The sequence below is a fragment of the Notamacropus eugenii genome, chromosome 1, assembly GCF_028372415.1.
Source record: "Notamacropus eugenii isolate mMacEug1 chromosome 1, mMacEug1.pri_v2, whole genome shotgun sequence".
NCBI lineage: Eukaryota > Metazoa > Chordata > Mammalia > Diprotodontia > Macropodidae > Notamacropus > Notamacropus eugenii.
This window is the reverse complement of record NC_092872.1, coordinates 622581245-622839092: the sequence shown is the minus strand read 5'-3', so window position 1 is coordinate 622839092 and position 257848 is coordinate 622581245. Positions and strand designations below refer to the sequence as shown.

The 257848-nt window shown below is 37.9% G+C and overlaps 6 protein-coding genes and 1 pseudogene across 16 annotated transcripts; 2 read left to right on the top strand and 5 right to left on the bottom strand.

Moving 5' to 3' along the window:
• Window positions 1-13907: 13907 nt before the first annotated feature.
• On the bottom strand, window positions 13908-27631 carry LSM1 (LSM1 homolog, mRNA degradation associated). Of its 2 annotated transcripts, XM_072635181.1 has the most exons (4): window positions 27150-27631; window positions 22526-22594; window positions 17537-17652; window positions 13908-14363 (listed from the first exon to the last, which is right to left on the bottom strand). In XM_072635181.1, the coding sequence occupies exons 1-4, from the start codon at window positions 27379-27381 to the stop codon at window positions 14193-14195; spliced, it is 588 nt and encodes a 195-aa protein (XP_072491282.1). In that variant the 5' UTR covers window positions 27382-27631; the 3' UTR covers window positions 13908-14192. The 2 variants fall into 2 exon arrangements, with proteins under 2 accessions (XP_072491282.1, XP_072491283.1); XM_072635182.1 differs by lacking the exon at window positions 22526-22594 and having other exon boundaries at window positions 27150-27381.
• Window positions 27632-27711: 80 nt separating this feature from the next.
• Window positions 27712-62959, top strand: BAG4 (BAG cochaperone 4). The gene is made up of 5 exons (XM_072635179.1): window positions 27712-28075; window positions 50819-50926; window positions 58151-58405; window positions 59180-59467; window positions 60235-62959. Exons 1-5 carry the CDS (start codon window positions 27770-27772, stop codon window positions 60721-60723), a joined length of 1446 nt encoding a protein of 481 aa, XP_072491280.1. The 5' UTR covers window positions 27712-27769; the 3' UTR covers window positions 60724-62959.
• Window positions 62960-72404: 9445 nt separating this feature from the next.
• Window positions 72405-72962, bottom strand: LOC140520831 (biogenesis of lysosome-related organelles complex 1 subunit 2-like). The gene has a single exon (XM_072635183.1). It carries the CDS (start codon window positions 72834-72836, stop codon window positions 72477-72479), a length of 360 nt encoding a protein of 119 aa, XP_072491284.1. The 5' UTR covers window positions 72837-72962; the 3' UTR covers window positions 72405-72476.
• Window positions 72963-80621: 7659 nt separating this feature from the next.
• DDHD2 (DDHD domain containing 2) lies at window positions 80622-108324 on the top strand. 3 transcript variants are annotated; one of them, XM_072635177.1, is made up of 18 exons: window positions 80622-80850; window positions 83629-83856; window positions 86700-86890; window positions 87337-87426; window positions 88521-88641; window positions 93014-93103; window positions 94354-94489; window positions 98098-98306; window positions 98910-98977; window positions 100052-100174; window positions 101490-101585; window positions 102352-102480; window positions 102586-102741; window positions 103366-103468; window positions 103599-103775; window positions 104623-104785; window positions 105528-105645; window positions 105968-108324. In XM_072635177.1, exons 2-17 carry the CDS (start codon window positions 83637-83639, stop codon window positions 105607-105609), a joined length of 2154 nt encoding a protein of 717 aa, XP_072491278.1. In that variant the 5' UTR covers window positions 80622-80850; window positions 83629-83636; the 3' UTR covers window positions 105610-105645; window positions 105968-108324. The 3 variants fall into 3 exon arrangements, with proteins under 3 accessions (XP_072491278.1, XP_072491277.1, XP_072491279.1); XM_072635176.1 differs by lacking the exon at window positions 80622-80850 and adding an exon at window positions 81379-81607; XM_072635178.1 differs by lacking the exons at window positions 80622-80850; window positions 103599-103775; window positions 104623-104785; window positions 105528-105645; window positions 105968-108324 and adding an exon at window positions 81379-81607 and having other exon boundaries at window positions 103335-103454.
• Window positions 108325-114297: 5973 nt separating this feature from the next.
• PLPP5 (phospholipid phosphatase 5) lies at window positions 114298-119751 on the bottom strand. The gene is made up of 7 exons (XM_072635180.1): window positions 119601-119751; window positions 119338-119446; window positions 119110-119200; window positions 118728-118791; window positions 118073-118197; window positions 117396-117566; window positions 114298-116433 (listed from the first exon to the last, which is right to left on the bottom strand). Exons 1-7 carry the CDS (start codon window positions 119669-119671, stop codon window positions 116270-116272), a joined length of 795 nt encoding a protein of 264 aa, XP_072491281.1. The 5' UTR covers window positions 119672-119751; the 3' UTR covers window positions 114298-116269.
• Window positions 119752-125564: 5813 nt separating this feature from the next.
• Window positions 125565-257284, bottom strand: NSD3 (nuclear receptor binding SET domain protein 3). Of its 8 annotated transcripts, XM_072635169.1 has the most exons (25): window positions 257043-257284; window positions 250534-250560; window positions 208922-209640; window positions 188406-188477; window positions 186695-186854; window positions 180293-180447; window positions 171784-172299; window positions 170289-170415; window positions 165246-165346; window positions 162984-163029; window positions 159885-160015; window positions 159322-159450; window positions 158284-158410; window positions 152976-153173; window positions 150459-150632; window positions 145618-145761; window positions 142520-142676; window positions 139471-139673; window positions 137295-137407; window positions 136464-136754; window positions 133430-133546; window positions 131760-131901; window positions 127905-128011; window positions 126876-127080; window positions 125565-125864 (listed from the first exon to the last, which is right to left on the bottom strand). In XM_072635169.1, exons 3-25 carry the CDS (start codon window positions 209594-209596, stop codon window positions 125623-125625), a joined length of 4332 nt encoding a protein of 1443 aa, XP_072491270.1. In that variant the 5' UTR covers window positions 209597-209640; window positions 250534-250560; window positions 257043-257284; the 3' UTR covers window positions 125565-125622. The 8 variants fall into 8 exon arrangements, with proteins under 8 accessions (XP_072491270.1, XP_072491269.1, XP_072491272.1 ...); XM_072635168.1 differs by lacking the exon at window positions 250534-250560; XM_072635171.1 differs by lacking the exon at window positions 250534-250560 and having other exon boundaries at window positions 136485-136754.
• On the bottom strand, window positions 129116-130451 carry LOC140529859 (cyclin-dependent kinase 9 pseudogene; annotated as a pseudogene).
• Window positions 257285-257848: the final 564 nt, after the last annotated feature.

Below are 257848 nucleotides of genomic sequence, written 5' to 3'. Positions count from 1 at the left end.
GGAATCAACAAACCACAAGCCTTGGGGGCAGCCTCAGCCTCCCAAATTTTCACCTCACAGACAGTGTGGGGATTGGGAAAATTGAAGAATCTTCCACTGTTCAGGGATTCCAAGCAACAATGGTTCTGGGCTGAGGGTGGGAGAAGGAGTTAGCACAGGTCTGGTGAGTGTAGTAGCAGAGGGACAGGGACCCTACTGGCTATGGGCACTTGCAAGAGAGCAGAGTTCCCGATTTCAATTCCAGGGCAATAGAAGTTTGCAGCCAACTGAGGGACCACAGGGAACAGGGGAGCAGGAACAGTTTGCAGTACAGTGTGGCTTAGGGGCCCTAGCCATGATTTAGGGATGAAAAGGAGTACCCAAGGTTGGGCCTGGGACAGAGTTCAGAAAATAACAGTAAGAAGGACCTGAGGCTTGGGGCATTCTTCCCCATGCCTCGCTAGAACTTGACTGTAATAACAAGCTGCTAAAAATAAAATAACAATAAAAATCAGTAAGCAAAGGAGAAAGAACCCAACCATAGATAGCTACTATGGGGACAGAGATCTGGGGTAATATTCAGAGGAAGATAGTGGAGCAAAAAAGCCACTCCTTTTTCAATGAGAAATATCAAATATCAAATAGCCACTAGCCCAAGAACAATTCTTAGGAGAACTTACAAAGGACTTTAAAAATCAAATAAGAAAATTGAGGGAATATTGGGAAAAAAATAAGAGCAATCCAAGAAAATCAAGAAAATTATGAAAAGAAAGTCAACCATCTGGAAACAGAGAATTAAAAATTTAAGGAAGAAAATAATTCCCGATTCCTAGAATTGGGCAAGGGGAAGCTAATGATGTTATAAGATACCAGGAAATAAAAAAAACAACAAAAGAATGAAAAAATAAGAATGTGAAACATCTCATTGGAAAAATAATTGATCTGGAAAACAGACTGAGGAAAGACAGCATAAGAATAGTCAGACTACCTGAAAGTTATGATCAAAAAAAGAATCTTGATACAATATTACAAGAAATTATTAAGGAAAATTACCCTGAAGTTCTAGAACAAGAAGGTAAAGCAGAAATAGGGGAAAAAAACCCACCAATCACCTGAAAGAAATCCCAGAAGGAAAACTTAAAGAAATATCATATAGCCAAGTTTAAAAGCTCCCAGGTTAAGAAGAAAATATTGCAAGCAACAAGAAACAATTTATATATTGTGGAGCTACAATCAGGATCACACAAGATCTTGCACTACTACTTTGAAGGACCATAGGTCTTGGAACACTATATTTCATAGAGCAAAAGAACTAGAGTTACAATCAGGGATAATTTACCCAGTAAAGTTAACTATAATCCTGAATGGAAAAAAAATGGATATTTAATGAATTGAAAGACTTTCAAGAATTTGTGACCAAAAGAACAGAACTTAATGGAAAATTCAACGTATAAGATCCAGGAGAAATATAAGATAAATATAAGGTAAACATTAAATATCAATTATAAGGGACTCAATAAGACCAAACTGTTTACTTCTTATATGTGCAAATATTATCAGCACTCACGACTGCCATCATTATTTGGGTAGTTTCAAAGAAAGGCTTGGACTGAGTTGTGTATGATGGGGTGATTCTGAAAAAAACAAAACTTTGCAGGGTCAGATAAAATGGAATAATTATCTCATACAAATGAGGCACGAAAGAAAGAATTGATACAGAATTGATACAAGTGGAAAGGGGAGAGCTGGTAGTGCTAGAATTTTACTCTCATCAAAAATGGGTGAAAAAGAAAACAGCATATACATCTAGATGAATATAAAAGTCTTCTAAATTTAGAAAGAAATAAGAGAGGGAGGGGACAGGACAAGGGAGGGACTTTTAGAAGGGTGTGTAGAATAAGAATTAGGAGCAGGGAGGGGATAAGGGAGAAACTCTTGGAAAGATCATGTGGATGGTGGGGGGAGAGCAGAAGGGAGGGGCCTATTAGAAGGGTGGTAAATTAAAGAGTAGGAGGGCAAAGGAGAGGGTAGAAGTCAATAGGCAAGTGAGAAGAGAAAAGGTAAAATGAGAAGGATAGTGAGGAAAAATAGGATGGAGGGAAATACACAACAAGAAATTACAACTGAGAATGTGAATGGGATGAATTTGCTCATAGAATAGAAATGAATAGCAGAATGGATTAAAAATCTGAATTCAACAATATGTGGCTTTCAGGAAACACAATAAAAGTGAGATGTACACACAGAGATAAAATAAAGGGCTGGAGTAGAATTTATTATGTAAAAACAACAGGAGTAATAATCATGATCTCAGACAAAGTTAAAACTAAAATAGATTTAATTAAAAGATAAAAATAGGGAAACTACACTGTCATCAATATTATTCAATATTGTTTTAGACCTTTTCAAATAACTAGAGAGCAATAAAATACCTGAGAGCATGCCTGCCAAAATAAACACAGGAACTACATGAACATAAACATAAAATACTTTTTTTTTTTTTAACAAATCATCAAATTTAAATAATTGGAGAAATATTGAGAGGGTAATAAAAAAGTAATGACAATTTTACCTAACTTATCAATGTATTCAATGATATCCCAATTAAATTATTTAAAAAATTGTTTCACTGAGTTAGAAAAAATAACAACAAAATTCATTTGGAAGAATAAGGGGCTGAGAATTTCAAAGAAACTAAGGGAAAAAATATAAAGGAAGGAGATCCAGAAGTACCAGACCTTAAACTATATTATAAGGAGAGAAAATTGTTGAAGCTGAAAATGGATAATTTTGATTATTTTTAATGAAAAATTTCTTACATAAATAAAACCAATGTAGCCAAGATTAGGAGGAAAGCAGAAAACTGGAAAAAACCTTTGATAGACAATTTCTCAGGGTATGATCTTGATGGAATCCTAATAAGTGTTGAGCTGGTTGATTTAGAAAAACATGGAGAGTCTCGGATCTGTGAAGGAAGATGTTATCCACTGGCAGAGAAAAAGATGACATAAATATGCACAGTATGGTCTTACATATATGTGTTTATGTAGATGTATGTATATGTTTATAGATACGTGTATGTATGTTTATATTTGTGTTTAATTGCAGCCTTCTCTAGGGTGGGGGGGCAGTGTGAAGGAGTGAGGGAAAGAGAAAAAATAAAATAAAAACTTCATAGCAGAGAAATAAAGAACCTAGAAGGAAGCAGAGAAGAGCTAAATTGCTTTGAAAACAATGTGTAAGATTTATTACATAGGTTTTTGTGAAATGGAAATTTATTCTTTTATGTTGAATCCTCCCTTATATTCTGTTGTGTACATGGAAGGTTTTTTTTCTCCATTTGTATTTAAGTTCAAAATGAATAAAAAATTTTAAAATTAGTGGTACATGAATAATGAAATATTTTGAAAATGAATTATTGATATCTTTTAGTTACATCAATACAATTTCTTTCAATATCTCTCTTCTTCTCTCTTCCCAGAGAGCCATTCTATATAACAAACAATATTTTTAAAGTAAAAGGAGAGGGAAAAAAATCGGCAAAACTGACCAATACATTAAAAAAGTCAGAAGATGTGTGTAGGGTTGTTATGTTCATCCTTCCTTGCTGAAGAAGACCATGCCATCAGAGAAACGATGACATGACTTGCACTTGACTTTGTTTTGAGTGAGGGAGTGCTGTGCAGGTCACCAGCCTCACTTCTCCTCCAGAGCCATCTGAATCCAGTGACCAGATATTCATCAGGATGACTGGAGATGACCCAAGATGCACAATGTCTGTGGACCTCCCATCTCTGCAAAGGAGTGGAGTTGGGATGTCTCCTCATACCTCTTCTTTGGAGATACATTTATTCTTTATGATTTTGTAACATTTACTTTTGATTGTTTTGTGGTTATTCTTTCCATTTACATTATTATAATCATTGTGTACATTGTTTTCTTGGCTCTGCTCACTTCATTCTTCATCAGTTAATGTAAATTTTTTCATGCTGCTGTGAGAATGAATATATCTCTCATATTTAATAACTAATTCTTGTATTAGGATCACTGTTTTCCCCCTTTTCTACTTCCTCACCCAGAAACCAGTGTGGGAAATTTAGAGATTTACCCAGGTTAAGACCCAAAATTTTAAAATTCCAAATATGGTCTAATGGGAATATATTCCTGTTCATTAAGTTTACACAGAGAGGTCTGGGGAAGTGTTGATTCTCCTTATTATCAGACAGGTGATATAGAATTTGATGTCTCTTTAACCAAGATTTAAGACTTAAGTCACATATCCCAAAAGCTTCATTTTAATATAGCCCACATTTGTCTTTGTGTTAACCAATCTGAGTTGATTGCCACCCCTCAGGAATGCCTCTTTGAAGGGCATATAAACTGTGACCTCCAACATCATTAGGGTTTTTTGGTTTAAGGGAGACAGTCAAATGACCATCCTTTTGTTAATGACCTGCTGGTCTTATTAATTAAATAATTAAATTACCCAGAAACTATGTCTCTCGAACTTTTTAATCATCACACTTCTCCAAATTCTTCATATTTGTCACTTCTTACAGCACAGTATTATTCCATTGTATTGATATACCACAATTTATTTAGCCATTCTCCAATCAGTAGGCATCTACTTTGTTTGCTACCACAGAAAGTGCTGCTATAAGTATTTTGGTGTCTATGGGGACTTTCTTCTTATCAGTGACTTCCAAGGGGTATAATCTCTGTATTAGGGGGTATGTAGGGTAATCTCCGCATTAGAGGGTATGGATATTTGAGTCATTTTATTTGCATAATTCCAAACTGCTTTCCAAAATTGGTAATCACAGCTCTAAATGCAGTGGAATATTACTGTGCCATAAAAAAGACGGCTATGAAGAATTAAAGGAAGAATGGGAAGCTATATTTCAGAAACCAGCACAGTGTTAAATAAATGGCCTGTTTGCTCTTTCTCATGTGGTTTCTCACACTAAATCTCCCATCTCCATTCCTTTGCATCAGCTCTCCCCTATGACTAGAATGCTGTCCCTCCTAAACTCTCTCATAATGCTTCTTATAGTCCTTGGACTTTACAAAAAAAAAAAAGAAAAGAAAAGAAAGGAAAAGGAAAGAAAAGACAAGAAAAATTGTACTCTGCCTTTTAGGTACAAGTCTGCCAGAATCAATATATATATATACATATATATATATATATATAAAATTTAATTTTAACATTATTTTAAATCCAAGCATTTCTAGTTTGGAGACAGAAATTTCCAAACTGACAAAGTCTCCCCCTTCCCTTTGCTCCCATGTGCTTGGGTATCTCTCTACCTCTGTCCTCCAAAATTTAAAGTAACATTTATAAAGATCTTGAATAAGGAACATGTCATAAAATGATGAAACATATTTTTGAATTAACATACTACTTAGTCTGGTAAAAAAAAAAAAATCAGTCAATCTTTCCAGAATTCCCCTGGAGAACCATCCTCTTTAAGTCTCTCTTCCCTGTTGAATGCTCCTCTCCCCACCACAAGTAGTCACAGGTGACCTGTAGTAATCAAAAGGACCTCCTTCCTCTGATCAATTCTCTAATCTCTTCAAGAGATGGGGAAAGAAAACCCCACTTTTAGAGGAGTCAATGGTCCAGTCTCTATAGCAGGTAGGGAATGCAATGACCTTAACACTACTAGAGCCAAATTTGGTTACCACCTTAAATTCATTTTTCCAAGGGAAGGCCTTCACTTTTGTTCTTGACCTTCTAACCAGTTTCCAAAAGAGTAAAAAGTCTGGAAAGGTTTGGGGTTGAAGGAGATACTATGTCTTAATATTTTCATTGTATTAAAAATGAAGTTTTGAACACGCTTCCGTGCGTCCTTTAACACTTGGGTCCAGTGCTACCTTCTGCAGAAGGCCTTTCTTGGTCTCTCCCCAGGTGCCAGTGCCTGCCCTTCTGAGGTGCCCTGCCATCTACCTTGTATGTATCTGCATATACCAATTTATGCATATGTTGTCTCTCCCTTTTAATCTGTAAATTCATTTGGGCAGGAAATGATTTTGTTTTTTCTTTGCACAGAACTTGGTTGTTGTTTAGTCATTTCTGACTCTTCATGACCCCTGTGGACCATAGCACACCAACACCGTCCATGGAGTTTTCTTGGCAAAGATACTAGAATGGTTTGCCATTTCCTTCTTCAGTGAATTAAGGCAAACAGAGATTAAATCACTTGCCTAAAATGATACAGCCATTAAGTGTCTGAGGCTGAATTTGAATTCATGTCTTCCAGTCTCCAAGTTCCATCCACTGCACCACTTAGCTGCCTCCAAGGCAAACAAAGGTTAAGTGACTAGCCCAGGGTCACTTAGCTAGTGTCTGAGAGTTGTGGTTGAGCTCAGATCTTCCTGACTCCAGGTCACAGAGCCACCTAGCTGCTTCCTCAGTACTTGGTACATAGTCCATATTTAATAAATGCTTGTGATTGCTTATACAGACTGATGCAGAGATGAAGTAAGCAGAACCAAGGAAATGGCTATTGCAATGGAAACAAATAATAAGAAAACATTTCACTTAATGCTATATAATTGTAAGGACTAAGTTTGGCCTTGAAGAGTTGAAAAAATGCTCCCTCTTCTTTCTTTGCATAAGTTGGGAGACGAGTGTGAAATATTTCACATATTGTCAGACATGGCTGATGTTTTGGTTTATTTTGCTTATATGAACAGCTTTCTTGTTCTGAGGGCTAGTTTAGTAGTTAGGGGTGAAGGAGATAATTATTTTGAAACAAAGGTGAAATGAAAAGACAGCAATTATACAGCATAGAGTTATGGACTTAGAGGCAGGAAAATGGGTTAGAATACCAGAATAAGTTATCTCACCTCTCTCAGTCTCAGTATCCCCATTTGTAAAATGGGGGAAATTTTTTCTGTAAAATAGGGCAAATTGTAACACCTACCTCTGGGTCTTTTTTATGAGACTCAAAAGAGATTATAGAAATAAAGCATTTTGTAAACCTTACAGCACTATATAGATGTTAGAATATAGAAAATATATCTGTGATGTCAATGATAAAAAGAATTCCTGAGTGAGGAAATGCCTTTAGCCAGGATAGATCAATACTTTCTCTGCAACTTTAGAGCACTGAGAGGTTGAATCCGTTGTCCAGAGTCACACAGACAAGAGTTGTCAGAAGTAAGACTTGAAAATGTGTCTTTCTAGCTCTTTGTCTATTCGTTATGACACAGGAACTCTGTCATCTATTCTTATAAATTTATTATTTTACTATGTGTTATATTATTATAAATTTATTATTTATTATTATAAAAATTAAGAACTCTAATTTCATGATGCTTTGGTATTTGAATAGAGCATTTTTTGGATTGCTAGTGAGTGGTGTAAATCCTGATTCTGTGGGTAGATCTGATGAATACTTTGGGCTGAAACACAGCTTTGCAAATTGCCTTATCTACACTAAATTAAGCTGGTGATATGGAAAGGCAGGGCATGTAGGTGAGGCAGTCAGGAAAACTCATCTTTGTGAGTTCAAATCTGGCCTCAGACACTTCCTAGCTGTGTGAATCTAGGCAAGTCACTTCACCCTGTTTGCCTCAGTTTCCTCATCTGTCAAATGAGCCACAGAAGGCAATGGTAACCCACTCCAGCGTCCCTGCCAAGAAAACCCCAAATGGAGTCACAAAGAGTCGGACCAGACTGAACAATAACAATGTAAAGGCAGTCAAAGCCAAAGGAGAATTTTAAGACAGAACTCCTAGAGTCAAAGTTAAAATCCTTCTCATCCCTGAAGGATTTACCTAATCCCTACTTTGGTCTGCCATGCTCCACTCCTTTCCCACACTCATCCAAAGCTATTTCATATACTTTGTATTTGCTTATCAGGGCTTGTAAGGGCCTTGAAAGCTGGGGCTGGTTCATCTGTGGAGGAGAGCACTTTGTAAAGGGGTTTAGTGCTACAAATATCTATTGTAATTATTCAGGCCCGATGCTCAGTCCTGCAAGATCTGAGCTCTTGATAAAATACATGCCTAATTTCTTTCCACTTTGAACTAATCCTAACCCTAGGTGTTCATAGTCTTGATCAGTACTAAAAGCCAGTAAACACTCTTCCAAAGAAAATGGAAAACAGTTTGAAAGTCATCCTAGATATGAAGCATATTTCACCTACTTTGTTGAAGCTAGATGGTGCAGTAGAAAGAATGTAAAGAAAATCTGAGTTCAAATCTGGCCTCAAATGATTACTAGCCGTGTGACCCTGGGTAAATCACTTAACCTCTATTTGCCTCAGTTTCCTCAACTATAAAATGAGGTTAATGCCACCTATTTTGCAGGTTTCTCATAAGGACCAAGTGAGATAATATTCATAAAGAATTACAAACGCTTCTTCCCATCCCCTCTTCAAACACAAGTACTAAATAATAAAGGGCAACATCTTTGTTTCAAGGTCCTGTCTCCTCTGGGACCTTGTTCTATTGATAATTCCCGGGAGGAAGAGAGGGGGCTACGGACATGGGTTCCTCCCTTTCTCTCCTTAACAACCCCCACCCACCAACCCAGATAAGAATAGTAAGAAAGATCAAAAAGAATCTCAGACGAACCAGACAGCTGTGAAAGGTACATGTTGAGGTTGAAGTTACTACGGAAAAATAGAAAACTCCACACAATAGATTCACGATTCATCCACAATCTTCTGTTCTACAATATCTATGGAAATGCTAATTTGATTTAATGTTTGTTAAATTATGAAGAGGCAGCTAGGTGGTTCAGTGGATAGAGTGCTGGGCCTTGAGTCAGAAGACTGGAGTTCAAATTCATCCTCAGAAACTTACTAGCTTGTGTGAGCCTGGGCAAGTCACTTAATGGTTTGTCCCAGTTTCTTCATGTGTAAAATGAGGCAGAGAAAGAAATGGCAAACTACTCCAGGATCCTTGCCAAGAAAACCTCAAATGGAGTTAGAAAGAATCAGACGTGACTGAAAATGATTAAACCGCACAAATTATGGATAAAAATAAAACAAACAAAAATAATCCCTATCTTTCATAGGTCTTCAATTTCTCCCCTTCTACTGGCTCCTTCCTGGTGGTGTACGAACATACTCAAGTCTCTTGTCCTCAAAAAAAAAAATACTTTCAGCCTATGTCAATTTATACACCATATTGGGGTGGGGAGAGGAGTGGAGATAAGGAGAAAAATTGGAACTCAAAATCTTATGGAAGTGAATGTTGAAAACTAAAAATAAATAAAATTTAAAAATACTTTCCTTTGATCTTATCATCTCCTCAACCTGTTACTGGGTCCCTTGTCTCCCTTTTGCTTCCAGAATTACAAAACAAATCCTCTACATTTACCAGGACTCTTCTTCCCTAACTATTCCAAGTATAATTCTCTCTGCAATCAGGTTTCTCTCCTCACCACTCTATGGAATTCCCTCACTCACAAAGGGCCTCCACTGCCAAATCTAGCAGCCTTTCTTGTTTTTATTGGCCTGTGACATTGCCATTGAGCCCCTCCTTTTAGAGCTGCTCTCCTGGTCCTCTTCCTACCGGTTTGGCAATTCTTCCTTATTCTCCACTTAGGTTCAACAACTTTCTCCCAAGGCCTATTTATGTGCCTTTTTTTTAAGGCAAACAAGGTATTCTAAGAAGGAATACATAACAGGTATGTAATTTGCTAACGTGAAAGTATGCAATTGAGAAATGTGATGTGTGTGGACAGAAAGATCAAATGTTGTCATTTGTCAATCTTCCCAATTGTTAGCAAGAGTTCTCCATCTCTCTAATTTACCTAGCCATCCACTCCAGTTCAAGTCCTCTTTTTCTTTTTTTGGATACAATCAGGGTTAAGTGACTTGTCCAGGGTCACACAGCTAGTCAGTGTCTGAGGCCACATTTGAACTCAGATCCTCCTGATTCCAGGGCTGGTGGTCCATCTATTGCACCACCTTGCCACTCCTTCAAGCCCTCTTTACCTCTTGACTAAAGCATTGTTTCTCAAACTTTTTGGCCTCTGGACCCCTTTACACTCTTAAAAATTATTGAGGACCCTTCAAGAATTTTTAACGTATTAGATATTTAACATATTAGAAATTAAAATGTGTTAAAAATTATTATAAAAAGCTTTGACCCTCATGGACTCCTTGAAAGGGTTTTGGGGACCCCTGGGAATCTCTAAACAATTTGAGAACTACTGACCTAGGCTACTGTAATAGTCTCCTAGTTGCTCCTTTCTCCACTCTAGGACATCTGCCATACGGCTGTTAAAGTGATTCTCTTCATCTATGTCACTCCTCTCATCAGTGAATTCTAGAGGCTCCTTATTGCCTCTAGGACACAATACTCAACAAAAAATGAGAGGAGAGAGTATCCAGGGGGAGAGGGTGTTTATTGGTGTCTAATGCTGCAAAGATCAAGGATGAGTATTAAGAAACTTATTATTAGATTGAGCAATGAAGAGATTATTAGTATTTTTGGAAAGAGCAGTTTTAGTTGGGTAATGAGGTTAGAAGCCAGATGGTAGAAGATATAGAGAGAGGAGAGGAAATAGTGGCACTGAAGTATAGACAGATGGCTTTCTCGAACAACTTAACTGAAAAGGGAAGCAAAGATACAGGATAATAGCTAGCAACAATGGTGGAATCTAGTGAGGGATTGGCTTTCTAGGACGGGGCAGTAGGGAAGGAACCAACAGATGAGAGAAGCTGGGGCAAGAAGCAGGGGCAAGACAGGAGGGGATGAGATCAAAGATACGTGCAGTGAGGCTGGCCTTTACTGATGAGGAGGGACACCTCCTCATCCAGGGCTGGTACTCTGGGAGGCTGGAGGAGAAAAGATCCTAGGATTTAGCATAGTGCTGGGTGATAGTTTATTGATTGACTGACGGAAAAAGTTTGGCACAGATACTTTAGGAAGTACAACAGAGAATAGGTTAGGGAGAAGTATAAAGATTGTCGTGCCACTCTGAGGACCTAATTAAGATTAGATAACATAAATTTGTCGTGGGTCCAGATCACTCAGCTGTATGAATTTCTTTAGGTATGTTCACTGAGGGAATAGATGCAGAGGAGGTAGAAGTACAGGGTTGAGGTTTAGTAACATGTCAATAGGACAAGGAGACAAGGAATTTGAAAACACAGAATGAGTAAAGTTAAAATGTTTACTTGAAGGTTGAGATTGAGAAGGAAGTTAAGCAGAACAGGGACCACAGCCTGAGTTAAGTGGTGGAGGAATTAGAGGCTATGGTAGGAGACAGACTGTTAAAGTGGAACACAGGTTTGATGCTCAGGTCTGACCCTCCCTATAGATAACTGAGGTGGAATGGAGAAATAGGTCTTGAGAGTTGAGATTGAGGAGTTGGGAAGTTTAGGTATTTGGGGGGCAGTAACACATGTGACATTCTAACTTACCTGATACACTTCAAGCAAAACTAGACTAGTTATTTCTCGATCTTGTTCTATTATAATGTTTTTCCACTCCTAAGAGCTATTTTATCCATTTAGGCTTCTTGAAATCTTTTTGCTTGTTGAAGATCCTAGTTTGTCTTTATAGATATGGAAAGGTTCTTAGAGGCCAATTAGTCTAAACTTCATTTAACAGATGGGGAAACTGAGGCTGAAAGGTTGAGGCTTGCCCAAGGTCACATAAGTAGTCAGAAGCAGAGCTGTATTTTAAACAAGGTAATAGTAACATCTACCTAAAAGTGAAATAGGATGAAATAGTGGTGGTGGGTTCTCCCCCCTGGCATGTCTTCAAACACAGGCTGGACCACTTGTTAGGTATGTTTATAATGGGGATTCTTTTGAATATAGGAGGGACTATGTGGCTGTTGATGCCCCAACTTTCAAATTCTGGGACTCCAAATTGAGTACTCATTCAATTGTATTATGATGCTACCTGATACACACAGAAGTCTCCAACATCACCCTCCACGACTTACTTAAAAGTCATAGGAACATGGAATTTAGAGCTGAAAGGAACTTTAGAAATCTAGTTTAGCAATATCAAATTCAAACAGAAATTGGGGACCACTAATTCATATATAAGGATCCTTACATGTTGCTTTAAAATGTAGTATTACATTCTATTGTATTTTTGTTAAATATTTCCTCATCAGATTTTAACCTGGTTCAGCAGCACTTGAATGCTGACACCTGTTCCAGTACAAATGTCTCCTTGAGAGGTTAAGAGACTTGCTGAACATCATCTGAGCGGCTGCCCCGCTGCTTCTTCAGATTTTCAGTGTGCCTTGCTTGTATCTTTGTTTTGATCACACTTGTATACATGCCCCATCTCCCTGCTGCGCCACCCCACCACCATTGTATCCACAATCTCTTACACAAATACTTAGATTTGTTGTTGAACAAACTTCTAAATGGGTAAGAACTTGACAATCCACACAGGTTATTAGCTTTTGTTTTTGACCAGACCTGTGATTTCATCGGTCATTGGCTGACATGCAAAAAACCTCATTACATAAAACTGGAAGTCACAGGAAGACTCTGAAATGAGATTTCATCTACATTATCTTAAAGCATGGGGGTTTATGCTTCTACCTCAACTTCAATGCAGAGAAAACACAGGCAAACACACCCACAGAATCTGTGATTTCATCAGGGTATAGGAAGTTCCTGGTAATTTCCTCTACCAATCCAGACATTGGTTCCTTCTCTGCAACTTAAAATATTCAAATTTTGTAGAGTACTGACTTTCTCAGGGTCAAATAGCATCAGAAAGAATTAGCTGAAGCTATGTCTCCTTTGACTTCCGGGTCAGTTCCCCATCCACTACAGCAAACTGCTTATTGTATTTCTTGCAGGGGAGGTAGGGAGAGAAAAAGAGGGGAGAAAAGAAAAACATTGTATATGAAAATTCAGGTTCAAACAGCTGTGCTGAATGTCCTTCGACCCAGGCATATACTAGGCTTATATAATGCAAGGAGGTAAAATATAGAAAGGATATTCTTCAAAATATTCATAGGAGCACTATTTGTAAAAATAAATTGGAAAGAAAGTGAGCGTTCATCAAGGGGGAACTGATAAACAAATTGTGGTACATAAAAAATACCATACCCTAAGTAGTGACAAATATGAAGAACGAAGAGAAGCACGGGGAGAAGCAAAACCAGGGAAAACTTACAAATCATTACAATGTAAATCCAAAGCACTAACAGCACAGAGACTCTGGGAACCCCCTGGAACCTTCCCACTTGAGCTGGTGGTCACCTGTGGCTATAAGCTTTTCATTATAGCTATGCCCAAATCTCTGTTACCCTTAACCTAGCCTAGCCCTCCATTCTCTGTTGCCTCTGGAAACCTCAACAGCACTAAAACCTGAAACCCAGTATCACAAACTGAAAACTATTATGTTTGATCCCAAGAAGAGATCAGAAAATGCATCTGTCTTATTCACAAGAGTGAGGCAATTATGGGTGTAGAACAATTAAAATACTGTTAGACTTTGCAAAGATGTGGTTTAGCTTTAGAGAACTGTCTCCCCTCTCAACTTTCTACCCTTTTAAACTTCTGGGTAGGGAAAAGGATAGTTTGAGAAAGGTGGTGAAAAATCAAAAGATGTCAATTAAAAAACACATTTCTGGTGGAAGTAGGCCAGTAGCTAGTTGTTCCTAACAGAAGGAAAAGGGGGAAACAGCTGGTACAAGGACACTCTACTGCTGCTGCTGTCTCATAATGGAATAAGAAAACTGTTCAAAGAAACAGAACAGCAGACCCTGGCAGTTGGGTATGCGTGCTTGAATGTGTGACATCTATGTCTATTATGACAAGTTTTTGGGAAAACTCCCCTCACTCAAGCTTCCCCCCTTCAAATTAAAATACAGCTGTTCTGGGTACTATGCCTTAAGTGAGCCACACATAATTTGTAGAAATACTTATGCTCCTTAATCTAATGCCTGGACAAAGAAGTGGATTTCGATGTGGGGAATAAGTTGATGGTTTTGAGATTCATATTTTATTTACAAGTGAATAAGTTCCCCTATAAAGCCTAGTGGAAGTAATCTGCTGGCTTCACAGCCATGTGTGAAAAAGTCCATGCCCCTTGATACAATGATTCTGTTAAGAAAAAAATAAGGCCACACGATTTCTTCATGGCACAATTGTGAAACTGAAAATCCAAAATAAAACCATTTTCCAAAACTCTAGTAAAGAGTAACGATTGTGTCACAAACTCCAGTGACAAATTCTGCTCCTAGGAGAGGAAGATTCAGAACAGAACATCTAATACTCGTCCAGAGTATCTGCTCGGGGAATAGAGAGGCCCCTTTCCTTGAGAGCTTGAACTTTCAGCTTCTCAGCTTCCTGCTTAGTCTGCTGTTCCACTCTTTGCTCTTCCAGGATTTCCTCAATAGACACTTGCTGGAGGGGAGTGTCACTTTCCTTCTCTAGGTCCTAGAAAACAAAGGTGTTAAACATAATTTGAAAGAGAAAAAAGATGAGAGTAGGTTGAATAAATAACTCAGGCTGTACTCTGCTAAGTATGGGTGTAAGGGGGTAGGAGTGGGGGGGCAGAAAGCTGCCCCCTCAGAGGACAGATAAATTATTTAAAGAAAGAGAAAGAAGCCAATATTATAAGATTCCAAAAACATCAAAAACAAAACAAAAAAACAACAACTATATATGTTCACTCCTGGGCAGACAACAAGATTTCACTGATCTGGGCATGCTGTGTAACAGTGAAGATGATAACCCCTTCCCTCATCTTCTCACAGCATGTGATATGTTCATGTTTTCCCATAACTTCTTCCATAGAACATCTATGGGACACACTATGAGTTTTCCTGCTATGCTTTTATTATCTCCAAGGTACCACTTGAGCTGATTATCTGTTGTCTTACGTTTCTGCTCATGACCACCATTTTTTCTGGTCATCTATTTCCTCAATAATTTCTAGAACACGTTCTAAGCAGAAGTCTACTTACACCTAAGTATGCACACCTTTGTACTGTCCTATTATAGGTCTTTTGTAATTTTAATCATTCTGAGAATAGTTTTTGTAGCTACAAAACATCACTGGAAGAGGACTGGTCTTAAAAGATACGTGCTTTTGTGGCAGTGAGTAGTTTGGGATAAGAGATAGCACCTTGCTTTCTCTCATCCCAAATATAATGTAGCCCCACCTCCTCCCTTCCCTCCCTTGGACTAGTTCAGTGACCAGGCATTAGGTGTGGTGACTCATCTCTTTTTCTACAACCGCTGTTCATTTTGCCCAGGATGAGCAGTGTTCTTGGGCTACTGGCAAAACATCATCTTGGGACGGAATCATTTGGAAGATCTTTTGGTTTGTGCTTTACACAGGACATCTTCCTTGAAACCCAAATGCTTTGAGTGAACATATACATTTATCTTCTTTTATTCTTTATAGTCCCATTTGTCAGAGACTTATATGATTTTTTAAAATAAAAAGCTACTGAGAGTAGATTTTAGTAAATCTTTCAGTTCAAGTCACTTTATCCATTCAGCCAAATTTCTCATATATTAAGTATCTTAATACAGCGTGTTAATTAACATTAATGGGCTTTTAAAAAAAAAGTATAAGATTTTGCCCCTTTGTGCATCTGGGAAGAAGATTATAGCTTTGGTTTTGGATGTATTCCTAATCTATGGCTGAATATCCCAAACTCCCTTAATGGTTTGAGGTTTTCAGAGGGTATAATTAGGTTAGGCTAGATTCTAAATTATCCCTTCTCAAACCTATATATTACGTTTTCCTAAGGAAATTTAAGTTAATATGTGTTAACAAAATTTCTCCTCTTCTGTCCATTTCTATCTGAGATGCCTTCATATATTTTCTCACGAAAGAACTGATAAATTACTTATTAGGACATAGAAGAAAAAGTAAAACTGCCTCATGTATGCAAAAGGCACATAATCTTTTTTCTTCTAAATTTGAAGGGCTTTGGAAGCTATGAAGTAAACACATTTACAAAGATCAACATGTGTAAATAAATTTGGCTGACACTTCCAAAATGTAATTCTTTTCATAGTCTGGTGACAATACTCAACAAGGTAATAATCCCTTAACAGACCACCCAGACAATCTTTTTGGGGTCAGTTTAGCCTCTCACTAAACATATCTTTCTGTTAGTAAATTTGTAATTTCAGAAAGGGAGGGGGCACATACACAGCTACTCTGGAGATTGAGCACAACAACCAGATACTAATTCCAGTGTTTCAAGATACTTAGGGTGGTGGTATATGTATCAAAGGTGGAAATGTCACTTGAAATATGGAAAGATAGTATGACAGCAGAAGCTAATTCCATAAGTGATCTCATCTCAGGGATAAAAGTAAGAAGATATCAAAATATCTATTCTCACTCATATCTAAAAACATTTCTGCTATCCCAGTACACAAGTATGGCTGATGTGACCGGCAGCCCTTCTCCGCGGTATAGTTTCTCCTTTGGTTACCATCTAGAGCAGCTAGATGGGAATAATCATGTTCCTGGCTCTATACTTGACCTGTCCAAAATATTTATTTAATCGATACATTCATGTTGCTGTTGCTTTCTTACAATCAAAAGGCTATGTATGCCACATTATTTAAGACCAAGTGCTGGAAGTACCCTCAAAGAATTATTTAGTGATTGTTTAAGTTCATGATCATTTATAAAATCTTCATAATTCTGCATGTGTCCTTAATTCTCTTTGGGACTATTACACAAAGTCTTCAAGCAAAAGTTACCCCACAATAACATGACATCATTCTTAATCTTTGTTTCTCTTGGTACAGCATTATTAAAAGTCTTCTGCAGCACACAGATAATAAGTTCAAGCAGTTGAAATTCCATTTTGTACTTTTTTGTTCTAGGCTCATTCTATCTCTCCATACACCCAGAGAAAGAATTCTCAGTGTCTGTTTTAGCAGGTTTACTGCATTTACTTCTACCATACGACAGTATTCATGACAGGTCAGGTACAGTGCTGTTTAACAAGAAGGCCTAGATTTAAAAGGGGCACCTGGGCAGTGCAGTGGATAGAGCACCAGGCCTGGAGTCAGGAAGACATGAGTTCAAATTCAGTCTCAGAACCTTACTAACCGTATGGCTGTGGGCAAGTCACTTAACCCTGTTTGCCTCAGTTTCCCCATGTGTAACATAAACTGGAGAAGGAAACAGCAAACTACTCCAGTATCCTTGACAAGAAAACTCCAAGTGGGGTCATGAAAAGCTGGACATGACTAAACAATAACAACATGTTTAAAAACAAAAGTTAAATGCAATTATCTTGTCAACATCAACAACTACTTTAGAATCACAACATAGCAGCCTGGAAGAGACTGTAGGTTGCTGAATCCAATGCCACTATTCTATAGAGTACCCCTGGACGGAGGCCCAAAGAGGCAGCTGCCTTGGCCAAGGTCACACTCAGCCATGAACTGAACCAGGTCCTCTGACTCCAATACAGTGCTCTTTTCACTGTACTGGGGTGCCTCTACCAAACAATTCCCTAGTTCTAAGTGAGTAGATCAATGAAGTGAAGATGAAAATATTTATACATTACTGGAAAGACATGGAACTCAACTAGCATGAGCACCTGGCTCATCCACAGCTCTTTACTTACTATTTCTCCAAGGAGGACTACATTTTCTCCTCGGACAACAAAAATCCCTCGAGGAATATCGCCATATTTTTTGCCCACATGAATGCGTTCCACAGTCTGGTGTAACACTAAATTAGCTGCAAGCATGTCAGGGGGGAGAGAGAGAGATTTAGTTTTAAGTTCCTGAGTACAAGTGAGTAAAGCCCATTTATTACACATATTCTGAGATAAGCCTCTGTTTAAATTAGAAGAGATTCACATAAAGATGGTATTTTCAGGTGTACCCTGTGGAAGCATATCATATTAAGGCTTTGGTTGGGTTATAAAAATAAGGAATTAAGCTCCTGGTCTCCAAGGCCTAATAAGTCTCCCTTGAATAGAAGACAACCAATTTGAGGAAGAGATCCTACAACGCTTAGATTAAGAGAATACCCTGTCAACCCAAACGAGGGCATGCCCTTAGTTCTTGGGAAGACAGAGCCAAGGGCGGTAGGAAAATATATGCACCTCTCCAATAGGATGTCAATTCCTTGAAGGTGGGCACTACTTCATTTTTGTCTTTGTATCCCCAGTTTCTACCATAACAAGTGTTTAATTAAGGTTTACTTAATCAAACTAAAATTCATCAAACTATAGTGTTTACATAATTTCCTCACATTAGTAACTTATATTAACAATTGTGGGTTTTTATGATTAGATCCTTATTTCCCATCCAACTGCACTCCTTTGGGACTTCTTTCCCTTCATGCTCCCAGGAACCTCACAGCTGGGAAACTTCATCGTCCTGAAGGATTGAACCAGCCTTAATATTCCTATTTCCTTACTACCCTCTGGCACTGACAGGAACCATGAGCTATGAATTCCTCAACCTCCATTCAAGGAGGGGGCTCAGTACAGAAGTCTTCTTTCCTAAGTCTTCCTTCATTAGGAAGCTCTATGAGTGCTGGGACTGCCTTTTTTTTCATGTCTGTATCCCCACTGATGAGGTTTTTAGAGGTAGTTTCCTATTCAGTTTATTTTTGTACTCAATGAGGTTAATTCAACCTTATTTCATAACTTATAATTCTGACAAGGCAAAGGGTCATGCTGTCACCAATAGGTGACACCATAGGATCTGTGCCAAACCTTTGATTATTCACTGCATCTCACTATCATCATCAAAGTGTCTAACACACGGCTTACCAACTAAAAAATTTACCTTCTTTTCACTATTAGGTGTTATCCGGTTCATTTCGTTTCACAACGTTTAATTCGTAACGGTAAAGTTTATCAAACTACTCAGAAAAAAAATACTAGGTCTCTGACATCAGAGGACTTTGAGATACAATAAACGTGCCTTATCTCATATTCCTGTCCTCCATGTACCTTATGCTCCAAGTTGGAAAATTCTTCAGCACATCCAAACTGAGTTCTGTGGGATCTCACAACCCAGCTACTCTCTGTGTCTGGATTGCCACAGAATTAAAGATTTGGGTTTGGAAGGGATATTTCAGTCAGTTAGTCAATAAGCACTACTATGCCCCAGGTAAGCAGTGTGAAAACAGGAAAGGCAAAAAAGAGTTTCTGCTCTTCAAGAGCTTACATCTTAATGGGGAAGACCACAGGTCCATGCAAGATATATACAGAGCAGATGGAAGATAATCTGAGAGAGGAAGGCACTAATAGCTGGGGAGACTGTAGGCTTCCTGAGGAAGCTGATGGCACAGTGAATAGAGCACTGGGCCTGGAGTCAGGGAAACCTGAATTCAAATGTGGCCTTAGGCATTTAGCTGGCTGCGTGACCCCATTCAAATCACTTAAGCTCTGCCTTTTCAACTGCCTCAATTTCTTCAAAACTGGGATAATAACAGCATCTACCCCCCAGGTTTGCTGCAAGGATCGAATGACAATATTTTAAAGCACTGAGCACAATGCCTAGAACACAGTAGGCACTATACACTTACTCCTTTCCCCTTTCCTCCTGAAGGTGGAATTTGAGCTTAGTCTTGAAGGAAGTGAGGGCGACTAAGGGGGACAGAGTGTCAAAGGCATGGGGATAGGAGATAAAGAACTGCAGGTAGGCCAGTACAGAGGGATCACAGAATGTGTGGAAGAGAGTCAAATACAAGACCAGTAACGTAGGAAGGAGCCAGGTGATGAGCTTTCAATGGCAAGCAGAGGAGTTAATATTTGATCCTGGAGGTAACAGAGAGCAAATGGAGCTTAACAAGGAGGCAGGTAACATGGTTAGATCCACAATTTAGAAGAACTACCTTGGAAGTTGAGTGGAAAATGGATTGGATGAGAGAGAAAACTGAGGCAAGGAGACCAATGAGATGACCATAACAATAGTGTGGGCAAAAGGTTATGAGGACCTAAGCTAGGGTTGTAGTTGCGTGAGTAGAGATAGGGACTTATATGAGAGATCTTGTGAAGGAAGAAATAACAAGATTTGACAATGGACACATTGGACATATGGGGTAGGCAACAGTGAGGAGCTGAACATGACACTGAGGTTGTAGGATGTGATTGACAGGGGGTTGGACAGAAATTAGGAAATCTGGATGAGAAGAAAGTTTGGGGAAAAAAAGAATGAATTCTAGTTTAGATATGTTGAGTTTGAGAAGTCCAAAAGGCAGTTGGTAATACAAGACTGTGACTCAGAAGAGAGACAGGCCTGGCTATGTATATCTGCACAGAGAGAGTAATAAAATCATCAAGTGAGATAGTTACAGGGAGAAAAGGGCACGTGGCAGAGGCTTGAGGGACACTCAGTGTTAGTGGTTGTGACATAGATGAAACAGTAAAGAAAACCTAGGTGAAGAGAGCATCAAGGAAGAAGTCATCGTAGTGTGCCATCAAAGATGTTAAGAAGGATGAGTACTGAGAAAAAGCCATTAGATTTGGCAATTAAGAGAACCTTGGTAACTTTGGGGAAAGCAATTTCAGTTGAATGATAAGGTCAGAAAACAGATTGCAAAGGGATTAGGAAAGTCAGACAAGAGAACGGGAGGCACTTACCATAGACAGCTTTCACAAGGATATTAGCTATGAAGGAAAGGAGATATAAAAGGACTAGCACCAGGGGGGATGGTTGGATCAAGTGAGGGTTTTTTAAGAACAGGGGAGACATGTGCATTTTGACCGCAACAGGAAAGGAGCCAGTAGACGTGGAGAGATTAAGAGAAAATGAGGATGATAGTAGAGGCAATTTGCTGGAGAAGATGGGAAGGGATGGAATCAAGTCGGATTCTGAAGTGATTAGTTTTAGCAAGAAGGGTCGCTTTTCCTGGTGGTGAGGGAGGACATGGTAAGGGAAGCAGTCTGAATACAGTTAGATGAGCAGGAAAAAAAGGAGACTTTTCAGCCAATGCCTCTATTATTCCAATGAAGTATGAGGTAAGGTTCTCTGCTGAGAAGGCGAAGAAAGGTGAAATCTTGAGGAGACTTGGAACAGGGCTGTGAAGATTGGGACAGTGAATTAACTAAGGAAGAATGGAACATTTGCATGGCTGCAGGAAGGGCCTAGGTGAAATCAGATATCAAATCTGGAGTGGACTTAGATCACTCACTTAGGTGAATTCCTTTAGGAAACATCAATAGGTATACTAAAGTATCCTAGTATGAGGGAAGGAGAGGAGTTAAAGTCAGGTGCTGAACTTGAAGGAAGGAGGAATGTCTGGTAAGAAAAAAGGAGAATGTCTTGAACGTCAAAAGCCATCTTTTGGTTGACAAAAATCTAGACAGTGTGAACCTTAGAGAAGTTGGTTAGTGAAGGTGGTAGAGGGAAAGTCGAAATGGTGCTGGTGAACAAGGAGAATTACGACTCCCCCACCAGGAACAGTGAGTGGGTGGGAATATGAAAGAAAGCATAGACTGTGCTGGAAAGATGTAGAGACAAGCAATGTCATCTGGAGGGAGTCTAGGCATCAAGTCGTACAGCCCCTTCATCTTATATAAGGAAACTTTGGAAGAGAGAGGTGAAGCTCACGGTCAGTCACACAGGTAGCAGTGCCAATGTATGAACTGAAGTCATCTGACTTCAAATTCATCAGTCTTTCCAAGCTTCTCTTCTCCCTCATGTCCATCTTCCCCTTCCCCTGCTAAATTCCTAACCTAACCTCTGACAGCCCTAATCAAAGGCGGCCTCTTCCAAAATACTTTCTTTACTTCCCTGGTAGATAATAATCTTCCTCTTCAGGTCTTCTCTAGCAGCTTGTTTTTTTAAACCTTCTGATGCACTTAAGTGATTGTGTGTCATAGCCATCTGTGCATCTCATCCCCTTTCTGGCTGGGAACTCCACGGAGGCCAGGAATTTATCTAAATTTTACCTTCCTAACACAAACATAGTAATCTATACAGAGCTTGATAAATTCTTATTGTCTGAAAAAAAAAAGTTTCCTAAACAGAATACTTTGTAATAACATTCCAGACATCAAACTCTATGAACTCTATTGAGTGCTTATTGTTGCAGTTCTGTAGTAGAAATTTAATAAATGATACGTACACATACACGGTATCCTAAGTACAAATGTGGGGTCCCTGAACAAAAATTCTTCAAATAGCCCTCAACCCTTGCTGTTGTGAAACAAAGACCTACATCAGTGAGTAACTTCTTCCAGTGCAGCTGCTGCTTGGGTAGTTATTATAACAGTTATCTACATGCTAATGAATAGCCTTAACTTTGGTGTAGAGCTTTCCACTGGTATTTAGCTCCACCTAATGGGGAAAGAAAAACCCAGAACTTGGTGAAAATGAATTTTGATAATCCAGCTTGTGTGTCTCCATATATAGAGACAGATACATACAGTTTTTTTTAAAACCTAGGCACATTTAAAGAAGAACAATGCACAAACTGCTGACTTAAAACAATGTTTCAGTTAGGGGAGAGCAAAGAATATAAGAATATTTATAAATATTTATAAAATAAAAAGTAACTCATAAAAAGGAAATAGTGGAAAGGGTTGAAAAACACAATCAAGGAGAAAAACTATGGGAAATTTAAGTTCAAGATCCTGACTAATACATACCAAATTGATCAATGCTTCGCAAATAGCCTATAAGGGTCCTACCATCTCGAAGGAGCACCAAGTGTTTCTCTGAAAAAGAGGATTTTTAAAAATGATGACCAATAGTTCCACAGTAGTGGTACAATAGCACATAAGTTGGGGAAAGTTCTTCGGACACCCTAAGCAAGCTCTAAAATGGGCCACTTCCTCACTTTTTCAAGGTTAAGTTCAACTAAGAAATCCAGTCAGGATGTAAGCATTATAAACTATCAATAGTATCAAAGCAAAATAATTTAGTAGGAAAAATGCCATATTGGCAGTCAGGGGATTTAGGATCTAGTTTTGGCTCTCCTACAAACTTACAGTGTCCTTACGAAAATCAATTAACTTCTCTGTGCCTCAAGCTTTTTTATTTATAAAAGAAGGGTGCTGAACTGAGTAACTCAAAAGTCCTTTCAATTCTAAAATGCTTTTCTATTCCTCACTCAAAATGCTTATTGTAACAATTCAGAACCTCTTTCTATAAAAATATGTCCTTCAAGAGCTATGAGGAAGGAGAAAGGTTTCAGCTAATCATTGATCATTAAAATTTTTCTTAATGGTTTTTTCTTACATTACCTTCACTTCCCATTATATAATCTCTGGTCTTTGTAAATATGTGACAGTAAAAGGGGAAAAGAGGCAGGTAGGTGGCTCAATGGATAGAACACTGGGCCTGGAGTCAGGAAGACCTGAGTTCAAAGCCCTCCTCTGACACTTAACAGCTATGTGACCCTGGGTGAGTCTATTTGCCTTAAAACACTGGAGAAAGAAATGGCAAATCACTCCAGTATCTTTGCCAGAAAATCCTATGGACAGTACTGTATGTACTATGTATGGTCCATGAGGTCATGAAGATTTGGATACGAATGAACAACAACAAAAAAGGGTGAAATTGGTATCTTAACATCATGGCTAAAGGTTGAATTTCACAATGATGGGGTTTCAGTTTCCTCATCTGTAAAATGAGGTGGTTTCACTACATGATTTCTAAATGTGCTTTCTACACATTTACATTATCATTCCAAAATGTGTATTTTTTTTTTTAAAATGGCCCTTGGGCAACATAAAATAGTGAACTTTAAGGTTGGTTAATGACATACCATCTGAAATACATAAACTCTGACAGCAGCTACGCCTGTTTAGAATTAAGTCTAATTACAGACAGGTAATGAGAACAACTCTGATTAAAAAGTGAAAGTGAAAGTGAAAGTAAAGCATAAGGAGAAATGACACTATAATTAGCCTGACTTAGAAAAACACTGTATTAAGCAAAAACAAGGACAAAAAAGAGAACTCAATAGTTAATGATGAAACCATTTTAAAACAACAGAAAAGGAAGGCTTAATTGTGAAGCAGGCATTAGAAGTGATTCAGGGTCTATAAAGCCTTTAAAAAGCAACAATGTAGGCATGTGGAAAAAAAAAAACTATCCTCCATTGTACCTGAAACCATTTATCAGTTTCAGAAAATTATGACATTTAACATTTTATTTTTATATATGAATTATATCCATGCTCTCATTTGATCTCATTCTAAGGTTGTTCAGTCAAATGAGTTCAAGTTTTATTAACCCTATGTGATAGATAAGGGAGAGCTGACTTTCAGTTCTTTCAGGTGATTTGCCTAAGGTCACATACATAACCAAGTACTGCTTCCAAATCCAGCGTCTTTTCTAGCACACCAAGCTATCTTAACTTTTTTTAAAGGTTTCCTGCACTTCTTTTGAAAAACTCATTAAGGATTAGCTATTATTAAACCCTACCAGAATTTTTTCAAGCAACTAGCCTCAAATGCAATGGAAGATGGTTTCCTTATTCCTACCCTCTGTTGTATGTTTTTAATGCAGTTTTCAAATTTTCTTCCTATTATCAAACCTAATTTCACTGGACTCTCTTCTCTGGGCCTAGTGTACTAACTCCATTTGGGGGTAGCTTACAATCTAAAGTGCCTATTTGCTCAATCCAATGGTTTTTCCTCAAGTTTACTACTTGACCTCTGTCACCATGGACCACAAGGTGGTCCTGGACACTCTCTCCTCCGCTAGTTTTCTTCTGGTCTCTGTGCTCTTGGTCTTCTTTGCTGGCTTTCCCTTTGTCGACCAAATGTGGACATCCTTCAGAGTTCTGCCCTTGACCATGTTCCTTCTATCTCAAAGCAAATATGTCCAAAACAGAACGATGTACACACATACACAGAATGTGTGTGTAGGTGTATATATGTATACATATATACACACAAAAGGGGGGCAGTGGGCAGCACTAGAAGCTGCAGGCAATCAAGAAAAGCTTCGTGGATGCACTTGAACAGAGCTGTGGAGGCTAGGGATTTTGAGGGAGTGCATTCTAGGCACAGGGAACAAGCAAAGAGGCAGGAAATGGACTGTAGCATATGAGAAAAGGTCAGTAGGTCAGTCTGGCTAGAACACGCTGCACATGATGGAGGTAACATTTATTAAGTCTGGAAAGAAAAGATGGAGCCAAATTGTGAAGAACTGAAAAGGCAGTCAGAAGCAATACTGAGCCACTGAAACTTCTTGAGCAGTGGACTAACAGAGTAAGATCTGTATTTTAGGAATATCAGTCTGGCAGCTATGTGGAGGATGGAGAGATCAGAGATAAAAGACTAATTAGATGGCTATAGTCTAGATGAAAGGTGATGTGAGCCTGAATCAGGGTGGTAATTGTGAGAGATGAGACAGAAGTAGAATTGATAAAGACTTGAAAATGAGGGAAAGTTAGGAGTTGAGGATGATTCAGTGGTTGAAAATTTAGGTCATGGGAAGGATAGTGGTGTCCTTGATAGAAATGGGAAGACAAGATAATGAGTTCAATTTTGGACATATTGAATTTGAGATGCCTAAGGGATATCCAGTTGGAAATGTCTAAGAGACAGCTGGTGATGCAGGATCGGAGCTCAAAAGAAAAACTAGGGATGTATATATAGATCTGTGAGACATCTGCATAGAGAACTGAATCCACTGAAAAGCTGATGAGAATACTAAAAGTCTATCTAGAGGGTCCAGGATATATTCTATCAGAGGGCAGGATATGGATGGTGATACAGCAAAACAGACAAAGTTGACAGGCAGGTAGGAGAACAAATAGAGAGCAGTGTCATGAAAACCAAAAGGAGGGAATGGTATGTCAAAAAGGATCAGGACTAGATTTGGCAATTAAGAGATCACTGGTATCTTTGTAGAGGACAGAATCGAAGGAGTAATGAGGTAGGAAGCTAAACTGCAAAGGGGTTAAAAAGTGAGGAAAAAAGGAGGCAAATAGCACAGACGGTTTTTTCCAGGAATTTGTCAGTGAAAGAGAAAATATGTATGTATAAAATAATAGTGTGAAGGGATTCTACCTCTATTTCTCTCATTTTACACAGCCACTACTTTGTGCAGACAGACTATCTGGATAGCCTAATTGGCCCAATTTGTTCTTTTTCCAATTATCCTCCAATATAGCTGCCAAATTGATATGCCAGAAGCATAGCTCTGAACATATTACACTCCACCCCTCAACAAAACATTTGAATGCCTCCCTAATGGCCTTTAGCATAAAATACAGACTCCTCAACTTGACATTTAAGGACCCCCATGATCTGGTTTTTAAGACATTTCCCGATACACTATTTTTTTTTCACGGACTCTATTCCATTCAAACTGGTCCTAAAGCTGTTTCTCTTACACAACATACTCCCTCCTGCCACTGTGCCTTTATATAAGAGATCACATAGTTCAAGTACCACCTCCTATTCCAGACCTTTCCTCCTCCTTCTCCCTCTTGAAATTGCTTTGCTGTCTCTAGGGTCTATTTGGGCTAAGATAAAATCTGGCACGTATACTTTATACTTAGGTGTATACACATCTCCTTGGTAGAATATGAACTCCAAAAGGGGTGTGTGTGTTTTTTTTATTTTGGTCTTCGTGTCCTCGGACCCTTGAACAGTGGCACTTAAATGTCTGCTGAATTGGGGTGGAGGGGTCGGGCAGGAAGATAACAAGTCTCTGCCACAGCTTCGAGAACGGTGGGCCTCACTTTCCTTGAACACTATCGGACGCCCTGTTTCAGGCACTTACTGCGTCCCCTCACTGTTGCACCCAATTTCTTGAGCTCTGGGACCACTCGCCTCCCCGCTGCCGGGCACGCACCTCGCTATTTCTTTTTATCAGCGAGGCCAACCTTTCCCCCGGACAGATCGTAATCCCATCCTCCAGGGGTTTAGTAAAGGGTCTTCCAGAGTTGCCATGGCCTAAAGACTTCCCCACCTGGGCCAAGCTTCTGGGGACAAAAGCCTCGCAAATCGCAGGCACTTAATGAATTTGTGGGGAGTACTCAGGTCGAAAAGCGGTGTCGGAGTCTCTGAATGACCTCCATTGCCTTCTTCAGACAAAAGGGCAAAAAAGAAACCCCGCGTGACTCCGGAACGCCTAACTCCCCCCCAGGCGATCTGCGGTCAGAGGGAGGCCTCGGCCGCTCGCGGACCGCAGCCCGAGGGCCGGGGCTACGGCCTGGAGACGCGTCCCGGCCTCGGCCCATGCCCTACCCGAGCCCGAGGGAGGAGGCGGACCGACGAGGGAAGGGGGACTGGCCCGGCGGCCACTCACTGTCAATGTCCTCGATGAGGCTGGCGGTACCGGGCATATAGTTCATCTTGAACCGGGAGGGGGAGGCTGGGCTGGGGCACGGTGGGGAGAGGAGGAGCGGAGCGGACCCGCCGCGTCCTACTTCTCCCTCCGCTTCAGCCTCCTCAGCGGGGCCGGTACCCGCAGGTCCACAGCCGCCAGCAGTCACTGAGGAGCTACCGGAAGTTCCCCCTACCCCGCCCACTTCCGGCATCACGTGGCTCCCATGCTCGGGGGCGGGTCGTACGGCGCAGGCCCCCGAGAAAGGAGAAGGGGGAGAGATGTGAGCGGGACCGCATTAGATAGTGGGGAACTCGTTTTTCCTCTTTAGGCTGAGGAAGAACGTGCGCCTTGCCCTTCTCAGTTCTCTAACTTCAATTCCTAAGGTTGGCCCGAACTAGCATAGACCCCCCCCCCCCCCTTCAGCCTCATTGGTCAGCGTGTGGACCATGAACGCTACTCCCGCGGAGGAGGAGCCAGGGCGGCGATTGGTTGCTTTGGCTCCGCCCCCTTTTCCCAGGCTTGTTCTTTGCCTTCAGCGGGCGCCTGCGCAGTGGGCTTGGGGTGGGGGGAGCGGGAAGTGCGGCGGCTTAGCGGAGCCAATGTCTACCCTGAGGAGATCAGGATATGGCCCCAGCGACGGCCCGGGCTACAGCCGCTACTACGGGGCTGGGCCCGGACCCGGACCCAGCATTGGAGACGTGCCCCCGCCTGGGCCTCCAGCCTCATCGCGGCCCGAGCCGCCTCCCCCTCCGCCTCCTGGCCCCTGGAGGATGCGCGGAGGCGGCCCGGCGGAGGCTGTGTGGCCCGGGGAAGGCAGCGGAGCCTGCGGAGCCTGCGGAGGTGGCGGGGGCTACTACCCCGGGGGAGCCGCCTGGCCAGACCCGTGCCGGGCCGGAGGCCACCAGGTAATCCCCGATCCGGCCAGCCCCTGGGGTCACTGGAGTCGTCCGTGCGCGGGGGGAGGGGGTTGATGTGGAGGGGGTCGCCGGGGGTGGTTGGTCCCTAGGGAGATGAGGCCCCGGGGGTCGCGTTGCAGAGGCCCGGGACGCCGGGGTGAGACCCTGTTGGAGGGCTTCTAACGGATCCCAGCTTCGTTAGTCTCCTATTTCTGGAGCATGGGAGGAGGGACAAGGTTTGTGGCCTGGGTGATGGTGTCTCACCGAGCAGCGATTGGGGGTAAAGCAAGCTGAAAAAGAAATCGTAAATCGTTTATTGCAGCCTTCCGCTCTGCACAAATGCCCAGGTTAACTGAGCTCGCCCAGGGGAGGCCTCCAAAGCCATTGGGAAGGGGGTCTGGAATGGACCCTAGGTTGCTCCCCCCCCCAGGCACAGGCCCTTTCCACCCTCTCCCCTCACCGCTCCCCCGAAGACGGTGACGACTGTGATGCCTTCACTCGGCGGCCCCTCCTGCACGTTGGGACCTTAGGTGCTGCGAGCCGGGTCGTTCCGGAGGCTATCAGCTTTTTTTCATTTTTACTCCCCACCTGCTCCTAAGCTCAGAGCGTGTCGTGATCTGCAAGTGCGTGTCTCTTCTGAGGGTCATCACTGCAGCATCTCTAGTCTCTTCCATTCGTCTGCCTGTCAGTCTGCTTCACCACCTCCGCGTTGGACGTTTCATTTAAGCCCTTCTGTCTCTTAGGTAGATAAAGGTCCTACATATTTGTTCGCTGCGTCTAGGAATAGTCTAACGTGGGGGGGAGGGGGGAGGGCGGGGTGGAAAAAGCTTTGATTGTTTAGAAGATTGATCTCTTACATCCCTGATCTCATCCATCGAGGTTGTGTGTGTGTATTCATTGGGGTTAGAGGATGGTCAGAGAACTTGGTCTTGACTTACTCTTTCAAGGTAGGATTTAGGAATTGGAAAATTATGTTCTTGGGAACTAGTTCAGTTTGATGGCTAGTGCTTTGCATGTAGGAGGTGGCCTATTAAATTCTTGTTAAATGATTGCTTAGGTTGTGAAAAAGTGGGAGATAAGGGGACATATTCGAATAATAGTAGGCCTGGAGGAACCATCCTTATTACACAGCATTTTGACTGATTGAGTCACCCATGAATTCTTCAGACTTGATGTGACCAGCAGGTGGAACCTCTATCTAGGCTTTGGATTTTATGTCTGTACTCCTTAGAGCTGGGCTACAATCAGTGTCACTTAAGGGAGGGTGGAGAATTCTACCATCTTTCACCAAGTCAACTCTTTTGTTTCTTTAATAGATAACTTTTTATTTCAACATGGCTATAATTTCATTGATTTGGGACTCCCCGTATTGGTACAAGTGGCATCACATATCCATGCTTTCTTATCCAGTGCAGTTCTTTTCCATTTAATTCCTGCTAGAGGATCCATCCAACTTGCTGGAAACCTTCAAGGTTTCCATTACATTTTTTGTATAGTAGCTGAATGGTAGGTAAAGCTGTAATTCTTTCATCTAGCCACATGACCGGTCCACTTCCTTTTCTCAGTATACATTTCTTCAGTAATATCCCTTATGCCACTTCTTGAACACAGTTTTCATCATTGAAAATATGCATGAATACAACCCAAGAAACTGACCTGTCCAAAAGATTAACAATTGGCACAAAACTTCTATATAGGTATTTGTTGTTGATAATCAAACAGGTTTGAGGACTAGAAGAAGAGATATTTAATTGACCATTGCTCCCAATGGGAGTGAACATTCTATTATGGATTTCTTTCCACATAGATTGGTTTTGTTTTTAAACTTACTGACTGAAACTGGCAGCAATGTAAAAATATTTAAAATATAATATTGTTGACTGAACATTAGAGGTAAAAATCAATAGATAAATGAAAAAGCATTTATTTTTTCCCAAATTTATGAATTTATTTGTCTTCAGTTTTCAACAATCACTTCCATAAGTTCCAGATTTTCTCCTCTCCCTCTCCAAGACAGCATGCAATTTTGTATGGGTTCTACACATAGATTCCTATTAAACACATTTTCACACTAGTCATGTTGCATAGAAGAGTTAAAACGAATGGGAGAAACCATGGGAGAAACAAAACAGAACAAAACGTAACAAAGTCTGCTTCATTCGACATTCCTACTCCATTATTCTTTCTCTGGACATTTTGCATTTTGGATGGCATTTTGCATCATGAGTGCGTTGGAAATGTTTTAGGTCCTTGAATTGCTGTGAAGGGCTAAGTCTATCAAAAACAAAAACAGTCCTTGCACTCTGTGGCTGTTACTGTGTATAATATTATCCTGGTTCTGCTCATTTCACTCAGCATCAGTTCATATTAGTCTTTCCAGGTTTTTCTGAAGTCTGCCTGTTCATCATTTCTTAAAGCACAATAATATTCTATTACATTCATATACCACAACTTGTTCAGCCATTCCCCAATTGATGGGCATTTCCTCCATTTCCAGTTTTTGGGCACCACAAAAAGAACTGCTATAAATATTTTTGTAAATATGGGTCTTTTCCCCATTTTTATGTTCTCTTTGGGATACAGACCTAGTAGTGGTATTGCTGGATCAAACAAAGGGTATGCACATTTCACAGCTCTTTGGGCATAATTCCAAATTCCTCTCTAGAGTGGTTGGATCAGCTCACAGCTCCACCAACAATGAATTAGTGTTCCAACTCTCTCACATTTTCTCCAGAATTTGTCATTTTCCTGTTTTGTCATGTTAGCCAATCTGAGTGGTGTGATTTGGTACCTCAGAGTTGCTTTGATTTGTATCTCTCTAATCAATAGTGATTTAGAGTATTGAAAAAGCACTTAATAAATGCCAATTATATACCAGATAATCACCTATGAGATACTGAGGATATAAAGACAAAAATGAAACTGTTCTTGTCCTCACTGTGCTTATTGTGTTCTAGGAGAAACTAGGGGCACATACACGTGTGTGTGTGTGTAGAAAATATATATGAAGTAAATTCAGTGTAGCTGCAGAGGGATAGGAGAGGAGGTACTAGCAGTGGGAGAGCAGGAAAGAAGATGGAGGATGCAGGCTATGGTTTTTGAACTGGGCTTCTAAGAGGGAAAAAGAAGTAGAGAGTGCGTTCCAGGTGTGGGAGGTTGCTTGTTCCAAGGCAAAGAAGCAGAAAGAAATGTGTCACTTGTGAGGAACAATAAGGAAAAGCTAGTTTAGCTGGACTCAAGAAGGTTCAAAGGTGAGTAATATGTTGTAACTCTGGAAAGGCAGTCAGGGGAACCAACATTTTATTAGCGCCAGTTAAACTTCTTGAGCATTTGGGTAAGGGGGGGAGACCTGGGCTTTAGGAATATCATTCTAGCAACTACCTGGAAGATGGCAGGATATTAGTTAGGAAGCTCTTACAGTAGTGCAGGTGAGAGAGGTGACAAGGCTTGAACTAGTGTGATGGCCTCATAGAGAGAAAGGGGCAGATAGTGCCTAGACTATTGATTAAACCTAGCAATTGATTTCATATGTCTAGTGAGGGTGAATGAAAAGTTAAGCATAACAACATGGTTGGGAACCTGGGTGATTAGGATGGTGGTACACTTGATTGGAATAGTTGTGGAAGAAAAGATATTAATAGTGTACTCTGTTTTAGGCACAGATCTGCAACAGTCAGTTTTTATTAATTTAACATTCAAAATCTCATCTAGTACAGAGAGACAAGGGTCCAAACTGACATAATCCTTTCATGATGTTGGACTTTCTCCCTCCAAGACAATTTGAGGTAACATTTATAGGAATCTCAGACTAGGGTCACAACATATTAAAATACAGTTTTGGGGCCAGCATTCCAGAATAATATTCAGTCTACTTGAACTACTGCATTTCTTCTTTGACCTCCCCTCTCTAGGACTAATTTTTTTCCTTTCCTACTCCTTCCATTTCCTGGCTTTTTCTTGATAACACAGCCTTTCTGATCACCCTTTCAAGAAGTGGTTACATTTACACTCATATCCCAAATCACCACTTGAGGTGAGGGAATTGAAATGCTCTTTGCTTCCCGTTGCCACTTATTTCCATGTTTTCCCTCTGTTACCATCACTCTCCTCCTTTGAGGTTCACTCAATTAATTTCTACCACCCAAACAAGATTCTGGTAGCTGTCATCTGTCATCTCCACAGTGTCATCTCCAGGACAATTCTTCTTTTCTTAATGAGTTCTGTGCTTGGCTCACAGTTTTTTCTGTACCCCAACTTCTATCTTCCATCCAGAGGGCATCAGTCTACATATTGATAGTCCTTCAAACACCCAAATCTAGTTTCTAAATCTACTTATTTTCTAGGAACTACTACTCAAACACCATTTTCCCCCAACTACACACAAGGGGATGCCCTTGAATTTGGCCATCACCTACAAACGTTTCACTGTCCTGTTCATGACTTCTGAAATTTCCCTTATCTGATCACAATCTCTAATCATTTTATTGCCTCTCTGCCTTTCAACTTCAAAAGCTCTTCTTTTGTCCCTCCCTGACCTCCTCCCCTGTACTTTACACCCATATTGTCTGTATACTCATCTCTTCTCCATCTTGACCCTTTGGTGAACCAGTTGAACTCGACATTGTCCTCTTCATTCCAGGCCTCTCCCTCCCCTTAACCATCTTGCCCTACTATCTCAGACTTGAATTACTCCCACCATTTGCTGCTGTCTCTAATATTCTGGTGCTCCTGAACAAAGTTCCTGAAAAAAATCACGTGTGCTAATTGAGTTCACTGTAAATTTGTTGTGGAATCTCAGTTGGGCCCTCAGCACAGCAAGGCTATCTTTTTACTCCTTCTTAATCCACTCGACTTGTCCTCACCCTTTCAAGCTGAGAACCTTACCTCCTATTTCATTGAAAAAATGGAGGCTATTGACCAAAATCTCCCTCATTTTGTATCACCCAGCCCATCTTATGTGAAGAAATAGCCCTTCTTGCTTAGGCAACACTCTCTATCTGCACAAATGATCTCATTCCTTCCCATCTTTTCCAATAGATTACCCCCTCTGTTATCCCTACTCTCTCACTAGTTTTCAGTTCCTCTCTTTTACTGGTTGCTTCCCTGTATGCCCATGTCCTCTACCATCCTCAAAAAACCCTCATTTGATCCATTCCTTTTTGTACTCTCCCATGTCTCTTTTTGTGACTAAATTCTGTAAGTCCTTATGCATTCAGTGCTTTTGCTTCCTTTCCTCACTGTCTTGTTTGCTTCTAATCTCATTCAGCTGAAACTGTTATCTCCAAAGTTACCAGTGATCTCCTACCTGCCAAATTTAATGACCTTTTCTCAGTCTTTATCCTTCTTGACTTCTCTGCAGCCTTTGACACTTTTGATCACCTTCTTCTACTTAATGCTCTTTCTCCAAGTTTTTATAATACTACTCTCCTCAGTGCCTGTTGGACTGCTTTCTCTGTCTTCTTTAAAGCTTAATCTTCTCCAAGGTCATCCTCACTAAGGTTCTGTTCTGGGTGATTTATACTGCTTCACTTAGCAATCTTATCTGCTCCCAGGGATTCAGTTATCATCTCTGTGCTGATGGCTCTCTTGTCTATTTATCTAGCCCTACCCTCCAGCCTTGCATCTCCAACTTCCTATCTTGCCTGGATGTTCTATGGAAATTTTAAAGTCCGTGTGGCCAAAACTGAATTCATTATCTCCTGTGCCCTGCCCCAGTGCTCCCCTTCTCTTAAGTTTGTTATTACTTAAGGGAACACCATTCCATGCGACATCTTCTATTATGCTTCTCTATTTCTTTCACCACTCATATCTAAGGTATTGCTTAGTCCTGTTCATTTTCCTTACATCTGTCACATATATTTCTTCTCTCACCTGAAGCTGCCACCATGTTGGTGCAGATCTACATCACCTTATGCCTGGACTACTACAAACAGCCTGCTGGTTGGTCTCCCTTCCTCTCAGGACTTCTAGCCTATTCTCCACTCAACTTATCAATGCCCTTTGCAAACTGACCTCTTCCTACCTTTCCAGTGTTTTTTTATGTCTTACTCTTTTACAGGTTCTTTGCTATCTAGTGACAGCTGCCTTACTTTCTGTTCTTGCAGTAAGTTTTCCCGTCTTTCAGCTCCCTGCATTTTCATGGACTGTCTCCCATGTCTTGCACATCTTCCCTGGTTTCCTTCAAGTTCCAGCTAAAATCACATCACACACACAGACACACAGACACACACACACACACACACACACACACAGACACACACACACACACACACACACCCTTGTTTCTACATAGTTGTTTTTGTGTCTTCACCTTTACAATGAACTCCTTGAAAGTAGGAACTGTCATCACATCTTTTCTTTACTGGCACAGAGTAAGTACTTCATAATTGCTCGTTTACTTGGAAACATTACTGGAAATAATCCAGAGGAAAACAAACAAGGTGATAAAGGGAATCTAAATTATGTCATATGAAAGATTGCTGAAGGAACTGGATATATTTGGCTTGGAGAATTGAAGACTTACAGGTAGGTGCACATGATTACCCACTGTCTTCAAATATTTCAAGGATTATCATATGGAAGAGGGATCATTATTATTTTTTTGCCCCAAGAGGGCAAAACTAGGATAAATGGGTTGAAGTTACATAGGCACAGATTTTGGTTTACTTTAAGAACTTCCTAATAATTATAGCTGTGGAATAGATTGCTTTCATAGGTAGTGAGTTCTTATTCACCAGAGACTTTGAAATGGAAGCTTGATGATAATTTATCATTGATATTCTAGAGGATAGTCTTATAATGTATGAGTTTGGGGTTGGAATCCCTTTCAACTCAAAGATTGTGTGACTGTACTTCACTTTCAGCAAAGACTAACTGCCACAGCCTTACTTATGACATTTTATGATAAATAGCAAACTAATAAACTTGCACTTTTTTCTCTTCTACTCCTAGTGATGCAGAATCACTGGCATTTTGATCTTTGTGGCATTTACCTACTGGCCCTCAGATCATTCTCCCTCCTTTCTCATGGATTTCTTTTTCTGGCTTAGTTTTTTTTTTTCCCCACCTCAACTGCTGCCTGAATTTTAGTATTACTATTTCTATCCCTTTTATGTACTCTTCGCCATCTCCTTCCCTGTACCCCCCACTCATCAACCTTCTCAACTCCATTGATCTTTGCTCCTAATCTCAGCCATTCATCAGAATGGTCGGTATTACACTTTTGTGATCAAGAACTTAAAATTCTTCCATCTGACCACAAGCTCCTATCTTTCCTTGGGCCTCACCCCTAAGCAATTTGTTACCCTCACCAGGACCTCCAATCAGTTTATCCCTTAGGATTCTTCCAGGTCTTCAGCTTTGCTGAGGCTTCACCTTCTTCCTTTTTTTTGTCTTAATCCTATACTTAACCAGTTCAGCTTTATAGTGAACTCCACTCTCATCTCATCCTTTTCACTGCTGTCCTACTGCTTATACCTTGCCACCCCATCTCTCTTCCTCCATTCACTTTGGTCATTTCTACTTAAATGCTTCTGAGCAGTACTAGAGGAAATCTCAGAACTGTTCCAATACAAATTTTTAAAAAGCATTTTAAAAAGTTTTTTTATGGTGAATTTAACAAACACCAAACAAAAAGGTCTTTTCCATATATGTAGTAGAACAGCAAAAGTTTTGGACATGAAACCACACATGTCTTATGCACAGCTTACTTTTCTTTTAATATACATAATTGTGTTACTTTGAATGGGATTTTATTCGTCTGTCATTCTTTCTGGCCTTCATTGGTCCTTTATAGATTTATCTTAATCTTACTTGAATTTTCCACATGTGACTCCCCTAGTTGACTATGTAGTGGCTGTTCAAACGGGATGTTTTTGAACATACTCTCTGACATACACCTCAAAAACTCTTGACATCATTTTCCATTGGCTCCTTTACTTCAATTCCTGATTAAGGCCTGGACCTTCTATTTGCCAAGGCTAGCCCCTCTCCTTGGGCCCTGGGTCCTGTCTCGTTCATCTCTTTTGGCAGCTTGCCCCTTTTCTTGCTTTCTAGTTCTTTGCAGCCCACAGACTGCAGATGGGTCTGGGCACCCACCATCGCATCGTTATCCTCACGTTTTAGGCTTCTTGCCTTTCATGCTTACTGTGTTCCAGCCAAACTAGCTTACTTGCTGTACCTGCGTATGACATTGATGACATTGCAGCTCCTGCTTCCTCTCTCCCATACTTGGAATATACTTACTTGCCTTTGCCTCTAAAATTCAAGTCCCTGTCCCTAACCTCTCTTCTTTCTGTTCTCTATCCTGGTGATCTCATCAGTCTTTTCTGTGGAGATGACTCATATTCAGGCCTGCATCACCAACTGCATATTGGACATTTGTAACTTAGATATGCTATAGGCATTTTAAATCTAATATAAAGAAAACAATTTTTTTCTTTTAAAAATTTTAATTTTTTATTCTGGACTTCAATTAAAAAAATTTCTACATACACTGCACAACACACAGAAAAGAATTTTGCATATGAAACAATCTCCATACTGCTTGCTTTGAAAAATATATAGTTCTACATATTGCTTTCAGAACTGTCTTTTTTTTGTGCTTCTTTCCAACTTTGCTTTTCTTTTCTTCAGTGCATTTCAAAAATGGTTTCAATGGCCCTCTTTTTTGGTGTCATTGTTGCTAAAAATCCCTCTGTTCTTTCCCTCCTCGATGAAAAATTGAAAAAGAAAACAAAACTCATAAAAATAAGCATAATCAAGCAATATAAATCCACCAGGGCCACATTAAACAAATGTATGTTTTATTCTGCATCTTGAGTCCACCAGTAAACATTAACTATTGAGGAGGCAGCTAGATGGAGGAGGCAATGCTGGACCTGGGTCAAGAAGACCTGAGTTCAAATTCGGTTTTAAACAGTGGCTGTGTTACCTTGGGCAAGTCACTTAACCTCTGTTTGTCTTAACCCACTGGAGAAGGAAATGGCAAACCACTCCAGTACCTTTGCCAAGAAAACTTCATGGATTGCATGGCACATGGGTCAGGAAGAGTCAGACTCGATTGCACAACAGCAATTTATTAAATTCCTGTTATGTGCCAGGCACTGTGCTGAGTGCTAGAGATACAAAAAGAGGAAAAGACGATTCCTGCCTTCAAGGAGTTTGTACCTGTCTGTGGTGTGTAGGTTCAACCTAGACCTTCTGGAATTATAGTTAATCACTGCATTGTTCTTTTAGAACAAAGTCTTTTAGAGTTGTTTTTCTTTTACAGTATTGTTTCCTAATATAAATTCTTCTGGTTCTGCTCATTTCACTCTGCACTAGTTCATACTACTCAGGATGCTCTAGAATCATCTTTTTGTCATTTCTTCCAGCACAGTTCTGTTATATAGTACTACAATTTATTAGCCATCCCCTATTTGAATGGGTACCTCCTTAAATTCTAGTTCTTTGGTGTTCTTTTCTCTTTTAATCCTTCATTAGGAGAGAGTTTGTTTTGTAACTGTTTCTTCCCTTGTATTGTTTTTTCTCAACTTTCCTTCCTTATCCCTGCTTATTTCTCTGAATGTTGATGTTAGTTTATATCTGGGTGTGTGTGTGTTGCTGTTCTACACCCCCTGTCCATTTCGCAAGAGAAAGGTTCATTTGATGCCCTTTTTCTCTTTCTTTGTATTTGCACCTCATTATTAGAACTCACATATTCTGGCCCCTTTCTCTTTTTCCTCTTAAAACTCTCAGAATACAATTAGTAAAGCCTCAGAACTTTTTTTTAAACTTTATTTTTTCAATGAATAAAAGTCCATCTCTTTTTTCCTACCTTTGTCCTTCTTGGGGGAAAAAACAAAAACAAAAACCATCTTAAAAAAAAAAACCAAATGTGAATAGTTGAGCACAACAAATTCCCACATTAATTACAGAGACAAATTAAAACAAATTAGAGATGCCACCTCTGATCAAATTATCAAAAATAACTGAAAGCAATGGAATTTTGTACTGATGAAGTTATAGAGAAATATAATGAACTTGTATACCAGTCTCAGGAAGAAATAAGACCTTTGAGAGGTCATCAAAAAAGTTACAAAGGCAAAAATATCCCCCCAGAACCAAACACTTGCCCCAGATGATTTCATAACAAAATATTTTAAAAATTTTATATGAACAAGTTTTCCTTAAATTACATAGATTATAAACGTAGAGAAAGAAGTAACAGTATCTAGAACCTTTTGTGGGGCAGATACGGTGTTGATTTTAACACCAAGTAAAGAGAATACTAAAAAAAGAAAATAATATGCCAATTTTGTTAGTGAATATAGATGCCAAAGTAATTAAATATTAGCCAATAGAATATGTTAACAAAGTAATTCAATGTCAGTACGATATAGTGTTTTATTTTTGTTTCATAGATGAATAAACTACAACTCAGTGAGTCTAAATATTCTGGCCGTGCTCACGTGCCTAGCAAGCATCAGTACCAGTTTTAAAACCCACATTTCTTGACTTCAAGTTAAGTGCTTTTTATTTCCTCCAGCATTCTTTTTACCGTATGTTATAGGAATTATATAGGAATCCAGAAAGACTTCAGGTACTGGGAACATCTTCATGTTAGTGAGAAGATAGAGTTAGCTAGATGGTGCAATCCACTTAGTCCGTATTTATGATATTGATGAACATTTTCTCTAAATTTGTAACTCTTTCCACCAAATAACATTTTCAGCATTGCAAACATATCCCATTAGCAACAAGTTTCATTTGTCCTGTGTCACTTAAGTACTAAAAGTGGACCTCAGGAAATCTGAGTTCTACCTTTGATGTTACTCTGAGATAGATATGATGTAACATTTAGCATCCTGAAGCTTGTTAACTTTTTTGAGAAATGTAGGAATTGGCCTAGAATGGATCAACAAAGTTTCAAAGAGTATATTATTCTATGATACATTCTATGATATAAGTGATTACATTTCCTGTCTTTTACACTTCCTTTCTCAGATACGCTTATCTAACATCACCATGGATTGCTTTGGAAGTTACCGAACCACAGGTTCTATAAATTGCTAATGAGTTCAGCAGCACTTCTGAAAGGGGGTCCTTGTACTTTTATTTATATATTTGTTTGAATTTCTTCTTGTATCCCATCCCTTCCCAGAGAGCAATCCCATGGATGACAAAAAGTATTTTTTAGAAGAAAAGGAGGAAGAAAAAAATCAGCAAAGCCACTTCATATGTGGAAAAATCTAAAAATATATGCAGTGTTCCTCACTTGTGGGCCTCTCATTTCTACAAAGGAGTGGGGGGAGGTGTCTTCTCATATCTCTTTTTTGGGGTCATGCTTATTTGCAATTTTGCAATTTCACTTTTCTTTGTATATAAATTCATATATATTTATATATTATATATATATTGTGTATATATAATTTTTAAAATTTATTTACATACTTTTCATGTAAAAACAGAATCATAGGAATTAGGAGAGACCCTAGCAGCCATTTATTCCAACCTATACGCTCCCCCAAAAAATCCTCACCATGATATACTCAACAAGAGGTTATCTGACTTTTGATCTAAGCACTTCTAGTGATGGGAATCCCACTATCCTTGGAAGAAGTCCATTCTATTTCGTAGAGTTCTAATTGTTGAGATCTTTTGTTTTTGTTTTTCCCTAAAATCAAGCCTAAATTTTGTTATTCAGTTGTATCTGACACTTCGTGACCCCATTTGGATTTTTTGGGCAAAGATACTGGAGTAGTTTGCCATTTCCTTCTTCAGCTCATTTTACAGATGAGGAACTGAGGCAGACAGGGTTAAGTGATGTCACATAGCTTGTAAGTGAAGCTGTATTTGGATTCATGAAGGTGAGTCTTCCTGATTCCAAGCCTAGTACTCTCTAACCATTTTACCACCTAGCTTAAATCTACCTTTTAAGTATGTAGGAGATAGCAAAAAGTTAAGTTTCCACAGAGTTGTGGAAGTCATTGAGAATGTCAGATAATAAGAAAGATAGCAGACTGCAGGTGGGCTCAACCATTCAAGAGAGAATCGGTGGCCTTCAGAAAATTACAAAGTTTTTGATAAAGGGAGCCAAATCTAAAACTAGCTTAAACTAGTCAGGGAAAATGACCTAGAATAATAGCTGGGAGAAAGCTTTTCTTCACTGCTCTTGCTTAACCTCATGCATATAAGCAGACATACCCTGCATGAAATTATCCCTCCATTTTCTGATCATGGGTCCTATGTTGAAGCATGTTTGGGAGGGGGAAACACATCAAGAATGGTTGCATAGGAGGCATGTATAGAAGATGGTGATGTAATGGAGAACGGACTAATCTGACATCTGATGGGAGAATGTGACCTGAACTAACAGTGTAAGAATGCTCTCACTTCTGTATCCAGCATTCCCTCCTCCTGAAAAGAGGGGTGGGGTCCACTTTGGCCAAAGGGTTTAATTCTCTGCTCCAGTAAATTTTCCTTGATACCTTTTTAGTGTCACGTGTGTTTCTAACAAATAACACACAGGTGTTCCCAGTACTTGAAGCCTTTCTGGACCAAGTTAAATTCATCTTTTTTATGACAGCCCTTAAAATACTTGAAGACAGCTATTATGTCCCCTCTGAATCTTCCCTTTTTCCAGACTAAACAACCCCATTACCCATCAAACTTATAGGACATGATCTCAAGCCCCTTACTACTTAAAGAAGCAGCATGATCTGGGGAGCACTGAATTTAGAGTCACAACACCTGAGTTCAAATCCCAGATCTATCATTTAGTAATTTTGTGACTCTGGACAAATCATTTAACCTCCCTGGGCCTCAGTGTCCTCATCTATATAATTAAGGCACTGGACTAGATGACCTGTAAGGCCCAACTCCAAATCTGTGATCCTCTGGACATGGCCTAGTTGACCAAAATCCTTACTAAACTATAACAGCTCTAGTGGAACATGGTCCTCCAGATATGACTTGACTGGAGAAGAGTACAGCGACCATCACTTCTCTATTCATGGATTTTATGCTTCTTGATAAAGCACAAGATCATTTTAGCTTTTTTGACTACCATGTCACGCTGTTGTTGACTCAATTCCCAGACCTTTTTCATACCAGAAGCTATCTAGTGTTTCTTCATGTATTTTTGAAAGTGATGTTTTGAGCACAAATACAAGTAATCTTTTAAAAATTCCGTATTCAATTCAGCCCAGAGTTACATCACTCAGACCATTTTGGGATCCTGTTATTATTACTGTCCTAACTATCCATCCTAACTTTGTCATCTGCTAATTTGAAAAGCTTATCATCTCTGCCATTATCCAAGTCATTGATAATTCCTGGGCATTCTATTGGAGTCCTCGTTTCAAGCGAGGACCAGAATCTTAATGGTTGTTCTTTGAGTTGGTTAACCGCAGTAATCCATTTAATTACACTGTTATCTAGTCCACATCTTAAATTTTTTCATAGGAGTAATATGGGATAATTGATTAATATTTTGCTAAAATCACGATAAACTATATTAACAGCACCGTCTATTATAAATGACATCTACATGTATTTTTACAATCTGGCCGCTGACAATATTGTGTTATTTTAATTTTTTCCTTCATATTTGAAAGTTTGTCTTCTGGTCACTTCTAGAATTTATTGTTTGTCAGTGGAACTATTACATTTAATGTGTCTTGCAGTTTGTACCTTAGAGTTTGCTTGTTTTTTTTTTCCCCTGGAGGTAATTGTTTCGATACATACTTTGCTTTCTGTGTTCAGAAGTTCTGGGCAATTTTCTTTCTTTTAATGTTATTTTTGCTTCTCTGCTTCGAGATTGACCCTTCCTCTTGTGTATTTATATTTCCAATCACTTATCCCCTTTTGATTCTTTGATGAGACTTGCTACTGTAGATTGAAGTTTTTCTATTCTACCGTTTCTAGAAATTCATTTTCAAAATTCTTATTTCTCTTTTAAACCATTCAGGAATATCCTGTTCTGGTTCCATGCTCTCTTGGGAATGCAAAGGGTCTTTTGCTTCATTTAGGTGTTGATTCATTTCCCTTTGTCTCAAAATACTTATTTACAGATACTTGAACTCTTACCCTATCTTGAGGCCATAGTTTGGTCTGCTTTTTAATATCTTCCTGGTTGGCTTATCTGCATGTGCTCAAAAGTCTTTGAGTTTTCTTCCTCTTGAGATCTTTGGTAAGTTTCAGTCTTTTTTACCCTTATTTTTCTCTATTTCTCACTTTCTGATTTCTTCCTCTGATGGTGATTTCCCTGGGATCTGGATCTCAAGAGTCTAAGCTTCCTCCTAAGCTAGGGAATTCCCTTTCACCAGCCTTAGGTCTCTGTATCAGATGATTTCTGGGGGGACAAAACTGAATCTCAGTGGATGCTGCTGGGCATTTTTCCTCTAGCTTAGTAGAGTGCTGCTTACATGTGGCTCCTCCAGCACCCCCACACCACCCCTTCGGCAGTTCTCTAGTCTAGAGCGTTGCTATGCTGTTATTTGTACCCTGAGCAAATAACTACCATTTGGAGTTTAGGTCTCTGTTGCACACTTGGGGCTGGCAGGGTTCAGTCGAGTTCTGTTGTAAGTTAAGAGGGTGGGCTTGTATAACCCTGCTTCCAGGATCCTCGTGGAGGAAGGGGTGTTGAGTGAGCTTGTTTTAGGGATTAGGTATTACTGTCCTCTGTGGTTAGTTCAAGTTTTTATCTTGCTTAGGTTCTTGGCGTTCCAGATGTGGAAACAGCTGAAATTGCTTTATCTCTGATACATAATTCCTATTGGAGAGATGTGAGAGGTCATGAGGATTAAAGAAAATATCTAGTTCTCCAATTTTTATTGGTCCAGACAAGTACATCTTTTACTGGTGACGATTTTTTTGTTCTTCATTTATTTTTCTTTTAAAAAAATACTGGGGGGGGGGGGGGTAGTGAGGGATGGAGCCAAGATGGAGGAGTAACAGCACAGACTTTCTAGGGCACTCCCTCCAAACCCAGCCAAATATCTGTAAAAAATGACTCTAAACACATTCTGGAGCTGCAGAACCAACAGAATGACAGAGTGAAGCAAATCTCCAGCCCTGGACAGCCTGGAAGGTCAGTGGGAAGTGTCTGTTGCTCCATGCTGGGAGCAGAGCACAGTGCTGTGTGGGCCACTCTGGCACAGGTGAGATCTGAGCAGGCCTTGGGGGGACTGAATCTCTTGCACCTGTGGCAGTTTCCGTAATTCACCAACTAAAAATGGTGAGGACAAATTGGAAGGTCATTGGAAAAAAACCTTTGGGACCTGTGTGAGAGGTCAATGGTCAGGCTCCAGCCTCCGGGTGGCAGAGGGGAGTGGGGGATAGAGGAACCTGAGGCAGCCACAGCAGCATCAGGGGCAGCTGCAGCCACTGTTTCTGGAGCTCTAGGCCCACAAATTGTAGAGGGACCAAGTAGCTGACAGTACACCCTAGTACAACCCCCACCAGTACTAGATGCAGAGATCTACCTTGACAAAGAGCTCAAAATTCAAATAAATGGCTGAGGAAATGAGCAAAAACTAGAAAAAGAATCAGACTGTAGAACCTTACTTTGGTGACAAGGAAGAACAAAACATGCAAACAGAAGACAACAAAGTTAAAGCTCCTCCATCCAAAGACTCCAAGAAAAATACGAATTGGTCTCAGGCCATGGAAGAACTCAAAAAGGATTTTGAAAATCAAGTAAGAGATAGAGCAAAATTTGGGAAGAGAAATGAGAGTGATGCAAGAAAATCATGAAAAACAAGTCAACTGCTTGCTAAATGATACCCAAAAAATGCTGAAGAAAATAACACTTTAAAAAATAGGTTCTACAGGAATGTGTGTGTAGAACCTCTGTAAAATTGTATGCCATCTCAGGGTGGGAGGGGGAAGGTAGGAGGGAGGGAAGGAAAAAGAAATCTGAGTTATATGATAGTGATTGTGGAACACTGAGAGTAAATAAAATTAATTTTAAAAAATAGACTAACCCAAATGACAAAAGAAACCCAAAAAGCCAATGAGGAGAAAAATGCCCTAAAAAGCAGAATTGGCCAGATGGAAAAGGAGATCCAAAAAGTCACTGAAGAAAATAATTCCTTCAAGATTAGAATGGAGTAGACAAAAGCTAATGGCTTTATGAAAAATCAAGAATTTATAAAACAAAACCAAAGGAATGATGAAATAGCAGACAATGTGAAATATCTCGTTGGAAAAACAACTGACCTAGAAAATAGATCCAGGAGAGACAATTTAAGAATTATTGGACTACCTGAAAGCCATGATCAAAAAAAGAGCCTAGACATCATCTTTCAAGAAATTATCAAGGAAAACTGCCCTGAGATTCTAGAACCAGGGGGTAAAATAGATATTGAAAGAATCCACTGATCACCTCCTGAAAGGGAGGGAGGAAGGAAGAGAAGTTGGAACTCAAAGTTTTAAAAACAAATGTTAAAAATTGTATTTACATGCTACTGGAAAATAAGATATACAGGTAATGGGGTATAGAAATCTCTCTTGCCCTGCAAGAAAATAGAAGAGATAGGGATAAGGGAAAGGAGGGGTGTGATAGAAAGAAGGGTAGATTGGGGGAAGAGATAATCAGAATGCACAGTCTTGGGGTGGGTGGAGGGGAGAGATAGAGAGAAAATTTGGAACTCAAAGTCTTGTGGATACTAATGTTGAAAACTAAAATTAAATAAATCTAAAAAAATAAATGCTTAATCATTCAACATGAAAGAAATTATGGGTGTTTTTATTTTGATATCATCTAAATTTTACCCTTGTACCTTATGCCCACCTCCTAGAGCCATCCCATAAAATAATTTTAAGTAAAAGAGGAAAAGGGGGAAGAAGAAAAGAAACAATTGGGAAAAAAAAAAATTAGTACATTGAAAAAAGTCCAAAAATATATGCTGTGTTCACTCCTTTGAATATTCCACCTCTGCACAAGAGTGTAGTGGGTGATATCATCTCATAATTAATTTTTCTTTGGTTTGGGGCCATGTTTGTTCTTTGTGGACTTTTTTTTAAATTAAATTTTATTTCTTAATTGGCAAAAATGCACCTTCTCTCTCCCGCCCTCTCCCGCTGCAATTTAGAATAAAAGAAAAGCAGAACCCCTTTTACAAACATATAATCAAAGAAAAAAATTTATACATTGGTCATGTACAAAAGGAAAAAATTTGTACATGTGTGTGTGCATTTCTGTTCATACATGCATACATATATACATACGTATGTTTAATTCTGCCCTCTTTTGAGACTTCCATCTCTCTGTGAGGAAGGTAGGTATCATTCATCATTAGTCCTCTGGAACTGTGGTTGGTTATTGCATTGATCAGAGTTCCTGAAACATTCTTCTATAAATTTTTCCTTTGGTTCTTTTCACTCGATTTTAAGTATTCCAATATTTCTCTGAAAGCATCCTCTTAATAATGTCTTACATTATTAATTAAAATTAATATTATTAAGTATCCTGTCACACTTACAAACCATAACTTCCCTAATTGATGGATACCTCCTCAGATTTCCATAATTTGCCACCCCAAAAAGATGTAAATACTTTTGAACGCCTTTAATTAGAGTTTGTTTTGCTCAGGACTAAGTTTTTGCACAAACAAAGCCAATGCAACCAAGATTAAGAGGGAATTAGAAAACTGGCAAAGGATTTTTACAATCAGTGTCTCCGATAAAGGCCTCATTTCTAAAATATATAGAGAACTGAGTCTAATTTATAAGAATACAAGGTATTCTTATACAAGAATACAAGTATAAGAATACAATATAAGAATACATTCCCCAATTGATAAATGGTCAAAGAATATGAATAGGCAGTTTTCAGATGAAGAAATTAAAGCTATCTATAGTCATATGACAAAATGCTCCAAATCACTATTGATTAGAGAAATGCAAATCAAAACAACTCTGAGGTACCGCATGGCACCTATCAGATTGGCTAACATGACAAAACAGGAAAATGATAGGTGCTGGAAAAGATGTGGGAAAATTGGAACACTAATGCATAGTTGGTGAAGTTTGTGAACTGATCCAACCATTCAAGTGAAGAATTTGGAACTGTGCCCTAAGAGGTATAAAACTATGCATACTCTTTGATTGAGCAATACCACTTCTAGGTCCGTATCCCAAAAAGATCATGAGAAAGGGAAAAGGACCCGCATGTACAAAATTATTTATAGTACCTCTTTTTGTGGTAGCCAAGAATTGGAAATCAAGATGTCCATCAATTGGGGAGTGACTGAACAAGTTGTGCTATATGAATGTAATGGAATGTTGTTGTGCTATAAGAAATGATGAACAGGTAAACTTCAGAAAAACCTGGAAAGTTAACTTACATAAGCTGATGCTGAGTGAAGTGAGCAGAACCAGGAGGATATTGTACACAGTAGCAACAGCATTGTGCACTGACCGACTGACTTCGCCCTTTTTAGCAATTCATGTATCTAGGACAATTCCAAAAGACTTATGATGGAAAATGGTGTTCACATCCAGAGAAAGAACTATGGAGTCTGAATGTAGATCAAAGCATATTATTTGCTCTTTCTCTTTGTTTTGTTACTTCTTTCTCGTGATTTCTCCCATTGGTTTTAATTCTTCTTTACAACCTGACTAATGTAAAAATAGGTTAAATATGAATGTATATGTAGAGCCTTGGGGTAGGGGAGGGAGAGAGATGGGGAGAAAATTTGGAACTCAGAATCTTATGGAAGTGAATGCTGAAAAATTAAAAATAAATATTTTAAAAGACTGTATCTTGTATTCTTAGATTTAAAAAGTACACGAGCTGCTTTTTTTCCTAATTTTTATGTGATATATTTAGTATTCAATTTACATACCCATTTTGGGTTCATTGTGAAATATGGTGTGAGATCTTGGTGTAAGCCTAATTTCTGCCACATCATTTTCTAGTTTCCTGACAATTCTTATCAAATATCTTATCAGTTCTTTTCTTAGTAATTCATGTTGAATGAGCGCTGTTACTGAGCTGTGTTATTTCTGATTCTTACTTGTCTAGCCTCTTCCACTTTTTAACCAGTACCAGAGTCTTTATTTTTTAACTTTTTTATTTATCGCTTTGTAATATAGTTTACGGTTTAGAAGTGCTGTTCCATTATTCCTCCTCTTTCCATTATTTATTTTGATGGATGGTAGATGTTCTGTTTGTCCAAATAAATTTTGTATGTTTTATCACGTTTTGTAAAGTGTCTCTTTAATGGTTTGACTAGGACATATTAAAACTGTAAATTAACTGATATTTTTGACATTTTAAATATTCTTTGAGGTGTTTCTTTTATGTGTCCTACTAGGACTTTTATACAGTTGTACTTAACACTTTTAGAAATATCTTCTGGGTTGCTAGACAAGTTCTGTGCCCTTCAGTAAAGGTTAAGCACTTACTACTTTGAAGGCACTGTTAGGTGCATAGGGTTCAAAAGTGAAGAACGTGAATAATTTCTGTCATCAGGGAGTTTATAGTCTTCTTGTATATATAAGATGTAAAGTACATGTGAAGTAACAATAACAGTGACAACAGCCAACATTTACACAGCACTTGCCATGATGCGTCAGGCAGTGTGCGAAGTCCTTTCCAATAATTATCCTTTTTGACTAGCATGGAAGCTATTAGTAGGTGCTATTATTTACTCCATTTTTACAGATGAGGAAACTGAGGCAGATGGCCTAAGCTATCTGCCCAGGATCACATATCAAGTAAGTGTCTGAGGTTGGATTTGAACTCAGGTCTTCCTCTAGGCCCAGTGCTCTATCCACTATTCTAATAATATTGAAGAAAGCCCCTTAATACCCCTTCTTTAGATTACAAGTAGTCTGAAAAGTTCATAATAAATATTTTTTTATTATTGATACTGAAATCTGACAAGTAGTCTAATTTCTTAATTTTCTTTTACTCCCTCCCCAGAACAGTATAAAAGAGGAACTCCACACTCTTTAACTCACATTTATTTTGCTTTCTCAAACCACTGAAAAATGTTGAATGTGCTGTGAAATCCTTAATTCTTGTCATGAGACTTTCCCTAATGGATGTGTTGAGGTTCAGGGGTGTTGGGGAACCCTGAAATACCAACACGCTGGGTCCTGCTCAAATATATTTGACACAAGCCTTCTTAAAGCCAAAGAAAAACAAAGTTTATTAAAGATTCACTCTTAAGGAGCCTAAGCATTTGTAACACTTGTATTGACGAGCGGGCCAGATAGAATCTCAGCTAGATAGAGTCTGAGCTGGATTGAATCTGAGTGCCTTCATGGAGGCGAGATGGAATTTAAATACAGAAAAAGACTGAGGGAAGAATCCAGGTGCTAGTCTGGGGCCCCAGGAATGGTCTTGATGGGGCCATATGGGAATGACCGCTACCCTGGGGCGGTACCCTGGGGCGAATACAGATAGACTCTGGGGAGGATCTTGATGGGAGTGACTGGTAATAGGATCAAAGGGAGGAAATCAAAAGAATGCGAAACAGAAGATGGGGAGTATCTGGCCTGGGAGAAATGGAAAGGGAATCCTAGGAGCCCCGCCAAGGCCAGACTTTCCGGGGGCCCTTCCGACAAATGGGACAAATGCCCTCCCGATCCAAGGGAAAAGATCTTGGCTTGGGCTTGTACCTCATCAGATGAATGTTGAGTATTTAAATCTGAGGTTTCCTTCTGACATTTGTGCTCTTTTGTAAATTGTTTCTCTTATCTAGGGGGTTGATTCCAGCCTCTTGGTAAAGTTACTTTTCAAAAGATCAGTGTGGGTACTTCTTCCACTTATACGTATCACTAGTTTGCACTGCCTTAAAATGGTCTTCATAAATTGCTTTTGCTAAGATAATAATGATAATAGCTAACATTTATGTAGTGCTTGCTAAGAAAAATTTCAGCTGGTGGCCAACCTGTTGGTGATGAGCTACTCTGAAGTTCCTAGGCTGGTCCTCAGACAACAGAGTAGTCTTTCTGGATCTTCACAGTGCTGCAGAATTAATCTATTTCATGTCTGACTTAGTCACTTCCCTGCTCAAAAATCCCCAGTGTCTCCCTCTTACCTATATAATAAAGCACAAACTCCTTGGTCTCTCATTTAAGACCCTCCACTATTTTTCTGCTTTCCCAGTCTTATTTCACATTATTCCCAATGATGCCAATTTGGACTCTTGGTTGTTATTCCCCTTCATCTCTACATTTGTGCTAATTCTTTCCCTGTGTCTGGAATACATTTCTTCCTTCCTTATTTCACCTTGTAATAGTCCTCTTCCTTAAAGGCTCAGATCCTGTGTTCTTTTCTCCATACTGTATCTTTGCCTTATTTCCTTTGAGCTTACGCTCCTCAAATATTCCTTTGTTTGCAACTCTTTTTACCTGTCTCTCATTATACCTTGTGTCAAACTTATTTTTGTGCCTCTTTTCAATTGTAAGTTTCCAGAAGGTGGTGACTATTGTGTCTTTGTATTCAAATTTAATAACGGTCTCTATCCTGCAATATTGAAGGCACTGTGCCTTGCTTTCTAGGGGCTTAATCAATGGTTGTTTAATTGCATTGAATGTGTATTTCTTCTGTCGCTCTGCTGGATTTACTCAGCTTTTTCACATTAATAGAACCACGGCCACCTCCACAGGAGGAAATGAGTGAAGGATAGCAATGTCACATGGTGTAATGAATGCCTCATCACAGGACACTTTGTAAGCAAAGGATTATCTGATTGTCAAGTATTGCTCTTGTACCAAGATGTTAGTAAAATAGAAACAAACTGTTTCATTGTGAGGCTGTAATCAAAGAGTTGGGTGCTGGAGAGAGGACTGGCCTTGTAGAAAAGAAGTCCTTGGTTTAAAGCCTGTCTCTGACACACATTAACCTAGTGACTAGGGGCAAGTTAACTTAACCTCGGTGCTTGGGCCAGTCTCTCAGACCGAGTTGGATAAATTACTAATCAGTACAGGGGGATTTCTGTACTGTGAGTTTACTATACCAGTGGAATCACAGATCCAACTAGTCCAAATGCTGGAAACAAATGTTAACGTTTTTGGTCAAGCTAGTGACCATCTTGAAATAGATGCCACATTAGATGTTCAGAGAAACTTTGGGGTAGGGAATGAATAACACTCTTGTATCAGATAAATCATCTGATCAGTTATTTAGTAGTTTGTGTTCATTGTGAATTGTACAACTAATGCCTTTTGGGAGTGTTAATTGTGGCTGCTGCTACTGCTTACGTGTATGAGTTGGAGCCAGGCCTACCAGTTGTTCCACATCAGTTCCTGGTATTAAGTAGTGAGCAGCCAGCAGCAAACCAGGCACCAAGCATCAGGAATATTAAAAATCTAAAATAAGGCAAAAGGAGCTAGACAATGACTATCAATGAAACTTTAGGAATAATATCACCAGGTCCCAAGAGTATTTGTCCTGCAGCCAGCCTTCCTAGAGACTAGAAAGGGTACTCATTTCTACCCTGAATAAATAGTTCTGATTTTTTGGTGGTCTGGAAGTAGCTTAAATTATTTCTTTTGGTGATTTAGTGACATGGTACTGACATAGGCTTATCATTTTAATGATAGAATCACTGTTATATCAGGCTTTTGCTCTATTTAGTTGCCTAATTTCAGTAGGCATGATATAATCATACTACAAAATTTTATTTTGGTTAAGGTTAGGTTTTATCTCTTTAGTCTGAAAGTTAAAGATTTACCTACATCTGCCTCTTTATCAAACAAATCATAGTATTTAGAGGATTTTAGTTAAAAGCGAATTCTTTTCTTCCTCAGGAGCAGCCACCTTATCCCAGCTACGGATCCAGCTACTGGAATTCAGCCGCCCCAACCAGAGCTCCATACCCTAGCACATATCCTGGAAGACCGGATTTGCAAGGCCAGGTACAGTCAAAAATTGGTAGTGAATTCTGATGGAAGTTTGGAAATGAAGGGTATTTTCCTTTTTGAAATGGTTTATTCTCTAAATCTGTGGCCCTAGATTTCATTTGTCCTGGTAGAGTTTATTCTTTAAATCTGATTCTAGACTCTATTTGTCCTTCAGAAGTATATGTTTTTTTTCTCTAGTATCTGTGTTGGACATTTTAAAGTTTGCTTTTTTTTTTTTTTCTTCTCTCCTGGATTCTGAATAGTCAAAGACTTTCCTGAGCACATCGGAATATTTTCAGCTCAGGAAGAAGAGACAAGTAGTGCCAGTAGGAAGTACAGTCCAACAAATACTTCACTATCTACAAGGAAGGCGTTGTGGTACTGGACGAAATGTATTACATCTTAACATCTAGAAATAACAAATATAAAACGTAGTATTTAACATTTATGTAGTGTTTTAGAATTTTTAGGTACCTTATACAGGATCTTACTTGTACTCAGTACAGTACTCATCTTCCTATTGAGATTAATAGTCAGCATTTCAGTAACATTGAGACTGCTCAAGCAGATTTAGAAGTGCTATGAGCTATATTTGTGATAAAACTTTTGACTGTAATGGCAGTTAAGTTTTATTCTTCTGCTGGTATATTAAAGTGGCAGTCAAAAATCACTTAGGTGCAGTTTGTGCAGTGGGATGCTTGAATTTCACTGAGTGTCGAACACTTAGCAATTTGTTAAAAAAATCTTTTTAGATGAGACTGCATTTTTTAAGTTAGAGTAAAATTTATCTGGTTTCAGGAAAATGGGAGGGCAGTTTATTTTTTTAATTGAACAATTCTTTCATGAAGATAGTACAATTATTAGAGATTACTCAGGAGTAAGAAATTTATGAGATATTAAAGGTATCCGACCGAAAAAAATCACATAAATTAGTATAAATTTCTGTTTCATTTCATGCTGTCTCCATTACACATGAATGACACTGAGCAAGCAGGAAGTTTCATTACTAAAAGCCAAACATGCCTTTGGTTTGGTTTTGCTCCTTTTCTGTGAATGAAAAGGGTTTTCTATATTTTTTTTTTACCTCATAGGATAAATGAATGATAGTAACATGTCAGCAAAAGTAGTGGATCAACTTCCCCTAGAGATGTTCACTCTTGGGCTCTTCTCTCATGGGATATATTTAGGGTTACAGGGTATAATCCCTGAAAACAATCTTAGAAATCATTTACTCCAAACTTTTCATTAGAAATGAAAAGGGAAAGTGACTTGTTCTAAGCCCAAGTGACAGAAGCTCCTCAGATTTAAGCCTAACAGCAAATCTAACCCACAGTAGATAGGTGCATTGAAATGTGCTGGTAAGCACGCTGGATTTGGAGGCAAAGCGCCTGAGTTCTGATGCTAGCTCTAATGATGATGTGCTATAATTAACACTGACCAAGGTTGGCCCTAGAGAAAAAATGAATCTCCCCTTCTTTCCCTTAAAGAAATGGGGGCCTATGTAGATGTAGAATGCTATATATGTTATCAGAATGAGTCCAGTTTTGGGTTGGTTAGGGATAAATTCCCAGATCAACAAGTTACTTAAAAGCACTGAGGATATGAAGAAAGGCAAAAAAAACCCCCCAAAACAGTCCCTGCTCTTTAGGAGCTCATATTTGAATGGGAATGACTACATTAAAAACAACAATGTAGAAGCAGGGTCTATGCAGGACAAACTAGAGGTCACTAGCAGAGAAAAGGTACTAGCATTAAGGAAAAACATAAAGGCTTTTTATACAAGATGAGATTTTAGCTGAGATTTGAAGGAAGCCTATAATGCCAGGAACTGGAGATGAAGGAAGAGAGCATTCCAGGCAGCTGGTGAAGATGCATGGAGTTAGGGGATGGAATGTTATATTCAAGGAACAGCACAGAGGCCTGGATTCATTGCCTTGAAGAGTATATGGAGGAGAGTAAGCTATATGGAGTTTGGGAAAGGCACAAAGGGACCAGGTTATAAAGGGTCGGCCTCTTAAAGGATTTTATATTTGATCTTGAAGGTAATAGGGAGTTTATTGGATGGATTTTAGGGGGAAAGGAGACATGGTCAGACCTGTTGTTTAGGAAGATCAATCTGATAGTTTCGTTTACAAATGAAGGTGGTGTAAAAACAAGTCACTAATAAAATAAAACATATGAGAGACTGTCTAATGATAATTTCCAGTCTACAATGGTTAAAGGGTAAAGGGATATGAACTGAAAATTTCCAAGAGCTGAAACACAAGTTGTTAATAATTACTTGAAAAAAATATAAACTCTCAAGTTACCAGAAATTCAAACATTTTTAAAGTACTACCATACATATATCAAATTGGCAAAAATAATTAAAAGTTATGAAACTCAGTGCTGATGGAGTTGTAGAGAAACAGGTACATTTTATTTATTACTAGTCTAATTGCAAACTTGTAGCGTGTTTTTAGAAGTCAGTATGTCAATGCATAGTCAAAGTTATCCCCTCCAAAATCTTACCCTCTAGCCCAGTAATTTCATTATTGGGAATATGTGCTGAAAGTATCATAAAAAAACAACAAAAAAGCACTCTCTGAGGATTTTTATAGCATTATATACAGTTGTAAATTAGGGCCACTGGCAATTTGAATGAGATTTCTGTTCTGAGTTTAAAGAGCTTTAAAATGAGACTTGATTGGTTTTTCTTACCCATTTCAATTCCTGCATTTAGGAACTAAGGCCTCTCCAAATGAATCATCATGTAATAATTCAGCATCTGCTCTGAAGAAGGGAAAATGGTACAGTCTATGACAAGATGTTTTCAAAAGAAATTTATTACAGGATATTCTTTATAGCAAATTGGAAATGAGGAAAGGGGTGCTGCAGTCCTTCAGATATGGATCTAAATTAGAGTGGTGGCATGTCAGCTTTTTCAAAGGTGGCTTCCCTGCATTCTTGTTTTTTTGGCATAGGAAATGTCTCATCTCTGATATGTAATAGGGATGCTCTCTCCTTTTAGGGACACTCTAGTCTGGCATTTGACGTGTGGAACAAGATGTATCTGTTATCTTCACTTTGAGATCTGTGCTTTGGGATCTTTGAGCACAGTAGTATGATGAGGGGAATGAGAATATGTGATTGGAATGTTTCCCAGTCTATTTAAGCCTGTCTAACAAAGGTGATGTGGAAAATTTAGTTCTGATCCCAAGCCCAGGAAGATATTATGAAGTTAAAGTTGTGAAAATAGAAGGAACTAGGATAAAAACGATGAAAATGAAAGAAAACAAGAATAAAAACAACATAGGCATACAGGATGTTAGCCAATATGGTCGTGGTTCGTCCAAGGGATTTCCGCCTCTAAAGTGATTGACCACTGTCAGGAAGGTCTTGGGGGACAGGGTCTTTGGAGAGACTCAGAGTCCTCTGATTCAAGTGCTTATAATTTTTATCCTTGGGATAATTCAGTGTATGAATGCTAACTTGTATTCTGCAGGGAAGTGGGGAATATACTTCTGATATATAAGGCTCCTAAGGCAGCTAGGTGGTGAGGTGGATAGAGCACTGGCTCTGGAGTCAGAAGGACCTGAGTTCAAATTGAGCCTCAGACACTTGACACATACTAGCTGTGTGATTCTGGGAAAGTCACTTAACCCTGATTGCCTTGCAAGAAACCAAACAAACAAACAAACAACAAAAACATACGTATATATATATATATATATATATATATATATATATATATATATATATATATATGGATGGATCCTCACAAGGGTAGGAATGCTAATATTAATATAGCTATGTATAAATGTATATGTGCATATATATTTTTTCTAACAATGTAAGTCACCTCTCACCTAAATTATTGTAGTAGCCTTCAAATTCTCAATTCTTTCCCCACTTTCATCTATACACAGTTGTCAAAATGATTTTTCTTACATGCAGAGCTGACCTTGTCATTCCCCTACTCCATATTCTCCAGTCTTTCCCCTGAGCTTCATTCCTTCATCATCAACTACTTTTTGGATATTTCAAACTGGATGCCCCAAGAGAGATCTCAAACTCAACATATCCAAAACAGAACTCTTTATCTTTCCCTTCAAATTCTTTCTTCTAGTTTACCAGCTTTGAAGCCTCAGCATTAACATGCGCCCCATAACATCTCCTCATTTGCCCCATTATGTCTGTTTTTCTTTAGCCTTTCTTGCCTGACCCCTTTTCTCTGCATACACAGCTGCTGCCTTAGTTCAGAACTGCATCATCTCATTTTTGTCTCCTTATGTCATCTCCTCTACTTCAGTACATCTTTTTGTACACTGCTACTTAAGGGATTTTTTATTAAGTGCAGGTTTTACCATGTCATTCCCCTACTTAATTCCATTGACTCTCTAAGACTCTAGGATAAACTATAAATTACTCTAATTTTTAATACTGATCCCAACTTTTTTTCAATTAATGTTTTCTCCTCCCTTTCTCCTTTCTCGAACCCTTTACTGTTAAAAAAAGAAAAAAACCTCAGGTAATAAGTATAGTCAAGCAAAACAAATTCCCTCATTGGCCACATCCAAAAAAATGTAGGTCTCATTCATAAATCCATCACTCTTCTGTGAGGAAGTAGGTAGTATGCTTTATCACAATCCTCTAGAATCATGTATGAATAGATATTAAGTCTTTCAAAGTTGTTTGCTTTTATAGTGTTATTGAATAAATTGATCTCCTTGTCCTGTTCATTTTATTCTGCATTTTTATACGTCTTCTTCCTAGGTTTCACCAAAACCATCCCTTTTATCATTTCTTATGGCACATTGTACATGCAGGTACATGTATGTTCTTATGGCACATGTAATATATCATTACATTCATGCACCACAGTTTGTTCAGCCATTCCCCAATTAATGGGTAGCCGTGTAGTTTCCAGTTTTTTGCTACTGAAAATGAGTACTTCCCTCAGTCTCCTTTTCCCTTTGATCGGAGGGCTGGAAAGAAGAGTACCAAAGCCTACTTTTATAGAAGGCCAAGGTTGGACTTCAGCTTACTCCACATTTCATCCCTGGTTTCAGCTACATGGAACAAGAAGACCCCACACCAGGTTCTCCCTCCTTTTGTATCTTATCTTCCCCTATTAGATTACTCCTCTGGAACATAATACAGAGAATAAATGTTTATTGAATTGAATAAATATTGATCTCTTTGGAATATAGGCCTAGCATTGCTGGGTCAAAGGGTACAATGTCAAATAATTTGAGGGGGGCATAATTTAGAATTATTAATTAATTAAATATTTAATTATGATGAAATATAATATACATAAATATAAAAATAATTAAAATTATTAGACATTGTACCCTTTTCAGAATGACTTTGTCAGTGCCCCGTCTCCACTAGCAGTTCATAAATGTGCCATTTTTCTTACTACTCTCCATTTTTTATTTCTTTTTTTGTCAGCGTTACCATTCTAATTGGTATGAGGTGGAACCTTGGAATTGCTTTAATTTTATTTCTCCAATTTTAGAGATTTGAAGCATTTTTTCAATATATTTGTTCATAGGTTGGATTTCTTCTTTTGGAAGCAACTTGTGCATATCCTTTGACCATTTATCACTTGAGGAATGGTCATTTTGGAAATGAGCTTTACCAGAGAACTCAACCTGTCTTTCCAGCCTCATTATATTTCCACACTATGGGGTCTAGCCAAACTGACTTTCTCTGTTGTTTCTCACACACAACACTCTGTAACTTACATCTGTGTCTTTATGTTGGCTGCGCTCATGTCTAGAATATGTTCCTTCCTTATTTCTGCCTCATAGAAACCCTCTCTTTTTTCAAGATGCAACTCAGATACCCCTTTTACAGGAATCCTTTCCTGATCCCTCCAGCTATTACCATCCTGTTTTCCTAACTACTTTGTTATTATTTTGTATTATATAATTTTTTGTCTTATGTTTATGTATATATGTGTGTGTTGTGTGTATACATATATTTATATGTATATATATATATATATGATATACACACATATGTACTTATTGACTGATAGAATGTGAATTCTTTGACAGTAGGGATTGACTTAGTCTTTGTTTTTGTTGTCTAGCACCTTACACAGTACCTGGAATAGAGTAGGCACTTAATAATGCTTAGTTGTTTTTTTAATAGATTTTCATTGACATCTTTTGTTTTTACATTGCCTAGATTTTCCCTTGTGTTATACATAGAAAACTCAAACTAGACACTATGAAATGAATAGTGGCAGGCTAGTTTAATGGATCCTACACAAAATTGCAAAAAATTACAAATAAATTTCAAACAATGGGGGAATGGTGAAACAAATGGCACTAATATAATGAAATATCAGCAGACATGAAAATTAGAAATCTAGAAAGACATTAAAATTATGCAGCTAGAAAAAAACAACCAGGAGAATGAAGTACACACTAGGACTATATGAGGAAAAAAGAAATGAGAAACTAGGTAGTGACTGAAAAAATTACACTTTATGCATTTAAATTAAGTTTACTAAGACAATTTACTTGTACTGAGATTCAGGGATAAGCTTTTAACAAAATACTTAAAAATTATTAAGCTCTTCACAGTTTAAATAGTTCTTGAGAGTTTGTGCTTCAACCTGGGTTTTTTAAATAATAGTAGATTTGACTGTATCATAATCTAAAATTGTTTAATCAACTGTAATTTTATTGTCCAAGAAAGAAATTTTGTAGTGTTTATGATTGAAGACACTTATGGTTTGAAATGATTGTTATAGATTAAAGCTTCAAAATAGGAAGGACCAATTAAGAAACTTGTTGTGTCTAGTGTTTGCAAGTTTATGAAAAAGTTTAGAAAGTGAATTTTTTTTTCATTTGGTCTGAATCTTTTAGTTAGTTCCATTAAATAGCATTAGGAGTTTCCAGATCTGTTATCTGAGTAAATTATTACATTCATTGCAAAAATGCAAAGGTGTTGGAATTTCACAACCTTTACTAAGCCCCTTTTTTGATATAGCACATTCACATTGTGACAGGAACACTACAATTTCTTGTTATGGTGTTGCTAATGGTCCTAAAAAACCTATGCATAACTCAGTATATATGATAAGGTATCTGATAAGAGAAAATCAAATGCATCGAAGGTTGACCAACTATTTGACTGCAATCATCTTTAGATCTTTCTCTAATTTTTTTTCAGGTTAGGTGAAATCATCCTATTTGAACTCTTAAACTGGTGTTCTTTCTGTCTTACTTTGTTTTTCAGGGAATGGATTCATACACAAATGGGGCTTATGGTCCACCATACCCCACAGGCCCTGGAGCAACTGCATCTTCATATTCTGGGACTTATTATTCTTCTGGACATCCTCCAGCTCCTTACCCTACAGAGGTTGCAAGCACTTACCATTCCCCTGGCAATAGCCCAACCCCTGTTTCTCGCTGGACTTATCCACAGCAAGACTGTCAGACTGAAGGACCTCCTCTGAGGGGGCATGTTCCAGGATATACTATGTCACAGGTGAGTAGTTTCTATTGGTGAGAAATCAATTTCAGTACCTTTGAGTTCTTCAGAGTGAGTAGCTTTGTTTGATTATGGTGCTGGCTCCAGAAGACACTCCAGACATCCAGACTATACGAGAAATGTACCTAACAGTGGTTATGTATTGTTGTCTTTTTAACATGTAGCTATTTTCTTCCTTTGTTTGGATTCTGACTTAGTCTGCCTATGAAATCATAAAACCAGAACTCTTTAGAACTATCACTGATGTCCACCCCCTGATCCTGAGTGATTTAGCCCTTGCTAGTAGTTTCCCATGATAACATGATACAGTGAAATAGAAGTATTGAATTTGAACCCAATCTGAGTTTGAACTCAGCAGTATCACTTAGTATCCTAGACAAGTCCCTGACCCTTTCAGTGCTTCAGTTTTCTTATCTGAGATAAAGGATTGAATTAGATCTAAGTTTCTTTCATCTTGTGATTCTTTATGATTCATCTGTGATTTCAACTGTTTTGTTTAAGTGCTATGATGTGATTGGTAGAATGTTATTTACTTTTTCAGAGAAGAGTACTGTAATGTGTGGATACATTATTCATGATAACCTGACATTGATTTATCTTGTCTTTAAGTCATAGAACTGCTATTTCTACTCGATTCTTCTGTACCACCAAATCTCGTAAATCCTTGGCATAGTTTACAAAATTGAGGGGAAGCCATTCAAGAGTTTTGTCTGTAGTATCTTCACTGAGTTTTGGCAATGACCAGTAAGGGGTCTTCTCTTCTTACCCTAGAGTGCTGGAATGGCCCACCCCCATTACTCTTATGGGGATGGAAATCCTAATGTCCCACCACCAGCACCACCACCCCTCCGAACACAAGAACAAGTATGGACCTCCTCTGGGGTTTATGGAATGACAACACGCTATTCTTGGCCTTCTTCAGCTGCACCCTCAGCACAGTCTGGGAATTACTTTATGTCAGGATCCACTTCATCATGGTCCAGCAATGCATCCTCTCAGCCACCTCCTTCACCCCCACCCCCTCCACCCCCACCTCCACCTTCTACCCAGGATTCCAAGGTAAGAAAATGTTAAAACATTGCTCTTTATATGTATGCTTTTTTAAGCAGGAAGTGAATAATAAATGACCTAACTGCATTTGTCCTTGTCAATAAGAAATATTATAAACATTTATCTTTATTTGAGTAAGACATGTGATGAGTAGGTACCAACTTCTGCCCTCTTATAAGCTTTGAATGAGTTTCTTGCTTCTCCCAAAGAGACATAGAATTGGTTAGATTTCTGTTTATTTGTAGAATTTTCAGACTATTAACTCTTAGATGGCATTTATTCTAAATATGTGGGACTACATTTGTCAGTCCTCAGATCATCCATATACACAAAGGCAAAGTCAGTGGGAATGGATTCTAATAATAAAATATGTATTTTAATTAAAACTAATAAATATGTATTTTAAATCTAGGAATTGAATTTCACCTAAGTTCACTTTCCCATAGATTCCTTTTCAAGGGTTTGTCTCAGTTATAACCTACTGGGAAGGGACTATTTAATTCTTGTTTGTTAAGTCATAGGATGGATTGTGAGGTGATGATGATGTTTATTTGCCTCAGAGAGCAGATTCCAGCCTTTACCCCTTTCCTGTCCTTGACTTTGGACAGGTCACTCCCTTATACCATCTTAGGGATGTGTTCCTGCCAAATGATTGAGGGAGGTCCAGGACCCTTCATTTGCCCTCCTGGTTGTGTGGTTAAGATGGGGACTGAAAAACTTGGCATTGATGGATCTCTATTAAAAGTAATTTCCCCCCCTTTTTCCCCGCCTCCAAGGATCCCTCATACCCTCAGAGCCAGCCAGAGCAAGGTGTGAACCGGAACAACTTTCCCAGTGATGTCCATCAGTACGAGTCCTCCTCGGAAACTATGAACAACAGTAATCCGGACCTTTTCAATTCCAAAGTTCAATATAGTGCCCAGCCCCAGATGTATGGTAACTCATCCAGGAGAATTCCCAGCAGTCAAGATCTGGGTTACAAGATCCCTGATGATCATTCATCTTCAGACGAAGGTCAACCACCAGGTATTAAAAAAATCACACAAGTGCTAGAGAAAGTGCAATACCTTGAACAAGAAGTAGACAAGTTTGTAGGGAAAAAGACAGACAAGACATACTGGCTTCTAGAAGAAATGCTAACCAAGGAGCTATTGGAACTGGATTCAGTTGAAACTGGTGGCCAGGACACTATTCGACAGGCAAGAAAAGAGGCTGTTTATAAGATCCAGGCCATACTGGAAAAACTGGAAGAAGAAGCATTATGAGATGGATGTGCAACTAGTAGAAGCCTGTTACTAACTTGACCAAAGATCTCTTGATTTTGGTTAATTCTTATCCCTTTGAAACTGCTGTTGATGATAAGAAGCAATAAATGCTGACTTTTCCTTCATTTAAAACTATTTTTAAAAAGTGGCAAAAGACTTGGAAGGACATTTTGGTTCCAAATTGTTTTCAGTTTGTTGTTTCAGACCAATGAATGTAATAGGAAACTATGGATCCATCAGCATTACCAAGTCAGCCACTAGTTCTGAAGGCATCTGTGGGTGTCTACAGGCTTCTTTTCAGCAGAAGGGAAATTCACTTTATGTAACAGGCTTATCAGAACCAGGTCAGATGAGGCTGGATATTATCTGAAGCAAACAGGCACTGTTTTTAAAGAGCTGGAGTACTTGTCTAATTTTGTATGTTGTGAAGGCTTTATAACATGCACTCCATGTGTAAATTATAGTTTGGACTTGAGCCTCCTTGGGCCTGTCTTGTGTTGCTATTTATAGCTCCGTAAATCTGGTCATGCAGATCAAAACGTATCATTCTCTATTTGGTGCACTCTGTAGTCATATGTTTCAAGTGACCATACAAGAGACCACACTGATAGCCTGTCAGCGTGGCACCTCTGAATATTAGTTAATACTTTTCCAGCTCTTGGAAATACTGCAGTGTTTAGTGATATTCTTGATTGTGAATTGTTGTTCCCCCTCTTCCCCTTATGTGCAAATCACCATTAGGTTGGAATTTTTGCCCATGAAATGTGGTAGTGGAAGCGGAATTTGGATATGGCAATATTAATGTAAGAGTGAATGTGTTCACAAATTTTAAAAAAGTTTTTTACATCTGAATGGGATTCGGGTGAGGATCTACTTTTAAAATTATCTTTTTCTCAGTGTAATTCTGTTTTCCACTACATCATATACACTTGCTGCTTCTGTACAGAGCACTATGATAACCACAGGTAAGACATGAAATATCACAGTGACTAGAAATAGTGACTGCAAGAAATAAATAACTTGATTAAAACATGATTATTTGGTTAATAGCACTCACCACCTCAGACTATTAATTTTGCCCTCCATATTCTTATGAACAGAATAGAATTCTGTTTAGTTTACAGCTGTGAAAAATGAGTGTGAAAGCCAATTATGAAAGTTTCAGAAGAGACTCAGCCATATAGCTAGAATGAGAATTGATTTTTTTTCCTATTCTAAAAGTGTACCTCGTTATCCAGTCTTGCTGAAAGCAAATTAATTTTATGGATAGAATTCCCTTTTTAACAAAAGTCTCCTTTAGCCCATTCTTAGCTCAGTTATATCTCAGTACCGAATTTCAGCAAAGAATATTGAGAAAAGATACTATCTGTGGTGGTTTGGATAGTCTGCAGAGCTGTTTTTAAGAAAGATACTTGTGAAATATACTGAATTTAATCATCTCTTGATGAGTTTTGGTATATTGAAAAACCTAGTTATTCCTTAATAGTCTTATCAATGCAGCAGTGGCATTTTGTAGACTATGAGCCTCACAAGTGTTAAAAGGGAAATGTAGTTTTCTACCCAGATATATGATGAGGAAGGGTATTAGCTTATACTATTACTTGTAGTTTTGATGAGTGATTTTACAGTTGGATGTACTGATAATTTATTTCATGGCTATATATTTAGCCCCAGTTCAAAAACCTGAATATAGACAACACTACAGAAAAAGAAAGAGTCCTAAAGCTATGTTAAAATTAATATTAAGATACCATTTCAAGAACGTAGTGAGTTACCAGGGGCCAGAAGAATAAAATGATTAATTTCTTCCTTGCTATAGCATGTGATGTACTATTTCCCCAAAGACTGGGTTTACTGTAAGATAATTAGGATACTTCAGGCAAACTCACAACTTGCCTGAATTAAAAGATGAGCACCAAATTGTGAGCAGTGAATGAGTACAAATGCAGATGAAAAACTTAAGGTGAAAAAAATTAAGCTAGTAGTTCCATTAGCAGCTAAGAAGAAATTGAGAGGTGATAACGGTGTCCCTGATTTATTGGGCTGGTTCAGCTTTTGGGAAGGCCAGTACTGACATGTTTATTTTAGAAAATTAAGCGTTTCCTTGAATGTTTGCATTAAAACTTGGGCTTGTTTTATACAAAAAATTTTTTTAAAAGTTAGTTTTTGATGTCTGTGCCATATTCTGTTGGGTATCACTTTCACTTGAATCTTAAATAAAGTTATTCAGACATGGCTTATTAAATACAACTGAGTTTTCTTTATAATGAAGCCACTTCCTGTTACAAATACAGAAACATACAGATAAATGCTTGGGAGAAAAAACTTTACAGAAACACATGGAATATAGTTATACTTGACTGTACATTGTCATTGCTAAATTCCTTCAATGCAGTTACTGTAATCAGTTAATTTAATTTGAATTCAGGCCAGATGGTTGGAAAGCTTGGAGGAAAATGACTTGCTGTGTTTTTTTGTTTTCCCTTTTTAAGGATGAGAAAGTGGTAGGGCTTTTTTCTAATGCTTTTAAGTGTTTAATAAGTCAACTTTTGATTGTCATTGTTAATGGAGGTAATAATCTAAAAACATCTTCAACTTGAGTTTTTGGAATATAGGCCAAGCTTACTTGTTACATCCAGCAAAGTAGATTATTTATTAAATATTAGTCACTAGCTCTTGGTTATAAAGGGCAGTGAATAAACATGTTGGTATAAATTTGCTGCAGTATATCACTAACTATAGGAAACATGAGAAGTGATATAAAAGATTATGAAGGACACTATGACTTCAGAACCAATTAAGACAACAGATGGGCACTGTCCAAGTGCTACTTTGGTACCTTCAATATAGTGGGAGATGTCTTCCAGCATGTTCAGTTGATCATTTATAGGATTTAGAGAAGACTCATTGGTGAAAATTATGGACTTAGGAGACCTATTAGATCTTGGCATGAACTAATAGTGTGAATACTGGACAAACACTTCCCTAAAACTTTAGTTTCTTCATCTATAAAGTGAAGCTAAAATGAAATTTTTTTAGTTCTTTGCTAGCTTTAAAATTTTGATTGTATATATATATATATATATATATATATATACATATATAATTATGAACCCTTATAGCTAGAACTCTTATGAATAAAAAAGTATCCATTGACTACAACTACTTAACAGAATTAAAATGAAAGGAATTCAAGAATTATGTCTGAGTCATAATATATCAGAGGTATTCAGAGGTATAGTAGAGATTCCAGTGTTTCTTGGTGAGGGGATATCCATGCTGATGAGATCCTAGACCCATCATAGCCTTCATGTGCTTTTGGGAAGTATAAAACAAAGCATGGAGTTGGGTGAATAGGGAAAATAACATGACTGGTTACTCAAGGAAAGAAGGTGAACACTCATGTAGGCCTAGTAACCATCCTGCTCTGTTCATTAAGGAATGCTTGATTGATTGGTGGGATCTATCAGCATCTTGTAGTCTTTACTAAGAGGTCACAACTACCAGACTTGCTATCTCTTTGCAAGAGAGAAAAATTCCCCTCAATTACTTACACAGGCAAGGATGGATGGAGGTTAACTTGATGGGCTTAACAAATATATATAGGAAGTATCCTAAGTCTACTGGTATGAGAGGTAGCAAGTCCTTTAAACTAACTTTAAGCTAACTCAGAGGGAAAGCTGAATTCTTGAACTCAACTCAAGGACATAGAAAAAGTGGCTTTAGAGAGATGCTGACATAATTATAAAAATCAATATATATCATAAAATCAACACAGTAGAAAATAGAGGTAATGTTCATTTTTAGCTTTTCAATTCCAAGAAGACCTTGTATCCTGTAGGTGTGCTTTGATGTCTTTTTTAGAGAAATACTGGATTGGACAGACTATAGGCTTGGTCCAGTATGACAGTTAATACACATACCTATCTTTTTAATCTAGAAGAGATATGAAAAGCAAATATAAAGAGAAAATATCATCTACTTTAACGCACTGATTCTTATGACCCTCAGGTAAATCTCCAGAATGGAAACAGGTTACAGAGGAGAAACAAACCATATTGGTAAATTGGGAGGAAGCTGGACAAATAGAATAATAACAAAAATTGTCAACATTAATCTAGAACTTTAAAATTTGCAAAACACTCTACACATATAATCTCATTTGATCTTACAACAATCCTGTGAGATCCTTCTCCCTTACACACATAGTAATAAGGCTCAGGTTTCTATTTGCCCAGGGTTACACAGCTAATTAAATATAAGAGAGAGATTTGAACCCAGGTCTTCCTGACTTCACGTCCATCAGTCTAGCCACTACAGAGTATCTAGCTCTTCTTCACAATGGTTTAACCAGTTGACTTCCCATTATGCAGTGAATATTGGTTGATTTGATCACATACCCATATCTTAAACCCAGTATAATTTATCCTCTACTAATACAGACACATAAGTTGACTACCATTTTGCTTTAGTTAGGTTAATATTAAAATTACTTTGGATTCCGTTGGTTGTGGTCTGGAACGTTACACCAAGTATTACACGAGTCAGTCGTGAAGCGTTTATTAGTCCTTATGTACCAGGCATTGTGCTGAGCATTGGGAATACAAAGTAAAAACAAAAAGAAAAATCATTCCTGCCCTCAAGGAGCATGTATTCTTAATAGGGAAAGGCAAAACACAAAACAAAACCAAAAACAGAGATGATGGCAATGAAGGTACCTGTATGTGCGTTGGGGGAGTCACAGCTGAAGCCCTGAGCTGAATGAAGAAGTGACTGTGGCTAGCCTTTTCGTTTCCTTAAATACAGACTCCAGGAGGAGGTAATCAGAGGAAGAAGCTGCAGGAGCATTGGGATCATGCAGGGTGAGAAGGTAGCGAGGGTGGGTGCATCTTTTAGCTGCAATTCAAGCATCTTCCAAGGTAGTGGGAACCAACGATACTAAAAGCGAGTTGGAAATAATCTGTCAGTAATTGTCAGTTGAATGTGAAATCTGAATAGTTAGAATTATAACTGTCATGGTTCACGAAATCAGTAATGACTTGGAGACTAATTAGGGAACTAATAGCAAAATCACTGAATTGTTGTGTTTTTTCTGGGCTGTATGATTGGTTATCTGACACTGAATTACTAACAGCTAAGGCTGACCAGGGATAAAATACTAATGGTTAGACTCTAAGGTTAGCAAAAACAGCCTTAAGAATTTTGTTTTGTGCACTCTTTAAAAAAAGTTTTTCTTGATGCTTTTTATTTTTATATCGTCATAGTTTTCCCCAGTTTCTTACCTCTTTCCCCTCCCAGAGAGCCATCCCATATAACAAATAGTATATTTATTTATTTTTAGTTTTCAACGTTCACTTTTATAAGATTTTGAGTTCCAAAATTTTCCCCCTCCTGAAGGTGGCATGCAATCTCATATAAGCTATACATGTACAATCATATACTTCTGCTTTAGTCATGTTGTGAAAGAAGAATCAAAACAAAAGGGAAAACCAAGATGAAAAAAGAGAGAGAAAATAGTATGCTTCAGTTTTTATTCAGTCTCCACAGTTCTTTCTCTGGATGTGGATGGCATTTTGCCTCGAGTCCTTTGGGAATGTTTTAGGTCTTTGCATTGCTGAAGGGCTAAGTCTATCAAAAAGAGTCCTTGCATACTGTGGTTGTTACTGTGCACAGCGTTCTCCTGGCTCTGCTCACTTCACTCAGCATCAGTTCACAGAAGGCTTTCTAGGTTTTTCTGAAGTCTCTTTGTTCATCATTTGTTATAACACAAGAGTATTCCGTTACATTCATATACCACAACTTGTTCAGCCATTCCCCAATTGATGGAAACTTCCTCCATTTTCAGTTGTTGGCTGCCACAAAAAGAGCTGCTATAAATATTTTTGTACATGTGGGTCCTTTTCCCATTTTTATGATCTCTTTGGGATATAGACCTAGTAGTGGTATTGCTGGATCAAAGGGTATGCAGCAGCTTTATAACCCTCTGGGTATAGTTCTAAATTGGTCTCCAGAATGGTTGGATCAGTTCATGACTCCACCAATAAAGCATCAGTTTTCCAAATAGTATTTTTAAAATTTATGTTATTAGTTTTCAACATTCACTTCCATAAGATGTTGAGTTTTAAATTTTCTCCCTCTCTCTTTCCCCATCCTAAGGCAGTGTGCAGTCTGATTTGGGCTCTACATATACATTCATATTAAACAAATTTTCATGTTAGTCATTTTGTCAAGAAGAATTAGAACCAATGGGCGGAACTATGAGAAAGGAGAACAAATAGCATGTTTCAATCTGCATTCAGACTCCATAGCTCTCTCTCTGCATGTGGATAGCATTTTCCATCATGAGTCTTTTGGAGCTGTCTTAGATCCTTGCTTTGCTAAGAAGAGGTAAGTCTACCAAAGTTAGTCATCATTACAGCGCTGCTGTTACTGGGTACAATGTTCACTCAGCATCAGTTCATGTAAGTTCAGGTTTTTCTAAAGTCTACCTGCTCATCATTTCTTATGGAACAATAGTATACCATTACATTCATATATATCAGAACTTATTCAGCCATTTCTCAATTGGTGGCCATACCCTCAATTTCCAGTTCTAGGCCACCACAAAAAGAGATGCTATAAATATTTTCCTACATGTGGGTCCTTTTCCCATTTGCATGATCTCTTTGGGATACAGACCTAGAAGTGGTATGCACAGTTTTATAGCCCTTTGGGTATAGTTTCAAATTGCTTTCCAAAAAAGTTGGATCAGTTCACAACTCCAATGCTTTAGTGTTCCAATTTTCTCATATCTTCCCCAACATTTATCTTTTTCCTGTCAACAAATAGTATTTTTTAAAGAGGAAAAAAATCAGCACAGCTAATTAATACATTTATAATTTTGCTACGTTCACTTTGGGGGGGTGAATGGTTCTTTCAATTTACATTATTGAAGTCATGTATATTGTTTTCTTGGTTCTGTGTATTTCATTTTGCATCAGTTTATATAGAACTTTCCATGCTTCTCTCTATTCCTCATTTTAATAATTTCTTAAACCATAGTAATATTCCATTATATTAATGTACCACAATTTGTTTATCCATACCCCAATCAATGGGGTATCTGATGTTTCTAATTCTTTGCTTCCACAAAAAGAGCTGCCATAAATATTTTGGTGTATTTGGGGACTTCCTTCTAATTAATGACTTCCTTAAATATAAGGGGGCAGTTAGGTGATGGTACAGTGGATAGAGTGCTGGGCCTGGAGTCAAGAAGACTCATCTTCCTGAGTTCAAATCTGGCCTCAGCACTTAATAGCCTTGTGACTCTGGGATGTCACTTAACTTGTTTGCCTCAGTTTCCTCATCTGTCATATGAACTGGAGGAGGAAATGGCTAACCATTCCAGTGTCTTTGCCAAGAAAACCCCAAATGGGATCATGAAGAGTTGGAACTGACCCAACAACAACAAAGGTATAATAAGCTTTTATAATGGAGTCTCTGGGCCAAAGGTCACAGTCTAATTTAGTGACTTCATTTGCATAATTCCTAATTGGTTTCCAAAGTGGTCATACCATTTCACAGCTCCACCAACAATATTAGCATCCTTTTCTTCTCACAACTCTTCCAGTATTGACCATGGTTAATTCTAACTTGAAAATGCATTTAATCTAGGCAGAATAGGAAAGTAATAGGAAAATGAGTCAAGTAATGGATATTCTTGCCAAATATCTCTCACATCTCCAGAGAAGTAATACTAATTTTCATTTAATCACTGCCTCACCTCCTTTCATGGAAGGACACAGACTTATAGCACTGGTGGGGAGACTTAGAGTCTAAAGCTTTCTCTCTGCTTCTTGAGTCTCTTTCTCACCAGCCTTGTAACCAAAAATAACAATTAAGTGAAACTTCTAATAAAGCAACCATATCTAACAACATATATGACATTCTGTCCTAGTTATTCTCCCCCTCTTGTGAAGAGGAAGCAGGAATATGCTAGTAAATGTTTAACAACTGGCTCCCTGGGGGAGGGGGGATTTACTTGGGACACTCTTTTAGGTTTAACATTCACTTGTAAGATTTTGAATTGCAAATTTTTCTTCCTGTCTCCTTTCCCTTCCCTCTCCCTAAGACAGCAAGCAATCTGATATAGGTTATACAAATACAATCATGTTAAACATATTTTCACATTAGTCATGTCATCAGAACAAAAGGGAAAAACCACGAGAAAAATAACAAACAAAAAAAGTGAAAATAGTAGTTTTGATCTTCATTCAGACTCTATAGTTCTTTCTCTGGATATTTATAGCATTTTCCATCACAAATCTTTTGGAATTGTCTTGGATCATTATATTCCTAAGAAGAGCTGAGTCTATCACAGTTGATCATTGCACAATGCTGCTGTTACTATGTACAATATTCTGGTTTTGCTCGCTATACTAAGCATCCATTCACGTAAATCTTTCCAGGTTTTCTGAAATCTGCCTACTCACAGCACAATAGTATTTCTTATAGCACAATAGTATTCTATTACATTCATATACCACAATTTGTTCAGCCATTCCCCAATTGATGGGCATCCACTCAATTTCCAGTTCTTGGCCACTACAAAAAGAGCTGCTATAAATATTTTTGTACATGTGGGTTCTTTTCCCATTTTTATGATCTTTTTGGGATACAAACCCAGTAGTGGTATTGCTGGGTCAAAGGATATGTACATTTTTATAGCACTTTGGACATAGCTCCAGATTGCTCTCCAAAATGGTTGGATCAACTCACAATGAATTAGTGTTTTGACTCTCCCACATCTTCTCCAACATTTATCATCTTCCTGTTTTGTCATGTTAGTCAATCTGATAGGTGTAATGTGGTACTTCTGAGTTGTTTTGATTTGCATTCCTTTAATCAATAGTGATTTAGAGCAAATATGACTATAGACAGCTTTAATTTCTTTATTTTAAAACTATTCATAATCTTTGACTATCAGTTGAGGAATGACATATTCTTAATAGATTTGACTCAATTATATATTTTAGAAATGAGGCCTTTATCAGAGACATTGACTGTAAAAATTGTTTCCTAGCTTTCTGTTTTCCTTCTAATCTTGGCTGCATCAGTTTTGTTTGTACAAAATGTTTTCAATTTAATGTAATCTAAATTATCCATTTTGCATTTCATAATGTTCTCTATCTCTTGTTTGGTCACAAATTCTTCCGTTCTCCATAAATCTGACAGGTAAATTACTCCTTGTTCTCCTACTCTGCTTATAGTATCAGCCTACAAAGGCTATAAATGTATAATATAAATGTAAATCACGTACCCATTTCAACCTTATCTTGATATAGGGTGTGAGATATTGGTCTATGCCTAGTATTTTGCCATACTGTTTTCCAGTTTTCCCAGCAATTTTTGCCAAATAGTGGGTTCTTGTCCTAGAACCTGGAGTCTTTTGGGATAATAGACAGTGAGTAGATTGCTATGATAAGTTGTTACCATGTCTTGTGTGTATAACCTATTCCACTGATCCACCACCCTATTTCTTAGCCAGTATCAAATAGTTGTGATGATTACTGCTTTATAATGTAGTTTTAGATTTAGTGCAGGTAGGCTACCTTCCTTTGCATTTTTTACATTAATTCCCTTGACATTCTTGACTTTTTGTTTTCTCAGATGAATTTTGTTATTATTTTTTCTAGCTCTATAAAATAATTTTTTAGTAGTTTGATTGGTATAGAACTGAATAAGTAAATTAATTTAGGTAGAATTGTCATTATATTAGCTTGGCCTACCCATGAGCAATTAATATTTTTCCACTTGTTTAGATCTGACTTTATTTGTGTGAAAAGTGTTCTGTAATTGTGTTCATATAGTTCCTGGGTTTATCTAGGCAGGTAAACTCCCAATTATTTTATATTATCCAGTTATTTTAAATGGAATTTCTCTATTTCTTGCTGCTGGGCTTTACTGGTAATATATAGAAATGCTGATGATTTATGTGGGTTTATTTTATATCCTGCAACTTTGCTAAAGTTGTTAATTATTTCAAGTCATTTTTAGTTGATTCTCTAGGATTCTCTAAGTATACCATCACATTATCTGCAAAGAGTTATACTTTTGTTTCCTCACTGCCTATTCTAATTCCTTCAATTTCTTTTTCTTCTCTTAGTGGTAAAGCTAACATTTCTAGAACAATATTGAATTAATAATGGGCATCTTTGCTTCATCCCTGATCTTATTAGGATTAACCCCATTACATATAATGCTTGCTGCTGGTTTTAGATAGTACTTGTCATTTTAAAGGAAACTTCAATTATTTCTATGAGCTCTAGTGTTTTAATAGGAATGGGTACTGTATTTTTGTCAAAAAGCTTTTTGTGCATCTATTGAGATAATCATATTTCTGTTAATTTTGTTATTGATATGGTCAATTATTCTGATAGTTTTCCTAATATTTAACCAGCCCTGCATTCCTGCTATAAATCTTATCTGGTCATAATGTGTTATCCTCATGATAAATTGCTGTAATCTTTGTCCTGATATTTTATTTAACATTTTTGTACCAATATTTACTAGGAAAATTGGTCTATAATTGTCTTTCTCTGTTTTGGCTGTTCCTAGTTTAGTTATCAGTACCATATTTGTGTCATAAAAGAAATTTGGTAGGAATTTGCCTACTTTTCTTTGCCTATTTTTCCAAATAATTTATATAGTATTAGAAGTTCTTTAAATGTTTAGTAGAATTCATGTGTAAATCCAACTGACCCTGGAGATATTTTTCTTGGGGAGTTCATTGATAGCTTCTTCAATTTCTTTTTCTGAAATGGGGTTATTTAAATATTGTATTTCCATTTCTGTTAATCTAGGCAATATATATTTTTGTAAATACTCATTCATTTCACTTAGAGTGTCAGTTTTTTGGCATACAGTTGGGCAAAATAGCTCCCAATTATTACTTTAAATTCTTCTTCATTGGTGGTGAATTCACCTTTTTTATTTTTGATACTACTAATTTTGTTTTCTTTCTTTTTTTAATCAAATTAACCAAAGGTTTATCTATTTTATTGTTTTTCATAAAATCAGCTATTAGTTTTATTTATAAATTCAATAGTTTTCTTACTTTCAACTTTTATTGATCTCATCTTTGATTTTCAGAATTTCCAATTTGGTATTTAATTGGGGATTTTAAATTTGATCTTTCTCTAGCTTTTTTAGTTGCATGCTGAAATTAATTTATCTCCTTTTTCTCTGTTTTATTCATGTAATCACTTAAGAGGTATAAAATTTCCCCTAAGAACTGCTTTGGCTGCATCCTGTAAATTTTGCTATGTTATCTCATTATGGTCATCTCTTTGATGAAATTATTGGTTGTTTCTGTTGTTTGACCCACTCCTTTTTTTTTTTTTTTTGAGGGTCATGGGTCGGCATTTATTATTTAAGATCACGAACAGGTTTTGCAGGGGTGGGAGACCTAAAGGAGAGAGAAGGAAGGAGACAGGAAGATGAGACCCTCTCATCTGTGTCTGCTCTAGACAGGATTGATCCTAATTTCTGAGCCTTGGTCCAGGGCACACAATAAGATGGAGTTCCAGAGGGTACAGGTTTAGGAAAGCATTGAGGGTGGCTAGTTACACATCCAACCAGAGGTGTGGGCTGGGATTCTCTTAGGATCAGCAACACTGTTTCTTTTAGGAACTGAAACATAGTGAGAAGTTCCATTCCACTTATTTCAGCTCTTATAAAACATTCCTGTAAAGTCTTTATGCTAAAGAAGTCTTTCATCTCCTTTCTAACTTGTACTTTGTTTCTAGTTTCTTTGAATATGCATTCGACTTGCAAGCTGCCTGCTCAAGAGCTGCTACTTGCTCCTCAATTAAAGGGATCTGATCCAGATAAGGCTGAAATGTTGCATATTTCTGGTTTAAATCCTTTAAGTTTCTACTTATGTTTACTGTAGTATCTTTCATTTCTAGATACGTCAAGCTAGTTAGTTTGTTCACATTTTCCAGAAGTTTGTAGTTTTCACTGGTGACTGTCAGCTCACCTGTCAGGTATGTGACCATTTTGGAGAATGTGTCCTGGCATAGCCTGGTGATATCCGCCTTAGTAGGCTCCATGGCCTCCTCAGCTGTCTCCATCACTGCATTGTCTAGCCGGGGAAAGGAGGAAGGAAGAAAGATGGAGAGAAGGGTGGAGATGAGGAAGAAGAGAGCAGGACTGGAAGGGAGAATAGGGGATGGATGAAGAGTCAGAGGAGATGACTCACTTATTCTTTAGGATTAGGTTATTTAGTTTCTAGTTAATTCTTAGTGTATATTTTCATGGCCTTTTATTACACATAATTTTTATTGTATCATGATCTGAAAAGGATGCATTTACTATTTCTGCTTTTCTGGGGGGATTTTGAGGATTTTATGCACAGTCAATTTTTGTGTAGGTCCCATGTGCTTCCAAGAAAAAAGTATATTCCTTCCTATTCCCATTCAGTTTTCTCCAGAGGTCTATCATATCTAACTTTTCTAAAATTCTATTCACCTCTTTAACTTCTTTGTTATTCATTTTATGATTAGATTTATCTAGTTCTGAGAGGGGGAGGTTGAGGTCTCCCACTAGTATTGTTTTGCTGTCTATTTCTTCCTTTAACTCACTTAACTTATCCTCTAAGAATATGGATGCTAACTATTTGGTGCATATATGTTTAGTACTGATATTACTTCATTGTCTATGGTACCTTTTAACAAAATGTAAGTTTACTTCCTTATCTCTTTTAATTAGATCTCTTTTTGCTTTTTCTGAGATCAGGATTGCTACCTCTGCTTTTTTTTTTTTTCTTACTTCAGCTGAAGCATAACATATTCAGCTCTAGCCTTTTACCTCTCTGCTTCAAATGTGTTTCTTGTAAACAACATATTGTAGGATTATGGTTTTTGGTCCATTCTGCTATCTGCTTCTATTTTATGGGATAGTTCATCCCATTCACAATCACAGTTATGATTACTAACTGTATTTCCCTCCATCCTATTTTTTCCCCATTTATATTTTTCTCTCTCCTTTCACCCTGTCCCTTGTCACCAGTGTTTTGCTTCTGACCACCACCACTTCCCTCAATCTGCCCTCCCATCAGTTCCCCCGCCCTTTTCTTTCTGCTTTCTTTCCCCTTTCCCTTCCTACTTCCCTACAGGGTAAGATAAATTTATATAGAAAGCTGAGTGTGCATGTTCTTCCCTCTTTGAGCCAAATCTGATTAAAGAAAGGTTCAAACAACGCTCACACGTCCCTTCTTTCCCTCTACTCTAAGAGGTCTTTTGTGCCTCTTCATGTGATATAATTTACCCTATTCTGCCCCTGCCTTTCCTCTTCTCCCAGCACAATCCTTGTTTTTGCCCCTTAATTTTTTTTAATATTATTGCATCAAAGTCAATTTATACCCAAACTCTCTCTCTATGTATACATCTTTGAACTGCCCTAATAGAGATAAAGTTCTCAAGAGTTACAAGTATCATCTTCCTGTGTAAGGATGCAAACAGTTTAATCTTATTGAATAACATTTTTTATCCTGTTTACCTTTTTTATGCTCTCTTGAGTCTTGTATTTGAAGACTGAATTTTCTGTTCAGCCCTGGGCTTTTCATCAGGAAAGTTTGAAAGTCTCCTATTTCATTGAATAGCCATCTTTTCCCCAGAAAGATTATGCTCAGTTTTGCTAGGCAGTTGATTCTTGGTCAAAATTGAAGCTCCTTTGCCTTCCAGAATATCTTCTTCCAAATCCTCTAATCCTGTAATATAGAAGCTGCCAAGTCCTGTGCTGTGCAATCCTGACTGTGGCTCCTTGATATTAGAATTGTTTCTTTCTGACTGCTTGCAGTATTTTCTTTTTGATCTGATAATTCTGGAATTTGGCTACAATATTCCTTGGAGTTTTCACTTTGGGATCTCTTTCAGCAAAGGAGGGGAGGGTAGATTCTTTCAAAGACTATTTTCTAGGATAACAGGGCAGTTTTCCTTCATAACTTCTTAAAAGATGCTGTCCAAGCTCTTTTTTTGATAATGGCTGTCAGGTAGCCCAGTAATTCTTAAATTATTTCTCCTGGATCTATTTTCCAGATCAGTTGTTTTTCCAGTAGGTAGTTTATATTTTCTTCTATTTTTTCATTCCTTTGATTTTGACTGATTCTTGCTGTCTCATAGAGCCATTAGCTTCCAGTTGCCAAGTTCTAATTTTTATTTTATTTTATTTTATTTTTTTGTCAAACAAGGGTTAGGCTTTATTCAGGGTCTTGGTTACATGTGCAGGGGGAATTCTTCCTGAGGAGAGAGGAATCTCCCAAGGAGGCAAAGATCTTACAGTAAGAGAATGGAAGTGGAAGAGGGGAGAGGGAAGAAAGAAGAGAGGAGAGAGGGAAGAGGGGCCTTCTGTCCTCTAAGGGCCCCTCAGCGCTAAGAGCGCCTTCAGGCTTTCCTGACCCTACTTAAGCTCTCCCGCCGCATAGTTTGCACCTGAATACCATGCCTGTTAGACAACAATAGGTGTGCTCAGACCCCGGGCCAATCTCGAGAGCGGGGATGCTCTCTCCCAGCACGTATCCCACGGAGAAGAGGCGGAGACGCACGAGATAGCCCGGGTCTCACACCTCAATTCCCAGCTGTTCCCTGGGGGGCCTCATGAGAACTCTAAGGTTTAGAAGTCCTCACCTTTACCTGCCCAAGACTGTCCACATGGAACTGAGCTTACACCCCCAACATCTGCCCTTTTTTGTTTTGCGCAGAGCGCACATGGCCCTAGAGCAAATAGCGGCTGGAGGCTGAGTGGGTTAGGGAGGCCTTTAACATATGGGTACCCCACAACAAGAACTTCATTTACACAGAAATCTGCAGCTAGCACAACAACTGACGAGAAGCATCCAACAAAACAAAGATGAAACTAAATGGCTGAATTACACCTATTACAACAAGAGGAAGTGCAATCACTAATTCTAAAGCATATTCTAAGAGAAGTAGCTCAGTGCTGGCGCCTTACACTTCACCACCCCCTCAGTCATGCAAATAGACCTCAAGCCAAGCCTGTGGTGTTCAGGTGAAAAGTTGGTCATCCCCGTGTGTCCTGGGTTCGTGATATCAAAGTCCTCCTTCAACCGCTGAAAGGAGATGCCTAGATGGAGCGGGCAGCAATGTCAGTGGTTGGGATGAGTGCTGCTTCCTCTCTGGGCAGCAAGGTCAAAGCTGTCAGCAGCAGACTCAGGTGGTGCATGGTCCTTCTCCGGGGTCTCCGGGCTTGTCGCTTCCGGCGTCTCCGACACCGGTTTCCACCTACGGATCCTTCTAATGGGAATCCACGCGTCTCCTTTTCCTATCGCAGGTCTTCGGCTGGCCAAACCAGATAAACGTATGCGAGAAGAGACTTTCCAGAGTCGAACAAGGGTTAGGCTTTATTCAGGGTCTTGGTTACATGTACAGGGGGAATTCTTCCTGAGGAGAGAGGAATCTCCCAAGGAGGCAAAGATCTTACAGTAAGAGAATGGAAGTGGAAGAGGGGAGAGGGGAGAGGGAAGAAAGAAGAGAGGAGAGAGGGAAGAGGGGCCTTCTGTCCTCTAAGGGCCCCTCAGCGCTAAGAGCCCAAGTTCTAATTTTTAAGGAATTATTTTCTTCAGCTAGCTCTTGTACCTCCTTTTCCATTTGCCCAATTCTACTTTTAAAAGAGTTTCCTTCAGTGGATTTCTTTTTTTCTCTTTGGCCAGTTCTATTTTTTTAAGGAGTTGTTTTCTTCAGTCAATTTTTGTGCTTCCTTTTTGAAGCTGTTGACTCTTTTATTGTAATTCTCCTGCATAACTCTCATTTCTTTTACCAATTTTTCTTCTACCTTTCTTACTTGATTTATAAAATCCTTTTTGAGCTCTTTCAAGAAGACTTTTTGGGCTTGAGCCCAATTCTCCTTTGAGGCTTCACATGTAGGTATTTTGACATTGTTGTCCTCTTCTGAGTTTGTGTTGTGATCTTCCCTGTCACCACAGTAGCTTTCTATGGTCAGGGCCCTTTTTGGGTTTTTTTGCTCATTTTTAAAAAGTTGATCTCTGATACCTGGGGCATAGGGGGCACTGTTCCAAGCTTCTTGTTCTAGGGGCCAAGGGCTTTGTCACTGGCTTTCTGTGCCAGGGCCTTAGATGCATGCACCTTTTCTACTGCACTGGGGTGGCCTGGCCTCGTCGTACCTGTTGTGCCAGGGTTCTGGGGCTGGCAATTTGTCTTTTGTGCTGGACCTGCTGTGCCACCAGCCTGCTGACTTACGACTGAGGGGCCTTGGTTGCTGATCTGTGCTGTGGCTCAGAGCCTCCTGCTGGCTTGCCTGGACACCATCTTTGCTGGGCTGTGCTCCCCTTTTACCCAAGTGAGACAGAACTTTCCTGAAGTCCTTCCAAATTATCTTAAGCTGGAGAATTGTTTCACTCTATCGTTTTTGTGGGTTCTGTCACTCCAGAATCCATTTAGAGGCTTGACTTAACATTATTTCCAAGGGAAACTGGGGATAGCTCAGGAAACTTCCTTGATTTTCTCTGCTATTGTGGCTCTGCCTACAACAGTGGTTTTTCAAGGGAGACAGCTAGATGGCTGACTTGATCAGTGTATTGGAGCTGGAGTCAGGAAGGCTTGAGTTCAACTCTTTTTTTCCTTACTAATTGCTTGATTCTGAGAAAGTAGTGTAACCTGTCTGCTTCAGTCTCCCTATCTTTCAGATGTGTGATGGGTGAAATTTGAAATAACTGAGGAAATAAAGGTTCAAGCTTCCAAGTATATCAATTTATTAAGCAATGCATTTCAACTGCATAACAAATCGGGTCGTGGTCTCCTTAGCTTGGCACTGCACCCCAAATACTGGAGGATACTGATTTTTATGCATTAAAACCCCCCGTTAACAAGGCATAAACCAGGATACAGGATTAGGTAATCTGATTTCTAATTGGAGGAAAAACTAGGGGCTTTCTGAATTGAGAGAGGGAGAATGAACAGGTACAATTCCCTGAAATTAGAAAAAGAGGTATCTCATATCTACCCAAGTGTCTGCATTATATTAAAGGAAGAAGGATATAGTAACTGATTGACCAGTACAGGGTCAGTTTTCAGATAAGACATATGGATTGCTTTAGATGTATAATTATGAGAAAACTTCTATCAATGTTTGGTTCTTACTGGGTTTCTTGTCAGCACAACCTAGGTCTTTAATTAAGAGTCTCTAAGCAATAGGTAGAGGTAGTCCAGCTTCCCAGCCATGCAGGACTAGGTTCAAACAATACAATAAAGTTTTCTCACAATTTCCATAATTGAATCAAGTTTTTTCACAGGACAGAAATTGGACTTGCTCCATAAATGAATAGAAAAGGAACTGAGTTAGATCCAGAATTGAGTCACAAGATGGAGTCAGTGTGGTTAATTCAATTCTCACAATTCCCTCAGATGGAGATAACAACAGCACCTATCTCCCAGGTTACTGTGAGCATAAAATGAAATATTTGTAAAGCTCTTTGCAAATCTTAAAGTGCTATATATATGCTAGCTATTATAACTAATTATTCTGTTTGCTGTCTGTCCTTTTACTGGTCTTTTCATTTATATTGTCATTTTGCATGGTGTTCTTTTGGGTTTGCTCATTTAGTTCTGTAATAGTTTCTACACATTTTCTCAGTTTTTCTCAGAATTTCTCATATTCACTTCTTACTGTGCAGTATTCAGTTATTCATATGCCATTTTTTCAGCCATTCCCTGACAGATGTGTACCCACTTTTTTCCTGTTCTTTGCTATGATAAAGGGTGGTACTATGAATAATTTCACATATATAAATCCAATGTCTTTGACTTCCTTGGAATATTAGGCCAGTAATGGGACTATGGGTCAAAGGGCAATTTAGTCATTTTTCTAACATAATTTCAAATTGACCTCTGGAGTGACTGGATTTGTTCTCAACTCCACCAACTGTATTTAGTGTTTCTGTCTTGCCACAGCTTCTCCAGGATGGACTAGTCTTTTTTTTTTTTTTTTTGTGGTCATCTTTGCCAATTAGTTCATTTCTTATTAAAAAAGAGGGGGACAGAAGTGTATGGGCCTCAGGTGAGCTCTAAGATGCCTTCCAGCCTTAAAATGTTATCATTTATAAAGAAATACTAGGGAAGGTGGCCTAGCCATACCAGATCTTAAATTGTATTATAAAGTACCTATCATCAAAACCACTTGGTACTGGCTAAGAAACAGAGGAGTAGATCTACTGTTTGATAAACCTAAAGTCACCAGCTTCTGGGATAAGAATTCACTATTTGACAAAAACTGCTGGGAAAACTGGAGAGTAGTGTGGCAGAAACTGGGCATATACCAACATCTGACACCATATACCACAATAAAGTCCAAATAGATACACAAACTAGGTATAAAGGCTGATATTAAACAAAATAGGGGAGCAAGGAATAGTTTTATGGAGAATGGGGGAATTTATGACCAAACAAGAGACAGAGAACATGAAATGCAAAATGGATCCTTTTGATTACATTGAATTGAAAAGTTTTTGCACAAAAGCAATGCAACCAAGACTAGGAGGGAAGCAGAAAACTGGGAAAGAATTTTTACAACTAGTGTGTGTGATAAAGGACTCATTTCTAAAATATATAGAGAACTGAATCAAATTTATAAGAATACAAGTCATTCCCCAATTGATAAATGGTCAAAGGATAAGAACAAGCAGTTTTCAGAGGAAGAAATTAAAGCTATCTATAGTCATATAAAAAAATGTTCTAAATCACTATTGATTAGAGAGATGCAAATCAAAACAACTCTGAGGTACCACATCACACCTATCAGATTGGCTAACATGACAAAACAGGAAGATGATAAATGTTGGAGAAGATGTGGGAGAGTTGGAACACTACTAATCCATTGTTGGTGAACCTGTGAGCTGATTCAACCATTATAGAGAGCAATCTGGAACTATGTCCAAAGTACTATAAAAACGTACATACCCTTTGACCCAGCAATACCACTATTAGTTCTGTATCCCAAAGAGATCATAAAAAAGGGAAAAGAAGCCACATGTACAAAAATATTTATAGCAGCTCTTTTTCCAAGAAGTGGAAATTGAGGGATGCCCATCAATTGGGGAATGGCTGTGTGTGGTATATGAATATAATGAAATACTATTGTGCTATAAGAAATGATGAGCAGGTAGACTTTGGGGAAACCTGGAAAAACTTATAGGGACTCGTGCTGAGTGAAATGAGCAGAGCCAGGAGAACATTATACACAGTAACAGCCATAGCGTGCAAGGACTGATTTTGATAGACATCCCTTTTCAGCAATGCAAGAACCTAAAAGGTTTTCAAACGACTCATGATGGAAAATGCCATCCACATCCAGAGAAAGAATTATGGAGCTGGAATGCAGAATGAAGCAAACTATTTTCTTTTTTGTCATGTTTAGTTGTGTTTCTCCCATTTGGTATAATTCTATGCAACATGATGAGCATGTAAATGTATTTAATAGGACTATATGTGTAGAGACCATGTCAGATTGCATGCTGTCTTGGGGAGGGAAGGGGGGGGGAAATTTAAAACTTATGTAAGTGAATGCTGAAAAGTGAAAACAAATAAATTTATGAACTTGAGGGAAAAAATGTTACCATCTATGTCAAAGCAAATACCCCATGCAAACCTCAGTTCCACAATTAGAGCCTTGTTTGGTAGCTTCCTGCAAATGGGAGCTGTCTAAATTCAAGAAATTCTTATTGAATCAGCTTTACGTTTGCATGTAGTCACTGCTTGCGTGCTGTCTCCCCCGTTAGGTTGTAAGCTCCTTAAAAACAGGGCCTGCCTTTTGCCTTTCTCCAAACCCTGCTTAGACCGGCGTGTGGCACACGGTAGGGCCTTACAGCACGCTTGTCGTTCGAACCGTTGTTTCGTTGGTAGGGAGAACTCCCAGGGAGGGAAACGCCCTGAGCCGGAGCAGTGACACCTGCTCTCGTTAAGAGGCTGGCAGCACGTAGTTACAGGATGGTTACTATGTATCTTTGATAGGACTCCCCCGCCCAGGTCCTGCGGACCGCCGGCCAGCGGCTTCTCCAACCCGCACGGCTCAGGTTTGGAGGCGTCCAAGCCCTGCTTGGGGGCAAGTCTTTCTAAAGTAAGAGAAGGGACAGAGCGGGCGGGCAAATCCTTCAGCTTGGCTTCCCAGTTTGGTAAATGGAAATTGGGGTGGCACGAGCTGCCCCGACTCCCGCCTCCAGAGGGCTAAGGCCTACCTACCCCCCACCCCTCCCCTACGCCGCAGCTCTTCCTCCCACTCACGGACGGTCTGGGCGGGAAGGGCGTCCGGAGATCACCGGGTAACTGTGCCTCGGTTTCCTGCCTGCCCAGTACGGGCCCTACCCCTTAAACCAGGCCCGGCGCCTGAACGATCGATACCGCGCGAGGGACGGCCACAGGGCCAGGGGTGGCCGAGCTGCTCGGGGCCAATGTGGGCCCTCCCGGGATGAGCCCTCAGGGCTTTGGGGAGCCCTGCTCCCGTCCGCCTTCTTCCCTCCCCGGCCTCCTCCCTTCCTTTCTCGTTCCTCTCCACCTCTCCACCCGCCCAGCTCCCCTCTCCTCCCCTCCCCACCACTTCTCCCGCGAGCTCCACCCTCAAATCTCGCGACACGTGCTGCGCGCCCGAGGTCCTCTGCCTCTCTCCCCCTCCCTACTCGAGCCCTCGGCTACTTGGGGCGGGGGAGGGCTCGGAGGGAGAGTGGCTGCGCCCGGGAGCCGGGGCGGGGGCGGGCCCGGGCTCCTCCCGAGAGCGCCGTCCTCCCTTCTCCCCTAGGGTCCCCGCCCTGTCTCGGGGGGAGGGGCCGCGGCACTGACAGACCGGGCCGGCCTAGGCTCGCGACTGAGGCTGAGAGAAGGTGAGAGCCCCGGGGGTGGGGTGGGGGGGTGTCGGGTCGGGCTGCCGCCGGGCTAAGTCGGGGTGAGGGTAGCGAGACGGGAGCGCAGTCCCGATGAGGTGACGCGCAGCCTCCTCCCGGGTGGGCCCGCGGGGCCTGGGGGCTGCCCTGGTGCGGCCCCCGGCCTCCCCTCCCCCCTAACCACCCCCACCCCCGCTCTCTCCCGTGGCTGTCGCGGACGTCGTTGCGGTCCCTGGAGGGGAGGGAGGGATGTGGGTCCTCGGGGCGGAGCCACGAACTAGGCCTGCGGGGGGGGGGGGGGAGAGAAACGAAGGTGACGTCGCCCCCTCCCCTCGGGCCGCGACCCCCGAGGTCAGGCCGGGCCGAGGTCAGCCCAAGCAGGCGGGTGGCGCTGGTGAGGAGGGCAGGGACCTTCGCGGGGGCATCAGGGGCTCCGCCTCCTCTGTTCCCCCCCACTTCCCCATCCTGACCCTGAGGGTCGAGATGCTGCCTTAGTGCCCAGTAGGGAGGCCCAGGACCCGGCTTCAAATTCCGGGCCCCCGGTGCTTCCTAACCCCGCAGCCCGTGGGCAAAGTCCCGGCTCTGCATTGCGGAGATAGCGGTACTTTGCCCAGGAGTGGGGCGCAGATAAGATGCGGCCTTGCGTTTGCCATGCCCTCGGTGATTGATAAAGACAGCGATTACTCTCCGAGGTGAACGGCTGTTAGCAATGATTCCCTTGAGATGGTGGCCCGGCTTTCTAAAATGGTCGCGTCCTGCCGTGGAAAGGAGAGAGGGGGTCCAGAAGGTGCCGCCCCTCGAGGGTCTGGCCCGGCTTGTCTCCGAGCCCTCGTCGGGGGCCGCGGCAGGCGCACGCTTCGGAAGTGGTCCGCCTCTGGGTACACTGGGCCAGTCCGAAATGATATCTTGAAGATGCAGAAAGCTCCCGGCCGGGCTGGCACCCCTGGGCCAGGCTTTCAGGACATGACTTTTGAGGTCCCCTCCAGCTCGGGTTAATTTGCCTGGAGGAAACTCTGGTTTGGCCGCTGGCCAAAACTTAAGCTTTTGGATCGGACTGGAATGAAATTCTGGTGTTAAATATTTTGTTGAAGCCCAGGCTTGACCTTACGTTGCTGAGGGTCCTGACCCCACATAATTCGTGTAACAGATGTTTGTACTTCTACATGTTCATACACCCTTTTTGTTTTTAGACTTCAACTTCATGCCCCCTGGTGGATACCTAATCCGCCGATTCCCCAATTTGATCTCTCCTTTTTACCTCTCTTTTGTATGTTGTCTTTCGCCCTTAATATAATAAGCTCCTTGAGAGCAGAAACTGTTCTTTTTGCTTGAATTTGTATCCCCAGCACTTGACACAATGCTAGGAAATGGTAAATAAGTAAAAATAAATTAATAATTACATAGTAAGAGCTTAATCAAGGTTTGTTGCTTTTTCTTGCCTTTCTGAGGAAGAATAGGGAGTCTAGACAGCTCGGTGGTGCAGTGGACAGAGCACCAGTGCAGGAGTCAGGAGGACCCGAGTTCATATCTCACCTCAGACACTTGACACTCACTAGCTGTGTGACCTTGGGCAAGTCACCTAACCCCAGTTGCCTCATCCTGGGTCATCTCCAGTCATCCTGATGAATATCTGGTCACTGGATTCAGATGGCTCCGGAGGAGAAGTGAGGCTGGTGACGTGTACAGCCCTCTGTCAGTCAAAACAAAGTCAAGTGCAAGTCATGTCATCATTTCTCTGATGGCATGGTCTTCTTCAGCAACCAAAGATGAACGCAAGGGAGTCCAGCTGCAGCCAGTTAATTGGCATACTACAAACAATTTTGTTTAAAGTCAGAAAGAAGCAATTTCTTGTAAGTTGGTTTTTAGTTCTTGGGGCCATGTTAGCTTTTGACCCTATACATTGTGCCTTTGCAGAGATAGTTCCTCTCTACCATAAAATGGCCACATGTGGTACATCACCAATTCTAATAGCAAATGTGAAATTATTTCCCTGAGTTTGTTTTCTTTTACTTCTGTTTTAGAGACCACAATGTCAGCTGTGGGACAGCAACAAGAACAGTTGTCCCAGTCAGATCTTTCCCCATCATCAAATTCATCTAGTTCCTTTGAGATAATAGACATGGATGCTGCCAGTTTGTATGAACCAGTATCTCCTCACTGGTTTTACTGCAAGGTAGTAGATTCCAAAGAGACGTGGATTCCTTTCAACACTGAAGATTCACAGCAGCTGGAAGAGGCTTATGGTTCTGGTAGGCAGAGCATAATGGCTTTTGGTAGATGATAATAATTCATGTTTATGTGACCCTTTTCAATTTAATATCTTAAGATCACAGCATCTCAGAGTTGGAAGAGACTTCAGAGGTCATGTAGTCTTAACTTGTACCTGAACTAGAAGTTCCCCTTACAACATCTCTGAGGAGTTGTCTTCTAGCCTGTTTTTTAAGACCTCCTTTGATAAGGAACTTGGAACATTTTAAAGCAGTCTATTCTAATCTTGGACTGTTCTGATGGCTAGGAAGTTTTTCTTAATATTCAGCCAAAATTTGCCTCTCTGCAAACTTCTTAAACTTATTTTTGCTAGCTTTGTCCCAAATGAAACAGCTTTCATCCCTTTTCTGCACAGAAACCCTTCAAATACTTTAAAACAACCGTCACTGCCTCCTCAAATCATCTTTAGGTTAAACATCTCCACTTTCTTCCACCAATCCTCAAGTGGTGTGGTTTTTACTTTCATTATGCTGGTTATCCTCTCCACATGTTGGAGTTCATCTGTGTCTTTCTTAAAGTGTGGTATCCAGAATAGAGGCCAGTACTCCAGATATGATCTGGCCGGGTCTATTACTTCCCTTCTTTTGAGCAATATTATTCTGTTATTGAAGCATAAAATTATTAGTTTTTTTGGAGACCGTCATATCATATTAACGTACATTGAGATTATGTAATAAATAATATTGAAATTCTTAGACCTTTTGCACCAGAATTGTTTAACCATGCATCTTCCATTTTGTGCTTTTACAGTTGATTTTTTGAGCCTAATTGTGGGACTTTATATTTACCTCTATCAATTTTTATTGTATTAGATCCAGTCCGTCATTTCATCCGCAAAAGAACTTTTAAAGTTTTCAGTCATGTTATTATGTGTTAGCTGTCTTTCCCAGTTTTTGCCATCTGCAGAGTTGATAAAAGTACTCCCTGTATAGCTTTACCTAAGTCACTAATAAAATATTGATCCAAACCAAGAGTGGTTTACAAAACATTTTCCTCATGTCCTGTGTTAATATCCCAGTTTTATAGGAGAGGAAACAGGCCCAGTGAAGTTAGGTACCTTGCCCACAGTCACCTGGGTCATAAGGAACTGAGTTGCATTGTAAACTCAGGTCTTCTGATTTCCCAAGTTTAAAGTTCTCTTCATCTGATTAAACCATAAATAAAATAGAACTTATAATAAATAATACTAACAAATCCTATATTTTTCAAAATAATTTGAGAATGTTACAACATTTTTATGTTAGGCAACTAGATTGTTCAGTAGATAGAGTGTAGTTGAGACCTGAGATTCCATATTGCCTCCGGAGTTTACTAGTTTGTGTGACCCTGAGAAAGTCACTTAACCTCTCTCCTTGTCCTCTTCTGTAATATGGGGATAATAATAGCACCAACCTCACTGGGTTGTCAGGAGGATCCAATGAGATCCTCAGATATGTAAAGTGCTTTGAAAACTTTAAGACATTGTAGAAATGCTATCTGTTATCTTATAAAAGCCACAAGCTTGACATGAGTACCTTCTGGACAACCTAGTTAACAATAAATTATGGCTATCCAGAATTCTTAGGGAATAAATCATTGTCAGTGAAAGGATTTTGAAATTAACACTTCTAAGTACTTAAATGGTTTTTGTTTTAATTTGTTTTTGAGGAGAATCTTTGAAAAATGTTTTTGTGTACTTTTCTGTTTTCCTGAATTGAGTGTGCTGGATTTGTTTTAACTTTTTTTGATAAATAAAGGTCATCATAAAATCCTAAAATTGAAAGAGACTTAGAAGTAGCTGTTAGCGTTACTTACTATGCTACACTGCGATATAATCACTCCCTCAGGGGCTGTTGAGGGAAGAAGCTTTAATTATTTTAAAAATGTAATTCTTATTTTTTGTAGATTATTGCTTCTGTAGATTTTGTTTCCTCTTGTTTTCAGCCATTGATTTTTGCTGCGGTTGTTACTATACCTATATCTCTTAACAGCCGTTTTCCCTCCTTCTAATAGGTTGCTTCTCATTTGTTCTTGGTTTGGAAATAATATAATCAAGCTTAGAACTGAATATAAACAAGAGTAAATAGACTGTGAGGAAGCATTTGAGGGGCTGTGTTAGTAAAGTGTGTGAGGTTTAGGTCACAGGCTTTGTGACATTCATTTTTGTTGGTTGTGCTACGGAAAAGAGAGGCACAACTCTCTTGTTTAAAATTTTTGTTTGCATTATTTGAAAATAATATCTTTTAGAATTTTAGCTAGTTTATTTCTAACCAATTTGTTTTAGTTTATCTTATCTTTGAATATAAGACTCTTATTTATAAGTAGGGATTTCTTTAGTTACTAGAAAACTGGGCTTTCCAGCTTCTGTGCCATTTAAATCAATTTGATTTATCTATCTTTGATTATATCTATAGAATAGGATAATAAATAGAATAGGGTAAAAATGGCCTAGAGTATAATGTCTTATTAAATAGCATAAAAATCATGTACTCACAGCAGTCACAAATTTAATTTGTATATTCAAGCAAAAAATTCAGAACAGAACCCCTTATGCATAGTTATTTTTTAAAAAGACAGATTTTTTGTGGACAGTTTTCCTGTGAACAGAAAAGACCATTCCCTGTTCTTATATGCAGTGTTTGGGTAATAGTTTTTCTGTACCTCATATAACTCAAGTGTGCTTAGAAGGAAATTTGTAAAGTTTTTAGGGACTACTTTATTTAGTATCATCCATACAAGCCGACATTGCCATGGATTTGTAACACCACCCAGAATTTAATGTAGAGTTATATTGTCTTTTTTTCTGTTCTTAAATGTGTTTCCATTCTCCCCATGTTCCTATTAGGTAAAGATTGTAATGGAAGGGTTGTTCCCACTGATGGGGGCCGATATGATGTACATTTGGGAGAGAGGATGCGGTATGCTGTGTACTGGGATGAGCTAGCATCAGAAGTGAGACGCTGTACCTGGTTTTACAAAGGAGACAAAGACAATAAATATGTTCCTTATTCAGAGAGCTTCAGTCAGCAGTTAGAGGTAACTAAACCATTTCACACATAGCAACCATTTTCTTTAGCTTTTGTCTTCCTTTACTCCTTTTTTTAATATCTTGGCATCCTAAGTTGTCTGATTTTGTATCAACTCCAAAGATCATGGTGTAGTACCAAAATCATAGATCCTTAGCATTCCTTTCTTTTTAAGTTAAATGAAAGAAATTTTTTTTTTGTTTTTAAAAGACTTTAGAAAATGTTCTACATTTTTCTTATTATATGGTCATTCTTAATGTTTGTTGTAGTTAATACTATAGAACAGATTCTTTATGTCTGTTTTCCTCCCTTGTTCTGTAGAACTCGGGAATTACATTATCTTGAAATTAAAGGTGCTTAGTAAATTATACTCTACTCTAGCAAGATTCTTGTGCCTAAGTTGTTTTTACTTGAAATGCTATTGGAAGACTCTTATGAAATATCTTTTCTTCTAAGGAAACCTACATGCTTGCTGTAACTCTGGATGAATGGAAAAAGAAACTTGAATCCCCAAATAGAGAAATCATTATATTACACAATCCAAAGGTAATCAAAGACTTCCTCTGATATGATGAAAATTTGAATTGACTTAGTAAGGAGAATGCAGTTTTCTTGCTTGTTTTTTCTCTCAGGATTCAGGATTCTTTAGTAATTTTTTTTAATCAAGAATATACATTTTCTTAAGAATTTGATTAAGATTATTTTTCTCCACCTCTCTTGTGATAAAGGAAATACTTTACAGAGAGATGTGCTGGAGTGAATTAGGAAGCCACTATGTACAAAGTACTACAAAATTCTGTATGGGTATGCCTTCCACATGTTGGAAGCCAATATGAGTAACGTATCTTTTAGATTAATGCAGGAGTGTGACAGTTGTATCTTAACTATTTTAGTTATAAGCCTGTCACTCCTTTAGCCAAAATAAAGGAATGAATTTCTGCTTGTTTGACTCATTTCATTAATGTGGAAACACATTACTTACTACTGGCAAATGAATTAAGTAGAGCATGTATCTCTTATGGTATCCACCAAGGCCCAGGTAAGTATCCTTATTCATACCTCCAGTACTTTCCCCTGCCTCTGCCTCTGCTTTTTTCAGATCTATATCTCATCTGCTTACAGCCAGGTTTTCCCTGCCCTGATGACAATTAACTAACTTGATAAACTAATTGTACCAATTTGCTAAAGGCAGAAGATTAAAGAGATTCTTAGAGCCCTCTTTATCAGTTTCTGGACTATTGTGGACATCTTAATGGGGTTTTTCTGGAGATAATTGCTTATTCTTTGGTTTGTAGTATTAACTTATATAAATTAAAATAATAAAATCACATAATACTGATGAAGTTGGTGTAAAATTACTAGCGTCAAGTGGAAGAATATGATGTTTAATCATAATAATATTTATTATTGTAATAGTTCAAGAATATTACAGAAAATAACTCTTCTCTGTTGAAAACATCCTGACCAGTTTGCACAGTGCAGAATCTCAAAGTACAATAGTTACTTGTCAATTCTTGTTTCTAATTTGGAAGTATACATTTATGACGTGTTAGAAATTATGGTTTCCTCCTTTGTTAGAGGTCTACAGAGGGATGACTTCAATATAGACTTTTCTCATTGCTTTGATATTTTTGTTTAAGCTGATGGTCCATTACCACCCAGTGGCAGGATCTGATGAATGGGGATCTATACCTACTGAACAAGGACGCCCCAGAACAGTGAAGAGAGGAGTTGAGAACATCTCTGTTGATATTCCTTGTGGTAATTTTTGCTAAATATGTCCTTTTTATCTCTCCCAAAACAGTATATCTATGTATCCATTTTCTAAATTGTGACTTTTACATGTAGGCTTAGATTTCCTTGGTGTTCAAGTTAAAGTTTTAAAAAATAGCCATTAGGCATATGGATTTATTCTGATGAAAGATCAGGATTTGCTTTTATTTTTTTTCTCAACCTAAATACCCAGTAAGATCAGTGTTTCCATGTACTAAATAAAAGAAGAGAATATATTGCAAATGTAGTTGTGGATTTTTACCACTTATGTATGACTTTTTTCTCCTTCACTGTGTACAAAAAAATTTAACATTTCTTTTCAGAGTTATTCACAGCTTGTCTGTGTTTCTTTTACTGGCTTTTCTGTTTTTCTCTCTTTTGAATTAAAAAATGATTTAGGGGCCTTTTTCTTACTTTCTCCCAACAATTTGAAAGAAAAAATATTTTTGTGTCAAATATGCATAATCAAGCAAAACAAATCCACAGATTGGCGTGTCTGAAGATGCACATTTCATCTTTCACATTGAGTTCAGCACCTCACTTAGGAGGTAGGATAGAATGTTTAATCACTGACCCTCTGGAATTATGGCTGGTTATTGCATTGATTGCCTTTAGTTGCTTATCTTTTCTGTGTTGTTTTTCTTGCATAGATTGTTTTCTGGGTTCGTCTCACTTTACTCTATCAGTTCATACAAGTCTTTTGGTGGTGCCCTCAACAGTCATAGGAAAGTTAGGAAGGGACAATACTTATGAATGATAATGAGTTCAGTTTTGGACAAATTGACTTTCAGTTGTCTTTAGCAATCCAGTTTGAGATATCTGTTAGGAAGTTTGAGATAAGTAGTTCTGAGAATCATCAACATAGATACGATATTATCATTAATTGAATAGTATTGAGAAGAACAAGAGAAGTGGGCTCAGGTCAAACCTCAGGAATACCCATGACCATTGTTTATGACTTGATTTAAATCTAGCTATGGGGACTAAGAAGGATTGGTCAGACAGGTAGGAGGAGAACCAAGAAAAGAGCAGTGTTACAAAAACCTAGAGAGAAGAGAATGTCAAGGAGAGGAGGATGCCCAACAGTGTCAAGGTTGCAGAGGAGAAGAATTTTTAAAAGTCCATCATTAGATTTAGCAATTAAGAGATCATTGGTATCTCTGGAGAGAACAATTTCTGTTGAAGGATGGGGCCAGAAGCCACATTGCAGAGTTAAGAGAGAGGAAAGGAAGTGGCAACAGCTAGCAGGGATGAATGGTTAAAGTGAGGGTTTTTGAGGAGTGGGGAGATGTGATCATGTTTGTAGGCAAGAGAAGTACCCAGTAGACAGAGATTAAAGATTAGCGAGAAAGAAATGATAGGAGATTAAAGACCAGTGGTAGGTGGGGCAGTCCTCCGAAGAAGATGGAATACAATGGGATCACTTATGCATGTGGAGGGATTTGTCAAGGAAAAGGGCCACCTCTTTATGTGATGCAGGGTTGAAGAAAGAGATAATGGCAGAAGGCATGTAAGTAATGTGAGATAAAGAGGAAAGAGAAAGAGCTCTTGGTGAATGGCCTCGTTTTTTGTTCAGTGGGAAAAAAATAGCAAAAACTTTAGTGACTTTTTGGCCATAGTTCCAAATTGGTTTCCAGATTGACTAGAGCAGTTTATTTGTTGTTTGTATTATCTTGTCTTGTATTGTCATGTATTGTCTTGTATTATCATGTATAAGTCTTGTATTATCATGTTTATTTTCCCACATCCCTTCTGACAGTTGTAATTTTCACCAATCTGATGGGTTGGGTGTGAGGTGGAAGCTCAAAGTCATTTCTCCAATTATTAGTGATATGGAGCATTTTTTCATATGTGTATTGATAGCTTGGGTATCTTCCTTTGAAAACTTCCTTGTTATATTCTTTGACCATTTGTCTGTTTGGGAATGGCTCGTCTTTGTATATATTTGAATCAGTTCTGTATATAATTTGGATATAAAACCTTTAGTAGAGAAACTTATTGGAAAATTTTTTTCCAGTTAACTATTTCCCTTCCAATTGTAATTGTGCAAAAAACTTTTCAATATTATGGCAATAAAAAATGTCCATTTTCAGTTGTTAGAGGACTTATGGGAAAATGGGCACTTTGATGCACTGTTGGAAGAGCTATAAATTAGTCCAAACCAGTTGGGAACTGTGCCAAAAGTTACTAAATCAACACTGTGGTAAATTGTTCATATCCTTTTTTGTGGCAGCTAGGTGGTGCAGTAGATAGAAGGCTGAGTCTGGAGTCTAGAAGATTTCTTCCTTAGTTCAAATCTGGCCTCAGACACTTCCTAGCTGTGTGATCCTGGACAAGTCACTTAACCCTGTTTGCCTCAGTTCCCCATCTGTCAAATAATCTGGAGAAGGAAATGGTAAACCATTCCAGTATCTTTTCCAAGAAAATGCCAAACAGGGTCACAGAGTGTTGGAAGCAACTGAAAAATAACTAAACAACAAAATCTTTTGATTCAGAAATACCACTATTAGGCCAATATACCCCAAAGAGATCAAAGACAGAAGGAAAGGATCATATGTATAAAAAAATTTATCTCACTTCTTTATTGTAGCAAAGAACTGGAAGCTGAGGGAATGTGCAGTGCTTGGGGAATGGCTAGACAGATCATGGTATATGACTAATGGAATATATTGTGCCATAACACGTGACAAAAGGGACAAATTTCAGAGAAACCTAGGAAGACTTGTATAAACTGATGCAGAGTGAAGTGAGTTGGACCCGTCAAGAACAGTTTAAACAATAGCAACAATGCTGTAAAAGCAAACAGCTTGGAAAGGCTTAGGAACCCTGATCAGTGCAGTGACCAGCCGTAGTGCCAGAGGACTAATGATGAAGGGTGTTCCCAACTCTTGGCAGGGTGCTAAGGGACTCAGGTTGCAGAAGAAGTACGTTTTTGGACATAACCAAGTGTTAACGTTTGTTTTGTTAACTCTTCATATATGTTACAAAGGTTTTGGTTTTCTTTCTTCTTACTTTGGGAAAGAGTAATGGAGAGGGAGAGGAGAGTAAGGACTGGTTTACCAAAAAGAAAAGAAAAGAAAGAAGGCGGAGGCAGGCATAGAACAGAAGGCAGGCCAGAAGGAATCATAGACAAACTTGACAGCTTTAAATGTAAGTCATGGAAATTTTTGTGTACTTAAAAAGAAGATCAAGTTGTACATGACAAAGATACACAGTTTTATGTAAAAAATGCCCACATATCTTCTGAGTTCATCTTTCTTGCTGTTTGGCCACAACCTGTTCCCCTTGCAGTAGTTACTTTTTCTTGTTTCTAGTTTGTAATATGATGTGACTTTTAATATCTAAATCATTTATCCACTTGGAATTTATCTTGACACCACACACAAACAGATGTATGTATCTGTATATATCTGTGTGTGTATATATATGTATATATGTATATATATATATATTGGTCTAAACCCAATTTCTGTTAGACTGCTTTTCTCATTTTCCTAGCTTTTTTTGGTCAGATAGTGAGTCCTTGCCCCCCCATATTTGGAATCTTTGGGTTTATTGAACACTATGCTTCTTTCACCTGCTTTTATTTACTAAGAATGTTTCTTCTTTACTATATTTTTAAAAGAGCTAATTAGTCATATATAATAATAATATCTTACATTTACATGGTGCTTTTTAGGTTTACAAAATTCTTTCTTCCCAGTTGTCCTCATTTTATTTGAGAGACACAGGTAAATGATTTACTCAATGTCATACTTCTTGTTAAGCATCACAGCCAGGATTTGACACTGGGTCACTTGGTTTCCAAGTTCACCTGTCTTTCTATAACTGTACAGAATTAACATTGAAACTAACTAACAGCCTTATTTCCAGGAAGTGACTTTTCATACTACGTGTTTGGTATGTTTCTGATGATGCTTAATCTAGAGGGCTATTGACTACGTGAAAGCAATTTTTAGAATGACTGATAAATGTTTGTGGTTGGTTTCTTATTTCACAACATACTTAAACTGGATATTAAGGCTCTTTCTTCTAACTTTAGAATTGGCATAAATATATTATAAAGTGATATCCTTTTGGATAAAATCCTGGTAATGGACTTTTACTGAAACTGCTGAGAATTTGAATGCTGAACAGATGGATAAGTTTATCAGAAAAGATTTTCACAGATTTCTTCTAAGAACAGTTAATTAGAAACAAAGTCAAATAATTCTTTTGGGCTAAGTTCTGAGATAGAGCTTTGTTTTAGCATAATTCCATGTAATATTTATTATTTGTTATCTTGCCCATTTAAATGAAAATATTACCAGTTTTCATAATCGGTTAGTCATGTAATCTGGTCTTTTGATTTAATTTCTAGGAGAACCCTTACAAATAGATCATCTGGTTTTTGTGGTCCATGGAATTGGACCAGCTTGTGACCTTCGATTCAGAAGCATTGTACAGTGTGGTAAGTTTGCAAAATATGTATTTGATTGGATTTCCTAAATAGTGTTCAGAAGATATGCCTGTAGGCTATGACAGTAACCTTGGTGGTATAATCAGATTTGGAAGAGTTAAAGAAGACTGCTGAACAGCCAAGCTTCTTAACTTAGAAGTAAAATGCTATTGAATCTCTAAGGATAACACATGGATAATAGATAATCTCTTAATTAGTACATGATGCGTGGCCAAATCCTAAATACTTACAGAAATGTGTTTTCTTTTTCTGAAACACCATATATGTCAAGAGGATGGTAAAGGTTGCTAATAGTCAAGGTGAAAAAGAAAAGCCTTAATGACACTCTTTGTAGGGTTACATTCAGCTAACCGACTTTGTTTTTTAAAAGTAGGGGGTTTTTTTTGAAAGAAAGTAAAAATATCTAATTAGGCAATCAACATTCAAACCAACCGCCTCAAGCAGCGTGGCCATGAGCTGGAATTGTCTTGTGGAAGATAGATTTGATGTGACAAGTATTCCCCAACAGTTATGTTATTTTTCACTGAAAATGTTTTTAAAGAAAATTTTTGATAACTTAAATTTTTACATCACCTACATTTCCTATGGCATCCCTCTCAAAGAACTATCTCTTTGTAATAAAGGCTTAAAAAAAAGGAAAAAGAAAAAAAAAAGTCCTATAAAACCAAGATACTGAAAAATCTGACATTAATATGTAGTATTCCACAGCCATACTCCCCAACATCTGCAAGGAAGTCAGGGGTGAGGGGTGGGGAGTAGTATTTTTTCATACCTGGCCTTTTTTTTGGTGGGGCAAGCTTCATGATTATTGTTTTGATGATTTTATTGTTGCTGTTTTTATCCTTTTAAGTTGTGGCACTGTGTATATTTATTCCCCTGATTCTGCTTACTCAGAATGATAAGTGTGATTGTAAGCAAATAGAAAATGTTAAAACATTTGATAATATAGCCTACTGACAACTAACCATGAACTTTTTGTGAGAAGTTTCCTATGATAGAACAGAAATAAGTTTGAAACCAACATTTTTAATGAAATGATTTGTATGTTATGATGATTATTTAAATTCATAAATTCTCCTTCATCCTTAACTTTCTCCTTTGTCCCTCCCTGTTGCCGCCCTTCCATGCTAAGGGAAGTTAGTAAACTGCTGTGAAGATAAGATGTCTTAAAGTCAAAAAAGTATTAAAAGAAGATATAGTTAGATAAATTATTGATTCACAATGAAGTTTTTTCCTCCCAGTTAATGATTTCCGTGGCGTTTCCTTGAACCTGCTACAGACACACTTTAAGAAAGCTCAAGAACAGCAACAGATTGGCCGGGTAGAGTTTCTTCCTGTCAACTGGCATAGCCCTTTGCATTCTACTGGCGTTGATGTGTGAGTAAAATCTTAAACCTTTGAGATAGTTTGCTTTGATTATGTACTTATTGAAGCTTTGTCGTAGGGCTTGCTTCTATTCATTGAAGTTTCTAGGAATATTTCTGGCATCAGTGGAAGTCCATTGTGGCTCTCTTAGACTACTAAGAAATCTAAACTCCTGTGTTTCTTTTTTTTTTTTAAATTAATTAATTTTTAGTTTTCAACATTCACTTCCATAAGATTTTAAGTTCTAAATTTTCTCCCCCTTCCTCCCCAAGATGGTGTGCAATCTAATATAGTCTCTACATATACATTCATATTAAACATATTTTCATATTAGTCATGTTGTCAAGAAGAATTAAAATCAGTGAGAGGAACCATGAGAAAGAAGAAACCAACAAAAAAAGAGCAAATGGTATGCTTCAATCTGCATTCATATTCCTTAGTTCTTTTTCTGGTTGTAGACAGCATTTTCCATCGTGAGCCTTTTGGAGTTGTCTTTGATCCTTGCTGAGAAGAGCTAAATCTGTCTAAGTTAGCCATCACACTATGTTGCTGTTATTGTGTATAATGTTCTCCTGGTTTTGCTCACTTCACTCAGCATTGGTTCATAAAAATCTTTCCTGGTTTTTCCAAAGTCTGCTTGCTCATCATTTCTTTTTTTTTTCTTCCAAATTTATTAATTTGTCTTCAGTTTTCAACAATCACTTCCATAAGTTCCAAATTTTCTTTCCCTCCCTCCTCAAGACAGCATGCAATCTACATGTAAATTCCTATTAAATGCATTTTCACGTTAGTCATCTTGCATAGAAGAATTGAAACAAATGGGAGAAACCGTGAGGAAAACAACACATAACAAGAAAATCGTCTGCTTCATTCTGTGTTCTGACTCCACAGTTCTTTCTCTGGATGTGGATGGCATTTTGCATTGAGTCCTTTGGAAATGTTTTAGGTCCTTGCATTGCTGAGAAGAGCTAAGTCTGTCAAGATCAGTCTTCGCATACCGTGACTATTACTGTGTACAATGTTCTCCTGTCTCTGCTCAGTTCACTCAGCATCGATTCATATAAGCCTTTCCAGGTTTTTCTGAAGTCCACCTGTTTGTCATTTCTTATAGCACGGTAGTATTCCATTACATTCATATATCACAACTGGTTTAGCCATTCCCTAATTGATAGGCATCCCTTCAGTTTCCAGTTCTTGGCCACCATAAAAAGAGCTGCCATAAATATTTTGGTACATGTGGGTCCTTTTCCCATTTTTATGATCTTTTTGGGATATAGATATTTCTGGGTCAAAGGATATGCACAGTTTGATACTCCTTTGGGTATAGTTCCAAATTGCTCTCCAGAATGGTTGGATCCATTCACAACTCCACCAGCAATTCTTTAGTGTTCCAGTTTTCCCACATCTTCTGTAACATTTGTCATTTTCCTGTTTTGTCGTTTTGTCCTGTTAGCCTGAACTGATAGGTGTGACATGGTACCCCAGAGTTGTTTTGATTTGCATCTCTCTAATCACTAGTGATTTACAGCATTTTGTCATATGACTATAGACAGCTTTGATTTCTTTATCTGAAAACTGCCTGTTTATATTCTTTAAACACTTATCAGTTGGGGAATTACTTGTATTCTTATAAATTTGACTCAGTTCTCTATGTATTTTAGAATTGAGGGCTTTTATCAGAGACAATGTAAAAATTGTTTCTCAGTTTTCTTCTTCTCTTCTAATCTTGGTTGCATTGACTTTGCTAAAGCTTTTCAACTTAATGTAATCAAAATTAACCATTTTGCATTTCATAATGTTCTCTATCTCTTGTCTGTTCTCTGTAAATCTGACAGGTATACTATTCCTTGCTCTCCTAATTTGCTTATAGATCAGCTTTTATATCTAAATCATGTTCCTGTTTTGACTTTCTCTTGGTAGATGGTGTAAGATGTTGGTTGATGCATAGTTTCTGCCATACTTCTTTTTTTTACTAAGAAGTAGTGAATTCTTATCCCAGAAGTTGAAGTCTTTGGGTTTATCAAACAGTAGATTACTATAGTCATTGACTAGTGTGTCTTGTGTATCAAGCCTATTGCACTTCTCTGCCACTCTATTTCTTAGCCAGTACCAAGTAGTTTTGATGATTGCTGCTAAATTTATAATACCATTTAAGATCTGGTATGGCTAGGCCACCTTCCCTTGTATTTCTTTTCATTAATTCCCTTGATATTCTGGACCTTTTGTTTTTCCAGATGAATTTTATTATTTTTTCTAGCTCTATAAAATAAGTTTTTGGTAGTATGATTGGTATGGCACTTTAATTTAGGTAGAATTGTCATTTTTATTATATTAGCTCAGCCTCCTACTGCTGATATTTTTCCAGTTATTTAGATCTGACTTTATTTGTGTGAAAAGTATTTTGTAAATGTGTTCATACAGTTCCTGGGTTTGTCTTGGCAGGTAGACACCGTGTTTCTTTCTTTAGGGTAAAATGATTAAATTCTGAACCACCTTCCAGATTAAACAAAATTCTTATTGGATAAAAGAGGTAGTTATTGTACCATCTTGGAACATTTTTGATCGTATCATCACTACACATCCCTGCAGCTGCATTGGCTCCTCAACAACATTCCTAAACAAGACTTCCCTCCCATAGCACATATAGCTTTTCTATTTACCTTCATTTCCATACATTTTAGTAATATATGTTCAGCTTTTAAGGAAGGTAAGAAATTCCCAACCTTGAAAGAAGTAACACTAGAGCTGTCATTGACAATTTGACAGCCAAGGCTTTTCTAGTTAGAAACTGGACATTTTTAGTGCCCTTTGGTAAGGTATAATACCAGAGAAGTTAGGTAGGGTAAGGCCATCTGTTGTGGACTGTGAGAAGAAGGAAGTCTTTTACAAGAGTAGCAGTGAATACACCAGACCACCAAGATGTTATTTCCCCCTGCCCCAAAGTGTGAAGAGAAGAAAAGGCATTGTTTTTTCATCCTTGCCCTGGGTGAAAATTAGCCTTCCCAATTCTATGTTTTTTTCAGTCCTTCATAGCTATTATTTTTGTATGTGCTAATTACTGTGATGATGCTTTTTCTGGATAGGTAACTCATGTTCTTTCTTAAGTGAACTGGAGTCAGGGGCTACTTCACTTCAATGTTGATCACTCTCTAAAATGGACTTTTCCTAGATGGGAAGTTGAGACTGACTGATATCTGTGTCTTGGCTACTCCCTGGCTCTTCTCTTCCCATGAGTAGCCTTCTCTTTGCTCTTGGCTCTTCCAGCCACTCCTTGCTTTCAGAGCATAGCTCCTAGAGCTACCTCTAGGATAGATGCTAGCTCCTTCTTGATGAGCCCCAGCTGTTTCTTTTGTTGACTGACAGAACTTTGAAACCTTGCTCAAGGAAGACACTTTCTTTTTCTTTCCTCTTCCCTACCTACCTTCCCTGTCTCCCAAAAAATTACTGGATACTAAAACTTGATAGATAGATGACTTTCTGAGACACGGGAAATGGCATGCCTTTAGACAAATCCGTTTCAGCTTTAAGTACTCAAAAGGATTTCTTTCTGGAAGATAACATGGAATTGGCTATAGCACTTTTATTTGGGTCTCCAGGTAAAATCTCTTTCCTATTTTCAGAGATCTGAGGAGAATTACTCTGCCCAGCATCAACCGCCTGCGGCACTTCACCAACGACACGATCCTGGATGTCTTCTTTTACAATAGCCCCACCTACTGTCAGACTATCGTGGACACAGTTGCTTCTGAAATGAACCGAATATACAAACTCTTTCTGCAGAGGAACCCTAATTTCAAAGGGGGCGTATCCATAGCTGGTCATAGTTTAGGTAATATAACAGTAAAGGCTCGCATTTATATGTTCACAGGATTTCTTATATGCATTGTCTCATTTTATCCTCGCAACCCTGTAAGATAAGTTGTACAAGTATTAAGAACAATTTACAGATGAGAAAAATTAGTCCATAAACATTCATTAAGTGCCTGCTATGTGCCAGACACTGTGCCAAGTGCTGGGGGTACAAAGAAAAGACAGTCCCTACCCTTGAGCTCACAATGTAATGGCAACAACTGTGGACAGACAAGCTACAGATGACATTGATTGGAAACTGAGGCTTAACATGGATAAATGACTAGTCAAAGTCACTGAGCTAGTAAGACCACAGACTGAAGCCTAGGGCTTTGATCCCAACCCTAATACCATTTTCCACACCACTGTGTTGCCTCCCACTCCTTTGGGTCCATATCAGGTTTTGTAATTTGAAGGCCTCTGCGAAGTATTTGGAGTTGGTGTTGGAATAGAGGGGGAAGGATTTTTCAGACTTATTTACAGAGGGCTGTTATCTTGTTTTTGTCTTTGGGAAAAATAACAAACTAGGAAGTGTTACTACTAGTTGGATTTTTTTCTGCTTTCTTCCCTTTTATTTTTACAGGATCACTTATATTGTTTGATCTCCTAACAAATCAGAAAGATCCTTTGGAGGATGATGACAGTGAAAAGGTAAATTACTTCTTTAGTAGTACAGTTAGTAATAAACTTTAGCATTTACAGTCTGGTTTCTGAATTGAAGTCAGTCTGATTGAGTTTAAGTGCATTTCAGTTTCAGTAAACATTATAAATAGAGGATTTATTGTATCTTGTGTGCTTTGGTGGCAGAGGTGTTTACAATGTGTAGTAGAATTATTAAGTAACTAAACATGGGTTTTGGTTTGATGTAAATGGATGGGCTTATTAACCAGTTGTAAGATTGTAGGGTTGTAGAAGGGAATTTAGATGTCATCTAGTATTCATTCCCCATAGTTTACATATGAGGAAACCAAGTATTGGGTAAAGGCATTATTTATAAGTTAGTTCATATTTAAATGCACTGGGAAAGCTTCCTGTTTTTTAAAAAAAATACTGCTACAAGTTCTTTTGTTCTTGCCATCCATCTGGTACCTTAACATAGATTATGTTGTGTTGTATTAGTTATTTTTAATGTTTCCCCAAACTAAACCATAAACTCTATGAAGACACAGCAGTTACTGTGTTTTTTTTGTTTTCCCAGAAACTAGTGCATTGTAAGTGCTTAATAAGTGTTTGTTAGTAATGATAAATTATTTCAAAAGTAGAATATTACATTACAATTTGTATCTTATGTAAATCTAGATTTTCAGATTTGTTTTGTTCATATTAAGGTACCTGAATCTGATAGGTCTCCTTATGATATTAATAAAATTATATTAACAAATGATATTTTATTACTAACAAATAAAGTATCATTAAAATGATTTTTAATAACAATATAAATATCAGTAAGAACTTTGTAATTTAATTAAAATGTGATGTCTTTATATTTAAAAATAATTTACTACATTTTGTTTTTAATACAATAGACATTTGTCAGTAAAGACAAAAACAATATTCCCCTCCATCTCTCCCCACCCCACCCTAAGAGAGTATATTCCCTGAAAGGTTGGTTTACTAGTTAAGTGAAAGAGGATGTTTTCTTTACTTTTGATAGTATGGAAGTAACTAGTATTTGACTACAGTTTTACTGTCTCTCAGCTATTTACTTTACTCTATAATTTTCAGGTTGCTTCAAGGGTTGTCTTGGATCAGGGAGATATACTGGATCTAGAAGAAGATTTGAAGAAACTTCAGCTCTCTGAATTCTGTAGTCTCTTTAAGAAGGAGAAAATAGATAAAGCAGCTCTGGTAAAATATACTGACAAAGTAGTTTTTATTATCTTGTGTTGTATTACCTCAGTATTTTTTTTACTTGTCAGTAAAAGTAATTAAGTAATCCTTATTGAATGTCTGCCGTATGTTTGGCTGAGTACAGAATATAGTACTTGCCTTTAGAAACTTTGTCATATCATCTTTATTATCTTTCAGGATATGTACAGTGCTGTATAGTTTAATGTTGTTATGATTCCTAGTCCATGGAATTTTAAAGTCTAAAGCAGACTACACATATGTAGGCAAAAAAGGACATGCCCAACTTTATTGTTTTAAAGAAGTACTGTGACAGCAAAAATCAGTCTAGTAAATGATTGACTCTTGAATAACAAAAGGTTTTTAGTATTCTAGTATTAATTTTTAAGAACTGATCATTTTATGTGCTTAAGTATTTCAAAAGACCCACAATTTCATCATTTTAGATATTCCTTTCCAGCATAGATTGTATCCCCTCAGTGGTTTGAGGAAAGAGTCTTAATGAGATGCTGTGGGCCAAAAAAAGTTATCATCTAGTGGCCAATCTTCTGCTGACAAATGTTTTCAGTTAGGTTAGTTCTTGGAAGACAGATACTCAGCCTATGAATAGGCCCCTTACTTGAATCTTAACTTAATAGGATTTGGCAGAGTTCGTACAATTCTGGCATAACCTCCAAGAATTCAGAGTTATTTCTCTGTACTTGTGGAGGATCAAAAGAGAGCTCAAGTGTAAATTATACGTATGTATGTCTGTGAGTTTTTCTTCCTAACGTTTTTGTTCTTTTCATTTTAAGCAGTGGGCTGCTAAAATGTTTTTCATAAATGTTGTCATGTCCTTTTTTAGCAGATATTTCTGATAATAATACTTTGTTAAAGCAAAATTTATGTTATATTTAGAATGTTATTTTGCTGCTTGTTTTTATGGATAGTAATTAGTCAAGAATATGACAATCCAGCCTTTACTTAGGGAGTGAAGGTGGAAATCAGAATGTATTTTCTCTACTTTGTAGCATCACTGAGTGTCCTGCTGCTGCTGCCTCCGCAAGAACAGGGCATATCTTCTATAGCAAAGTAGTTTTATTCGTATGATTTTACACTGACATCTTAGAATTTTAAAATCTTTTTTATATTTCTTTTGTATCCTTTTAAATGAAACTGTGATATTGGGGAGCTAAAGCAGTGCAAAAATGTAGATATAAAATAGAAGCAGAAATCTTAAGACATGTAGGAGGCCTGGCTCTGTTTTCTTCAGGAGACCCAATATTTGTCTTGTCATATTTACCTAGAAGTAAGGCATTTGATTCTCTGTGCCTAGGCTTTCTGTACAGACAGAGATCTTCAGGAAATGGGAATTCCTTTGGGACCAAGAAAGAAGATACTAAACTATTTTAAGAATGGGGAAAGCACACAGGTAATAAACTTATATTGGGCTCAAATTCTTTCTCTTATTTGGTGATGTATCTCTGTTAGGTTGTCAGATCTTTCTGCCTGGAAGCAGAGAGTGGGAGAGTATTCACACAGAGTGGGCGGTTAGGGATGTGATATTTTGGTTCTTGACTCTATATAGTCTTGTACCCCATCCACGTCTACTAAACCTGTTAAAGTTCCCAGAATTCTAACCTTCCTTGACCTTCTGCCAGTCATAGATTTCTTCAGCTGTTGAATGTTTCCAATCCCTCAGAAATTGGTTTAATTCAGTCTTTCGGTTTTTTTATTTGGCTTTACTTTCTTGTTCCTTGTTTGTTTTTTTATTTCTCATGCCAATGAAGTATTTAAGTAGTTCAGAGAATTTCCTGGTTAGTATATACTTCTCCTTTATCTACTTTTCTCCTTTATCTATTTTCTGTTCCATTTCTTTATCTATTTTTCTTTATCTGTTTTCCTTAGCTAGTTGGCTAATGTTTTACCAACTCTTGCCCAGTTGGCTGTTCGAATTTGCACAACACTTTGGAGTGTGTTTAGAGGTATTATAGCATTACTGTAAGTCTGCTGTTGACCTATTTTGTTTTCTAAGTTTCTTTTCTCTCTTTTTGGCTTTACTGGCCACCATTTCAATGATAGTTTACTTCTTGCTCCAGTGCCTTTTAAAAGTTGAGAGTAAGTTGTTTAACCTTTTGGCTGATTCTCTTGCCAGGCATCTCTAAAGAATTTGAATTTTTTTGTTTTAAATTTCTCAGAGTATTAACAAACAGAATCAGCAATTGGCTTTGGCAGGGAATTTACCCGTACTTTCAGAACAGTTCAAGGACTGCAATAGTACTGATGGTGCTGGAAATGATGAATATTTGGATATTAGCATTGGACAGGTAACAACAGACTTCATTTTGGGGGCACATTTTGAACAATAGGTGTTCTAGAGACAAAGACATACTTTGTGAATGGCATTTTCCCTCCTCTTTTCACTTCCCCAGGCTTCTGTGAAATACCCTAGGCTAATTTATAAACCAGACATTTTTTTTGCCTTTGGATCTCCTATTGGAATGTTCCTTACTGTCCGAGGACTGAAAAGAATTGATCCCAACTACAAACTTCCAACATGCAAAGGTTTCTTCAATATTTATCACCCTGTAAGTATCATGTGGTTATGTCTTTACTTCAGTGAATGATGTGTCACTTTAGAGGCACCTGCTGTGTCGCGGGTACTCAGAATAGAGAGACTACAATCTCTCTGCCCTCATGGAGCTTACATTCCATTGAAAGAGTCAGCATGTATATGCAGAATACATCCACGGTAATTTGAAGTAAGGGGAGAGAAAGGAAAGCAGGTATCATTCATAGTAAGGTGGCACTTCAACTGAGTTTTAAAGGGAACAAGGGATTTTAAGAGATGGCGGTGGAGAGAACATGAATTCCAAGTAAGGAGACAGGAGATAGATTGTCATGTGGGTGCAACAGCAAGAAAGCTAGTTTATCTAAGCAGTGGAGTATGTGAATAGGGTGTAAATACATAATAAGTTTGAAATGGTAAGTTGGAACCTGGTTGTGACTCTTCTAGTAGAGGCAATTAGAAAACAGTGTGTTAGCCTATTTGGTCAGTGTGATTCTTTCCTACGTTATTCTGCTGAAATTACTGGCCTGGAAAAGACTTAATTTCTCTTTTTTTTTAACCTTTCTGTAGTGAGCTTGTGACTGCTTGTCTCTTCTTGTCTTTCTCTGGCAGAAGTAAGTCTAGCTATTGCTTTTCTATGCAGTTTGACCCTGTGGCATATAGGATTGAGCCAATGGTGGTTCCAGGATTGGAATTTGAGCCTATGCTGATTCCGCATCATAAAGGCAGGAAAAGGATGCATTTGGGTAAGGCTGAATTAAGAATCAGGCGGGTCTGGTTTAGACCATGACAATGGCCATGGTTTCTGGCCTGTTCTCTTTAGCTTTGTGCTGAATACTCAACTCCTTAAAATTCCATTATCAATGTATGTTTTAGAACTGAGAGAAGGCTTGACCCGGATGAGCATGGACTTAAAGAACAATGTGCTGAGTTCCCTACGAATGGCCTGGAAGTCTTTTACAAGAGCTCCATACCCAGCCCTTCAGGCTACAGAAGCAGCTGCTGCAGATGATACTGAGCCTGAGCCTGAAGCAATTCCAGAGAAGCCCAGTGGTTGGTGGAGCTGTCTAAATGGTTTCTGCTTTAGACTGGGGAATCTTTCTGTTATCCATGGCCTTGAGCTGTTTTCTTCACTCCTGTTTGGTGGCTTCTGTAAGACCTTGATGGCCACAAGTTATAGAAACAGTATGTGGTACCGAAGTCCAGGAAATAATAAGCATGCTGTAGTGAATAAAATTCCAGCTGTTTTTTTTTTGCCCGGGGAGTCTCAGGGAGAGACTCTTGAAAGCATTTGTTTCTCCTTCAAAGGAGAGTTTCTTTGGGACTCATTAGATAGTTTTTTCTGCCTCTTTTCCTGTGGTTTGTGTTACCCTCTAGTTCCATAGGCTGAATCTAGGATAGTGTAGGTATTTGTCTACTCCTTGTTAAGCCCTTTAGCTTTAGTCTTTCCTTTCTCACTGAGATTTGGCAGTGTTCAGATGTATTTTGTGAACTAGGAAGTCCACTCAAAAATAGAGCCAGTGAAATGGCTTAAGTAGAAAGAATACCAGTGCTTTAAATCCGGGCTCAACAGATTATGGCCCATGTGCCAAAGGCCTATCACCTGGTTTTGTGTGGTCCACAAGCTTTTTTACGTTTTATTAAATGAACATTAAAAAAACCCAGCAACCCAACATTCTTAGCTTGTGAGCCATAGAAAAGCAGGCAGTAGGCTGTAGGTTGGTGACTCCTGATTTAAACAAAAACCAGTGGGACTGGAGAAGAAGCCTTAAGAGAGGGATTGAGAAAAGGAAACTGAGAGGAAGCTATTCCTCTGTATGGGGAATAGTAAAAAGGAAGTTTAGAATAAGAAAAGAAAGATAAAAATGTGAATGTTCTTACCTTGGTTCCTGGTATCTAGATGTTCAAGCAGGAGACTCACCTGTGGCAGATAAAGAAGCCGTTGCTTCTATCAATGTTGGAATGCTGAATGGGGGCCAACGCATTGATTATGTATTACAGGAGAAACCTATTGAAAGCTTTAATGAATATTTATTCGCACTGCAAAGCCATCTCTGTTATTGGTAAGCGAGGGGCTTTCTTGCCCTTGTTTGCATAGTTTATTGTCTAGACAATAAAAAAAAAGGGTTTCCTAGGCAATATGAGTTAAATGCAGAAGAACCGGATAGTGGATACTTACATGACTGAACTGACTTTTCCTTATTCAGGCTAGGTTATAGGATAGTATTGTCTAGTTAATGGTTATTACTTTTTAAAATTATATTTCTTTTCATTTGTAATGTATTCGTTTAACATAGGATTAATGATACCAAAGTCATAGGTTCAGTTCCCTGAATTGATAATTTAGCCTCACTCTCTTATAAATGTGTGCTCTTTGATACGAGGAAGACTAGTGAGGGTATGGATGAACTAAAGAAAATCCATCACTATTATGGATTGATGAATATGTAGTGGTTGCTTCTAGACAAAGCTTCAAGAGGACAAGGATTATACCGTATTGAAACCTTTTAATGTCCCAGTACGGTACTCTGCACATGCCAAGTGTGGAAGAAATGTTTAGTATAACTATTATTAAAAATGCAGCTTCATTAAATCAGTTTAAAAGGTATTTTGTCTAGCTCGATTAGAAAAATGTTGTTTAAAAGTCACCATTTAAGACATCAGATACAAAATAAGAATTCTTTTGCAAGAGATGGCAGCCTGAACCATGACATGTCCAGGTACATTAATTCTCTAGGAACTAAGGTCTGACATTTTTTATGAATTATCCTTAATAGTGTTGATTATCATTGCTTATCTCTATAGGGAATCTGAGGATACAGTTTTATTGGTCCTTAAAGAAATCTACCAAACCCAGGGAATCTTCTTGGATCAGCCTACTCAGTGAAAAATACCACCTCTACCTTATTTGTGGCTGCTTAACGTAAGTTTTCGGTTGTTTCCTAGTTCTTTATATAAGAAACTTCAGAGTATTAAGTAGTTACAAGCATAATCTGCTGCCACCTCCATCACCAAGCTCTAGGCTTAGATCAGAAACAATTTGCATATTGTGTTAGTGATTTTGTTGCAATATCGTCTTGACTTGGGATCTCATAGTTTACAACACTTTGAAACCAGTAAAGAAACTCGTGGTGATATAAACTTTTCACATTCATAACTAGAAAATCTCAATCAGCTAATGGTTTGCACCTTGTTTCTGCTAATTACCTCTATGCAGTGACCTCTCTTTTTCTTCTCTTCTTTAGATGAACACTGAGGATTGCTTCTATAAAAAACTCACCTTTTCTGTTGTCACTGCCACCTTCCTGAACACGGCCTGAACACGGCCTGCCCTGTCCCTTGCCTGCCATGGGGAGGGAAAATCAACTTCCTCTGGAAGTGTTGTGTATACTTTTATCACTGGTGTCATATGAAAATTATTATTCTTTCACCGTAGCCAGTGGTAAGGGCATCTTCAGTTCTCAGTATCTTCTCTCTGTGATGACAGTATGTAGGCTGCAAAATAGACCTCTTCATATTGGGTTTGAGTAAGTAGAGAACTTCCTCTTGAACTGTTTGGAAAAATCCCTTCTTGTTTGTGACTTCCACCTAACAGCTGGATGTGTAGATACTAAGTGTAGATACTAAGAGATAGCACCCAGTTCTGGGTAGTAATGAGATAACCCTTATTGTGGCCAAAGCTCCACCAGGGAAAGGGTCTTCTGAACTAGTGTTAAATTGGGTACTTAAGTCCAAAGATGTCAGATACCTTAGAACAGTAGTTTCAGACTCAAATAGAAAAGAATCTCCCTGCCACCCATTTTGACTTAGAAAATCACAAATTAACATTCTGTTGTATTTTTATTTATTCTGTTAAATGTTTCCCAATTACATGCTGATCTGGTTCAGGCCTCATTCTGGTTTTCTGCAGGCCTGTTTGATACCTCCGTCTTAGAAACTTCCTTTCCATAGTATGCCTCACGCTGGGAAGCTCAGGATACAGTTTGATGGTCGTTTAATGTAATATCCCTGATAGTACTAGATGATGTAATATAGAGGGTGAGGTTAAAAAAGCCTAAATAACTTCCTTTCTTTGGGAATGCACAAACACACTGCAACCAATGAGCTCTGTTAGGCTATATGTACTAAAAATAAAACAGGAAGTGCTGCTAACTGAACCATTTCAGTGAAACGGAACCTTTGTAAAATCTCTTGCCAAACCCATTTGGGTGAGGGTGGCATTGTTCGTCCTCTACAGGCAGGGTAAGGATGCTATTTGTAAACTGCCCCTTTGTTCTGTCTCCACTGTCCTGAGAGCTTATTAATGAGAAGAGCTCTTGGCTGGGCATATTGACTGAGCAGGTGCTTTGGGGAAGCATTCATGTAACTTATCCTGGATAGTAGGGCCCCCAGGGGCTAAAATGATAGCCATGGCAGTCTATATACGCTGCCAGTTGAGCCTGGAATGCCCTGGCATTTGTGTAAAGGCAAGTGAATTTATATGATAGGACCATTGCCAGTGAGTCACTCTTTTTTTAGGGTACCTGCATAGTTGGCAAGGCTTGGGTATTACTACCTACCCTGTGGCAGAGTAAAAAAGTCTTTACTCCTTTGAAGACTGTCACACTCCATTTCTCAAGCACTGGAAGCAGAAAAGCTTCATTTGAAAATTTATTGTATCACTGTACTAAGGCTAGAATCATCTCACAATATATCATCAGGGTGGCAGTGGCCTTTACAGAGAAATGCTAGGAGTTGAGAAAGCCCCCTGACAAAAGGTTCATTGTGTTCATCTCACTGAATGAAGGGAGCAAGACAGAACCTGGCATTTTCTTGTTGTCCTGATTGCAAGCAAATACTGACCAAGGAACTTAGAAATTTGTTACATGGGATGTTGTCTATTATACTTATTATGTACAATGTGATGAGTTTGGACTAAATGTCAGCAAAGGCCGCAGGAAGCATCTGAGCTGTGTATTGAACAACTGCTGCCTCTGATGCGGGCTGTGCTCCTGGTGCAGAGAAGCAGGTCACAGTTGATGAACCAAAGGACAAGAAATGTTGATCCCTTCTAACCAAAGATGGAAAAGGTATAAATAGGGTAGCTGGGATATAACCACTCTCTGTACTAAAAGTGGGGAGTATTAGTGAAGAGGAATGGTTGTTTGCAAGAGCTTTTGTCCTTTGTCATACCCACCTATGATGTATCATGGTATGTATGTATGGTGTGTATCTGTTGGATGTCATTAGCCTTTGACTTAACTTTTCATTTGTATATTATTTGCACTACTTAAAATTCATCATGTGCAATCTCTTGACCAACCCTGAAAAGCTTATTTAGTCTGTTCTAAACTCCTCCCCAGTGTGGTGACAGTTTGCACATATTCCTGGCAATAGAATTAGCACTGTCCATTTTAGCAAAAGCAACTGTTTGTAGCATGGAATAACTAACAGTCCTTATTGGCTTTTCAATTTGGGGCACTTTTGAAATGTTTGTTTTTTATAATGTGAACCTATATAAAATTCTTCATTGAATTCTGAAATAAAACCTTACTCACAGATCCAGATGCTTATTTTACCAGGTTTAATCTGCTTTTCAATAAAGAAAGCTACATTCTGTTTATAATTGCATTTTTAATCTCAACACAGAGCATTCTCAAAAACACAAAATCTAGAGTATTTATGAACTGTGGGCAATTCTCAATCAAAAAGGACATTTATTTAGGTTTTTTACGTAAGTTTGCACTGCTTTGTTCACACTTGCAAAAAGAATGGCAGAGTTAGGGGGAAGACTGATGTTTTTTCATGGTGAAACTGTATTTTTTGCAGTTACTACAAACTTTAATGTAGGTAGTATAAACTTGTAGCCATTCAGAGGACATAGCTTAAACCTCTTGTCTATTTGAACTCTGCTCCAGTGTGTTAGATTTTCCAGTTTGCACAGTAAGTTTTGTTATTATGCTGCCTTATATGCACATTAGGAAGCTTTAAAAAGTTTTTATTAATTTTATTTTCAGTGTTCTACATTCACTACCATATAACTTAGATTTCCTTCCCCTTCCCTCCCCGAGACAGCATACAATTTTATATAGGTTCTATACATACGTTCCTATTAAATACATTTTCACTATAATCATGCTGTGTAGAAGAATTAAAATGAATGGAAGAAATCACATAACAAACCAAAACGTAATACAGAAGAAAATGATCTGCTACATTCTGCGATTGAATTCCATAGTTCTTTCTCTGGATGTGGAAGGCATTTTGCCTTAAAAGACCACTGGGAATTTTTTTAAGGCCTTACATTGCAATGAAGTTCCAAGTCTACCAGAAAAAACTCTCACACACTACGGTCATTGCTGTGCACAAAGTTCTCCTGGTTCTACTCCTTTTGCTCAGCATCAGTTCGTATAAGTCTTTTCAGGCCTCTCTGAAGTCTTCCTGTTCATCATTTCTTTTTTTTTTTTTAATTCAAATAACATTTATTTCTTTTTTAAATTTATTTAACTTTTAACATTCATTTTCACAATATTTTGGGTTCCAAATTTTCTCCCCATTTGTCCCCTCCCCCCACTCCAAAACACTGAGCATTCTGATTGCCCCTATCACCAATCTTCCCTCTCTTCTATTATCCCTCCCTTCCCTTGTCCCCATCTTCTCTTTTGTCCTGTAGGGCCAGATAACTTTCTATACCCCATTACCTGTGTTTCTTATTTCCTAGTAGCAAGAAGAGTACTCGACAGTTGTTCCTAAAACTTTGAGTTCCAACTTCTCTTCATCCCTCCCTCCCCACCCATTCCCTTTGGGAAGAGAAGCAATTCAATATAGGCCATATCTGTGTAGTTTTGCAAATGACTTCCATAATAGTCATGTTGTGTAAGACTTAACTATATTTCCCTCCATCCTATCCTGCCCCCATTGCTTCTATTCTCTCTTTTGATTCTGTCCCTCCCCAAGAGTGTTGTCTTCAAATTGCTCCCTCCTCCCATTGCCCTCCCTTCCATCATCCCCCCGACCCTGCTTATCCCCTTCTCCCCCACTTTCCTGTATTGTAAGATAGGTTTTCATACCAAAATGAGTGTGCATTTTCTTCCTTCCTTTAGTCGAATGTGATGAGAGTAAACTTCATGTTTTTCTCTCACCTCTCCTCTTTTTCCCTCCACTAAAAAGTCTTTTGCCTGTCTGTTTTATGAGAGGTAATTTGCCCCATTCCATTCCTCCCTTTCTCCTCCCAATATATTTCTCTCTCACTGCTTAATTTCATTTTTTTAAGATATGATCCCATCCTATTCCATTCACTCTGTGCTCTCTGTCTCTCTGTGTGTGTGCGCGCGCGTGTGTGTGTGTGTGATCCCACCAACTACACAGATACTGAAAAGTTTCAAGAGTTACAAATATTGTCTTTCCATGTAGGAATGTAAACAGTTCAACTTTAGTAAAGTCCCTTATGACTTCTCTTTGCTGTTTACCTTTTCATGCTTCTCTTCATTCTTGTGTTTGAAAGTCAGATTTTCTTTTCAGTTCTGGTCTTTTCATCAAGAATGCTTGAAAGTCCTTGATTTCATTGAAAGACCATTTTTTCCCCCTGAAGTATTATACTCAGTTTTGCTGGGTAGGTGATTCTTGGTTTTAGTCCTAGTTCCTTTGACTTCTGGAATATCATATTCCACACCCTTCAGTCCTTTAATGTAGAAGCTGCTAGATCTTGTGTTATCCTGATTGTATTTCCACAATACTTGAATTGTTTCTTTCTAGCTGCTTGCAATATTTTCTCCTTGACTAGGGAACTCTGGAATTTGGCCACAATGTTCCTAGGAGTTTCTCTTTTTGGATCTCTTTCAGGAGGTGATCAGTGGATTCTTTGAATACTTATTTTGCCCTCTGGTTCTAGAATATCAAGGCAGTTTTTCTTGATAATTTCATGAAAGATGATGTCTAGGCTCTTTTTTTGATCATGGCTTTCAGGTAGTCCCATAATTTTTAAATTGTCTCTCCTGGATCTATTTTCCAGGTCAGTTGCTTTTCCAGTGAGATATTTCACATTGTCTTCTATTTTTTCATTCTTTTGGTTTTGTTTTGTGATTTCTTGGTTTCTCATAAAGTCATTAGCCTCCATCTGTTCCATTCTAATTTTGAAATAACTATTTTCTTCAGTGAGCTTTTGAACCTCCTTTTCCATTTGGCTAATTCTGCTTTTTAAAGCATTCTTCTCCTCATTGACTTTTTGAACCTCTTTTGCCAATTGAGTTAGCCTATTTTTCAAGGTGTTATTTTCTTCAGCATTTTTTTGGGTCTCTTTAGCAAGGTGTTGTCCTGCTTTTCATGCTTTTCTTGCATTTCTCTCATTTCTCTTCCCAGTTTTTCTTCCACCTCTCTAACTTGATTTTCAAAATCCTTTTTGAGCTCTTCCATGGCCTGAGCCCATTGAATATTTATTTTGGATGTTTGGGATACAGAAGCCTTCACTTTTATGTCTTCCCCTGATGGTAAGCATTGTTCTTCCTCATCTGAAAGGATGGGAGGAGACACCTGTTCACCAAGAAAGTAACCTTCTATGGTCTTATTTTTTTTCCCTTTTCTGGGCATTTTCCCAGCCAGTTACTTGACTTCTGAGTGTCCTCTCCACCCCCACCTTGCCTCCAGATCTGCCCAGCCAGAGCTTGGGGTCTGAGATTCAAATGCTGCTTCCCAGCCTCAGGGCTTTCGGTGGGGGCAGGGCCGTCTCAGGGGGCTCAGTTCCCTCAGGGGGTTTATGCAGAGACCTTCAACAATGGATCTGGGCTCCTGCCTGCTTTGGGAGCCCCTGTCTGCTGCTGCCTCCTGAGGGGGCCTGAGTTATGGGGACACCCTGCTCCCCTCTTGGCCAGCCAAAGAGACTCTCTCTCACTGACCTTTGGCGCCTGTGGGTGGAAGGACCTGCGCGGCTCCTGTAGATTCTCTCCCTGAAGCCTGCTCGGATCTGCTCCTCTCGGTGCCCACGTGGCCAAGGCAGGGCTGGGCTCTGCTCCAGCTCCGGGGCATGACAGACCTTTAGTGTCAGTTTTTCAGGGCTCTCTGGAACAGAAATCTCCTCCACTCCGTTGTTCTGTGGCTTCCGCTGCTCCAGATTTTGTTGGGAGTTCTTCTTTACAGGTATTTTATGGGCTGTTGGTTCGGAGCTAACGTATGTGTGTTTTTCTACTCCACCATCTTGGCTCCTTCCCCCTGTTCATCATTTCTTATAGCACAGTAGTATTCTATTAAATTAATATACTATAATTTATTCAGCCATTCCCCAATTGATTTCCAGTTTCTGGCCACCACAAAGAGTGCTGCTATAAATATTTTTGTACATGTGGGACCCTTTCCCATTTTTATGATCTCTTGGGGACACAGTCCTAGAAGTGATATTGCTGGGTCAAAGGGTATGCATACTTTTGTAGCCCTTTGGGCATAGTTCCAAATTGTTCTCCAGAATGGTTGGATCAGCTCACAGGTCCACCAACAATGAATTAGTGTTCCAACTCTCCCACATCCTTTCCAACATTTATCATCTTCCTGTTCTGGCATATTGGCCAATCTGATAGGCACGATATGGTACCTCAGAGTTGTTTTGATTTGCTTCTCTCTAATCAGTAGTGATTTAGAGCATTTTTTCATATGACTATAGATATCTTTAATTTCTTCCTTTGAAAACTGTCCATATCCTTTGACCATTTATCAACTGGGGAGTGACTTGTATTTTTGTACATTTGACTCAGTTCTCTATATATTTTAGAAATGAGGCCTTTATCCCAGACACTAGCTTGCAGAATTTTGGTTGCATTGGGTTTGGTTGTGCAAAAACTTTTCAATTTAATGTAATCAAAATTATCCATCTTGCATTTCATAATGCTTTCTGTCTCTTCTTTAGTCAAAAATTCCCTTCTCCATAAATTCAATACATACACTATTCCTTGCTCCACCAATTTGTCTGCAGTATCAATCTTTATACCTAGATCGTGTACTCATTTGGACTGTATTCTTGTGTACGGTGTCAGGCATTGGTTTAGGCCTAGTATCTCCCACATTGTTATCCAGCTTTCCCAGCAATTTTTGTTGAACAGTGAGTTCTTATCCCAGAAGCTGGGGTCTTTGGTTTATCAAACAGTCGACTGCTATATTCATTACCTACTGTGTCTTGAGTACCTAGCATATTCCACTTGTCTACCCTTCTGTTTCATAGCCAGTACCAAGTGGTTTTGATAATTGCTGCTTTATAATACAATTTGAGATCTGGTAGTGCTAGGCCACCTTCCCTAGCATTTCTTTTCATTAATCCCCTTGACATTCTGGACCTTTTGTTCTTCCAGATGAATTTTGATATTATTTTTTCCAGCTCTAGAAAATAATTAGCTGATAGTTTGATTGGTATGGCACTAAATAAATTAATTTAGGTAGAACTGTCATTTTTATTATATTGGCTCGGCCTACCCATGAGCAACTGATATTTTTCCACATTAGGAAATTTTGTACTACACAGTGTGCCAATATTTCTTGGCTTATTTAAATATTAAACATCTATGATCACTTCTCTAAAAACCTGGTATGATATAACACCCAATTTTAACTTTTCTCAGGTTAAGTAACTTTTATCAAATGCCTTTTCTAGTAACAATTCACTGTAAGCTTGAAAACTGCCTGTATTTAAAAATATTGGCACCAATATTGGAATTCTTCTATTCTCAGTATCCATAATGGTGTTATAAGGAAAAATTAAGTACTTAGCCAGCCTTTCTAAAGAGCTGTCTACTATGTGCTAAGGCAGTGGGTTTCTGAAATAAAAGTTTAAGGCAATCCCTGTCCTAAACTTAGTTCTTATGTTCCCCTGGACTTAGCTCTTTTCTTTTAACCTCTTTGACAGTGAAAAGGTCAGTGACTTCAAAGAGCCTTTAATCACATTAACAGAGGACACTGGCTACCTTTATTTGTGATTCAGGACATATACGACACTGGAACAATAAGCTGAAAAGTGAGAATTTCAGTCATTTTAAGATTTTGATCTAGTTAACAAAACAATTGCTTTTCCTGGTTTTTTTTTTTCTTTACCCAGCTGCTTGGTTTCTTTTGCTGTGCCAGTCCCACTAGCTGTGAATATAGACACTAAGAGAATATACTTAAATTTTTTTAGTGTCATGACGCCCTTAGACAATCTGGTGAAGTTTTTGTAACCCTTCTCTGAGTAATGTTTTTATACAATTGTTTGTTAGAGGTCAAAGAAAAATAAAGGTGCATTTTTCCCCCCTTATCTAAATTCACAGATCCCCTGAAATCTAACCACAGACCTCAACTTAAGAACTCCTGTTCTGCAGCTTAAAGTAGGGCAATTATACTGCCTACATTTCCTAATGTATCTTTTCCCTTTTCCTTCTTCAACCCTTATAATGAATAAAAGAGCTGAAAAAATTCAGCAAAACAACCAACATAGTTAGTTGTGCTCCATACACAGAATTCCCCACTTTTTTAGGTGGTAGGGCAATCTTGAGAACAAAATCAAACATATGAATTACATAAGCAGTTCCCACAGATAACTGCCACCAAACCTATCTCGTCAAACACTGAGGTCCAAGAACAAGAATTTTAGCAAAAATAGCACAAAGGTGATTTATTGACATAAAAATCAGAATTACAAGAGGCACAGATACATTGAAAATGGCACTTTCTGGTAAGAAAATGCACACATACTTAAAAGAAACATGACAAACAGGAAGAAATACATATTTGAGGGTCCCATAAAATTAGTTCAGAAAGAATTACTGACATAGTTCAATTAACTATGTCCTTGATGGGGAAAGGAAAAAGGAAGAAAAGTGCATCTATAAAGTTAACTGGTAACTGATGATGAGCAACTTCTTCCCCTTCAGTGTTAACAAATGTTTTTGTTAAAAAAAAATTCCCTTTGTCCCATGAGCTGGAAGGAACTTTAGAGACCATTTAGTCCAATCCCTTACTTTTACAAATGAGAAACTGAGTCCTATGGAGTACTAAGTGAATTGCCTAAAATAGGTAGAGCTGGTATTTGAACCCAGATCCTCCAACTCCAAATCCACTGCTATTTCTGAGGAATAAATCATTTAAATGGCCAAGCTGATACAAACGTACAGAAGAAAGTATCACTCTTTGGTCCCTTGTGAAAAGAACTCATGGGAAAGGTAACAGGCCAAAGTTGAGGTAGTAACTGTTAAACCTTTATACTTGTATAACAAATGGTGTCTACAGCACTAAAATATCTTCACATGAAAACCAGTAGCTCTGCTGAGGACTTTGATGTAGAACAGTGATCTAAATTATATTTGGACATTTTTTATAGAAGTAGTCAGGTAATAGTGCCAGGAAAAATGGGGAGATGAACTTGGTACTACCCTTTTTGGGGGAATCTAAGCTTTTCTGCTATTCAACTCTAGGTATATGTAACAGACATTTTGTTTTACAGCTTCCAGGATACAGCAGGTACGTAGAACTAGGAAGGCCACAAGAACTATGCCTTTAAATGTTAAAATATTCATTGCTTAGCACAGTGCTTGGCACATAGTAGGTGCTTAATAAGTTTAAATTGATTGACTGATTTTGAAAATATTCCCCCATCTAATCAGGTCTAGTGAACCTAATATAGTCAGGATGCCTAACAGAGTCAGAAGCTGGCTGCCAACCATTTGAGTAATTGGAAGTACATATTTTTTAAAAAAGTTTTGTAATTCAGACTTGCAATAATTCCATGAGGACAACACTCCTTGGTCTAGATTTTTCAGGTTTAATCATACTTTTTATTTGTCTCTTGGGTACCATTTCATAAAACTTTTTTTTTTTTTTGATGAGAGTTAGGAAAATGGCTAGTCTTTTATTGGAGGGAAGAAAACATTACAACATATGTCAGGTAAACCAATCCAGAGGCTCAGTGGCTCAGCTGGTGGGGTACCAGCTGGTAATGGGTTCCACAGTTAGGAAAACGTTTTGCCTCACCTTCATGAAGCCAGAGCCAGATGACTGCACTGCTGTCCTCTTCACAGATACAGCCTATTAATCACTTGTCAGTGATGGAAGGGACTTGGTTGGGCTCCTGTTTAGCCCCTGAAGCTGCCATTGGGACTAGCATGTTGTCTGGGTCCAAATCATTCCTTGCAGTCATCATAATCTCTCCAATCCAGTAACCTGCTCTTCATCAGAAAGGATACCTCCTCCCATTGCCATAGAGTGAGCTGCCGCCCAAATGGAACCATGGACCCTCAAGACCAACTATCATCCTGGTACCCCAAAGTAACCTTGAAGCTATCAAATCTGAGACAACTACGCAAGAATACCTTTATCACAATGAACTTGATTCTTCTATATTTCAAAAGGTCTTCCCCAACAGATTGTCTGCGATACAGTAGTAAAAAAGAATTGTTGTCGATATATCTAGGTAGGAAGACAAGAGTTCAGTCTTGCCTGTGCCTTTATTTGTGGCATTTAAGAGGTAAAAAGAAGGGCCTGAAACCCATGTCTTCTGAGTAGGATAGGTCAAAGACAGGAGGGAATGTTTTTACTGTTCTTTTGTGTGGTAGGTTAAGATTCTAAACATCAAGTCTGTAATGGGGAACGATAAACTTCTGTGTGGTAGGAAGTATTTGTTTGCAGTGGAATGGCTTATGGCATTCAGCATCAGTCAGGGAAGGATAATACTGCCTGTAGCAGAGGTAGGCAAAACTTAGGCCAATCATGGATCCAACCAGCACATCTGAAGAAGGAAAAAAAACACAAAACTTTTGTTTCACCCAAATAAGAGTTGTAGCATGTCAACCGAATGCCCAAATTAAAGAGAACTCTACCATCCTTGCTCCCTTATCTTGTTAGGGCTACTCTGAAATACGTAATGACATTTGGATTTCTCAAGTGTTACTAGTCTTTCAAAAAGCTAAGTCTTCCTACTGGTTGTCATAACTTCAATACCAAATTAGATCTTTAGTGAATACAAAAAACCCCTTAATTTGGAGTCCCCAATTTAATAATTTGTAATTATGCATAGTTGAGTTGATGTTTATCTCTGAATTACATATGGAAAAGATTTAATTATAAAATTGATGGCATAATATAATTTCCCTGATAGTCATATTTAACTATTTTGGAGGAAAAAAAACCTCTGCAAACATGGGTTTTTTGGCCTCGTAGCAACAACCACTGTTAACCAAGTCTAAACTACTTGTTTTTCTTCTGTGATCCTGAGTTCTAACAACAAAGTTTTTTCTTTCAATTAGTTTAAATTCTTGAAGTTTATAACTATTACTAAAATTTCTACACCTTAGTTTTCAAAGTCATCTTGATAATCTAAACAGTGGAAGTATTTATTGGCATTTCATAGACGATACAAACAGGCAGGCTCTGAGGTGAAGTACCTTGCCCATGAGGCTTCTACCTCCACTTTACAGTCCAGGGGCCCTTTCTGCTGAACAAGTTACCACTTAGAGATCAGCTGCCTCTTGGAGGCCATTTCCTTTTCTGTACAAAAATCTCCATTAATGATCTTGAACCATGCCTGCTTTAAAATCTGTGCAAAGTTAACTAGTGGGATCATTTTAGTTTTGGCAACTTTTATTCCTCCATATACATAAGAAGTTGTAAGGAGTAAACTGTAAAGTGCTTCAACAAGTCCCTCTCTTTTTCCCTCTTAGAGATGGATACATCTTACCCCCAATACCTTACCTTGCCAGTGGTGTTTATAATCACAGGTTCGGGAAAGAGCAATGACAGCTGCAAAAAGGAGAGGTAATAGGAAGGCACAGAGCCGCCAGGATTTTCCACGGCCTTGTGCAGTGAAGCAGTGTAACTTCCCTGCTAGGTAGAAGGAGGTGAAGGCCAGTCCAGCAAATGCAACTGCAACAGAGAAAGCCAATACATGAGTGCTTGTGTAGGAAGCTAATTCATTACTCTTTAGACTGTAGCCCAGGAATTATTTTGCAAACCCAAAAACGGCTGTTGGCCTTCACTGTCAATCTCAAGTCTATATAGATGCCTGCCTCTTTCATTACAAGCGTAATATAAAATAGAGGAAGCAAGAAAGAACAGATGATCTCAAAGGCAACAATAACACTAACTTGATGACTGCCTAAGAGATGTACGGGCAATCCCGTGATGATTCTACTACTGCATGTAGACAACCTCAAAAATACCTTGGTAGGAACGGGTGAGCTAACTCGTTACTGATCAACACCCTCAAGTTGGAGGGGGACTCAAAGGTGAAAAGGTAAGGTGTGCAGAATTCAAGTACAAGTCTTTGTTTTTTTTTAAAAAAAACTACTAGGCACTCTCCATTAATGCCAATTTCTTAGCCTTTCAATTACAAACACAAAATAAGAAAAAAATTCCCTTGCCGGTCTTACAAGAGGAGTGCCCGCTGGGGAAGCTCTTCCGGCCCTCGGCAACCACCGCCTCGTCCCCTGTGCAGACCAGCTCAGAGTTGGCTTGCCCATCCGGGAAGCAACGATAGAAGAAATCAGGGCGAGGCCTAGAAAGGAAGAGAAAATCTGGAGGCTGCTCGGGACTGGGGGTGAATTAGGTAACTGGTTTGAACGTTGTCCTGAGGCCAGAGGCACCGACTCAAGTGTAGTCCTGTGCAGACCAACCGTGTTCAGCATAACTACACCAAGACCCAGGTCAGCCTGTCACCTCTAAGGAGACAAGGGAGTTTAGAGGGATCAAGGCCAGCATCACCATTCCTGAAAAAGCAAAGTCTTACTGATGAAGTCATCCTTATATCGATCCCAAACAGACGACATTCCTTGATGTCAGCAGACTGGCACCAAGGCAGTAGCTTCAGCCATCCCCAGAGGAAGAAAAGGAAACCCGTCTGCAGGGCTAAGTAGTGCCCACAGGTACAAGGTGGAAAGAAAGGGAAAAGATGGGGAAAAAACAAAGGAGAGAAAATGCGGACAGACTGAAGAAAGGCACCCAGATTCCTAGCTTAGCAGCCAGGAGAAGTGGCCGGATGCCACCAGCAGTTGTCCCGAAAAAGGCCCGGGGAGTCAGACCCCTTACCTTCCCACGATCAGCTTTACTGTGTTGGTGAAGACTCCGTTTAAAGCGAGGGCCAGGCTGGCAGCTGCGAAGGGAAAGGATCCCCGCTGTGACGCCTGCCCTCGGGGAGAGGGGCGACGGACAACCCCTTCCTTCTAGGGGTGGGGGCTCAGGAGACCTGCACCAGCCACCTCGGGGGGAGCCTTCTACCTGCGGCATGGCACAAGACGGGAGGCGGCGGAAACGCGGGCTTTCGGTCCAAGTCTCGGCTCTACCATGGGTTAGTTCTGCCATTCCCAAGGACCACGGAAACGCTGGAGGCTTACGGGCTGGGTCGGAGGCTTACCACCGACGGGGCCAGGGGCAGGGGAGCGGGGCAGGGGAGCGGGCCCCGGGCCCTTACCCAGGCACGCCTGCTTGGTGTCGGCTCCGTCCGCTTTCTTAAGACACTTCGCCAGGAGGATCAGGGAGAGGGGACACAGAAGCACAATCAGCTGGAAGGGAACACAGCGAGCTAAGGCCGCCGGTGGGCCCCGGGCCGCAGCCGCCCTCCCTGCTCCCCCCAGCGTCCCCGGGGAGGCCGGACCCCCGCCGAGCGGCAGCCCCCCGCCCCCCCCGGGGCCGGACCCACAAACAGAGGCTTGGTGGGGAAGCGGTCCTTCTCCACGTAGGGGTTGCGGTACAGCCACATCTCTTCGGGCTGGATGAGCCTCTGGAAGGGCGGGAGAAGCTCCATCACCCTGGAGGAAACGAGGGAGGAGGGACACAAAGCGGCCGGTGAGGCGGCCTGAGGAGGAAGCCCCCTCCCTGGCCCCGCCCCGCTGGGCGGCAGCGGGAGGGACAGGGGCTCTGGGGCCAGGCCGCCCTCTGCCCCTGCCCCGTACCACGGCTTACACAAAGGCGGCGAAGAGCGCCATTCTCACGCCGACCTCGGCCCCCAGGGCCGCCGCCGCCGCCGCCGTCATCACTTTCCGCACGGGACCGAGCCGCGCGCCGCCGCCGCTGCTGACGTGGCGGGCGCGGGCCCCGCCCCGCCGGGAGCGGAGAGGGCGGCGCGCGAACGCCCCCTGGCGGCTCCTTCGGGAGCGGCAGGCAGGGCCGACGGCGTCGCTCCTCCCAGGCCTTCCCCGCCCATCCACCGCCCCGTGGGCGGCTGCAGGAGCGAGGACCCGAGGGCTGGGGGCGGGGCCCCGTTAGTCGTCGCTCCAGCCAGCCCCACCCCAGCCACGTGCGTGGGCGGGTGACGTCACACGGAGGCCCTCCCAGACCGGCCCGGCTCAGGCCAGGCCGCCCCACCTGCCTTCTTTCCCAAGGCCCTCCGAACCCCGCGCTGGCTCCCTCTGCCCCGTGAAGCTCTAACCCGGAGTTCGCAGTAAAGACAAAGCCCGGTTTTTAACTTGGAACATCCAGAACGGTTTATTGAAGTCAATCTCAAGCCAAATCGGCATCAGCGGAATGTCACTTACAAACCTCCCAAATTAATCCTCACAGAAGCGGGAAAGCGCCGGAACCCCGAAGTATGGGTAAACTAGAAAAGGCGACGTCTCAGTCAACACAGCGTACAAAGTCTACGTTCCTACCACCACGCACGGTCAGTCCAGTAAGAAGGTGAAACGCTACAGGCAATCCTAATAGGGAGGCTACGGCGAGCTATCTATGTACACGGGATCCGCGCTGGACGTTTTCACGCCGGGCGACCGCACAGGCCACGCCCCGACACCCCCCAGAGCCGACGAGGCAGCACCGGGTCACACGGAGTACGGGAACGCCCGGCGGGACCCCCCGGGGGGCAGCGCTCAGCGCTCAGCGCGCACTGGTAGTGTCGAAAGCTTCCATCCGGGTCACGGAAACTCATCAGAGATTGACTTCGGCGAGATTGATGGTTTCCTATTAAAGACTCAAGTGATTTCATCAGAAGAACATTTCACAGAATCTACACAGTCTGTCACAGATCAAGTCTACAGAAAACAAGTCTACGAAGATCATTGTTACAGAGAGAGATCACATGGAAATGAGCAGTCCTTCAGGTATCTGTTTTTATTGTGCAACATCGTTCAAAATGGGTACAAAAGGGCTTCAGTTCTGCCAACGATCCCAAATACACATATGCCCTTACGCAAGTAATCATTATCATCTTGGTTATCAGTGGCAATAGAATTTTTATAGGAATACAACAATACAAATGAGATATACCGATCAAGATCAATGATGAGTTACAGTAAATATCATCCAAGTCCATTTCTAAACTCTTCAGAATTCCTTATAAAGACAGTGCTAGGCCACCTGAGTCATGCTCGAAAATGACCCTAAATACAGTCTTTCTTTCCAGGCAGAGGCTTTAGAAATGGTGGGCACTCCATTCTGATGAACAGATTTATTCAATAAAAACCACATGAAAAAAATGAAAGATTGAGTGAATGGCTTTGGCAATTAAGACATTATTCTACCTTACTTTTGTTTACATGGGAATGATTCTAAGGATCTCCATTATAGAGGCCACTGTAGTTCATCATAATTCTTTCTCCCTTCCCTTTAAGCACGAACATATCACAAGCACCCAAGTCTGTCACTCTGTAATGGACTAGGATAGAAAACGGAAATAAGTTTCTGAAACACAACAAATTACATCCAACATTTTAGGAGTGTAATGTAAGTGCAAAATTTTTGTTACACAGACACATTAAAGGGGAAGGGGAGAGGGGCAGAACAGGATTAATACAATGATGGAAATAAAGAACAGACATAGGAAACAGTCATAAAATGTTGCTGGTGTCTTATGTGGTAGTCTCTTCCTAAGTGCATACATAAAACAGAGACATCTGCTCTGAAAATCCCATTTGCACTACCCATAAGTTCACCCAAATTAAGGAGGATAAGAGACGTGGCTACTAATTCTCAATGCAATATACAAAACAATGCTTTCTACTTTATAAATAAAGCTATATAAAAAAAAGCATCTAATGAGTTTCAAGTACACACATTAAAAAACCTGAATTCAATGAGGCAGAGGTCTCAAGGTTAAAGTGACTACTTCGTACCTGTGGTAAACATCATCCCCACTGTCTTGTTTCACCTCCCACCCCCATACCTTCCCAGATAAAAGTTTGCTTGCAAAGTTCCAGTACATACAAATTTTGAATCTTTTCAGTATCTCTTTAAAAAAGACCAATGACTTTTTTTTTTTTTTTGGTGTGATAAGGACAAAGGGCAACATCTCACCTTATCTCTTCATGTGCCCAGCTCTTATGTATCTGGGGTATACTTAGACCTACCAACAGAATGAGAAATAACTTAACTGGACCAGATGCTACTTTGGAGGGAAATCTGTTCATACTATTCATCTGACAAAACCCCTAAGGAAAATGTGTAAGTGCTAAGCACTTCTCAGGTGGTAAGAATTAACTCCATTTGAATTCTTTTGTTCTTGTACCACATTAGAACATGACAGATGGCAGCAACACTTTAGTTTTAAAAGTGCAAAGAAAGGGCTTTATTTTTTAATGATAACTGACCTCTGCTGGGCAGCATGGAGATTATATTACTTTGTAGACAGCAATTTCTATTATACAAACTATAGACCAAGGTATTTTCAAGCTCTCCACTACTCTGCTTGTCACAGTATTCTGGGTGATTAGAATGCTTGAAGCTCCAATTCCTGAGTAGCTTTAGCTGTGGTCAGTATTTATGGGCACACTGAGATGATTTTCTTCTGTGAAAATGAGAGTGAAGAGATTGGGGGAAGAAGTTAATTTTTTTGGTGTGGTTTGAATATTGTATCCTTTTGGAGGTGGTCTGACACCAATCCTCATAATGATCTTGGAATTCAGCTTTAAAACTCAAACCAGATCATTTCCCTAAAAACTCAGATGCACATTCAAGATAAACTGACAATATGCTTAAAAAACCCAGAACACCTCCCCCCTTCCTGTAACTCCATTCTTATCAGTTTAAAGAGCCATAAAGTTCCCTTCTCTGCTTTGCACAGCTGCACAGGCATCAGTGCCAAGAATGAATATTTATCCTCATATTAACCAACTCTTACTATAGAAGTAAATCTTAACAAACAGCTCTTCTGTTCCCTGAAACTGGTCCAAATCTATTCCATTCCATCCCACTTCACACTGTCCTGGAGGAAGTCCTCAGTATTTCACCTTCAACCACAACTGATTCAGATATATGTAAGTTTCATTCCAACAACCACAAATTGTAAACTCCTTCAAAATAATTAGCACGAGGTAAAGCGGAAAATAATAGAGGAAATGCTGGAACCTAGCAGTTTTGCCTCATTCAACAACAAAATTTATGCCACTGACTTCAAATTTGAAAGTGATCCTCAACTCACTCAAAACATTTCAGTGAATAGTCTGGGTGCAAGTGTACACTTACACACTCTCGCCTTGCCCACAAGCTCACATTCTAAAGCTGCGTTAACAAAGGTATGATCAGGAAAAAAGGAGACATCCTCTTGGCACTGGCAGTACTAAATCAAAACCATTTTTTTAAACCCCTTAAAACATTCAGGTGCTCAATGGAAAAAGATGTTATTTATGGTCTAACTCTTCTGTTGTGCTAAGCTATCTGAAGTAACAGCCTATGCTTTTCCATTAATTATGCCAACAAAGAAATCTTGGTGCAGCACTGCTACTCAAAGAGAGAAACAAGCCAACAATGGGATGCTATCAAAGAAACCATATACAAATACTTTCAACATAAGGTCTTTACAGTGTTTAGCACACCCTGTCTTACCATGTAAAATTCAACAGAACATTACTAAGTAGTACTAAAGCACTATTATACAAAACAAACCTTAGATTTCCTGTTGGATGCTGTTGCAAGAGAAGAGTTGTTTGGAATACTAAATTAAATCTTCCATATTTATAACTTTTTTTTTTAAAAAAGCAAATACATCATTCATATAAAAAATTAAAAGTATGACAAAGCCTAAATATTATTAAATAATGTTAAAAGGATATCAAAATACATAAATGCTAAGGAAGCAAAATTTAGTGTGTTTTGGTAAGTTGTAATTTATGTTAGTAGTGACCAAACCAGTGACACAGATAGCATTTTCCATTTAGCTCTTGCCACTGTGGCACCACCCAGGGAACTGGGTTTTATTGGAGTAATTAATTCCCTTAAAAAAGAGAAAAACCAATTATAGGAGGCCCAGTAAATCCTTTCAGGAGTTGGTAGTTCAAGTGCTTAAGGTAATCATAGTGTTCTGTTTTTTAAAGATAAAATATAGTACACATGCACGTGTCCATGCACCTGTATATGCACACAGAGGCACAAAACTGCATTTTCCTTCTTATTTTCCATTTTGTTTCAGTTAGGAGTGCTCTAAACTGATGTAGAAAAGGGAATATGTACAATAGTACAATTGCTCCAAGGATGGAAGGGATGAGATGGATGAAATTTCTTTTCTGGATTCCTTATTGGGTCCTTGTAAGGAAGGACATGTATCTGCAGTTCTTGCTATTCAGTCAAAACTCACAAAGAAGCAATGAACACAAGACACTCAACACAATGATATTACCCCATCTTGTGTTAGTTTTTCTTTTTCATGGAGAATACTGGGATACATATTCCTAGAGAACTAAAATAAATTGCATTGAGTAAGAGAGATGTCTTGGTGTACTAGCAAATTATAAGTCACAGCCAGCACCTTTTGTTAACACTGACTTCCCTGGGGACTTTTCCCAGATGACTGGTAAAGAACAACTGTTTCATACCCTGTGAATTCAGAAGAGCTACTAGTTTCCTAACAGTGGGGCAATGTTAAGTGCTAAGATAACAATCAATGAAAACTGTTTAAACATCATCCATCACAACTAAGAAGAGCTACTTAAATGCAATTCAAAGTACATCTGTGTATTTTCCACCAAGAAAAAAGACTGGACTAGTCAGTTAACAAAAGCAATGTTTAGTTAAAATAAGGAAGGGGCTAAAAGGAAAAGGAAAAAGCTCATGATTCCTTTCCAGCTGAGCTTAACATGTGCATACAAAGGAGATGAAGGCTTGGACTGACAGTGTCTCATCTCCCTGTAAAGACCTGCATCAGGGTGGCAGTACGGTTAAGGATAGCTGTACTTCCTGCCTCTTCAGACCATACAGACATATCATTTGTAAAAAATTAGCATCAACAAAAAAGCATTTAAAAACCAGTGAGTAGTCATCCTGTAATTTTTTAAAAATAAAATATACCCATGTTAATAACAAATAGTGCTATCATGGAGCCCACCTTGTCCAGGAGCCCAGAGAGGTGCACCCAATAGAAAGAGGCATTTTGTTTACAGCCAGAGTGACCACTCCCACCCCAACTTCCAAGACTACCAGAGAATTCTGAAGGGCCACAAGGAGTTAGTCTAAATTAATGTTTCATAAAAATGTATGGAAAGACTATCATACCCTTTTCTGGAGTATTTCAGAAAAGGAGTAGAGTTCCCATTTTCCCTACCCCTCCCTTTTTCTTTAAACACACTGATTAAACTACCTAAGTCATATTTCTCAAGATTCCTTAAAAGTAAAATAGTGACTACTTTTACCTTTTACTCTCAGAAACATATTTTAAACTTGAAATTCCTGTTTACTGACATAAACATATTTTCCCATTTTTCTTTTTTAAAGGCCAAGGTAGATCTGTTTTCCAGCTGCAGAAGCACATTTAAGGGCAAGGAAAACATACAAAGAATCTAATCACACCCCCACCCCCACTCTGTCATAAACCAATCAAAATCCAGGCACCACTGTCTAGCTCTGGCTGCCTGGATCACATAATTCTTCCATTTCAATTACAAAGCCAGCTCAGATGATAAACAAAGTACAGTATGACAGTTTCTTCTTTATCCATCTCATTACCTTTTCTTTCTTAAAAAAAAAAATAAAGACTTAAAATAAAAAATAAAACACTATAAATTTATTCCTTCACGTCATCTCCAGGATCTTGTGATTCCAATTTGCATCTTATCTTGTTCCAGTACTCTGGTGCCACAGGAGATTTGGGGTTATGTTTAGAGCAGCACAGACGGCCTTCCAGTGCAGAGGGCACCAAAGCCCCTTTCTCATGATCTTTACAAAATGAACGTGGACAGAACTCACAGAAAGAAACTGCAGAGTGGCTGCACGTGTCACACTGATGCCAGGGACATTCCCACTTTCCTAAAGTGAGGAGGAAGAAGAAAATTCAGTTTCATACTTGTGTTGATTATGCATGTTAAACTCACTTAAAACGTTACCAACCCTTCACCTTTCTTCTCACTGGAGGTCAGGTGGGGTACAATGGAGCAACAGTACAGAGCTTAAGCCAATAAAGAGAATCATGGAGAAACATTTAAATATTGGCATGCCTTATTGTTCCTCAAAGAGGTTAGTCCTATGGTGTGATCAAATAAATAACTAGGTATGGCTGTCCATAGAGCACCCAAAGCCCAGGCAGAGAATAATTTCATTTATAACCATCAACAGTTTTGTTTGATTTTCACTCCCATCCAGCAGCTCAGCCCTCTTGTGACCCTCTCCTTGGTTCCCCTAACCTCCCTGCCAGATTACTTCTGTCTTGGGATTCACACTTCCACAGTACTCTCTGTTCCTAGGACTCCTCTGAATGAACAGGGAAATACTTCTCGAAACCTTCACTTTGGAGGATGCCTGGGTCAGCAATCTTTCCATTTCCTACCTTTTCACTTTCCTTTCCTACCAGGTTGTACTCCTTTGGACTTCATCATGCCCCTGAAGCAGCTACTTTCCCTCCCTACTCCTTTTCAGCTTTCTTTTTGTGTGTTGTCTTTCTTTATTAAGCTGTAAGCTTCCTGAGCAGACTTTCATTTTTATCTCTGTATCCACAATAATTAGCACTTAATAAATGTCTACTGACTGATTCACTGACTCCACTACAGTCACAGTTATAGATTTAGAGTGGGAAGATACCTCAGAGATCATCTACTTCAATTCCTTCATTTTCCAGAAGAGTAACCTTTGTGAGCCTACATAATATGCCCAAGGTCATATGGGCAGCAAGAAGCAGAACAGAGACCTGAACCCAGGTGTTCTGACCCCCCATTTAGCCCATTCTCTACTTACCTAAGGCTTGGCTAGCCTCAGGAAAGGTGAACATATCCTACACTCAAATGTAACACACCTAACAGCAAACAAGCCAATGCCACGTCTCACCATATGGTGGCTGTGTCAGGTTAAGGCATAGGAGGTGGTACGCTTTTGGACAGTCCTTTTTGTCACACATGACCAGCTCTCCTCCATCTCCACACTGAAAGCAATAATCCTCATGCATCTGCTTCTGTTCTGTTTTGATTTTCCGTTTCTTCTGCTTCAGCTTAGCATTTTTTGCTTTTTCTTCATTTGCTGATGCAAATGCCGTCTGGCAAGAAAAAAAAATCATACTATAATGACCAGACAGTTAAGGAAGCTTCAGATGGAAAGTAAAAAGAAAACAAACAAAACCTCACTGCAGTCCCACATTTCTTTAAATTAATAAGGCATTTGATTATCTAGAGAAATTCATGATTTTGCTTATTGTTCTAAGAAAATGAAACAGTCTTATTTTTATTGGCTTTTGTGTGCTTTACTTTTTTGGTGTTTTTTAATTTGGTGTTCCTTCTTTTATTAGTCTGGCTCACTTTTTCATGGGTAACATAATTTCCTACTCAGTTTGGTAAAATAAGAATACCTCCTTCCAAAGAATTAAAGTGGATAATTTTGCAATAAAGTAATTTTTAAAGAAAGTACTTTGGAACAGCAAGTACATGACACAAATGAGGAGCATGAGGCTCAGGGAAGAAGCCATCTGTCCATAGCGACACTAGGATGTTGCCAGAGGTAGAATTTGAACTGAGGAATCCCTATCCTCCATGCAACACTGACTCACCAATGGGGAATACTTCCAACAATTCTGAAGTAAAAAGTGGGAAATTTTTCATGAATTTGCAAACTCAGCTAAGCTACTCAAAGAAATACCATAGAAATACAATTCCAACCCTTAATTCAAAGAACTTTACGGAAAGGTCATCAGTGAACAATGAGAGCTTTTACCAATGTAGTCAACTCTCTAAAAACAAACCAGGTATCCCCAAATTAGGGCTTCCTGGAATGGCCAAAAGCAGCCTCCTCTCATCAGCCCCTTTTCTGTCTATCAGGACTGGGACCATTATCTTCCAGGCAACCTTCCTGCCCTGCACAACTGACCTTTGGTCGAACACCTAGAAAGCCGCTGCAGTTGTCTGCTCCACAGTGACACTCCGTCCTGCCATTGCCCAGGCAATCCAGGTTATAATTGAATGTTAGCTCTACCCCTGAAACATAAAGAGAACAATCATCCACATGCAAGACATTCTTGAGAGAAGAAATGTTATCAGACACCCATTCATAAAGAAGAAAGAGCCGTCATTTGGATTTACAGACTATTCTTCCTTTTTCAAGTCTCACCACATTAAATACACCAGTGGAAAAAGAAAACAGGGAAAACATCCATCCCTACACATAGCTGCAGAAAATATAAATGCTGTAAAAAGAAGTGACATCCTCTACTCAAAAACAGCTGGAAACAACACAGCCCAGACAAAGAAATCGAAAATCCAAGCTCCAGAAAAAATGAATTTAGTTTATTTTCTTTTTTTTTCTTTATAAGAAAAGTCAACTTTTAATTATAACCAGTGTTGCCAAGCAAAAATCAAATGGAGGTTAACATGATACAATTTTTCTAAAAAGAAAACCGAAATTGCTCTTCTGCCCTCCAAACTACAGTGGGATCAAGGACGGACCAGACCCAACTGATCCCTTTGGATTCCCAGGGGTTCACTCCATGGAGTATCTTCCAGAATACACAATGGGGGGGGGGGGGGGGTGTCAGGAGGACTAAGGGATTCAAAATGGGCTGGTGTTCTGATTTTCCCATCAATCAACAGGAACACTCTCCTCCATAGGCAAGACTCAGAAAAACTGTCAGGGATTTTTCTAATACCAGAGGCTCGAAGGTTACCCAAAATAATCTAACCCTCTGGCCAATAAGAGGACAGAAGAGAAGCCTATAGGATTTCTAGAATAACGTTGAAATAGGACTGCCTGGGGATACTCTGTATCTGCTCCCCTCAAAAGGATAGTTCTTTAGAGAGGAAGACAGTGCCAAATGTCATCCAGAAATGTGGGTCCTGGGGATGGAGTAGACAGATGTTGCAATGTCTTTCCATCAGTCTAGCTCCCATCCCTGCTAGCTAGTTTGCCATTCTAGTCCTGGCTAAATGCTAGCTGGAATCCCTGATACCAAGAGCAAAAGTTTAAAAAAAATATATATGTGCAATGGGAAACAATAAAAATGCCCCATAATCTCAGCAACATAATAGTCACATATATATGTATATATATATATATATATATATATATATATATATATATATATATATACACATATGTATAAAAAAATTAAAAAAAAACAAACCAAAAAAGGCCCAATCTTATGTGTGACCTGAGAGTACTCAGTCAAACTCTGTCTGATTAGTGGCTGCTGGATTTCAGCTCTGATTGGCTGGCTGTTGGGGCATGTGCCCACCACCTCTCCGTTGGGGTGGAGCCAGGTACTCAAACATAGAAGTGCTGTGAGTGGAGAGCATATTCTTGAGGTCCGAGGGCATGGAGTCTGACCAGAAGAAGTCATGGTTGAGAGCATCATCACTGTCAACACACTGGGTGGGGTCCAGCACCAGCAGTTTGTCAATCAGGTCCAGTGCGTAAGGGTCCTTGATGTAGGCTTTGAGCCGCTCTTTTACCTTCCGTTTCTGTCCTTTAGGCAGGTCCAGTTTCTCATACAGTTCATATTTATCCACATTGGGCCACACCTCTGGGGTAATGGAGCCACAGAGCTGACTGATAAGGGTCAACTGGTGCTGCTCTGCGTTACCCTGCATAATAGGGCTACGAGTCCACATCTCTGCCATGATGCAGCCTCCACCCCAAAGGTCTACCGGGGGGCCATAGTCACACTCCCCAAGCAGCAACTCTGGGGGCCGGTACCAGAGGGTCACCACTCTGTTAGTGTAGCGGTTTGGCTGGCTGTTCTTGGCCAGACTGAAAGCCTGGGCCAAACCAAAGTCAGCCAACTTCAGGACACCATCCCAAGTGATGAGCACATTAGCAGCTTTCATGTCTCGATGCAAAATCTTGTTCCGATGAATGTAGTAGAGACCATTGAGCAGCATTTGCATCACTTTCTTGACCTCCGACAGAGTGAACTTGACATGGGCATTGCTCAGCAGCCCAGCAAGGTCGTGTTCGCAGAAATCAAACACCAGGTAGATGCTGCCTTTGCAGTGGTTGTAGGGAGAGGCTTTGCCTACAAATCTCAATTAGGTTAATCACATTTTCGTGTTTGAGAAGCTGGAGAATCTTGATTTCCCTTAAGGCAGTGATGGGAAACCCTTTCTTTTCATTTTCCATCAGCACTTTCTTCAGGGCCACCTTCTTGCCAGTTTGTTGGTGTTTGGCCTTGAAGACTTCACCAAAGGTGCCCTGGCCGATCTTGGCCAGCTTCTCGTACTTGGACACTTCGTCGCAGAAGGGGCATTCCACCGTGTCGTACTGCTTGGCCACGGTGGCCTTGCCGGTACCTCCCGCCGCCCCACTGGCGGCCCCCACCGCTCCCGGCCCGGGTCCCGCTGTAGCTGCCGCCGCCGCCACCACTGCCGCACCCCCCACGCTCCAGCCCCCTCCTTGGCCCCGCCACTTCCGCCTCCCGGGTAGAATTTAGTTTATTTTCTGTTTCAATGCTGTCTCCCTATTCAGTAAAGCAATCCTATGTCCATGACACTACATAGCACTAAATCACTGAAGGTTATTTTGGATTAATTGGTCCAAGTTATAGCCACATAGTCTCATAGTCAGAATAGGAGTTGAGTAGGTATGGCTGTCACATACTTTTATCAAGCAGGAATTTAAACTAGGGTCTCCCTAACTTTCATTAGCCAGAATTTAGGTAATTCTTAATGTTATGAATATGCTTTTTTAATATCTCACATCTTGGGCCAATGAGTATGTCTTGCTCACTTCCACAAATTTTAGAAACTGAAAACTAAGTTTCATCATTACGATGCTCAAAGGAACGGTTCTGTATAAAGATGCTTTTATACATATCATTTGGAAGAGATCAGTCTGTTAAGGAAACAAATTCAGTTCAAGTTAACACGGGCTAATTGCCTTTAGGGCTTCAAAAAGAGCAGTAATTAACATCTTATGTAAACGGCTACAGACATAGGCCGTAATCACTCAAACAGTCCCACTTGGGCGCTGCATCTCAAAGCCTGTCGCTGGTCCCAAGACCCAATGTGTTGTCTTTTTTATTTATTTAGCATTTAACTTTCCTCCAGTTAAATGTAAAAGCAATTTTTAAACATCTGTTTTTAAAACTTTTGAGTTCCAAATTCTTCCTTCCTTCCTCCCTCCCTAACTCCCCCCTGCCCACCATTGAGAAGGCAAGCAATTTCACCTAGGTTATGTATATGTAGTCATGCAAAACACACCCATAATAGTTATGTTGTGAAAGGAAACATATACCACAAAAACCTCAAGAAAAATAGAGAAAGTGAAAAAAAAGTTCCTTTAATCTGCATTCAGCCACCATCAGTTCTTTCTCTGGGGATGGACAGCACCTCAGAGTTGTCATGGATCGTTGTATTACTGAGAATAGCTAAGCCATTCACAACTGATCATCCTACAATACTGCTGTTACTTTTTACCCTGTATATTTCATTTTACCCTGTACATTTTGCATCAACTCGTGTAAGTCTTTCTAGGTATTTTTGAGAGCATCCTGCTCATTATTTCTTATATTTACTGTGTTGTCTTATTCAGTACATGAATGTTTGAATTTTTTACGATAAATGCAACTTTGAAAGAATGCTCAATTCAGAATAAGGGATACTTCACAGATGCTTGGGGAGTTTCCAAGCTGAAAAATAAAATTTTTATGGCTTTCCCCCTCTAAAATGAAGACCAAATTATAATGAAAGAGAAGGAAGGAAAAAAGAAAGAAAAAGAGAAGCGCTGCTTTACCTGCAGGAATATCACAAAGAGCAAAAAGTCCAACACGAACATCCCCATTCACTGTCCACTTCTGAGTTTCACAGTTTGGATTGCAACTGTGGTTCATAAAGCGAGAATAATTCCCTTTTGGGCCAGCATCGATAATACGGTCCTTTAACAAAAAACAAATTATCTTGAGATCACTGTGGTCTGCTTTTAGAAGCACCAAACATAGTAAGAGGTTCTTTTGTAGCAGACACTTCCCCACTTATCTGCTCTGCGGTCTCCACTAACACTTCAGATTTAAGCAATCTAAAAGGGCAATACATATCCCCACTGGAAAGTAACTTTAGCCTACTGTCCTTAAGACAAATGTAATTGTGAAACAGTGATAGTTCAGCTTAGTTTTTGGTTTCTTTTTCTTTTTCTTTTTTAAAGCCTAGCCTTTAGAAAAGCAAATATACTTATAATATTAAAAGATGTTTTGGAAATTCAGTTGGACCAAGAACAGGATATGAGGACCTCCTTTAACTAGAGAATAATCTACAGCAACATTTTCAATAGGATTTGCTACTGAGAACTCAGAATCTGGAAACCTTGAGTAGGAAAAAGAGTAGGAGCTTAAGAAAATGGTCAGATGACAATTTATGGTGGTATCTGGAAAATTAAAGTCTCAAAAATAATCAGTGAGAACTTTCTTTGCAGGTATTTTTGAACTGAAGTTGGGAAGGGTTTATGTGTGAAGAAGGCTTTATGTATCAGAGACTGTTCCAAGCACATATTACTTACTGCCTTGTAGCAGAGTTAAAGCATAGTGACAGGGCAAAGCTGAGAGACAAAGTCTACAGGGAGGGTAATACTGCTCAGTCTATACTTACACTGATGATATGAACATCCTGGATTTGTAAAGTGTACAATTTGGATAATGTCTTTGGAGGGCTTCTAAAAATCAGAGTTTCAAAGTGACATCACCTGGCAAAAACTGATTTATATTTGAGATTCTCTATTACTTAAAAGTATAACTATCACAAGAGTTCTTTTAAAATTATTTTTAAAAATACTTTCTAGGTTTTCAAACAGGGATTTCTTCACTCTTATAGGCTGGGTTCTAGTGTCTGCTTCTGCCACTGATTTTTAGCATTAACTCAGACATATCACTTAACCCTGTCATATCTCATCTTGTAAAAGGAAGACATCTAAGTCAGATTGTGTTTGGACATAATAAATGTGAAATACTTTTTAGAAGGTTAAAGTATTACATAAAAGAAAGGCATCATTATTCCTTCTCAGAGTTTTATTTTATTTTACTAGAACGTATCATTATTACTCCATTGCTCCTTTAATTAAATGAAAAACTACACATTATACTTTAGGACGTTGTCTTTCTTAAAAATTAAACTTTAACAGCTGCTGAAAATATTCAAGATCTCAAAAATAAATCTACTGAACCCTTGCTTAATATATATGTATGTATGTGTGTAGACACACACATACATATATATATGTATGTGTATACACATACACACACACACACATAAATAAAAGGCACAAAATTATAGTATGTAGCATTCTGGCCCTATTTCCAATCACCGATGGCTGCATAACTCAATAGTGTGGGCTCATTCCTATGACTGAATAGCCTCAATGCAGGACTTAATGTTAAGACCCTCTTTGTTTATGAGAAAGAAGACATTTTTTACCTTGGTAACTGTTAACATATAAAAATTAGTTATGCTGTTCTCATGGGCACGTTTGATTCGCAATCTGCATTCTTCTTCATCAATTAACTCACCAACGTATTCATTTACGAATTCACCCTACCCAGAATAAAGAACACAAAAAGTATGTTAAAGTGGTGCTCCTAAAATTGCTGAAAATCAAGAGAGATCCCATAAAGAACCCTGAAATAACGCATTAAAGTGCAATGAACTTTAGTTGTGGAAAGGTGAATGTACTTCAGTCTGGTTATTTTTCAAACATGTCCCAGAAGAGACAGACAATGAGTAGTAGAGAGAATGAAGGACTTAGAGTCAGGAGATATGGGTGTGAAGACAAGTATATTTACGAGGTGCGTAACTGATTATAAGCAAATCACTGAACCTCAGTTACCTTAATTGCAAAATGGGTAAGACAATACTGCCTAGAGGACATGGCTATAAGGATACAAGTGTTATAGAATAATGAGCTGATGTTATTATTAAGTATTCCAAAACTACAGGAGGAGGTAACAAACTGATTCCCTCCTCCATCTCCAAAGAAAACTTCCTTTTTTATAAGACGTTTACCAAATGAAAACAGTAGCACTGCTTTACAAAGACACAACCAGGGAATTAAGTTGTGTATCAACTTCGTAGGCAGGTATTATATGAAATTTTCAGCAAATAAAGCTATGGTTTATTTTAGGGGTAACATGACCTGTTTTATCTCCAAATAAATGAGCCATGTGTATACTAGTTCTTATAATCATATAATCTTTCTTTCCCTTTTATGTTTAAATTTGTATGAAAAAATCTGCCAACCATTCCATTTTTAAAAACAACAAAAACATTAGTTTTCAAGTATTTTCCCATAACCATGATCATACTTTTACCAGCCCTTTCTTAACCCCCAGCATCAGAGTGTTTCTGTAGCCAATGACAGTCTATACCAGTTACTTGAAGTAGTATAATATAGTTCATATTTCCTGGTTTTGGTAAAGTATTAACTTGCTAAAGTCCATTTATTTAAACTGATAAAAACAAAAGAATCTCCAGGATTGATATAAATATTGGCATATTCCACATAACATTTTCCCCAACCACATCCTGCTGTTCTGCTGACTGTTTTTGTCAAATGCTCAGCATCATGAGCAACAGGAGCTAACGCATTTCTATAGTGCTTTAAGGTTTGCAAAGCACTTTACCAATATTATCTCATCTTATCATTCTCTTAGGAGGCAGGTGCTGTCACTATTCTTCTCATTTTACAGATAAGGAAAGTGGGGCAGACAGAGATTAAGAGATTTGCCCAGCATCACACTGCTAGAGTCTGAGGCTGGATTTGAATTTAGATCTTCCTGACTCCAGGTCCAATCTTCTATGCACTGTTACTATCAAACTGCCTCAATGGCCAAGACACAGTAGTTCCCACTGATGAGAGTTGAGAGAATTTAAATTTAGCCAACTGGAAAACAGCTGCTAGGCAGAAAGAATAGTTGTCTTAATCCTTTGGCCCTACGGATTCAGGAGAATTTTCATCCCTGCACAGCACAGGACTATAGATCCAGAGACCCCAATAGACTTTGTTTCCCTTCTCCCTACTCCCACCCACCTCCTGTCTCTTATCTTTCCACTCTCATTTTATTTAACAATGTATCAGTTTACAGTTGGGACTTCCCATTTGTAATGCTGCACTTAATGAAACTATGTATATTGATGCTTTGCTTGATGTTATGTTTTTGCAGAACCGGCTGATAACATTTGGCTAAGAAGGACTCTAGCAGAGATAGAAGTTGTACAGCGGAAAGTTACATTAGGTCTGGAGTCTGAATACCTAGCTTGAAATCCAGGTTCTGCTAATTGATAACTCTGTGACTTTGGTAGATAACTTTATCTCTCTGGGTCTGTGACTCTGCTGAACTAGATGACCTTCTAGCTCTAAGTCTATTAAGCTGCATTATCAGAGAAAGCAATTTACACATAGGTAACAAAGGATATTGAGAATCACATGGACTTAAAATAACAATACCTCTTTCCCCTTCCGAGTTCACATGTGAGCAAAATGGGCCTTCATAATTGTCCATAAATAAAATATATAAATAAAATAAAATCTTGGGCAAACTGTTTAAAGGCCATTTTAAAAACTGCACTTTGGCTACTTTTTAAAACTAATTGTCTTTGATTAGCATCACACAAGTATTAGATGAGTGAATCACTCAAGAACGATCCTGTGTGTTTTCCCCCATCTCTCAACTAGTACAAATAATTTTTTCAATTGACAATTTTCTGTAGTAGTAATGACTGAAAAAATATTCATCACAAGTTGGCTAACTTTCTGGTGATAAGGCTCTTCACATTCTGCTACTCTGGTCTTCAGAGAAAAATACTCTATTTAGTAACACTGCTTTGGGTATTAAGAACTGAATTAAGATTTGTAAAACGAACTACCTTTAATTCCCTTTCCTTTACAAATGGAAAGTACTTCAAGAAAAAAAAAAGACCAGTGCCTTTCTGTGTCATAACTGAAGTATCATTCAACTACCAACCTCTTCTCACCTTTCCTTCTTTGCCATTAAGACTTAAAAAATATACCTGGTTTTTTGATATGGGTACTTTTCCCACCAACATGGATTAAAACTCCTTCACAACTTGGGAGGTGGTCTTAAAGACTTGGTCTGGGCAACCCTGTAGGGTTGAGCCTTCTCTGACTCCAGTCAAATGGGACCTAGTAAGGCAGTCTGTCACCAGATTTGTACTCAAAACCTTTCCACTTTAGTAGAACCTGTCAGAGCTTGCAGTCCATAAACACATTTTCTGAGAAGTCAGGATTACTCCCATGCAGACCTCTTTGTCACTCAACAAGCATTTATTAAGTGCTTATTATGTACCAAGCATGAGGTATGGATCCAGGGGTGCTAAATTTGTAACCTAAGTAGATCTCAAAAACTTTATAAACTCTCAGTTTTTAACTCTGGATAGCAAGTATTCTTGGTTTACCAAGACAGCCCAAGTTCATACAAGTCCCAGTTATATGCACTTTATTCTCCAATGAGGCCACCTTCTTGATGCTCCTCTTGGTCCTCAGGCCCCAGCCTCGTCTCTCTGTCTTGATGACTTCTGCATCAGGATAGAGTCTTTTGGTGAAGCACTGGTTCTGGCACCGCTCTCCAGCTGGGCATACTTGGGGGTGACACTCATACTGCAACATACGGTTCAAGCACTCTGACTCTAGGCCACAGGGATTTTCATCAGCAGGTTTGCAATTACAGCGAGGGATCTCGGACAGGTCGGCCACTTGGATCTGAACCTTCCCTATCACTTTGTTGGCCTGGCAAACAAAACCAGAAAAGAGAATTAATGAGTGGTCAAAGCACTGGAAAAAGGATGATTTTTAGGGCTGGTCTTAGCTCAGCTACTGCCTTGCTTTGTGGTTTTCAGAAAGGCTCTTACTAAATCTTAGGTGCTCACTTATGAATCAAGGGTAACCTGTGTTCCTTCCTAGTTAATGGAATTTTATGAGCATAAACAAAATAATTTATGTGAAAGTGCTTTGGGCTTTTTGGAACCAAGATGCTATATAAAAACAAGATAATGTTTTTACTACGTGAATGCAGGCTAACTGGTGAAGTGAGAAAATTAGGTTTCACATATGATGTGTCACATTCTAGGTATCCCGGAAGGCTTTTATGTTTTCAAAGACTTAAACCTCATTGTGACAGCCCATCAGTGCAGACTGTGGCTCTCATTTGATATTAAAAGGAGCAGAGAGAGTTGCCATTAAAGTGCTTAAAATAAATACGAGACCAAGTGACAACTGGCAGAAGCTGTCACAAGACGAGAGTCCATGTGATCAGTAGGAAACACTCACTTTAATGTGCTTGTAGGGTGGGGGTTTTCTTGAGTTTCTTTCCAGCTCCAAGGCTTCTTTACTTTCTCTTTGTGCTTTAAGCTCTTGGAAACGTTTTGCAGCTTCCTCAAGTGCTATATGATATCAAACAATGAACACAAACAGAAGGTATTAAGTGGGGTTTTGACACTGTCCTTTCACTGGTTGGAGGCTTAATTTTTTTCCACTTTCCTTTTTTTTTCCCTTTAAAGATTAGACTCTAGAAATTTCCAACTCATAAACAAATAGACAAAGGGTACACATACAAATTAGGAATGTGAGTCATGAACTGTGTCTAAAGACTAGATAAAACTAGATGTCCAATCCTTCGGATCAAAGCTGACCTGAATCCTACTTAAGTTAGCATATGATTCTCAGGGAGACCCAGGAAAGCTTGCTACCTTGTCCCACACTGTGTTTTCCTGGAAAGTCAAAGCTTCTTGGAAATTAGAGGGTTGTAAGGGTTAGAGGGAGGAGGCTCCACTGATGGTTACTACCATTCCATTTAGTCTGAAGAGTTTCTTTTGAGGAACAGAACCTGAACCCCTTGGAAAAAACCCTTAGAATATTTACTATTGTCAATAGGGTATGGAGAAATAACTGAAAGCATAGGCTATTGCAGTATGGTATAATGGCATTCAAATGCATTTAAAATTCATGCTTGTGAAGGATTTCTCAACATGTTTCTAGCAAAATGACAAACCTAAAGAGGGAATACAATATTGTAAAAGAAAAAAATTAGTTCTTATTTGGTTGTTTGTGTGTGAGTGTGTGTATATACACATACACATTATATATATGATATCGAGCACTTGAGAGATCTGAAACAAAGTTGGGTTTGGGTTTTTTTTGCCAGCTGATTTCTTCCTTTTTTTCCTTGTGTTGATTAAATCTGTGCAAAATTAATTTAATTACAATTTAATGTAATTAAAACCATCTATTTTATTTTTTGTAACTACATCCACCCCTTTTTGATCGAAGGTTCATTTCTGACCCAGAGCCGTAAAATGTATATTATATGCTTTTCTTCTAGTTTTTCAATGATGTATTTAATATTTATTATATATAATATTCAGGCAATGTATCCACTGTGAATTTATATTTTGAACCTATTATTTAATACCAAAAAACATTCTCCATAATAGAGCAGTAGTGAAATGCAGCAAACAAACAATTCTTAAAGAGGAATTGCAAGGTATTAGCAACCACATGAAAGAGTGTTTCAAAGCACTAATAAGAAAAATGGAAACCAAAACAACCTTGAAGTTTCACCTCACACCTAGCCAAGTGCCAAAGATGACAAAAAAAGAGAATGTCAATTTTAGTGTGTTTTTGGAAAGATAGGCAAACTCACACATTGCTGGTGGAGCTATAAACTGGTACAACCATTCTGGAAAACCATTTGGAATCATGCAAATAAAGCTACTGAAATATTCATAGGCTTTGTTTGAACCAGAGATTCCATTACTAGGTCTATAACCCAAGGAGGTTACTAACAAAAAGAAGAGCTTCAAATGCAACAAAATATTGATAGTGCCATCTTGGTGGTAGCAAAAAAGTTGAAACAAAGTTGATGCCTATGAAATGGAAAATGGCTAAACAAATTGTGGCATAAATGACAAACATGGAAAACAGAGAGGTACAGAAAGACTTACATGACCTGATGCAAAGTGATATAAGCAGTCAGGAAAACACATACAAAACAATGCCAACAATGTACATGGAAAAGAAAAGAAAAAATCTCTCTAAAACAATAAAAAATGAGTCTTGCAAAATGATTAAAAAAAAAAAAAAAGCAACCAGAAACCAAGCATGATCCCAAAAGGAAACACAAGAGGATACCTCCCCCCACAATGTTTTGCATAGGCAGGGACACATAGGGGAGCACTGCATATAATGTCAGATTCTTTTCAATACGTTCATCAGTTTTGTTGTCTTTCTCACTTTAATAATTTTTATTATAAATGATGGCTCTCTAAGAAGGGAGAAGAAAAAAGACACAGGAAAATGTAGGCAATGTAAAAACAAAGATACCAATTTTTAAAATTCTGACATCTAATGAGATTAATGTTATTGTCATGCAAATAAGGGGATGCCGGATAGCACATCAACTCCTGGAGTTCTGGTTTTAAGCCACTGTAAATATTACTCAATTTACCTTTTTTGAAGGTCTTGTTAATACTAGTTTGCCCCTCAGCAAAGCTTTTGTCTCCTTCAACATATGGGAACACTCTGCCTTGGTGCACCCAATAGTAGTCATGAGAACCAAAGAAGAACACAGGAAAGTCCCCCAAGTCATGTTTAAGGCCTTGGATGTTAAGAGGCACGGACCTGGGATTGCAAATCTCTGCTGGCCACCACCTAGAAACAAAATCAATTTTAGATAAAATACATGGGCCATAAGAAGAGAAACCACATAATTATTACTTCAAGCTCGGTGGAAGAAAAAAGGGACAGAGATATGGACTGGACCTGTGATTTCATTAGTATAGGGAACTCCCAGATGAGGAAACTCCCTCTCCCAATGCAGGTCGGCACCTTCTCTGCAACTTAAGAGTCTTAGAGAGTTGCCTAGAGCACTGAGAGGTTAAGTGACTTGCCGAGGGTCACACAGCCAAGTATGTGTCAGAGGCGGGACTTGAACCCAGGTCTTCCTGGCTCCGAGGCCAGCTCTCTATCCACTATGCCACGCTGCCTCTCCTAGGGGGAAAAAAAAGAAAAGTTATATAATTCATAAATTGTGTTTAGGTCCTAAAAGCATAAAAGGCCTTACTGGTCTTTAATCTCTCTTAAACTATGAAATTCTGTAAATGTGAATTGTACAATTTTTTAATAGTAAACAAGGAGAGGACACAGATTGAAAAGTTATTTCTTATATGTTCAGTATTATTTCAATTCTAGATAAAAAGTCAGGTTTTCTAGGCTTTCTCCTAGAAAAACAAACAGTTTAACTGTTTGCTCCCTCATGACACAACTGAACAAGACACATTGATGGATTCATTTTGGTAATAACTTGGTGCCATCAAATGGTGTGGCAAGGCCAATTTCTTCAACAATACCCTTCCTTCCAAGGCATTTTCTGAATCTTCAGTCACTTGAGGACATACATCTTTTGGCCAAATGTGTGATGTTTTGCACTAAACTGTACTTCAGAATCTTATTCAATATTAAGTGGTCTCAATCATGGTTCTTCTTAAATCTCAACAAATTGGAGTCTGGAATAAAATAAAGGCAAAAATGCCTGATGCAATGAAGACTAAGTACTCTAGCAACAATTCAATGAAACCATCTGTGAAGCATTTGATAGCTTCCAGTAATCAGAAAGTCAAGAAATGGATGGAAGGAGCTGAGGAAGTACAACCTCAGGTTCTCTTATCTGGCTACTTACATGAGATCATGAGAATAACCTGCAAACACACAAAGCAGTTTTTTGGGCATTGTCTTCTTTTTTCTTGGCCATGTGTTTAAAAAGTGTTAACCAAGTACCATGGTGAACACTCTATTTAGCTAGTGACAAGGCTGAATTCCTCAATACAAAGTACAGAACCTGTACACACATTCAAGAACTACTTTGGAATTTCTCCCACTAGTTAAAAATTACAGTAAGAATTGGTGCTCAATTTAAGAAAACAATACTTTTTGAAGTCATGATTTATTTTACTCTTGAAGCAGTCTGTGAAATGGATATTCCAGATGTCTCTAAATACTTTGAGGAATTTAACTATTTGCTAGGTTAAAGGAGTCACTAGGGATAGTCAGACTCCCAAGAGGAGTTGGATCACTGATCTCTCAGGATTTGCTACATAACTCTCTTTTTATTCCCTAGGAACCTCTAGATTGGAATAATTTGCTACTCACAATAAACAGCTTCATGTAGTCTAGCTGGGTCACACTAGCAAAAAAAAAAATACATGAAGGGCTAGTTCAGGATGAAGTGTTGAAATTTTTCCAAAACATACAAGAAGAATTTGCCTGGATAGAAAAACACTTTGGCAATGATCCCAACTGGGAGGCACTGCCTTGAGTTTCCTTCAAAAGCTTTTGTTAGTTATTTTTTTTTTATTCTAAGTGCCTTATGACTGATCTCCACTGAACATCACATTTATGAGCTTTATAAAGCTAAGTTAGAAGACGGGTCTGTAATCTAAGCAAATACAAGAGAAGAAATGAGCCTCATTAAAAATGACTATAATTATGTCACAGTTAGTTTGAAAAAAATACATTGGAATTCTGGGTATTCTGCTCTTTCACTTAGTACCTGACTTTAGTAATTTTTTTTAAAAAAGAAAAACAGTTTGTATTGTGTCTCACTTGGTGAAATCTTAGTTATAAAATTTATCTTGATGGTACTGTGCAATGGCCGATCATGTTTAATTCTTTAATAAAATTATAAACATAGGTCTTAATAAAATGATAAACGCAAACATGGCACAGTGGAAACATCCCTCTGGCTGGAGTCAGAGAATATAGGTTTAAATCCTAGACTTGTCATTCAATAATACCTCTGGGATTTTAGGTAAATCATGTCATCCTTTTAGGCTGCAGTTTCTTCATCTGTAAATTGAAATTAATTATGAACTCTAAGATTCCCTTCTAGCTCTAAATCTTAAATCCTATAGAGAGGTGCAATGTGCCATGGGATTTCAATTTATATGCTCTAGTTATTTATCAACTCTGAAAAGCAACTTAAAGTCAGGTTTTGGAGGGAGTCTCGTACAACAGAGGAAACTGTAACTATGTTTCTCTTCCACTTTAGCAAGACTGAAAGATTCTTTTGGAAAGGTATCTGGTCATCAGATTCTAAATATTCTTCTTCAGACACAAAGAATCTCAACCTAATTAGGGTCTCTAGTTGGAATTGATTTAGATTTAAGTACAAAAGTGCTAAGAACACAAACAGACTTTTATAAAGTTTTCTTGACAGATTATGAACTTCCTGACCTGGAAATAGCAGAAATCCCTATTGAGCAACAAAATGAAATTCTCCCCTTTTCTCTTAATTGTCTCTACCCCCAAAACTAGCAATAGAATTTACTTCAAAAAGACAGTTCTCTTAGACCTTAAAAATTAAAATTAAAATGCTGAATAGTACTCATGTTTATCTTGTCTTTAGGAAAAGAATTCTCTGTAACTAATCAATAATCTGGCCAGACTAAAAACCTAAGTCTGAAAAGTCGCAGAATTTCTCTTTGCCCTTATAAACTTGCCTGTAGTTTCCCAACTTGACCCAAACAATCTGCTTGTAATGGAGTTTCTTGCCAGCTTTACAGTCATTACAATTCCAGCAGCCCTCTGGCATCTCTATGCTGAGGCATTCCGGGTGGAAGGAAGCTGGGCACGATTCACAGCACAACAGTTTTCCACCTTGAAACAAACAAACAGCCTTAATAACTGACAAAAGAAAAAAGAATAATGAGGATTTCCTTTTAATTTAATTATATTTGCTTTATGTCAGACAAAGTAAAGAAAGGGATAAAGTCACTGTCATAGTAATGACTTAAAAGAGAAAACGAGCAAGCCTAGGTACTGCAGTTATTCCCCAGAACAGGGAGAGACCGTCTGTCTTTGTCACTAGGATTAGGAAACAAAACCCATCAAAAATGATACATGTCCCATGCAAACTTAGGATTTAATGTGCCTGTTTAGCACCAAATCAAATAGGTGAAAACACAGTCAAATGGTAACAATAAACTATTTAGAGTGAGCAAATTTGAGTAGAAGTTTCTTTTTTGTTGTTTCAACCTTCTTGTAATAAGCCTTATTTTCATACACTAAACCAGCACAATGGGTAACGGAATCCCTTCACAATAAGTTAATGAGTATGAAAAGGTAGCCTCTTGGTTGCTTCATAGCCCTTTCCTGCTTCCATTTTTTAAAACACAAAAAGCAAAAAGGAAATATCTTCCTGAAATTTGTGATGGCAACATTGTTCACTTTTTTGGTTGACAGTGAAGGTCAACCAGTTTTTAGAGTATAGATGTACTGAAAAATAACACGGAGTGAAGTGGTAACAGAAGGAATTGTCTCTCACCTACCGCCAGTCAGAAGACCCCTGTAAGGGCACAAAATTATCTTAGGGTGAAGAACAAACCATGTATTAAATAAAATCTGAAATAAAAATGATGTGCTGTTTTGGTTTGTATATTCTTATATGCCTTCAAAGTGAGAAATGATGGAAAGGTAAATAAATTTCACCCTCAGTGGATGAACAAAACGCACATTGTAACTGCATTTATGACAACATTTATTCAACATTCTTATCCCTTGAGTTGTATTGGGACCTTGAGCAAAAAAATCTAGGCAAGCTATGAAATATTTTTAAAAAATCATTATCATCCAACCTTTTAAATATTCTTGCCCTCCTATAGACTTTTAATCCTTTTAACTGATAATGTAACTTATTATATTTCCTCTGCTAAAAGCTTTATATCCAATTATCTGGTATTTTTTCCCTTTACTTCAAACTTGAACAATTAGCCCATTCTCCAGTTCTGGAGATTGTAAACTGGAGTGTTATCACTAAAGTAGAGAATCCCTCCATGTTTTACACAGAAATAGCAGCATTCAATTCTTTCTTCCTCCTTCCAACAGACATAGCCAGTCAAGACTTGTCTTTGATACTCTGGATGAGAGAATCAAGTTGACTATTTAAAACATTCAATCTTTACTTCAGAGGAAAAACAGACCTAGCATTGAAAATCACCATGGTAAAATGCCAATGCATGAGAAAACCAAACAAAAAGAAAAAATACAAAAAAGACCATCTCTGTGCTAAGCAAGAAAGGTTTCCTTTATGATGTATTAGTAATATACTATCCAACTAAGCAAACACAGGGCTCAAAATAATTTTACTTATGTCAGGATTAGCACTGAGTATTGAAAAAAAGTAAGCAGAAAATGTAATTTTCTAACTTTAGAGAAACATCAACAGGGATACCATTTCCCTAAATGCCTCAGACTATCTAATTTCAGAGGGAGAGGTATCAGTATATTTCTTGTTACAAAATAGGGTGCACATCTATCACCTGGGCTTCACTGAAGGTAAGTAACTTCATAAAACAAGGTACAATTGACTTAGGAAAAAAACCCACCAACAATTCCAATGTAATTCTTCATAGCTCCTAAGGTACTTGCCTCTTCAAAATAGCATTTTGAATGTCATATTTCCTTTTGGTGATACTTTACTTCTTCGTTTTGAAATGGGGCAGGTCAATAGAATTAGAGCAAAAGGTAATTTCTGGGTTTTTTGTTTTGTTTTTAATGGGGGGGGGGGGCTGGCAAGAGCCCCTGATGATAATGGAAATATGCATAGCTAGAAGCAATCTATTTTCCTACTAAATTAATTTGTTTTAGAACTGACAGTTAATTTAGTAGGAAAATAGATAATTTAGTAGGAAAATACTAACTTCCCATAGAAATACCATTACTAAATTTTCTTCCTCTTTCATAAGATGTAGGCTAAATTAAAGAGTAAGACATTCCCTCAGATTAACTCAACTGAAAGAATATAAAAAGACAACTGATTCCAAATTATCCATAATCAATTGTTTATATCGCAGGTAGGCCCTCCCTTTCCTACCCAATCCATTTCTGGGTTGTTATCTCCATGTGATCAGGGAAGGCCAGATTATTTTAATATTAGAGAAGCAGCAAAAACATAAAAAGACTGGATGTGAATTCGGAGTATCTGTATTCTAATTCCAGCTTGGTCACTTACTATCTATATATCCTAGGGCAAGTCATTTGACCTATAAGAGTCTCAGTTTCTTTATAAAATGAAGGGACTAGACTAGATGACCCTTCTAATTCTAAAATCTAAGATCCTAATATCAGCCATAATGAAGAAAACTTCACTATGAGAACTTGTGAATTATCAGTGGGATGGGTTATCTATGTATTAATTAAGTCAGGAGTTGCAACAAATATTTCAAAATGTATTCACCTTCCTTTAACAGAAATGGAAGTTTTCTATGCACAGAAAGGAAAGGTAGTCGCCTCAGAATAACATTCTACCCTAAGCAAACCTCTAGCTTAACAACTTGAACTTACTGGTATGGTAGAGGCAGTGTATCAAAAAACTGACTCTTAGGAAGAAGAACAGGTAGAAATTTGAAATGATGCAATTATTTTAAGCCCTTCAAATAACTTCTGCTAGTCATAGGAATACACACTCACAACAACCAAGGTAAAATTGACCAAAAACAGCAGATGAAGCTTGACAGGCATACATTTTTTTTCCTTTATTTAAAGAAAAAAGATAGAAAAAGCAAAAATAAAAGAAGAGAGAAACTATTTTGGTTATTACCTTTCTCACATTTCTTTTTGGAAGCTGACGAAGAAGGAATCATAGGTAATTTCAACTCAGCACGATTTGATTCATTCAGTAGGTAGTGGGACTTATAGGCATATGAACTGAACATGGGGTCTGAATGATCCTGAACTACCAGCCCTATACGAAACAAACAGAAAGAGATGAGTTGCAATGAAACTACCCATGATTCCAAAAGGAAAAAATAAAATAAACCAATACCTATTATGCAACTATGCTTCAAAGTTTGAAAGAAAAGATAATATGAAGAAAAAGAAAGATCTGACAGAAAAGTTTCTACAGCTACTACTGGGAGTTTGAATGACCTGCTGCTTCTACTTTAAGCAGAAGCCTACATACAAAAAGAGAAAATAAAGACTTTTATATCTAAAAACAGATGACCAATACTTAGTTTTGAAGAGCTGAACTACTTTTAAAAGACACAATGAAACTAGTTACTGTCCTTCAGAATAGCCACATTTCTTAATTTTTATGATTTCATGTAAAATACTACCGTGCCTCATAATGTAAACAAAACAGACCATTTTTAAACCGCCCTTCATTCAAAATTTGAAAATAAGAAATTTTTTAAACAAGAGAACAGGCCCATTTCTCTTCTTAAGATCCAACTATCAAATATCAGCAGAGGAAAAGAACTGAGCCTAATTCTTTTCCAGTATGTCCAAGAAAGAATTCTGTCTACATGCTGGGAAACCTTTAGCCAAAATCTTAACACCTTTTCCTTACTCACCACACTGTTCTCTATTAAAATTGCATATGACTAAGAAATCAAGAACAACTGTTGTAAGCTGAGAGAAATCTATTTCATTATTTCCCATTGTCAACAGTGTATGAGTTCTCTCTTGAATGTGAATCTACTGGCTCAAGGGAAGGCATTTAGGTCCTTAATGTAATCTTCAAATTGGTTATAGGGAATAATTTCTTAGTAGATGACACAACAAATTTTGTAGGCCTTAAAAAAATGAAACAATGGCTAAGTTCACTATCTGTCTATAAAATGTTCTACTTCTAAAGCTATCTAGCCTGTAGTCAGAAAGGATTTCTGCTTACCTTGGCTACCAGATGCTTAACATAGATCTAGGTGATATAACAAAGTCAGTTTCCATTTATTTTACATAGCACTGGTGATTATGATGGACTTTACTGAATGTAGTTTACGGGGGTCCTCTATTTCAAAATTACATTCTAGGGGATTGGATTGTCATCATCTTCATCAGACTTGCATTATGACAGATCAGAGCATTTCACCTGCTCAGATACTTGAAACTGAACTTGAAATAGTCACTAACAATTAATCCTCTGACCCCAAATTATGTAACAAAATGATAATTTTCATGAACTTAAAAAAGCAAAGAACCTAAACCTCCCCATCTGTCCAATATCATGATTAACAGTCATTACTAAAAATATAACATTGAAATTCTGAGCATGGTCTATCTAGCTAGCAAAAGACAGATACTGAAAAACACAATTTGTCTTAGCATATGAAAATATGATTATCTTATCAGCTGAGGCATGATTCTTTGCCAAAAATCAACGGAGAGATGAAGAAATCTCTACATACTGAAGAAGATCCTAAATTCCTGCATATCTTTCCAAAAGTTACATGGAATTCCTTGGAGGTGGGATATGAACAACCAGAGTTCTGGTTTTTGAAATTCCAGACAGTTTAGCAGGATTTTGAATTATAAAAAGAAAACCCACAGAAAGAAAACAAAGCAAAGGAGGCAGTAAAGAATGCTGGAGGAGGAGCTAGTTGACCCAGGCCCTTGTTGGTTCCTCCCTTTTGGGTAACCTTCTGCAAGCCAGGCTAAACTTATCTATTTTCTTATCTATACAAACAAAGGGGTTCATCAGATAATTTTTATGATCTTTCCCAGATCTAAAAAGTCTGTCATTTTTTGTTGTTTCCTAGTGTCAGAATTTAAACACTGCTATTTGGGCAAATGTAAATCCCTTAAAAACGATAACTTTAATGTATAAATGTTGAGAGAAATAGGACGTTTTCATCTCAGAAAACTTCTCATGCTTCACTGTGCTGTCACTACAAATATCCTTTCCCAATCTCCTCAACTCCCAATAGTTAACCTGGTCAGAACAATGGCTGCCAAATAATGGATGGTAAATTAAAGGCTTCTTCCTGCATAATACACAAAATTTAGAAGCTAATGTGTTTAAATAATAAACTAAATTTTTATTCAACATGAATAAAAGTAAAATTTTCAGAATTTACCTATACTTCATAGCTATATTGAGTAACTGAAAAAATAGGTCCACTGACACATAGTATAATGGTACATATTTAAGTTTTCTGACTTTCACTTAGTTTGATATCTCTGCCTTTATTTCCTATCTGTAAAGTGGGGAGCCATCTACCCCATAGAGGGGGTATGAGAAAGAAGTCAAAACAGCAAAAAGTCAAAACAACAAATCTTGCAAAACAAAATGCTAAGCACTATGCTAGGTTCTTTATGATGCAAACATAAAAGATGCAAATATGCTTTGGCTCTAGGAGGTTACCTTCATATTTCCCATAAATATGCTGGCATTGTGACTAGTCAGACTTAACCCAGGGATCTAATCTGTTTAAAATACAAAAGCCAAAAATATAATACTCTATACCAAATGACTACAAAGGGTGCTAATCTCTATTCAAGTTGTCCTCATGCCCTTAAATTTGGTATGCTTGAAAATTATTTCAAAGTAAATCATGGCCCTCTACCAATTTTCAAATGAAATGTCCAGGAACAAATTTTAGTTAATGTACCAGAGATAAAGTACCGATACAAAACAGGCCACCAGAATAAAACAACATAGCAATGACAAACTTTAGCTGCAAAATGTCTGATGTATGTATATTTGGGTGAAGACTTATGCACTGTCAGTTAAATTAAGTTGCTGGGAATGCTGATCTTTTAGGATATCCTCTAGGAAGTGGTAAATGGATACATTAAGGGAGATAATGAAATTTTATCACTGCCACAAATCTGTTGCTTTAAAACTCTCTAAAGCTAAACATTTTTTGATAAGTTATTTTCTTGTGAGGTTAACTGGGTTGAGAGGGGAAGAGTGGAAAGAAAAACGAGAACATATTTTTCTATTTATTTGTCTTTTCTGCCAGATCAAAATTTTTTTCACTGCTACAATATGGCACAAATAAAATTCTTACTACAAATTTTTAGTGTATACTCTTTGTTTTGCTAAGCAATGTTTTATTGTAGTAACCACCTGTTCTTGTACTAGTAAAGTAGTACACTATGTCTCTTCTAACGGCAGGCACACAGCCCACATACTTTCATGAGAGTCACACAGCTCTGTCACATTAAGAAGAGTGTGTACAATGGCACTGAATCTGCTACTAAATAAATGGTAAAAAGAGTAACTCTGGACGCAGTACGTAATTTCTACTAGTTATGGATTACCTTTCCTAAGTTGTTTAAAGCAAAGACAACCACAAAAGCAAGCCTGATTAGAGTTCTCATCCCACAACAATACACACACACACACGCACATACATCTTGGCGAAAATGTTTTTTTTCTTATTGTAGATTAAAAGCAACAACATAGTGATACGGTGGAAAGGACATAGGATTTAGAGTACCAGCTCTGCTACTTATTGTCTGTGTGACTCTAGACAAGTTACTTAATTTTTCTGAGCCTCAGTTTCCTCATCTATAAAATGAGGTTGGATTTGATGATCTTCACAGTCCCCAAGTCTAAATCTATGAGCCTATGAGCAGTCTAGAGTAAGGGAGACCTGAGTTCAAATTCCTCCTCAGACACATACTATATGACCCTGAGTAAGTTACTTAACCTCAAATCTCAAAGGTCAGGTGCATATCTGCATTCAGAGAAGGAATTTCCTAACCAGGACTTCCCAACACCAGTGAAATCACAGGTCTGATAGAAAACAAAACAATGTACATTAAACAAAATAAAAGATCATGTGAGTGCAAAAAAAAAAAAGTATTTGCTTTCTAAGAGATTAGCAGGGCAGATAATAGTTAAAATCTTCACATTATACTTAATTAACTAAGGAAAGTTAGGAAAAGAACAAGGTGTCACCTGGCATTAAAAAAAAAACTGCTTTAGAGAATTAGCATTCAGTGATTCTTAAAGTATTCACTCTTCACAAATATTATCTAGTACAGCAAATATTGCAGCTGGATGCCCCCGTACTACAGACAACTGAAAAAGGTCAAATTCATTAAGCCACCTAGAGGATGATATATTGCTTTTGAGTTAACAAAAAGGGCAATATTATCTCTTAAACAGCTCAAAACTGAGAAAGCTTGCAGTGCTAGACCTTAACTAGTACCACATCTGCTGCCTTGGCCATTTTATATAAGGCCTCAATGATGGATCAAAATGATACAAAGAAATAATACAAATAACTGAAAACAAATTTACTAGTCTTACCTGTTAAATGAAAATTTTATAAGCATAGAGTTCTAGGTAGAAGGAAACTTAATACCTGAAGGGCTATCAGGCAGACAAGAAATTAGGCTTATTCTATATTGCCCCTAAAGGAAAGAACTTAGATCAATTAAGGTAAGACAGCAGCTCAATGTATGCAAGAGCTTTAGAATAATCTGGCTTGATCAAAACTGGAATCTTTTACTTCATGAGGCAGAGAGTTCCTGTTATAGGAAGTGAATCTAAATGATCATATGTCAGAGATATTACAAAAGGAATTCTTGCACAATTTCTGGAGCTAGCCTGAATGATCTCTATGGTCACTTCCAACTCAAAAGATGATTTTAAAAGACAAATATACCAGTAGCATCAACTGAAAAAGTAACCAGGTTAGTGCTCACCTCTTGCACAAACGAAACAAAAGCCTACATTTACAGTGGAGGAAGAATGACTGCTCCTCTTGGAATGATTACTACAGATGAGAACATAAGAGGACACAAAAAGACTTCCTGCAGCTATGCAGCCATCTCCTGAATGATAGGCAACTGGACATCTTAAACATCTCATCATGCGACCTGCTTAAAAAAGAAATACAAACACAAAAAATTTTATAAGACAACCTGGATAAGGCACCTGTGAAGTAAAATTTACCTAGTCTAACCAGAGAATTATTGCTAAAGTCAGATAAAAAATAGCTGTTTTTGTTAGCCTGACCTTAAAGTATATAGATTAATTCTGTGTGACATATGCACAGTACAGGTACACGAACAATTCTACATGTGGAGAAACTAGGAAGTGCTGGGAAGAAGAGGACTCATAACATCAAAGTAGACACTTGAATGAAGGGCCAAGTTCCACATATTTTGACTTTTTTGACCTGTTTTTAATTTACTGACTTTTAAAAAACGTGTTTTTAGAATGTTACGACAACTCTGATAACAAGAATGTGTTCTAGAATCTGTGAGGAAATTAAATTTCTTTACAGATATAAAAAGGGTCATAAAATAATTTGCTTGTTATATGAGTTAGTAAAAGGGTAGAGGAACAGAAAAGGAATCTTTCCCTACTGAACTTTTCCTAAGGTCTGAATATATTACTGCTTTTAGGCATAGGGAATGTTCTAAGTCTTTACCAATCATTTTGTGAAAATTATTACAGGATATGCCTGCTATAGAAACTGAAGATACAGCCTATGAAGTTAAATTAAACTGAAAATGACCAACAAGGAGTAATCCTTTGGGGAACGTAACTTTCTACCCTTACCTAATTATAAGAAGGTCATAGGGCTGGGGAAAAGTAATAATCACTTCATCTGAAAACCAAATTAATGTTCCTGATCCCCATAAGACAAAGGAAGAGTCACTGTGCAGAGTTCTACTACCTAAATTTTAATGTACAACCCACAGGATTAGAGCTACAGGTAGAAATTAAGCCTAAACCAGAGGACATCTCCAGTTTACCACCTCATGCTAGAGCTGTGTGTTTGGCAAGACACCATTGTTACTAATGGCCAAACTAGGCAGGGAACTCTTAGATTTCTTTTATCAGTATTTATAGAAAAAAAAGGAAGTTCTATGGACAACCTGAATGACAGAGGGAGGACACTCCCTATTTAGAAGTGATATTAGTGGAAAGTAGGTACATTATGGGAATGATATAGCAGGGGCATAGACTACCAGATTTGTGGTTTCCAATGTCACTCAAATGAAACTTGTTCTCTCCAAAGTTCCAATGATTTCTTAATTGCCAAATCTGATGGCCTTTTCTCAATCCTTCATCCTTCTTGAATTCTCTACAGCATCTGACACTCTGTACTCTCTCCTGGCTGGGTTGTTATGTCTCGATTGTCTCCTGGTTATTCTCTAACCTCTTTCTTCCTCCTTTCCTTCCCTCCCCATAAGTTCTCATGGATTTATTTGTCAACTGTATGCATATGACTCCCAGGTCTATACATTTAGTTCTAGTTTTTTTCTTGAGCTCCAGTCTCACATCTCTAACTGCCTGCTATTTATCTCCACATGGATGTCTCAACTGCATTTTAAATTCAACATGTTCAATACAGAAATTATTCTTCCCCCCCAAATTCAACGCTCTTCTGAACCTATTACTGTTGAGATCACTATCATTCCCCTAGTCACAGTTTGACAATCTTGATATCATCCTCAACTTCTCTCTCCCTCATATTATTTACCCAATCAGCTGCCAAATATCAGCATTTCTAACTCCACTAAATCTCCATCCTCTCCCTTCTCTTTACTTTTATAAAGTCACTATCCTATTTCAGACCTCATGACCTCCTGAATGGGTTATTTTAAGTTTCTTGATTGATCTTCCCACCATGACTCTTCCCTTTATAATCCATCCTACATAGAGTTGCCAAAGTGTTTTCCCTTAAGGCTTAGGTGTGACCATGTCACATCTCTACCCAATAAAAACAACGGCTCTCTGTTGCTGCCTCCAGGTAGGATCACTAGAAACTCCTAGGCTCCATCTACTTCCCAGCCTTTCTCTATATTACTCTCCTCATTCTTCAATCTGCTTGCTCACACTCTCACAGGACACTCCACGTACCATTTCCTTGCCTTTGCATTGGCTATTCCCCATGTCTGGAACACTTCATATCTACCTCTTGCTAACTTTTAATTCCTTTGAGACACAGCTCAAGCAAAACTTCTATATAAATCCTCTAATGATGTTCCCAGTTCCTAGTCCCCCCCCCTCAAAATTACCTTGTGTTTACTTTGTATATATTTCTATAGGTATACGCTTGTTTCTCATGACAGAAAGTATGCCCCTTGAGGCTACACCCCGTGTCCTCCGTGTCACAGATAACAGAGGGTTATACAAAGCGATGCGTACTGAACACATCTAGACAAGCCCGTGTCTACAGGGTCTACTTTCCACTGATTTTACTTCACCTTTGCTGGCTTTGTTGATGTCTTTCTCCATGAAACAAGTGGAGCAGCAATGCTGAGGACAGCGGAATCCTTTGGACTCAAAGACAGCAGTAGCAAATTTTCGAACGCAAGTCTCATGGTAAAATTTACCACAGGCAGTTACAGAACAACGCTTCACATCATTACCAGGAACCTTACAAGAGAAGCAGGTATGATGCCCTAGAAAATACCCAAAGAAACAAGGTTATGTTATATTCCATTAAAAAAAATAACATTACAAAGGGGCTGTATGTTTAAAAAAAACCAAATATTTCCACATATCTAGTAGATGCTCATAATAACAGTATTTTGTGGACTTGGATCATAATGGATTCTCTAGAATAATCCTGTATTACAATTCCTTCTGGTTGTGCAATCGCTGTTTTCTGACATGAATATTTGATGGCACTTTTTGCAATGAAGAAGGCAAGAGAGAAAACCTCAGCTTTTCACCTTTTTGTTTTACCAACCAGCTTCATTAGTACTCCCTCCTCTGTCCCCAGTGAATGCATATCTCTTTCAAATAGTCAGGCACTGAAATAGTCCAACAGAGACACACCAAAATTTCCCAATGCCTATGAAAATAAACTACCACATAACAATCTAGGGACATAATCAAATAGAAAAGGGTGAAGAGGGGATGTGCTTAGCATACCAATCTGTCTTCCAATTCCAAACTGAACTACTACCTTTCCCATTCTGCCCTCTTACTCCCTTCATGCTTTTGCTCATGCAGTCCTCTGTACCTGGAATAAACTTCAAGTCCTGACATTGCCTAGCCTTTGAAAATTCCTCCTTTCCTTCAAAACTCAGATTAGGTATCTGACTCCTCTATAAAGTTTTCCCTGATGCACCCCTCCCTTTCCCTACTCATCAACTTCCCATCCCCCAACTTATCTCTACCCTCTCAAATTTCTTGTGGAACTCTTCCTAGACATCACCTTTGTACTTAATATATTCTCCTTTATACTGTGGTTATCTGTGTATGTGTATTGTCTTCCTTATTAGCTTATAAAATCTTTCAAAGAGAGCATAAGCTGTATCATATTCATGTCTATCTATGGTGTCTAGTTGAGCACCTTACACACGGGTGCTTAATGTCCTTATTGTTTATAATGATGTTTTGCTCTCTACTTGGTTTGTTGCTTTCACTTGAACTATCAACTTCGTATAAGATACAAAGTATATGAAACTATCTGTAAAATGGGATTGGACTTGAGATCTAAGGTCTTTTTGAGATCTAAAGCCTATGACCCAAGGTATAGGATATACTTTATTTCCATAAATATCTTACAATAAAATTCAAGACACAAAACTTATACACAAAATCTATAATTCAGATGAGGTAGGAATTCCACTTCCAGCTTCAAAAACTGCAGTCTGTCACAAATCTAGATCATTACTTGTGTGGGGGTGGGATGGGGAGTGTGGCAGAGTTCAACGTGCTTCATCCATAAGAAGTCACACCATCTACCCTGTTGATGGACCCTTTGAATTATTGGGCCTTATCATCTATCCTGTCACTGGGTCCTTGAGCCAACTGAGCCTTATCATCTGCTTGTTATCACACTCCAAAGACAATTGGGCCTTTCTAACTGCACTGCAGCTAAACCCTCATATGTATTTTTAAAAAAACACTACAAGCATATTGCAAATGAAAATCTTCCCTGAAATCATCACTAAATGAAGCAATGATTTTTCTGGTCTTCTTTGCTGATAAAATCATTAGCACATCCTACAGGATAAGTTCTCTCAAGATCACATGATGCTTCTTGAGCATGTGGATTATCAGCCTTTTCCAACGTCACTCTAGTTGAGCTGTGTTTGACAAATAGTAAGCTCTAAATAAATTATTTTTCATTTTTTTTTAACATTTTTCTCCCCAGGGTGAACAAAAGGGTAAATCAGGGAAATATTACTTTATCTAAATTTTATTAACACATTTGTTGGTGGCCCTTGTGCAATTTAGAGCTAAATCACAGTAGTTAGGTAGATTTGGATATGGTTTAATTGCTGAATCCAAAGAGTACAGTTATTAATGGTTTGATGTCAACTTGGGAGTGCCCAAGGACCTATCTTTTGACCTAAGCTATTTAATAATTTTTGTCAATGATTTACATAAAGTCCATGCTGGGTGAGTTACTAGGAAGTGCTCTGGGAGCTACTCCAAGGCCTTCTGGGAATTCACTTCATCATTTTCTACCAGGCTAATCTCCTGGACTCCATGATCTCCAGAAATTTATCAATCCTGCAAGATGAAAGCAACTGAATCTTACATCTGCCTCAGCATCTCTTGCCCTCCTGCCTCTCGGCTGGGGGTAATGGCTTCCTCCTGCCTGAGGGCTGGAGGGTGGTGGAGGGCTGACATCTGGGAACTCCTCCTAGACCCTGTGTTTGAAAAGGGCAACTAGAGAATTCACCTCATCATTTTCTGACCACCTGACATCCTCAATTTCATGATCTCCAGAAACTCATCATTCTGTAAAATGAAATCAACTCTGCCAAGAGTTTTCCCACACCTCCCTCACTCCCTACCCCCACTCCCCCAGGACAGCTTGCTTCTCAACTTCTTTTAATATGTTGTCTTCCTTCGCTAGATTATGAACTTCTTGAGGACAGGGGCTGTTCAGTGCCTTTCTTTGTGTCCTCAGTGCTTAGCACAGTGCCAGGCACACAAAAGGAGCTTAATAAATATTTTTTGACTATTAATCTCCTGTGGGGAATTTTATGGAGAGGTACACAGGTTAGGTAGTCACAAATGTGATCTGCAATCTGTACTATTTGTGGGAGCTCCTGAATTTATGAGATCAGAGAATTATTTGAACATTTTAGATAGAAGAAAAGGTGGAAACAGTCGACAAAAAATAAATGGAGACATGATAGATGACAAAGTAAAACTCTGGATTGAATCAAGTAATTATTAATTCAGCAGAGATACGTAAAGTCTTAAACATGGGTTAAGAAAAATCAACTTGATTAACTCATAAAAGAGGCAAGAAAAAGCTTTCACAGTGGAGGGGAAGAGAGGGGAGACTGGCAGGGTGGAGAGTGAGTGAACCTTACTCTCATCAGAATTGGCTCAAAGAGGGAATGATACACACACTAAATTGGGTACAGGAATCTATCTTACCTTACAAGTAAGTGTAAAAAAGTGGAGGGGAAGTGGGGGAATGATAGAAGGGAGGACAGACTACAGGACGGGGTAACCAGAAGCAAAACACTTTTGAGGAGGGACAGCATGAAGGGAGAGAAAAAATAGAACAGTAGGGGAAATAAGATGAAGGGAAAGAGTTAGCCTATGACAGTCATGACTATTTGGAAGAGTTTTGCATGACTACACAAGTATAACCTATATCAAATTGCTTGCCTTCTCAATGAGGGTAGGTGGAGAAGGAGGAAGGGTGAGAACTTGGAACTCAAAGTTATGAAAATCAATGTTGAAAACTGTTTTTACATGTAACTGGGGAAAAATAAAATACTAAAAAAAAGAAAAATCAACTTCATGATGCCAAGATGAGGGAGCTGAGATCATAAATTTGAAAATTAACAGTGTTTTTGTAGATTTTCAAGGAGTCAAGAGTGCAATATAACAGCTCAGAAAGTTTAAGTGATCTTGGGCTATATGAAGGGACGTACAGTATCCACGAGTAAGGGGATGCATGTCCCATCATATTCTGTCCTGATCAGATGTTTAGGGTATTGTGGCTCAGGTCAGGCAGACATATTTTGGGAAGTGCAATGACAAGCTAGAATGTATCTAGAAGAAGACAACCAGGATGATGAGAGGATTGCAGATCATGCCGTGTGAGGATCAATATAAAGAAAGGGGTTTTTGAACATAAAGATGAGAAAATGTGGGCGGGTTTGGGAGGAAGTGGACATGATAACTGAGATGGATGTAGGATTAGACTTGACCATGGACCCAGAGGGAAATACTAGGAACAATGGGTTGCAGAGGGGTAAATTTAGGTTAAAAGTAAGGCAAAATTTCTTTCTAACAATTAGGGTTACCTATGAGTACCATGGGAGGCAGTGGGCTCTCTCCTCACCAGAAGTTTTCAATGGTTTGAAACTATTTTATAAAGGAGATTCTTATTCTGGTTTTCTGCATTCCTGCGATTTTCTAAATCTTCTAAGTGCAAATGTTAGAAGAGGATATACAAAGGTTAGGACTACCTATTAAAATGAGGTTTAAGAATCAAGAAAACGATATACTTCATAACTGTTACATGTAAATAAAAAGAACAAGAAAATGAAAGTGAACTTAATCATCAAACTTGGTTCCAGAAAAGAGCTGATAAAAGGTACCTCCTCCTTACAGAGGTGGGAGATTATGAGTACAGAATGTGGCTTATACTGCTAGACACAAAGGATGATGTGGTTGGTTTTGCTGAGCTGCATCTTCTCTTTTTAAATATGTATGTGTGTATGTATGTACATATGTGCACATATATAAACAAAGGGTACTTTCCTAGTTATGGAGGGGACATAATATATTTGGGAACAAAGGTGATATAAAAGTAAAAGAGATCAATAAAAGTAATATATGAAAAGCATGAGGTTAAGTTATGTTTATCTTATCTTCCTACTATAAGTTCTTGAACAAAATTAAACTTGTTTGTATTCCACACAGCTCTAAGCACATAACAGTTATTATATGTATGTATATATAATTATGATTTTAAAAATCCTAAGAACTTATTCAACCTCCACTTTCCTATAAGCTTACTCTAAATACTAATTTAAGAGAACCAAGTAGTTAAGGTGAACTTAAGTGAAGGATTTACACAGAAGTAACTTTTTTCCAGATTGCAAATATACAGAAATGTATACAAGGTGAATTTCTTCCAACACTCACGTGCAAGAAGTTATGGGTGATATTAAGCTGAGTAGAAAAGGCTTTAGTTTTTACATATTTCTACTAAGCAAGAATATCTCTACCATCACATTATTTGTGAATTCTTAACCCATCAATTCTATTTACAAGGCCTAAATTTATTTCATATTACTCCAATGCTAGCAGGAGTAACAAAACTTAGATACTTGTTATAACCCCTGTTCAGCAAATTTAGGAAATTATGTATTAGGAAAAATATGACGTGAATCATGAAACTGACAATGCAATACATCAAAGAAAAATGTGGTCACTAGGACTTAATATGTTGCTATTTTTTTCTTGGACATATCAGGAAGGATGTTGCAAATATACCACCAACAAGACTAACAGATGTCAAGATAAAAAAATAAGATTTCCTATCCTTCCCTTCTCCACAAAAATAAGTAAATTTACCAGTTTTACATTCAGGACAGAGGAACCTTCCATTAGGGAGAGACGACAGTCCCAGGCAATCTAGATGAAAGTGTTTACAGCATTCCCCCTCACAAACAACCAGAGAGTCACCATAGCTTTCACAGATCTAGAATATGGTAAATAGAAACAATGTAAATTAGTGTTTCTCAACCAGTGGTTCATAGGAAATTTTTGCTACTTTTTACTTCCAGTGGGTCATTTTTTTTTTTAAGAATCAACGGATTGTGTGACAGAATCTTAGAAACATCTACTCCAAATTTGGCAGTTTTAAAGGTAGGAAAACAGAAGCAGAACGTAAACCTGGTGCTACTGACTCTGAAACAAGTTTTCTTTCCATCACATCACACTGCTTCTTAAAACCTAAAAACTTAAAGAAAACCTGATCTTATCTCAGCTCCTTACCCCTAATCCATTAAGAAAGAGCAACTGCAAAAGGCAGAAGTATATAATGCAAAACATAGTTTGGACTGGTTGGAGAAAAATGATGTAGGTTTAAATGTCAGTAAGTGAAAATATGGAAACTTAAAGGGGATACATCTTCATTCTGCATTCTGAGGGATACTGTAAACAAAATGATGACGTCAAAATAAAGTGGAAATAGACTAACTGCCGGTAATGCTTTGAAAAGGTCCTTGAAATCTATTTGCTGTCAAGCAACTTTGCAAACATGATGTGAAAGTAGAAAGGAGATCCAACAAAGAAAGTAGGCAGGAAAGTAGTAGATAACAGATCCAACTTTTAAGAATTTATCCTGAAATCCTGGCCTTTGATATAATCTGCTTAAACTTGGGTCTATGGCAATTACAGCACATTTTTATTTATCAATTGTATGTTTTCAGAAAGCATTTTTCATACCAAAGAGGGGAAAATAAGTGTCAGGGATAAACTTTGTTTTATCAGCTTCAAAGTGATCAATCATATAAGCAATCCTCCTCTCCAAACAATTATTCTTTAAAATCTAGAGTCTAGTCTCAATAACGATATATTAAAGAAATAGCTATAGGCCAATCATCCTACCTGACACACAGTGTCTTTCTTACTGGTTCCAGTGCCTCTTCTTGACAGAGTTGAGTCCACTGACTGCACATCAGAGGCATCAGCATCAGCAGCAGCTGAAGGACTATCTAAATGCTTTCCAAAGTTTACCTATATGGAAAACACAGCATACCTATAAATAACACATCCATCCCCCAAGTCAGGAGCTCTGAAAAAAGTCTAGTAAGCCTTGCATAAAAGATGCCCATGAAAAAGTATTAAAAACAATCTTTGGCTAAGCCTGTGGTTCTGGTCATGCAATCTGTGGATACAAGGGTTCTAGAAAGAGCCAAAGCTGCTTATTAACTTAGGTTGTTCCCTTTTCAGCTAGAAGACTAGTGAGAGTTGTGTGCCTCCCACCTCTCCCTGCCCCACAACAAATATGAGAGTTCAGTAACTTCTAGCTTTTCAAGAATCAGCACCAAATCTTGAGGATTATCTGAGCCATTATAATCATCTCCATTACTTGCAGTCTTGACATTGCCATTCTTCTCTCAAGCATAGTTCAGAGCAGGACTGCCAGCCAGAATTTTAAATATACTTACTTGCAGGTCATTAAGTCCTCTAGAATCGGAGTCAGACGTGTCTCTGTACGCTGAACTAGTCATTTCTACATCAGTTGAGGCGCGACTCCTTTTCTTTAGAGGTTTACAGGAATCTGAAATCTCGCTGGCACCTTAACACAACACACTGAAATTAATCCTAAAATATTGCTTAAATTTTTCTTTGCTGTGGGAGAATATTTTTTTTCCCCAAACTCATCTTTAGTGTGAAAAAGCACAGCTCTCTTTTTAATGCTGAAGTCATGAATCAAAACTCCACAAGCTTCTGACCTGCCTGGTATAAAATGATTTAATTACAATTGCACCATGAAGACATTTAATTCAGTGCTCCTAAACTAAGGTTCCTTTCATTCAACAGTGCCCAAGTTCCATTCTGAAAACCACTTCTATCAAAATTGCAGGACGGCTGATAGATTTGGAACAAATCTAAAGAACAATTCAATTTGGCGGGGGAAAGACATAAAACCCAACACATTGTGCAGCTTACAAATATGTTTGCAGAGACATCTCCATCTTGTTTTTATTAGGGATGTGACAAATCTTTGATTTGTATTCGATTCGTACACGGATAGTGCCATTTTCCCCCAATTTTTGTATCCAGTTTAATACTGCCCCCCAAACAAATTTTGAATGTTCAGGTAATTGTTCATCTGAGCCTTCCTTGGTGACGTGGCATTGATTCTGACCATTAACAAGCGCTGCAGCACCCTTCTGCACGTCATGCCATCTAGATGGCACATCGCTGAGGGCTGTGAATGGAGAGTCAGTGCTCAAATGCGGCCAAATCACGAAGAGTTGGAAGAGAGAGGCCTCTGTGGAATTTATGCAAGAAGGAATGAGTATGAAAAAAGCTGAGAATAGTGTGGAACTTTTTTTTTAACTGTGTATAATACAAATCCAGCCAAAACAAGAGTGCAAAAACAAAAAACCCAACCAAACAAACAAAAAGAAAAACACAAAAAATTACCCCTACAAAGCAACACTTCTCATGGCCTAGAGCTACAAAAAACAGCCACGATGAAACGTGTAGGTCAGGCACGGTGAGTGCCAAGGAACCAAGGAGAGGGCTAATACTGAAACCCAAGATTTATGTTCTGTTTTGCCCCCAACATTTCCATACAACAAATACACATCTAAATCAGCCCAGCAAGTATTGGAAGGAAGTGTGCAGTCCAGAAGAGACCATGGAGAAACGAGTCTCCTGAGGCCATGAAGATCCGTTAACAGGCTGGGTGAGATGTAGCACTTGATACATAGCCATATTCTGTGATGGAGGATGTGGGCCATGTTAGACTGCTCAGATTACTGGAACCTTGTTATTAATCCCACTCTATAAATGTTTCCACTCAAACAATGTTTCCTGACATCTATAAATGGGGGTGCCTGCCAGGATAAATTCTGATAAAAAACAAAAAACAAAAACAAAAACTGCACAATCTATTTCCTTCATTTGCTGGTGAGTGGACCGAGAGTACCACCACAGAATGTTTCCTTGGCCTAATACATCACTGGATTAAAAAGGACTTTTACACAGAGGAACAACAGTGCTGTACTGAGAAGCTTTCGAAGGGAAACACACAGGTATCGCCATTGCCGACGAGTTTCTGGAAATGTTAGAAAAATGGCAAACTGCCAAAGACAGTTGCCATGCTGTTCTCCATGATAACGGCACTAACATTTAAAAAAAAAAAAAGAGCTTTTAATGATTGTAATGTATACAGTTTGGGCTGTTTGGCAAAAACCCTGAAGATGTGCATTAATGATGCTTTATTTAAAAAAAAAAAACACCCCAAAAACAAAAACAACAGTCCATGTTGAAATTGATCAGAATAAAGTTATACGTTGGCTTGTATGCTGGACCCATGATTTAAGCTGTACCCATCCAGCTCTGGCGAAAAATCACTTGAATGTTAAAGCAGTCATTTAGAGTCTTGTAGAAGAAACCAGTCAGAAGAATGCCAATAACGATGATGGTGAAATCAAAATGGAAAACAAAGAAAACTGTTTATCAAGCCGCTGTCAAAGAAATCTTGCATGGAGACTACAAGTCTGAAGTTTCTGGGATGAAATTGTACAGGAATCTCAGTCCACAGTTTCCTCAACCGCTGCGGAGATGGAGCTGTCACTGTATCTGACAGAGCCCTGCACTCCCCGGTCCGCCGACCCTGTGGAATGGTGGAAACACAACGCAATCAGGCCTCCTAATCTCGCAGCGATCGCGATGTCTTTTCTTGGAGCTCCGCCAAGCAGTGTTCCCTCCGAGAGGCTGTTCAGTTCTGCTGAGGATCTCCACGGAGACCATCGCTGCAGACTTCTCCCAGAGAATGCAGAGAGGCTGGTGTTTTTTAAAATGCAATTTGCCCAGAGTAAACTACAAGTATTAAATGCAGTTTGAACGATCTCACCAAAAAAAAAGACTAAAAACGAATCATGCTACAAATTTGTACTAAAATCAAATCGTAAGCTTAAGATAAATAAATTTAAGGTTATAAAAATTTAATGCATATCTCAATAGATTTGCATATGGTCATCTAATAGTGGCCATAAATAATCTATGAATAATTTCAATTTTTAAAAAGGATTTCATAGCACTGTAAAAGTAAAATGTGGCAAGATTTTTCAATCTGGCTGTCTCATCTGATTTGTCATAGTCCATGTTTGACGAACATTAATAGCTACTATTCGGTATTCAGTCGAATACCAAAAAAGTGGATTCGTCACATCCCTAGTTATAAACCAATGAAACCCCAGAAACATGGAGAAAAAGTGAAAATTGGATCAAATCTGCATAATATTCTCCAATTTATCATAATAAACAAGACTTTTCACGTGGAGGTACAGATTAGATCAATATGATAAAATCACACACACGCGCGCGCACACACACACACACACACACACACACACACACACACACACAGAGGGAAGGGAGGGGATATTGCAATTCCATACAAAGTGACTGAAGAGCAACAATAATGAATTACAAAGACAGACAAAAGTACAAGAAGTACAAATAAGTAATTCTTTCAAAACTGGTTTAAATCAGGGAAATTCAAAGTAACATTGCAGTGTATAACTCACCTTTCTGTAATCCTGTCTTCACTGTCGTTTGTAGAACTGTTTCAACCTGTTTGGACAGGAAAACAAGGAATTAATAAAGAAGTTTTTCTCTATTAATTAACATAAAGGAAAAATAACACTTTCACCAATCTAAGTTATGATGAGTGGTTAGTGTATCTGAAATCGGAAGTCAGTCCCATCTTCAGGGCAAGCTCTCTGTCCCAGGGTGGGGGGGCAGGGTTTAAATCCTAGCTGCCTATGCTGAATACCAAGTGACAACACACAGCCACATGCTCTCTATCGAAGTCCTTTTCCCACCATTCCCTTGGTGTATGAAGACAACAAGAATACTTTCCTCGGTGTCCAGGAGGCAAGAGAGGGGTTGTTTCTGCAACCAGCCCCGATGTTGCTATAAACCCCTCCCGCCCCAAATATGTTAGGATAAATTTTTACTTACTATGATACTCAGGTTAATGTAACTCACGCCACTTTAAGACCCTTCCGCGCCTGCACTCACAGCTAAGTTGCTGGGAATCAGGACCCTCTCTGTAGAGAGTGCTACAGGGCTCCATACAGCTGGAAGCTCAATACTTTTGCTGCTAGTACAAACTTAAGAAAATAAGTTTGTGATATTGCAAAAGCACTTTCTTGAGTGTCTTATGAACAGTGTTCTTGATCCTACATTAGGAGAGCGAGATTAGAAGTTATTCTGCCAATGTATATGTAAAACACGTGATAATTTGGTGATTGTACCATCAGAATTAAAGAAGGGAAGCTGTTTGAGGAGTTCCTGTTTTGGGCTAAGGATTGCAGTTTATGTTTCCTTAAGATGTGTTAAGTATGCATGTTGAAACACGTTTTGTAAATATTTAAGGATTGTTCTAAATTCTTTTTAAAAAAATTTTATTTTTTTACAACAGGTAAAAAAACATACAACAGAAGCGCTTTTATAGGATACAATTAGTAATACAAATATAAAATCTTCTAAACAATCACTGGTATTGTTCTACTACTAACTATAACACAGTGGCATTAACATTTTGTTTGTCCCATTATTTGTATTCATTCTGTTTATAATTTTAAACTGACTGGTCACAGACTGAATTTGGGAACCAGTTGCAAGATTACAACTTTATTTTGGTAATAAATACTGTAGATTTGCAAGAGCTCAGAAAGATTTTTTGGAATATAATTTCCTAGGTATGAAGTTCTGTATGCTAAGTGTGTCATCGGTTAGTGCATCACGAAGTTTTAGTTACATACTTTCTGGGAAAAATTGTTTCATATGCTCAATGATAGTATGAAGCACCCACACTGTCACTTTCATTCAAGTTAAGAAATTTAAAAATACAAAAGGAATCACTTAAAACAAGAAAATCAACACTCAACATCAAGTGGTTAAAAAAACACAAAGCTCATCTGAATTAGTTCCATTTAGAATGCCTTTTGCCAAGACAATTATCAAAATGGATACCCTTTTTATTTAGAAAAAGAAAAACCTTTTTTTCACTGGGCATCTAGGAAAAAGCAGCAACAGTTTCCAGAAACTTCCTTGAAAAAGTAATTAAACACTTAATGTATATAACCTGATAAGATTATATATACCTCATAAAATTAGTTTAATCACCTCCCTTAGCTCAGAATGATTTTTTTGTTTTGCTTTTAAATAATAAAGTATTATTTATCTGACACCCCAATTACAGGTGAGTGCTGTTCCACTGAAGGAAAAAAACATTCCAAAAAATCTGTTTTGCCAACAAAAAAATCAGATTACCTATGATTATTTGACTCTTAAATATAACTCTTATAGTTAAATTAATTTGATTTGTTTTTAAAATAAAAACATAATACAAACCAGCAGCTTAAACCAAAAATCAAAAGAAAAAAATGGAAGGAACTCAATGGAGCTTCCACCAAACAAAAATCACTGAAAACATGAAATCATTTTGCTCATAACAGAAATCTCAAAGTAAATGTGTCAGGTTCATTCAAGCGTCTTGCACCATAGGATCCCCGTTTCCTGAAGCCTGACTGGTTCTGTGAAAGTGCCTGAAGCAGGATCACAGGAAGGGCTGCCTTAGCAATGGGCACTGGCACTAACCAGCATGTAACATGAACAGTCTAGAAAGGAAACCCAATGGGGGAGAAGTTTTTTGTCTTTTGTTTTTAAAGAAAGAAAAAAAGAAAAGAAAAGACAGAAAGAAAAAAGAAGAGGAAGATACTAATATAAGCCACAACATTTACAAATACAATGTTTTAACTCTCTACATGTAGGAAGCCAACCTGCTCCTTTTTGATCTTCTTCTTTGGCACAACCTCAGTGGATTTCTCAGATTCAGAACGAGTTCTAATTGATCTTCTCTGCTGCTTCTTTTCTATGGAACCTAAAAGATATTTTAAAAAAAATTAAAGATTCCTCAAAATTTAAAACTATACCTGGCTGTTTCTTGTGCTCAACATTTATTCTCCTGCCTCCAGGTATTTAAATTAAACTGCTCCCATCCTGGAAATCAATCTCTTCTTTTCTCTACCTTTTAGAATCCTTATCTCCACCTTTTAGAATCCTTATCTCCTTTTCAATCTCTGTTCCACTGTCATGTCCATAAAACCTTCCCCAATCTCCTCAGATGTTATAATGCTTTCTTCCCTGTATTTAATTAGTTGGGTACATTTGTTTTATATAGCAGTAGTAAGATGACATTAAAATATTTGTATGTAACATAGTTGTTTTTTTACAACTTGGAAAATATTAAGAACTTGGATTAATGCAATAACCAACCATGACTCCAGAGGATGGATGCTAAAGCATGTTACCACTTACCAATAGGTGGGTGATAGATACAAGGTAGATAACGAGACATACATCTTTGGACAGGGCAAATGTGTAGATCTGTTTTGATCGACTATTCTTATACTAATTTATTACAAGGATTATGTTTTTCCCTTTTAATTGTGGAGAGGAAAGACTGAAAAGAGAAGGGAGAACTAGAAATAGCTCGTCTCCCCCATCCCTAGCCCCTTGCATGAAATAAAGGAGGGCACAATTGAGAGAAAAACAGACAAGCAAGGTAACCTTATAAGGAATGTATTGAATTTATTATATCCTTTTTTTTTTTTTTAAAAAGCAAGATATATGCACTAGGGATGTTTTCATTCACAATCCTCATTTTCTGTTCTACTTTATACAAAGAAACATTCTTGTTTTGGTGATTTTTGAATTCAGATCCAAAAATACAGTTAAGAAATTTTAAGCAAAGATTAAAATTTGGTTCAAGACTTGTACTCTTAAACTTCTGAAGAGAGTCCTCTTTAGCCCTTTATCATTTAATGAAGTACAAACTAAACAAGAAGTAACAGATACATATATAGCATGATAAACCAATCACTTACTGAGTGCGTACAAAGTACTGTGCCACTGACATTAAATAATGCTAACTCTTCTTCTGTGAAATGCTTTTTGGATAACATAAGTTTAAAATTTCAAAAACATTAGGAACTACTGCGACTTTAACTTAAAAAGCGTATTAATTCAAGTAACCCTCATAGGGGGAAGTTTTCTTTTTTTAGCAAATTGGGCCTGGAGTCATGAAAACCCAAGTTCAAATTCTGTCCCAGACGCTAGTTGTGTGACCCTGGACATGCCACCTGCCTGCCTCAAATTCCTCGGCTGTAAAATATGGATAACAGTATCCAACACATGGGATAACGTCTGTAAAGTGCTCGGCACATAGTAGGTGTTAATACAAATGCTTATTCCCTTTCCTTCCCAGTGCAAATAGAGAATACATTTAAAAGCCCTACAAATGAAAAAAATGATACCTGCAAAGGCTTTATTTTGTCATCCTTCAGAGAAATAATACCTCCATCATGGTAGCTCTCCAGTTTTCAAGTTCACAGACCATTTCACTAGCTGTGAAAAACCCAACCACCCTACTGGCTCCCATTTGCCCTTAATGGGAAGGAAAAAAATAGCACCTAATTTCCTTTTAAAGAGAATCCCTTTTGACACACTGCAGACTCACTGATCCTTACTTTTTTTTTTTTTTTTGCAACAGGAGAAAGGCATGAGAGCCTCTATATTACTAAGTCTCTTCATATTTCCTCTCCCTTTACTTCCTAAAGCCCCTTGACTATGGGGCCAGGGCTTGAGAGAAGCCAAGATCTCAATTTACTTTTCAATCCTGTGCAACAACTATTATAAACCTGTTTTGTGTACAGCTTTGTTCCCAAGCTGTGACTAGCAGATTCTCCTCTCTCTCTCAACTCCTGAACCATTATATTTTGATTTTTTTCCCTTCTCTTGGGGGTCAGCTTCACCTAGAGAAAAGTATAGTCTATTTTTACATTCCTGACCAGCCAGTGAACCAATCTGAGAATAGATTTTTTTTTAGAACCTCTTCTTTAGTGCTCCCACTGACAATACCTACTTGGGATAAAAAGAAAGATGAAAAATGAATAATTCTTTCCTTTTATTCCCCTCTACTTTTGGGGGAGAGATGGGGGAATTCTGATGAAAATGGCTCTTTCATCAGGCATAAACTAAAGTTTGGATTTTCTATACTATTACTCAACTATATGAATAGCTCTTAAGGATAAGCTGTTAATATTCCAGAAGAGAGAAACAAATAACTTTGGTCTTTGAAAATAGCTTTGGAAACTAAGATTTGAATAAACAAACACTAATTCAATTCACAAAGTGGCATATAACCACTTTTATGTGTGCACCCAGTATACTGAAAAAAAAAAAAATGAAATGTTGAAGGTCTCTCCATAGGATATTTGAGAAAATACAAACTAAGAGACTACAACTACTGAGGGAAAATACTTTTCCTAACTCTGCAATCTAAAGATTGCATCAAGGGCTTTGGAGAAATGGACATGAATTATAGTAACTACTGATTGGACAGAACAAAAGATGGTAAGAAGCCAAAGCTAAAACTCATATATAAGTCATGTGGAAAGTACCCACCTTAAAATGAAAGTCTTAATTTTCATAATAAAAACTCAAATGGACCCTGAAACTGGGTGGAGAGAGGCTGTGCAAGGGTGGGGAATGAAAGCAGCCCATGAGAATAAGATTGACTAGCAGGAAAAGATGTTAATGCATCTATGCTCCTTTGTACATAAAGGAGGTACATATGTCTGACATTTGTTTGTTGGAACAGCCTATATTTGGAAGATCCAAAGGCCCTTAACATCCTACTCTCAGTTTCTTCTAAATTAATTGCTCCTATATTTTAAAAAAATTACGCCTTAAAATTTGTTTTTTAAATGTAGTTAGTGTCAACATTTTCTCTATAACTACATCAACAAACTTTGTGTTTATATTTTACAGTACTACTTTGATGGGGGCATTTTCTTACTTTTGCAGGGCAGAAATGGTAATAACAGTTACTTCAACCTGGCAATCATGCAGTAAAAAAACAAAATAAAAACTCAAGTGACAGTAACTCTCTTCTAAATTATTTATGAACAGGAAGGAAATAGACTGACCTTTTTCTAGTTACAATCATATTAGACTTTTAAAATGACTTACCTTCAACCAGATGAAAAAATGAGTTTAAGTAAAAACCTCATTGCAGAAGTAAGGAGGAAAAGAACAACCTTTAGGTGAAAATAAAACTTCTGTTCAGACTGAGGTCAAACTGATGCGACTGTAAGCTGATTAGATGTTTCAAGCAAGGATCTCAGCCTTAACCTCTATCTTTATTCTTACAAGCCGCCAACAGATTAATGGAAATGGAAGCATCCCTTGCAGAGAAAGATAAGAACCTGGATCCATGACTGCACTGGCACAGAGAACCACCCAAGGAGGAAACTCCCTCCCACAGCTTCTTGAGTATAAAGGCTACTGGGCCAACAGCCAGGATCTACATGGAATGGTGATGGGGAAGGTAGTGACGTCACTTAACATATATATAGCGCTCACTATGTGCTGGAGGAAGCTGGAGGAAGCCAGGTAGCTCAGTGGATAACCCACTAGGCCTGAAGTCAGCAAGACCTGACAAATCTGGCTTCAGAGACTCATTAGCTGTGTGACTCATTTCTGCCTCAATCTGGGCAGCTAGGTGGCACAGGAGATAGAGTGGTGGGCCAGGAGTCAAGAAGATTTGAGCTCAAATCTTCCACACACACTTATTAGTTATCTGACCCTAGGCAAGTCACTGAACCCGGTTTGCCTGTTTCCTTGTCTGTAAAATGAGCAGAAGGAAATGGCATATCACTCTGGTATCTTTGCCAAGAAAAGCCTCTAGAGAGCACTGGCATGCTTTGGTACAGAGGGTCATGAAGAGTTGGAGGCAAATGAACAAGTGAACGATAATGTGCTACTATCTCATTTGATTCTCACAACGAATATTTTTATTTCATTTATTATCCTTTACAAATACTATCTCATTTATAAATGATAATAATAAAAGCTAATATTTATATCCTGGGCAATGGGCTAAGCACTTTACAACTATTATCTCATTTAATCCTCACAAGCCCTCTATGAAAAAGGAACTATTATTATCCCCATTTTAGAGATAAGGACACTGAGGCATATAAAAGTTAAATGAGTTGCCCAGTGGCATAAAGCTAGTAAGCATCTGAAGCTGAATTTGAACTCAGGTATTCCTGACTCCAGATCCATTGTTCTATCCACTGTGCCACCTAGGTATGTCAACTCCGATGACATTAATAATTTTGAAAATGTCATGTAATATTAACATGTCCAATTACAGACAATTAAGTTGAAATCTACTACTTTCATTCAAGCATCCACTACTAATTCACCCATCACTGAGCTGCTACAAAAAATTATATGAAATGATACAAATGCAAACTTTCAATCTGATTTTTCAACTCATTTCCTTTCCTTTACTCAGCTCTTCTTTGCATTAAAAGGCACACCTTTTAATAGCAGATTCAGTTTAGGAAAGGAGGCATGAGATGACTCTCCTAGAGGCAGGGGAGACTGGGTCTGAATTTCCCCTCCTGCAGAGACTAATTTTTACGATTATGGGAAAAATCACTTAACCTCTGAGCTTCAACATGAGGATCATGAGACATTGCCAGCATCTAGAAAGCACTTTAAGGTTTATAAAGTGTTTTACATATATACAATCTCATCATCTACTCCTACATGACCCTCCATGGTCTTTGATGTAAAGGACTTTGTAAGTCTTAAGGTGTTACATAAAATTTGGCTATGAGGCACTGGAAAGAGATGGGACAACAGAACTGGTATTAATATCATTTGACAGAGGTTTGAGGTTGCAAGCTTGAGTCAACCCCAGAGCTGGTAGTTGGCTCAGGGAAGTTAATACTAACATTTATACCTACCTGTTGACCCAGATGTTGTTTCAGGAGATGATACATTCTGAGTTGCTTTTTCATTTCTCTGGTTTGGTGTAGAAATGATAAGTTTGTCTTGTCCCCTGACACTTATTTCCGTTTTGTTACCAACTCCCTTTAAAATAAGCCAGATTAAAAACTGGATGATTACCAGGCAAATGGAATCGATTACAAATATGTTTTAGAACAATAATCATAATCACTGTTTCAAAATATTATACCACCGCTCATCCTAGGTTATCTTATTAACTCATTAATTCTTTTAACATAAAGTCAGAAAGAGGTAATAACTATAGTCTTATTTCATGGCTAAGGCAGAGAGAGAAGAAAAAAAACAGTCCTGTGATGAATAAAATAAAAATTGAACCAAAAGTCCCTAGTTTCCTAACAAAAGTTAAATAAAATATCTTTCAGTATAGATGCCTCCTCATACACCAAATTAAAATGAAAAGAGCTCGTCATTTTCATCTGGCAGGTAATGGCATGGGAAGTAGTCTTAATCAAAACAAAAAAGCCCTTTTATGGGTGTCCCCAAAAAACCCATAGCTGCCAGTAGAAAAGAGGTGATGGGTACCTGCAAACTGTGAGCAAAGACCATATCTGCGTGGGCAAGTCTTATTTTAAGAAACCCTAACATGGTACATTTAAGTTAGGGTTTAAATCATATACAAGTTTTAAGGAATGTCTACTATATAGACATACAATTATATCCAGGTATTCCTGTAAAATAACAAAACAATTTAAAATACACATCCATGCATTATTGCCAATCTATCTACCAAGTCAGCGTTAGGCTTGGGCCATAAGTTCTGAAGAGATGAACTGTTTCAAGGCTATAGGATGGCAACTACCAAACAAGTAAGGACTAGCCGAGTGGTGAAGCTGCATGAGGATGTGGCTTGCATGAAGGTTCCCTCTCCTACATTATTTACACTTTGGCAATTGTAGAGTTAACAGTTTGAGAATAAATACAGTCCAAGCTCTTCTTAGAAATGCATTTAATTAAACTTCAGTAAGTAAATATTTCCTGCCTATCTCTGACTCAAAGAAACCAACCAAAATGACTACTAAACATTTTCGGAACTGTTGATCAAAATCAGATATAATATTGTTATCAATGTTACTTTAAAAGGAATTTTTCTTTCTTATAATCAGTAATAAACGATTTAATAAAAACGATCCTATGCAACTATTATGATAACCATATAGGTTATAATACAGGCAAAGGACCCAGCTTTTTCCATGACTGTAGAAAGCTAAGCTCTATCTTGGCCGCAAATCTCAACATTAATTTATTGCATATGGGGATACTAAAAAAGAAACAAAACAAAACCAACCCCTCCCCCAAAGAAATTCTAGCCTTTTGCCTAAATTTCCTTAGGGTCAAAAAGACTAAACTGCATTTCAAATGCCTATAAACAAAAAACAAACAACAACAAAAAAGCCACAAACAAAAACAAAAACTATAGACTTTGGAGGGTACCTTTGTGGAATAAACAAACTGATCAATGAATTTCCCATCTCCCGCAGCATTCTGAAGAGCAAATACTTGTTCAATTTTCACAACTGGAGACATGTTGCACTTCTGCAGATCCAGGCTGCCTTTGTGCATTGTGATGGAAGCCGGTAAAGATTTCCTGGCTGCCGCTGTTTTCCATGCTATTTTCACAGGGGGCGGCTCTTCCTCTTCTGCACTCGCATGCCGTCTCTGGCTGTGTCTGCGGAGCTCTGCACTTGGCAAGGAGGAGGCTGCCTCCCCTGCATTGCTCTGCTCTGGCTGAGTGTTCAGCACTGCTTTAGGTCTCCGGTTCTTTTTCACTTCTGCTTTGGAGGCAGCACTCTTTTTTGCTTGAGATAAAACTTCCTCAGGCTGCTTGTCAACATAGATGAAAGTGTACTGTTCTATTCTTTCTTCTCGGCTCATCTTCAATGCTTTTTCTGCATGGGCAATGCCAATGTCCCACTGGGCCCTCTCCCGCTGAGGTCGGGGTTTCCTAATCTTTAGAACAGAAATGGACATATTGAATCAGTCATATCTTAGATACTCCAAATCCGGCTATGCATTTTAAAAGCACATAACTCCTAGGTAACAAAAATAAAATCCTAACTATTAGTCTTCTTAGATTACTGAGCCAAAAAGCAAACGAAAGGGTATACATGTACACACACACACACACACACACACACACACACACACACACACACACGTGCATAAAAATATGTCCTGATGTGAAGTTAAAATAAACATTTACCACTTAACTTTCCCACTTCCACAATGGAGAAGTCTCTAACAAAGGTAGTTTTAATACCACTTGATTGAATAGTATAATGAAAAATAAAAGATGAATAAAAGAAGACAACGACTTCAGGTGGCTGTGAGAATATCAAAATAAAAAATCAAACTTTAAAAAAGAACAGAGTTCTATTTCTCTCACTGAATGAAGAAAGAGAATAGGACAAAGAACAAAGCCCGTAGCTTTGTCAGCAGCACTGTACAAACAAACATAATAATGAGGCAGTCCTTACCTGAGCTCAGGGAGCTTACATTCTGTATTCTACTAGGCAGAGATGGGAGTGGGGCCTGGGCAAATTTCAGGAGACTATGATCATGGATGGAAAGAAAATCACATCTTTATTTTCCCTAACCTATCACTAAAATATAGCTTTTGGTTCAACAATGGATGTAGGCAAATAACATTATTCTGAGAAGGGGTCCATAAGGTGTCATCAGATTGCCAAAGGAGTGCACAGACACAAAACAGGTTAAGAACCCCACTATACCAAGGGAATACAAAATGCTCACAAATTAGTAAACATATTATGGCACTTAATAAATACTTAATCTATCTATTCCCCAAAAGGGGGTGGTCAGTCAGTAACAATTACGGGAATCAGGAAAATCTCTGTAAAGGAGTTGGAATTTGAGCTGAGTATTGAAAAGGAGCTAGATGATCCAAGATGCAAAGCTATGGAAGAGAGGAATCTAGGCAAAGGGACAGACTATTTAGATAAATCCTAAGGAGTTGCTGTCTGTACATATCAAGCAATCAATTAACAAGTATTTTTTAAGTACTTGCTGAATGTCAGGCGCCTTGGAGTAACTGGGGATACAAGTGAAAAGAAATCTTTACTTGCAATGAGCATGCATTCTAAGAGGGGAAGACAAAAAAAACCACACCAGATATATACAACATAAAATGAATAAATACAAATAGGCACAAAGTAGTTAAAATATAAGGCAGACTAAGAGGGAAGGTTGGGAGTATTAGGAAGGCTTCATGTAGAAGATAGTGCTTGAGGTGCATCATAAAAGAAGAGTGGGACTCTGGGATAGAATTAAGGAGGGTCTGCATCCCAAGAATGAATGGATGGCCTTTGCAAAAGGACAGAGAAGGAAGGAGAAGTGTAAGGAACAGAGAGAAGGTCAGTTTGGCTGCACTGCAGAATGCAGACTGGAGAGTAATATCCAATGAGGCTGGAAAGACTATTTGGCGCCAGGTTGTATAGAGCTATAAAAACCAGAGGAGGTTAGATTTTTATCCTACATGCAACAGAAAGCCACTGGACTTCATAGAGTAGGAGAGGCGTATAGTCAGAGTTGTGCTTAAGGAAAATTACTTTGGCTCTCAGGATTGTCTGCAATGGTAGGAAACTTAAGGCAGGGAGATCCTAGGAAGCTGCTGCAATAATCTAGATGAGAAGTGATGATGGCCTAAACAAAAGTAGTACCTGTGTGAGACAGAAAGGACTGGAAATGAAAGATGCTGTGGTGGCAGAAAAGGAGTAAACAAAGGAGGCCAAAGAGTGGTCAAACAGGTCAAAGTAGGAGACAGTTGTATCACAAAAACCCAGAGAAGCGAAGAGAAAGTCAACAATGTCAAATGGTGTAGATAGGTGAAAAAATACAGGGAATGAGAAAAGAACATATTTGGTGATTAAAAGATCAATGGTAACTTTAAAAAGAAAAGTTTCAGTTGAATGATGAGATCAGAAGCCAGACTCAAAAATGTAAAAAAGTAGGTGGAGGTGGTGCCTAGCAGAAGACAGTTTTTGGCTGAGAAGGAGGAAGAACAATTGCTTCGGGGGATAACTGAATCTAGTGAAGATTTCTTAAAAAATAGGGGACATATGGGCATGTTTTACACAGTTGTAACAGAGGTAGCCTCAGAGCTCAAGATTATCCACCAGGCCATAGTGATTTTTTAAAAATTAAATTAAGAATGATTTTAAAAAAAAATTAGAACATTTGGGTTTGAAAACTTAACATTTTTAATATGACTAAATCTGAAAGGAAATTCTGTTTGAGGTATTTAAATCAACAGAATAATAAGGAAATCAAGTCTACTTAAAGAAGCAGAAACTAAAACCCTAATAGTTTCCCAAGAGTTAGCTTCCTTAGACAGCTGATGGAAAACAAAAAGCAGTTGCTTGGTAGTAATAAAACCTCCATGACAAGATAGAGAATACTTGGTTTTGTTTTTGTTTTTTTTGGTGAAGTACTAATTGGAGGAAAAGTAGAGAAATGAGCAATAGGGTTACATGAAAGCCTTTATTTTTCCAAAATGAAAAAATATTTAAATCATGGATCTAGGACAATTTAGACTAAATAGTAGTCAGGGCCATGAAAAGCTCCCCAATACGGTGATCTGCCAAAGAAAATCTTTGGAGAAAAACAAGTTTTTAGTTCAAAAGCTCCTGCTTCCTTTTCTTCTAACAAAGAATTTCATCTGGCTACATATCAAATTAGCTGGCAAACAGCACACTTAAGCAGTACTCTGGGCTAACATGAAAACTCTCCCCTACTCCCCCAAACTCCAGTTTCCAGGCTCACGCTTAGCTCCAAGGACCTAAGCAGAGTTGCAACAAAAGAGACAGGTGATGATTGGGCATTTCTGAGATAAAGTAAACATTTTCAAATGAGATACAATATTTAGTGATGATGAGGCTTAAGGGATGTTATAACGTTGTGAATGATCAGTCAGATAGTAAGGTGCTATATGGAGTTAGAGACCTGAGCTTGTGTGACCTTGGGCAAGTCCATTTGGGAGGAGTTGGGGGGGCTCAATTTCCTGATCTGTAAAATAAGGGAACTGGAATAGATAACCATGAGGTCTCTTCTGGTTCTAAATATTGTTACTGCTGTTCAGTAGTGTCCAATTCTTTGTGAGCCCATGGACCACAGCAAACCCATACCATCTATGAGGTTGTCTTGGCAAAGATAATGGAGTGATTTGCCATTTCCTTCTCCAGTGGATTAAGGGAAACAGGGGTTAAGTGACTTGCCCAGGGTCACACAGCTTGGAAGTGGCTAAGGCCAGATTTGAACACAGGTCTTCCTGACTCTAGGCCCAGCTCTCTATTCACTAAGCCACCTGGCTGCCTCACCTCTAAATACATGATCCTATAATTCCACTTTCACACTGTTTAATAGCTTCTTAGTACTCCTATCAGTACCCTTATTTCTTCAGAAAAGGAAAATAACTCGAGGGGCTGTAGAGATCATGATGGTGGTCCTGATGGAAGTGGTATTATCTGTACCGGTGTTCTGCCTATCCTGGCCCACCCTCACCTAGTCTATCACAATGGCTGCCTGTCTCCTCTCCCCACCTCTTCCCACTCCAATCCATCTTCCACACAAATGTCAAAGTGATTTTTCTTAAGTGCAAATCTGACCATTTTACTCCTTTTCTCAAAATCTAATGACTCCCTACATCCCCTAGAATAAAATACAATCTTTTAATACCCTTCACAACCTGGCCCCTACCTCCTGTTCCAGACTCATTCTGTGGTCCAGACTAATTGACCTACTCTCTGTTCATCATTCATGGCACTCATCTTTCATCTTAATGCCCTGCCTGTAATGCCATCCTTTATGAGTATACATGCGTCCCCTCCTCATTGTTCTGCCTTCTATCTCTTACTTTCCTCAAGATGTAACTCAAGGACCACTTCCTCTATGGTTTTTCTAATCCCTCCAAACGCTAGTCACCTCCCTAACAATCCTGTATTCATTCTGTATGTACTTACATATGTGTAAATTGTCTTCATCAATAGCATCAATAACTCCTTCAGAACAAAGACTGCTTCATTTTCTGTCTTTGTACTTCTAGTGCCTAACACAGTGGGTTTAATAAATGTATGATTGATCGACTAATCATATACAAATGGGGCAAGAGATAGTGAAAGGTTGAAATGAAAGGATAAACATGGTTTTATGTATTCAGGGATAATCAAAAGAAGTGGAGTTGTTATTATAGTAATTGCTTTGGTAGAAGACAGAAGGTGACTATGATATGACTTTTTAAATAAAGGGATGTACTATGTGGGGCTGTTTTTGCTTAGAAAGGATATAAAGAGCAACTAAAAAAGTAGGTGAGAGGTACAAACACAGTACTCTACATAATACAAGAGGACAGAAACTAGATTATACCATTTCCCCTATTAAAAAACCTTTAGGGCTTCTCAATTGCCTATAGATAAAAGGGAAACCCTAGCATGGCACTCAAAGCCCTTCATAATCTGACTCCAACCCATATTTACAGCTTTATTTCACACGATTCCCCTTTATATACTACACATTCTAGACAAATTAGACCACTAGACATTTCTGCATGTCTCAAGAGTAGCTATGGGGAACAAATGATATAAGGTATGTAAAGAGTCATCTGAATCTTAAAGCACTATGTAAACATGGCTGGCTGCTATCACCCCCCAATTCAACATTTCCTCTCCTATATGCATCCTATATTACCACTTAGTATAGTTCCTGGCACCAAGTTGGCCCTGAATAAATGGTTATGGATTCACTGATATCTGAATATCTGACTAGGCTACTGAAAGTACTACTCATTTTCTACCCTAACAATCTATCTTTCTTCAAGTCTCAGCTACTATGATACTACTTCAGTGATTCTTCCCTTGATCCCCCTGCCAACTTCTTTCCTTCACTGAATTTTCCTAGAACACTTCTCTGGATCTCTGTTTTGCTTCATCACATTTTAATCTGTAGTACTATGTATATGTTTGACTGCTCCTAATGGAATGTGGGCAGTATTATGCGGGCATCAGCCTGGCACATTCCACAATAACTGACACTTCATTCATTCTTCACCCTTCAATGCTGGGGATGGAAGCTCAATTCCAGGTGGACAGTCTCGGGCGGGTAAAGGTGGGAACTTCTAAATCTTAGAGTTCTCACGAGACCCCCCAGGAAACGACTGGGAATCGAGGTGAACCGAGCTATCTCGTGTATTTCCGCCTCTTCCCGTGAGAAACGTGATGGGAGAGAGCTCTCCCCGCTCTCAAGATTGTCCCGGATCTGGGCACACTATTGTTATCTAACAGCACGGTATTCAGATGCAAACTATGCTGCTGGAGAGTTTAAGTAGGATCAGGAAAGCCTGAAAGTTCTCTTGGGCGGAGGGGCACGGAGCGGACAGGACACAAAGCTCCGCTTTTCCTCTCTCCTCTCTCCCCTCCCCCTCTCTCCCCATTTATACTTCTACTTCCAATCTCTTATTGTAAGATCTTTGCCTCCTTGGGAGATTCTTTGCTCCCTCCTAAGGAAGAATTCCCCTGCACTTGTAACTAGACCCTGAAATAAAGCTCAACCCTTGTTCGACTCTGGAACGTCCTTTTTCTCATACGAGCATCCGGTTTGGCCAACCGAAGACCTCCGATAGAGGTAAGGGAAGACTTGGGTAGCCCTCAGGCCTCTAGGCCTGGCACTTCAACCTTTTTGAACCTCATTTTCTTCATCAGTAACATGGGAGGATTAAATCAGATATTTCTAAAGTCTCCTCTAGCTCTAGCTCCTATAAGCTTATGGGTTTTTCTAGGATAGTGTTCTACCAGTCATTCCTCCTAAGTCTTCCCTTGTTCACATTGATCTCAGCCTACAGAAAGCAACACGCCCTTCAAAACACCTTCCCTTGATCTTTCCACCTAATACTTCTCCCCTCTTTTAGCACTAAAAACAGTTTATACTCAGTGTCTATATTTCTTTTTTCAAGTAAATCTTTTTTCCCCTGGAGGTGGACTAGGGAGGGGAATCTCTGTTACTTTACTAGAAATACAATCTGGTATAGCAGACAGCAAGCCAGCTAGGAAGTCTTGGGTTCAAATCCTACCTCTGACATATACAGGTTGTATCTGGCAAGTCATCTAACTTCTTAATACCTGAGGCAGCTCCCTAAGACTACAAATTGCAGAGTATTGGTAGAGACAGTTTATTCATCTGAAAGTTTTCTATACCAATGAAATCATAGGTACAATTCTTATCTCAACTTAACTAAAACAACTCTAAGGTTACCAATGAACAGGGAGTCATGAAATCACATGGCCTTTTTCTCATTCTCACTGACTTCTTTGGAGTACTGGAGCACTTCATAACTATTTGCTGCTTCTTTATGTTTTTGGGTTCTCTGATACTGCACAATCTTGATTCTTCTACTTTAGGATTACAGGTCCTAAAACAGAAAGGGAGCTTGGAGGTCACCAAGCCTTCTAGTTACAAATAAAAAAGTTAATTGCCCATTATCAGAGATATAAAGGAAAGAGTTGGGATTTAAACCAAGGTTCTGTGACTCCAAATCCAACACTTGCCATTGTACCACTAACCTCTCTGACTATTTGTTGTGAAGAGCTTTTCTAGCTCTTCTTTTATTGTTTCAAATATAATGTTTTTTGGGGAGACAAGGGGAGGAGAATTCTTTGAGACAGGTCTTCCTATGTCATCCAGGCTGGAAATATCCAGGACACTCACAAGCCTGATGGTACTGCTGTGAAGCAGAGAAACTCTGAGCTGCTCTATTTCTGACATGGGCAAGTTTGCTCCTTACACAGCCTAGTGATCCTGTGACCTGAGCTCAAGTGCTATACCAGACTCAGCCTCACTGGTATAAAGGATTTAAAGGAGAGTACTGACCCTTTACCTAGCCCTCCCTTCCCTACATATTCTCCTATTTGATGAGCTTCACTCTCATAACTTTCACTATCAATTTATGTGAATGACTCCAAATTTATATCTCTAACTAGTCTCTTATTCTGATCTCTCCCTGTTGAAATATGAAATGGAAGTGATCTTTTCAACCTCTGAATCTCCTAAAGTACTTTCCCTATATCTCTTCTATGCAATTACCATATTATATTTTGCACTAAAGTTATTTGGTACATGTTTTATTATCCCTAATAGAATGCAATCCCTACCAAAAGCCAACTTGGCATCTTCTCAAGGACCTAGCATAGCAAGTGCACAAAATAGGTGCCTAAAAATGTGTGCTGAATACAAGCATTTTTATGAATGATAGTAAATTCTGAAAATCTGCCTATGAGGCTTTCTAACATGCTAGGAATTTACTTTCTAAATAAAATAAAGAGAAATCTGACCACCTATGACTCATTCCCAACTAGTAGTTTGATAAAATTTGAAAAGAAACTCGAGTAATTTCTCACCTAAAATATCACTGCATTAGATTTAGCATTTTAGGTCCAATTTCTTCAAATCATACAATATAAAATTCAGCTCAGTTCTGTTAATAAAACACTCTAAAGTTAAACAGATCTATTAAAAAGATTTAAGACATTTGTCTTCTTAAAGTAGTGATCACATGTTCACACACAGGCAAATGGACAAAAGACTGTGCACATCATGCACCTTGTGTAATAATTCAGAAATTTCACTTTTATCACAAAACATTTACAAGCTAATGACAGACTTAGGAAACAAAACTTACGGGAGGAAGTCAAGAAAATATAAAACATAACTAATTCTAGCAAGTATTTTACACTTTACCAGCACCCGGTTAATTTATGTTAATAAGTTTCTGACATCAGAAAGTCATTTACTGTGAATTCTTATTAAAACTGTAGTTCTTATTATGGATAATAATGATCTATTAAAAATTGTACTTGATGGAGATCAAAAGCAGAGAAATAAAACTCATACTGATTGAATTCAACCAAGAGAAATTCCACTGAATCATTAAACATACCTTCTGTTTCTCAGAGTGATTGCTGGCTTGTTTAGTTGCTTCAGCTAGTAACTGTTCATACTGTTTGTGTCCTTTGTACTCTCGTACCCGCTTTTCATGGACCCATGCTCGTTCTGGTTGGTTGCTAAAAAATTGGACGTGGTACTCCCGGGCCCCTGAAAACAGAACCTCTTATCAACAATTTGAAACAAAATAACATGAAGATATTCATCCATAAAAATTCATGTGTAAACCACAGTGAATAGTCAAGGTTTTCCAGAGTCCTAATTCTATAGCCATCCATCATGTACACAAAGATTTATAAACCATAGTATATCATATAAAGTAATACCACTATCATATATTGAGAGTATGTCATGCCTATTGATTAAATGTTTGCATAATAAGATTCTGAATTTAAAGAAAATTGTATTAATCATTGAATTTTTTGAATAACAATGAATTTTGAGTAACTATGGTTAAAAACAAACTGATTTTTGTAATATTTACATATATGAGTAATAAACACCCAACTCTTAATTTGTCCTCGATAATGGAAAAAGATAGATCTTGAAAACTTAGAAAACAATTTCAAAGTAATGATAATTTAACTTATTGTTGCTCAGTCACCTCAGTCCTACCTTTATGACCCCATTTGTGGTTTCTCCTCTAGGGGATCCATTCTGTCAGGCAATCAGATGCTAAGTGACTTGCCCAGGGTCACTGAGGCCAGATTTGAACTCAGATCTTCCTGACTCTAGGCCTAACGTTCTACTCCCTGAGCCACCAGCTGCCTCTATATTACTGTGTTTTATGGTTTATAAATAAAACACTTTCTTTACACCACTCTTGTGAGTTACTAAGTGTAAATATTGTCTCTGTTGAGACAACAGGACAATGAGACAATTCTTCTGTTGAGAAAAGGAAAGTAAAGCTCTAAAAGATTAAGTGTCTTTTTCCTTTGGTCACAGAACTAATAAATGTCAGAGCCAGAAGCCAAATACTCAGTACTTCTGAGTATCAAGTCCACTGTATCAAACTGCTTCTCTATAATAACTCCATGCTCCCATCTCTCTAGGCACTAGCACAGACTATCCCTCACACCACTCTGGCCATCTTTGTATCATTTATCCTCTCTGCTAATGTAATGGATCAGTTGATGGGTTTCCAGACCCCAAGCTGTCAAGCCCTGGGCTCACATTGTCCTCATTTGTGAATGTATCACTTGGCCTACCCAGTATTTAGTATTCCACCCCAGCAATCTCCAAGTCATCTGCCCTGTCACAGGAAGTCCAATAAAATCTAAATGGAGAGATTCAAATGTAACATTTTAATCCTGACTTTATAAAAATGTGTTTATTAATTTATGAACAGAATTAAGTTAAGATATATTTCAAATAATACAAGGAAGAGTTTTCAAACGTTCAGTTTCTTTATAGGCATGAGAACGCTGCAAGATTGTCCTGACAGAATAGGTGGCATGTTCCTCTGTTTTGGGGGTGCCACTTACTACTTGATATCAAAACTGGGTGAATCAGCCTCCTTAGAATGTACAGATGAGGCCAAAGCTACTTGGCTCTGTCTCATTCTGACAGAGCTAGCAGCTGGAGCTGGAGTGGAGCATCATGATTCAATTAACGTGATGAATCTTGAAAACTGCACACAAATGGGGGGAGGGAGAAGGGAGAAGCACTTTCTACACAAGGAGAGGACTTCAGAGGCACAAGTCTCTAAGGAGGTAATTTTTAAGTGGAGCTCTAGAAACTCAAGGGTGAAAATAAAATGTTTTATGCTTTGCCAGGGTAAGAGGAGTCCCTTAGAGAGCCTTATTATCCTTACCTCCCGATTTCTTAGTAACTCTGACAAAAAGGTGTCTACTTTATGGCTACTGCGGAATTTCAGATCACTTTCCTTAGAAGAATTCTGCTGTCCTTAAAAGAATTCAGTAAGTTATGACAGAAGGACAAAGAACTATGTTTAAAAGTCAGAGTAGCAGTGGCTGCCACAGGAAGAATAATTAGCAAAATACTTTAAGATTTGCAAAGTGTTTGGCAAATATCTCATTTTATTCTCACACAACTGTGGGAAGTGGGTACTATTATTATCTGCATTTTAGAGCTGAGAAAACTGAGGTAGACAGCGGTTAAGTGATTTGCCTAGAGTTGCACAGGTAGTAAGTATTGGAGGCTGAATTAAAACTCGTTTTCCAGACTCCAGCACTCTACCCGCTGTGCAACCTAGCTGTCTCTTAATATCTCTTAAATAACAGAAATGGGAATAAAATAATGGTAGAAAACACAGTAGAGCAATTTTTATTCAATTTAAGACTGAAGCCATGTAAATGAGCATTTTTTTCAACAGTAAAAAATAAGATAAACTAAAAGACGCAAAGGGTTATCCCGAGAAATGTCACTGTCAGGTATCTAGCACCCTGATCAGCAGTAAATAGCTAGCTACATCACCATGCTTTGGGGAACAGATCTCTTTAAACCATGTGATTTAGTGACTCACACTACCTGATCTCAAATGAATTTCCCAAGGTTCTTCTCTTAGGAAAAGGATGGGCTGGCCAGCCTAATATACCAGTATTCTGGATCTCCATAAATTTCTCACTGAAAAGTAACTTTCTGACACTGCTAAGTTTGTGAATCTGGGTGGTAATTAAACCTGTGTATTCTTGGATGCAGTGATCATTAAGGGTCTGAACAAGAAGAGCTAAAACATTTATCTTGAGTAGGCTGAGAGGCAGCATGGCATTAACAGAGAGAACACTAGACTTAGAATCAGGAAAACCTGGGCTCCAATCCTGCCTCAGACATTTACTTACTGATTGTGATACTTTAGGTAGGTCACTTACCCTCTGTTGGCCTCAGGTTCCTCATCTGTGAAATGGAAGGTTTAGACTCCATGACCTCTAAGGTCCCTTCCAGCTTTAAATCCATGATGGTATCAGTACTAGACTAATTAGTGCTAGCCTTTTCCCTAAGAACAACATTAAAATCATATAATTTTAAAGGTGAAAGAAATCTTTGGAAAATCATCTAGTCCAATCCCCTAATTTTATAGCTGAAGAAATTGAGGCCAAGAAAGATAAAGTGATTTGTTTAAGGTCATATAACCAATGAGTGGTGCAGTAGCTAGAGTCCAAGGCCTAGAGTCAGGAAGACCTGAGTTCAAGTGAAGCCTCAAGACACTTACTACCTATGTGACCATAAGCAAATCACCTAACCCTGTTTGTCTCAGTTTCCTCAACTATTAAATGAACTGAAGAAGGAAATGGCAAACCATCCTAGTACCTTTGCCAAGACAACCCCAATTGGGGTCATAAAGAGTCAGACATGACTAAACTAAAGTGACTGAACAACAGTCTTCTGGATAGAATGACAAAAATGGGGAAAAAAAAAAATTTAGAGCAGCTGGGTGGTGCAGTGGATAGTGCTGCGCCTGGAGTCAGGAACACTTATTTTCCTAAGCTCAAATCTAGCCTCAGATACTCGTTATCTGTGTGACTCAGGATGAGTCATTTAACCTTATTTGCCTCAGTTTCCCCATTTGTAAAATGAGCTGGAGAAAGAAATGGCAAATCACAAGAGCATATTTGCCAAGAAAACCCCGAACAGGGTCACAGAGAGTCAGACATGACTAAAAAATGACAACAACAACCAAGCAAGTGGTAAAACCAGACACAGAACTCAAGACTCCTGACTCATTCCAATGATCTTTGCAGTTATCTATTTAGTTTCCATATAACAAGAATATCTTATATCACTTTCTGTAGGCAAGGTGAAAGAGAGAAACTTGTAAGGTTAAGATCATGTAGAAGAATGAACAACCTCCTCACATACCGAACTTTTCCCTGCCCACCCTAGAAGGGGAGCAGATCTACCCAGCTTCCTCGGCAATACCCCTCAGAAACTCTGAGCTTCTCTACTCATCTGCCTCCCATTACTACCCTTATGGCTTCTCCCATTTCTCTCCTCATTCTGTGCATTTGTCAATCACCAACTATTTAGGAAAAAACTGCCCCAGCCCCTTTCTGCTTATTCTCTCATCAGATCAAGCCTCGCCTACTCATGTCCTATTCCAATCCTACTCACTCCTTCCATTGTGTCCTCTGGATTTCCTCTTCCATTATGAATAAACTCCTGTTGACAACATCTCTGTCTCCATTCCCGCCATGAGTTAGCCTTCACTGAGAACTGGCCCCACTTTCGCCAAAATCATATAACTCAAATTTCCTCTCCAGAAATGGTTGTACTTTCTCTCATGTCCCAAACACATTGGGAAATCATGACACTCCTTGATTTCTACTATCGCTTCCATACTCTTCCTTTACTTCTACCATTCACCAACTCCTCCTCCTCTGAAGACCATTCAATTAAAATTTTTCACCTAAGCAAAATTATGATAGCTGTAGTATACTGACCTGCAGGTCATTCTTCCTCCTCTCTCAAGGATTTCAATATCCACTTAGATGCTCCCTGAAACTCTCTCTTCTCCCACTTTCTCAATTTTAAATCCTACAACTTACTCTTCACTCTGCCTCAGCCATAGATGAGGATAGTCGCAGACTAGATCCTGCCATTACCCACCAAGTGGTCCATCTCCCTAATTAGAAACTCTGCAATTACACCCTATCATTCCACCTATGCTGTGCCCACTTAAACCTGTTCTTATCTCACTACTGATACCACCAAACCCCATTCCCCCAAACCAAAATTCCTTAGTACTTTCTCAGGCCATTATCCCTGCTTTGATTTCACTTTCCTTCCTCTCCAACTTCAATCTCATAGTTAGCCATTTCAATTCTACATCATCCTCTCCTTCTGAATCCTATGTTCCCTCGTTTGCCTTATTTGGCCAGATTTCAGGTCTGAATTAATCCTACCATCTTCCACATCCGTTCCTATGCATGGAAGAAGTGTTTCAACAATGACAACTGGGTACATTCCAAATTCATTTTAATCCAGCCACAATGGGGCTTTCAGAGCAGCAAGAACTCTCTGAAACCTCCCAGATTACTTTCACCACTATCCCTATCCCTGCTTCTCTCAAGCAATCCATAATGCCCTCACACTTGAAAAAGGACCTTGCCTCTTACTTTGAGAACACTCTATGTTAGCTTAATTTTCTTCATCTCGAAGCCCTATCATTTCCCATCCTCTCTTCTTCTCCCCCGTCTTTTGACAAAGAGGTGGCCTTTCTTATTACCAGAGCCAACCCCTCTACATGTGTACTATATGTGACCTCATTGCTTCTCATCTTCACTCTAACATTGTATCCTCAGTCAACCTTCCTCTAGAATCTTCACTTCTCTCTGGCTCTTTCTCTACTGCCTTCAACAACCATGCCAAATTCTTCTCCATCACTTAAAAGTTGTCTACATTTACTGCCTTTACTTTCCCTCATCTCCACTCATTCTTCAACATTTTGCGACCTGGATCTTAACCTCATCACTAAACTGAAATTACTCTCTCCAAAGTTACCTCTGATCTTTTACTGCCAAAGCTGATGATTTCTTTTCCACTTTAATCTTTCTTGACTCATCTGTTCTGTTTGACAACCTTGTCTAATCTCTCTCCTCAATACTCTCTCTCTTCTCTGGGTTTCTGCGACTCTTTTGAGGGTTTCATTATCTATGTCATGCATCCTAACTGGAGATGCTCCTCAAGGTTTTTCCTAAAGCTCTCTTTTCTTTTTCCCTTACATACTCCCTCTCTTCTTGGCTCCTATGGGCTTAATTATCATCTATATGCAGTTGACCCTGAGAGGTACATACCCAACCCAAGCATCTCCCCTAAGTTTTGATCCCAAATCCCAAATTGTCTATTGGATAATTCAAACTGGAAGTCTAGGAAACATTTTAAACTTCATATATCCAAAATTTAACTCATTATTACTTCCCCAAAAACTCTCTCTTTCAAACTTTTCCTATTTCTGTCAAAAGTGCCACAATCCTGACAGTGTCTCAGGTTTTATAAGTTGGGTACAATCTTTGATTCTTCATTTCATATGTCCAAGCAGTTGCCAAATCTTGCCACCATTTTTACCTCTATGACATCTCTGATTCCTTACTGAAATGTGCAAATTTATACATTTTAAAAATTATGCTTCAGAATTTTCAATGATGAAAGGCACTGGGGTTTGGGCACAAGTATATTACACATGAGATTCCAAACATGAGCAGTCATGTGATCCTGTTCTAAATCCTTTTTAAGGTTAGGCATAGAATACTAACTGGTAATTTGATCCAAAAGGGTCAGATCAAACTTGGAATGAAACAAAAACAAGAAAACCTATAGACTAGGCACAGGAGTATTAGCATTAGATGTTATATACTCTTATAGTATGAAAGAGGAGAAAGCACTTAAAATTGATTTATATTTTAATAATTACATCTGATATTTGCTTTTTGATTCTTACCTCTTGTATTAATTTTGGTATGAACCTCAAGTTGGGGATCACTTGAAACCATACAAGGCCACCAAGGATAGGTTCCCACTTTAGACCAGACGAGGTCACCAACTTGGAACTTCACACCAGTGCTCACTTCCGCTGGAAGGGAAGGTAGGTACTGTTGAACCTACAGGAAAGAAATTTTTACCATAATGATAAACAGAAATTAAATTGTGTGTGAAGTATAAAAAGAAAACAGAATAAATAAGAATTGTGCTTTTTGTAGGGTTTTTTTTTGGTATTAGTTCCCTTTTCTTGTGACATTTCCTATTAACACTCCAAAAAAGAAAAAGACTAGACTAAGTTTCTTCAATAAAGAAACTCTTTTTTAAATTGTTTTTCATATTGCCCTCTGTATTCGTTAACCTAGTTCAAAGTTATGCTCAATAAATGTGTTGACTAAATGAATGAAAATAATCAGAAAACCATTCCCAGAATAGTCAAAGGGCATCTTCAGAGTCTATGTGAATTACCAAGAGAAAGAAGTCAAATAGTTATGAGAGGCAGAAAAAAAATTCATACTAGGTATGAATACCAAAAGAGATAAAAAACAAAGAGTAAAAGGTCAAATATATACAAAGATATTTATAGCAGCTCTTTTCTGGGGGCAAAGAATTACAAGCTGAGGGGATGCTCATCAACTGGGGAAAGGCTGAACAAGTTGTGGTATGTGATAACGATGGAATACTATTGTTCTATAAGAAATGATGAGCAGGATGCTCTATGATGCAAAGTGAAATGTCCTGTGCACAAAGTAGCAGCAATACTGTAAGATGACAAGCCATGAATGATTTGGTTATTCTCAGCAATACAATGAGCCAAGATAATTCTGAAGGACGTATGATGAAAATGCAATACATCCCCAGACAGAGAAATGACGATATCTGAACACAGACTGAAGCACACTCTTTTAACTTGATTCTTCTTGAGTTTTGTTCCTGTCTGTCTTCTTTCACATGATTGTTATGAATATTTTGCATGACTATACAAGTATAACCTATACCAAACTGTTTGCCTTCTTAATAGGAGGTGGGGGGTGGGAAGGGAGAGAATTTGGAACTCAGAGTTTTAAAAATTGTTTTTATGTGTTACTAGAGAAAAATAAAATACTAGGTAAAAGCTTTAAAAAATAAAATTTTTATTGCTATCTTTTGTCTTTATATCACTCTCATTTCCAAATATATCCAACCCTGCCCCCACTAAGGATCATCGCCTGTAATAAAGAATTTTTTTTTAAAAAGGGGTTCAACAAAACTAACACATCAAGTGAATCCAACAATATTTACATCTATGATCCCCCTTTCCTTTGGAAGGAAGGGAGAGAGAACTCCAGAAAATATTTACCTCAAACTGACAGGTGCTATCAGTCACTGTCATACTGTTAAGTGGTGATATGCAATCTTCAAATATACTTTTAAAGAAAATTTGGGTGTTTGAAGGGAAAATTGTACTATGTCAAAACAAAATATATCAATAAATTTGATACACACAAAAGAAAAATCTATTTCTTGAGTTCCAAATTTTATTTCAATATAATTTTATAAATGAGATTTGCAACTATAACATTTTATGGGTTAATTATGAGTTTTACCTTTAAAAAAGCATTTGGAGGGATGAAATGGGGGTGGGAAGTGGGGTGGGAGTGCTAGCAAACACCATTTGCATTAAGTCAACTCACCGGTGTTTCTTCTAAAACCAAGGAATCTTCTCTTGGTTTTTCAGATAGAATGTTAACCCTCTCATTTGGTCTCTGCAGGATAAACAATAATAACAACATCAAAAATTAAAGTTTTAGCTAACAGAACAAAATAGCAGCAAGCTCAAGTAAATAGCATACATAATGAGAATGGAGGAGGGGAAAAGATATAATAACCCATTAGCAAAAAAGGAATAAAAAGAAAATTACATACTAGGAAATACAAATCTGGAAAACAAGAAAATCACTTTGGCCTTTAAGATGATGTTTTGTAAGCAAGGTCATTTTTGCCAATCCTTATGACTAGCGGTAGGGAAAACAGGCTCTGAATTGCCAGTACCAGCAGATTCTCAACTGCTGGTGGCAGTTAGAGAATGAAGGAACAGAGTGAGTGGGACAGGTCACCAAGACAGGACATTGTACGTGTGGGGTGTTGAGAAACACTACACCAAACCTGAGAAGAGCACAGCATTCATCTGGGACCAGTTGTAACCATTCAAAAGTCAGTTGTGGCAGAGACTTAGGCTGATGAATTGTGAACTAACCAGGGTGGAAGGAAGCTGAGATGCTTTCAGATCCAGGTCTCAAGGAAACCACAATCAGGGGAGAAGAGGAAGAAGAAAGAAAGCACCAAGGATTTCAGGAAGAATCTCAAAGAACTTGAACATGCACAGATACATCAACAGGAAGAACAGTAACAGAAAGAAATCTGGCCTTCAAATCCAGTCAATGAGTTTAAGCATCTATACTGTAAAATGAAGGGAAAAAAATCCAACATTTCATGAGACAGAGGACCCTGTGGAATTTGAGAATGTGGAATTACAACACACTGTTTCTCAGTGGTTTCAAAGAGAAATGTGAATTATGAGAGCAGAATTTATGTCCTGCACAGAAAAATAATGAGCAGAACAGAAAACTTTTATCTGCAAAGGCAAGTCTCATCAAAGAAACAAAAGAGAATGAACCATAAACTGGGAATGAAAATACACAGAAGTGAAGAACAACCTAGAGGAAGAGAAGAAAAAACCAAAACATTAAAAGAAAACATCATCTTATACAAACAAAACTTACAGATCTTGAAGACAGAATGCATAAGGTCATCCTAAGGCTCACAGGTCTCCCAGAAGAACATGACAGGGCAAAAAACCTTATCATAATGAAAAAAAAAATAATAGAAGAGGACTGCCCAGAACTTCTGATCATAGAAAATGAAATCCCAACTGAAAAAATTCACAGATGATCTCCAGGAAAAAACCAAGGCTACAAACTTCAAAATACACAATAGTTAAATCTAATCAATTCAGAAACATCAAGTTCTACAAGCCACTAGGAGAAAGACTTTGAAATCTGAAGGAAAGGATATTTGAATAACACGAGACTATTCCATACTCACTAGAAAAAGGGAGAGGGAATGGAATAAAATGTTCTGCAGAGCACTGGAGCTCAGGATACAGCCCAGACTGACCTATTCTGCAAATCTGAACTAAACCACACAGGACAAAAGATGGATATTCAATAATAAGAGTCTGAAACATTTTTAGGAAGAAAATTTAAAATGAAGAAAGTATTTGCTTCTTAAACAACAGAACTGCAAGAGGAGTGAACAGATGAAGACAGCAATAGGAACAGAGTGACAACAGAAAAGACCAGTAACAGACTTCTTTCTGAAGGTATACAGAGAGACAGAGGTGAAGACAGAAATCTGGTAGAGGTAACAGTTAAGAGGTGGACAGAAGGTATTAGGGACAGAAACTTGTGACACCATGCCTATGAAGTAAATGTTTCTTTTCTGGAACTACATTCATGGGAGGGAACATGAAGGGGGTGGGGGGAGTAGGTGGATAGAGAGAACTGAGGGATGCTCTGGGGTCAAATCAAGGGCTAGCAATGAGGAAAAGGTTACTTCTGGGGTCTCAGAAAGAGAAGAACCTACAGGGGTAGTGAGTGATAAAGCAGTGGAATCTAAAGAGAGAGGAAAAAAGGAAGTCTTACTTGGGAGATGGAAGGGGGTTTCCAGTGATGAACGCTGCTACTGGTGAAGGGAGATAAGGATCTCAAATTGGTGGAGGCCTAAGGTATTTGGTGCCTGAAAAGTCTACTTGTCCTAGGAGGGAAGGAGGAAAAACACCTGGGAACAACTGGGAAAGCACAGTCACAAGAAGTAGACTTGCAGGCAAATATAGAAGAAAAAAAAAGATCAAAAGAAAGGGTACACGTCCGGAAGGAGTATGACCCTATCCGCAGGGCATTTTCCTCTCTGATACATTCAATAATTGACATTGTTCTGGGAGTCACAAAGGAAATGGAAATCCAGGGGGTAAGTAAGCCCTTCAAGGCAGTGGCAGAAGGTACCTGAAGGGAAGAGTCCTAAAATGAATACCTTGGAAGGTTTGATTGTAATAAAGAATACAGAGAAAAAGATAGACTAGATGATTATAAGGGTCATAAATCAAAAATGAGGCGTTAGAATAAATAGAAAGAGAGGATAGATAATAAAAAAAGAGCAAGAAATTTTTTTTGGAAAAGAATGCAAAAACAAATTAAAAAACTAATGAAGAGGAACAGCTAAAGGGAGGACACGAATGAGGAATCTACATGACTGAGAGGAAAAAAAGAGGAAAAAATACATAACCAGATAAAAGCAAGAGAGAGGAACAAATAAACAAATACCTGAAGAGAAAAGGGTAATAAACCAGAAGAGGGAATGGGGGAGAGGGGAAGGGAAGAGCCAGCGAGAACCGGGCCACTTAAAAATAAGATTAAATTAAAATAACTCAAGGAAAATAGCACTGTCTTTATAGCAGAAAAGGGAGGAAAATATAACATAGAGATGATACTTTGTTTAGTCCTGAAATTTGTCTTATTTCAAACCAACCCTTACAGTCATATTTTCTCTTTTACCATTAAATATAGTAGAAACTTAAATTTATAGGAGGAATGGAATTTCATTGAGAGACTGAAAATAATGAGCAGCTCATATGAAATTACATATAAAACACCAAAAAATGATTAAACTAAAAAATTTTCATTTAATTCTGGGATAAATGACAAAAGGATTTTTGTCATTTTTTTCAGAAGAAAATTACTTTCTCATTACTAATATAATTTTTCAAATTTTGCAAATATGTCACATAAGGTGTCAGGTGTATGAGTCAATAGCTTCATTTCACCAACCAACTGTTGTAGTTTTAGCTCCCAGCCCCACACCTATTGTTTGGTTCACTTTGGAGCTCTAGAATGGAGTTAAATCCACTTGAGGTAGAATAAAAGAGATGAGAATTCTTCTTGCCCCCACAATCTTCTTTTCAGAATTTAGGTTTATTTATACAAATTACAATCACTCCCAAAGGGGTAGTAATCTAGAAATCTCTGCCCTATTGGTAAGCATTGTATCACTCAGCCAATAAGTATTTAATGAGTGTCTACTGTATGCCTGGCTCTATTATAGGAAATGGGAATAAAAATACAAAAAAAAAGACACTATCCCTATTCTCAAATAACATACATTCTCTCATAGAGGAGAAAAGGTGACAAGCTAATATGGATCTATGTTGTACATGATTTTACATGTATAACTGATTTGGTATTGCTTGCCTTCTCAGTGGGTGGGGGTGGGGCTAGAACAAGGGATTAGAGGAACTCAAAATGAAAAAGAATGCAAAATAAATGAATAACAGATTAGGGGAAAAAAAATCACAAAGTATATGCACATGCAAAATATATTCAGAATAAATGCAAAATGAAGGCTGTGTAGCATTGTGGATACAGAAGGTGTCCAAACCAGGAAGATCAGAGTTCAAGTCCAGCTTGTGAAACATCCTAGTTGGATGGCCCTAGGTAAGTCATTTAACCTCTTAGTGCTCTAGGAAACTCTAAGCAAAGAAGATTCTAACCTACATTAAAAGAGGGAGTTCCCCAACCTGAGAGAGTCCCCATACCAATGTAATCTCAAGTTTAATTTTTATCCTTAAATTCAAAATAGTTAAGGATAATGGACACCTGCAGATGAGTGGCATCAGGAAAGTGACGAAAGTGGGGTTTGAGCTTCCTCTGGAAGGGACAGAAGGATTCTGTGAGGAGCAAAGGTGAGAGGGGAATACAGGCAGAGAAACAGAAGATGAAATGTCTTGACTGAGGAGCAGAGAGAAAGCCAGTTTGACTGAGCCTCAGAGAGCACGGAAAGAAATACCATAAAATGAGGCTTGATAGGTAAGTTGGAACCAGGTTATAAACGGCTTTAAAAGCAAGAGGAATCTGTATTTTATCTTGGATGGACTAGAGAGCTCCCAGAGTTTATGGAGGAATGACATAGTCAGTCTTGTGCTTGAGGAAATTCACTTTAGCAACTATGGAGGGTTGAGGTTGATTGCACTGGAGAGAGAGCTGAGGTAGAAAGACCAATGAGAAGTCCATTGCAATACTTTAGATAGAGATGAAGAGAGCTTGAATTAAGGTGGTGTCAGTGGGGGAAGAAAAAAGTAGGGTGTCAGGTATGAAGAAAAATGAGACAAGATTTGGCATCTGAACGGATATGTATGGTGAGGTAGAGTGAAAAGTAGAATAACAACAGTTAAAAACCTGGAAGACAGGCAGACTCAAGATGGCAGAGTAACAACAAACACTTTCTAGGGCACTCCTGCCAATCCCAGTCAAATATCTGGAAAAAAATGGTTCTAAACAAATTCTGAAGCTGCAGAACCCACAGAATGATGTAGTGAAGCAAATCTCCAGCCCAAGACAACCTGGAAGGTCCACAGGAAGTATCTATCGAGTCATGCAGGGGGTAGGGCGAAGTCCAGCTTGGGACACGCTGGCACAGATATGACCTGAGCAGGCCTTGGGTAGACTGAATCTCTCACACCTGTGGCAGCTTCCAGACTTCATGACCCCAAAACGCTAAGGATAAATTGGAAGGTCAGTGGAAAAAGCCAGTAGGACCAGTGTGAGAGAGTGGAATGGTCCAGCCCCGGGTGGCAGGGGGGGAGGGGACAGAGGAAGCCACAGCAGCAGCAATGGCAACTGCAGCCACTGTCTCTAGAGAGCTAGGTCCACAAATTGTGGGGGAATTGAGTGGCTGACAGTACCCCAATCCTATTGGAAGCAGTCAAGTAAATGGCTGGGGAAATGAGCAAAAACCAGAAAAAGAATCAGACTATAGAATCTTACTTTGGTGACAAGGAAGACCAAAGCATGCAAACAGAAGAAAACAAAGTCAAAGCTCCTCTATCCAAAGTCTACAAGAAAAATATGAATTGGTCTCAGGCCATGGAAGAGCTCAAAAAGGATTCTGAAAATCAAGTAAGAGAAGCAGGTGAAAAATTGGGAAGAGAAATGAGAGTGATGAAAGAAAATCAGGAAAAACGAATCAACTGATTGCTAAAGGAAACTCAAAAGAAAATAACACTTTAAAAAGGACTAACCCAAATGGCAAAAGAAATCCAAAAAGTCAATGAGCAGAAAAATGCCCTAAAAAGCAGAATTGGACAGATGGAAAAGGAGATCCAAAAGTTCACTGAAGAAAATAATTCCTTTAAGATTAAAATGGAGCAGATGGAAACTAATGACTTTATGAAAAATGAAGAAATTATAAAACAAAAAAAACGAATTAAAAAAACAGCAAACAATGTGAAATATCTCCTTGGAAAAATAACTGACCTGGAAAATAGATCCTGGAGAGACAATTTAAAAAATTATGGGACTACCTGAAAACCATAATCAGAAAAAGAGCCTAGACATCATCTTTCACGAAATTATCAAGGAAAACTGCCCTGATATTTACTAGAAGGTAAAATAAATATTTGAACAATCTACCGATCACCTCCTAAAAGAAATCCAAAAAGAAAAACTCCTAGGAATATTGTAGCCAAATTCCAGAGTTCCCAGGTCAAGAAGAAAATATTGCAAGTAGCCAGAAAGAAACAATTCAAGTATTGTGGAAATACAATCAGGATAACAGAACATATAGCAGCTTCTACATTAAGGGACTGCAGGGCTTGGAATATGATATTCCAGAGGTCAAAGGAACTAGGATTAAAACCAAGAATCACCTACCCAACCAAACTGAGTTTAATACTTCAGGGGAAAAAAATGGTCAGTGAAATAGAGGACTTTCAAACATTCTTGATGAGAAGAGCTAAAGACCAGAGCTGAATACAAAATTTGACTTTAAAACACATGAATCATGAGAAACATGAAAAGGTAAACAGGAAAGAGAAATCATAAGGGACTTAGTAAAGTTGAACTGTTTACATTCCCACATGGAAAGATAATATTTGTAACTCCTGAGACTTTTCTCAGTATTAGCGTAGTTGGAAGGATTATATACATATAGACAGAGGGCACAGGTGAGTTAAATAGGAAGGGATGATATCTAAAAAAATAAAATTAAGGGATGAGAGAGGAATATATTGGGAGGACAAAGGGAGAAATGGAATGGGGCAAAATATCTCTCATAAAAGAGGCAAGAAAAAAGCTTTTTCAATGGTGGGAAAAAAAGGGAGGTGAGAGAGGAAAAAGTGAAGCTTACTCTCATCACAATTGGCTTAAGGAGAGAATAACATGCACATTCAATTTGGTATGAAAATCTATCTTACACTACAGGAAAACAGGGGAGAAGGGGATAGCTAAGTGGGGTGTAGGGGGAATGATAGAAGGGAGGGCAAATAGGAGGAGGGGGTTATTAGAACTAAATACTTTTGGAGAGGGACAAGGTCAAAAGAAAGAACAGAATAATCGGGGGCAGGATAGGATGGAGGGAAATACTCTTTCACAAAACATGACTTTTATGGAAGTCTTTTGCATAACTACACATGTATAACCTATACTGAATTGCTTGCTGTCTTAGTGAGGATGGGTGGGGAGGGAGGAAGGGAGAGAAGTTGGAACTCAAAAGTTTTAAAAATAAATGTTAAAAATTGTTTTTACATGCAACTGGGAAATAAGAAATACAGGTAATGGGGTGTAGAAATCTATGTTGCCCTACAAGAAAACAGAGATGGGGATAAAGGAAGAGAGGAGTGTGATAGAAAGGAGGGCATATTGGGGGAAGGGGTAATCAGAATGCATGGTGTCTTGGGGTGGGGGAGGGGAGAGATGGGGAGAAAATTTGGAACTCAAAATCTTGTGGAAATGAATGCCGAACACTAAAAATAAATAAATAAAATTTAAAAAAAAACCCGGGAGACTGGAAGAATGGTGGTATCTATGAGAGAAATAGCAAAGTTTGGAAGAAGGGGTAGGTAGGTTTAGGGGAAAGATAATGAATTCTGCTTTGGACATAATGAGTTTGAGATGCTTCTGGAATATCCAGATAGAAAAGTATAATAAACAGAGGAGTAGCGAACTAAGACTGCTTACACAGATCTAGGAATAATCTCCAGACAGGTAATTAAATCCATGGGAGAGCTATATGAGGTCACTGAGAGACACAGAGAAAAGGAGAGGTCCTAGCACAGAGCACTGTGGTTTGCCACCAGTTTAATACATGATATGATGATCCAGCAAAGGAGACTGAAAAGTGGTCAGACAGGCAAGAGAACCAGAAAAAAGTAGTGTCATAAAAACTTACAGAGCAAGGTACCCAGGAAGAGAGGGTAAGAAATAATGTCAAATGCATCAGAAATTGAAATTTGAAAGAGAAAAAAGGCAAACTGGCAAAAGATTTGGCAATTAAATAATCAATTGGAGGGAGCCATTTCAGTTAAGATGAGAAACTAGAAAAAGGGTTGAGAAGTGAAAGGCGAAACAATGATGACAAGTACAGAAAGCTTTTTTTTCTCCTTGGAGTTTGGCTGAGAAAACGAAGAGAGATATGGATGACAGCTGGGATGGTAGTGTGTAGCGCCTCATTTTTAAGGATGGGAGAGATTTGGGCATGGTTGAAGACAGAAAGGAAGAAACCAATAAATAGAATGAAGACTGGAGGAAGTAGAGTTAAGAATACTGAAGAGACACTCAGTTGGAAAAGACAGGAGGGATGGGATGAGGGGCACACTATCTTCCTGGTAGGGGACCATCTGCTATGCCCTTACTCCATAAATATGAAACTTCATTTACATGTTATCTACTACAATTAGAATGTGTGCTTCTTGAGAGCAAGGACTGTCCCTATTTTCCATTTGTATTTTAGCTCTTAGTGCAATGTTTGGCACAAGATAAGGGCTACTTCATTAACAGAGACTAAAGAAGGGAAGGAATGAGGGATTATGAAAAGAGATATTAAGAGGAAGAAAGAGGATAGAAGTTAACAGAAGTGACCTTAATTTTTTCAGTAAAGTAAAAAGGTGAGGTCTTCAGTTGAATGGAAGGGGGAGTAGAGGTGTGAAAGTATTAAGAAAAAGTGAGGAGTTGATTAGATGGGAATAAAAGGACTACATTATAGCATAGTTTACAAGAATTTAGATATATTACAAATCCAACTATATCATTCAAAGTATAACTACAATAAGAGTTTGACATAGCAATATGAACCTATAATACTGGTGTGAATTTTCCCAAACCATCTCATCCATTCCTTCACTGAGCAAATATTTGGTGAATCCTGGGCCATCTGTAGTCATCCTGATGAAAATCTGCCAACTGGATCCAAATGGCTCTGGAGGAGAAAGTGAGGTTGGTAACCTTGCACAGCCCTCCCTCACTCAAATCAAAGTCAACTGCAAGTCATGTCATAGTCAGCTTCGAAAACCAAGGATAAACACAATCTGTGAATATACCCAGCTGCCTGAATGGGGACCTCAGCTCGACCTCTCCCTCTCCAAAGCAATGTCCATCCTTCCCTTCCCTCCCTCTCTCCCTCCCATAAAACCTTAAACCCAGTTCACTCTGAATCCCATAAATTGGACTAAAATAAGTCCCAAGCATCATTTAATAGCTGCATTTTGGGCCCTCCTGGCTTACAATGAATGTCACTGGTAACAGTTTCTCTTTTGAATAGCAACCCTGAGGATCTTCCCCTTCCAGCTTGATTTTTTTTTCTTTTTTCCTTATTAAAGGGGCCACCCTTGACTCACTTCTTAAAGAGACCTATTCACTGAATGGGTGTTACTTCACTCAAAGTGAGAACCTGAAAAGGCCTTAGCCTGAAAGAGCCAAGGTCTCCCTATGCATCCCGAGCCATTTCCAGTTATCCTGATGAATATCTGACCACTGGACCCAGATGGCACTGGAGGAGAAAGTGAGGGTTGGTGACCTTGCATAGTCCTCCCTCACTCAAATCAAAGTCAAATGCAAGTCATGTCATCATTTCCCTGATGTCATGGTCCTTTTTGAGAATGAAGGACAAACAACAATCTGGTGAATGTTCAAAACATTTGCTATGTTCAAAACACTGTGTTAGGTGGTACAGCAGACTCAAATCAATCAATCCATCATTTATTCAAAGTATAAACACCTGATTTAATGAAGAGTGAGTAAACACATCAGGGGTGTCTGTAAAAGAGTAGGCTATAAAGTTGGGAAAAAGTCAAGCTTTATCCTGTAGATAAGGTAGGAGGGCTACTTTGAGCAGAATTTTTAGGAAGGTTAATAAGAAGGGGAATAGGAGCTGGGGAAATAACAGAAAAGTCATTGAATGGGGAGAAAATATTTGCATCAAACATCCCTGGATAAGGGTTTTGTAGTCAAGCATATGGGAGAACTAGCAGAAATATATAAGACCAAGAGCTATTGCCTAATGAGTAAGTGATCAAAAGATATGAATAAAAAGTTTTTTTTAAAAACAAAGGAAATTATTACTGGCTGTGTGAAAGATTGTGCCATATCACTAATAATAAAAATATCTCTGAGGTTTCACCTCAAACCTAACAAATTGGCAAAAAAGTTGGAAATGGCCAATTTTTGGAGGATCTATGTCAAGAAAATTATATTAATAGATTGTTAGTGAGGCTGTGAATTGGTACAACCATTCTGGAAAGCAATTTGACATTAGGCTTAAAATATAATTATAATAGTCATACCTGGAGTCAGAAGATCTGGGTTCAAATTCCACCTCTCAAAGCATCTCCCACCCTTTAAGCTGAAGACTTTACACCTCTTACTTCATGGAAAAATTGAGACCATTTGTCAGTCAGTAAATTAACACTTATTGATGGCCAACTATCTGTCAGACACTGCTAATAGCTTCCCTTTTCTCTCTTCCTCATATTTACCTCACATTACTGAGACATTTTTTCTTTCTTCACTCTAGTCTCATATAAAGAGGAGACCTTTTTCCTTGCTAAACCCAACCCCTCTATATGCCCTTGATTCTATCCCTCCAACTTCTCCAGCAAATTGTTCATACTATCCTCCCCATTCTCTCAACTTAAATCTCTCATCTACTGGTCCTTTCCCTATGCCTATGAAGATTCTAATGTTTTCCCTGTTCTTTAAAAGAAAAAAAAAAAGCCTCCCACTTGATCCTACCACCTTCACTAGCTGTCATCCAATATTTCTCTTCCTTTTCGTGGCTTAACTCATTAAGAAAACTTGTCTACACAAAGTGCATCCTCCACTTCTCTCATTATATTGTAAACCCTCTGTAGTATGGCATCAAACCTCATTTTTCAACAATAGAAACTGCTGTCTCCAAAATTTCCAGTGATCTCTTAACCTGCCAAATCTATTGGCCTCTTCTCAATCAACTCCTTTGACTCCTCTGCTGCATTTAATGCTACTGATCACTTTCTCCTCTCTAGAGGAAATGCTCTCTCCTCTCTAGACTTGCAAGGCATTGATCTTTCCTGGTCCTGATATCCATTCATCCCCATCATTCCACCTCAGTTTCCTTTTTGTTACATCTTTATCCAGGTTAAGTCCACTAACCATGGGAGTACCTCAATGGTCTGTCCTCAGCCTTCTCTTTTTACCCTATTTCATTTTGGTGATCTCATCAGGTCCTATGGTTTCAATTATTATCTACATGTAGATGACTCCCAGATCAATATATTCAGCCTATCTGTCCTCAAACTATAGTCTTGTATCTCCAACTGTCTCATGGACATCTCAAACCCAACATGTCCAAAACAGTACTCATTCATTATCTTTTCCTCAAAATTCTCCCCTCTGCCAAACTTCCCTATTATTGTCCGGGACACTACTATCCTCCTAATCACCCAGACTTGCAACTGTAATCTTATCCTTCATTTTTCACTATTACTTATCCCCCCACATCTAATCCACTGCTAAATTTTTTCATTTCTACCTTCACAACATCTTTCATATTCATCTTCTTTTCTCCACTCAAGACAGCCAGAACCCTAGTCAGGTCCTCATCACCTCTTGCCTAAACTAGTGTAGTAGCCTTCTATTACATTACCTCAAATCTCTCCCTACTTTAATTCATCTACTACTAAGCTATCAAGATGATTCTTCTAATGCCTAGAATTAGGATTTTGAATTCTTTGCTCAATGAGATCCAGGTGCTCCCTATTACTTCTGGGATCAAATATAAAGTCTTCTGTTGGGCATTTAAAGCTCTTCATAACCTGGCCCCTTTCAACCTTTCCAGTATTCTTATACTTCATTCCCCCCACTACTCTATATGATTCAGCTGCACTGTCCTACTTGTAGTTCCTTCAATACAACAGTTCATCTCTTTGAAAAGCCTATCCTCCATGTCTGGAATGCTTGCACCTTCACCTCTGCCTCTTAGCTTCCCAGGGCTCCTTAAAAAGACTCGGCTCAACATCTACCATCTGTAGCATGCCTTTCCCAATCCCTCCAGCTCCTAAATGTGCCTCTTTTCTATCTTTGATCTAACCCTTTGTTTGTACTTAGTTACTTAATGTATGATCCTTGAAGACAAGAATTGTTTTCTTCCTATCTTTGTGTCAAGGTCTGGCATACTTAGTAAATACTTGCCACTTCAATAAATACAAGTACACTTGTATCCTTAACTTCCCTGGAGTTTCTCTACAATCCCCTTCATCTCTTCCCTTCGTTTTCAATTCCCTTTTATGCAGTGTCTGCCCCATCAGAAATGTAAGTTCCTTGAGGGCAGGGACTATCTTCCGGCTCATATGTTAGCACAGTATCTGACACACAGAAAGTGCTTGATAAATACTTGTTGATTCACTGACTGCTGTTCACTTCTTGTATGTATGATCTTGGGCAAGACACTGCCTCTCCCTGGGCTGGTTTTCTCATCTGTAGAAAAGGGGATTTGACTGAGATGGTTTTTGAGACTCCTTCTAGCTCTATATCTCTATCCTTGGGTCTGGAGATCCCACTATTAGACATAAGTCAAAGGAGGCCAAGCCAAGCTGAGTTAGGAACAAAGGTGATGTATGTACCAAGAGATCCCCTTTTGGGGCAGCAAAGAACTAGAAACAATGCAGATGCCTGCCGAATGAGTCACTGAACAATCCATAGATATAATGGAATATCACTGCATCATGTGGAATGACCTATATGAAAAACTTGGAGAAGACTGGGAATTTCATATATTTATATGAAATAAAGCAGCTATGTGGTACATGGGACAGAACTCTAGACCTAAGATCAAGAAAACCTGAATTCAAATTCAGCAGCACACACTTACTTTCTGTGTGACACTGGGAAGGTCACTGGACCCCCATCTACATCTTCCCTCGTCTATATAATGAGGATAATAATGACACCTGTCCAGGTTTGTTGTAGAATCAAATGACATAATATTTGTAAACCACTTTGTAAACTTTCAAGTGCTATATGTTAGATATGTTACTACTATTAGTATCATGATCATGATGAACTGATGGAGTGAAGTAAACAGAACCAGAAAAACAAAGCACATAACAACTACAATATAAAGGGAAATAACAGAAACATGAAATTTAATAATGCACAACCCCAAATTCTGACTCCAGGTCCAGCCATCGCTATACTACAGCGCTTCTCACAGTGAGCATGGAAAAACTGGCAGCAAAGTGCTGTAACATGGAACTAAATATCAAACGATCACTTAAAAGTAGCTCTTCTTTTCTGCCACAAGCATGAGGTTTTTTTTTTAGTGTGCATCACTGAGCCAGTAGAGAAAGGCCAAAACAAAGATGCAGAAGTCAGATTAGGAAGGAGAGGAGCTGAAGTAACTGGCCAGCTTGGGAAACATGGCAACCAACATGGTCACAGACTACTGGCTATGATACTGTACTAAGTCTGGTCCAGAAGAAGAGATGAGAAAATATTCTCTCCTTTCTTTGCAAAAGTAGGGGGCAGTATATAAACAGAAAAGAACAAAAGGAGAAAGACCTGAATGACAATAGTAATAATAACAACATTATAAAGTTTAAAACTACTCTGTAAAGTATTTTAGTGCAAACACTACCTTCCCACGTGGGTCTAATGTAATACTTCGTTTTGTAACTTTCTAATCATATAATATTATGTATTATACTTACTTTTGTGTCTTATCTCTGTTAGACAACTTCATGAGGGAGATCAATATTTCATCTAAACTTTGTATGCTTCCCGGCATTTAGTATAAGTGCATTGCAATCACCTAATTAATATTGGTTGAATGGGTGATCATTTTTCCCAAATTATAGATGAAGAAGCAGAAACAAAGAAGGATAAAATGAGTTGCCTTCAGTACATAGACAGTTAAGTATCTGAATTAGAAGGAAAATTAACACAGAAACTGATGGAGAGGATCATTTCCAAAAGGACTGAGGTCAGCAGTATCAAATGCTGATAGAAAATACTTGGGGGATAAGGACAGTGAAAAACATGACAATGAGTTGTGTTCCACTTCATTTTCTTTCCATGATTCATTTGTCTAACGTATAAAATGCTACATAAAAAGTGATAAGGGTAGGAAGATACCTTTACTGACAACAGCAGGTGGCATTCCTATGAAGGAAGTAGTATTAAAAAGGCTGCCTGGATCCAAGTCCTACTGGCAATGTTCAATTCATCTTCCCTTGCCTGTATCTCTCAGGGAATATACATTTAAAACACATAGACTTTCATTCTCTCAATTTTCATTGTTCCCTAGCTCCCCTGTTGCAACCCCTTAACAACATTAAATATTTAATAATTGTATGACGGTGCGGCACAGCCACAGTCATAGGCTGATGTCTTCTTTGTGGTCTACACTTAAAGTATAGTGTCCAGAGAAGAATAACCTTAAGTTTCTGAATTAACAGGAAAAAAGAATATATACCAATGAAAGTGAAGTATATTCAATGTTCCTTTTTAAAAAATACAAAAAAACAAAACAAAACAAAAACCTTTAAGATTATTCTTGTTATGTGTTAAAAATAGTTCTGTTAGATTTAGCAATGTGGACAGGTTCTAGCAGCAGAAAGTTAAACTCTCCATCATTAAATGCTAAGTGAACCTCAAGGGCCTTAAAGTATGTTGTGTTAAGAACAACAAAAAAGCATCTTTAAAGTATTTTTTTGCACTGAGAAAATACAAGTAACCTAAATTTTAAAAATCATTATGAGATGCTAACATTGCATTTAGTACTCTGACTAGAACTAGGCTGGCTGGCTTGATTTTTCACAAATCAAAAATAGCACATAAATAAGTCAATCGGTGATAAAGTCCCATGAAGTTCAGAAAGAGAAACAAATGATTTAAGATAACCTCTCTCAAATACCTTGGGGGGGGGGAGGGCAGAAGTTTCCATATACTCCAAATTTAATGAGGAACTCTTCTTCCCTATCAATAAAAGTAGTTTTTTTTGAAATATAGTTTCAATAATAAGCCCACAGATCTGATTGGCTAGATAAGAGTTATCTAACCCACAGTCTTAAGATATCACAAGCAACAGGTTCAAACCTGTTTTGAAATTACATTAAAATGTAATTGGGAAATGTTTAACAAAATAAATAAAAATGCAGTTAAACATAGAAAATGCTAACTTGTGGTTTTCTAAGTCAGTATTTGGCCAGCAGGGATCTGTTTCTATTTGAGTTTGATATCACTGATCTAGATGTTTGGACATAGCTTTCACTTTGGTCCCAAACAGTCACATTTTCAGTGCCAAGTGGCTAAGCATGAAATAAATACTTGATAGAGATAAGTTTAAAATACAAAAGCTAAATGTTACTTCAAAAGTTAGCATGCTGATTATACACCCACAACTAGGTTTTTAAAGAACAATAGTAAATACACATAAAAGGTCAATGGTTTCAAACTGATTTCCAAGAAATGCCAGGATTCCTTCAAGCATCTCCTAGCAGAAGTTTTATGGTGGTAAAACATTTAATTGGTGTCTCCTCTATTAACTTTAGATCTATTCCAATTACAAGTACACTACAATACCACCAATCTAAGAGGGAGAGAAGTAGTAGAAGGATTAACAACACCCAAGCATAAATCAGGGCAAAAGGGCTTCATAACATCAAAAAGCTACAAGACCATTGTTCCAGATAAAGGACCATGTAGGACCTTCACTTTAAGAAAAATCATATACAATATAAATTTATAAAATACATAAGTTAGGAGGTGGCTGTCTACTGCAAAAAAGGGACTGAACATAAATTCCCTATAAATACCCAGCTGCCACTAGCGCATTTAAAATACTATTAAATATACATAACTTTACAAGAATACATCTACTTCATTAAAGAAGTACATCTGTATTTAGAGCACCATAGGGCAATGGCTCCCATTGTACTCCTACTTTAATAGGATATTTATAATCAGTGAACCATGAGGCTAATAACCCTTTGTTTGCTTTTCTGAAAAAAGTTCTGTGAAAGATAAGCAAAATCTTCAGGAGCTCCAGACTTAGAATGGATTCTTTTTCCAGGCAGAAGTATATTATCTGGTTAATTTGCTTTTATATATAGATTAAAAGGCATATAAATGCACTTCAAGTCTACAACTAAGACCTAACGATCACAAAAACTCAATTAACCAAAATATAACCAATCACAACATTTTCTTTAGGCTTTTAAGAGAAAGAAAACCATGGCAAGAAAATAACCTGTTTTAGAAGATACTAATAATGCCAACAACAATAATTACAATAACAAGATGAGGTATTTATAATTCCTGTTATCCTATCTTCTCTTGGAATTGTTGTGTTGTCAAGGAACCTCTACCCTAATACTTTTATTTCAATTACAAAATTAAGTTATTTTATGTCTACCCTAGTAATAGTTCCTAGAACATTAAATATAAAATAACAGAATATCAACTTGTCCCAATTTCACCACAACCCAAGTGACAAAGATGAGAACAAAATGACTGTTACAGTTGTAATTAATAATTATTATAAATTATTATTAATAATAACAGGGGGGCAGGGTCAAGATGACAAGTGAAAATCAGCAGTGTTGATCCAGTTAATCCAACAACACCTCATCTTCCACAACAATACAGAAAACACACCAGATCAAATTCTAATCCTGATCAGAAAAGCTAAGAAAAAGTTACAGAGTTATTTTTCCAGCCCAGGACAGTTTAGGAACTAGGGCAGCGAGATCTGCAAAGATACTGGAGAGATCTGCCATTTTCTTCTTCTGTTCATTTTACAGATGAGGAAACTGAGGCAAAGAGGGTTAAGTGACTCGCCCAGGATCCCCCAGCTAAATGTTTGAGGCCAGATTTGAAGTCAGAAATACGAATCTTCTTAAATCCAGGTCTGGTGCTCTATCCACTGCAACACACAGTTGTGACACCTTAAAAATTAGATTTAGCCAAATGGTAAAAAAGGTACAAAACATCACTGGAGAAAATAACTCCTTAAAAAAGAGAATTGGCAAACTGAAGCTAATGACTCCATAAGACATCAAGAAACAATGAAACAGAAAAATAGGAGGAGTCCTGCCAAATTTTTTATGATACAAATATGGTGCTGATACCTAAGCCAGGAAGAGCAAAAACAAAGAAAGAAAATTATAGACCAATTTCCCCAATGAATACAGATGGAAACATTTTAAATAAAACATTAGCATGACTTAGACATAAAAGAGGAGAAAGCAAATTGATGGAGCAGGGAAAAAATTACCACCATGTTGCTAACTTGAATGCTGATCGATAACCACCTCTCCCCTCTGACTGGAGGACTGGAAGATAGAGTATCAAACTCCTCCCAATGCTTTCCTTTACAGAGGGCGGAAACTAGACTTGACTCAGCTCATTCTACTTTGCATTGGCTGCTCTGTCTGGTTTCAACTCCATGGAACAAGGACCTCCACAGTGCACTCCCCCTCTTCTTGGGGGCAGAGAATTTTTTCAATGACTATATCCCTAGCCCTTAACACGGTGCCTGGAACACAGCTGGCACTTAATAAATGTTTACTGGATTGGACTAGATCTATGGATAGAGGAAGACTTTATGACCAAAGAAGAGAGGAGTTCATAGGAGGTGAAATGGTTAATTTTGGTCACATAAAATTAAAAAGTTTTTGTACAAACAAAGCTAATGTAGATAAAATTGGAAGAAAAGAAATTGAGTAAAAAAAATCTTTGTAGCAAGTTTCTCTTATAAAGGTCTCATTTCTAAAAGAGCAAACTGAGTCAAATTTACAAGAATAAGGCTACTCCTCAAATGATAAATAGATAAGCAGTTTTCAAAGGAAGAAAAGATATTGATAGTCACATGAAAAAAGTGCTCTAGATATCTAATAATTTGCTGTTCAGTTGTTTCAGTCAAGTCTGACCCTTTGTGACCCATGTGGAGTTTTCTTGAAAAAGCTACTGGAGTGGTTTGATGTTTTCTTCTCCAGCTTATTTTAAAGAAGAGGAAACTGAGGCAAACAGGGTTAGCTGCCTCATCCAGGGTCATACAGCTAGTAAGTACCTAAGGCTTGATTTGAACTCAGGTCTTCAGGATTTGAACTTCAGGACTCTAGGTCTGGCGCTCTATCCACTAATAATTAGAAAAATGCAAATTAAAACAACTGTGAGGTACCACCACACACCCATCAAATTGGATGAGATGACAAAAAAAGGGAAATGACATGCTGGAGGGGATGTGGGGAAAAGAGGTACACTAATGCATTGTATGGAACTATGCCCAAAAAGTTTTTAAAGGAGCATAAACTCTGAATCTGCAATACTCTTACTAGGGCTTTATTCTAAAGAGAACAACAAAAGAGGAAAAGGGCCTATATGTACAAAAATATTTATAGTAGCTCCATTTGTGATAGCAAAAAAAAAATTAGTAACTAAAGGAATGCCCATCAATTGAGGAAGGACTGAATAAGTTACGGCATATGAGTGTGTTACAATACTATTGTGCGGTAGGAAATGACAAAGGCATGGTTTCAGACAAATCTGGGAAGAGTTGTAGGAACTGATACAAAGTTAAGTGAACAGAAGTAGAACAGTCTATACAGTAACAACAATATTTTAAAGACAATCAACTTTGAAAGATTTAGTAATTCTGATCAATACAATTACCCACAACAGTTTCATTATGACACATGCCATCCACCTCTAGATAGAGAACTGATGGATACAGAGAGTAGATGTAAGCATGTATTTTTTCTTGCCCTTTATTTCTAGGGAGGAGAAAAGGCATTATGCAGAAATCTGCTTTGTATGTCTATATATATTTGTAATAGTTTTTGATTTTTTGCCCCCATTGGGTAAGGGATGAGGGAGGGGAAGGTAGAGAATTTGGAACTGGAAAAAAAGTTATTTTTAAATCTCTGTGATTAACAAGAAAAACAGCTTTCAGGGCCAAGTTGGTTCAATAGTATTTGACCCACTTCCCTAACACCTTCTTCTTCATCTAAAGAGCTGTAAAATCATAATATCAACTAATATTCAGAAATGATGACCCTGAGAAACTAAAAGATACTGAGAAAGAATTTTTATTTTGTATAATGCAATTACTAAGGCAGAAAAATGGACCAGCATACTTAAAAAAAATCCATCAGCATTTTTAAAAAAAGTTTTCTGGTTAACTAGAACAAGATATCTATCAATAAACTAACCCATGAACATTTCATAATTAACATCATAAAAATAAATGAGGCAAGATGGAAATTAGAATGCAATAGGAAAGGGCAGACTGAGAAATCTTATTACACTGCAAATACTGTAAACTCTCATGCCCATCTGTAAAATGAGAGGGGGCAAGTTAAACAGAAGATTTCAAAGGTTCCTTCTAGTTCTAACAGTTTGTGATTCTAATCCCTGCACTCTTTCCCTAGATTCTGATCATGCAAAAAGCATAAAAAATATAAATATTTAGTAAATAGTAACTTTACTCTGATACTTAAGTTTGCCTCCCAGGCCTTATGGAATCATAGAATTTCAAATTCTCACTTTACAAACATGAAAGCTAAAGTTATAAGGTAAGGCAGCTAGGGAAAAACTGAGGGATAAGGTGGGAGAATGAAAATAAATACTTGTGAACTACCAAAACTAAACTACTAAAAAAAACCTAACTACTAAAATAGTACTAATTACTAAAAAGTAGTTAACCAAAAGTTAACTACTAGAGAGTAAGGTTGCGCCTACAGTTTGCAATTACCTTTGTGTAATTTTACTTAACTATTTGGGGGACATTACACATATTAAAGACTGAATTGATGAGTTTGGTAGAGTCTGGATGAGGCTTTGAAACAAAATTTATTAACACAATTTTAAAAAAATGCTTGCTAGTCATTCAGTTGAGATTCTAGACCCTTACCTGAACTTAGAGGGGTTCTAATTTTAATTCAGTGAAGGAAAAAACCCTTCTATCAAGCAGAAAATAAACCTAGAATGAGCAACCATTACCATGAATAAAATATTACAGACCTAGAAATTAGATTAGATTTGAAACTATCACACTCACATATTTTGGTATGTGAGGCAAACAACCATCACAGCTGCCATAACAAATATGGACATTTTCCTAAATCAATGTTGGTCAACCAAGGCAACTAACCAACCACTTAAACTCTTATTCCATAAAAATCTAGTAATATAGTGACAAAAATAAACTCTCAATTCCAGTTAGAGCTCAAAGGTTCAGAGACTTAGACGTAGAATGGACTTCAGAGGACATCTAGTCCAAAGTTGCTTTTAGATACCTTTTTTTGTTTGTAGCACATTTATACTGAAAAATACCCAAATGGGAAGTTATTCAGCAGCATGCATGATGTTATTTGGGAAAAAGAGCTTTAACCCAAATTTTTAATCAGAATGTATTAAAAGTTGATATTTTATAAGCTCACCCAATTCTGCAAACTAATTTTGTATTTATTAATTTAACAATTTACTAAGCATATAATCAAAGAAACATAAATGTTAAGACAGATTTCCCCTATCCTTGCACATTTCAAATGTTGCTGAAAATTCTGAGATGGTCTAAAAATGAGGAAATGGCACTAGTCATCACTGTCTCTTTTGTCTTTTTAACTTCAGCTTGAATAATCTGGAGCCTAAAACAAAAGTCCATCAAAATAAGTAAGCCTATTTACATGAAGTTGCATAACAAGCAAGATACTTAGTATGACACTTTTTACGATGCACTTCACATTTCAACAAATTCCAGAAGAAACCAAACATCAGCAGCATTATTCTCCAAGGAAAATAAGTCCCAGTGAATATATGAAATATTACAAAAAGTGAGATCCACTTACATTTTGCTCCTCTGGTTCTAATTTGGGAATTTTGTGCGACTTGCGCTCTTCTGATCTAGAAGAGTCATGCTTGTTACTTTTTTTCCTCTTTTCTTTTCTGCCTTCATGTTTTGATTTTGCGTACTCACTTGCCTGTACTTCATTTAAAAGATCTCCACAAAGGGAGGACTCAAACAATTCCCTGCCATTCTGGATAGTTTTGGTTATTTTTAATTTAATTTCTGGTGAGCCAGTCTTCTTTGGAATCACAGTTTGTGGTACCGAAGGAGGAGGTGGTGGCTGTTGAGGGGAAGGTTTCTCCAGAACTTCATGTGGTCTTGTGTTTGAAATTTCAGTATGGTAATAGTCAGTGGGGCTAAAGTTTCTAACTGCACCAAAACCATTGGCTGACCCATTAGGATACTGACTATATGTCTGGTATTTGGCTTGAGGTTCATATATGCTGATTGAGGGTGGGTAGCCATTTGTAATCGGAGGAAGTTCCTCTGTGGTAGGTGGGTACGGAAAGCCTTGCTGCAGGCTGGTTTCATATGGTGTCTGGCCACCATCTTCAACAATATCACTGCTGTTATCAAAGGCATCCTCCTGACGGATGTTGGCTGAGTCAATGAGTTGAGGTGGTTGCTGAATTGTGTTTCCCATGATCCCTTGCATGAAAGAGAAAGAGAAATCCATTGTTCTGCTCCAGCATCCTTAACTTTCCCTTTCTCTCATAGGGCCTAAAAGTCCATAAGAAAAAAAAAGAATTAGTTTATGTCCCAGGACAGAGGTTAAGCAGCTGTAAAAGCATATAACAGACATTCTGAAACTAATTTCTAACTCACAAGGGGACTGCTATTGATTATGAGTCTTAGGGAGCCAGTGTTGCTCTTTGCGTATAAGTTTTTAATCCTGAAAAATTAATTTATGTGTTTGCAACTCCTAACAATTCTGGGAAAAATTTTAAAATACTTGCAACAAAGTTCTCCTCCTCCTCCCCCCACAACCTCCCAGAAAAGTATACCCATTTATCCATGTATATTCGCCTAGTCAGGGACTACCACAGCCTGGATTTGTCTGATCCATGGTACATAAGAATTCATAATTACATAAGGTTCAGGTGGCTTTACAAGTTTTCCCCTATACTGCCAATACTTTATGCCTTTACGGTTCTGGCAAAAGACTTTTCATATTTAAGAAGCATGCTCTTATGGGATGATTTTGTGAAATGGCTGAGCAGTTATGATAGAATACCAAAGTTTAAAATTCTTATTTCTGCATTAAGTTTTTAATCATCTTCATCGCAAGATACAAGACAAATATATTACCTTACATCAAGTCCATTTATGGTTACTTTGCTAACTGCACCAAAAAATAACAGGTTGGACTAAATAATCTCTAAGGTCCATTCCAGCTCTAAAGCCAAGATCCTATAAATGCCTCTAGAACCTTATTTCCTAAATTATCTCTTCCCTAATATCTTTAATCTTTCCCTGTTCAAAGAGTTCTTCCCTTCCCTTAGGCCTTTGGGCATGATTAGGACTTTTTTTTTTTAAAGGACTTTCTGCTTAACCTTATTACTATGTATCCCATCTCATACCTTCCTGTTGATACCTTAAAGATGAAATTTATACTCAGTACCTGCATGTATTAGCCATATGCATTTTCTTAATTCTAACAATATAACTTCTATCCAACCACAATATTTAAACTGATTTTGTAAAGGCCATTAATAAATCACCTCCTTCCTGACAAAATACCCTTTTTTCACTCCTCATTCTCTGATCTCTCTGTAGCATTTCACAGTTCATTCCTTTTAATCCTCTTATTTCTCTTGGTGACCTGTGACAATTCTTTCCTGGTTCTTCTGGGTCTCTAATCACTTGATTTTCTACATCCTTGTTGTCTTCTAGTACAAGTGTGCTGAACTGAATTTCCATTCTTTAATGACCAGAAGTATTAACCCTCAGGCTCTTGTCCTGAGCCCTGAGGATTTAGTTCCCTCATTCTCCTGGTGACTCCATCTTTTTTTCATGGCTTTGACCTCTGTGTGGATGACTTTAAAATTCTTACTTTTGTTCTTCATGTCTAAACCAAGATTTTAGCTTATATCTTATAAAATCATAGAAATTTAAGGCTACAAGATTATCTGATATAATCTCTTCACTTTACGAAGATGCTTAGAGAGATGAAGTCTGTGAACGAACAAGGGCTAGAACCCAGTTCTCTTGGCCTACAATGTAGTGTTAACCTACAGTGTATTTCCTATCTCATTTTCTGATTCTCCCTAAAATATATCCCCTGTTCCCTTCAGGCATATGTCACTAGCTTCTCAAATATTATGCTCATTTCTGCTGTTTTCTCATGCTACTCTTGGGATTACCTGCCTTTACCCTCTCTGCTTATTTAATTTCTACCCATCCTTCAAGGCTTGGCCCAAGTCCCTCTTGGTTTCATACAGCCTTTAGAACTACTCTAATCCATACTGATGTCTTTCAACTTCTGCAAACTAAAACATAGTCAAAATCAAACATTTTAACAGTTATTTTCTAACTGTTTTCTATATTCTAGCTCTGTCTCCAAAATTAAACTATAAACTATTTGGGGCGAAGACTTGATTTTGTCTTATATTTATGTGCCCCATAGCACCTAAAACAAGTGGTTCTGAACCTTATATCAAGGGTTTTTCACCACAGATCCATACATAAATTGTTTTGGGGGGGGGGGGGTGTTTGTACACTTGGGACAAGAAAAAAATTCATCTTTTTAAAAAGTGCACTAATCTTGGGTTTCCCTTTTTAACTTTACGTATTTTATTTTATGCAATTTAAAATATTATTGGGGTGGGGAGAGGAGAATACGTTCATCGGCTTTACCAGACTGCCAAAGGTATCCACAGCACAAAAATGTTAAGCACCGTCTTAGATTAAAAAAAGGTACAAAATAAATATTTGTTAAATGAACTTGAGAGTTTTTTGTGGGTTCTCTGCAAGGATAAAATATAAAATATGTAATTCAAAAGCTTTCAAAACTATGTATAGGCCATGAACTTTAATCAATAAAAAATAAATTTAAAAAGATACAACTCCATTTCATATGGCTTAAGGGGAAAAGCAGGGAAGAGGAAACAGGGAAAGACAATAAGACAATGATAAGGAGATACAAGCTAGTAATGGTTACTAGAAGAGAAAAGACCTCTGCCTTTCCACAGAATTGGAAAGTGGCTTCATTATTTGGTTATGAACTGAAATAAACTATATTAAATGCATACTGAGAATGTTAAACTCTTAGTATCACTCTACAGTTCTCTTAGCTATATAAGGGTTTACGGTTCACCATCAGCATAATACTAAATACAGTACCTTGAACAAAGTAGGAAAGTAGTAAACATTTGTTGATTCCAGTGAAGTTACTATTTGGCTCACTGAAATCATTATATTCAAAACTTATCAAATCTGAGTGATCAATAATGGAAAAACTGAGAAAATAAATGACCGGCAAAAGGTGATGCAAACATACACATGACGAACTCTTCTATACAGTCGCTAAAAATCAAGACAGGCAGTATGGCAGAGTGAATGGAGAACTGACCTCAGAGCCCACAAGACTGGGTCTTAAGGCCTACCTCTGATACACTGGCTGTGGAACTCAAGGCAACTCTCTTACAGACTATTAAGTTTCAGAGAAAAGTGCTGACCTGCACTAGTACAGGGATTTTCTCATCCTATGCCAATGAAATCATAAATCCAATTCCTATTCCTATAAATTCAAAGAAAATGCAAATAATGACAAAAGCTATAAAAATTTTGATATTTGGATACTGAGACAGCTAGGTGGCCCAGTGTATAGAGCTGTGAGTCTAGCATCTGGAAGACCTGAGTTTAAATCCAGCCTTAGACACTTGTTAGATTTCTCCGTTTGCCTCAGTTTCCTCAACTATAAAGTGGAAATAATAACAACATCTATTTTATAGGGTTGCTAAGAAGATCAAATGAGATGATCACTGTAAAGCACTTAATAGGCTTAGCTCCTGACACAACACAAAAGAAAATATATAAATGCTTATTCCCTTTCCTATTAAGCTATCAAGAGTTTATAAAGACAAAATGTTTTCACAGAAATGACAGAAGAAATGAACAGAAAAGATAACCTTTGTAAATGACTGGGATAACAGAATGCATCAAAAGTGCTAATACTTAAAACTGATTCACAGATTTACTATGATATTAAACAAAATAACAAAAGGTTTATAATATTAGGAAAAAATAGTGTTTATGAAAACAAGAATTTGCTAACTTCAAAACATACTATAAATATATAATTACAAAAGCTACCTTGTATTAAAAAAATAAATGAACCAGAAAAGACAATCCCTAAGTCGAATCAGAGATTTTTGATAAACTCAATTTTCAATAAAAATTGTTAAGAAAACTGGAAAGAAGTACAGGAAAAAAAACAGCTTAGGTGAAACATATTTTAAGTAGTACTGAATAAATCAAGATTTAAACTAATATGTTATATTTATCTCATCTAATTTTAAATTTTTTTTTAAATTTCAGTTGTGGAAAGAAGTATTTTTCCATTTCTCCATAAGACAAAGCAAATATTATGCACATGCATACATAATTAAAATTTATTCAGTAAAATAAAATAATCAAAATAAAAACAATTTGCAGATGTGTGCGTGTGTGTATGTGTGTGCATGTGCATGTGGGTGCAGAGAACTAATAACTGCTCAATGGATGAATGCTTCACAGAATGCAATAGTTTATAAGACAGGAAACACAAAAAAATAATCATTTAAAGTCAAACTCCATATTCAGAGAAATGAACACTCAAACAACTTTGAGATAATACTAATCCATACTCTTCAAAACGGAAAAATAATTAACAAAATTCAATGTTGGGGGCATGAAGGGACAGAAGCACTCTTACATTATTGGTAGAATTAAATCAGCGGTCTTTTTTTGGAAAGCCATCTGGTAATATACACACATAAAAGCTACAAATTGATCATAGCATTTGAGCAGTTATCCCTCTACCTGGAATAAATATTGAAGGATTAAGGCTGAAATCTATGATTTTACTAATCTAGGGAGCTCCTAGATAAAGGAACTCTCCCACAAATGCTGGCCAACACTTTCTCTGTAAATTAATCTTGAGAGCTGTCTATAGAACCGAAAGATTCAATGACTTGTCCTGTGTCACAAAGTCATTATATGTTAGAAGTGAGATCTGAAACCATGTCTCCTTGGCTTTTAGCGCTTTATCCACTACTACATGAGGCTTTTATGTACTGAAGGAGGAGGATATAAGCAAAGCAAAAGTCTTATAATTTCAAAACTATTCATAATAGCAAAAAAACTGGGAACTTCCTTTATATTCAGTGGCTGAGAAATACTTTAAAAAAAAAAACCTAATTCCCATGCTAATGTAATGAAATAACAATGGCACATTAAAAAAATGAAAAATAAGGTATAAAGAAATACGGGAGATATAAAATGCAATGCAAACACAAATGAACAGCATATACATTCTCTTTGACTACATGAAAACAAAACTTCCTATATACTGTCACAATTGAAATTAAGGTAAACCGAGGCACAAGATCCAAGTACAATCAATCCATTAGCGAAGCATGAATTTGCAAATAAACAAGGTCTCAGCCCTAATGAGAACTGACAGATCATTTTTACAGACAAAAGGAGAAGCATCCAAAAAAATAAAACATCATACATGAGACAATATAATTGGTTACAAAGTCAGAAGCATCATAGACATGGGGAACAATATGATTGGCTGGAAATCAGGAATGTGTGGCTAGGAACAACTCTTTCTGTCTTGCTGCTAGGAAATTCTGATTGATTTAGTCCACCTGCAAGAATAACTAATGGTATATAGATAACAGATTTCCTCTCATTGTACTAGGATAGCTAGCTACCGCAAGACAAAGGTAATAGATTTTTAAAAATTAAAGTGATTTATAGGGAAACTGAACTTTTAAACTTCTGAACTTAATTCAAAGAAAAAAGAAATATTCCTAATCTAATTAATACAAACTGTCAGTAGTGATACAGAATAGAATCAATTACAAAACAGAATGAATCTGATTTTCTCAATACAGAGAGAAACGACAGGAAAGAGATAGAATAAGGTGTTCTTGTTTTGTTAAAGTACATAGCCCTTTAAAATATAAACCTAATTGTGATTATATGAGTTGATAAAATTTTGGTTTTTCATCACTATTTATATTTGAAATTATTAAATTTATAGTTAAAAATACACTGACATTTTATGATCTGTGATTTCAGACTTTCATGGCTTTAATATAATTCCTACCACACAGTAACATCTCAATAAATGTCCGCTTGGATTCCATTAAATGTATGAATGCTTACCAACAAAGACTGCAAACCCTCTACAAATTAGTTAATGGTCTTTCAGAATTTTTGAGGCCAAAGAAATATATTACTCTAAAGCAAAAGTTCTTAACCTTTTTGGGTCATGGACCCCTTTTGGCAGTCCTTTTAAGGCTATAGATTGGTTCTCAGTACTGTTTTTACATGTACAGGATTACAAAGGAAAATAACTATACTGAAACATAGTTAATCAAGGAGGCAAAGTCAAGAAAGCAATACACTAAATATGCTTTATGGTATTTTAGTAATATAGTATACAATTTGCTAACAATAACTAAAAAAATGTAAGTGAAAGAACAACCACACACCATTGTTAGGTATGTACTCCAAGGTTATTAATGGCAAAAATTAAGGTCCCTTGTACAACAAAATATTTATACCAACATATTTTTTAAACAGTAGCAAAGAACAGGAAACAAAATAGCTGTGTATTAATTGGAGAATGGATAAACACCTTGTAGCACATAAAAGTAATGGAATACTACTGAGCTAAGAAACTATGAATATGATGAATATAAGGAGGCATAGAAAAATTCATATAAACTAATGCGAATGTAAACAAAGAATAACAACAAAACTGAATGCTGTGAAATTCCAATGACCTAGGGGTAAGAGGGAAAGGGATACAGGGGAAAATTCAGGAGATATAAAAATAAAATATATCAATAAAATTTAAGAAAAAGTAAATTATAATGACCAAGCTTGGCTCTAAAAAACGATTATGAAATTTGATACAATCCTTGCAGAGGGGAGGAGACTGTAAACATGGAACTTTGTATATAATGTCAGACTTGGAAGATTTGTTGCTTAGTTTCTGCTAAACTTTTTTTGTTGTTGTTATAAGATAGAGTTTTCTGGTAGGATGAATGGAGAGCGATACACTGGGAAATGTGGGTGATGTAAAAACAAAAACTAGCAATAGAATTTTAAAAAAAGAATGTTTTCCAGAAAACTTATGAAAAGGTAAAGCTTTTATCCACCAACCAAGTGCCACTTGAAGTCAGTTTTAAAGTACTAACTGTGAAGAAATAATAACTTTATTCATTCTACCTACCAATTTCAAGGCTAGAACTAAGCTAAAAGATTTATCACCAAGATAGAAAAGTATACTGAGAAAGGGGAAAAGGAACTGTGGTGTGGGGGAGGAGATGGTAAAGAACAGATAATTAAAATAATTAAACAGAAAAAAACAAAGCAAAAACACAATAGAAATTAAAAGCTACAAGTGAGTAAGGTGTAACTACAAAACAGTATGAATCATGGAAACTAATTTACATGTACAGTGGGTGGGTGGTTCATTTGTACAATGTAAAAAATGTAGGGGAAAGTTACACAACCTACCACTTACTTTTGTTTCATGAAATTCACTGTTTACATCACTTTTTTCTGAGATCATACCAAAAAAAGATTTCTAAAGGGGATCTTTATGTCTAAAAAGTGTCAAACAACCACCACTACTACGATATTATGTGATTCCACACAGAAAAGAGAGCCACTCACTCACACAGTCCTCTATTATTCATATGATGTACTCCTACCCATTTTACAAGTCTAATTCATGTGCTACTTTCTCCAGTAAGCCTTCCTTGGTTCTCCTGCTGAGAATGACTTTTCCTATCAGAACTCAAATTAATACTTTGCTTTGCAACTCTAACGCATTTATCATGTAATATTGTGCATTAGTCTGTTAGTATCTTATCCGTCTATTAATCTATAGTTTCTTAAGGGCAAAGACCTGCTGTATATATATATAAAACAGTGTTGCTACACAAGATGCCTAATATCTGTACTGCAAATTAAGTCTTATTTAGCTAAAATGCAGCATCCCATCTACTCCCTTCACTAAGAAGAAATAGTAAAGAATTACATTATTAAAATAGTAATTCTGGGTCAAGCTAAAGATAGGAATTTAATTGGAGTTACTTTGTCTTTCAAGTGCAATATTCAAAGGACCTATTCTGCTTTCTAGGACTCCTACTGAATAAGTATTTCATTATGGTACCTTGATACAAATAGATTTACTGTGTTTGGTGTTTTACCAAGAGCAGAAATAATTTGCTGAGTTCAGAAGATTTTCATCTCAGCATCTATCAAAGAGTAGAGGGCAAGTTATAAAACTAATTTTACCTATATAATGCCAACCTTGATCTCAAAGTGATCTAATTTTTGACATCATTTTCTCCTTCAAAATACTGCATGAGTTTTTAAAATAATTATTAAAATTAATTTTAAAAGAACATAATATCAATTAAAATTAATTTCATTTAGGACATTTTGTGACTTCTTTTAAAATGAAATGATGAGAAAGAGCAAGAGATATTACACAACTATGGCAGTTGGGTGGTGTAGTGGATAGAGGGCCACCTAGAAGATTCAACCTTGCTAAGTTCAAATCCAGCCTTAGACAATTCCCTGGCTGTGACACTTTGGGCAAATCACTTAACCCTGCTTGCCTCAGTTTCCTCATTTGTAAAATGAGCCAGAGAAAGAAATGGCAAACCCCTCTAGTATCTTTGTCAAGAAAACTCGGTATGTGGTCACAAAGAGTCAGATGAGACTGAAATGACTGAACGACAATCATTTAATTATGAATGGAATTACTCATGTATGAACATATTTATCAGTTATACAGTTAAAATGCCTTTAATTATTGCTTCAAATTGTTTAGAATTAACATTTTAATAACATCTTTTAAAATTAAAATTTAGCAAGATGAAGAGTTTTTAATCATCAGATTTCTAAAGCAATTTTTTTCCAGCTTTTCTCTTGTGCAGTTTTTCTACATTACATCTGGCACAAAACTTTTAAATGGAATTTAGTAGAAAATAGTACACATGTACAGAACTGTCCAAAGAGAAATTACTCTAACAACATATTATCAACACAATATGCTCTATTTGCAAAGAGATCTCAATACCTATATATATATATATATATATATATACACACACACACATATATATAATATAACTGTAACATAGGAATCTGAAGGTACAGATTTTCTTATTTTCAGGAAAAGAATTTCTAGTTAACTAATTAAAAATCACCCCATACCTTCACCAAGTGAAAATGCTATAGCTACGCTAATAAATACTTGTGTCTTATTCATTCATGTGCTGATACCACTGCAGAGATTCTAGGAATTCAAATTATCATTTCTAGGAAAAACAACTGCCTCCAGTATTACTTACTAGAACACAGCAAAGTGGAGAACCAATCTGGAATCCAGAAAGACCAGATTTAAATTTCACCATTAGCACATATCAGCAGTGTACCCTGGGAAAGTTACAAAATTTTTTTCAGTGGTCTAGGCAACTTTCTAAAACTATATAAGTTGCAGAGAAAGGGAGTTCACTCACATAGGGAGTTCCCTCTACCAAAGAAATCACGGTCCAATCCCTATCTCAATCTCTATTTCCCTATTGAAAGGCAGAACTTGAGAGCTCTAGAGGAAAGACATGGATTCAAAGACAACCACTAATACCTACTGGCTGTATGCCCTGGGCAAGTCACCTCTCAGCTTCAGGTAAATAAATCTAAGACTGAAAGTTGTATAGAAAGCATCTTAACTGGAGTTTCTCTATCTGAATGTTTACCATTCTAATGAAATCCCAGGTCATATCCCTATTCCTATCAAGAATTATACTCTTAAGAAGTGCCATTGTGTATAGTGGAAAGAAAACTATCTTGGAGGTCAGAAGAAAGGTTTCAAACAGAATTCTGACATTTTAAAGATTTGTCATTTCATCTCTAAGCTTACTGTAAAATGTGATTAATATTCATGCTACCTATATATCAAAGGGTTATTGTGAGCAAAGTCTTTTTAATCTAAGTGTTACCTAAATTCATCTGATATAAATCACAAGGAATTTTAGGGTTAGAACAAGGGTTTGAAATTAGCTATCCACCTGAGCAGCATTTAAAATAACTGCCACTAGAGAAGGAATACTGTTGATTCATATCAACGAAAGCTTTTTCTAACTAGATAATATTGAGACCAGCATGGTATAGATAAAAAAAGTCTAATGGGATGAATTTATGCATTATACAACGACCGAGTTTTTAGCCCTAGCTTTATCAATAACTAATTGTGGGCAACTTTCTATAAACTCTAAAACTCCGCTTTCTCATTTATAATGTTAACACTTCCCCTGCTTGCTTACAAGGTTGAGGTAGAAATCAAAAGTGAATAGTCTATGTTATGGTTCTTTACAAACTATTAAGGGCTTACACAAATTAAGAAATTATTATTACGACTGACACTCCCTCAAAATTACGAGAATGCTGACAAGAAAGTGATCCAGGGAAGAGTTAAATGTGCACATATTTAATGAAGACAGTCTATTATTATCGTTATACCATCTTACCTTTGAGGTACAACATATCATTAAAGCTATCTTTTGGTACATAAAGAGAATGGGAATCATCAGTTGAGGAAGGGCAGAACAAATTATGCATATTAATGTAATGGAATGTTTTGATAGTATAAGAAACTATATAAAAGGTAGAGTTTCTTTTTTAAATAAGTTTTTATTGTTGTTTTTGGGTTTTTTTACATCACCATAGTTTCCCCAGTATCCCAACCCCCACAAAAGCCATTGAATAAGAAATATTTTTTAAAGACAAAAAAATGAAGAGAGGAAAAAAATCAGCATAATAGAACAATATACCAAAGAAGCTTGAAAATGTATGTAATATAAAACACCTTATATACCTCCCACATCTGCAAAGGGGTAAAACAGATGTTATCTCATATCTCTTCTTTGAAGGCATGATTGTTCTTTATAATTTTTCAATATTCACTTTAGATTATTTTCTGTGTGTAGTTGTTCTTACAATCTGCTTGGTAGTAGTTACTGTATATATTACTTTCTTGGTTCTAATTACTTCATTCTGCATCAGTTCATGTAGATCTTTCTAAGCTTCTCTGTGTATATCACATTCATCACTTCTTACATCACATTCATATACCACAATCTGTTTATCTGTTCCCCAATTGATGGGTATCGACTGTCTTTCCAATTCTTTGCTATCACAAAAAGTGCATATAGCATACATGGAGCCTTTCTTCTTATCAATGGCCTCCTGGGGATATAAGCCTAGTAATGAAATCTCTAGTTCAAAGGGTATGGGTAGTTTAATGATTTTATTTGCATAATTCTAGTTTGCTTTCCAAAATGGCTATATCAACTCACAGCTCCATCACTACTGTACCAGCAGCACTCCTTTCTTTCCACAAAACTTCCAACATTGACTATTGCCATCTTTTTCATCTTTGCCAAACTGCAATGTGTCAAGTAAAAAACCTCAGGGTTGTTTTAATTTGCATTTTTCTTATTATTCATGATTTGGAGCATTCTTTCCCATGATTTTAATAGTTTACAATTCTTTTGAGAACCATTTGTTCTTCTCCTTTCACCACTTTTCCAGCGGGAAATGCCTTTTGGTTTAATTGTTTATATATCATGGATATCAAACCCTTATCAGATAAATTGATATTAAGATTTTTTTCCCATTAGACTTCCGTTCTTAGCAAAGGTACGCTGATTTTGTTTGTATAAAATCTTTTCAGTTTCATCTAATCAAAGTTATCTATTTTCTTTTTTGTAATCACTTCTATCCCTCGTTCACTTAAGAGTATATCTCCTACTCATAGCTGTGAGAGGTACATCATCTTCCAAGAAAGGGGCAATTTCAAAAAAACATGGAAGTCTTGTATTAACTGATGCAGAATAAATTGAGTAGAAGCATGAAAGCTATTTATACAAAAAATAAACAACTTTGAAACTTTTAAGAATTATTATTAAAATTCAGTGTTCAACCATGATTTCAGAGGACCAATGATGAAGAATACTATCCATATTTTGAGAGATGATGGACTAGGTAAGTAAAACAACACCCACATTTTTTATCATGGCCAACGTGGAAATATATTTTGCTTGACTGCATACTTGTTACAAGGGGTTTTCTCCTCCCTTCCAATGAGGGTATAGAACAAATAAGTTTTATTAATTAAAGGGGCGGATGATAAGAGAAGAGTATGGGACTAATAAGAAACTGTATGCTTGTTGCTTAAGGAATAACCTAGCTAATTCAGAGGAGGATGATCAAGTAGGTACACAAAGAGAGAGGGGAATTTCAATTACAGAAACTCTTAAAATCATTTACTAGCTCATAAATAGGCTACCCTTTGCATCACTAGATTCAACTCCACTAATAAACTTGCAGGTCTTAAATTTTGAAGAATTATGTATAAAATTCAAACAAGATTTTTTCTAAAATTATAACTTTTAAAAGTTATAAAGTGTCATTTATCCCACTTTCTTATTTAATTTTCAACTCTGAATTTTCTCACCCTTCTCCCCTCTCCCATTTATCAAGAAGGCAAAAAACAAAGTAAAACCACACCAAAGTACAAATATGTATAATCATGCAAAACAAATTCCATCATTAACCATGACCAAAAAAAGAGAGAAGAAAAGATGATTCAATCTGCACTTAGTCCACAAGCTTTCTATCTGAAAGGTGGCTAGCATATTTTATAGTAAGTCCTTTGAAAGTCTGTCATTATGCACCCTACTTTCAACTGCCATAATGTTCTTACTAATCCAATGTGAGCTTATGAATATATCTGAGTAATAAGCAGTAGAGGCAAATTACAAAGTCTCTTGGTAAGGGAGGTGACCCTAGTTTCTCAAAGGCTATGTTCAGTGAAGTGCTCCAGCAGGTTCTACCATGCTGGAAAATCTTCAAGTACTATCCCATCAACAATTAAATCTACTTTAAGAGCTGTAAAGCTAAGTATTGAGAGGATTATCACCTAAATAGGTTGGCTATTAGGTGGATTCTTTGGTCTTAGCAACCATAAAATAAAGAAAAGTAAAAAATGGTCATCGGTCTTACACAGCCTTTTTTAGCTTCTTCAGCAACTGTAGCAGCAACAGAAGAAAGTTGCTGAGGGGGCCAAGAATAACACTTTTAAAAAGATGACCCAAAACCATTAACTAATAGTGCTACAAATGCCAAATGGGAAACCTGAGTAATACTAATATTGATATGGAACCAAAAGACAAAGGAATTTGCAGCTCAATTGAAGAAAGGTTCACAGACCTTGTAGATGCAAGCAAAGAAGTTAGTGGAAGAGAGTTCATTTTTTATCAAGCATCATAAAGCAACAAGAAATATAATCTTATGGGACACTTAGTCATCTTATATTACAACGGCCATTGCAAAGCATTTGTGAAAAAGACCACTATTAAGATAATGTCAGCTTATATGCCAATTCCTGCTGTAGAAAACTTTTACAAAGACCTTTATAAAACTCTCCAAATTAATATAATAATTTTAATACTTGGTGATATCATTGCAAAGGCAGGTAGGCAAAGGGAAAGATGGCAAAAAAAAATATGGTTCAGAAGCAAGAAAAAAAGAAGTTAAAGGCTTGTAATGGATATTTCAAAGTCTCATGCCTATATCATATCATGAATATTTTCTTCAATAAAAGGAGCTATAAAGTCCCCTCAGATAACTGCAAAAAGGGCAGTCTAGAAGTACAAGTAAGGGCAACCAGGAAGCACAAAGTATATAAATTAGTATTCAAAAGATGTTTCAAGGCAGAGACCACTGCAATAATAAATCAACAGGTATTTAAGTGCTACCATAGGTACAGCTGAGGTGAGAGACAAAAGATTTAAAAGGACAAGGTTCTTTGCCCTCAAGAAATTTATAATCCAGTTGGGTACAAAAGACTAACATATATGAAACAATCAGTAGCACTCAGGCAACAAACACTTATTGTTTTTACCAGACATTGTGCTAAGCAACAAAGATACAAAGAAAGGTTTAAGACAAAGACAGGTTTAAGACAAAGACTCTGCCCTCAAGGAGCTCACATTCAAATGAAGGAGACAAAATGCCAAAATTTAGGGATATAAAGAGAGAAACCTCCAATAACAGCCACATACATACTTTCTGGTTACAAAATTTATACAACTTAATAACCTTATGGAGCAGATAATTAAAGTATTATCCATATTATACAGTAGGAAATTTAAGTTAAATAAGCTTAATTAACTTTGCCCAAGATTATCTAGTCTTACCTAGTAAAAGTCAGAGGCAGGATTTGACTAGAATGCCCTTTCCAGCTACTTCATGCTCTGTAAACAATCCCCCTACTCCTTAACTTCCACTTTTCAATTGATGGCATAATCAGTCTTCCAGGTTGAAAACTTGTGATTTTGACTCCCCTACCTATAAAAACAAAATAACTTTCAAGTCCTCTAAAGACTACAAGCACAACATCTCCCCCATTAATCTTTTGTATTTCTATCCCTGTCCCCTTCATTTCAGTACCCTCAAATTTCTCACCTGTACGGCCTGTTGAAAAAAATCCTAATTTATCTGCCTGTCTTTAAGCCAGGGTTTTTAAACTCTTTCTGCGTCATGGACATCTCTGGGAGTTCAGTGAAGCCTACAGACTCCTCTCTAAATGTTATTTAATTATTTATGATGGAAGGAAATGCTAAATTTCAGTAAGAAGTTAGTAAATAATAATATAATTTTTTCCCATCCAAGTTGACAGACTTCTTGAGTCTTTTCATGGACTCTAAGCTCTCCATCTCTAAATCATGCTTCACTGCTACCAGAATAACTGTCGATACACAGGTCTGATCAAATCACTCCCCCGCTAAATAAATAACATCAACTCTTGGGCTAGCACTCCAAAGTCTCTACCGTTTGGTTCTAAGCTCCCTTCCCAGTCTTGTTTTAGAGAATCTCCCTTTTACACTCCACATTCCAACCAAAACCAGCCTTTGTGCATTCTTAAAAGAGGCTCCCACTGCATATCTCTATGCACTAAAACCTTCCTCTTCCTTCATAAAGCCTTTTTTAATCCCCCAACCAGAAGCGATTCCTCCTTTTTTTGAATTTTTTCACACCTTTAATCATTCTTAATTGTAGTGTCCTTTATGTACTTGTTTTATCTACTCTATTGCTGCAAGTTTCTCAAAGGTAGAAATGGTGTGTCTCTTTTCATCTCTGTATCCCCCCAAAAAACCAGTGTCTTTTATCGTAAGATATGCTTACACAATGTTTGCTGAATTGGAATCCATAAATGGTTGAAATACGAATGGCCTACCATTTCCCACCGTACTGTCCTTAAGGTAGCTCTGAAGACTACCTATTAATGCTGGTATTCTGTCTCTTCCAATCTTTTTTTTTTGCATTTAAAATAAAATTAATTTAACAAAACCAATAAATTAATACTACTGATCTCTCTTCCCTAGTATTACTAAGTAGAAAAACGGGTGACTATATTATTTATTTTTGTTACAAATGCTGACACGTATAAACATTAAGCATTCGATATATGCCAGGGAGAAAAATGAAATAGTTCCTGCCTTCAAGGAGCTTATATTCTACTGGTAGAAGATATAGCAGAATTACAAAAAGCAGAATTAAAAGAATACATTCACAGTTCAGGTGCCTTAGGAAAATTTATTTTGGAAGTTTAGAACATATCTTGAGGAAACAGGAATTAAGAGACAAATGAAGGGATTATTAGAATAACCAAGGCAAGAGGCAAAGAAGGTCTAACAGAGGCTCCCAAAGTGGGCCATACTACTCCCTGGGGGCACTGGAATGTTCCAGGGGGGCATAGTAGTAACCTCAGGTGCAATTGAGGGGACTTGAATCTAAATAAGGGGGCAGTGGAAGAATAGGTAAAGAGAAGATAATTTTGAAAAACTGTTCATACATGTTTCATCTGTTAAAATCATAGTGATTACATTATTTTCCAAATAAACATACAAAATGCAAATTATAACTGATCAGTGGTCAAGTTTGCAGAAAGGTCCTAAACAAGCAAGTGTTGACAGGTGAGCATGTCACCTAGTGCATTGTTGGGAACTCCAGCATGCATTGGTAGGAATAGGTACATGTGATGATTTGTTTATAATACGACACTATATGGTAACATGATACAATACTGCATCATCAAGATTTCAACGCAGGAAAAATTCCACAAATTTACAATAAATTATTAAATTTAAGATGCATCATTTTAAAGATACATTTTTTTTATTCTTTTGAAATGATGCAGAATTTAGAAAAACTGTTAAAGGGTTAAAGAAAGCAGACTTCCAAGAGGGTGATGAGTAATTTTTTTTTTTAAAGGGGGCAGAAGACCAAATAAGTTTGGGAACCTCTGGTCTAAAAGAAGATAGTGACTTTGTTTCTAAAACAAAAAGGATGGAAGCAAAAGAAGTTATGGAGGTGGAGTTGACAAAGCAGGCAACTGAATGGATGGGGTATTGATTGAGGTAGGGAGAATTATCAAGAGTGGCTCTGAGGTTATAAAGAAGTATGACTACAAGGAGAGCAGAGATTTCAACAGAGACAGTAAATATGGTGAAGGTGGGCCTTAGCAGGTAAACAAATGATAAGTTTTGTTGTAGACATGTTGTGTTTAAAATGATGACAGGGCTTCTTGGTAGAGATGTCCAGAAGGCTGCTGAAAGTTTTAGGTCCGGACTTCCTAGGACAGGGGCTGGAAAAATAAATTTGGGAAATCATGGAAAAGTTAAATACCATCAATTAACGCCTATAACTTTGAATTATTTTAAAATTAACTTAAAATCAGTGCCTACTATTTGTAATGCTAGGCTCTTGTCAAAGACCAAAAATGAGAAAGGAAAAAAAATAAACAGTTCATGCCCTCAAGGAACTTATATAACATATTCACTGATTTTTAAAAAATACAAAGTATTTTAATAAATGGTTGTTGACTGACAAAGTAACTTTAGGAGAGAGAGAGCATTAAAAACTATGGATATTCAAAGAAGAATGTACTATCTTCATGGTCTTAGATATAGATCAAGTAATCAGATCAAGACTGATTTATTAAGATAGTCATTCAATCCCTATGGAATGTCAAATGTATACCTCAAAACATGTGCCGTAACAAACTCATAAGAAGAACCATCCTCATTCTCAAGGAATTAATACCTAGTGGAATTCTCCTTTATGGCTTTCTTTTGTCTCCAGTGTTTCCCTACTGCCTATAGGAGAAAACACAAAGTCCTTGGACTACCATTTAAATTTCTTTATAAGCTAACACTAGTCTGTTTTTCCATAGTTGACATTGTGTCCATTAATATAGTCTACATTTGGCCTCTCTGCTAGTCCCCAAATTTGACAATCAGCCTCCATGGTTGAAAAGTTATTCTCTATGCTTGGAATATATGCCCTTTCTTACCTCTGCTTTTCTTGTGCTCCAGCTCTACATTACCAACTGTGTACTGGACATTTCCAATCAGAGATCCCATAGACATCTTGAATTTTCTCCTACCCCAAACCTTACCTATTTCCAATCTGCCTTCTTATATTGAGAATACAATCATCCTACCTGTCAGCCAGGTTCACAACCTTAATTTCATCCCTAACTTTTAATTCTTCAGCAACCTACATATCCAATCAGCTGTCAAGTCTTGCTGATCCACATAATTTCTCACATGCTATTTCTTCTCTCCACTTACATAAGTCCCACCCTTAATTCAGGCCCCAATTCCTCGACTGCAGTAGTCTCCTGATGTCTCCCTGCCTCTAGTCTCTTTCCACTCCAATCCATTCTCCAAATTAGCTACCAATGATCTTCCTAAAATACAGGTCAAACTGTATTGTTCCTGCTAAAAAAGCTCCATTAGCTCCCTATTATTCTAAGTTCAAATATATACACTTCTCTGTTTGGCATTTGAAGGCCTTATCAATTTGACTCGAGTCAGGTATCCTTCAGTCTCTTTCTCTACCTATTCCCAAGATCCTCTTCAGATGCTAGCGTGCCCATATTGCATCCATTTTGTACCAATTTAGAAGTGTATGTGCTATTTCTCTCATAGAAAGGTAAGCTCCTTAAAGACAAGGACTATTTCATTTTTGTTTTTATATTCCTAGCACCCAGGATAGTACTCTAGTAGTACTAGGTGCTTAGTAGGTGATAAATACATTAACGAATCATGCTATTACTATCCATTTTCCTGTGGTGTGAGGCAACTGTATCTTAGTCTAACTATCAACAAATTCTTCAACCTCTATAAGCTTCACTTTCTTCAGCGGCTAAATGAGAAAAGTTTAAAATTTTTATGTGAGGTTCAAATGGGATAATATATGCCAAGCACTTTGTAAAACTCAAAGTGTCATTAACTATCAGCTAATACAGGAGAAATTAAAACTTTTTTTCAACTTACTATGCTTAAATTTTTTTCTCATTTAAGAATTATAAATGTGAAGCTATTATAATTTAAGGTACTCTCTAGATACCCACCCAGGTTCACTGTAAATGCTCATACAACAGGGGATTTATTTATTTATCAAGGTAATCCTTTAGGCTGCAGGGGTGGGGAACCTGAGGCCTGGAGACCTCCTGTGACTCTCTAGGCCCTCAAGAGAGGCCCTTTGATTGTGTCCAAACATTTGTTCTGTGAAGTTTGGATTCAGTCAAAGGGCTGCACTTTGAGCAGCTAGAAGGCCACATGTAGCCTCCAGGTCGCAGGTTCCCCACCCCTGATTTAAGGAGATGTGAAATGCAGTCCCTTTGGAGACATATAAGCTGTAGGAGAGAACAGCTACAGCCACTTCAGGTAGCAGCCCAATGAGAAATTTGGCAAAGATAATGACTGTCTATTAGAAGATTTACTGTATCACTGGTGAGACTCTCCTCCCCTCTGGGAAAGAACTTCCTACAACACTGCATTTACTTACTTCAGTTGTAAATTAAAAAGAAGCAAGAGGTGGAGGGGGAAGGAAGATGAGCATTCTTATAGTACAGTGAGGTACCTGTCATTCATTTCAGTATACATGACTTTGGATGCCTTTGCCTGTATCATTTGCCCAACTTTATCCTTTTTTCGGTTTGAGACCATGATGGTTTTCTTTGGGAGAGAATGGCAGAAAATAAAGTTCTGTAATGATTTTTACAGGCCTTCCCTTCCTCTGCACTAATTAAATAATTTTTTAAAAATTTATTCTGTGAAACATTGACCAAAGTGGAAAAAGAATTTTTTTTCTTCAGCTCTGGGGAATAAATGTAATGCCACTGAATTTAAAATAAAGAAAAAGAAGCAACACCTAAAATTCTTGGGGGCCATGAAATATTGCCAGGTTCTCTTAATCCAACCAAGATTATTGAAAGGTATTAGACCTTCCTATACACATCAACTTTTAGCCAAAATTTATGACTAATATTTAAATTTCACATTCTGATGCTCTCTGAAGATAGTGTTTTCATGGTCAATTTTCAAGTGCATCAGCATGAACAGAAATCAGAATTTCCCAGAGTGATTCCAAAAAGAAGAATCCATTGCATTAAGAAACTATGTTCAGTCAGGTTTCTATGTAGAATATAACACTATAAGTATCATAGAAAAAAAAAAAAGGATGGCCTTCCTTTGCACAGGGATAAATAGGAGATCCAGATGTTTCTTTACTGAAACCCGTCATAGTGAACATTTCTCAAGGTTTATGATGAACCCCATGGTCTGTGTGTTTCCATAGCAACAGGAGTGGAGTGGATGTAGAGCTTGAGGGCAGAATTTACAATAATGGGCCAACCAAGCTGGTTATTTGTATATTTGTTATATTTGTATATTATATCATATTATGTTCTGTTATGTTATATATGAAACTCAAGGTTTGGGGGGGTGTTTCCCCCTGTTTTGGCAAGCTCTACAGAAACAACACTAAAAGGTTATGAAAAGAAAATCACAAATGGTTAAGAGGTTTTAGTCTTTGTTTTAAAAATAGCTCATAAGCCCCTTGGTGAAATCAAAATTCAGTGAAGATTTACTTATGCAATCTTTAACTCAAGGTGTGACAAGAAATGCTATCAAATATTACTCTCAAACAGATTCCTGATTGAAACATATAGTTTGGAGATGAGACTGTAGACAAATATTTATATTTGTATATCATATCATATAATGTTCTATTGCGTTATATATGCATATATTCATAAGTAGTTCCATTCCTCTGGGTCTTGAGAGAACATGAAATATCTGTAAAAGGCAACTTCACTCATGACTCCTAAAAGGATAATAGAACGTCTTTTTTCTATGATTATGTTTCTTTCTACATCTGTTTTTAAAAATGAAAACAAAGGGAAGGGGTTGAGATAAAACCTCACACAGTCAACCTGCTTCTAAGAACTTGACCACACCTTTTTAACACCAAAAAGGATATGAAAAGCATCTGCCTCCAATTCACTAAAGTCTGGATTAACTGATATCAAGATCTTGCAAATATTTCTCATCATAAAGAAACAAGCAAACAAGCAAATAATACTTGGTACAACAAATATAAAACAAAATGTCAACTACTCATTTGTTTAAAAAAACAACAACAAAGAACTTATTAAATATTTTAGCTAATGAAACCCAAAGAGCTAAAAACTGTTGTCGGCATTTCTCAGTTCTAGAATCTGTTATTCTTAGCCAGAAACGAAACCTTATCACATAAGACTTTTTGAAATGTACTAATATAATTACAACTTTAAAAATACAGACCAAGACTCACTGTGCGCTTATATATATATGCAAATTTCAACCATTGCTGCTTAGAAGCAAATCATTTCAGAGACAAAAGCATCATTTTCTATCACTTAGGAATGTTAGTTCTAACATTCTTATCGTAGCACAAATACCTGTTTATAGTGAGGTAAGAATCCCTAGACTCAAAGTCTATTTATTACATAAGGTTAGGTGCAGAGAGATCAAAGAGGAAGGCGAAAGTAGTAAGCATTTACAAAGTACATACCATGTGTCAGGTACTGTGCCAAGCACTTTACAATTATTCTCTCTTCTTGTCTTTACAACAGGAAAAAGTGAGGCTAGTGACTTTGCACAGCCCTCCTCACTTAAATCCAATTTAGTGCATGTCATGGCATCACCTCCCTGGTGTTATGATCCTCTTTGAGAATGAAGTTCAAACTACCACCACCACCTGTGATGCAGTTGCTATATCCCCATTTTACAGTTGGAGAAACTGAAGCAAACAGGTTAAGCGAGTTGCGCAGGGTCACAAAGCTAGTGTCTGAGGCTTCCTCACTCAAGGCCCGGCACTCAATCCACTCACTGTGTCACCTTGCTGCCAATATTTTAGCAGTTTTCTTTGACAAAATTTTTTAACCTTTAAAAATAACTGACTTAAATATAAGCAATATTATGTCTTAAAATTGTGCTTAAGTTCAAAATAAATTATTTTTATTAAAATTAATTTTAAAAGAAATGCAAGCTATCTATAGTCATATGAAAAATGCTAAAACTCACTAAGTAAAATGAAAATTAAAACAATTTTGGGGATCCATCTCCTATCTGCCAGATTTACAAAGATGATTTTAAAAAGTAAAAAACAATTGTTGAAGGGAAAATGAGAGGACAAGCACAGTGTGTTCGTCCTTCGTTGCCGAAGAAGACCATGCCATCAGAGAAACAATGACATGACTTGCACTTGATTTTGTTGTGAGGGAGGGAGGGCTGTGCAGGTCACCAGCCTCACTTCTCCTCCACAGCCATCTGAGCCCAGTGACCAGATATTCCTCAGGATATGGAAATGACCCAGGATGGGGCAGCTGGGGTTAAAGTGACTTGCCCAAGGTCACACAGCTAGTGAGTGTCAAGTGTCTGAGGTGAGATTTGAACTCAGGTCCTCCTGACTCCTGCACTGTGCTCTATCCACTGCACCACCTAGCTGCCCTTAGACAAGCACAGTAATGCTCTGGTAGAGGAAATGTGAATTGGTATAACCACTCTGGAAAAACAATCTGGAATTATGCCCCAAAAGACAGTAAATAGATTAAAGGAAGAGGGAAAAGACCCATATTTACAAAAATACTTAAAATAATACTTGTTATAGCAAAGAACTGCAAAAAAGTGGGTGCCTATCTATGGGAGCTGGCTGAAAAAATTATGGTACATTAACACAATGGAACACTATTGTGCCATAAGAAATGACAAAAGGGATGGATTCACGGAGGCCCAAGAAGACATGCAAAAAGGTGCAGAGTAAAGTGAACAGAACCAGAAGCACAATTTATACAACTGTAACACTGAAAAGAAAACATTTGTTAAAAAAGACCTCTGATCAGTGCAATGACCAATCACGATCACATAAGACTAATGATGAAAGGCATGCTTCTCACTCAACTCTTGGCCAAGGTGATCAACTGTAATTAAAAGGAAGACAGACATTTTCAGATTAACACCCACTGCGTGACACTCTCCTTGACTACACTTGTTACATGGGAGAGTTTTTATGAGGGTTGGGGAGGGTTTTGGGGGAAGAAAACTCTCCCAACAGGACTAAATAGAAAAGTAGTGATCAATAATGGGAAGAGGAAGGGAAAAAGGAAGAGACAAGGAACAAAGAAGAAAAAGGAAAAGAAAGTAAAAGGATCAATGAAACAGAAAGGAACAAAGACGAGCACGGCAGTGCTGATGCCAAATCATTAATTTCAATAAATACTCAATCTATGTGTAAGAGAAATTCAGAGTTTCATATACAATCCTAATTTTTTGTACTTCTTTGTATGTGGAAATGTCCTTGTTTGTTGAAGTTTGTGAAGAAAAAGAAAACTCCTTTGTCTGGTCAAAACACTGAAATGTCAAATGTCAAATTCTGTAATTTTGCTAGATTTTGTTGAGTTCTTTGGGGTTTTTTTGGTTAGTTTTAGGATTTGGAGGTTGGAAAGAAAAAAATTTTTTATGCTAAAAACCTTTGCCCTTTAACTGAGTCTAATACTATTCCAAATAACAATCAGGACATGACATGTTCTAATAAGCAAAATTAAATGTTTTATAACAGCAAACCTTATCTGGGTTAGCCAGCAGATTTAAATGTATTTTCAGAGGTAATCAACTATTTGAAAAAGAATTGCTGACAATTTCTAGGCTAAACTGTAAATTTTATTTTCTTAAAAAACTCAAGCAAAACATTCATATTTAAATTTTTATGTGATGTTTTAGAGATTTATTGATCACTTTTTAAAACAGGATGTTTCTTTTATGACATCTGTATGTTTCTTCATCAGCATATAATAAACTCAACATACATCAACAGAAGTTTTCTTTCTAGATCAAGAATAGCCTTGACTTAAATGAAAATGAAACTTTTTGAGTAATTAAAACAGAAAGATATATATGACTGTCCTTTTTAATAAGGAAGAAATAAAACATGAACTGGATATCTCAACAATAAAAAGTTTTAAGGAAAATAGAGGCTGATGATTTTTACCTTGTCTCTTGAATGTAAAGAAGATTTCTTCCTTTGTCCTCCTTTCTTACAGAAAAAACTACTCAGTTGTTACAGTGTTCACATTATCCCTTAAATTCAGCCCTTTTACATACAAATAAAAAATGAACTCTAAAGGGCTCAAAACTCCACTTATTCTTCTCAGTGCAATACTCCATAGAGAAATATGATTTGAAACACACAAGCTAATGTCTTTTAAATATATGTATAAAGCTTTTACTGAAAGATTCTTACTGTTCTAAAGCTTCTGTGGCCACCGATGCTCTTCCTGTCTGAGTAATGTGTAAAAATCAGGAGAAACCTATACAAGATTGATTGCACATTTGCTTTCATTCTTCATTAGTTTAACCATCAAAGGAAAGATGATAAACTTAAATATTCTCTTGTAATCAACCTTAAATAAAATTTAATAAGAGATGGTAATCTATGAAAAAGAACATCAACAAAACCTTTTAAAAACATCAGAAAAAGAAGAAGGAAGTCACAAGGGTACACAAATTGACAGAGTGAGGGCTATTACTCTAAAGTTATACAGCATTCTTCTTTATTCCTAAACACCCTAAGATTATCAGTAATCAATGTGCTATTCTAAATATGCAAACTCCAAAAATAGATCTCGATTCTACTTATAATTGTGGCCTTTAATACCATAGTCCAGTAGTAGACAAAATGATTTTCACTTTAAGAGAGGTCATTTTATAATGTCATAACTGAATAAATATTTCTATCACCTGTTAAAAAATACATTTTTTCAGGGGGCGGAGCCAAGATGGCGGAGTAGAAAGACGCACATACACATAGCTCCGAACCCACAACACACAGAACTGCTAGAGGGGACCAACTCACGGTGAATTCTGCACCCAGAGGCCACGGAATATTGGAGCGAGGGAGATTTCTGTTCCAGAGAGACCTGCAAACCTCTCGAGGGGGGTCCTTTGCGCTGCAGACTGGGCGCCGGGACTGGGAGCTGAGTGCAGCCCTGCAGCGGCCGCGACACCGTGAGGAAAAGATCCGAGCAGGCTTCAGGGACGGGATCTCCAGCAGCAGCACAAGCCCCTCCACCCACAGGTGACAGGGGTCGGTGAGAGAGTCTCTTTGGCGGGTCGAGAGGGTAGTGGGGTGCCCCCATGGCTCGGGCCCTGCCCGGGAGATAGAAGCTGAGAGGCGGTTGCAGACAGGGACTCCCCAAGCGGGCAGGAGCCTGGATCCATTGTGGAAGGTCTGTGCATAAACCCCCTGAGGGAACTGAGCCTGAGAGGCGGCCCTGCCCCGACCTGACCATCTGAACTTAATTCTCACACTGAATAGCAGCCCTGCCCCCGCCAAAAGCCCTAAGGCTGGAAGCAGCATTTGAATCCCAGTCCCCAAACGCTGGCTGGGAGGACCAGGAGGCGAGGTGGGTGTGAGGAGAATATTCAGAGGTCAAGTCACTGGCTGGGGAGAATGCCCAGAAAAGGGAAAAGAAATAAAACTATTGATGGCTACTTTCTGGGAGAACAGACATTTCCTCCCTTCCTTTCTGATGAGGAAGAACAATGCTTACCATCAGACAAAGACACAGAAATCAAGGCTTCTGTGTCCCAGCCCACCCAATGGGCTCAGGCCATGGAAGAGCTCAAAAAGAATTTTGAAAATCAAGTTAGAGAGGTGGAGGAAAAACTGGGAAGAGAAATGAGAGGGATGAAAGAGAAGCATGAAAAGCAGATCAGCTCCCTGCTAAAGGAGACCCAAAAAAATGGTGAAGAAATTAACACCTTGAAAACTAGCCTAACTCAATTGGCAAAAGAGGTTCAAAAAGCCAATGAGGAGAAGAATGCTTTCAAAAGTAGAATTAGCCAAATGGAAAAGGAGATTCAAAAGCTCACTGAAGAAAAGAGTTCTTTCAAAACTAGAATGGCACAGATGGACGCTAAGGACTTTGCGAGAAAGCATGATATCACAAAACATAGCGAGAAGATTGGAAAAATGGAAGATAATGTGAAATATCTTATTGGAAAAACAACTGACCTGGAAAATAGATTCAGGAGAGACAATTTAAAAATTCTGGGACTACCTGAAAACCATGATCAAAAGAAGAGCCTAGACATCATCTTCCATGAAATTATCAAGGAAAACTGCCCTGAGATTCTAGAACCAGAGGGCAAAATAAATATTCAAGGAATCCACAGAACACCGCATGAAAAAGATCCAAAAAGAGAAACTCCTAGGAACATTGTGGCCAAATTCCAGAGTTCCCAGGTCAAGGAGAAAATATTGCAAGCAGCTAGAAAGAAAGAATTCAAGTATTGTGGAAATACAATCAGGATAACACAAGATCTAGCACCCTCTACATTAAGGGATCGAAGGGAATGGAATAGGATATTCCAGAAGTCAAAGGAACTAGGACTAAAACCAAGAATCACCTACCCAGCAAAACTGAGTATAATACTTCAGGAGAAAAAATGGTCTTTCAATGAAATGGAGGATTTTCAGGTTTTCTTGATGAAAAGACCAGAGCTGAAAAGAAAATTTGACTTTCAAACACAAGAATGAAGAGAACCATGAAAAGGTGAACAGCAAAGAGAAGTCATAAGGGACTTACTAAAGTTGAACTGTTTACATTCCTACATGGAAAGACAATATTTGTAACTCTTGAAACATTTCAGTATCTGGGTACTGGGTGGGAGTACACACACACACACATGCACACACGCACACATACATAGAGACAGAGTGCACAGAGTGAATTGAAGAGGATGGGATCATATCTTAAAAAAAAAAATGAAATCAAGCAGTGAGAGAGAAATATTGGGAGGAGAAAGGGAGAATTGAATGGGGCAAATTATCTCTCATAAAAGAGGCAAGCAAGGACTTATTAGTGGAGGGATAAAGAGGGGTGGTGAAAGAAAATCATGAGGTCAACTCTCATCACATTCCACTAAAGGAAAGAACAAAATGCACACTCATTGTGATAGGAAAATCTATCTCACAATACAGGAGAGTGGGGGACAAGGGCACAAGCAGGGTGGGGGGGGAGGATAGAGGGGAGGGCATGGGGAGGAGAATGCAATTCGAGGTCGACACTCATGGGGAGGGAAAGGATCATAAGAGAATAGAAGTAATGGGGGACAGGATAGGATGGAGGGAAATATAGTTAGTCCTATACAACACAACTAGTATGGAAATCATTTGCAAAACTACACAGATTTGGCCTATATTGAATTGCTTGTCCTCCAAAGGGAAGGGGTGGAGAGGGAGGGAGCTAAAGAAGTTGGAACTCAAAGTGTTAGGATCAACTGTAATGTTCTTACCACTAGGAAATAAGAAATACAGGTTAAGGGGTAAAGAAAGCTATCTGGCCCTACAGGACAAAAGAGAAGACAGAGACAAGGGCAGAGAGGGAGGATAGAAGAGAGAGCAGATTGGTCACAGGGGCAATTAGAATGCTTGGGTTTGGGGGGGGAGGGGAGAAAAGGGGAGAAAATTTGTAACCCAAAACTTTGTGAAAATAAATGTTAAAAGTTAAATAAAAAAAAAATACATTTTTTCTAAACTTGGGTTGTTTTTTTTTTCGGTTGCTCTTATAAAATGACCTTATCCACAACCTTCAGAAACATTTAAGTTTTTTGTTTTTTTTTTCATGACAATCTAAGACCTCAAGGTTTTTAGCTCCCTCTACTTAGCTGGTGAGAAATTAATACAAAATTCCAGTAATTCTAGTATAAAACAGAAGACCTGTGATTAGGGCACCTTACTTTTCAAAAAGGAGAACTTAAAAAATAGTTCCCTTTTCTATCTAACTCCTTTCTTCAAAAATGTACAAATATCTTTAAATAAAGTCATTATATGTAAATGATGAAAGTTCACTAAGTCTTGATATCTGCAGTAAGCTTTACCCTTACCTTCTAGTATCCAAAGGAATCATAAAATAGAGTATATATTGTCTAAGTTTTGATAATAAGGGACAAAATAGATGAAACTATTAATTTGATACAGTACAATTAAAAAATTTTTTAACTGGATCAAGTTGCATGAATTTGGCCTCAGCTGTTCTTTTTCCTTTGTAAAAGGTTAAGACTAAGGCTCTGAAACTTTCTGTAGTAAAATTTCCTTTCATATTCCACTTAAGTATGAAGCAAAACTTAGGACAGTAGAACAAGCCCCTCATTTGATGGGTATAAGATAGTGGAGAGGATAAAACAAATTTATTTTAATTACTTTTCATATAATTATTAATTTTTCTCTGGAGGCAGGATTCTCATCAACAAAAGAGATTGATAACAATGATATTTACTTGAATTTTGCTCAGAATTATGGAATTCACATGTATGTATGTATGTACATATCACTCTATAGATTTGTGGGTTTGACTGCATCTACATTTTTTTTTCTAGATAATCCCAAATACTGCCATAAACCTTCTCTTGGATTTAGCAAATATGAAGGTTAATATTATAACTCTAATAATACTGATATGAATTTATTTTTTAAAAAAAACTATTGACAATACATTGTCCAGCATTTCTCAAGGGAAAACATCTAAACTAAGTATATTTTTTAAAAAATGTACCAAGACACTAATAATTAGAAAAATGCAAAGTAGTGAACTAGTGAACCTACATCCATCAGACTGGCAAAGATAATAAAGGAGCAAAATCAGAATTGTTGAAAAGGCTGAAGGAAAACAGGCACATTAATATATTAATGGTGAAACTGTAAATTAGAAGAACCATTCTGCAAAACAATTTGAAACTGTGCCCAGAAAACTGAATTGTGCATATTCTCCAACCCATCGATAACAGGTTTATATCACAAAGAAACCAAAGAGAAAGCGAAATAACCCCTAAATACAAAAGTATTATAAATACTCTTTTTAGCAGCTCTTTTTGTAATGGCAAAGAACCAAAAACTAAGAGAGTTTCTATCAATTGGGGAATTGCTGAACAAATTACTGCACTGTGCATGAATTATTATGTATCGTATGATAATGGAGTACTATTATGCCATAAGAAATGATAAAAGAGATGAGTTCAGAGAAACCGTGTAAGATTCATACGAGTTGATGTATTATGAAGTGAGCATAATCAGGAGAATGTATACAACAGCAACAGTGTAAAGATAGACAATTTTGTAAGACTTAAGTTCTCTGATCAATGTAATGACCAATCAGGATTCCAGAAGTCTGATGATAATCTATACTAGCCATCTCCTGGACAGAGAAGTCATAGATTCAAGATGCCAAATGAGAAATATATATTTGAATATGGACAATGTGGAAATCTGTTTTGACTCTGCATGTTTGTTAGTTTTATTGCTTTTTCTTTCCAACTGGAGGGCCTGAGTAGGAGGGAAAAAATGCTTAATAACTGAAATACAATACAAAAAGATGTACACTGTTTCCTACAGTCCAATTCCAAAACAATGCTTTTACTTTAACATTTACATATGTAATATGATTTATTATTACCATTACTTGACAAATATAAAAACAGAGACTGATAGGAATATAGCGAACATTTTACTCACTGTTTTTTTAATTCATAAACCAATTTCAAACTTGTGTATGACATACAATCAACTCAATTGAAAATACAACTTTAGGTTCAAGAAATGATATTATAATACTGCATAAAATCTAGATAAATTATTTTAATATCTAAGGGAGAATTGTCATTAATATTTACATAAAATCAGAAATATCTGCTAGTAATTTCTATAGCAAAATGAAACATTTCATTATGCAGTCTTATAATAAACTTTCTCAATGTACACCTGATATTTTAAGTTATTCTGTAGTTTAATCTTCAAGACCTTTAACAATCAGTGTGTCTTCTAATAAAGGATGTTATACCACAAAAATTAAAAGGAAAACATGAATATGAATCCTCAAAAGTTACAAAAAAAATGTGGAGATCATATTTAGAAAATATACTGTTAGAATCATCAACCAAACATGATGCTTTGTCATAAGAATGTTATATATGATGAAGAAAATGAAAGAGGGAAAGATCTATATTTTATATGAAATAATGCTATTAATTTTTTTAAAAGTCCAACTAGTTTCAAAAGCGGGTACAGAACAAGTTGGTGATAAGTTGCCACTGATACCTAAATGTTTAAACACATGTTGCAAAACTGATTAGGCACAAAATAATAATCTCTAAACACTCTGCTTCCTCAGCTTCATCATCTAAAATTGGGAGAATAATTCTAGTTGGTTACTTTTCTTAAAAGTACCATTCAATTGAGCTGACATTTTTGTGCTTATCTAAGCTGATATCCTAAAAACAATTTAAATTTATCAACTCATTTCACAGTAGTACCAAATCAAATTTGGAATTTTGTTTACCTAGTATTTCTATAAATCTTTGTACAAGAAATAAGTGATTTTGAACTTGGTGTGATCATTAATCCAACAAAAGATTTAAAACTAGAATAAATAGACAACATAAACAAGAAACAAAATTAAAATGATCTAATTGGTAATTGTCCCTATCCTGTTCTTTCCTGGCCTTTGGAACCCCTGCTCAATTTTTTACAAACTTCTCTTTAGATCATACATGTAACCCCTTCTGGAAATTACTTTGAATAATTTTGTTTACACGTGTGTTATGTAAAAACACACACACACACACACACACACACACACACACACACACACACACACACACACACACACACCACAGAGTTTTTCTCCAAACAAAATGTAAGTTTCTTGATGTCAGGGCTTATTTCATTTTGTCTTTGTATTCCCAGTTCCTAGCACAGTGCCTCAGCACCTAAGCAGGTACTTGCTGTACTGAACTCTTACCATAACTAAGTGCAAAATCACCGCTGATGTTTTCTCAGATTTTTGTGTTTCCTTAATGTCTATAAGGTGGCAGCAAGGTGGCTCAGTGGAAAGAATGCTGGGCCTCAAGTCATGAAGACCTGAGTTAAAATCCAGCCTCAGACCTTTATCACTTAACTTCTGTTTGCCTTAATTTTCTGGAGAAAGAAATGGCAAGCTACTCCTGTATCTTTGCCAAAAAATCTCATGGATGGGATTGGCATGATATCCTCCATGGGGTCACAAGAGTCAGACATGACTGAATAACAAGAGGATGTGACAATTTAGGATGTATAAAAAGCTTTACATGTGGGAAAGGACATAAATATATAGAACTACAAAAGATAAAATTTATTTTTAAACATATACTCTTTTACAAAAGCTTCAAAGATAATAAACAGTAAACTCATTTCCTTATCAATCTATAGCAATTCACAAATTATAACTAATATGATTTTTGCTATCTTGGAAAAATACATACTAATTCTACAATCTCCAACCACCAGCATAGATTTATATAGCACCTTCCCTAAGAAAAGTTCATAGCTTTACTCACATATTTTGATCTTCTTTACCCTCATTTGCATGTCTACAAATTACACAACAGAAGAAATAACTTTATTTAAATTGAGATTGGGTCATCCAAAATATAAACTACCAATTTTAAATAGCTTCATCTTATCTCAAAGAAAAAGTGGTTTCCACAGCTATAGGTAACATACAATGTGTCCCCTAAATAGTCCTGTAGAAGCAACCAGTTCTGAAACTGCTAGGACAGAGGATTTTATAAAGCGACATTTTTGCAAACCAGTTATTTCACTGTGCCTATTTAATAGCAGTTACAGAAAAAGAGGAGAGATTTACAACTGAGACATTTACAAATAAGTAACTATCTCTGTCCATACGCCTTAATACTTCTGGCTAAATTAGTCTTGGGAATACAGGCATACAATCCATCATGAGTCATGAATACATAAAGATTTCTAAAGTGACAGTTATACTCCACAGACAAAGGTTTTGATAACTCAGGGTTGCTTCCTTACTATGATGAGGTATTTTAATAGAATTTTCATGGAAAAAGACAGATACAGCACCTATGTTTTCCAATTAATAACTTATTTTGGTTCTGAGCGTTACATATGAGTTAGAAAATTAAAACATGATCCAGAGACTGGAGACCTGGAAGTAAAGAGACTCATTATGTTTTAGGAAGATTGGCTGAAGAAACTGGTGATATTCCCAAGTTTTTAAAAGGCAGCAAAGTGAAAGAGAGCAGGAGACTCTTTTTCGCTTGGCTCCAGAGAACAGAAAGACTAGAAGTAATGGGTAGAAATTGCAAAGAAGCAAATTCACATTGATACAAGCAAAAATATTCATTTATAATAAGTTATCCAAAACATAATGGAATGCCACAAGAAGCAATCCATTCCCTTGGGAGAGCTTCTACCACCCTCCAACCCCCCTCTCCCCCCACCAACCTCCATTAAAGGTCTTAAAGTAAAGGCTTACTTGCTTACTTGTCAGGGAAATTGTAGAGGGATTCTTAGATACAAACTGGATTAGACAGCCTCTGACATCCCTTCCAACTCATATTCTGTGACACAGTGTGAAATCCCAGTTACAGAAGGAGAAAGATTACATGGCTACTGAAGGTAAAGATTTGTTTTTTTTTATTTCTTTAAAATGGTAAACTACTGAAAGAAATTAAAACAGGAACAGAATTTCCAGACTGGGAGCAAATGCCTTCTGCCCATCTACCATATTAGCATGTTAACAACAAAAAAGTTGTGTCATCTATTTTATTATACACAAATAGAGAGAATCACATTCTGTTTCTGTTACCCATAAGCAACTCAAATGAATTTCAATTTAAAAAAAATTTATGTCAATAAAAATGCTTATGTTTGTACACTGAGAAGATACATGGCTCAAAAGGCAAAACAACAGACTAGATAGTAATGAGCCGGCAATTTTCATCTCAATTTTGCCAATGGTACACAAATAACTATGCTAACTATATAACCTCTGCCTTCACTTGTCTAATGTGGAAAAAAATGAGGTTAACAACTCAAAAGATTACCACACACTATAACTACTGATGACAGTAACACATTTTTTGGACCAATTTTTTGTTTTAACAATTGTATAAAAAAGTTGCATGATTATTTTTTACCACCTAGATAGAACTTATTAAGCTCCTAAGGTCCTTTCCAGCTTTTCAGATCCTGTAGAGGAAAAGAAATTTTCATAAAAGCTTATGAGGAAAGTCACTTTCACATATGGTACCATTCTAAACAAACCATTTTCACACTCAGCAAAATCAAAAGTTGGACCTCAAGTTATTTATTCCTATAAATTTCATGAATCATGTGCTCAGTTACCTGTCATTCCCAATAGTTTGTCATTTATTGTGAGATTATAATGTTGGGAGATTTAGAAGTGAAAGGAATCTCAAAGTTCCAACATTTTCATTTTACAAATGAGGAAACTGAGATTAAAAGAAATAGAGTGATTTGACCAACATCACAGTGAGAATAGGTGACAAAGCCAGAATGAGAATACACGTCCTCTAAACCCCAAATAGGAAGCTAGGTGGCTCAGCGGATAGAGAGCTGGGTCTGGAAGTCAGAAGATCTGAGTTCAAATTTGACCTCAGACACTTACTAGCTGTGTAATACTGGGCAAATTACTTACCTCTTAATCAACTGGAGAAGGAAATGGGCAAACCACTCCAGTACCTTTGCCAAGAAAATTCCATAGACAGTACTGGCATGCTATGGTCCACAAAAAGCTGGACACAACTGAACAGCAACAACAGCGATAAACTCCAAATAGAACATTCTTTCTACTGCATTCATATTATAATAACAGCAGCAACAATTAGCATCTATAGTTTTAAGGTTTGCAAAGCACTTCTATACATATTATCTCATTTGATCCTCACAAAAACCCTTAGAAGTGGGTGTTACTATTACCCAAAATTTTACAATTTTCCTGAGATAGATATCAGCTAAGTACACAGTATCACACAACTAGCAAGTTATCGGAGGCCATATGTGAACTCAGCTCTTCCTGACTACAGGTTCAGCATTCTATCCACTGTAACACCTAGCTTTCTCTCATTACACTACTCTTTACAGTAAATTCCAAATGGACAAATTTTTAACATCAACCGTACAGGATGTACCAATATAGAAAAGATAAAAGAGGTGGAAATGCATCAAAACTATTCATCAGTAAGTCAGATCCTACAACTGTTTAATCTCACAAGCCCATGTTGACTAAGTTCCAAAATGATTCAAGACATTATTTGACCTGCATTCATGCTTCTAAGGGTGGATAAAAAAAAAAAATCACAAAATTCCTAACTTGGATTTCAGTCCACAGTTTAGGCAGGTTCTTCAAGTTAGCAGTATCAATCATTACAGGCAGCAATCAATTGTTGAGAAAGGATTTGTAATACCAAAAACAGGACTACCCGAATGGGTAAATCTTGCTTAATAAGCAAAAACAGATGAGATACAAAAAGTAACTTATTTCCTAGGAGCTCACTTTGTTTTAGATAATTCTGACAATGTCCAACCACAGGCAAAACTATTTTTAATTGAAAAGTTGTTGTTAGTTTTCCATGTAACAAAATAAATACCTTAAATTATTTTAAATAACTTAATGATTTTAATCATTAATTATAGGTCTCATCTATTATAATTACAAAAAGCTTAATGTATATTATGGAATTTGATTCTTACAAATATGGTAAGGCAACTATCATTTCTCTTTTAGTTCCTTGTCTATATTCAACGTAAGACATGATCCAGGACTAACTCCAAGAAATAACTCAAAGGCTGGGGTAAAGTTAGAGCTATTTCATGTGTAAATAATCCCTATGGATTTTGGACCAAAAAAATTAAAAACTTTAAAGAAGATTGCTCCTGGAAGCCATAGTTATATTTTATTTTTCATTTCATGACCGCAGCATGAGTTTCTATGTACATGACTTTAAGGTTTATAAAGCTATGTTACTCACAACCCTCTGAGGTAGATGGGTGCCAGGATTATTAGTCTCAGTTTATAGACAAGGAAATGGAAGTTCGAAGACATGAAATAATTCGCCCAGCCATCACTTCGGCCCAAGTCTATGGGCCTAGATTCTAGCTCAGACTCACTGATTTCAAGTTCTCCATGGCTAGTAATTATTCAATACTGATAAGGAAAATTCCTTATGGATTTATCACTTATAATGAAATACTGGAGCACATGGAAACATATTAAAGGAAATACGTATAATAGTTGTTATAACAAAAATCAAAGGAGCAATGAGGCAAGAGTTTAATTAAAAGACATTTTTCAATTTTTCATTACACATAGAATTCTTTCCAAATTTTGAGGATGTATGAAGAAAGGTATGTGAATATATGTGTTATCTTATTTGAAGGTCAGAGGGTGCTGTGATTTTTACTAGTAAAAGCAACTTCTGGTATAGAAATTACCTCCTGTAATGAAGATTAGCAGCTCATCTGTAACTTAATTTTTTTTTTTTTTTGAATATAATCAATTTATTGGGAAGGGTAGCAATTGCCAATAAAATGAAATCTCAAGCTTTTCAGTTGCCAGGGGTACCTTTAATAGCAAGAGCAGCCTTTTTTTAAAACAGTTAAAATGTGATAGTCTATATGAGGTGCTAAAAAATAGCCTGGTGATGAAAAGTAAACTAACATAGTAATTAGCCTATATCAGAGGTAAGAGGGGGCTTACATTTGGCCTGACTCACATGAGGGGATCTCTAAGTGCTATGGCAATGGGAAAAACACATGTAACTTAATTTTTGAAAGAGATGCCCAGGGAAAATGAAATACATGCCCACACATTCATCTATGTGAATACTTGAACAAAATTACATTAGTTTTTAGTCACAAATAGGTAAATTTCCCATAATCCCAGAAATATTAATAAATCCCATCAAAAAGGGGGAAATGGCTAGGAGCAAATCTGGTAAGCTCCTCTTCTTGCTGTTAAAATATACCATGGACTCCCATACAATAGTAGAATAATTATTAGTATCTTTTGAGTATATAAAATGATAAAAAGTTACTAATAAGAAGTCAGAGATACTTTAAAAATGAATTTGTATTTCATTAATCATAACCATATCTAAACACATTTTAATTAATCTACAAAAGGTATGTTTACATGTTTAAGGCTTCCCATGTAAATTCTATATGCAAAAATTTGCATTAAAAACCCTTATGGTCTCAATTGCAAACCCTGAACAAACTTCTATATAAAATTCATACCATATCCCCTCCTGAAAGCATGAGTTCAGTTTTCTCTTTCATTACAAAATGTATCAATGTACCTTTATTTCTATCCCAAAATTTGTCTAACTTGACAGAGAAAAACCTAGACTATTTCCTGAAACTGTCATGTTTCACATTTTAGGGGATATTTACCATTTCACAAATGTTAAGAAGGAGTAAAGGCAACAACATTTAGATAATGCCATATTAGATACTGCTTTCATTATTTGAGGCATTTCAGTGCAATAGAATACAGAAATTAAACTCATTTAATTCAACTACAAACCTTGTTGTGAAATTTAGGTCAAAAGTATCTTCACTTGACTACAATGTCATTCATTAAGTTTCAAATAGTTTTAGGCTGCCTCATAATCCTCATTTATTGTACCAACACAAAAATACTTGAAAATCAACACATTATTTGCCCTACCCAATAGTTCTAAATAACCTTTCCTTTTGTTCTTGATTACATAATAGACAAGGAATCGCCATTTGGGCGCAATTTAAGATTGACTCTCTAATAATAGTCAATAGCAAAAATCACTCAAATACAGTATCATTCAGCTATAAACAGTACAGAAACTGGTATAATGAGAAAATCCACAGGTTCTGGAGAGAGAATACCTCCTTTCCACCTATGATCTATGACTTACTACCTGAATGACTTCAAACAAGGCACAAGGGGCACCTCTATGGATTTCTCTTCTGAAGAATGAAGAAATCAAACCAGATGATTTCTAAAGTCTCTTTCAGCTCTAAATCCTATCTAAGATCTATCCTATGAAAAATGGTTGTGTGACTTCCCCCAGTGGTTTTTGGTAGCACTCAAGCAGGCTTGAAATGGTGATCCAAAGAATGCCAAGGGTTTCACAGCATTATGAGGGACAAAAGAGTCTTGGATTTGGACCAAGAAGTTAACTTCAAATTCTAGCTCTGCTATTTACCTGTATGAGCTGGGACATGTCTGAACGTTACTTTTCTGTAAAATGGGGTCCTAAACAAGATAACCTCCACAATGAGTTCCAACCCTAAATCTATGATCCAAAGACCTTCCACAAACTGACTTTGCGAACTTTGCAACTTTATCATATTTTTTCCCAGTGCCAGAGGTTCCAACCAAAATGAACAATTCATCAACATATGAACACGTATATACATTTGGCCTAACTTTACGTCTTTGTTTTGTGTTGTTTCCCTGGAAACAGCTCAGCACCCACCCACTACATTCCTATTGAAATCCTATCCACTTTTCAAGGCCCTACTCAAATAAGTGCCATTTCATCCATGAAATCTACCCTGATTCCTCTAATTCTGGAAATTCTCTCTTTCCTCGGAACTCTCATAACACTCTGTACACCTCTTATTTACTTATGTTTTACCTTGATTATAGTTTTTATAGACAGACTTTGTCTTTCTCACTAAATTGAAAATTCTTTGAGGCCAGGAACTCTGAATTATCCACCTTAAGAACCACAGTGTTGGGTTTAGTTGTTTGTTTTTGTTTTTGCACACAATCAGCACCTGGGAGTAGTAACTATTTCTTGAAAATAAGCTTTTGGGGGGGGGGAGGGGCGAGGAATTAGAGTTTAAATGACTTGCCCAGGGTCACAGAGCTAGTAGGTGTCGGAGGCCACATTTGAACTCTAGAGCCAGTGGTCTATCCACACACACCACACGACCTAAATGCCCCTAAATATAAGCTTTTAAATGATAATGAAAATAATTCCTGGGAATGGTTTATATATATTTCCACATGACATTCCCAAGCTAAGAGGTATAAAGTGTCACTTTTGCTTTCACACTGAGAGTAGTACTCAAGCGAATGGTTCTTTAATCTGAGATTGAGGAAAAATTGCTCAGTACCATGCTACACTAAGATGCTTGACTGGTAAGAAGTACTATGGATAAGCTGGTTAAGAAGGGTTTGTTTACCAGTACAATAAACACAGATGACCTCTAAAGCAGCTGTCTCCAAACGTTTTTAGTCATATGTACTAATATATATTTATTTCTATATTATACATTACTACTGTTATGTAGATTATAAAAGTATACAAAACTAGCAATTAAAATGGAACACTATTTTATTAACAGTATCAAAAAAAAAAAAACTTTTTTTTTTTGCCTGGGTTAGGGGATTTAAGAGAGGTATGTCCTGTTGCTATGGCAAAGGTGAAGGAAGGACAGGGCATGTCTGATACCAGGTGGAGAATGTTTGCATGCACATCTTTTTGCCTGGGAAGAAGCATGTGCCACTGACTGCAGTGGAAGCCAACAGGTGAAAGGGAACAAAAGTGGCAGGTGATGGCTACAAGTGGATTGAATGGCAGTCCTGCTTGCAACTGTAATATCTGCTCTGCACATCCCAATGAAATATGTTACTTTTACACAGAGACACAAACAGAAACACAGACACACACATACACACCCCCTACTTTGGGGATTATTCCTTTCAAGTCTTTACAACTCTAAATCATATACAAGGCATTGGGTAGGTACTGAGGAAAGAATAATATACTATTAACCATAAGGAATTTACAATTCTAATAAATTATACAAGTGAACCATACATAACACATCTTTTATCAATCAAAATGTACTTTAAATCACTAGCTATTCTTGAATATATAAAGTCTTGAAGAGAATGGTAAATACTTTATACAAATAACAGTCTTCCAAATTATGTCTTTTGTAAATTCAAATCATCTTATATTTAATGGGAGAGGATTAAATTAAATTTAATTAAAATTACATTAAATATTTAACAAAATAAATAAAAGGTAGGATATAGTGATAATAAAAGAGAGTACGTATAGTGATATTCTCTGCTCTTCTCTATAGGTTCGACTTTAAATGTTTAAAGCTAAGTGAAGAGGCAACAGCAACAAAGTAGGTGTAAGAGAGCCAAAAGGATTCTACCCCTTCCTTATACTGCAAAATACACATATATTAATGCAAAATTAATTCAACTGACAAACATTTTAAAAACACTTAGGGAGTTAAGTAACTGTGCTAGGTGCAAGTGACACAAACACAAAAATTCCTCCCTTCAAGGAACTTACATTCTACATTATCTAATCTGTATTTCCAAGCATAACAAAATCAATTCAAATGACTATTGTTAAATATAAGAAAATACAATATATGTCTCCACATTATAACTTTAAAGTTATTTTTGATCATTCTAAAGGGGAAAAAAAACAGGCTAGTATATTTTTACCTTAATCTAGATCAGGGGTGGGAAACCTGTGGTCTCAAGGCCACATGTAGCCCTCTAGGTTCTCAAGTGTGACCCGTTGACTGAATCCAAACTTCACAGAACAAATCCCCTCAATAAAAGGATTTGTTCTATAAGACTTGGACTCAGTCAAAAGGCCCCATCTGAGGAACTAGAAGGCTACATGTGGCCTTGAGGTCACAGGTTCTCCACCCTTGGTCTAGATAATGACCAAGGTTATTCAGGTACATCATAGTTTAACACCAGGTTAAACAGGTACATCATAGCAAATAGTTTACTGCATTCTAATCCTTCTAGATCTTGAAAGTAACAAACAATACTGACATGAAAAAAAAGGAAAAAAGATGAGATGAGAGCAAGGTTACGGATGAAAATAGAGATGAATCTGTGGCTTTCAGACAACCCACATCATGTAATGGAAATTATTCCCAAGCTTCCCTATTACTGGGGAAGGGGACTTAGAATTCAGCTCTCTGCCAGACAGTAAACATAATTATTTAAAGCACAGTATTTAACATTTATGGTATTAGAAAATAAAAGTAAGAATATTCAAATTAGATTCCCTTATTTATTCCCTTATTATCTTATTTGGATAGGTGTAGAGAACTACACCTATCCAAAGAGACTGTGAGATCTAAAAACCCTCTGTGGAAAAAAGGATATCCAAAAAAACAGGCTCAATTCAAAAACAGGCTACTAATTCTTTTTACAAGTTATGCTGATATCAGGGAGTCAAGGCTTAATTTCTATTTAAGGACATTCTGATGTCAGGTTAAGAAGAATCCAATAAGCCAATTTCTATACAAAAGCTACAACTGTTAGATTTCATTTTTAAATCTGAAATAGTATCATTATACCATTTAGGGACAGTACCATTGTTTGTATCATATTACCAAAAAATCATGATTTTATAGCTACAGGTCATCCAGTGCTTCTTAAACTGTGGGTCACCCCTTATATGGGATCATGTCCCACGGTTTAAGAAGTGCTAAAGGGGTTGAGAGTGGGAAAAGTTTAAGAAGTCCTGACTTGACCTTGTGTTTCTCACATGAGGGCCACATGCAGCCTATAACACAATCAAAGCAGCCCAAACCAGATTAAAATATAATTGGGAAATATTTAGCAAAATACATAAAAATACAATAAAACAGATATTACATTTTAAAACCATGCCAGCACATGGCCTACAGGAATCCTTATGAACAGATTAGTGATCCCTGTTTCTATTTGAGTTTGACAACACTGATCTAAACCAACCTCATTTTACAAATAAGGAAACTGAGAAGTGGTACTGAAGTACTTGCCTAAGTTTAAACAGGTAAAAATGGAAGTTTAGAATTCCAACCCAGGTCATCTGATTCCAAACCCAGGATTCTTTTTACTACACTAGCTTGTCTCCAAAAAGACAATATTTTACTCTTATATTATTCAGTAATAATTTTCCACTATGAGGTTCTATTACAATACACAGTCTATGCATAGAATAAACATTCAGTGTATGTTCTTCCTACTGGTAACCCTAGAATCCCACCTCTGAAAATTGGCCACAAAATTATAAAATCCATTTACTGTAATAGTAAGAAACTCAAGAGTCACAGATTCTTCATATTTCTGTGTTATTGTACCAGGCCAACAGCACAATTTTGTTCAAAGAATCCAACTATCCCAATGCATCATTAACTAAACTAGCATCAGTCCACAGTGGCAGATCTAACTCTAGATCCAGGGCTCTATTGACTGTGCCACCTAGCTGCCCAAGGTGAATTAAATTCTTACTGTTTATAACTGGTAATTTTAGGAAATAAGATTCTCCATTTATAAGTATAAAATGTAGCTAGAGGATAAAAAAAATCATTTTCCCTATTTGCAGTCAGTTTTAGCTAATATTAACTATTATTTATAAGGGGATAAATCATCTCAGTTGCCCTTTATCAATAATTGTTGACATTTACATAGTGATTTAAAGCTTGCAAAGTGCTTAAGTGTTCTTAAATGCCAAAGTAGTCAAACTCAAAGATTTAACCTCAATATTACCCAATTCAAGACTTCTGCTGCAACACACACAAATGCTGTTTTCAAGTTTTAATGTTAAATGTTACCATTCCTTAATTGTGGTAAAACCATGCAACTCATTTTAGAGGCTCGTTTTTAAAAAATATCCTTATATAAATTTAGAAATTCTTAATAATGTGCAATGTAAAAATAATGAGTTTTCAGCTATTATTTTTTATTTTCATTAGACATTAACAACCTTATAAAGTAAAAAGGTCAAACACAAAATTCCATCTCAATTCTTTTCATAAATGGATATTAAATGCAAACAAAATTATTCTTAATGATTTCTACTTATGAATAAATATCTATTAATTTTTTTAATTGGTGGAAATGTGTTCATAACTAAGAAAAAATTTAAATTAGCCAACGAGTATTTTCTTCCTTTTTTTGGTAGAATAACATCATAAAATAACCTAGGTATTCACCAGTATTCTTTCAACAAACATTCATCAAATACCTACTGTATGCAAGACAGTACTAGGCATTGAGATTATATGATGAAAACAAGACAGTACCTGATTTCAAGAGGTTGACAGTCTCATCTGGGGAGGAAAAGAGAGAGGAAGTGGATGCAACATGTGTACAATTTAAATTGGGTTAAGAGTCGTCATTACTGTTTCAGCACTGTTTTACTTTGCAGTTTTGGAAACAGCACAAGGACTTGGATTCAAATTCTAGCTTTGCACTTTACTTATGTAACCTTAGAAAAGTCATTTCACATCTCTCAGCCTCAATTTCCACAGCCGTAAAATAAAGAGGTTAAACTAGATGAACTCTAAGATCCTTTCCAGTTCTAAATCCTAGGAGGAAAAGAATGCTTCCAGGAGGACAAAGCATCTGAGCTAGATCTTGAGGAAAACAAAAGATTTCAACAAGGAAAGATATGGAAGAATCTGTTAAAGGGCACACAGGCAGAATAATTCAGGAGAGAAACAAGTAGTTGTTTAATTTCACTAGAATGCAGAGTGTCTGAAGAGAAGTCATATGAAAAGAAGACTGGAACTGTTGTTTGGCCGTCTTATTTGCCAAGGGAAGGATTTTATCCAATATTTTATTTTATTTTATTATCCAACAGGCAACAAAGAGCCACTAAAGCAAAGTTCTTAACCATTTTTATGTCATGGAAAGTCTATGGAACAGCTCTTTAGAAAAAATGTCTTTAAATCTATAAAATAAAAATAGATAAAATTACAAAGGAAATTAGTTATGCTGAAATAGTGGTTACCAAAATATTTTTTTAAAAATGTTTGAGGGCCCCAGGTTAAGAATCACTGAACTAAAGGGTACTTGATCAGAAAAGTGGCCTGGCAAGACCCATACATGAATATCATTTTGGCAGCTCTGTTAGGGATGCCCTGAAAGAGGAGAAACTGAAAGTATGGCTACCAACTTGAAGAGAACTATAATACTTCAGGCAATAGTCAGGGCCAGGATCATTTAACTTTTCTCCAATACAAATTTTTTTTGGGGGGAACTTTCATTCTAACAGGAAACTACTCTATTAATGTTCTGCAATCATGGTCTTAGAGAAATGCCCAAGGAACTAAGAAGTTAAATGACTTGCCCAAGTATCTGTCACTAGTATGTGTCAATGAAGGACTTCAACCCAGGTCTTCCTGACTCATTAGCCAGGGTCGCTCTCTTTTATGTCAAGTTGTCTATTACTGCAAGGATAGTTGCGATTTATATTTTAACTCTTCACTGAGGTAGAGACAATGCAAACTATGCCCAAAGGAAGGGCTATCAAACTATGCATACCTTTTGACCCAGCAATATCACTGCTTGGTCTGTATCCCAAAGAGATCACCAAAATGGGAAAAGGATCAATATGTACAAAAATATTTATAGCAGCTCCTTTTGTGGTGGTCAAAAATTGGAAACTGAGGGGGTGTCTATCAATTCGGGGAACGGCTGAACAAGTTGTCGGATATGAAAGTAATGGAATACTATTGTGCTATAAGAAATGATAAGCAGGTGGACTTCAAGACTTATATGAACTGATGCTGCGTGAAATGAGCACAACTGGGAGAAGAGTGTACACAGTAATAGCTACTTTGTGTGAAGACTGACTTTTGACGGACTTAGCTCTTCTCAGCAATGCAAAGATCTAAGATAACTCCAAAAGACTCATGTGCTATCCACATCCAGAGAAAGAACTTTGGAGTCTAAATGTAGATGGAAGGATACTATTTGCTCTCCTTCTCTTTTGTTGTTTTGTTTCTTCTTTCTCATGATTCTTCCCATTAGTTCTAATTTTTCTTTACATCAAGACTAATGTGAAAATATGCTTAATATGAATGTATAAGTATTGAATATATCAGATTGCATGCCATCTTGGGGAGAGGGGAGGAAAGGGAAGGTGAGAAAATTTAGAACTAAAAATCTTATGGAAGAGAATGTTCAAAACTAAAAATTAATTTTTTTTAAAAAAGAAAATGCAAACTCTATAATTCAACATTCTCTCAACAAAATTTACTTATCACTAGGTACTATTATATAAACAAATAGGGTAACCTAAGCTATTCTTCTTCAGTGTTACAGAGATATACACCTGTCAAAGGGACTGGAATGCTGGTAGGGGTAGGTACCCTTCTGCCTAGGAGAGGGTACAGATACTGAAATATCCTGAAGATACTGAAATTTAAATAACAACAAATTTTTTTCAAAGCTGACCCTACAGTTCTTTCACTCACATTTTCTCACATGTTCCCAACATTTTATAATTGCAAAATGTTAATTTACATATATTAGACATCAGCAGGGTTACTATGAACTGTTCTGGAAGAGGCCTGAGTGGATATTAATATTTTTGATAACTACCATTAAAAAGTATTCTCTCAGAACTCAGAACCCAGCTCACTTTTTCCTGTTTTACTGCTGAGTAAATGTGGAACTGAGAAAATAAGAAACATTCTGTAAGTCTCGAAAAAATAAAAGCCAGAATTTTTATTATATGCTCCACCCACCTTACCTCTGCCCATAACATTAAAAAAAAAGCTGATATTTATATAGCTCTTTGTGGTTTCCAACGTACTTTAGATCAACATTACAAACAACAATTTCACTTTTATAAAGAAGGAACTGAGACTTGGGAAGGAATTCTTAGGTCACCTAATTGTTAAGTAACAATCTAGAAGGGGACTCCTTCAGCGTTGTACATCATAAAAGCCCTCCAACTTCACCAAACAAACTCACACTGTCCAGAGTGTTTCTCCTTCTGGCCCATTCAAATCTTTTCCTTGCTTTAAGTTCCACGTCCACTGTGTATCTTAAGTTCTATGTCCATCATGCAGTTTTCTCTATTCCAATCCATATTCCACAAATGTATTAAATACTATGTGAAGAAGCAGCATGGCATAGTGGCCTCAAAGCCAGAAAGGCCTGAGTTCAAGTTCTACTTCTGACACATACTTGTAGCATGACCATGTGACCTCTCATGCTCTAGGCAGTTCTGTATATCTTTAAGTTGCAACCAAGGTTGGAAATTCTCTTAAAGATAAGCAAATACACCTTCTAATTTCCCCATATCTGAAAACTTCTTCCTGTCTATTTAATTCAAAACTGAGAAACATCTTTGATTCCTTCTTCCATCCCCTCTCCTTTCACCCATCTCCAAAGTCTACTGCCAAGTCCTGCTGATCATGATTCTACATCTTTGTATCTGTTCCATGTATTTCTATTCTATTTTGCATTATAGTTATTTTACCTAACTTGTCTCCCTGACTAAATTGTAAGCTCCTTGAGAACAAAGACTTTTAATTTTGTAACCCCCAGAGTCTAGTACAGTATCTCAGAAATTGTTGATACTTAATAAATATTTGTTGCTGAAAGGTGTATCAGATGCATACAATGAAAGTTCTGAAAATGCTAGGTTAAGTAATAAGGGCACATCAGGAAATACGTGTGGAATAGGAAAACTACTAAGGCAGTAGTGCAAAAGGCAGAGTGGAGGCCAAGGGAATAATGCTGTAACATTAGCACAGTCTCAAATGGTGGTAGTGTGGAAATGAAAAGGAAGGGATGGATTAGACAGATATTTTTAGCAACATGTGGAGGAAGAGGTGAAAGTCAAAGATGACTTCCAATTTTGAATATGGATAAGAAGGACAAAAGAAGTGCAAATAACTGAAGAAGGAAAGTTAAATTAGGAAGGTGAGGGTTTGGGAGAAAAGAATAATTTCTATGAGGTCCTAATATCATTCAGAAAAAAACAGCAATTCATTTATATACACCTATATTGTTACCAAGTACTTTTTGTACACTCTTCCCATTGATCCTTGGAGTACAGTATCAAGTATTGCTCCCATTTTACAAATGTAGAAACAAAGGTTCAGAAAAATGTACTGACTTACCTAAGGTCACAGAGTCATCAGGTACAGGCAGCTGGTTTCTAACCTAGGCCTCCTGATTCCAGTCCCAGTAGTTTTTTTCCTACCATAGCACATTGTCTTCTACTTAAACTCTTATGCCCCACAATTTAGCATTTGATGTGTAAATACAGTAGTCAAGAAAGAAAATTGTTTATGCAAATAATTTTTTAAAAAGCATATTAACTAATTCTGCATCCTTTTCTAAATCTTAATCCTTAGTATGAATACTCAGACATTTTAAGAAACAAAATACTCCAAGTTTTTAAATTAGTATTTATATAGTTTAAGTATCTACATTTTATTTTTATTAGGCCTTCATGTCAATGCCAGAATCTCTCACTGCTAAAGTGAGAGTATCACCTTAAACATGATGTTTCAATTCAACAAGTCCACAGATATTTATTAAGCATTAATATATTCCCTTTTAATCCTTTAGGAGAAGGAAAAAGAAAAACTAGAGAAGTTGATAGAATAGAAAAAAAATACCACTAGAAATTAGAACATGTGAATTCAAATTTTGGCTCTGGAACAACTAACTGGGAGATCTTAGACAAACCATTTAATCTTTCTAGATCGTTTCCTATCTATAAGAAAAAAAAGATGCACTAGATCATAACTCAAGTATCTTCTACTTCTAAAATCTTAGGTGGTGTAATGGATAGAATACTGGGCTTGGAGTCAGGGAGACTTGAATTCAAATTCTAGTTCAGAATCTGTGTGAGTGGCCAAACCACTTAACTTCCCTATGGCTCAGTTTCCTCACCAGTAAAATGATGGTGGACTTTTAAGGCTGCTTTAGGATCTAAATCTATAATACTACAAGTTTCCAGTTAACTTTTTAATAGTCATAATACTGAACTCAGACTAATTTATCCAAAGAGGAGCTATTAGAATAAGTGACCACGTCAACATCACAAGTAGTTACATTTGCATCAATTCAGAAAAGCCACTATATTTCTATTTAGTGTAACCTAAAGTACCCCCTTAAATATAATTGGCACCTCAATGAGGCTGTAAGAACTGCATGCTTACTTCATACATCACTGCACTGTACTGGTATTTTGGGATTATACTGGGTTATCTACATAAAAGCAAGAAAAAAGGGTGGGGGCTGGATAGGAGGAAGAGCAATGGTTTTTGTGAAAGGAGTACTTTCCTTAACACACCTTGAACCTATGAGCAAAATACCTTTCAAAAACATAATATGAAACAAATATATTGCTATTTTTCTAGATTTAAAATGGAGATAGATAATGCACAAACAGGTCTTCCTATACTAAACATCACTTGTTCTTCTCCAAGAGCACTAGACCAAGTAAAGTAACCTACTCCGTTTCCTTATTTACTTTAAGAATTGCAGAAAACATGGTTAATTCTGTTGTTTCTAAGGCATATGTAATCGTTAGTATTTAAAAACTTCATAATCTTGGAGGGGAAGTATATCTGTATTGTCACTACAAAAAGCCCTTTTAACTAAAATTCTATGCTTGTATTTCTGCTCCGAATTACAAAAAAAGGGTTAATTTTTGCAGCAATTCTCCCCACTCCAATGTCTTGTTTGCAACCTAAAATGAAAGGAAAAGGGAAAAAAGCAAAGGGAAGAGAAGTAGAACACGCAAGAGAGAGAATATTACCACCTACTTTGCTGGTTATGGATTATTTTGAAAGACCCATGAGGCAAGGAAAAGAGTTGACATGCAGATGGGGAGTAGGGGTTAATGACCTCAACTGGCACCATTCAGATTAATATTGGGGGGAGTATTTGGGGGGAGGGGGAAATTTATTTACACTGCAGTGTCTGGGAGCAAACATGGCTGCCCCTACCCCTTTTAAATCTTAACAGTCTTCACTTCCTCACAAAACCCATCAAATTATGTCCTGCCTTCTACCGATTTCCCACCCTCCACCCCTACCTCCCGCTAGAACGAGGAAAGCAAAAACACAGCCCCTACTTTCAGACAATAAAACCGATACCACCTCACTCCAGAAAGGATAACAGCACTATCTATAACCACTAGCCCTTCTGGCCTTGACAGAAACGGCAGGGAATACACAAAAATAGGAACAAAAGGCTTTCCCCTCCTAACACTTCATCAGTCCCCAAACCCCATCATTTCCTCCCACGCTCAGGGTTTTATCAATTCCTCATCGTTCACTTAATTTCCTACCCTCTCCTCCACCCCACCTCTTCTACCTCCGCCCCCCCCAGATGCCAAACTCCCCATCCCTTTATGCCCACTCCCTCAATCCCTTCTCGAAACCAGCCTTCCCTCCACTTCCATTCCTTCCTCCCTCCCACGTAAGGCCTCCAAAGCCTCTTTCCCTCCCCAACCTCGGATACTACTCGCGAAGGCCCCTCCATTTCCCTGCCCTCCCCTCTTTTTCCTTTCCCCCTCTCCCCGCCCCCATCCCACCTCCTCTCCCCTGACCCAGCCCAGCCCCACTCGACCTCCTCTCCCCATCCTCCCGCTCCCAACCCCCACCAACAGCCTCCACGCCAATCCACTCCTCCCCAAGGGCTTCTCCTCTCGGTTTCTTTCCCTTTCTCCCTTGCCCGCCCCACCTCTTCCCCAGCCCCACTCGGGGTCAGTCGTCCCGGGTGGGTGTGGGCGTGGATGGGTGCCCGCCCCGCCTCGCACGCGGCGCCACTTTACCTTCAGTCTGTTCCATTCTAACCCTCCGGCCGTGTCAGTACGATCACAGGAGAGACACGGGAGCCCGGAGGGGGGCCGGAGCGCGGGGCACAGCCGAGGCCGAGGGGGGAGGAGTCGGATCCAGGCCAGGCCGCATGAATCCCCGGCCTAAATTTCCTCCACGCCGGGTGCCGCTGCCATCGCGGCCCGAACCGTGGGGCCGCGGCCCGGACGGGAGTGGGGGAGGGGCAGAGGAGCTGCGGGAGGGGAGGGGGAAGGGAGGGGGAGGAAAGACGGGGGGTGGGGTGGCTGCGCAGCCGCTGCTGCCGAAGCAGAGCCCGGGGCGAGCGGCGGGGCTGGCGGCGGGTGCAGAGGGTCTCGGGGACTTGATCGCTCGCTTTCTCGCTCTCCCGCCGCGGTGTTCTTCTACGCCCCCCCGTCCTGGTCGTCTTCTTCGCCTTCGCCGTCGTCGTCGTCGCTAGCTCGCTCGCTCGCTCGCTCGCTCCCGCCGCCGCCGCCGCCGCCGCGCACAAAGCACCCCCCACTTCTCTCGGGCAACGCCGCCACCGCCGCCAAATCCTCACGCGTTCATTGGCCGAGGGGTGCGATGCCTGTTGGGAAGTGTAGTCCATAATGGGGCGGGAGGGAAGGAAAGAGAGAGGAAAAAAGGAGGAAGAGGCGAGTAGAGAGGGATGGGGTGGGGTGGGGGTTGCGGAGGAGAGAGAAAGAAGAGTTTGAGGTTGGGAAGGGAGGGATAAACGGGAAACGGGGGAGAACATGAAGATGTGAGGTGAGGGCTACAAGCAAGGGAGGGGAGTGATGTAAGA

Excerpts from the sequence above, each read along its gene's own strand:
- LSM1 (XM_072635181.1), bottom strand. The coding sequence starts at position 27,381 with ATGCCGGAAGTGGGCGGGGTAGGGGGAACTTCCGGTAGCTCCTCAGTG. Across the intron at positions 22,595-27,149 it reads CCTCATCGAGGACATTGACA|AGAAACACTTGGTGCTCCTT; the intron begins GTGAGTGGCCGC and ends CCTCTTTTTCAG. Across the intron at positions 17,653-22,525 it reads GCGAAGCATTGATCAATTTG|CTAATTTAGTGTTACACCAG; the intron begins GTATGTATTAGT and ends ACATGCTTGCAG.
- BAG4 (XM_072635179.1), top strand. The coding sequence starts at position 27,770 with ATGTCTACCCTGAGGAGATCAGGATATGGCCCCAGCGACGGCCCGGGC. Across the intron at positions 28,076-50,818 it reads GCCGGGCCGGAGGCCACCAG|GAGCAGCCACCTTATCCCAG; the intron begins GTAATCCCCGAT and ends TTTCTTCCTCAG. Across the intron at positions 59,468-60,234 it reads CTTCTACCCAGGATTCCAAG|GATCCCTCATACCCTCAGAG; the intron begins GTAAGAAAATGT and ends CCCGCCTCCAAG.
- LOC140520831 (XM_072635183.1), bottom strand. The coding sequence starts at position 72,836 with ATGGAGACAGCTGAGGAGGCCATGGAGCCTACTAAGGCGGATATCACC.
- DDHD2 (XM_072635177.1), top strand. The coding sequence starts at position 83,637 with ATGTCAGCTGTGGGACAGCAACAAGAACAGTTGTCCCAGTCAGATCTT. Across the intron at positions 87,427-88,520 it reads TTATATTACACAATCCAAAG|CTGATGGTCCATTACCACCC; the intron begins GTAATCAAAGAC and ends TTTTTGTTTAAG. Across the intron at positions 104,786-105,527 it reads CAAAGCCATCTCTGTTATTG|GGAATCTGAGGATACAGTTT; the intron begins GTAAGCGAGGGG and ends TTATCTCTATAG.
- PLPP5 (XM_072635180.1), bottom strand. The coding sequence starts at position 119,671 with ATGACGGCGGCGGCGGCGGCGGCCCTGGGGGCCGAGGTCGGCGTGAGA. Across the intron at positions 119,201-119,337 it reads TCCCCACCAAGCCTCTGTTT|CTGATTGTGCTTCTGTGTCC; the intron begins GTGGGTCCGGCC and ends GTTCCCTTCCAG. Across the intron at positions 118,198-118,727 it reads GTAAAGCTGATCGTGGGAAG|GCCTCGCCCTGATTTCTTCT; the intron begins GTAAGGGGTCTG and ends CTTCCTTTCTAG.
- NSD3 (XM_072635169.1), bottom strand. The coding sequence starts at position 209,596 with ATGGATTTCTCTTTCTCTTTCATGCAAGGGATCATGGGAAACACAATT. Across the intron at positions 160,016-162,983 it reads GAAGACAGGATTACAGAAAG|GTGCCAGCGAGATTTCAGAT; the intron begins GTGAGTTATACA and ends TGTTGTGTTAAG. Across the intron at positions 153,174-158,283 it reads CTGTCCTGAATGTAAAACTG|GGCATCATACCTGCTTCTCT; the intron begins GTAAATTTACTT and ends GGTATTTTCTAG.